Source organism: Erithacus rubecula (assembly GCF_903797595.1).
Source record: "Erithacus rubecula genome assembly, contig: SUPER_Z_unloc_5, whole genome shotgun sequence".
NCBI lineage: Eukaryota > Metazoa > Chordata > Aves > Passeriformes > Muscicapidae > Erithacus > Erithacus rubecula.
The window spans coordinates 853,725-1,142,082 of NW_027635819.1; the positions used below are offsets into that span (position 1 = coordinate 853,725).

General features: G+C 38.3%; 4 protein-coding genes and 1 long non-coding RNA gene across 8 annotated transcripts in view; 2 read left to right on the top strand and 3 right to left on the bottom strand.

Annotated features, from left to right (window-relative positions):
• The first annotated feature begins 6,094 nt into the window (after positions 1–6,094).
• Positions 6,095–127,382, top strand: SNX24 (sorting nexin 24). 3 transcript variants are annotated; one of them, XM_079331607.1, is made up of 8 exons: positions 6,101–6,226; positions 49,493–49,576; positions 54,943–55,047; positions 84,005–84,099; positions 85,220–85,252; positions 86,109–86,173; positions 90,740–90,813; positions 127,373–127,382. In XM_079331607.1, the coding sequence occupies exons 1-7, from the start codon at positions 6,167–6,169 to the stop codon at positions 90,808–90,810; spliced, it is 513 nt and encodes a 170-aa protein (XP_079187733.1). In that variant the 5' UTR covers positions 6,101–6,166; the 3' UTR covers positions 90,811–90,813; positions 127,373–127,382. The 3 variants fall into 3 exon arrangements, with proteins under 3 accessions (XP_079187734.1, XP_079187733.1, XP_079187732.1); XM_079331608.1 differs by lacking the exon at positions 127,373–127,382 and having other exon boundaries at positions 6,095–6,231; positions 90,740–91,585; XM_079331606.1 differs by lacking the exon at positions 127,373–127,382 and having other exon boundaries at positions 90,740–91,585.
• On the bottom strand, positions 69,547–79,793 carry LOC306815029. The gene is made up of 3 exons (XR_013777301.1): positions 79,740–79,793; positions 77,438–77,530; positions 69,547–69,819 (listed from the first exon to the last, which is right to left on the bottom strand). It is a non-coding gene; the product is annotated as an uncharacterized lncRNA (long non-coding RNA).
• PPIC (peptidylprolyl isomerase C) lies at positions 93,129–101,215 on the bottom strand. Its single transcript, XM_079331605.1, has 5 exons — positions 101,079–101,215; positions 97,196–97,309; positions 96,627–96,720; positions 94,790–94,974; positions 93,129–93,687 (listed from the first exon to the last, which is right to left on the bottom strand). Exons 1-5 carry the CDS (start codon positions 101,175–101,177, stop codon positions 93,559–93,561), a joined length of 621 nt encoding a protein of 206 aa, XP_079187731.1. The 5' UTR covers positions 101,178–101,215; the 3' UTR covers positions 93,129–93,558.
• A 6,096-nt stretch (positions 127,383–133,478) lies between the features above and the next one.
• Positions 133,479–210,180, top strand: PRDM6 (PR/SET domain 6). The gene is made up of 9 exons (XM_079331604.1): positions 133,479–133,603; positions 134,122–134,362; positions 134,980–135,513; positions 144,986–145,293; positions 183,853–183,980; positions 187,562–187,686; positions 190,768–191,110; positions 201,530–201,706; positions 208,649–210,180. Exons 1-9 carry the CDS (start codon positions 133,595–133,597, stop codon positions 208,761–208,763), a joined length of 1,980 nt encoding a protein of 659 aa, XP_079187730.1. The 5' UTR covers positions 133,479–133,594; the 3' UTR covers positions 208,764–210,180.
• Positions 210,181–251,118: 40,938 nt separating this feature from the next.
• The window catches only part of CEP120 (centrosomal protein 120), a 38,378-nt gene continuing 1,138 nt past the window's right edge, over positions 251,119–288,358 (bottom strand). Inside the window, exons 2-21 of one of the 2 annotated variants that reach the window (XM_079331611.1) lie at positions 287,969–288,125; positions 286,970–287,084; positions 285,972–286,113; positions 284,053–284,201; positions 282,757–282,954; positions 280,516–280,743; positions 280,053–280,260; positions 278,873–278,983; positions 277,478–277,655; positions 275,461–275,610; positions 274,452–274,634; positions 272,115–272,211; positions 271,873–272,025; positions 271,175–271,264; positions 270,681–270,773; positions 268,975–269,136; positions 265,429–265,551; positions 263,937–264,035; positions 253,860–254,005; positions 251,119–253,181 (exon numbers count right to left, since the gene is read on the bottom strand). In XM_079331611.1, the coding sequence (XP_079187737.1) occupies positions 252,944–253,181; positions 253,860–254,005; positions 263,937–264,035; positions 265,429–265,551; positions 268,975–269,136; positions 270,681–270,773; positions 271,175–271,264; positions 271,873–272,025; positions 272,115–272,211; positions 274,452–274,634; positions 275,461–275,610; positions 277,478–277,655; positions 278,873–278,983; positions 280,053–280,260; positions 280,516–280,743; positions 282,757–282,954; positions 284,053–284,201; positions 285,972–286,113; positions 286,970–287,084; positions 287,969–288,125 (3,020 nt within the window). In that variant the 3' untranslated portion in view covers positions 251,119–252,943. The remainder of the gene's footprint in view (positions 253,182–253,859; positions 254,006–263,936; positions 264,036–265,428; positions 265,552–268,974; positions 269,137–270,680; positions 270,774–271,174; positions 271,265–271,872; positions 272,026–272,114; positions 272,212–274,451; positions 274,635–275,460; positions 275,611–277,477; positions 277,656–278,872; positions 278,984–280,052; positions 280,261–280,515; positions 280,744–282,756; positions 282,955–284,052; positions 284,202–285,971; positions 286,114–286,969; positions 287,085–287,968; positions 288,126–288,358) is intronic. The other variant, XM_079331610.1, reaches the window with a different exon arrangement.

The following is a 288,358-nucleotide window of genomic DNA, read 5'->3' on the forward strand; positions in this document are numbered from 1 at the left end:
AAAAAAAACCCAACCTTGCAGTAATTCTGGTAATAGCTGAGGAAGAAAAGCAAATAATTCAGCTGACTGCCTGTTATTTGTAAGAGCTAGCATTCTGTGTGGATTTTCTTGAGAAGAAAATGCATTTGGAGGGACTGGTTATACCTTTTGCAAGAAATCAGAACAGGTAAACACCTTTCTGAAATATACAATATTAACAATATAATATGTGCTGTCCTGTCATTTTGATGACATTAGTATTAATAGAAGGTATTAATGCTAACAAATTTTAAGCAAATACTAATCACATAAAAAGCCAAGAGAATCTTGCTTTCAGCTAATCATAAGACTGCAGGATAAACCCATGAATTTGTATTGATTGGGGTCAAATATAAAGAAGCACATAATACCATTTCTGAATAGAATGACCACCTCCATTCAACATGAAGGACATACTCTTTCTACAACAGAGTTAGTGTAAACTTGACAGATTACTGTTTCTCTACATACTTCTCTTGACTCAGTATTTCTAGGAATTTTTCACGGAAACTAGAACAGAAAAAGCCCCACCAAAATTTATCAAGCCTAAATCAAGCTTTTTTTTAACTGGTTAGATGCTAAAACCTTAAGCTAGTAATACCTTATTCATTGATCTTAAAAATGCCTTTTGAAGAGTTCAAATATGCAAGAGGTTTGTGATGAAGAAACTTGCTTAACACTCTGCTAAGTGTTACAATGTACTTAAATGCTGGTTTGCTTATTGCTAATGAAAATCTACCAACAGTTCGGTATTAAATTTCAGATATATATACTGCTCATGCTGAAAATGATATTTCCAGAACTAAAAGACTCAGTTTGGGCATGCAGAGGTAAAAATGGGTGAACATATCCTTTCATGATGTTTCTTCTGTAAGTGGTTTGTCCAGCTTTCCTAGCTCTCGATCTCTTTTTGCTTCTATCCAGGTTACAGTTCCTTTGAATGATGGATCAGTTTTCTTCTCTTTGTGGCAAGAAAATGAGAAAATCTGCTAGCAAGGATTAGTATGGCCATCTATACCAGTCAATTGAAAACAAGAATGAGTTGTGCAGGTTTTTTCTTAAAACCAGAAGCCTTTTGGGGAACAAAAGGATAATGGCATTTCTGGAGGTCACTGTCAAAAAGGGTTGGCTGCTAATACAGAAGATTTTAGGGGTTTTTTTTACATCACAAGGTGAGCTTGAATAGAATATACAGATCAGTCACATTTGGCTAGCATGAAACTCTTGTTGTTTCAAGAAGCCATTAATGATCATGAGATTGGCTTAGTTGGCTGATAATGCCGAAGCTCTGGATTCAAATGTCAGATGGGTGATTCATTTAAGTGTTGGACTTGATGATCTTTGTGTGTCCCTTTCAACTTGGAATATCCTATGATCTGGAAATTTATTTTGTTTGTATTCCCCTGCATTGTGAGAATTAGAGGTTTGATTACTGTCTTTCTTCGTGTGATTAACATCCATATCAGCAGATGTTTCTCAACCCAAGTAAATGGAGGTATTACTGAACTCTTTTGTCTGTGGACTTCATTATTAGATTTTGTACAAAATTTAAGTGTGTATTTCATTAAAACTACAAGCACAAGGAAAAAGTAAATGCTTGCAAAATGATGAACTGCATTTGGAATACTGTATGAAAGACAATGTGCTACTGAATTCTAGTTTACCTTTTAGGTTAAAATAGAATGCAGATATTTGCAACAAATTCTTCTATTTATCAGGTCCATGGTGCTTCTTAAATTAAATATATGCAACATTAAGTGGCTCAAATTGAAGATATTGTTATTTCTTTCTTAAACTGACATTCATTGTACAGTAAGTCTGTAATTCTTTCATCACTGTCCCTTTTAAAACAGAATATTCTGCTTCCCTATCAATTATTCTTTCTTCTACCTCTCCCAAGTTATTTCCCTCTGAAAGCTGCATATGGGAGTTGGCTTCAGCATCTGTGGAGTTCATGCCCCAAATATGTCAGTTTCTTTAAAATTGTGCAGATGAGCTGCTGGCTGGTAGATCCTGTTCATTTAAGTCAGCAGCCAACATCCACTAAAATGATGTGTACAGTAAAATTATTGTCAAACAGGACAATAAAAACAAACAGGAAATGCATTTAGGGTTATTTTTTTTCTCTCTTTCCATTCTAGAGTAGAACAGGCTATGTAATAATCTTAATTTATAGCAAAATATAAGTCTATCAGAAGTGTGAGAAAAAAAGGGCAATATTTTAAGAGGTTATTAAGCTGAATTTTCAGGTTCAAAATATTATCTGCTAAGATGACAATGACAATACTTGTCTTCCATAGTTGAATCCATGGTAGTAGCTGCAATGGTAGTTACTTGCTAGTAATCTTTTTACTTCACTGGTGAAGTCATTCCTTCACTTTCCCCTCCCCATCCCAGATCAATGAGGAAAATATCAACAGAGGGAAGGGGTATGAAACAATCCAAATATTTTTTTCTGTCATTAAGAAGAGTACACAAAGCAGCATAGGCAGACCTCTCCTAACAGGGTTTTCATATATTCATGTGCAAACTAAAGTTAAAGAAACTTACAATGGAAGTGGAAGGGTAAGAAAAGACTAGAGCTAAACCATTATGGGATTATGTGATTTAAAATTAGTTTTGTAGCAATTGAAAAATTGACAAACTTAGGTTGTGGTCTAATTAAGGACTGTCTTTTTTTCATTTGGCATCTTATTTGGTATGTATTTTACTTATCACTTAGATTGAAATTTTTGTATGGGTTTCTTTGCCTATTTCTATTCTGGAAACTAGCCATTCAAAAGTCTTGAGTCATGAGAATTAGTAGAAAGTGATCTTTCAGGTTTGCCTGTAATTATTCCTTTTTTTTCTGCTGTGAATCATTCTAACATGATGAATGCTAAATTCCCTCTCTCTGTATGAAGAATTGCACAGTGATTATTTTGGGAAAAAAGAAACATAGAAGTGGCCAGCAAAGGGATGGATTGATGATTTCTAGTTTCTGTAATTATGGAAGGTTAGGTAGAATCTGATGACAGGGAACAGTTACAGTTGGAGGGAGGATATTAATTTATTTCACATTCTGGATCAAGTAATTTAAGAATGTAACCTAAAACGTTGATACCTGCAACAGCACCCAGCACTGAAGACCAACATGTCTAGAGTGTTTTTGAGAGACTGCTCAACAGATGAATTTGAAGACAGCCTGTGTCTCTTACCAGTAGAGTTCAACTACTTTACAGTTTTGCTTTAGAGATTACTAATATAATTGTAATACATGTAATACCAGTTCTAGTCAAGCTACATTTGAAGTATATTCACCTTGCTTTGTTTTTTGTGGGAAGCATTATAATATCTCTGCAGTTGGCTTTCCAAGACCTGGATGGTTTTGAACATACTGATAGCATTCTATGAACTAGTGCTTCTTAAATTTTTGATCCTCAGTGTATTAGACAGAAAGACAATCCTTAGCCAGCCAGCCATGGGGAGAAATCCTTTTTTTTTCCCTTCAGATGTAACTTTAAAGATTAGCCAACTAATGATGATATATTGTGTAAATTAAGTATTTAACATTCCAAAACATATTGATGTATTTGAATTCAGCTCACCATGTAATCTTCCTTGTTCCTCTTGGCTGATGCACAGTCAAAAGTTCCATTATATTCTATTGAATTTGAAACCAGATTAATGTCTAAAACTTTTGTTCGTTAATAAGTTATATGATATTAAAGAGAAAAGTAGCTTTTCAAAATTACTGCTTATTAGGTTGCAAACGGCCACAGTGCTCCTACAAAATTCTTCTACTGACTTCTCAGCATATGGCAAAAGTGGTGTCCTAAGATTTATCCCTCTGTTTTTTATTGTGGGGAGAACAGAAACTGCGCCTAATGACTAGATTCCTAATCAGAAAGTAACCATAATGATAGCATGGTATTACCTAGTATGCCTGCATTTACTAGAGTGCTAAGACTGTTATGGTGTGGCTAGTCTTTCTTTGGGATTGTTATAATACCTTTATCAGATGATGCTTTGTGGTGGAATGTAATTTCATACACACCTTCCAGTCAGAGGGCATAGTGGGGAGCACACAGGGGCCAGAAACACTGCTCTTGACATTACTACCACAGAACAGTGCTGGGACTGTCCTGCTGGTTGTCACCAGCTGGGGACACTGGCCCAGAAGCAGTGTTGTGCAGAAACATGCTTGAGGAATATCTGTCTTTGATTTCAGGTAATTTAAAAAAATTTCTGATTTGTTACTTCGCTTTAGTTTAGTAATGTAAAATAGTGTTTGCTTTAGTCTTCTTGGTTGAAGTCAAATGATGTCTAGTTTGTATTGTGTCCTATAAAGTCACAGTTCTTTGTTTAGAGGAAAATATAATTAAATTTACCTTTCAGTAAAATAAAGAGAAAAATAGGGAAAAACAGCTTGTGATGTTCTTCTCTTCCTCCCCAATGCTATTAATCTAGAAGGAAACAAGTTAGTTTTCAAAAGAAATTTCAAAAAGCTGATAGCATAAACCATAGACATCAGATAAATTTGTTTTCTGCCCATTTTTGAGATATGTTTTCATACTTGAATCTGCTTACAAAGATCAAACCCTCTAGAGTCATGGATTTATCATGGTAGCTATTCTAAAAGATCAGTGACAGTGTGAGGATGTCTCAGGTAGTGCCTGAGACTCTCCAGACTCACAAGGTGAGTTTAAAGATATGACCATCTAATACAGTGGGAGTTTGTTGACATTTTGCAATGCTTCCAAATGATTTGAATCTTCGAGTAAGCAAATCTATGTGGAGTCAAAGCATTTGCCTGTACTAACAGCCCAGCCTCCTAAAGGCACTTGGTATTACAGCTTCTGTTTCTGTCTCCATTACTCTTTAAGTCAAAAACAGCTGCTTATTTTGGAATCTTATTTAATTTCTCCAGTGGTGAGAAATCATCTACACTTCTCTGATATAGTACAGTTTACTACATAACAAAGTTAAGAGATACCTTCTTGGAAACACACATAGGCAACTTTCCTGGGCACTGCTTTTTATTTCCACCCTCTTGATTTCATGTCTGTTCACAGCAGACACTACTAAAGGTGCTGCAATCGTTGGTTGACTGACCTAGTCATAGCAGAAGGCTGTGCTGCCATTTAGTGGGCTTGGTAGGCTGCAGAGTTGAGTGGTAAGAAATTGTGTGAGGTGCAGTGAGGGCAAATGTAGGAATCCTGCATCTGAGGAGGAGTAACCCCAAGTACCAGCACAGGCTGGGGCTGACCTGCTGGAGAGCAGCTCTGTGGAGAAGGAGCTGGGAATCTTCTTGGATCACAAGTTGACCCCAAGCTGGCAGAGCCCTTGTGGCCAGCAGGGCCCCTGGTGTCCGGGGAGCAGCAGGGCGAGGGAGCGCAGGTGACACCACCACATCTGGAGTGTTGTGTTCAATTCTAGTCTACAGGAAAGACAAGGTGCTACTGAGGAGAGTCTGGTGGAGGCCAAAAAGATGAGGGATCTGGAGCATCTCTCTTATGAGGAGAGAATTTAGGAGTGCAGCCTGGAGAAGACTGAGAAGATCTGATCAACGCATATAAATATCTCAAAGACAGATCGTGTCAATTTATTTTCAGTAGTGCCTAGCAATAGTGTGCGGAGTAATGGCTGTAAAATAGAACACAGGAAATTCCACCTCGGCCTGAGGAAGAACTTCACCCTGGGAGTGGTGGAGCAATGGAACAGGCTGTCCGGGGGCCGGGAGTCTTCCTCTCTCCAAACCCACCTGGATCCATTCCTGTGTCACCTGCTCCAGGTGACCCTGCCCTGCCATGGGGTTGGTCTGGATGATCTCCAGACGTCTCTTCCAACCTAAGGATTCTGCCATTCAGGTTTGAGCTGCGGTGAATTCAGAACTGGATAAATTAATCTCTCGGAAAATTATTTTTTCCCGTCCGTTTTTTGTGTGCTCCGCAGTAGTGGTGCAGCTCCGGCTGAACCAGAAGCCGACGCTGTCGAGCACCGTTTGTTTTAATCCACGTTTTTCCAGGGGAAGCTTCTCCCGCCTCACGCCGGCCGCGCGCGGGGGGCGGGGCCGAGCGCGGCTCCCGCGCCGCCCCTGGCACGTGACGGCGGGTCACGTGAGGGGCGCGCAGATGGCGGCGGCGCCGCTGCGGTGAGGGCAGCCGGCATGGAGGTGTTCATCCCGTCCTTCCGATACGAGGAGAGCGAGCTGGAGCGGGGATACACGGTGAGGTGCGCCGGGGCGGAGCACGCCCGCGTCTCGGGGTCACCATGTGCCGGCGGCCAGCGGGGGCTGCGCTGAAGCTCCGGGCAGGCATCAGCGTGCCGGGTCCGTCCTGCCCTTGCTGCCCAGGCCAGCCCCGACCTGCCCGGCGCGGCCTCGCCCGGACCAGCGCAGCCCGTCCTTGCCCCTCCAGCTCTGTCCAGCTCTGTCCAGCTCTGTCCTGCCTTGCCCCATTCTCCCCATCCCTGCCCTGCTCTTGCCGCGCCCTGCCCTGTTCAGCATTGCCCTGACTAACTCTGCCCTGTGGAGCCATCCCAGCCCTGCTCCGTGCATCCCAGCCCTGGTGTACAGCCCCATTGTCCAGCCCGGCCTCTCCACGCCCAGCCGTGCCCTGCCCGGCGCGGCAGGGACGGTCCCGGCCCGCCGGCCGCCGCTGCCTCCCGCAGCGCTGGTGTGAGGGCGGCAGCGGCTGCGGCCGGCCAGGCAGGAGGGGCAGCTGCTCCCCCGCCACTCGGCCCTGCGGGTCCAGGGCCCGTGCAGGGCCAGGCACGGTGAAGGGGCTGGAGTATCTCCTGCCTGTGGAAAGGCTGCTCATCTTGGAGAATACAAGGAGCAGGGGCGTCTCTGCCATGTGTACTGATGATCTGAATGGACAAAATGGGAACGCCGGACTCTGTGTTGGTCCCCGGTGCCGGGCAAGCATCAGAGCACAGAGAACACTCTTAAACATAAGACAAAACTGGTTTGTTATCATGAGGACTGGCATGGGTTGCCCAGAGGACTGTGAAGTCTCCATCCTTGCAGGTTCTCAAAACCTGCCTGGACACTCTCCTGGAGAGCCAGCTGTATAGATGACCCTCCTTGAACAAGCAGATTAGTCTGCACAAGTTTTAGAGGTCCTTTTTTGTTCCCAGTAGTTTTTTCATCCCACAAAACTGTTGGACAGTAACACATTCACTTGGTCCTGGGTGGGGGCAGATGGCTCAAAACCCAAGATATCTGTCTGAAAGTAGATATTCAAAGCTTGCTTCTTTTATTAAATATATTCATTTATTAGTTAAAAAGAATTGAATCCTAGAAGAACTTGTGGAAGATTAATCCGTGTAGGCATAGTTCCATGAAGCAAGTTCATATTCCTTATGCTTAATGCTGTATATTATTTGGTCCTCACTACTAGCAAATGTTTGCAGGCCTTGCAAAAGTTAAACCACTTTCATTTTATTAATGTGGGGCTGTGATAGCATTCATATTTTTGTCTCTTGGATGAAGTTAAATGTAAGTAAATCCCTACAAGATACCTGTGTCATTTTGGGGACTTGGCTTTAAAACATTTTGCCTGAATGTGATTGAGTGTAATTACAATAGCACGGACTGATCCCACCACATCCTAACTGGGCAGAGTGAAATGACAGAGTGATTTCTAAGATATGCATATTACACAAATGGGATCATGAGACAGATCCTCCTAGAAGCTCTGCCAAGGCACATGGAGGACAGGGAGATTTGAGGCAGCCAGCATGGCTTACCAAGGGTGAGTCCTGCCTGACAGCCTGGTGGCCTTCTCTGATGGAGTGGCTACATCAGTGCATGAGGAAGGGTACAGAAGTATTTTATCTGGACTTCCATAAGGCCTTTGACATGGTCCCCCAACATCCTTCTGTCTAAACTGGAGAGATCTGGATTCTGCAGATCAGCTGTCAGATGCACAAGGATTTGTTGGATGGTCACATCCAGAGGGTGGTGGTCAATGGCTCAGAGTCCCAGTGGACATCAGTGGCAAGTGGTGCCCTCAGGGGTCTGTACTGAGATCAGTGTTATTTAATATCTTCACTAATGACATAGACAAAGGGGTAGAGTGCACCCCCAGCAGATCTGCAGATGACACCAAGCTGAGTGGTGCAGTGACACTCCTGAAGACAGGATGCCATCCAGAGGGACCTGGATAATCTCCAGAAGTGTGTCTGTGGGACGTTAATGAGATTCAGCAAGGCCAGGTGCAAGGTGCTCCCCTGTGCTGGGACAGCCCCTGCCATCAGCCCAGGCTGGGGGATGAAGGCATTGAGAGCAGCCCTGCTGAAGGACTGGGGGTGCTGGTGGGTGAGAGGCTGGACATGACCCAGCCATGAGCACTCACAGCTCAGAAAGCCAAACGTGTCCTGGGCTGCATCCAGAGCAGCGTGGGCAGGGGAGGGAGGGGATTCTGCCCCTCTGCTCTGCTTTGGTGAAACCCCACCTGGAAGGGGTCTGCCACATCCAGCTCTGGGATCCCTAACACAAGAAAGAGGATTGTTAGAATCAGGCCAGAGAAAGGCCACATAAAATGGACCAGAGGCATGGAGCACCTCTGCTTTTCTCTTCAGTGAGGAAAGCCTAAGAGATTTCGGTAGTCCTACCTGAAGAAGAGAGGACTCCAGTGCTCCATTTTTGCAATAAACAGGGCTTTTAAGAAAGATGGAGACTGGCTTTTTAGTAGATCTTGTCAGTAGAACAAGGAGAGTGCTTTTAAACCAAAAGAGGGTAGATTCAGAGACATAAGGAACACAGTTTTTGCAGTGGGGATTGTGAAACCCTGCACAGGTTGCCCAGAGAGGTTTCAGTTGGCCCATCCCTGGAAACATTCAAAGCCAGTTTGGATGGGGCTCTCAGGAACTTGACCTAGATGAAGATGTCCCTGCTCACTGCAGAAGGAGTGGATTAGATGACCTTTAAAAGTCCCTTCTTACTCAGACTGTTATGCAATTCCATTATAACAGAAGTACCACTTTACACAGTTGATCATTTTACTGTTGTCTTTCCCATATGTACTAACTTGTTGAAAATTAAAGTGTTTTGTTGGACTGGAGTGGCTGGAAAAAGGAACTGTCAGAGATTATGCAACTAAGAGCAGAAAAGGATGATGGAAGCAGATAGAAGATTGCTGACATGCTGACTGCCCACCAGCCCAGTCACATGCCTGTGGGTTACAGAGGGTGCCTTCTGCCATTGCAGACAAGCAGCTGTCAAGGGTGGTTTTTTTGGAAGAGTGGTGATGGCTGTCCTTGTGCCTCTGCTAGAAACAGTGAAGGTGGTGACCTGGATGAAATGAGAGACTGAAGAGAGAGCTGCTCCTCTCTGGTGGCTCTGCATTGCAACCATAACATGCTTTCTGACATCCCTGCATTTGTGGTTCCTTATCTTTAGCAGAACAGAATCCAGTTCTGGATGCAGGCTGCTACTGTGTGTTACTTCCTGGAAAGAGAAGACATAGAAGGGATGTTCATCCTTTTCTTTATGGGAATTCATTACCAACTTACTGGTTTGTTTTCAGCTTAAGCCTGTTGTTTCAGATTATTTTCTTTTTTTCCCTGGTGTGGCTAGCCAGCACTTGGAAAGCAGAATGGTCAGAGATCTATCAGTTCTTCAGAGAGGGTGGAAATTACTTGCCGTAGAAAGTAGTTTTCAGAGGGAAAATTACAGTGCAATTAAGAAATAGAAAAGGGGATCTTGACCAGAGATATGAAATATTAGGGACATAAAAGATTAGAAAGAAAAATTAGTGAAAAATCTTGTTGTGCAGTGCTTGAGATTGGGTTCTGTCAGTAAATGGGAAACACAGTTCTTTCAAAAGTGTTTGTTTCAGGAGCTCAGCTTTTCTAAAGCACTATTCGTCTGATAGAAAATCTTGAAAGTCTTTTTCTTCATCACCACACAAAAAAACCGAAAAAAACCCACAGAGTAAACTTGGCACTTGTTCCAGTTCTGTTCGGAGTATACATAAAATGATGAAACACAGAATATGGAAAGTGTCAGTTTTCTTGGTGGACAATTAAATTTCATTGTCAGTTTAAATTGATGACACTAGCTTCTAAACTATTGAGCCTGTGCTAATAAATGCAACAGTTGTTCATAATTTGGCAGTGAATGACCTTTAAATGTAGGCGCTTACTAAGGATGTCCCTAGAGAACAATTCAACTTCGAAATGACACCCACGTGTTCTTGTTGTCATTTAAATATGCTCCCTTTGTCAATAACAGAATAATAAATACTAGTTAGATTTCTAATGTTGATTCAGATCCCAGGAAACTTACTGAATAAATTAGTGTACATTTGATTTATATTGACCAAAAAATTTTTACAGTGGTATATTGCAGGTCAAGGTGACATACATTTAAATGTGCTGTAGAGCAGAGGGCATACTTGACTGACACAAATGCTTACTGCATTTTTAATTAACACTTCCAATGCTACTTTCCAAATTGCTCTTGGAGTTGCAAATGTAGAAGCAAGATCTGACATGTAACATCAAAAACTAATGTGGGTTTTTTGAAAATCCATTGGCTTTACCTCCATAGAAGCAGCAGTTTAATTACAAGGCTGTACTTCTTTCTATGGAAGTATCAAACCACAAGGATCTAAAGTTTGGTATACTTTATGCATTTTAGCATTCTTTACTGTTAAAATAAATGTATATAGAGTCAAAATGGGAAATTTTTAGTTGTTCTTCCATGAAAACCTAGAATAAGCCATAATATCAAGCTATAAAGAAGTAATAAATTTTTTAGTTACAAAGTATGGAGGGAATAATTATGAGTTTGCATTAAAAGGTTTCAAAGTATTACGGTTCTAGCCCTTTCACAGTCACTTTTCTAGACTGTGTAAACTTGGTAGTTTTTAAAAATCGAACAGATTTTGAGTGCTTTGAGTATGAAATCTGCCTGTGTGAAGACTACTTGCTTACCAGTCGGGCTTTTGTAAGCTCACCATGTATTAACCTTGTGTCACAAGTACTGTTGAAATCAGTGACACACCAAGTTCAAGGAAGTTAAACAGAAGTATGTGATCTGTTAGTTCTAATTAGAGTTTTTTTACAGTCTTTAGTGTCTTCATAGAAGGTTTTTAAGTGTCCTGGTTTCTCTAAAAGGGAAACAGCATAGGTCTTTACAGATGCATTTCTCTTCTGCAGGAATGGTGAAGATAATTTGAGAGATGTCAGTGATTCTGTAATGCCAGAAAAATGCTATTTTGATCATTGGTTTTGGTGGGTTTGATGTTCCAGTGAAAGTGCATGTGTTAGGCGGAAAAAAAGAATTGGTAATTTGAGACAGATACTTTCTTTTTTTTTTTTTTTTTTTTTTTTGAGTGAGTAACTTGTGCATTTGTCAGCAGTGATGATTAAATTTCTTTCCTTCAATCAGTTTTCCTGTTTGACAGACTTTGTCAGTGATATGAAACTAACCACTTAGTATGCAATGGGAACTTGAAGACAAAGAATTTTGCAGTGCATGCAATGGCAGCCAAGGCAGAAACTAGGAACAGGTAAAACCAAGGTGAAAACTGGCTGAATTTGTACACAGAGAACAGATAGAGCTGTAGAGCAAACAGATGGAGACTTGTAGCTCCAGTGATCTCCAGTTGCTGTGGTTCCCCTGATTCACATAGATTCAATCATGGAATTTTGTTGGAAAGGGCCATGTAAGATTTTTCTGCGCAGGAAATACCTTCTGCTTTATTTGTGATGGGAGGGTCAACAGCTAAGTAGAGAAGCAGCTGCATGATTCCCTCTATCAATTTCCCATCTGAAAGAGCAAAAGTTGACACAATCTGTCAGTATGCTACAACTGCAAAGCATCAATTATCTGTCTCACAATATCTACTGGTTTGCAGTTTTAATGAGGAATTTGCATTTTCAGAAAGATTGGCGGTAGCAGGACATTCAGACATGGATCACAATAATGGTGTGTTTGAATTCCAGTGTATCTCTAAGAAGTTTTAGTGACAAAATTTTGTTAGTAATGTAATGCTACCAGTGAAATTATTTCATGAGAGAATTCGTGCTTAACTGCTCCTGGTGATGTTTCCAGATAGCATCAAGTAATGATAATCTTGTCCACAAAGATAGTGTTAAATGTATCAGTACATTCTTCATAGTACATTAGTACATTTTTCACTATCCAGGAGTGAGAGTACACCAGGCTTTAAAGTGCAACATGAGGGAAGATGAAATAGATTTCTCCGTTTTTCTTACTGTAGTGTGATTCTGATTGGTCTTTGAATTTTTTAGCACCATCTAGCACTGATGTAATTAATTCCAGGTTTAATTGATAATTACCATTGGTATGGCATTTATTAAGTTATCTTTGAATTTCACTGTATGATACCTAAGAGGTGCTTCAGTGCAAAGTGCTTGGTGGGATAACTTCAGTGCTGCATTTGGGTACAGTGGAAATACTTGGTTTAGGTGTGGACCATGGAAATGTGCTAATGGAGGCTTTCAAGCCACCATATTCTGAATACTTTTGCTATCAGTAGCTTTTTTTTTTTTTTTTTTTTGCATTTACAGGAATTATGTGAGGACTTGTATCAACTTTTCATTTTCAGTTTTCTGCAAGTCTGAAATTTTTGTGGTTTGGGGAAGCCTAAAATAGCATTTTGGAGAGCAGTCTGTGAGGGGATTTTAAAGACAGTGTTGCCATTTCTTTTGAAAGTGGCATTATATTTTTAATAGAAAATGAAAGGAGAAGTTTATGTAGCCTGTTAATACACTTATTATGAGATGTCATGGTGATAAGTCTTGAAACTACAGCATGAATACCTTCTTCCTCTGAGCAGTCATTTTTAAATTAATAATTCAACCTATATATTGTGCTATAAAATTCACATTTCGTAAACCAGTAAGTGTTGTAAGGTAGGTTTGTTTGGTTGGGTTTTTTTTTTTTTTTTTAAATAATGTGTTTGGGGCACAACAATCGATGTATACTTTCAAGCATTGAAAAAAGATGAGGCAAAAGAGCATACCATGGGCAAGGAGCACCAAGTCCACACCAGGTTCAAAACAATGAATATTACTTCTCCATCCTCTGTTGGTGCAGTGAGAGCTCCACCTCTCGTTCAAAAAAACTTCAGTTCTAGGAGTGTATAAATAGGAAATGTGAGAAGATTATTTTGGTTGAATTTGCTCTCAGTGTAGGGTACTGACTATGGTAAGCCATTTATGAGAAGTGACAGCCAAACCTCCACTGCAGCCTGCATCTAGTATATTATTTATTTAGATGTCACAATGTTTGTGACATCACCAGGGCCTCTCTGAGGCAGTTGTGGAATAATGTACATGCTACAGAGTTTGAAAAGTCACTCTTGAATGGGGCTGCATACACTTGATAATAGTTGTTTCTTGATGACGTGCTATGAAAGGCATTGCATATCCAAAAAAGTACTCTTAGTATTCGAGTACTTAATTCTTTAATGGAGTGAAAACAGTGTAAAACTTCTGTGAAAGTCTTCTGTTCCACTAGGCTACCTTGAAAATGGGAAGGTAAGAATTACTGATCATTATTTTATTTTTTATATTTCTTGTCTCTCCTGTAATTGATTCATTTTTAATAAATGGAGCCCCTTTTTATACCAGAGCAGGAGGTATTCAAGTGCAGCAGTATCTTCACATTGGAAAATAATGAAATCTAAAGCTTTCCTTATAATCTTTTACAAAAGGATAAACAAAGTCTTGATTAAGTAATGAAATAATGAATTGTTCAGCAGCAAGTCTGCATTGATTACAGTACACTACTTTTATGAAAAAGGACCATATGTGTTGAGAAATACAGCTAACTACCTCTTCTTCTGGTTTTGCACAGGACTCTTTCTTTGTGCATAGATTCCCTTCTCTACTTTTTGTTGGGTAATCAAGTTCTTACAAGGAATAGGATTCCCTGATCATGAGTCTTACTTGCAGTTGATCTGTGAAGGTAATTGCTATCTGACTTCCTTGTTCTTTTAAGATGTGGAGGAAAAAAAAGGTAATATGCCTTCAGTTTAATAATAAATTAATGATTTAGTAAATGGTAAGAATGTAATAAAAGTCTTAGCTTTACTTTAAATATGTGAAGAAATGGATATTCGGGAAAAAATGCGCATCAACATTGGATGTGAAAGTTATGCCATTATAGAATCAGAAAACATATTAGCCTATTATTTTTCTGAATTGTTCAAAATTCTAAGAAACATTATCTCGTGTAATGGCATACTTCTTGTAAAACTTCAAAATGTTTTATTCTTACAAACAAGATGGAGAACATTTGAAAACTGGTTTCTAATTAGAGATTCATTGTCTCATTGAAAGCCAAAGACCTGCTTTCTGGATTTATGTTCTAGTGAGGGAGCACAAAAGTCAGTAATTAGTGAAAACCTCTATTTTTGGTGCTGAATGGCAAACACCAAAGGCCTTTCCTTTTGTTGAGTGCTCAGAATGTGGATGGGGCTATGTGGTTGGTAAGAATGGCATCCTCACACCATTGCCTCTGACATGGTAACTAGAAAGCTCAAGTAGATTCTGAAGTATGGCTGAGTTTGGGGTGGATTTTTTTTGTTGTTTGGTTTGGTGTTCAATGTTTGGGTTTTTGGGGTTTTTTTTGTGGGTTTTGTTAGGGGTTTTTTATTTAAAATTTCCTTTTCATATTTGTTCTCTCTATCAAAATGTATTCCTCATTTTGGATTTGTCTTCCCTTGTCAGAAATGTTTCAATATCGGACATCCAAGTTTTGCCATGAATTCCTATTGCTATTTGAGAAGAGAGAGTGAATATTTTTATGTGTCTTTTAAAATAATTCAGTGACAGCTTGATGAGAGTGTTATTTCAGAAAGTAATTTTCTCCTTTCAAATAACCCAGTCCTTATGTTGACCTAAATTAGAGGTTAAATATACTTTGTAAAAAGTTCAGCATTTGTGGCAAAATCATCTTTTAATGTTTTATTTTTTTCTACCTACTTTATCTGGAAAATAAGGAGAATGTGATAATGGGGATTAGAAACAGTTTTAAGGTTCTTGTTAGAATAAATTTCTCTATGTGCATTTAGTCTTCATATTTGGTTTTTTCCTTTCCTGGTTTGTATCTAATTGCAGCTTTAGAAAACCTTTAAACATAGTTTTAAGTGTGAAAAAATGTGGTACTATCTGGTTCACAGTATAGAACTCTAAATTGGAACTGATTTTTTTTGTCTAGCCAGTGGGAGAAAGTAGGAAATTTATTCTAAAAAAAATTGTTCTGTAAGCTAAGAAAAGGTGACTAGAAGTTTGGTACTTAAACCATGAAAGTCACTGTTGTTTGCTTTTGTTCCTCTCTCTCCTCTCTTTCCTCTCTCTCTTCTCCATTGTGGATGTTAGCATTACTCTTCTTGAATGGTCAGGATAATACCGCTAACACAAGACTTTCCAAATTGACTAAGTATTTAAATAATATGTTGTGTGAACTAATAAAGAAAATGTTCGTTTTGTGTCTAGGAAAGAAATGGTAATGTACTGCACATTCAAAGCTATTTTTTGCTACTAAATTGTCAAAAATTGCTGATTTGAAAGGGGGTAAAAACCTTCTTAAAGTAATCACAGATACAACTGTTATCTGTTACAGGCTAAGAACTTAATGCCCTATTGCTCAAATGAGTTTTTACAATAACGAGATAACTATATCACACTCCTAAGTGAAAAGCTCATGAACTTGCCTGCATGGTTATTTCCAACCTCCACTCTTGTAACAAGCTCCCAAAGTTGCTGCTTATAAAAGTGGAAAATGGACCTGATAAAAATGTTTAGTCTGCACGGCTGTGTTTTATTTATCATATCACAAAAGAACAATGTTTTGTTGCATCATGGTCAAAATAGAAGCGACCTTGCTTGTTCATGAGTGCTCAAAGCCTAGAGATAAGAGGCAAAGTAATAGAGTACAATAGAAAGAGTGTAGTGTAATTATTTGTGGCTTGTCAAGTGAAGCCCTTTCAGGCCCCAAGTGATTCAAATCTGGGAACTCTGCACAATTCTGTACACTAACCATAGCCAGCATCAGAGAAATCTCACCCAGCTTCTCCGACAGTGCTGAAATTGCATCAGTTTGTCATGCACTGAGCATGCCAGCTCCACACAATATCATTTGCTTGCAAATGGGCCTGGCCCCAACGCCCTGAGACACATTCTTTGGTATCTGACTCTTGGCCTGTGATTTGTCATGTCTCTAGTGCTATCGGCGTAAAGTAATTTTAATAGATTCTGATGGTTTGCTTCTGGAAGGTAAAGAATGCAATACAGATATTGTGTCAGGTAGCTTTCTATGGCATGTAGTTTGGTGGAGGCCCTCATGATGGTGATAGCCAAACAAAGAGTATGAAGAAATGAGAACCCTATTTTGAATAGTATTTAACACTGTCCTTCTCAGCACCCCACTGTGGACATCCTTGCTAACTCAGCAGGTCCAAGAAATTAGCAGCTCACCAAAGCAGTGTTATTTGTGCAGTTATTTATGGATGAGAGATACAGCAGGAAAACCGTGGCTTTTTTTGTCCCTATCTAAAAAGGGCATAAAATGTGTAAAGATTTTAATTCGTTTCCAAGAAGTAAATTGGTTATATATTGTTTTGGTGTTTACCTTTTTTATAATTTGTTTGAAGTATTAATACTTTCTACATAAAATCCCTGGGTTTTTTAGCAAGTATGTTATATAATACTGTAAAAAAAGAAATTAAAAGTCTTGTGCACTTTATTCTAACATGTTCTCTTTTATAAAATCGCATAAATATAGCCTAGAAGATTCCTGAAGAGCTCCTTCATAGATTTTAATTGATGTATTTATTTGACAATGATTTCATTACTAAATCTTCGTTTGTAATTGTTTTGTTACACTGTGAAGTAAATATGTGGCATTTTTTTACTCTTCCTTTGACATAACTGAGATGAGATTATTTTGCCATTGACAACTCTGATCTTTGCATCATTTTTTTCAGCTGACTTCCTTAATTGATTACTACTTTGGTGTTGGAGCCTGCAGCATAGCTCTCCAGAATTCTGCTGACACCAATCGATTAATGTGAAGGTGTTAGTTAGTGATTTCATCTAAGAAACATTCAAAACCATGTCAGTAATCGGTTCTTAAAAACTGCCAGATCATTGGATTCTGTTATTTTGAACATGTTAGTTTGAGTTAACAAGGATTTCTCTGGAGAGACAACAACAAAAAGACAAGACAAAACAAAAACAACAGAAAGCTCCAATCAGAAAACCCAAACAAACTAACAAAAAAAACCCCAAAACCAAAAAACAAAAAATAAAAGAAAAAAACCCAACAAAAGCAAAAATAACAACAGCAACAACAAAAACACACCTTGAAGTGAGTCTTCTGGAAAGAACAGATTTTATTCAATTTTATATTAACACAGTATACATGCACATGCCTTAATATTTAAAAAACTGTTTTAAAATATGTTCTTATTAATATTTAAAGTATCTCTGAGGAATTTATAAAAATGCTTCACCACAAACTATTTCTTTTTATGTTTACCTGGGGAATTTTTGACAGCAGTGTAACTCTGAGCACCCCGCTAGCAAGTCTGTGTAAGTCTGCTATTTCCTTTCCTGCAGCAGCTTTCACATTTGCTTAGCAGCTTTGCATAGCTAAGCAAATTTTTATAATGAGCCTGCATTTCTTTCCTTTACTGAACATATTTTCTTAAATTTGTTCATAAAAATAGTGTTGTTTTATACAATTCCTCAGAATAATTCTGTGTTATGACCAGAACTCACTGTTCAATACTGCACATAAGGAGGAAGAAGTAATGTTTCTTTTTAAACTTGATGTTAACTTTTGGAAAGCATATTTTGCTTATATTTCTTGGTGAAGTTTTATGTAGGATGACTTTTTAAAACAACGTAGATTTTTACAGTGTACTATGCTTTGCTACTTGTGCATCAGTAAAACATGTCTACCTAGAGGTAGTTGTGTAGAGTACAAGTTAGTTAAATCCAGTGAGCATGCTGTTATCACAGGCTTTGTTTGTACATCAAGCAACCTAAATCAGTTGCCTCTACACCAATATCAAAACCAACGAAGTACTGTGGTCAGTAAAATATCCTTATATTCACATGGGGTTGAACTTAGATGGGTATGTGTACACATATTTATGGGTGCAGATACACAGAAACATACATATATCAACACTGGAGGGGTTTATTGGGTTGTAGTGCTGAAGGGTCTGTTCGAATTCCAGTATGACTTGATGTTTTAGTGATGTGGATGATGGAATGATAGCATCTTTATTTAAATTTGCTATCGACACCAGACTGTGAACATGCTGGAGAGCAAGAATGGAATTTAAAATAATTTTGTTAAGTTAGAAAGTTTATTTAAGAAGGGAAAATGGGGTGCTGACTCAATAGGAACTGGTGCTAAGGTGTTGTATTTGTCAAAAAATAGTCAATTACATGGAGTAACATCTAAAAGATTAGGCAACTGTTATTCCTGAAAGGATCTGGGGGTTATCGTGCATCACAGGATGGCCAGACCACAAGGCAAATACCTATTGGGGTTTCAAAAGATGAGTGTAACAAAAAGGTCAATGATGTGGAGTCTCTTTTAAGAGTGGAGTAGTGTGTCCTGTTTTAGGTACTGCATGCTAAGAAACATGCAAGTGTATGAGAAAAAGTGTAGACAAAAGAAGGCAACATAGGAGCACATACAGCAAGTTACATGGCTTTCTAGATCTTTTCTGGATCTAAAGGAGATCTTTAGATTGAAAACAAAACAGAAACAAAAGTAGGAACCATGTGACAATCCCAAGTAACAAAAAGCTGTTAAATAACAGATCTTTTCTGTCCTGTCCACCAGAAGTACAGGGGTAATTGTGAAATGGTGCTGAATCCTAAAGATACTAGAGCACCAGAACACTCTTCAGGGTATAGAAGCTTTGTCTGTATGAAGCTTGGAAGTTTCTGCCAAGAGTAAGAAGTATCGTTGGCCCTGCTTGGAGACAGCAGGAAGAGCCAGGTAATTCCAAGAAACATAGAGCTCCTTTTTTGAGCCCCCCCTTCACATTCATCTTTTGCATTATTTCAAAATTTTTGTTGGTATCTATTCCCTAATCTTTTATCTCTTAGAAACTCAGTGGCTTTCAAAAACTCTTAAATAAGAGTCCACACAGAGTAGTTCTTTATCTTTTCCTGGGACATGTAGAGGCATCTCATAATGGAACGGCTGCTGCAACAATTATGAGCTTCTCCAGCTCTGTTTCTTCATGCAAGACAAAAGACATAATTTGTTGATTTGCCCAGGTGTTCCTGGGAGGTAAAAATTCCAGCTTTTTCCTCTTGGCTGATATTCAGTAAAGCGTTTGCATTTGGTGTGTGACGTGTTTAGTGCTTCAGAATCGAACTGCATATATCTGGTTCCATAACTGTAAATGTACACAGCAATGAAGGGAGGTTCAGAACATCAGGGCTGACATGTCCCTCTATAAACTAGTCAAAAAACTGCAAAAATTCAGTGCTACTCTTACTTCAGTCAGTATGCCTCTTCCTGTGCATAGTATTTGCCACAAAATGAAAGTATTTTTAAGTGCTTAACTTGCTAGATGTGTGGCATTTTAAGAGGTGACTGGACTGGTGACTTACTTGTGAAGCAGAAAGCAGTGCAGGGACAGGAGGGTTGGGACTCCCGTCAGAGGCTTGGGTCTCTAGTCCCAGTTCTGCTCACAGATATGTTTCATCTCAATCCTGTCTCATCTGAAGGGCATGAGGATAGACTACAAGATAGATGTACAAGGTAGAAAGGTCTTCAGGTTTACTAAATGACACAAATAACAGAAGAGCAAGCAATTTGTGCTGTTTACTCCAAAGTGTTTTCAGGAGCTGATGAAAAATTGTACTTTCAAAGATTATTTCAGAGGGATTTCTAGGGAACAATTTTTTGCCAAATTATATACCTTATCTGCAGAACTTACTGTAGATAGCACCTAGTCTTGCGTTTGATTAATGAATTATGTACATATTTTTAGTTTTGTGGGAAGAATTGCTGCTTTGTCAGTTTTTGCTCAAGCATCAGCATTATCTCCATTTCCCAATCTTTCTTGCATGTTCACTGGTAATATAGTCCTAGTCTCTTCCCCAGTGCAGGAGGCATGATGTGATGACTCTCAGTAGTGAATTCTTGTTTGCATTTTCACATGTGCTTTCTGTTGGGCACTACTATGATACATTCCATGATGTGATGGTGTGCTTTGCCAGAAGTTAAAGACAACAATGCCAAAGAATAATGCTCCATCACTTGCCATTTTAGTTCTGTCTTTCTACTCTTAGCTACTCAGATAGTTCAGCTTCATTCTTGATTTATGTAATGCATTTATTGCCCGTGTTTAGATGTTGCTTTTTACCCTTCACACCATGGAAATCATAAAAAAAAAATCTTCTGCAGTTTCAGCAAAAATAGTACCTTGAAACATAAGGCTTGGTGGAAAATATTGGATGCACAGCAGTATGATGATGTTCCACAGTTCTCAACACTAAATGGAAACCTCTCATATTTCACTGCTATCTTTGTCATTAGCTGGGAGTTTGATGCTAAGTGATTTAAATATCCATAGTATGCAAGAATCGTGGTCATTGACAAGGCATATGATTACAGTGATTTTTTATTTATTTTTTTTTTTTACTTCTCATGGCTCAAATAGGCTGTTTCTATACTTCTCAAGGTAACAGGGTAAGGTTATGCTGGGCACATGATAAGCAGGCAACACGAGTTGGCATGTACTAGGTCCCCAGTTGTTAACCCATTTTTACGTCCTACATTACAAAAATTTTTAATTTCTTGTTTGTAGACAGTAAAACGTGATTCAATATGCAATTTGTGAGCAGACTTGCAGAAAAGCATTGAGAACTAAATTGTCATTCTCCAGAGAATACAAGTTTGTAGCCAGGTAAGCTGTCTTATGACTGGCATATATTGACTGTCAGCCTTTCAGAGGCCCCAGCGCTGGATCCTGCAAGCACTGGAGATGCCAGATTTCACTTGTTTACCCACTAACCTCCTTCTGAGTGTTTTTAACCCGAGAGCTCTGTGCATGCATGGACTACTCAGCTGCTGGATGGAGAGCAGTGAAACAAGGTGCCGTGAAAGCATACTCAGAAAAGGAGCTGAGGAGGGAAATCCCCAAGTCAGCCAGATTTGGTTTTGTACCCGTGCAGTCAAACAATAATTTTGCACTTCTGTACAGGAATCAGGGTTTTGAAACTAAAAGAGGTGAAAGCTGTAGTTCAATCAGTTAGCCTTCTCTTGTAGTGGTATGTTTGGTACTGAAGCTGGCTTGGCAATAGCTTTGGCATTGCACTATTTTCTGCTACCAAGGAGAGGGAGTTGAGGTTCCCAATAGACTTGGGGCCCTTTTCTGGTATAGACAGCTTGAAAATGTAAAATGTGTTCTTGCATAGAATCAGGAAATTGTTTGGATTGGAAGAATTTGATTTAAAAATCATCTGATCCAACTCTCTACCATGGGCAGGGACACCTTTCATTAGATCACAGCACCTGTTTTAGTGTCTAACCACCCTCATCATAAAAAATTCTTCCTTGTTTCCAATCTAAATTTACATTCTTAAATTATGACTTAATGCTGCCACTTGCCCTGTCACTACAAACCTCAGTAAAAATTAGCCTGTATCCATCTTCCTTGCGAGCCCCCATTACATATTGAAAGGCCACAAAACAATTTCCCTGGAGCCTTCTTGTCTTGGGCTGAACAATCTGTTTTCCTTTACAACTCTTCACAACAGGGATGTTTCAGCTCTCTGGTCAGTTCTGTGTCCATTCTCTGGACTTGCTCCAACAGATTCAAGTCTTCCATGTCACTGAGGATTCAAGCACTTTGGGTGGAATCTTGCCAGAGCAGAGAGGGAGAATCTCCTCTTCCTCCCTGCTGACCATGCTGCTTTTGATGCCAATGCAGCTGGCTTTCTGGGCTGTAAGCACACTCTGCTGGGTCGTGCACAACTTTTCATTCACCAGTAGCCCAAATCCTTTCCTGCCACTCTGCTCTCAACCCATTCATTCTCCAGTCTGTGTTGATACTGAGGGTTAACCAAATCTATGTTTGCTCTTGACCATGTTGAATTTCATAATGTTCGTGTGGACTCACTTGTCAGGCCTGTCAAAGTCCCTCTGGATGACATCCCTTCTCTTCAGCAAATGAACTGCACTGCTCAGCTTGGCTCAGTTTTGTGTTTAGAGGGCACTTGCAAGGCCTGGGATCAAGCATGAGCAAGACCAACTACAACAATGGTAGAACATTTGCTCAATGAATAAAGCAAAGATCTTGAGGAATAAGTTTTTAATTATCACTTGAGGTAAGCCAAATGGGATTGATTAAATGAACAGGATTATTTCTTGAATTCTGTGACTTTGGAGTTCTTGTCTTTCAATCTCAATGGTTGTGTTGTATTTCTTTTGACAGAATAATGTCTAAATTTATACTTTACAGTGAATGTTGTAGTACTCAGTCTTTCAGTGAAAACAATAGAAAAGTTCACTGTATAGTTTGGGGAAAAAACAGCTGAGTTACAGGCTTCTTAAATGTTTCATAGCATGTCACTGTTGGTTCCTTTTTTATTCTTTTTATTCTCCTTTGTGTAACATTGTAAATATTTAACTATGACTCCCAAAATAAAATCTCTCTTAAATGCTGAGCTCCTGTTGAAGGCTCTAGGGATTTGGTGTACTAACTTAGAACTGGTTGAATGCATTTTAGAAATAACTTGTGGCTATAATTATTTGCTTCAACAGCTTGACTAGTGGTCAGAGGTAAGAGCCAGGGTGCAGAGTCAGCCTGCTGGTGGCCACTGAAACAACTGGACGTCTGGTTTTTTCCTCTGGACCTGGAGGCTATCTCAGCTACTCCTGAGCAGCCTTTTTTGTAAGCTCCTTGTATGAGCACACATGGAGCAACATTGGACTGACTTAGTTTAGATGCAGTGGAAACTTGCAGTAATTACAGAATATTCCTTTTTAATTAGCAGAAGTTTTGAAGCAGAGAATTGCTTAAGCTTTCTAAGCAAAGGCTTTCCTCAGAAGAGGGAATCAGCACTGTTTTGTCTTGCTAGGTTGGTGGAATTAGTCCTAGATGAAGATGTTTAGCTTAATTTTGCTGTTTCCTTGTTCTTGATTCTAGCTGGGTTCTGATCCAAGTATGTGTATGTGAGTTTAATTTATATATTTATAAATACAAGAGAACAATTAGCACTTCAAATGAACAGCCATGCCCTTCTTTTACTTTCCTGCTAATCTACTCATATTAGTACTAAGATCTTATATAGATTCACCTACAGCATTAAAATAATAAAATAATGTATTAGGTTATAAATTGGTTGTGTTATAGAGCACTATTGATTACCTCACTTATTAATTGGGCATTAAAGCAGGCAGTATTGAGACAATTAATTAAATGCTCTTGTGACTTGCTTTTTATGTACAAAATAAAAAGAGTAACAAGCAAAATATGAATCATGGGGGCTTGTAATTCCCATTCATGTTCAATTGTGAATATACAGAAAGTATACACTTTTCTCATTTAGAAACATCCAGTACACTAAAGTTTGTTTCTATTGGGTGGTTTTTAAGTTGTTTTTTTTTTCTTTAATTAAAATTCTTCATAATAATATGGTTTTCAGCTATTGATATTTAGCGTTCTTTTCAAGCCATTTACTTGATAATTTTTGGTGCTTATAATAGCAAGTGGAATTAAGGTTTAAAAGGCCATAGCAAGCACTGGAGGATTTGTGCCTCTGCTGAGTTACTGTATTAGTAATTCTGTAGCTTGGATAAGTTCTCCATGCCCAGCCTGAGGGTTGTCCATGTAAGTTAGCTCAGGTTCAGTCCTTGGAGTGATGGCTCTTGTCAGTTTGAGTCTTTGCTGGGGTCCCTAACAGACCAGTAGGGGTCACTCTATGCCTTGAATTTAGGGAACACGTTGGTAATTTTAATTAGTCTTTTTAATTGCATATGCTAGCACAATTGAAGAAATCCTAGAGAAGAATTCTACTCATTGCTTATTAAATTACTGGTTTTTCTTTGAGTTAGGAGAATCTGTTCAAAGCATGTCCATTAGTTAACATTTATAAGCTAACTGTGAAGCATGGCTACATCACAGGCTGGAAATCTAATGATACAGTTTCAGAAGAGTCTTTGAGAAAGACTTCAAAGTTTGTTGAAACAGAGTGTGCTGAAGAGAAAGGGATTCTTGTTGGGGTTACTGTATTCCCATGCCCCAACTCAATAAAAGAGGCTGGAAAATCTGGCAAGACAGGTGCCACATGAATGCTTCAATAATGTATTCTTCCATTTCTCTGAAAGTCAAACTTTAAGGACGTTTTTTAAACTCTAGCAGAAGCATTTGTGTGTCTGCTAAATGAAATAGATGGGTCAAGATATCCTGGTCTTCTAAGTCAGGCAGTTAATTGTGCAGCTAGTTGATGATCAATGTGGTCACTTCAAACCAATATATAAGATCCATCTGTTTCCAGTTTTTCTGTAGTGGCAGTGTTGTGAAATATCTTTTTCTCCTTCTGTCTTCTAAAATCTCTATCTTGGGATTTAAAATGTTTTCCATATAAGATTGAAGAAAGCTGAAAGCATCTTAGTGCTTGTGAAAGGACGTAATCCTTTCTTAAATGGGACATTTATCCAGTTTTAAGTTAAATACTGAGATTTGTACTTTATAATACTTTCTTTACTAAATTTTTTTAGTGAGGGGTGTGTTGCCCATTTTAATGGAACTAGCTATGCTCCTTATATTCCTATCCTTTCCATGGCCTCCTCTTCCAGACTTATTGCAGTAGTTTATGTACTTGTGCTTTTCTGTGCTACAGTTGTGTGTGAGCTCAGGTCTTATTTCAAAAGTGTTGGTAGTCATGGAGAATCTTCAATGTGAGTGATCTGTGGGAAAAGCCCAGCAAAAATCACTCCTATCTGGTGGTTTAGCTGAAATCCAGGACCTGAGAGTTCAGTTTCTGACTCAGGCAAGTCACAGTCATCTGGTAGTTTGCTTCAGAAAAGCATGGATAATCATGTGGAGTCAGGTGAAATTGAGATAAAGAGTAAGAATATATTTGTAATATTCATGATCTTTGCTTCAGAGGTTGCCTGTAAGGATAAAGTGATTAGTTTCACTAATATTGGCACAAGAGCAGATGGGAGCAGAAAAAGTAATAGCAAGGTAGTAATGAGCAGCATTTGATTGTTTTTCTGTGCCTGATGAGATTTGCTTAATTTGATTGATAGGGGTATCTGAAAACTCATGCTGATCATTTTTGCATACACTGCACTTTGACAAGAAAACAAATGATCAGCTCAAGTGTGTTTCTCTATTTTTTCAGTGGTTGAAATTCTATTTTTATATGTTGATTATTTTTTATTATAGTAAAGAGTATAGTTTGTTCTTTTCATTAACTTCTTCCATTCTTTAAATAGTCAAAAAATAGGTATCTTAAAAGCAGAGAAATGTCTTCAAATTACTATACTGCATTTTTAATTGGAATGGAATAACAAATCTTGTAATCCTGTAACATAAAAACCATTAGCATCTTTCCAGCAAATGTTACTTGAATTCACAAATTTTATTCAACTTCAGTGGTTTTTTTATTAGTGAAATTGCTTGGTTTTCCTTCTTGAAATATGTTTTTTTTCCTGCATTTCCAGTGAATTCATTATGGCTTAAATAAATCATAGCTTTTCTTTATTCTCTGTGTCCCCAGGTATACTGTTCTGGTCACCTAAGCCTAACATATTTTAATGACTTTATGTGTAGCCCTTATTTCTCTGAAACTGATCTTTGAAAGAGAAGTTTGCTCTCCTTTTCACAGAAACAGAGAATGTTTAGGATGGGAAGGGACCACTGAGGTCGCTTTTGCCAATATCCCTGTTCAAGTAGGGTCCCATAGAGTGCATTGTTCAGAGTTGTTTCCAGATAGCTTTTGAATATCCTGCAGTGAGGGAGACTCCAAACCTCTCAGGGCAATTTTTCCAGGGTTCAGTGGCTCTCATAGTGAAGTTCTTCCACATGTTCAGATGGAGCTTCCAGTGCTTCAGTTTCTGCCCATTATCCCACTCTGGTGCTTGGCATCACTGAGCAGAGCCTGGATCCATCCTCTTGGCACCCTTCCTTCAGATACTCATAGACATTGATGAGGTTCCTTCTTATCTCTTATCAATGCCAAACAGTCTCAGCTCCCTCAGCCTTCCTTGTAAGAGAGATTCTCCAGTCCCCTAAAAATCTTTGAAGCCCTCTGTTGGCTCCACCCCAGGAATTTTATGTCTCTCTTCTGCTGAGTATTCAGGGGTAGTAGTGGGGATCAAGCATGATCCTTTTGGCCCAGTGTACCATAACATGGCTGCTTGTCTAACTCCAGATCCCCACCAAAATTAATTTCAAATGATTTTCAGATACTTTATTGTGCTTTATTATGTTTATCATAACTTTAAATGAGTGAACATGGGAGTATTTCCACATCTTTGAATATTTACCACAGCAGATTACTTAACATAACCCATAGATTATTTATTCTAGTGGTTAAGGATAAATGAGTAGTGATAATTGGGAGATTATAGGGTTTTGTGGGTTTTTTGTATTTGTTTTCTTTTTTTAAAAAAAGAATTTGGTTCCAGCGATTGGTTCTATCAGTGATTACTTGTATTAATTTTTTATGGTTTCTCTTAAACATGTGATCCCTTTTTTGTCTATGTACTGCTTTTCTGTAGGTACATTATAAATTTTGATTTTATTTAGGCTTTTCTTAAATTGCATCAACTTACCTTTTTTAAACTCAATCTCATTTCAAGTATACTTGTATTTAACATAAAAAGCTTGAAACTTAACTAAAAAAAAACAGTAAAAAATAGTACCAAAGTTTTTTAAAGGAAAAATATTTCAAAGGCCCAAGCAAACTGGGAATTGGTCAATCAAGCCACCTAAAGATGGTGAAAAGATGTATTACATCATACAATAGTAAATGTCATACTGGTTTTGGAAATTCTTGTATACTGAGCTTTGTACAGAACAAAACTGATAATTTTGTCAAGGAGCAGAGTGAGAAGACGGATCCTGAACAAAGCATCAAAAAGAGACACTGCTGAAGTTGTCATAGATTCTCAATGTGGATTCCTTTCGAGTGGTGTGCCTTCAGTGCAAAGATGAATCCCTGCTTAAAAGAGCCCTCCTAAGTGATGTTTTCCAGTGGAAAGATGTAATGATATGGTTGATGCAGCTTGGAATGTTTAATGCTTTGGAATTCAAAATTATAGAGAAAACTGTAAATTACTGCAAAATAGTAAATATTGTAATGTTTGTGACTACATGCATTTGTTTTCCTTAGGCTTTCAGGATTTCTTTTATAAATGTTGGGTTCTTTGTGTGTTGTGAACCTTTTATAAAACACTAGTCTATGGCACTACAATCTATACTTATTCACTAACAAAGAAAGATGCTTCTAATGCATAATGAATCCAAGTATTAGTTTTTTTCTTTTGACTTTGACTTTAACTCCACTGAGTTTAACTAAGAAAACAGAAAAGTCATTGCTTCAGCTAAGTGTGCCTGTCCAGGAAGAAGTGATGATACTGCTACAGGCATGCTCTGAGCAATGGCTTGGGCATTTACCTAGTTCATATATCCCTGTCATAAAGAGTCAGTTTCTGTTCTTTTGAAGTGATGTGGCTTTCTGTGAATTATTCACAGGGAAGAAAAGGTCTTCTATGCCATCTAGAACAGAGAAAAATGCCTGTGATATATGATTTTATGTCACGAAATCAAGGAACATTAAAATGGTGCCCTTAATATCAGCAAGCTATTTGTATTATTGCATGATACAGTTGGGATATGCCATAGAAAAATAAAAGCTGAATCAAAAAGAAATTAAGTAATAACATTATTAGATGTGAAGCTGTTTTATACTATTTAAATACTGAAAGAGTGAAGTGTGTTCATCGTAATTCACTTTCAAATTCTGCACATCCTTTATACATCCTTATGTCATCAGTCTCTATTTCCATTTCTCTTTGCTCTGGTTCTAATAAGGTGGAAATGTTGGCTTCATAATTTTCCTGAGAGAACTGACTCCAAGGTATTATTTGGGAATTATTAATACTGAACAGTGTTTTCTTAATTTTCAGGGTGACTGAATTAAAATAGATGTTTCTTGTGCTTCAGACAGATACTTTAAATTTCAAATAAAACAAATAGTTTTAGATCCAGGGTTAAATTAAAAGTGGCTCACATAGGGATTTTTTGTTTTTCATAATTGGTTAGGAATTGCTGCTGTCATCAGTATCAGTGTGAAGGCTTTCAGCCCAGATATTTATGCATATCAGACAACTGAGATGAAGAGAATTTCCTGTTTTCTGTATAAGCACAAAGTACAAAGACCAGACTTGGAAAGAACAAAATGTAATTTGTCTTCAACTTCTTGTCTAAAGATACCCTTCTATTCTTCTCAATAATTTTGAGTTCTTATGAGTAAAAACTTATGCAGTTAATGATTTTAGAAGAATAGAGAATACTTTGTTTTCTTTGTTTAAAAAAACTTCTGGTCTAAAATAAGTTTCACAAATATACTTAAAATAGCATCCTATCTATGCTTTTCCATTGTCTTGGGTACTTCCTCTTTCCTTCCCACTAACTTCAAGAAGGCAGACAGTTTGCTTTTTAGGCATTTGGCATCATATGCATTGAATAAATGACTGTTTCTTTATCTTCCATTTTCCCCTTAGATCTGTACATATTAAATATGCATGGTTTTGTGTATGTGCAAACAAATGCTGACAGCTAACCATCTGAGATGACACAGTTTCTTTTAGATGCAAGCTGAGGCAGCTGTGAAAAATGTTGGAGATCTCTTCAGCCATTTTCTGTGAAGGAGTTCTTAGTTTCGTTTTTGTGAATAATTATAAATACTGGCTTCTGGGCTGAAATTTTCAATCTCAAATACTTAGCAAATAATTTAAACATTTTGAAATTCTTAAGGTTCAGTGAGATATTTTATCTGCTTCTGAGAAGAAAAAAAACAAACAAAAACCCCGAAAAAAACTGAGGAAATTGCTTTGCAGAATTAATAAAATCAATTTGATCATGTAACTATTGTGTTACCTTATTTTTCTCCTCTTTGAAGTAGGAATTATAAAGTTTTATTAGAGTTAGAAAAGTAATTGTTCCGTACCTGTACCTTGATTCAGTCTAAGTCAGATGACCTCTGAAAATCTTAGTTTACCACTAGTTTCTTTGAGTCTGAAAGCAAGATTCTTCCAGCTTTTTTTGCAGAAACTGCATTACAAGAACACCAAGAAAAGAACAAGAAACATCTAGTCATCATTGTTTTTGTCTGAAAGAAGTTTTTGTGATAACAACTGGACTGAAAATTAGCAAGACTGCTTTCACCTTTTTCCATTGTTGTCAATGAGTTTGTACAGATTAGTCCATATTGCTTCTGCTGTGAAATAGCAGAAAATGTATTCTGCTTGTTTAAGACATCATTCACATGCATTTCCCTGTTATTTCTGAAACTTGATTTCTCTAGTTTTGTCTGGTTTCATGCTGCTTGCCTTAGTTGGAATAGTATTGGGAATGCCTTCTCTGAGAACTTATCCTTTTATCTCTTTCTCCTTGAAATGGAAAGAAATTTCTGGGTTTAAGGTGGTGAATAATTTTATTTTGAATCAGAAGACTGTATTCATTTATAAGCAGTTAGCCTGAATGCAAGACTTAACTTAGAAAGGTTGAGTATCACTTGCCTACTGCATAGAGCAACTTTTGGATTATCAGCATCTTTTCTCCTTCTGGATTTTTTCTTGGAAATAAAAACCTGCTGCTACTGCCATTTCATACTAGCTATGAAATGGAAAGCAAGTTCTTTTGATGTCTGTGCTGTGCTCCTAGAAGTTTTGTGATTTCAAGCCCTTCAGGTACTGCATGTGGCTGGCGTTTTTGAATCAAAGCAGTTTGCTTAGTGCTAACATTGTCCTGAATTTTCTGGTTAGGCTGCTAATGCAAGCATAGATTCTGTAAGAAATGGTTTCATAGTGTAATTACACCCTGGCAGGTTACTCTGTGGAAAATGAGTTTTCTGTTCAAGATAACAAAAAAAAAAGTAATGAAAATAAGAAAATTAATATTTTAGCTGCAGAACATTTTGTATGGAGAGCCTCTGCTCATGAATGCCTCAGCATTTAAATCAATACAGTTTGAAAGACTCTCATACAAGTTGATATAATAACCTCTGAAATACTAATAATGAGTTATCACTTCCACTGGGAAACTGTACCAGTCCCAAGCATAAAAGTGGTCATTTAAAATGTCTTTACTAAGCAGCACAGTATTCTGCAGAACTAAATCTCAAGTAGGTCTGGCTCCCTAAATGGTAATTCCATCTTTTTTTAAAAGGTCAGCTCAATTAGATTTTGGCAAGATTGAGTCTTCAGTGTCTCTTATTATATTCATCAGGACACATTGGCTGGTAGTTTGCAAGTGTTCATGAGCAAAACAGGTTAGTAATATATTGGTGCCAGTACAAATAGATTGTCCTCATCACCACATAGACAAAACACTCATGAGAACTGTGCAATTCTTTAAACACTAGTGGCATGATATAATGAAGTTGTATTCCATTAAGCACTTGTATACAAGGGAGCAAAATGTCATCACCTGAGTGTGGCTGCATTTCTGTGATACAACCTCATCTGTTCCGTCAACTAGTTTTGCTCTGATCAATAAGCAGTTTTCTGTGGCCTTTCACTACTGTCAGATGTCATTGAATGATGTAAATACACATCAGAAACTAGAAACTTGACAGCTCACCTAGACTAAAGAGAGAAGAGTGGGAGGGAGTGTACTGCTGGGATAGACAGAAATGACAGCTGATGTCTGCTGTGTATAAATGATTTGATATTGCTACAGACAAGATTTTTCATTTTCCATAAGCGTGCAACAAAATGATTCTGGCTTGTACAAGTCAAATCATTCAAAAGGACCAAAGAGAGCAAAAATGATTTTTATATTGCAGGACAACACTGAACAGAATGGCCCACTTACAAATTACCTTTATTTTTATTCTTGCCTTTATTAGAAATGTTCTCCAAGGCAGCATTCAATGAGTAAAATACCTATTTATGCTAAGACACTCTTTCAAATCCTTAGAGAACTTGCTTCAGTATTTCACTACAAAATCAAACAACTGGAGGTATTTTGGTTGCTCGTGTTGTTTTTCAGTTGTGAAGAAGCTTAAAAATACTTTCAAAAATGGCAGTAGAGGAATAACTATGAAAACAGTTATATTCCATAGTGGGGAATTGTATCTGAAATGTGCATGGTTTTTTCTAGTTTGAAGTCTTTTTGATATGTTTCGTAGTTCCAATGAAGATCAACTGCCAAGAATTAAGATGAAGAAGAAAGAGTTTAGCACTATTCAGTTTTTGTTTATAATTGTTGTATTATGGGTCTTGCACTGTGGGATATACTTGCTCCTATTTTACCATAAGAAATTTATTATATGAATTCCAAAACACAGTTTTCTGTGTTGAGAGGAAGTTTCTGTAATAGATGATTGAGGTTAGATAAATGTTTAAGCTTTTTGAACATATGCACGGTATTTGGCCTTTCATCTTGAGAGTTGATTTAATCCTTCCTAAGCATGACATATATATATACACATATATATATATGTCTTTACTATATTTACTGTAATTCTTACATATGCTATGTAAGAAGCACAATATGGAAGTCATGATTTTGAAGAGAAACTAAATATGTAAGTAAAATAAAATTTGTTTCTAAAAAATTATGGGTTTTGTAACTTAAAGTAATACCTGCTGATGTGTTAACAGAATTATCTGACCTCTGGTTTACTTGTAACAGCAATGTCACTGATACCTGCTTGCACTCTACCTTGCTCTCCTGGCCACTAGCAAAACTGCTGAGGAAGTGGGAGTACTGTCTCTGTATGATGGTGTGCATGTGCATTCAGGAGTATAATGGGGCTCACAGTCTGCACCTCTGCTCCACTGCAGTGAGACTCCACCTGCAGTGCCCTGGGTCCCCAGCACTGGAAAGACACCAGCGTGTTGGAGTAAGTCCAGGGAAAATGACACAAAATCATCAGAGGGATGGAACACCACTTCTGTGAGGAAACGCTGAGAGATTGTTCATCCTAGAGAAGAAAAGATTCTGTAGTGGCTTTCTGGTGGCATTTCAGTACCTAAGGGGAGTCTACAAGAAAGGTGAAGAGGGACATTTAACAAGGTTGTGTAGGGTAAAACAAGGAGTAGTGGAATTAAACTGAAAAAGAGAAGATTTAAATTAGACATAAGAAAGAATTTTTAAATGTGGTGATGGTAAGGTACTGGAACAGGTTGTTGAGAGAAGCCATAAATGCCTTGTCCCTGGAAGTGTTCAAGGCCAGGTTGAATGGGGCCCTGAGCAACCTGGGCTAGTGGAAGGTGTCCCTGCCTGTGGTAGAAGAGTTAGAGCTACATAATCTTTATGCTGCTTTACAACCCAAACCCTTTTGTAATTCTTCAATATCTTTGCTGTCTTAATAATGCTTTAGTGTTCTTATCCACTACACTGAAGTGTAATTTGTATGAAGAAACTCTGTGTTTCTGCTGTGTCAGGTTTTGGGTATGTACCATGAGGTCAGAGCTTATGTAATGGAGATTGGGTCTTCAACAGTCACTGGCCATATTCTTGATATATACCAGGATGTCTCAGCTGAGAAGCCTGGATTCAGAGTGGGTGTCACAATTCCCATTGGCTTCTGGAGTTCTCAGTTTGGGCTATCTGGTTTCCTTCACCTCTCTCTGAGGGGTTTTCTGCAGGGCTTTCACGCAGTAGTTGTCCTTATCTGGAACACTTAGAACAGGTTTCTTCAGACTGGCATGAAACTTGGTTAAGAATAGCCAAGCATAACCACTCTAAATTACATGCATTCCCTGTTCTCTCAGACATTAGATCATACCTCTACCTTTTCTTTATATTGACAATTTTTTGGTGCTTTGTGATGTATACAGGGAATGACCAGGTTCTCACCTGCCATTATAAATTTGTAAGGACCACAATGTAATGCAAAGTATGGGATCCCAGGTCATCAATTGTTTTACTGCTAGCATATTTCAGTTAATTTACTGTGTATTATAAGCTATTGTTTTGAAAGAGAGGCTGCTGGACAGCTCTGTATAGGCTGATGTTTATTTTAAATAAAAAATTATTTTTGGTTTATTTCTAATTTACCCCATGAAGTCACTCAGAACCAGTATTGTGGTCTTGCAAAACGTCACTTTTTTGATACAAAACCAGCCAAACAATATTAGTGTGTATACAATAATAGTAGCAAAAAGAGTGATGTCACAATGGAGCTGTTAAGCAGGACTGTGGTAACTAGATTCACTGTGACCAGGATATTATCCACTTTTTGGGAAGTAGAAAGTGAGGTGATTGACTTGTGGAGTGGAGGGGGTCATTGCACAGCAGGAAGATAGTCTATATGCAGCCTTTTATGTCTGGACTCAAATCTTGAGAATTATTCAAACTCTCTACAAACTGGCAAGAGGGCTCCAAGGCTCTGCTTCAGCTTAGCACCTGCCTGTGCTTTAGGATACTTTATAGGTTTTGACTAAACTAATGTAATTGTCTGCTTTTTTATTTGATTTTATTTTAATTTTTCCCCTTAATTCCTTATACTGGCAAGTGAGATTAGATATCTAATAGCCCAGGTCAACACCTCCAAATACTGTAACCTCCAGAACACATGGAAAATCCTCCCAAAAAGAGGGTATGAAATGCCACTTTCCATGGTTTTATAATGTTCTTTCTAGAGTGATTTCTGATGTAGTTTTGAAATACTTGTGATTATAATGCATGGCCCAGTGATAAAAAAGATTAAAACTCATTTGTGGTAACAAATGGTTGTATGGTTGCCCCAAACATATAGTGATTTTCCATGCTATTCTTTTTTCTCTCTGTTGTATTGTACAATAATAAAGTAAGCATATAACCTGGTGTGTTTTGGTTTGTCTTTTTTTTTTTTTTTTTTAATTTACAGATTTTGCAGTGTTTCTGTCACTTCAACTTCTTGTTCCTTATTAAGACTTCAGAGATACAAACCAGTAGCTCAGTAATTGCTTTCTTGAATCTGCCTTTAATAATTACATTTAGTAAAGCTGTATCGAAAATTAGAAAGGCAGAGACTAATGGAAAACTAGATTTTTCACTGAATTAGAAAGCAAGACAATCCATATATTGACAACATTTCAAGTTGAAACAGATCAGGAAAACTGTTTTGGACTGTCTGTGCAAAGAGGCAAACACAGGCCTGATGTGCAGTGGCATCTGCATTTTATACAGGCAGAGAAACTATAAGAGATTTCATGTAAATAGGTGTCTTGAGAGGGGACACTAGAAATCTGATTTGGAAGCAAGTCACCTGAGGTTTTTTTAGTCAGAGAACCTTTTTCTTCACATTAACAAGTCTAGAAAGTGCTAACTTTTCACTGATTAAAATACCTTAAATGCAAGCTGGGAAAAGAAGAAACATGTTTTAATTTCTTGTTTTAGACCTGTGGAAGAATATTTGTTGAGGGCGGCATCACAGCACTGTGAATCAGCTTGTATGAAGGGGGTAGAGGAGAGGAGGTATTGTCTCATTGTTTAGTTGGCAAACTTTTTGCCAAAAATTTGAGGCATTTGAATTCCTATTTTAGAACAAGGGTAAACGTGAAAATTATTTTCAGGCTTCTATTCCTGATATGCTAATATTTTTAATGCCTCTTGTAATCAAGCAGGCAGGGGATTGCCTGATTGATTAGTTGATTGATGTATTAAGCACAGTGTGTTCATGAATTGCTAGATGTTTTGTGTTTCCTCCAAATTTTAAAAAATGCCCCAAAACCTAAACTTGAAAATGCATATAAATCTGACAGTGTAAATAGATAATTTCATGGTTGTGTATTTTTAGTTGGATGCAAAATATTGTGCTTCCAAGAGTTGCTTTTTCCTTTGCTTTGTTATTGTGGGCTTTTTTGGTGTTTTTTGGTTGTTTTCTGTTGTTGTTGTTGTTTTTTTGGGGGTGTTTTTTGGTTTTTGGTTTTTGTTTTTTTTGTTTTTTGGTGGGGGTTTTTTGGGTTTTTTGGTTGTTTTTTTTTTTTTTGTTGGTTTTTTGGTTTTGGTTTTTTGTTTTTGGGGTTTTTTTAATATTCTGGCTCTTACATGCTTTCTTTTTTCATTTAGTAGCTGAGCTAGATTTTATTGATGAAGATTATTTGAGTATCTTTGGGTCTTTAGCATTTTGAGATTGGTCTTGGCTTCAGTTACCTACTGAATAGACACTGGGCCTAAAAAAGGTTGACACTTTCAGCATTTTTGGACACCCTTGGGCTGACATTTTCAGCATTTTTGGGGACCCTTTTAACAGTACATACTGCACATTTAATGACAGTTTGCTTTGACAGCATAGTGCTTTCTGCTGCATTTTAGAATGCATACACAGAATTGGGCACATTTTGTATGTGTGATTTGGATTGGTGTTGATTAGTGGAGCATAGATCTTGTGGTTTTTGTTATACTGTCAATCAGTTTTTATAAACATGGAAGAAGAGTTTTTATTATGTAAATTTATACTGTTAATTGGATATTAAATTCATTTTATTGTGAAATGTTGCTAAACTTTTAATTTTTAGTATGCCATTGAGCACAGTTTGATGATTTGCAGGTTTCTGAACATAGAAAAGGCTTCTCCAGCTAGAAACTTCACCTTAAATCCTAGTCACATAGCACAGGATTAAATAGTAACTTTCATTGTGTTATCATGTATATTAATCAGTGTGTAATTTTAAATTAATTAATAGGAACTGTTGGTAATCTGATAGATTTCTTCACTAATCCAGCAACTTTTATGATGTAGGGAAAGCTCCAGTTATTTCTACTGTTACAAGGGAGAGTACGATACTGTGCAGCAATAATAGCAATGAAGCCACTGTTAGATCACCAGCAATCTGACACATTTCACTTCTGTAAAACCATAAAAGCTAATATTTCCCTTGTTTGGAATGGAAACAATAGTTGTATAAGATAGCATGTCAGAAGTCACAGAGGAAATGGAAAGAACCAGAGAGGTGAGGCATGCTTGAGATTCCTTCCTGGGTCACTGGAATTTCCATAAGAACAAACCATCCTTCTTTGTAATTTGGAAGAAATTTGTCAGTTGCAAATAAATTTTTGTTTTAATAGTACCCTTTGGACCTAAATGTTTTGTTTTCATACCTAGTGGGAAAGATGAAAGTGTCTTAAGAAGAGAAATAGCATGAAGCCAATGGGAATATCTATCATCTTCCATCCCATTCTTCTTCTATAAAATTTTGCAACAGGATCTTCAGAGAAGCTTTGCAAATCTAAAGAGCAAATTGCTGCTAGATAACAAAAACCCAAAATACTGTAAAATGTGTGGCAGTTATGAATGCATAACTGGGTCTTCTAAGTGTCTTCCAAAAAATGAGCATAGGAAAAGAAGCAATTTTTTTTCATCTTTTTGCTTTTCCTCCTGCCTTGGAAAGAGCTTTCTTAGTATCATAGGGTCATTTGGGTTGGCAGAGGCCCATGGCAGTCCAGGCACATCCCCCACCACCACCCCTGCTCCACACAGGGCTAATGTAGATCAGATTCCACAGGGTCATGTCCTATCATGTTTTGACTTTCTCCACTACTTCTCTGGGCCCCAACTACACTGTTTATCTAATATACACTTTCCAATGAAACTATTAAATAAGCTGGATTTGGCACCAGGTCTGGTCTTATTTTTCCAGAAAAAATTGAGTGATCTTTGTATGCAATAATTTTTCATTGGGTCTTTAAAAAGAATGGATGGAAGATTTGATAGAAAATGTTTCCAGTGAAAAGAAAGATGTGGGAATAGAATTAGAATAGAATTATGACTGAATATCCTAATACAATAGAAAGATACGGTTTTAGGGCTTGGGCTTTTAGCTTCAGGTCTCTGAATTGTGCCCAGTCTGGATGTTCTAAGTAGGTTTTTCTAAGAACAAACATCAAATAAGTTGTTCAGCATTGCAGAAGCACATGGATTTTCGATCTAAAGTTTCCAAAGTAACCACGATGTTACTATTTGTCACACTTTGCTCTATGTGTGGTTCTTCTGCCTTGTTAATTTTTTTTTAGCTCTTAGTTGGGAGGAGCCCATGAGGATGTTGTTCTTTGCTCATTTGTTCCCACCACAGTTGATCATGCATGCTGAGCTAAATGGACACTCAGTGGGGAAAAGGAGCTTGTGACTGACTGCTGCAAGTAGGTGTGTGCAGCAGTGTGGGTTGCATTGTGTGAAAAGCTTAAATGACACTGTGACCATTTAAATTCACAACCCTTGTTTCTTAACAGTTTACCCTTTTGCTTCTTTTACCCCTGAGCAGGTAACTGGGAGTTAAGGGAAGGGAATATATCATTTGTATAGGTACTGCCAGACATGTGTCGATGTGGACCCTTGAGGTCCCTAAGACAGGCTCTTGACTAAGAGACACTTTGGTTTTTGTCATCCAGCTGCCCCAGCAGCAGTACCAGAGGGAGGGAGGGGGGCACCAAGAGTTATTGGTGGATTTTCAGAGCAAGATGCAGTGATGTACACTTCTGATTCACACTCAGTAGAATTGTGCATTCCTTTAAGAATATAGGAGTGGGAGTATTTCAGAATATAAGCCCCTTTCTCTTCTTTGGCCACTTTATTTTGACAGTAACACAGTATAGTCTTCTCAGGTGTTGTTTCCCTGTGCCATTGCATAGATTCCTCTCCAGCATCTCTTATACAAAATTTTTAAATGTTCTCCAATTGTTTTTCTGCTTCCTAACATTATAACTGCTCATGAGTAGAAAAGTTCTATAGGTCTGAAATTTATTCTAACTTTGCGGAGAAGCCATGAACTTTCAATCAGATCAGACATGCTGTGAAAGTAACAGAGCACCAGCAGTGACTATCCTTTTGGAAAAACTACATTATCAACATACTCAGTGAAAAGTTTTGTTAGTAGTTAGGCAGTTTTCCAGAAGTTTATGACTTGGCCAAATTTGCCTCCCAGATGTCTTCCTGGTCTTCTTATCCACATCTTGGAGAAATTTGAGTGAAGCAGTTTGGGTTTTGTTTTGGATTGGGTTTTGGGGTTTTGATTAGGTTTTTTGGCATGGATAATGTAAAATGTATTTTTTGTTAAGTATGTATTTGGACTGTCTCAGCTGTAACTTTCTAAAAATATTTTCTGTCTGAATCACATACCTGATACAGAAAATCTAAGCCCAAAAATTAAAGATTGGCAAAACTATAAGTAACCGAGAACAGTCTTGTAATGGAAAATATTAGATTATTCTAATTGCTCCTGGCTCTGCCATTGAATTCTATAATGTGTTTTATTAAATTACTTCCATCTCAGGTCCTCTTCAAATGTTATTGAGATTGTGAAAAGAAAAATAGCAGCAGTGTGTCTGAGCTGCAGCATGAAACAGAAGGGTGAAGAATTAGTTGATGCAAGATGAATGTCCCCCTTCATTACCACTTTAGAATTCTTCCCATGAAAAACATGCGGGTGAAAGAAAAGATAAATAGGGAAAGAGGCTGTTCAGAAAGATGAGTAGTTTCTTGCTGAGGCAGTTGGAGATGACTTCTCATTCACATTTAGGATAGGGTAGTTTGCATTTTTTTGCCCTGTAAGTAGAAAAGTGACACTTAGTTTCTAAATATATAGAAGAATCAACTTTTACTGCAAGTAAGAACTTAAGAGTAAACTAGGCATTTGCATGCCTTCTGCAGTGGCACACTGCAGTGTCATAATAATAGAGCCTTTGTAAGAGAGAAAATATTAGAAAAAGCTACTTATGGCAGGGTTTTGTGTGAATAAAAATGGCAGAAGTTTTTCTATTCAGTACAAAAAGTAAAAACCAGTAAAGAGGCAAGATTCAAAGAGGTTTGGATAGGTAAGTGAAGTTTTCGCTTGGTACCTAATAAAGCAAGAAGAAAATCTGAATCCTCAGAGTGAAGGAGGACTGATATCTGTGACAGTATCATGTTGTACCTGTAAGACTTAGTGGTATCTCTTATCTTTTCTCAATGGTATTTCTGTCCAACTGAATTTAGGGTTTTAAGTCTGTAGGTATTTGAATAGGGAATTTGGTTGGTATCTACTCATGATGAACATGAAGTTTTTTAGTAAAATAAATGAAAATTTCTTTCACACGCAAAAACCCAGTGACTCATTTAATCTTAAATGAGTGTATGGATTCTGTTTCCTCATAATGCTGTTTTTAGAAAGATACTAGCTTTTGTTACTGAAGTGTTCAAGTCAAGTTAGTTCTTTGGTAGTCTGTGCTTGGCTGTGTCTTCTATTTTTGTCTTCATTGAGGAAAAAGCAGTTGTGGATTTTTAGACCAGTGAATAGTACTGCTTGATGCTTTGAGTTAACATTGGAGGAAACTGCCACATTGTATTATCAGTTCAAGCAACAGCAGTTAAAACCAGCATAATTTCATCCATCCACATCCTGTTGCTTTCTTTGCAGAATGCTTGCTTTTATTTACACATTTCCTGAATCAGATTCAATTTATAATTTATTTATAATTATAATATATAATTTAAATTATAAATGAATTATAATTATAAAATTATATATGATTTTATAACTTATTATTTATTTAAAATCTCTCAGAAATGTGCTGGATATGTAAACCTTATCTGGCTGATTATTTGTACAGGCATGTAATTAGTTGATATTTGCTTCACCATCTTCTAAGTGATTGAGAGACCAGTTGCAAAATAATATCATATTCACTGAATCAGTTTTCATGTTTTTGAAATTATAAATACATGACTATGCAACCAATGTTCTTGGATAGGTTATTCAATTTTGTATCACAAAATTACTGATAGGATAGTTTTGTTACATATATTATGCTGGATATTGGTTTATATTAGTATTTCTACTGCCTTTGAAGCTATGGGATCTGTTGACATGATTGTACTGGAAGTAGTTCCCATAAATGGTTTAGATGTTGACTTTTCTCAGACATGCTGTTTGAGTTAAAATCTGTGCTACCTTGGCTCTTCCATTAACACCAATATAGTTCTCTGCTTGAAGTGTCTTTGATTTACATACTTGCTGTGTTTTCTAATGTGAAGAAAGCAAGTTAGAAAATATTTGTTTCTCTTCCCTGTGTTATTTCTTTATGTTCTAGTAAAATCCAAACCCTGCTCTGAACGTCATGCTCACTTGCTCCCTTTTGTGGTATTCCTGCACCTTGCTGACTGCAGTTTCCATAGACGTACCTGGGACAAATCCAGGCCAGCCCTCTTGTCACTGAGCTTTGTCCAAACTTTATGATGAGTTCTGCAGTGTGTGCTGCCCATGCTGCTGCTACTATTAATGCTGTCACCAGTCCCTGAGACAGTTTAAATCTGGCTCAGGAATATTTGCATTCACTGTGCAGCAAGCCAACTATATAAATATTCTGTTCATCACAGCCTGTAAAATCAGAAGCTTAAAACTTAAATCTCAATTTGGGTGCAATATTTTATTATTTTTGAGCAGTTTATGGTGGCTGCTGTTGCATTTTCTTCGGTTGTTCTACAGAGTTTGTCACTTCCATTCTCTTTACTTTCCTTGCACGTGAAAAAGCATTTGGTTTTCTGCAGCTGGATTCATCGATAACCACATCCTGGTAACCAGTTTCAGGTCTTGTCTCAGTCACAGCAGCTTAGTCCAGTAACAAAACTATCTTATATCTATTCAAGCCTATTTCTTTGTCCCACTTTGAGTTACCATTCCAAGGAGATTGACCTGGCAAGGGAAATCTTTGGTGAGCAGGATGGCATTCTTTGATAAATTGATGCAGTGACTTGTCTTTCCAGGAATGAGTGCTGATGTTTGAAGCAGTGCTGTTAGTTGTGTGTAAGAGTAACACAGGTGGCCAGCAATTGCAGAGGTAATGAGGTTTCCATTTTGGAAGGCAGACCAATGCCAATTAAATGGAAGTTTGGATGATTTAACTCAGTGAAAGGAGGTGCTTGAAAGTGTTACACAGATCCTGACTGCTCATCGTGTTATTAACAGAATAGCATTTAAATCCTTCATTTTTGGGCTGAAGATACCATAATCACACTATTTAAATGTAATATATGAAGAATATTTGCTAAGTTAAACAGTTATTTAGAAAACTAACTTCCTTTGACTACTTCTCTTAAAAATTTATTTGGATGAGCTGCTTATGTGGTAATGAGTAGCAGAGACTTCTCAGGTGGATTACTGCAGAGACCCTAATAAGAAATGGTGCAAAGTGAATATACAGTATTTTTTCCCCTGGTATTTAATCACCATGATAAATGTGGAGCTGATTTTAATAGCTTATGTATATGGTATCTTGACTAAATCCTGTTGTGTTTCACATTCATATGAAAGTCACCAGCAGAGAAAAGACTAAATTCATGTATTATAATAAACATACCATGGAAAATGAGACTGTAGAAAGTTAGTTGCTTTGAAATGCTTATTACCCTGTTGCTTGTATATCTTTTTTATACGTTCTTTGGCACCATTTACGTTTCTGTTTGTAAACAAAATATCTGTGCTTTGGAGGCATTAGGCCACCCAGGTGTTCTCCAGACAGCAAATTCAAGTGCAAACAGAATAACACAGACTGAATGTTTCTAGAAAAAAAACTTAGTGTTGTGTCTAACCTGTCACAAAAAGGAGCTTCTTGCTGCTAGTTGGCTGCAGTATGAGGGCACTTTCGTTGTGGTTAGGAATTGCATCCTGCCTTGGAAAGAGAGAGAATTCATTACAGACTCTCCAGAGAAAATAGAAAAGGATTTTGTGACAAAATAGAAGATTCATTATATTTTATCCAACTTAGATTTAATCTGTTTCTTGTTAATATACTTCTGGCATCAGCTATTTTTTGCAGTATTCAAGTATTTTATCCCGATTTACTGTTTGTATTGGAAAGCTAATATTTTCTGTAAAAAGGCTCATAGTTTTTCTATTAGTAGAACATTTATGATAAGAGGCATTGAGATGATCCAGATGAGCAAATAGAGCAGATTAAGCTAATTTTATTTTTCATCTGTGTTACTTAGCATGGGTTGTGAACTTTTTCCTCTTTCAGTAAATGATCAATGCATTTTCTCTTGAGTTTGACTGTAAGGAAGTTAGCCAAATAGGTAACCATGGTGGCAATGAGATTTTTGAAACGGTATCTGTCATCTGTGTAACAATTGTCCTCTGCAGGGCCAATAAAGAAAAATACCAAAAACAAATCAGATCTTGTAGCATCTTGGTTTGGTTACAATTAGATTTCCATAGCCAGTGTATCATTGGCAAGGAAGAGGTTTTTTAGTTTAGAAAGCCAAGTAAGTTATTTTTCAGGAAATGACAGAGAGGTTCCTATGGGATTTTATGAACCATGTGTTTGCAAAAGATTGGTTTAAAGAGAGTTGAAAAAAAATCAGAAAACTACTTACTCTCACTTGTCAGCTACTCTTTCATTCAATAGTGACAGCTCTGTAGAAGCCTCCCTCGAGCTTCCCATGTTAAAAGAATTACAAAACTGCCTTACTGTGTTGCAGTATAAATTGTTTTTCTATGTCTTCCTTCAAACCCTAAGAAATATGACAGACCTCTAAAAGGCCCTCTTCAGGAAGAATACCCCTGGATCCTGTGCACACCTTTGGTACATTATTCGTACTAACACTGCTGTTTAACAACTGGAGGAGCCTCATACAGCGAAAGAGTGTAGGGGAGAGTAAGGAAATAATCCTTAACAATTTTGTATTGTTGGTGGGAATTACAAAACTGCATGCTGGAAGGTTCTTGAAGAGACTGTAATCTGGTTTAGGTAGATACTGGTATCAGTAAAACTGGTAACTGTTAAGGAAAACTATGTAAGTAAACATGTGGCTGAAGGTTGTATAAATCAGTAAGAAGGAATGTGAATTAGGAGTCACATTTATAAGAAAAAGTGATTGTTCTTACATACACATTTTTTAAATTTAGTTATTCTTTTTAACAATGAAAGCCCAAGTTACATTGCAGTAACATGAGATTTAAACAGAAGGAGTCAGTGGAACAACAGACTTGTTCTCTTATGTCATAGTAGAAAATCTATTTTTGTATGTAAAACACAGGAAGGCTGTTTTCCCAGGCCAGAATGGATCAGGTAACTGCTTCACAAAGGCTGGAGCCATTGGAAATACTCCCTGGAAATCCTACAGTGAACATTTCACTTCTCTCTCATGGTTTTTCTCCCTTACAAATTCTGGACAAAGCAGTGTCATAATTGGATAATGTCATGCTTTCATTTTCTTAGTCAATAATCTGTGTACTTTTTTTCCTTGTGCTGTAACTTAATCTTGTACAGTGTAGTTGGGACTAAGTGAAACAGTCTGATTTCATATAGCAGAGATCACAGTGCTTGGCATAAGGGAAGGGACTCTGATTTCAACCCATCTTTTGAGCTGAATTTAGGTGAGATAAGCAAGTCTTGCAACTGATAATGCAGAGGATCTGAGTCTCTGGGGCCCCTCAGTAGAAGTGAAATGTGTGTTGAGCAGAGCTGTACTGCTGGAGGGTGATGTGCAGGCATGAGGAGCACCTGCCCCAGGTGAGGAGGGAGGTGGAAGAAGCTTCAAGGACCAACACCTGCACCAGCTGAGTTGCTCCACTGCAGCTCTGGCTTTTTGCCTGCTCTCATAGCCATCAGGAAAATGTTCAGCATGTGTGAGGATGATACCAGGAAGGGTGGATGACTCTTAGCTCTGTGCCTGTTCATACTCCCTCCCAACACTCTCAGTTCCTCAGGCATTCACTTCTCTTTCTTTACTGCCTCTGGCAGACTCTCTTCTTTGAGGGCCAAAGCAAAACCACACGGAGCAAACAGGTCTCTTTGGGGCTATACTGCTTTCTTCTTTACTGTGTCCCAACTCGTTTCCCCTGCAGCAGAAAGGGAGCTCTTTCCTTACAGGCCGACTGCAGGAGCTCATGTAAGAGCTGCTTGTGTAGAAGAGCAATTTCTAAAGAGAAGAGTCAACAGATGTGACTATAAGCAACCCACCCAAGGAACAGAATGTCTCAAGTCTCAGCAATTTGAAATGGTGCCGATAACCAAATAAACACTGGGTGCTAGAGAAAGGAGAATTCGAACTGGGAGGAATATGGTTGGAGAGTAAAAGGGAGATTTCCCTTGCCTCATGTCTGTGACCCATGTCAGCCTCTTTGCCCTTGAGCTGCCCTGTGCCCGCTGCAGAACTGAGTTTTGCTGCCCTGCTTTCCAAAAGATGAAGTCAGAATAAGTTCATGTGTTTTCATTTGAGGAATAGTGAGATCCAGTTTTATCAGGGCTCTGAAGTTTGAGTTGGCTCTGAGTACTATCTTTGTCTCCACCTTTGCTGTGGAGGGCATTCAGAAGTGTGGAGCATTGCCATGAGGCACTGACACTCCTAAGATTCAGAGCTGCTGTTGCAGCTACATGCAGTTCTGGTTACAACCACCACCCAGGTGCTCTTACTGATTGTGTAGAATATTGTTTTCCTCTGAAACAGTGGGATGGAAATAGTCTTAAAGTTATCTTTTGATCTCTACTATTTTCTGTGGTCTTCTTCTAGTCATAGTCATAGCACAACCATGACAGAAAATGTGCTGTTGTCTGAGCAATAATGAAACACTAAACACATGGAATAATGAAACACTGAACACTTATTAGTGTTTCATGGACCATAGCTGTCATTTCATTTGCTCTGGAATTCCTTCCATATGGTCATGGCAAAGGTTTAAGGTTGAGTTTTCTTGACACTTTCAATGCACTAACTGTTTCTCAGACAAAAGTCTGTCATGTATACTGAAGCATCTGAAGGAGTGTATTTATTTCAGTAAGTAATATATTAAATAGAATTAGGGTCAGTAAGCTTGGTCTTGAGAGATAAAAGCATGACACTAGAATTTTGTGAAGTTTTCTTTCCTGGTGAATGTTAGACAAATGTATATGGTTTTCTTAAATTTATCTTTTTCTGCTTCTGTTTTTTGTATCTCCTTATTCCAAATGACACTGCCCCAAGTGTCTTTTTCAACTGTAATTTTTCAAAAGTATTGCAATCCAATTTTCTGTGTATAAGTATACACAATATGTTAGGATTAATTTACCATAGTAGTAAACTATGTAGCCAGTATCATTTCCATGAGTGAGTGTGACAGTCATCTGTGTATTTCTTAAGTTAAAAAAAATCAAGCTGAGATGTTACTAGCCCTACTCATGGTCATGTTTGTCATTCTTGTCTGCATTTTTTTGCTAAATTGATCATTGTAGAACTTCTTGAGACTGTTACTGGAGCTGCGTATTTTTGCATCAGATTATGAATAAAATATGTCCTTTTGTATTCAATGCACAAATAGGTAAGAATGAAGGGGGGGCAGTGTCAGTGCTACCCACAATTCATGATATGCACTCTTGGGTACCATGGGCAGTTTCTTGTACATTTCATTAGTTCTGTTTTCTTCCATTTGGGCTTTTTGTCTTCAGAATTTACAGTGATAAAGTACCAATTCTTTTTGCCCATATATAATCCAGTTTAATTGTTATGTAGTACTGTCTAGTTTCTGCAATAAGAAGAGAAATTTATGTGTTCTTCTTGAAAATACTGATAAAGGATCATTCATTTAGAGATTTGGTAATGATCAGAAACAGATAAATTCAATAAAATAGCAAAATTAGGCATAGTTGCTAGCAGTAAGAAAATAAGAAATTGGTTTCCAGAATCTGAATGTAGTCCATATAATTGTAACAAAGTGAAGGAAAAAAAAAAAAAAAAAAAAAAGGTGCAAAACTGTTTTATGTGCAGACCTGAAAGTTTTTACTATTTTATTAATAAAGACTTTAGGAATTCTTTTTCTCAAATTTTTCACACAAGTTTGGTGGTTATAAATTACAGTGGAAGATCTGCAATTCTGCTAGTTTAAAAGAGTGGCAATATTCATACTGATATAATTTTCAGAGATTTTTGCCCCATACATTATTTATGTGGCTTAAAGTCTGTTGGAAGAATACTTTTAATGGAGAATGATCTTCTAACTATGTGCAGACCTCGCTGATCAGTATTGTGGCACCAACCAAGAACTATGAGATGTTTCTAGTTTCAGAGTACTCTTGGAATTTTCTAATTGGTGTCTTCAAATCTCTGGTCCCTTGAGTCCTAGTCAGGGTGAACTGCAAATTGTTCAGTGCAGTGTAATTTCTAGTATTTCAATGACTATGGGAAAAGTATTTTGCTTGTCTGATTCGGAGATTAATTCTCGCATTTTTCATTTAATTACCTGTCACTTATAAAAAAGTCATATATCTTATCGGAGTTATCTGTTCAACGAACATTTTTACTAGAAAAGTAATTTCCTAGCACTGTTGCATTTTTTCCTTCATAGTTCTTCCGTCTTTATTTTGGCACTTTCATCTACGTTCGCCAGTTTCCTTGCATTGTTTTTCTGCCAGGACCTGCAATTGCACAGTTAAATTTGTGCAAGATTTGCTCATAGCTATTTTGTATCCATGAAAAGATCCTATCTCTCTCCCCCAACTTAATGTATGTATCCTTTTGTCTTTGACACAAAGCCATGTCATTTTATGAAATGGTGACACAGAAACTAATTTATAGACTTTTAATTTGCCCTTGTGAATTCTGATCTGGTAAATAATGAGGAGGCAAACTTGGAATTTATGCAGTCTAAATAGTCATGGAATAATACAAGTTTAAAAACACAATTGTGTTATTTCTTGCATTTCTGCTTTAGAAGTTACTGTGTAAATCAGTTTAATTATTAATTTAAATGAAGCAAAAGCATTTCTGAGTTGTCCACTTACTTATCACAGATAGCTTCATATTTCTGAAGTATAGGTGCCACAGTGAATAGATAAGAAAAATCATTTGCACGGTTTTGTTTTCAAACATTTGCACAGTTTTGTTTTCAAACAGTGATATTCAACTTCAACATAGCAGAGTAGTTGATTTTGTAAGATTTAGTTCTGTTCTAAAATTGGATCTGAGGCCTCTAGATAGTGAGGGGCAAGCTGAAACCTCTACGCTGGTGCAAGGAGTTGAGGGTATAAGTGTGGCAGTGTCTGTATTTTAAAATAAATTACTTTGCATGCTAAGCTTTACTTTTCTTTTGCACTTTCTGTAACAGTAACTGTCAAATATATTGTTCAGTGTTATGACATTAGCAAAGATTATAAAACTGTAATTAAAACAGGAGGAAGAATAAATGTAGCACAGTTCCTGGTGTTCTGAAATCATTTACGTGGTTACTTAACCCATGATGAGACAGATACATGCTTTGAAAAGGAGGTCCACATAGGGATTTGTATTTCATTTCACATAATGACACTATTCTCCTTCATGAAAAGATGGATTTTTAGATTTCAGAGAGACAGATATTTCTCTGAAAACGTGTGTATCAGTAAAATCAAAATGGAACTGCAGATGCCAACCTGTGATTCACAGGAAAGTTGCCTGTCAAGGGAGTGCTTACAGCTGAGGCAGGAGCCCCTTAGTCTTCTCTAAATTGCTTGGCAAACCCTTTAGCTGACAAAAGTGCTAAAATTAAAGTGGTGAGTGACTCTTAGCTAACTGAGGTGTAAGTGGGTGTTATGAGTTCCTTATAATTCCTCAAGATTTAATATCAATTAAATACAAAACTGTTGCAACACAGCTAGGAACCCATGATCACTTTTCACTTAACTACTTTCATATTTTGTTATCTATTCTTTCTAATAAGTTATCCCTAGAACTCCTTTGTTCCTGTGCAATCCAAAACAAATTGTTCCTTGCAGAACTATTTCTTTCATACAGTGTGTAGAATCTGAAATGTGTTTTCTTCTCCTTTAATTAGTATGTTAAGTCATAACTAAAGAAAACATCTACATTAATGTTCCTTTGCGTATGATTCTCTTTACATTTCTGAACTTATAAAATAAATTGTAGGGGTGCCTTGTAGTTTTTTATGTGTAGAGGAAAAATGTTTAATAGCCACTGACTGTTCTTCCAAAGTAGTCCAAAATCAATGCCCCCAGATCTGCTCATACTGTTAGGACACAGGCGTAGTCGTATTCAGAGATGTAGAATGTAGCACAGGTTATTACAGTGACTCAAACTAATTTTGGTAATGTGAATATTAGTGTGACATGACTATGGTCCTATCCATATTGCATTCAAGGTAAATACAGGTAACACAAAGGTAAAAAGCATTTCAGTCTAGATTAAATAAAATGCTGTCTGTTTTTAATGTTTGGCTACCCAGTGAAAACCATAGCATTTTGATCTATTTGAAAGGCAGATTCTAGTGGACAATAGAAAGTGTTTATCCAGTATGGTATGTCAGTGTTTGCTCTGATCAATGCTAGCTGAGCATGTTGTGACAGAAAACCTTTTTTCTGCATTCAGGAATAAACACTGTTTGCAAATTTATTTCAAAGAACATTTTATTTGTCTAAGTTTTGGGTCTTGATGTGATCATCTGTGCTGAACATTGTTTCTCATTGTCCTGAAAATAATTATTTCCAGCATTTTCTGAGCAAAACAGAAAACAAAGAATTCCTAGATAAAACAGACACCTTTTCTGTATTACTTCTCAGCTGATTTTGTGTTCTTTTAATAGACCATATTTTCTTGAGTACCTCAAAATATTTCAAGGCACTTGCCCTCAAAACTGACCTGCTGACCTGAGAATCAAGAAAATGTCATGTGAGTGACTACTAATTAGTGGATCCGGAGAGTTGCTTCTGCTGGCCTTTCAACCTTCCAGAGGCAGCAACAAAAGCTGTCACATGTATCATACAAAGAAAACAAGCATTTGCCATGTGTGTGTTTTGTTTTGTTTTTATCTAGACTGTACATAGTGCAAGTTCAATTGAGACTAGAGATGAATTTATAGGTTAGGAGGAAATTAGCCTAAAACATAGTACATGCATTTATTTCTCTATTTCCATGCATAACTTAATGCATATATTATGCATTCTTACTGAACATATGTGCATGTATTAGTATGATTGTAAGAAGGGGGAAAGAATTAAACTCTTTGTTCTCTTCCTGCTTTTTGTTTTCTGTTCCTACCATTCTTTTTTATTTTTTTGGTGAGTTCAAAGTATGTTGCATCTTTCTGAAGGGAGATGTTTTAATGCTTAGTTTTTAGGGTAAAGCATATAGTCCATTCTTAAGGGATTTTTTTATATGTTTGCTGAACAAACATGTTGACAGGAGATTCAGCCATATTTGCCATTAATTGCTGTTGTACTTCAGCAAGTGATGAAGCACATTGGGTTTATTTGGGACTACTTAGAAGAATGACAGTGGTAAAATGTGCAGTCACAGTCATGTCACTGAACTGTTTAGTGCAAGTAACATTATCCTCTTTTTTATCATTTATAATTTTCAGGTCTTTAAAATAGAAGTGCTGATGAATGGAAGGAAACATTTTGTGGAGAAGAGGTATAGTGAATTCCACGCACTTCATAAAAAGGTACTGATTTTTTTCTTTATAATATGTAGTTTTGTTTTGCCTCAGTGATGTTTTCCTCTCTCTTGTAATTGTTACTATACATGGTTTATCTTCGATATATGCTGTGATTTGTGCCTCTGGAAATTAATTCCTAACTAACTCAATTTCTTCTCTGTTTTGTAGAAGGGCATGATGATTTCTTACATGTTACTTTGTCTCCTTTTCTTTTTGATTATTGTTTACTTGCTGTTTGGCTAAAATGCTGTCTGTATTTTTTGTCTTCTTGTAAAGCCACGTTCCACCCACAAGTAAGTAGAGTGGGGTTTTTTCCCAGTTAGCCAAATAATTTGTTAGTTCTATGAATGTTGTTGCTAACCTGCCATATGTAAAGATGAGGAAACAACTTTTGTACATAAGGAAACCAGACATGAAAATGACCAAGTAAACCATCTCAATTAATGTAATATACAATATTTGCTAAACTTGTCTACTGAATCATCTTAGTAACACGTAGAAGGGAACTCGGTACTTTCAAGGCTGGTTATTCACTAATACTTCTTTAAATTGCTTTGATCAGTGTTAAAGAAAAAGTATGATTTTTTTCTCCAAGCTGGACTGAATGCTGCTGTGCAGTGGTGCTGCTGAAAGTCAAGCTTTACTTTCTGTTTCTGCTTTATGGAGTCCAAGTATTGTGAAGGAGAATTCTGGAGGAGCACTGCAGCCCCCTGCAGTGGGGCTGTAATGAAGAGCTTCAGTCCTAGGATCTGGGCCAACTAAACATCTCTTGGCTGAGATGTAGGTCTGAGTGGCAGTGGAGTGTGGGCACAGTCAGCTACTTTGACTGGTGCTGCTTGCCTTGATTATGGAAAAGCTACTTGTGCAAACAACAGAGACCAGCATGGATATTTACAGCTCCTGTCAGTGCAATGTCAGAGCTGAGTTTATTTCCACCAGGGTGTTTGCTGGTGGTCCTAAATTAGCTCAGGAAAAAAGCATTAACCTGGTGCTACAGAGGATGATTTTGCCAGGCTTGTAAGTTGTATAGGTTTAGGCAAACTTACATGAACAAAAGGCGACTATTGACTCATCAATAGTCCAAAGACAAGAACCATTTGCTTTCCTGTACCATAATCCTCTTGCCTATTTGCTTCTTGCCTCAGTGGTGGTATCACTTGCCACTTATTGATACTCATTTCCTTGTTTATTGTTTTAATACAGATATGTCTCAGGTATTTTCATCCTTATGTTCATATTAAATATTAAACTAAATAAGCAACAGTGTCAGAAACAGTACCATAACTCAGTCACCTACTACTAAGCCTTGGCATATATGAGTGCTTTGTTTTCCAGATGAGAATAATTCTGTAGTTGAAAGTAAAGCAGATGAATAGAGTTTATACAGTGAAATAGGCTAGGAAACATTAAGAGGGAAAAATCAGGATTTATATCTTCTAAATGCACCATATCCAAGTACGCAGTCTCCTGTTGTTAGAATAGTACAGTATTTGTATGATGCAATGTAGCACAGAATTAGAATTAGAAATATAATTGAATATTTCAGTTGGAAAAGATGTGAAACAATTATATAGTCCAACTGCCTAAACAATGCAGAGATTACCAGAAATTACAGCATTATGTTAAGGGCATTTTTCAAATGTTGCTGACAGGCTTGGGACATCCACCACCTCTTGAGGAAGCCTGTTTGGTGTTTGATCATCCTCTTGGTAAAGAAATGTTTCCTGATCTTCACTCTGAACCTCGCCTGGCACATCTGTGAGCCATTCCCACATGTCCTGTCACTGGATCCCAGGGAAAAATCCCAGAAATGCTCAATGTCTCTTGCTCCTCTTCCCCTCCTCAGGAAGCAATGATATAGGGGGTGTGGTGACATGCTCCGAGCAGTCGTCATCCAGCTGCAAGACTGACAGTATCCTCCTCTGGCAGAGGGGGTACTTGGGCTTGTTCTCAGCCCATTGCAGGATGGACAGGTAGCAGAACTGGAGGAATGTCTGCATCACATAACTGGCTTCCCCCATCTGTCCAGACAGCAGGTCTAACTTCACTGTAATTTCTGGAGCTGCACAATTACTCCACATAAAAGTCATGGACAACTGCAGTCTCAGTCTCAGATTTGTCTACTTGTACACCACTTTCACTGCAATAACTCCTTTTGCAGAGATATCTTAGATCACCAAAAAAAACCCATAAATGATGCCTCCCTTATCCCTCTGCAGAAACAGCAACAAAATAAACAAACCTGAAAAACAAGTATTCTAACCAGGCACTTTGCACCCTGTTTCAATTTGTTTCATTTTCTCATTCACTTGCTGTCTGTTTATATTACTCTGAAAATGGATAGAGACTTTTCTTATTTGTTCCCTGCATGAATGCAAAACATATAGCATATTTTGGCAACAATATGCCTTTTTAATAAGTCTTACTTTTTGAAGCTGTAAAATTTTGGTTAGTATTGTTGAACATATCATGCTCTGAGCCTGTCTAAGTGTTTTCAGTGTTACAGAAATCCTAGAGAAAGCATTTGCATCAGTTTGCTATCAGTATGCCAATACGGTATTTATCTTTTGTTCCTCTCTTCCCCTTTAATTTAAAATGTACATTTCATTCTAAATTGCTGTGAGTACATGGCAGTTGGAAAGGTCTCTTTAGGCTTGCTGCATATTCAAGGTGCCCTTAGTGTTAGAGATGTCTGTAATGCATAGGAGAAACAAAGCTTCTATAGAGAACACCTGTGGTAGAAAATGGACATAGAAGCTGATGAGGAGATTGTGCCTTTCACTGAAGAGCAGCATGCCTCACTAGCATTGTGTGGAGGAAGGAGGACTCTGTTGCTCATAGAAGACATTATGTATTCATCAGAATGCCAATCAGTGTTTTGATTAATTATATTTTTTAAATATAGCTGTTTCCAAAAACATGTCTGGATTTCTCTCTGTCTTGGGTTCAGTCTTTCATAGATTCCTTTTGTGTAAAAGAGTCAAGCCCTACTTCCTGGGCAATCTGGCTGTAGTGGAAAAGGTTTAAAATATTTTCAAGACTTCCATGTTACACTAGGAGTACAAATTATTCTTTTGACAGAAACCACCCACAGAAGCTGTGAAATAGTTTCCATAGGCCATTATGCTTTGCCCTGATTATGAACAACAAACCTTGCCTATCAGGCTATGCACCATTCACATTACAATATTATGTATAGGTCTGAACAAAAGTGCTGTTGTACTCATGTGGAAGTTTTCTAAGCAAGGATTAAATTGCTTCTAAGTGTATAATATAGTTAAAAATACAATCATTTGTTCATATTTATTCCCAAATATCTTTTTATACTTCTCTATGCATTAGTAAATATTGGGAGTTCTTTTTAAGTGCAATAATGCTAGAAGCTCACAGTGTTAAAAGTACTGCAGCGAAATTTGCAAAAATCTGAAGTTTAAAACATCTTGTTTTGCAAGTTGGCTATAATTTTAGAATAACTAGTGTATCCACTAGATCATATTGTCTTTTCACAATTGGACAAATTACTCTTGATAATGTGAGCCATCTTTAAATCTTTCAGAAAAGAGAGACTACAGTATGTCAATAGGCTTTAGGTCACTGTTACAGACAGGAAGATATTATGGGCAATAATAGTTCTCAGATAAATATGTTTTGTTTTGTGTTAGGACAGGTCTGAAGCAATACAGCTACTGCATATGTGGTTTTGCTTAATATTCTTTGGCATTGTTACAATTAGTTGTAGCAATATATATTACTGGATTATTGTAACAATAAAAAAGTGGACTTTTAATATATCTTCTGTGTATCTGTATAATGTTGCCTTTATACTTACAACCAGTATCTATGCCAGCACATTAAGTAATTGGGTTTTGGATGTTTTATATGTAACACAGCCACAGAGCACAAAAGGATTGTTAATCATCAGATGGGTTGCCAGCCACAGGTATTTATCTTCTAGGCAGCTAGGTCTTAGTGGATGTTTGTACAGTTTCAGATTTGTCTGCACTCATCTGGAGCATTCTCCTCATTTGTTGCTCACCTTCAGGTGCTGTCACAGTTTGCAACTGCAGTGATCATAGTTTCTTCAACATCCCCAATCAATTTAGAGGGAAAAACAGGGGGTTGTATTCTGTTTTAAGATCAGTCAGTGAATGTAGCTGGGTTTGGAGTTTTATTTTGGAGTGTTGTTTCTCTCACTTCACATTTCATTGTAATTTAGCACTGTTTAGAAATAAGGAAGTTGCAGAATGTTTCCAGAGCAATTGAGGTTTCCCGGCTGCAGCTTCCATACTTGATTGCAGAGACGTTGATATGTTGCCACTGCTTTTTCCTATAGTGACATCTCAGCAAGCTTGAAGATGAAATGTAAATTCTCAGTCTCCCATGGGTATGCATGTCAAAGTCAATTCTGAGTTTCTTTCCTTGCATTCTTTGCTTCAGATTTACTCAGTGGCAATATCCAACAAAAAGAATGCCACCTTCTATTAAAATACAATAGAGTCTATTTCAGTTATTATTTTGCTCCGTAGTTTTGAGGAAAATATTAATATTTTTTGATTTAAAAAAAATATGTTGCTCCAACAAGAGGATTTTTAGTGTTGTCAGGTTGTATGTTTGTGTCTATCTATATACAATCATATGTACACATATATATAAATATATATACGTACATATGTGTGTGTGTGTGTGTGTGTGTGTGTATCTATTAGATACATGTTATATATAGATCTGTGTAGATACATGTATAAGGTTTCCTGTGGGAATCTTTAGAGAAATAGGTATGGAGATCTCTTTGAAATATAATCAGTGACAATCTTGCTATTTCTCTGTGTAAGATATTAAACACAGACTGTCAATCTTTTGGTACACTTTGCGAGCATGGATATTTTACTCTCTTGATTGTCAACTCTCTAGAGAAATAGTTAGCAGTCCATTTCACACCTGTTCATAATTGCCCAAATCTGGAGTTAGAAGCCATCATGCTGCGTTCATTGCACTCAGCAAGATTTCTGGTTTTGTGGTGGTGATGTTGTGAGGTATTGTCCCAGCTAGGTCAATGGGAAACTCCAATTTCAGGTATTTCATGGAGTGGTTACCATCTTATGTTCAGGCTATGAGTCACAAAAAATTGTTAGTTAGGTTCCTCTTTCCTGTCCAGGACAGCTGGATGTGAAGATTTTTAACAACAATCTGTAGGTATGACATCTGCTATTATTTCCAGGAGATGATTCCAAGTACTTCATTTCCATGCTGTTGTCCTTTAATTCATAGGTTTTTTACATTGCTAACATAAACTTATTTATTTTAAAGAGACTTTATTATACTTTGTTTCTGTCCAGGTTTCTTTTTTCCTTTATTTTTTTTTTTTCTTGCAGCTCAAGAAGTTCATAAGAACTCCAGAGATCCCTTCAAAGCACGTGAGAAACTGGGTCCCCAAGGTCCTGGAGCAACGACGACAAGGCTTGGAGTTGTACTTGCAGGTGTGTCCCCTTGCAGCCTGCTGAAAGTAAAAGCTCTATCTGTTTCCAGAGCATTAGAAAGTATGAAGTGTGGTGTTTTACTGATAGGCAGTTTTAGAGGTGGGAAGTGATCTGGATACTTACCAACAGCAGTGATTTCTTTTTATTTAGCAGGACTACCATCTGCAAAAGCAGATTGTTTTGCATTTTTTTTCCTGATTTTTCCAAAGACTGATCACTGACTTTGGTGAACCTTCATGTTCCTCTGCCTAAAATGGGGAAAATAATGTTATTCTTTCCAAAGTTGTTCTGACTATACCAATCAAAAGTGTTGCAGAAGAACTTTAAGGAGGCTTTATTTAGCTCACCTCTGTTTAGACAGACTAGAGAAGCATCAGCTCATTCAATCCATATCAGTCTGCTATACATGCCTGTTGTTCCTCTAGCTGAAATAGGCACCTGTCATCTCATATTAATCTCAGATGGTTTGGACATTTGCATTTTAAATTTTAGGTTCTACTAGATGGGTCATGATTATGATAAAGACAATAAAAGGAGTCTTCAGGAATGATGCAATGGTATAGAAATCTAAATATATCAGAAATAAATGCCATTCATTTTTAATAAATGGTATTTCTATTGTTGCCATGATTGCTTTAAAAAATGCCCCATGGTGTAGGTTCACAGATGGTGACAAAGCTGGTGACAAAGCCAGATGAAGGTGTTACTCTAAACATGTTCCCAGTTCACTGCACTTTCAGATGCACTAATGCAAGTGCTGTTTTACTGAAGGGGATCATAGAAATAATGTGTCAAAACATAATTGTTTTGGGAGGAAGGCAAGAATAACCATCTTTCAGGCAGATTTCCATATTCCAGATTTCCATACAACTTTTTTTTTTGGACATAATCACTACTGAGGCACATACAGCAATTTGTCTTAAGCAGTTGGTTTCCTTAAAAAGATAGAAATGTAATTTGGTTATCATTTTTTAATTGCTGATAAACTGTAAAAGAATATCTCCCCCTACTGGAAGAGTTAGTCAACTCTTGTTCTTTTGCAGTCTTGCACATTTAATTAACTCTTCCTCTATTCTATTGCTGCTGACATGGAACATGCCATGGTTTAGGTTGGAAGGAACTGCTGGGCAGCATCTGTTTGAAACATGACAAGCCTCTAAGTTGTATCCTTACTGATGTGCATACTAATTTAAACAAGAAGAAAAATCATTAATACTTTTGTCAAAGTAATACATTTCTGTTTCCACTAATAAAAAGCAGAATTAATCACCAGTGAAATTTTAACTTTTAAGGTAATTAGAGCCTGGTTCTAGACAATGGAAAGTTCACCGTAAGGCACTTCAGTTATGAGATGATATTAATAGTACCAAGCATTTACCAAGGCACAGTATAGAAATATACAATTTCAAAAGACATGATCAGTTTTTTATTTAACACCATGTATAAAGTGTTGCAAACATGTTTTCAGGTGTTACAGCTGACAGTTAATCTGTAGGAGCTGTTTGGCTGCTAGTGTCATTAGTTAGTGGTGGTGCTTGTAGCCAGACATTTGTGGAGCAGATAAATTGTTATGAAGCCATGCCAGTCATGAATTGTTTTGTATAAAAAAAGCCAGAAACATATGCAAATATTGAACTATTACACAGATGTAATGTTCAATGAATTTGTTTTAGCATGCCATGCAGATGGCCATCAAATATGGACCTGTACCTGACATGGTCTAACCATGTTGGGTTGTTAACATATTTTTAACTAAGTAGTTATCTATAATTAAATGCAGATAAAAATGTTGACATGAAATGAGAGTAGTAGGATCACTCTCTACTAAGTAGTAAAGGCAGCAAGACATTCTCCTGTCTAAGACGGAAGGTGCTGCAGTTGCCAGGACCTTGTTACTTCTTTGTGACCTTTTCATGATGAAACCGCCCTTTTAAATCTTTTCAACACAGGTTGTTTGTTTCTTGGAGTGGATGGACAGGAGGTCAGAAACATTTCATTATATCTTTCTGAAGAGGAGCAAAATTACAAATAAATGAAGTACTATTAAATTGTGAGCTACAAAGAATAGGTTTTTTTAATGTATCAGTAGCCGCTGCCAGCTGATTGTCATAAGATTGCTTATTTTACTTCTGGTTTTGAAAGGTTAGGATAGGACTTTTTCTTGTTATAATAGACCAATTATAATGGAATTTTGAAAGTATAATTTATTTTACACTATTTTTAAGTAAGACTTTCATATTTTACAAGTTTGACTGGAATGTGCAACTTCTGTTTTTTATACTGTGAAACAATTGACTAGAAGCACTAATGCGCTTAGTAATTCAGCTGCATGTATAATAATATTTACAGAGTCCTTTTGAATACTGAGAACAATCAACTGACTGACAAGAGGAAAGAAGGATTATGTTTAATTTATTAATGAGGAAACAGATGCAAAGATAAGTGAATGACAGATTGTGGCCCCAAACATTCAAGCAAATTAGTATAAAGAAATAAGCTATTGCTACTCTGCTTATCATGGTAAATGTCTCTGTGCATGATCTTAAACTACAGCACAAAGGACTTAAGCTGAGCTGATTTAGTCTTGGCTAAATAAGAAAATTACCAAATCACAGAATCAACTGAATTGGAAGGAACCCACAGGGATCATTGAATCCAACTCCTGGCTCTGTATAGGACACCCCAAGAGTTACATGTGCCTGAGAGCATTGACCACACACTTCTTGAGCTCTGTCAGGCTGCTGCTTCCCTGGGGAGCCTGTACCAGTGCCCAAACACCCTCTGGGTGAAGAACTTCTGATATCCAGCCTGAACCTCCCCTAACACCACTTCAGGCCATTCCTTCAGGTCCTCTCACTGCTTACCACAGAGAAGAGATCAATGCCTTCCCCTCCTCTTACCCTTGTGAGGATGTTGAAAATGAGGTCTTCCCTTTGTCTCCTTTAAATCTCCAAACACCTGTTACTGCCAGTAGAAAAGCACTAAACCAGCTTTTATTACCTTGTGGTGGCCATCAACTAGGTAATTTTATAGTTACTTACTCGTATATCTGAGCTTGTATCTTGCAGTAGAGCTAAGATGAGAATCCAGGTGGTTTTGATTTAAGATTTGTAAAATAAATCACTGGGTTACACTATTGCGGACAAAAATTTGCCTTGATAGTAGTTTTAGTCTGCAGTAAGATTTGAACTTAATATTTATTTATGGTTAGAAATAGCTTCTCTTGATGAGCTTCATGAGGAGCTTGGTGTTGAAGAAAGAGAGAAAATAAGGATTTTAAGCAGCTGGTTGTATAAGGCTACTGAAAGGATCTGCCCTGAAAGTCTGTGACTCCTCATAATAGTGAGTGTAGATAAATGTATTTGCTGGAAAGAACCAGAAGGTGAATATGTGGAAGATGATGAACCAGGCTGATAAACAAGCATTGTAGCTTTCTGGATGGTGTTTGTTTTGTTAGGATTTCCTTTCATCCACTGTGCACTTTTGGACTGACTGTTATCAAAAGCAATACAGAAGTATAATTTGGTTGGTATGTGTATTTAAATTGAATACTCCCTCTTCCACAGTTTTTACTGCATCTGAGTTCAAGAAGTAATTTTGTAGATGTACCAAGTGAACAGGTAGTTGGGGTCTTAATTTCATTGTTGAAGGGTGGCACTGGAGGGGATCTTACCTAACTGGCTATCAGAGCAGCTGCAGCTTTGGATCTGATACATTTGATATGATATACTATTGGAGGAGCAGCTTTTACAGAGCTTATTTCCTGTGAATTGGTAATGGGGAAGAATTTGATCTAGCCACCTGCCCACTTGGAGTTAGGTCATATCCTTGTCCCAGTAAGCTGACACTGGATGTTATTGCCATCCAGTCTGTCTGCCCTAGGGACTTGCCCTTTGACAGGTCTGCCTTTTAAAGTTCAATGGAATAGATATTTTCTAACCCCCTTGGGCTGAAGAAATCTCATAATTTGCTGATATCATCAGTCCAACAAGATAACAAGCATCGTTAACAGAATTCACTGTGAAGTGGCACCTACACCTCAGCATGAGACTTGATAGCTGCTTCTAGTCCTCACTGAAATTATTTGTTTATAGGGAGAGATTTTGAAGGAGGCCCATATTTTTTATTAGTTTCAGGGTACTAACTCATTTCATGTGGTCTGGGTGACCTGAAGAAATTCTTCTTGTGACTAGCAAGGCTCTAATATAAAACAGAGAGTTGTAGACCTTCTGAAGTGCTCTGTATATATGTAGGGTCTCTATGTACATACGTCTCTAACCAGAGTTAATATGTAGAGCTAATATTTCTCTCTTGGCTGAGGTCAAGAAAACATACTTGCCTTTTATTTATTCTTGAACTTTTTACAAAGAGAACAGTCCTGATTCCTGGAGATAAGATTGGTTAAAGTGCTCCTTGGCTGTGAGACATGAAGACTTGATGAACTTCAACATTCCAGCAGTTTCAAGAATCCAAATCTTAAAAATGAATTATGGCACTTATGAAACTGGACTAGAGATTTGTTTTCCATTTAAGGAAATAATCTGGAGATCTGAGAAGCACTTTGACCTATATTTCAGTATTCTTCTGAATGCAATTCTCTTTAAAAATATTTTAACTACCAGTCCTTCCTGAAAAACATAAGTAAAGCCATATCTGTTATGATTTTACCCTTAAGAAATTAAAATCAAATCCTATACTCCTTAGCTGCCTTAGTTTCCAGCAGGGTGGAGTTAGGAAAATAGTGGATGTAATAATGTAATGAAGAATGTGTAGTTGCTTTCTGAGTAAGCTCATCAGAAATATAAAGAAGAAAAGCACACATTATTATATTGCAATTTTTTACTCTTTTTGGGGGGAACAGTTCAACCACAACTACAAAAAATGAGGACAAATGAGCTATTTCTGTAGTTAGTCAGACTACAGAGGACAAACTATCAATAGAGAAAATTTGGCTCAAGGTGTCATTTCTTCATAGGCCATAATGATTTTCTTGATTTACTTCAATAAGCATTGATACAAAATTCCTTGTGGTAAAGTTTAAACAAGTAAATAGCCTTTTATGACTTGACAGTGGATATGAACAAAATTTTTGTACTATTCTTTTAAGTTGTTCAAATTTTGTGATGTTACTTCATAAAAGTTTTAGATTCACTTAAAAAAGTGAAGGGTTATTTTTGTTGATTTGAAAACTCTGTTGCAGAGCATTTCAGACCTAATGCTACATTTCATCTTCAGGTGGAGATTGGGCTTTCCTTGAGCTTCAGCTGTTACCCCTTTTCACTATCATTCTGAGGGCTGTGTTAATGTGATTTCTCAGGATTTTTATCAAATTGGGAAGAAAAAGAGTTTTCCATCACCTCGTGGGGAGTTTCATTAGTTCTTCACTGCTTAACTGATTCAATTTCTGTTGACCTCTTGCTGTTCTAACAAGAAGGAATGTGAACTCAGCCATTTAGAACTTTGTGCATTGTCAAGAAGACTGGAGAGATCTACTCTAAGATCACGCATCTAGGCTCTGATGCCAAAGTACTCCTCGTGGTGTGTTTGCTAGAGCTTTGCCTTTCAATGGCCAAATACACCTTTGCTGTAACTACAGCTGAAATACTGCTTCAGAGCTCTCTTGCCTGGAGTAGGATCAGAAAAGAAAAGAAATTTATTTGGGGAGAAGAAATCCTTGGCGATGTATATGGTTTTTCATTGTTTTCTCTTCTCTTTGTGAAGTAGAGGTAAAAAAGGTCCCATGGTAGTACATAAAAGTTATCTGAGCAAAAACTAGGACTTCTTATAAAGACAAGAAGATCTTGATTGTGACTTAAGCTGATACAGATCTCTAGGATCAGGTGTAATCTGTATGTGCTTTCTAAGTGGAACAGTTTTTGATGTTACATATGTAATGTCTGTAGAGGTGAACTGGTGCTGTTGGAAATGTTTAAAATTATTGAGATCTCTGTGTGTAATATGTGCAATACTATGAGACATTTTATTGCCTTTGCCCAATAAAAATGAATCAAGTTGCTTACTATTTAATATGGAAATGCAATGACCAAATGATCTTAGAACTGTTCAATGATCATTCCAGTATTTAAATTTTATTTCTGTGCAGTTCACATTCATCACATTTATTCATTTTATGTCCATTCATTATGATTTTTCTTCCTTTATATTGTCAAAAATCCATTCTGTATCAAGCGTTTAATTGTTGCCATATACCTGTGTACCTTCACCAATGGGTATTGTGAACACAAAATTTTGAGTTCAACTGGAAGACTGGAAAGGTATATGAAAAGACAGCCTAATAGATTCCCTAATTGGGAATAACTTTTTAAGCTAATTTTGTTTTGAAGAAAAATGCCTTACCTGGTAGTCCTGCACATTTATAATCTTCCTTGGTATCCACTCATAACAATTTTGAGATATAGGATACAGAACTAAATGGATCTTCAGTCTGAAGCAATGACCTTTCTTTATAATCCTTAAAGTAATTAGAGGCATGATTGTGTTTCAGCTTGTTATTAGATTTGTTTAAACATTAATGTGTTTTCGAGAACTGAGTCCTATATGTATCATGAGCACTATCTAAAAAGAAAAGGGAGTTACTTGTGTGGTTAAGAAGACATATTTGAATCATTGAGATGTACCTAGAGAGACAGAGAGAGATGGATGGATGGATGGATGGATGGATGGATGGATGGATGGATGGATGGATGGATGGATGGATGGATGGATGGATGGATGGATGGATGGATGGATGGATGGATGGATGGATGAAGAGGTATGCAGGTGATGTGACTGTGCAAAGGCGCTTGTAAAGGCTAATGCTTTTTCAGACCAAATGCTTTACACATGGGAGGTAATTGGTTATATACTTAAAAGCTGAATACAGAGGTTAAAATTTTAAGCTATAAAAGTTTTGTGCAAAATGTGGGCTTATTTTTTTTCTTCTCCACCTTATTCTGTGTGCGCCTGTGGGTTTTTTCCCATTAGAATTCTGTTTAACCATTTCCCATATCTGAGAGCAGGAGCTGGATAGAAATCACTTTGACTTCCTTGTATCATTCATTGGGCAACACAAAGGTTTTTGCAGAGGCAGTCCTTCCCTTTGTCCTATGTACACATTCACTGTTAGGGTCTGTTTCTAACTAATTTAAGATCAAATTGGCTTATTTGCAGAAAAAAAAAAATCCCCTCAAGTCCAGAACAGATACTTATCTTCCTGATTGCTGTTTCTGGAAACCAGTTTTATTTTAAATGCAGCTGAATATGCTGAGAAGAAAGGGTCCTGCATAAGAAAGTTGCAAAAAAAAAGTTTGATTCATTGAAATAAGATTTAACTGATGTTTTGCTGAAAAGTCTGTTGAATCACCCACATCTATTAATCACATTGAAAATTCTCTCCATTATCCAAAATTATTCAGTGTCTTCCATCTCTAGCTCCATTTACTGTACAGTTATCAAGGCTGAACAGCTCCTGTAAGGAGTTCTAAAAGCAATGGTATGATAAGTATAAAAAGACAAAATGTTCTTTGTCCTCATTAAAGAATGTGAGCAGAGTGTTAAATAATATTAATGGCTGGGATTGTCAGTACTTAACAGTACTTTCCTAGTACAAGTGATTTTATTGATCGATACAGTCTCAATGTAACAGGGCAGATTATTCTACTGATTTTATCGAAACCTTAACTAAGTTTGTTAGTGTACCACATATCCTTAAATAGATCTAGATGATGATGTAGATTAAGAAAAGCAGACCACCATCCATCTTTTTTTGATCGGTTAATAACTTAAATCCATCATTGCAGCAACTGGCTTTTTTAAGATTCTGTTGTGCATACGTGTTTCTTTGGTCGTAAAGATACATAGCTGGGTTTAGATGGCTGTGGATTTTAAAGAAGTGTGCCTGACACATGCAGGATTGCATATTTGTTAAAAGGAAGCAGAAAGCCAAAGAAAACAGGGAAGCAAAATAATTCTGTAGATAATTTAAAGGAGACCCATTTATTAAAAATGTCTGTCTGCAGAGATTTATGAAGAATTATTTGAACCATTTTTCAAGCATACTCAGAAAATTACGTGGCTTGTGTTTTAGGAGTTAAATTTTTGCTTTTCAACTTGTGCTGTGTTGGAATTTATGATTAATTTTTTTTTCCTTCAATAATCTTTTTATTTTTGCTGTATAGAATTGTGCTGTATGAAATCTCTCATTTTACTCTTGCATGTTAGAGGTGATCAAAATATATTTTACTCAGTTAAGTGCAGAATTTACATTACTAGGTTTAGACAGGTTTAGAAACCATGTCTAAGTGCTTGTTCTCTTTTCATTATGCTGTTTATCATAATGATACTGTATTACATGCTTTTGCCCAAGCTTAGATGAACATCAAAGTATACTAATCATGTATTTCCATAAAGTGAGAAATGGTCTCTGTCATGACTGCACATGCTCAGAATAACTGGAAAATATTTAAGAGGAGAGAGAAAGGAATTAAGTTCTCTGTCTAAGTCACAATGAAACTATGAAAGCAGAACAAGGGATAATGAAACTCGAAGGCTGGCACACACCTGTAGTCTGCTGATGACTGTTCTAACAGCCCTGATTCCTTCTAAATCCATACAACTATGAGAAACTTAATTTATTTAGCTGTGATGAAAGAAAATTTGGTCCTGAATTCAGCTCCACATTTGATGTGTAGGCAATAAATTTTCTTTTTCCTTAATAGATACTTAATAGATTTGCTTGAGCTTTTTGGGGAAGGTTGAGGAAATTTAAAAAATTCTTGTCCATTATAGTGAAGAAGGAAGGAGGGTGCAGTGATTCCTGCAGTCTTATTCCCACCACCTGAAGTTTGATTGAAAGACTCAGGTTTCCCTGATCTTTTTTAATCAATCCATAGCATTTTAAACACATTTTAAATTCCTATTCTGTGCTGTTTTACATAATGTAGTTCTTATATTTACATGTAAAAATGATTACTGCTTTTTTAAGTTGGACTTTCAAAGCAAGTTAAATCTTAAGGGCTTTTGCTTCAAAATTAGTCTGTAAAGTTAATGAATTGTTAATAAAGGGATAAACTTATCTGAAGGAGTATTTTATAATTGTTATATAGTATAGCACACTGTGTTTTGTTAAGGTTGTTCAGTAGTATACAGCACTAAGTTAGAATGTAGTCCATACCTAGATTGCATTGACTTTTTGCAATCTGGTAGCATTCTTCTTCATACACTTTTTGTGTGAGTGAAGAACCACCATTAATATTCTTCACACATTTATAAATTGCACATGAGAGCAGAGGAAAAATGTTCATGAAAAAGCGAATAATTCTTTTTTTACAGATTTGAATCTTCACTTAGGCACAGGCTGTGTTTGTAAGCCAGAGGAAGAAAACAAAATATATAATATATTCTGGAAAACGAAGCCATTTATTATGTGTTTTGGATGAAGAACTTGTTCTGGAGGAAAAAGTAGTGTAGGATCATGCTATATATGTAAGCAATGTTAAATAAATCCTTATACATAAAGAAGCTGGATTAAAGCTTGATTCTAGTGTGCTGTAATGACTTCATTGTCCAACATTGTTTGTATCATTTAACATAGACCGTTCTGAAAAAAACCAAAACTAAACAAAACTCAACAAACTGTGGAACTAATCATAGGGGGTTACCATAAAGATCCTGAAATAAATAAGCAGTAATTCTTGACATTCAGCTTTAGATGTTGAAAGAAAGGAGCATAGGAACAGTAGCTAAGAGAGGTGAGCAGAGGAAGAGGAATAATCTTCCTCAGGTTGGGGCAGGTTGGTCAGTGAGCCTTCTCCTTTGGTTCTGCAGTAAATTGAATGCCCCTGCATTAGATATAATTCCCGTGTGTCTGTGTGTGCTGCCTTTTCTTGGCATTTATGCAGTCTTACATGACTCCTTTCTGAAAGATGTTGAAGGATTTCAGTGTGAACTAAGGGGAGAAGGTCCTGTGGTCATGGGTAGCTTAGTAGAGTAACAAATGCTTGTTATCTTCTCTAGCATTGTCTACTATCTCTACCCACATCACTATTGATTGTCTCCCTTTTTTTCTGCCTGCTTATTGTCTCTGTTGTCGGAATATAATATAGATTTAGTTACATGTAAAAAAGTTCATTTTACACTAAACCATTGCAGAATTTTTTGACTGAGACAGGCTTGGATTTCTGTGAAGGTACATTTGCAAACAAATACACATTATTGAATAATTCCTAAATTTATAACTCTGATATGGTTTTTTTCCTGTAGACTTTGGAAATATGGACATTAAAATAGGAAACTTCAAGAATTACTTATGATAAATACTGTAAATTATATATAAGAAAATTTTCAAGAAGTATTGATGTAGAAGTTGAGGCTTGTGGTACATTCTCTTCTTTTTAATATCTCATAATTATAATTGTCTTTATCTAATATACTTTTTCTTCTGTAGATGAAGGAAGTTTGCAGAAACAAAGCATGAAGCAGAAGTAGAACCTTTAATTTCATTAGGCATGTTGTAACTGGCAAAGATTAATGTATATATCTCTTGCTAATTCTTTTCAATTACTCAGTTCATATAAATTCCCAAACCTTGTTAATTATGCTGAAGTCAGGTGGTAATTTTTAACAGTGTTTCCACAGCAAGGGAATTTTCCTGGTCTAACCTTGCCCTCCTGTAGAAACTCTCAGCAGATTAGGCATTCTGACTCTAGTCCATTCGTTTTCAGCACAAGCCTAATTGCTGCCGACTGCCTGCCACAGGTACCCTGGTTATTGTACATTTAAGGGATGCAGGTTCTTCTGAGAACAAATAAGGAAAGATTAATTGTTTGTTTTGTTTCATCCCAAGAGAAATGTGGGAGCTTAATCAAGAAAAATAATTTCTTCTGTTGATTTGGCTTATTTGTGGAAAGGGATAATTGTATAGAGGCAGGCATAGAGCTATGCATTTTGAAAGAAATTTTGCCATTTACCTACTTGGGAGGCAAAGATACAGCAAAATGAATGTAACACAACATTGGAATTGATGGGGATGGTTCACATTTCTCATAGTAAGTAATTTGGCTGCTGGGCTTTTATTTGAACCAATATTGCTAGGTGGTGTTGTCATTTGTTTTGTCTGCTTCTTTGGATATCTAATCAAGTAGGGGGGAAAAACGCTTTTCCAAATTGTCCTTAATTGCTAGAGCACGAAGTGAGCTAAGCACTCAGGTATTTCCAATTAAAGAACTTGTTTCCAGCAAGCACCATTAAATCTATCTTTCCCAATCTGATAAATAAGCTATCAAAGAGTGGAACAGATTAATTGAGAGCAATTAGTTCAAAGCTCAGTATAACTGTTAGACTGAACCAACATTATCAATGAATGCAAATTTTACGTAAAGCAGTAAGAAGCACTGATGCAACAAAATAGAATTGAGAGTAGCCACTTAGCACAAAAGAAAATGTATATGTGATATAGAAATAAAAGAAAATCACAGATCATACAACTCAGAACCATCACAAGATTATTCCAATTGCATCTAAAGCATAAGAAAGCCCTGCATATACTTCAACACTTGTGTTTGTAGACACAGTAATCTCTAAGTGTGCTTTGCTTATATTAATAATCACTAAGCCCTGTGTTTGGTAGAGACTTAGCCTACACATGGTGTTTTTTATTCCCCTTCAGTACAGGTTTGTTTTTCTACATATCTAGACCTTTCTTTCAGCTGCCTGTGCATGCCAGATTGTGTTGGTCCACATGGTGTAAACATCATTCTGCATGTGGGTTCTCTGGATAGTTCTCTTAATGATAAAACACAGAAAAAGCACCTGGACATTCTTACATGTCAGCATTTTGACAGTGCACACATCATCATGAGAAGAAAGCCTCTCTTACACCTTAGATATAGAAATAAACTCATAGGCTCTGAGCATTAATATGGTAAAAAAAGGTTTTACAATTTGTTCCTTATTGAGAATTGTTGTGCATATTCTGCTTTGGAACAATGTACTCCATCAAGAAGAAGGCACATGGAATAGACTAATTTCTGTCAGTTTTTACAGAACTACCTTGACTAGATAAGTTGTATTGCTGCTCTGTGTGTTGGCTCATTCCTGTAAATTGACAGCACAAATATACTAGCTGCCACAACTTTTAAAACTGCTCTCTTAGAGGACCAGTTTGCGAGGTGCATCTCTGGCCTTTACAGCAGCAATGTTGCTGGAGTCTGCTTTTGCAGAATTACAGTTTTAAAATGGTTGGATAAAAAATCTTATTTCTTATTCTGTTGCAACCCACTGGGTACATCTATTCTAGGAAAATGAAAAGGTCAGTGATAACTTTCCCAATAAAACCTTCTGAGAAAATGTCATTCCAGTTATGTGTATCTGACTGGGGGAGTTCATCCTCCATTTTTTAAGCTTCATATTTTTTTATTTCTGGAATATCATCGTTAGAAGAATTCATCATTTATAACCATGATAGTATGGTGTCGTATCAGCTCATGAGCTGATGATTAGATACATGCTTTAACAGACATAGGACTTTGAATACAGGTAATTTACAGTATTTTTCTTTGTATCCTTTCTGGTAAGTCACTACTGAATAAGATCACAGTTGTATTCTGTGTAACCATGAGAAGCTTGCCCTTAATATTGGCTTCTGAAAAATACTCAGGTTATCTCCAAAAAATCATGAGGAAGTTAGACAGGTGAAACCTCTCCAAGTTTCTTCAGATGTCAAGGCTTCCAGATATTCAAGTGTGCTTTCAGTGTGGGATCCAGCTCTCACACATAGTTCGGTGGAAAGGTTCCTGATGTAACTCTAATTTTAAAAAAACATTCACAAAGCCACAGGAGCGTATGCAGGAACAAAGACCATGCACAGAATTCAGAGTCTACAGTCTTGCAACCAGCAGCATTTAAGCAGCCTTCTCCACATTATGCCATCAGACATTTTTCTGATTTGAAACTGTGTATTTGAACTGAGTCAAGGTCAAGCAGTGATATGTGCTAATACTTCTGAACAGCAGCAGCTGTGTAACTTCACAATTAAGAAGCAATTTGTGTTTCTGTAATGATATTATATTTAAATGCTGCACAGTAGTGCTTACCTGCTTTACAGGGGGATTTTTTTTATAATTCATCAAATTCAGACAAGTTTAATTATGTGACCTGAATTAGTTATCCAGCTTTAAGTGCTGGAATCACAAGAATATGTACTGCAAGAGGAAGTTACCACAAAATATTAGGGTCTTTATGTAGTATTGGAAAAAAAGATTAGTGGGTTTTATGATGAATTTGCTCTCTAATGCTGTAGAAGGCTCTTGATAACTGTGGTTCAGTACAGATACTCAGGAACTGGATTATTAAATTAAAAGTACAGACAATATTTCAGTGAAGAAGTCCAGCAGCCAGGCTTGATATCTCAACCCAAATTTTAAGTGGCAAAAAAATCCCCAAAAGAATCCAAATTTCTCTAGTTTGTCAATTATTTTTGCCAAGTTTTATGAAGCAGTGATGTTCACCAAGGCAGTCAGAGAGGTCTATCATCAGACAAGACTGATGGGTTTGTTGCTGTCTGTATGGAGACATGTAAGTTATTTTTCCTGCAGCATATTTACTAGTTAGAACCACCATATTATCTTCTTTATATCTATAGAAGATTCTTTCAACTTCAGATTCTTTCAGCTCTCCATCATCCAACCTTTTTATGTTTTGGTTTTTTCCTCTGAAATTTAATTTTGACCCTTTGACTTTATTCAGTCTTATTCAATCTAGATATCAATTATAGTATTGTCTTCTGATGATCATGTAGTGAAGGTCATCTCTGTGGCCAGTCAGCAGACAATGCTAAGGTTTTTGTAGATGTCAGTTCTACTATAAATCCTTTCTGAACCGTTACACTACATCCACATCTGGTGGCATATTCACCTTTATTTGCTCATCATGGACTCTAGAATCTAATTTAGCTCTCTGTACCACTATATATAGTACTGTTCTGCCTTTTCATTGGAGCACCAAATAAATAACTTAAATAACTTATGTATGTGACTTAAATAACAATTTTACCTAGCTTCAGATGCTAAAGCTTTCTTGTAAGGTAAACAAGAGCCTTCAGAGAAAGACTAAGCACTGGGAAGATGTGGTGCAATACACCGTTTTTTATGAATTCTTCTTGTGTGGGAAACATGGAGACCAAGTATTTGTGCCAAAGTGAGTAACAGAAATAAGGAAGATTGGTATCTAAAATGGCAGAGGATATGATTCATTAATCTGTGATCTCAATTTCAACCTAATTTGTTGAGTTTACTGACCATAATTAAGTAGTTCTCTGTTTGCTGAGTGAGGAACATCAAGTAATTGCTAAGTGAGAATATAACATCAAAAATAAAGGATTTATAGGGAACATCTTGGTATTCTTGCAGCAATCTAATGTTATGCTAATTTTTAACAGAAATACAGATAGCTCTTCTGCTTCTGTTAGCAAACTAAATTGCAATATTTTTCCTCTGTTTTGGAGAAGTCATCCCTCTTTCAGTAACAAGAATGTGGAGAGGTTTTTGCCAAATCATAACATTGCCCACAGAATTGCTGTGGTGTGAGAAATGCAGCCTTCCAGCTGATGCTGCTTGTGTGCCATCAACACAGAAAAGTTAAATAAGCATTCACTGAACAAGTTAGGATGGTCTCTCTTCACAAGTAATTGCATTGTTCCTTACCTTTATTAAGGACTCCCTCACTGGTGAGTTTTGGGAGGGACAAGTGTCAAGGAATAGAACCATAATGAAGTACCTGTGATTGAGCAAGGATTACATTGCTCTGTTAATTCTGTAAAAACTTGTCAGTTTGCCACCCAAATAAATGCCTAGACTGCGTAAAACATGGAGCAGAGTGACCTCTAGAAGAAAAATCAATGGCAATTCATATTTCATATGTCTATAATTGCTTGTGAGAGCATAGCAGCAGTTTGTTTATAGTGCAGCTTGTTCTACCAGGGATTGTTTCCTGACTTTTTCTTCTTTGTAGTGGTGATGCCTCTCATGGACTGTGAATTACAGCTAGACACAGCAATAGACAAGTTTTATTGGTGGTGATTTTTTATTATTGTTTTCACATTAGTGTCTTCAGAATTGCCACAATGTGTTCTGCTCCAACCAGTGCACTAATCTATAGTTACATGTAAATCGTGTTCACAACTGTTCCCTTGAAAGACTCATGAAGCTGTTTTTTACCTTCTTTTTAGTAGGCAAGGCTCCATCCTCCATGAAGTCATCCATTTGCTAGTATTTTAGCCATCAAACTGACTCCATTGTATGGCTATCATTTTTAACCAATTTGTCAGAGAAGCAAGGCATTCTCACAGTCTGCTAATTTAAAGACAGAATTTTGAAAATATCTTTTTTCTCCCTGCTTTGCTTTGTTTTGTTTTTTCATTTTTTGGGGTTTTTTTTTTTTTTTGAGAAGCTGTTGTAAGATTTGTATCCCCACTGAGGACCGAGATGTCATAGGGATAGAGAAAATGCCGCTCACTTTATGGATTACTGTTAGGTCAACAAAACTTTGGCAGCATTGATTAACTTGACAGTGAGTACAGCAGTACATTTATCACTTATGGCTGTGCTGTAGAAAATCTAATAAGAGGCAAACAATTCCCTTTAGAGCAGTAACAGGTTCACTGTGGCTAACGGTGCATGCACTGGAAATTTCTGACTTTAAATTATACCCTTGCTGCTAGTTGGGTCATTGACTCCAAGCTACTGCACTTTCCCTACTATGTTCTGTATTATTAATTTGATCAAAGTTGTTTTGGCTTCTATAAATGTGTGCAAGCCATATATTGAAGTTCATATAAACTCATAAGCATTTTTGAAGAAGGAATGCAGGACGAACATGATCCAAGCTGCATTATACAGAAGGGGCAATTGCTTCTTACCACTACAAATGCTTAGGGTCTTACAGAGAAAAAATTTTAACTGTTGCTAACAAACCTGCCTCTAATTCACAGATTTAAATAAATCTTAAACCCATATCTATCTTACATTCAGTAAGTTTTGCTGATTGTTCAGAAGGACTTTTTCAACATGTTTGACTATGTTCTTTTTTAATTACCAGTAATGACCTTAAAAATTCTATATATGTTGATTTATAGATATGTTCTTCTGTTGGCTCCTTTTTCAATTATAATGAGAACTGAACTGTTATGAAGAGATGTTTTCCTTTTTCTTTCCTGTGTAGAAGTGCTGCTGCTTGACTATAAGTTTGGCTGTAATTGTTTGATAAAATTGTGTTTTATTCGGTATTTCTTGGTTTCACTTTAATCGAACTTTTCTCAGAGCCTGTGACCTGTGCATTGGAAAATATCTTTGCATTGCAAATATCTAAAAAATCAAAGTTTTAGGGATTTGGGTTTTTAAAAAAATTTTGTACTGATTAGTTCTCTTAAATGGAAGCCCTGCATAACATAATCTTCTACAGAAGAATATCAAGCTTTATAACCAAATGTATGTAAAGGTCACATACCCAGATAGTTGTGTTTCTAGACACATGCAGGAAAGAAGATTTAAGACAATTTGGTGTTAAGTGCATATCAGAATATAGATTGTGCAGCTTAACTTGTGACTTTGTGATACAATCTGCAAAATTGCTGTTCAAATTAAAGAGTAGTAATTTTAATATTTTTTTAAATATTAGGATCTCTGGTACACTAAAAAGAATTTTTGGGTAGCAACTGTTATTTCAAGCATTTTATGTGTATTCTAGGAAACTGTTTGAATTGGAGGTTTTGTTCTGCACTATCTGTAAAAATGATGTTGTTTTCTTTGTTGGGAGAGAAGTATTCTACTTGAATCAATTGTCAGGAGGCTTAATGTAATAAGGCAGTTTGTGGTCTGACTAAAAGAAACACTGTGCAGAAGAAATTCCCATAGCAGTTTGTTTTTAACAGAAAAACTGAGTTCACCTGAACCATAAATACATGAAAACTGGGACTTAATAAGGTAGAGCAGCTTCAGAAGGAATAGGGATTGTTGTCCAAAGTATGTCTTGTATGACTACGATTTAACCAAGTATCTGTGTTAATGATAGTGAAGTTCTATCAACACCACAACAGCAGATTCTTTGCTAGAAATGATCAAGCAAGTTGACATTACTAACCTTTGCATAGTTACGAGGAATGCACAATTAAAATAGTGGCTCTTCTTTCCTTTTTCAATTTTTAAATTTCCAGGATAGAAGTTGTGTTTCTTACTCTCTTATTGCATTTTATAAGTAACGAGATACATTTCCACACTTTCTCCTGGGTTCATACAATAAAGGAGTTACCCTACTGGCTGCCTTACTGAACAGAGACCTGGTATTGATTACCTATCACACTGGCATCAGAACTACTCTTAGGATTCAATTTTTTTGTTGTTTTGCATATTTTATTGATCAAAAGTGGTAAATGAGCATCAAGCGTGCAAGAAGACGATGAATTGTTTACTTGCATAAAATAACCTTTCAATAAGGGAAGATGCATTGCTCACACTTTTGGTGCTGTTCTGCTGCCCGAAGCAGATGGCATTCAGCTGCTATTGATTTGCTCCTATAGTTACAGAGCAGCATGTAACAAGGCATGCTCATTTCTCTGAAAGAGAGGTGAGGTTTTTTGCCAGGGTGGCAGGAGTGAAAAAAGGGAGGATGGGGGGTTTTGAGGATTGTTGTGGGGTTCTGGTTTCTTTACAAGAAAAGCGTTGAAGCCCTGTGCAAACAAAAAGCAGGATTTCTGTGTTTGCAGAGGAACTGGAATTACTTTATCCAGTTCTGGCACTTCTGATAACATTAACTCCTGATGTAGATTGAATCCATGAGCAAGGAAGTACTGAGGATTTTAAACATAGCCAGAATTTTGCATCACAAGCTCCACACCACAAGTTTTATGTTTTTTATTTATACTTGTTTGTTTTGTCCTAATTGTATAAAGAACGCTGATTCATTAGAAAGACAAAAATCATACTGTAATATGTTGATTCTGCTGAAAGTTAATTTCACTGAAGAATACAGAGTTTAATAATTTGCTGCTGGATCTCTCCTGTAATGGAGGACATGCAGACATGACAAAGTCAGCTTTCTCTGAAAATGTATGTAGAAAAATATATTTAATGCAGAATTTTAGCATGAACAAGATCTCTAATTTTTTGACAGATATTAACAAAACATAGATACGTGATAGAAGAGGGTGTGAGCAAATATAGTATAGGCATGTTTGTTCTAAGACAAAACAGTTAATTGTAATCTTATTCCTGAAAGAGTAGTTTAGTGGGTGGTACTGAGGAGCAGGTTACAGTCCTCGATCAATCTACTTTCACACAGAAATAACCCATCTGTCAAGATCCACAAGTGTTGTAGCATGAGAGTTAAATTCAGACTCTTGGTGACAAAACTGGACCAGTTAAGTGCTTTGACAACACATTTTAAAACCTTTCTTGGCCACCTGACTGTTCTGCAGTGACTTACTGCAGGAAATGCTTACTGTTGCTTTTGGACAGCCTTGAGCATCTTCCTGTTCTTTTATTATTTAGGAAAATTAAATCATTTACTACATTATGACAGCTCTACTGTCCTCCATTTCTTTTATACTGTATTTCTTTTTAATGAAAATAATGACTGAGTTATGACCCCTGGCAAAACATTTTCACAGCATAGTTTGTAGCTAGTTATTTATCAAGAATTTAATTTTGACATGCTTATCAGTATCTGTTTGAAATTTTTCTACTTCATCTATTCAAGTTTCTCTTCTCTGACATTGATTTCGTTTGGTTCTTTAATTTAAGAAATGCTGTCTATGCTTTTTTGATATCAATATGGTTCAGTGTCACTGCATCTTGCCCATTTGTTATGATACTTCTATAGCATAAACAGGCAAGAGACGTTGTCTGAATCTTTGACTTTAACCTTTGGTTCCAATACAAGGCATTTCTTATGAAATATTTCTTATTTTCAAAGCAAGCCTTTGTGATTTTTTTAATCAATGGCTAATGCTGTCAGCACAGCATTTGTTGCATTGTTCTGAGTTGATTTGGTCTTGGTCTCTTGTGGGGCTAAGGAAATGTTTGAAACATAGGAATGTTTACAAACTGAAGTTAATATAAAGAACATGGATATGTGTGTGTGTTTTAAAGCAGGGTTTTCTCTTGCTAGGAGAAAGCCCTTTGCTTTCACAAATGTAAACAAATATATCCATATTGTTCTGTACCTATGGTGTCTATCTGTACTGTTAGGACTGACTGCAGTTTTCTTCATTTTCTGCATTTCTGAGTTTGTCAGTGGTCAAGATATACTTTGCATTTCTGTGATATTGTGTAGCAACTGCCTCCTCAAGTACAGAATTAAGATATCAAAGTAAATTGTTAGTATATTAACTATATTAAGTATATTAACTAAACTCCAACCAAAAAAGTCCCACACACAGATTTTAACCTTTCTTTTGCTGATAAAGGTAAGTAAATACCTTGCATACAACATGTATTTTCTTGGTAAGTTGATCAAATTTAAGTAAGCTTTAGAGTTTTTAAAATAAAGCCAATTTCCTTGTAGCTACCCTTCCAGCACTACAGAATAGCCTAGAGTAGTTACTCAACATTCAGCATTTATTCAACATTGTTTTGTGCTGAAAGGTCTACCAACACTCAAAACTAACAAACAAAACCCAAAAACCACCACCATACAAATCTAAACATATTTCTTCAGCTGTGTTACCCCTGCTTTACCTCTGCAAAAATGACACAATTGAGTTCATTAACCCCAGGTGCAGTGAATTCCCTAGGCTTTCTACATTCTCTTGTTTGGACTTCAGAGTGGCTACCTGCTGCTTAGTCTAATTAGTTTCAAAGGGAATGTAGAATCATTTCTCAAGAGTTTACTCTGACCCAAAACATCTGACAAGAAAATGTCAGAGAGACAAAATAAGAAGTTATTGTAGAGTTGAATAGCATTTTTCTTACAGTATCATGTAGAAACCATGCAGATGAGGAAACCATGCTCAGATGACTCTTAAATTTTTGATATGAGATGTGCAGGAAATTATCATTCTTGTGGAAAGCAGGACTTGTTTTCATAGGTAAGTTCCTCAGACCTTATCAAACATCTGTCTCTTTCCTTGTTCTCAACAAAGTCAGCAAAATGAGTTAGAGCTGTGGGAGATTCCTTACGAAGCTAAAAAGAAGTGAAAATGCTATTATGGCCATCAGCAACTCACTCCCCCAGTCACTAATGGTCATTCTGAAGTCCATCATTGTTTTGTTACATTTTTTCCAATATTCATCACTCAGAGCTGTGTTCTCCTTACCTGTCTTGTATATACTTATCTCTGCAAGGATCTTGTAATAACTTACTTATCATTGCTGAGTTTCCTGAAGGCTTTTGGTGGGGGCAGTGGGGTGAGCAGTTGAAACCTTTCTGGAAATTAAAGCAGGCTCTGTGCTTTCAGGGGTTGCAGTAAGTTTTGAAACTGTTTCTTTCTTCTGTTGTAGTATCTAGTCAGTAAACATCTAACCAAAGTCTCTGTTTCAATCACAGCAGTTTGGTGATGTATTTCCGTTCACTTGTGTTTATCTTTGTTCCAAATAACTCTACTCTTTTTTGTAGTTATTAACTTCCTGGTACAGGCATATCACTTTATTAATACCCAGTTTTCTCATGGTACTCTTATTGCCATTATTATTACTACTACTACTACTACCATTATTGTTACCATCATCATTATCACTGTATTTTTTTTAGTTTGCCAGTTCAAAAGCAGCTATAAACAATATGTTATACATCAGTATTAATCCAGAAAATTAATAAATTGAGTTTTCTTTGAAGGAATATTGTGCTCCTGCTGACATGTTACTGTAACAAGCAAATACCTTTCTATGTGTTTTATCACCTCAACTACAGAAATGCTTTGATGAGGATACAAAAAAAAAAAAAAATTTAAAAAGGAAATATATGCAGAGTATTCTGAGTTTAAATCTGACAGTGATGAATGCTGATGGCTTCACAGCGGCTGCTCATGTCTTGGACAGACACTCTTCACTGGACAGCCAGCAAACTCTGGCCAGGCCCAGAGAGATGGACTTATATCCAGTTCGTGGCCAGTGCTTTTCAGGGCTCAATGTTGAGGACAGCCCTGTTTAAAATCTTTATCCCTGTTTAAAATCTTTATCCATGATCTGGATGTGGGGATCAAGTGTCAGTTTGCAGGTGACACTAAGCTGGGTGGCAGTGTTGACCTTCTGGAAGGTAGGAGGGCTCTGCAGAGGCATGTGGGCAGGCTGGATTGATGGGCTGAGGCCAGCTGGATGAGGTGCAATAAGGCAAAGAGCTGTGTCCTGCCCTCGGGTCATAACAGCCCCAGGCAGTGCCACAGGCTGGGGGCAGAGTGGCTGGAAAGTGGCCCAGCAGAAAAGGACCTGGGGGTGCTGGTCAATAGAGGCTGAGCCAATTGTGCCCATGTGGCCAGAAAGGCCAATGATTTCCTAGCCTCTGTCAAAAATGATGTGGCCAACCTGGCCAAGAAAGAGACTGTCACCCTGTATTGGATGCTGGTGAGGCCATCTCAAATTCTGGGTCCAGTTTTGGTCCCTCACTTCAAGAAAGATGGGTGCTGGTCAACAGAGGCTGAGTGTGAGTCAGTTGTGCCCATGTGGCCAAGAAGGCCAATGGCATCCTGGCCTGAGTCCACAGTAGTGTGCCAGACCAGAGCAGGGATTGTCTATCTGTACTGAGCACTGGTAACATCACACCTTGAATCCTGGATTCAGATCTGGGCCCCTCAATTCAAGAAAGGTGTTGAAGCACTGAAGCACATCCAGAGAAGGGCAGTGGAGCTGTGAAATGTCTGGAGCAGAAGTTCTGTGGAGAGGAGCTGAGGTGTTTAGCCTGGAGAAAATTTTCCTTAGGGAGGACCCAATCACTCTATAAAACTACATGAAATGAGTTTGTGACAGACTGGGTGTTGGTCTCCTCTCTCAGATAAGAAGTGGCAAGATAAGAGGAAATAGCCTCTAGTTGGGCTTGGGGAGGTTTAGATCAGATATGAGGGAAAATTCCTTCAAGGAACAGGTTGTCAAGCATTGGAACAAGCTGTCCAGGGAAGTAGTTGAGTCACCATCCCTGGAGGAATTTAAAAGACATGTAGATGTGACATTTAGGGACTTGATTTAGTGATGGATTCAGCAGTGCTTGGTTAAGAGTTGATCTTAAAGACCTTTTCCCACCTAAATAATTCTACAATTCTAAGAAAGGGTTGTCACACATTAAGTAGACAGGAACATATACTAAACCCTGGTATTTAGAGGAAGAAGGTTAGGACTTGCAAATTTGGAAAATCTAGAACTGACATTGCCACCATAGAGTAGATTAGGTATTTATGACAATATTTAATTACCTGGTCAGATCTTTTGCAGGGTTTTGCTTCTTTTCCCTATGCAACCTTCTCCCTGATGCACAAGCATCAGCATAGAAGGAGGGTAGTACCTGACTGACAGAAAACAAAAAACTATCAATTTTGAAATTTGCCTGGTGTTATAGTTTGCAACTACATTTCTTAGATTTCTTCTACTCTTTCATTCTTTTCTATTTGTCTTGGTGGTCTCTTTCTTTGATGTTTCTCAAAATGCAATTTCTAGGTAACTGGTGTCTTACAAAGCTCTGGTAGTGGACAGCAGAAACTTCTTGAACAGGGAAAATACATGTGTTTATGTTGACATTGGGTTGTGTGCTGTTCTTGTGGCTGGTTTGTACCTAGAGTGTTTTATGAGGAAATTCTGGCATTTACCAGTGGCTGTGTTGGTCTGAGGGGTTGTAAGAGGACTCAGATGCTGCGTGTCTCAGGTGAGCAACCTGGTGCTCCATGGCAGTACCCACTGGAGCTTGCCTTGGGAGAGGGACTGGCAGAGGGCAGGGTCAACAAGGCTCCTTGCTTCTCCTGAATGTTCAGTGTTCCTGAGTTCTATTGTGTATTGTAATTGTAAATATGGTTGCTTTTTTACAAGCCCTCTTGCCCTGTACTCTTGAGAAGACTTTTCCAAACCTAACTACCTAATTTCTGTATCTTCCTAAAAATTCTTCATCTTCCTAAAATGTGTATTTTCTGGATTTACTTTTATATGTGTGTATATATATATATATATATATAAAGTATTTCTGCACCACTATTCACATTGTCTCAATTACTTCTGAAAAATACTTAAATTTACACATTTTGAATTCGGTGTCTAATTTTGTGTCTGTCCCTAGTGTATGTATTCATTCTTTGTATTGCTTTTTCCTGTTACTTATTTTTAAATACCTTTCTTGTTCCTGTTAAGTTTTTATGTTATTATTAACTTGGCATGCCCTTCTTTTCCTTTCTGCCAGTTTCTTTTCCTTTTGCTCTGTTGATTTCTTCGTTTCTCATCCAGCTTTGTCTTAACCTCCAATCCTTTGAGCAGTGTCTCAGGAAATTGTATTGACTGCTTCCTTTCATTTGTATTTTTCAAAGGAACTGTTCTTGCACTTTGTTTCTAGTCTTTCAAGGACTAGTCTCCTCTTCTACTGAAGAGAAGTTCACTGTTTGCTCCCACTAAATTATGTTCCCAGTTTTCTGGAAAAAAAAAAAAGGAATATTTTATTTTTCACATCAAATGTGTTATATTTGTAGGCTTTTACAGACTATATAATGGGTTATATTTGTAGACTTAGCCACAAGTCTGCAGTTAGTTAAATATTAGTTGGAACTGTAACAGTTTTCAACTAGCTTTCTAACTAAAGTGATCTCGAGACCTATGTGTTCGCATTTTCAATCAAAACTGTAAACTGCCTTGCAGTGTAAGTTATAGACACTGTCATGAATTTCTGCATACAAATTTTCACTGATTATCCAGTAGTCATTTAACTTATTGGGCTTCCCTTTCATCTCATTTATCCTTTGCATAGCTTGAGATTACTATGATAGACGGATTTGTCACTCATGAGATGCCAGAGGAGTTTTAAGCTCACAGGAAGTATCCTCCAATCCTGAGATTCAGAGATGCAATTCCCCTCTGTCCTTTTTATTAAACTCTTATGACTTTACATTGTCTTTCAGATAGTTCAGTTGGAACTTCTGAATCTTCATTGAATATATTTTGTCTTATAGTATCTATAGTAAATGTTTGTTTCCTTTCAAGCTCCTCTGCATGGATATCACCCTTACTGCTGACTTCCCTTTGATACATTGTGTGGGAGTGTTAATTGGCTGGTGCTTCATATGGCACATCACTTCTGTGGTGTTGTGCATGTGTTTGCACACTTCATGAAACTTTATACAGGTTTTTAAGTACGTTTGATAACCTCCTATTCTTACATATGTGAATACTTCTGGTAGTAATGAAAAGTGGAAATACTTTTTATAATTAGTCTCAGTTAATAACCTGCCACAAGCCTCACAGAACAAGGAGTGAGTTTCTTCATAGTTCTTCACAATGGGTATTATAAAACATGATTGTATCTGCTATAACTTTAAAAAAGAGAGGCTTAATATTACAAGTCTGGTTCCTTTGTCTACTTGGTTTTTAGCTAATGTGTTCTTTTGATAACCTTTTTATCATTTCATTGGACTGTGTAAAGCAGTTCAGGAAAAGCAGGTTAATAGAAGAATATAGACTCTAAAATGTTCCAAAAGATGTGGATTTTGGTCCCAGTGGAGACTGACACTCCAGCCTACTTACTGTAGCTGGAATGTATTGATTTTCTTTTCCCCCATTTTAGCTGCACCAGTGAATTAGGTATTGTGAAGCATCTTTCCCTGTGAAGAGAGGAAAAACTGTCATGAACTTTTTCACCCTAACAGCAGAGCCTTTCAGACTAAACCCGAATGAATGGAAAAGTCTGTAAAAACCCTGTAACTCAGCTTCCACTCTCTCTTTTCTCCCTTTCCAACAGCTTGTCCAGCAACCTCAAGAAAGTGTGATAGATGACTGTAAGAAATTGATTTTTAAATATTTCTTCATTAAAAACAGCAACAATAATAATAATAATAATAGAAAATATAACTACGCTTTTTTGTGGCATGATCGCTGAAGGTTAGTGAAGTGGTCTTGTTCAGGTTTTCAGCAAGCTGTTCAGTTACTGTTATAATTGGCTGATGAGTAGGTTTGGGCCTAACTAGAATGCCAGTGTTCGATTTCACAGTGTCCTCTGTGAAGATATGTCAGCATTTAGCCTGGCTTTTGTGACAATTTTCTAAAAAGGAAACTCATGGGAAATCATTATGCTGTTTATATGTCTCCCTTGTTGGAGAGCATTATCCTGTGATATTTTAGCACTGTTTTCCACTGCATGATGGCATCTAGCTAAGGTTAAGGCAGAACAAGTCCCCTCGCAATTTTGAGACTATATTTTACTTACTGAAGGAGAAAAGATAACCGACAATTAAGTATTTCAGATGTCACTGAAAGACATGTGCAACTAATCAATGACATCCTTAGGGAACATGATTTTATGAAACTGATAAGGTAGAAAAATCAGGGATTTTATGATTTGTCTTACATAATAATAATTGCACCTTTCCAATAAAAAAGACATTTCTGCTGATGTAAACATCAGACTTTCCCTTGTGTTGTGTTGTGGGTTTTTCTCCTGAAGCACAGAGTAGACCATTAAAGTGTGACAGTAATGGATAAACACCCTTTACAATTTTCTAAGAAAATATGGCACTTTTAGTTCAGCTGAAATCAATGAGTTGAAAAATGTATTTCTGGAGTCACTTCCCATATCACTTGCTAGAGGTTGTATTAGCTGGTTTAGTTGGGGGGAAGAGAGGGTTTTATTTACTTTAGGAAGGAAATGTCCTGGGGTTTTTTTTCTTAAATTAGCCTACTTGTCACACTGGAACCCATATTTAAAATTCATTGCTATGATTTTGACATAATTTGGTTGCAACAAAAATTCATGTTACAAAGAAACTATGTGTAAGTTTTTATTTCTGTGAAAATATTTATCTTCAGTTTCTGATGACAGAGCAAACAAGGTAGCTAGTCATGCTTACAAGCCAGTGTCATATACTCACTTGAACAAATGCTGCAGTTCAGCTTATTACATCACAAATTATAGGTAGTTGAGAAACTTTACCTGCTGGTTCCTTTTCTGCACACCTATCATTTAAAGATCATCAGGTTTGCAAAATATGGATTTCTTACAAGTTTTCAGACAGACATAAAAAGTCTGTTGTGTTAGGGGTTGTTCCGGGTAAATTATGCCAATTATAATAACATTTCTGATTTAAGAGTAGTTTATTTTTTTTAACTTAAATAGGAAGCTGAGAATGCTTAGATTTTTTTTTCTAGATCCACTTTGGGTCACCACAAGACCCAAGATTATGTTTAGGCAGACACACCTAATCCATTGTTGCTGGTTGGTGCTTGTGGGAAGTTTTGTTTCAGTGTTGGTTGGTTGGTTGGTTTGTTGGTTTGGGGTTTTGTGTGGTTTTTTGTTGTTTTTTCTTTGGTTTAGTTTTGTTGTTGTTCTTATCAGACTTTTTTTTCTCCTGTCCTTTGGTTTCCACCATGTATTTTAAATGGCAATATTATGTCCTTGCCTCTTGTTGAATCCAAGCTAATGAAGTCAAGCCAAAAGATAATTTGACCCCTATTATTATAGTTAATTTGTAAACTTCATCTTTTTAATGCTTGAAAATCCATGTCACATTACATTACATCAGTTGAAAAATCCTCTTTTGGTCAATGCAGTCATTCCTTCTTTCATAAAATTCTGGAAAGGACAAAATTTCCAATCAGCAGAGGTGATGTACAAATGGTGTACAAAATGTGCCTTTGCTTCTCTGCAAATTCTACATTTTCAAGTTTAGTGATTACCAAAGCAGAGTTATTGACATCTTACAAACTGTATGGTTTAACACACTAAAATGGATACTATTTGCTTACATCTTTTTGTGAAAAGTATTTGGTCAGACCAGGATTAGCAGGCTTGGGTTGACTTCATACGTGTTGTGGGGGAAAAAAATAAAATGCGATAATATTCTTAAGTGAGTGAAAGTAGAAGCAAATAGGCTTGTAAGAGCTGTCAGTTTTCCTTTTATAAAATGTTCTTCCCTACTTTTGTTCTTCCCTACTCCATTCACCAGCCTCAGAAGGCAGCTCAGCTTTTAGAAAAAGCTGTCAAGAATTGTAAGTATGAAGTTGCATATAAGCACTGGATGCCCTTAAACATCTTTATACAACTTTTTGCAGTTCCTCACTGCATGTAATTAGCAAGATGGTTTTATTTGAGCTAGTAATTTCTATGCAATTCACATACCCTCTGAATATGCATCCACCTCCACACCTTTCTTTTGTGCATAACCTGAATGCAGAACAGGATAAATTTTGCAGCAGCAGAGTGCTGATTTTGCAGAATGCAAACAAAGTGGCATTTTTTAATGCAGCCTCTTCATATAGAGGTGAACTGAAAGGCTTAACACTTACCAACATCTTAGACCTCCTTTGTTATATCCCTTAAAATCTAGAGCAGAAAAGTTCAAAAGTTGCATTTTCCCTGTTCTTTTTTTTCAAACATTTTAGTGATGGCCTCAGCTGTTGAGAAAGTGCTACTTCTGAATTCATGCTTGTAGATGTAACATAAAAAAAAGATCCAGTTCTCAAATATCTTTGGTTTTAAATGCTTTTTTAAGTACATTCATATCTTACTTAATTTCAACATTAAGCAGGTTTTCCTCAAACAAATAACCAAACCATTTGCTATAAAACCTGCAATAAAATCTAGATGACTTCTAGATATCTCTCCCAATGTTTTGGGTTTGGTATGTGGTTTTTTTAGTGGGTTTTTTTTTGTTGTTGTTGTTGTTGTTTGCTGGTTTTTTGTTTTGTGCTTTTTTTTGTGTGCTGTTGTTGTTTGTTTGTTGTTTTTGTGATCCTGCTATCCTCTATATACCATTGTTTCTCCCTTGTGATTTTGTAATGTAAAAGAATGCACATGTAGGAGTAAGTTACCTCCTGAATGTAAGAGTAATGTCTTTCCATCACTAGACTTGTTTTTTCTCTATATTTATTTCTTCTATCATAGGATGGGAAAGTGAACAGGATGAACACGAAAAGCGTTGCTGCTACGAGTCAATTTAATTTTAAGTCCAGTGAAGTTTCTTCTGTACATACATTCACTTAAGATCAGGCACTTGTGAAGAAAATGTCTTTAAGAAAGATTATGGCTTCCTTTTTCTTGTGAAGTACACGTTTTCAGAACGTACGTCAGTATGAACAGTAAAGAGATAGGGATTTAATCTTTTAGATGAGACATCGGTTGAATTTATGAACTGTTTTTCTTTGCCTTGTGAAAACTGTAAATCATCTCATCAAACAAAAACACAGAGAGGATGTAATCTGGCCATTATGTGACCACAGTTTTGGAAGAATGTGGCAAGTCTGGCCAGCAGCTGCATGGTCAGAGCTTTGTCATTTGGAGCCATAGCGCAGATACATGGAGTATGTTGTAAGCTGACCTGTCAAGCCTAGCAAGGAGTTTCCCTTGTTGTCATTTACCAAGATATGCATTCATAAAACTGCACAAAGTGAAGACAACTTCTGCTTATAAGCCAGATGGTAGTCTTCTCTGAGGTGAACATGAAAGCACTGAGCTGAGTCTGTTTAATTTTATCTTTTAAATAAACTGTATTTTATTCACAGATGAGCGTGCCAGTAACTTAGTTCTAGAATCAGACATCTCTGCTTGAGAGGTATATAGGTTGGCACCAGTGATGGCGGGTGAAAATAATGTAGAAGCATAAGCTGAATGTATTTCTAAGTGATTTATCAAGAACTGTGATTTTCCTATCAAAATTAAGCATTCCAAAATAGGTGTAAAAAATGGAGAATTGGAAAGTATTGAAAGAGGGAAATGTTTTAGTAGTTTGAATGGAACTGCACAGTATCTAAAATATTTTTAAAATGTGGGTTTCTATTATGCCTTTTTTTTTTAACAGACAGTCATTTTAGAAAATGAAGAGCTCCCTAAGATATTTCTCGATTTTCTGAATGTTCGTCATGTACCTACCTTGCCAAAAGCAGAAAGCTGTGGGTAAGCTCTCCTTTACTAAAAAATATATGGAGGCCAAAAGGTCCATATCCACTCAGTGCTGATGCAATTCCATTGACTTAAAATGGTCTTACTGCCAACTCTAACACTGTAAAATAAATGGGCATTAGGTTCATGTTAAGTATGTTTATATATCCCCAAAAGGTTGTAAAATAAATCCAGCAAGTTCAAAGACTGAAGGGAAGTTTAGTTTAATATTCTTGGAAAGCAAAGGAGAGCTTAGATGAGAAAAATACGACTTTCTTGTAGATCATGAAGTATCTACTAAAATATAAGATATTCATAAGCACTAACTAAAATTGCATAGAAAGCCTTTGCATCTGTTTTATGATCATAGTTTCTGCACAAAATAGAAGCTCATTCCATTATCATTTTATGATCTGTGTGTTCAAATTAGGTTCTTTAACCTTTCTGATGACATTACCCCAGTGACCCAATTGCCCATCACCTGGGAAGGGTTCCTAACTACAATGGTGGAAGAGAATCTTAGTGTGATGAGTGTACCAACTATAGAAATGCCCAAACCAGTGTAACTGGAAGCTCTGTTATCATCTGCAGCTGTGAGCTTTGTAGATAGAATTTTTGCTGTGTAAGAGGATGGGGTTGATAATGCAGAAACATTAGCAGTACATGCTTCCCAGAAAACTACCTTTTCCACTTTGGGGCAGCCTGTTTGGATCCGCAGTGGTGAGAAGCCAAGTTTACCTGAATCTATTTTTGAGGCCCTCTTCTTTTAGACTTGGAGGTGTCTATGGCCCAGGGCCGTGTCCAGAGTGATTCAGAAGCTATCAGGCTTGTAGTTTTCACTTGCAGTCAATGACATCAGCAGTATCCTCAGTGGAATGGTACCCCAACACTAAGATAAATAGATAGATGGATAGATAGATGGAAAATAATCTGTTGCAATAAAATGGATGCTGTCATTTTCACATAGTGGTAGTTATAAAATGATACAATCTCCCACGTATATTTCCTTATGTGGTGTTATGTGGACACTGACCACAAGAAGATTGCTCCCTTTGGTAATTCTTAAAGGATTTGGGGGTTTTAATTGTAAAAGTAAATTTTTTGTAACCAAAGCTTCCTCTCGCTTTACTTGCAGCTCTTTTGATGAAACAGAATCTGAAGAATCAAGGTGAGCTTGATTTCTACTCTTTATAAGGCACCCGATTAATAAACTACTTAAAATAGGTTGTTCATTGCAGTTAACAAATTAGAAGTAGTTTAGCATTAAAATTAGATGTATTTGGTAACTATTACCATCACCTGTGCTATATCTGTCCATTTTTAGTGTGGCTTGAACATCCTTATGCTAGTGTTGAGAAATTCCTCGCAAAACTGACAGAATACTGCCAGCTCTGGAATATATCTGGGAATGTGTTTCTTGTAGCAAGAATATTTAGCAGAAGAAATCAGAGGTCTGGGTTCTTCCCTGTGCATTTGATAGAGCTTCATCTGCATCTGGTTGCACTATTTGGAATGTTTATGTAGAGAGCACAGTGGAGAGGGCAGGGGGAGGCTGTCCATGCCTTGGCCAGGGGTGGGAGTCAGGCCTGGGGGGGCTTCCAGGGACTTATCTCCATGGGTGATGGGTACAGCAACTGCTTTTGGGGCTGCAGGAATATGGTGTGACAGCTTGCTGGCCTGAAGAGCCTCTAGACATAGAGCCTGGTTGTAGATGGTCTTGTAGCCCACATGACACCACGTGCCAAGGAGCAGAGCAGAATCAGGGGGTCTCAGAGCCAGCTGAGCCAGCTGCAGGCTGGATGCAGCCCCCTCACTCCAGCTTGACGTTGAGGGTTTGGCTGTAAGGCTGAGGAGCAGCAAGCTTTGCTTCCTGAGCTGGAGCCTGCCCTTCTGGGCAGCGCGGGCGTGCGAACCGCGCTGCACGGCTCCTGGCAGCTTGACCACCTCACTTTATCAAAGCTAGTTTGTGGAGTAGTCTGTTTGCTGTCCCTTGATACTGACATCCCTGTTCTTGACCTTTCCAGCAAACTGTCCCACCAGCCTGTGCTGCTGTTCCTAAGGGATCCATATGTCTTGCCTAAAGCCAACGGTAATCAAACCTGTCATCTGTTAACAGCACTTTACTGATCTGACCCTGCACTGCATAAACCACATTATTATTATTAATACTAGTCAAATGACACTGGTCCAAAATCTAATACCCTGCCAATAAAACGATAGTTCTTGTATAAGAAACCATTAAAATACTGAGCGAGGTGGGTGATGTGTAAAAGGGTGGAATTTTCTCCCCTAGTTGTTCTCTCAGGCAATCCTACTGAGAATTCAAATCAAAAGATGAAGAACACTGCTTTTCTTTTCTTATTGTTGACCCTTTGGCTGTTTTGCCTGAAGGATTTGAACTTGAAGGCCCAGTCCTTTGTAAGTGCTTTTTCCCTAAACACTGACCTACTTGCAGTCGATCTACTGCAAGCATGTTTGTATTTCCATTTGGATTATTATTATTTCTTACCATTTATAACCTCTGGAGCTCTTCATGGGGGAAAAAAGTGTACTTTAAGTGTGATGTATTTCACAGGACATTTACATTAGACTTACATGGTACAAAAGAGTGTTTCAAATTGTTAAAAAACACTTTTTTAATATAAAAATTTCTTTGAATTAATAATTCAGAGAATTTACCGTGTCTTAAATTAAATGTGTGCAGGGAAAAAAGTACCATTATTAGGGTGTGTTTCTCTTGGCTTTTACTTGTTTGAACTTGTTGTTTCTACTAAATATTTTATTTAAAAATGTAATACCCGTTCAGAAAAGAATTTTCTTCCTGAGCTGCATAGATTCTTTTTTGAATGTGGCATTTTGTTTCATTTTACAAAATACCATGTACAAATCAGATTCTCAGACTGCCTTGAAATTCATTACATTTTTAAGAATAAATTTAGGAAAGGACACTTTTTGCTTTTCCTAGACAATAGAGTGTACTTCCTTGAGATTTTCTCAATATGTGTATAAATGCTTGAGGAGAGGGTTAAAGGAAGACAAAGCCAATCTCTTTTCAGTGCTGCCAGTGACAGGACGAGAACACAAGGAACATTTTCCCAAGCCTGGACACAGAATGCCCAGAGTGGTGTTGGGTCTCCACTCCTGCAGACACTCAGAAGCTGCCTGGCCATGTCCTGGGTGACTGCCTGCAGGTGCTCCTGCTTAAACAGGGGTTTGGATCAGATCACCTCCAGTAATCTCCCAGCTGCAGCTATTCTATGGTTCTCTTGTTTTTTCAAGCTGTTTATCAAAACCATAGGGACAAGCTCATGTATTTTGGGAGGGTTAAGCAGTCTCTCTTGCAGGCAATGTCCACGCTAGCTAGCAGTGGGGCCAAACACTCTTAACCCTATGAAGTCTTGCTGAACTCCAACACATAACTAGAGTGAAACACAGACAACAGAGGTCCAGTGATACAAGTCCACATCAGAAGACACATTACAAGGTTGTTTAGCTTTTACTTTGACTTAGCACTAGTCTGATCTCACAGACTGAATGTTCATTTGAGGCTGAAGTGCAAATCACAAAATCGATGAACCAAAGCACAGTAAGGGGAGGGGGTCACTGCACAGGGTCATGTCTGACCCAAGTGACAACAGTAATGAAGAATCACCCACAGAGTAACCTCTGTTTAAAATCTGGTACAGATGCTGCCTATACTAATATTTACAATGAGCCACATTGCATGTCTTAATCTTAGTGTCTAATGCTTCTCCTAATTGTACACTTGATACCTCAAGAGGCTGGTGTAAATCATTAACATTATGTAAGTCCACACCATTCTGAAGAGAGAAAATGGATTTCATACACAGTTATCCCAAAAAATTGAAATGGTGCTTAGTATTTCCAGCCCACATGTAAGATTTTGCTGTAAGACTTGAAGATTCTGCAGTTCTGTGATGGCATTTACCTCCCTTCCATAATGTATACTCTGAGTAGGCTAAGTTTCCTTTTTGTGAAATCCATTAGGAATTTTCCAATTAATTTTGTAACTGTTCTTTTAAGTAAGGCAAAAAAGCACTAAGATAAAGGTCTCTTCTAATGAGTAATATGTTTAAATACTGAGTAGGCCTCATTAGTGACAAGGGACATTTCAGACTTTTGCCAAGACATTTTCTGGCCTTGGTCCCCAGTATTTATAATTTTATATGGCAGGTGAATATTCTTTGTATTTGAAAACTCTAGAACATCAAATTCACTGCAAGTCATTCTATAACTTAGTTAATTAAAACACAAAGTAGAATGTGAGTTGTGGTTTAACAAAGAAGAAGAAACTCAAGTCCTTGGCTCAAGTCCAGTTAGAAAGAAACGAAGTTTTTACACTAGTTTTTACACAACTATCGTTGCCTTTAATTCTTCTTCTTTGTTTTTAGTTTGCAGCACAGAGAAAATATAGATGAGCTTTCTAAAATTTTCCCTCTCAGATCAATTCTTACTTTGATAGACTCTGATTCCTTTGTAAAAACAGCCAAGTTTGTTCAACCTATAACCAAAAGTAAGTGTCCATTAACAAGTAACTGTTGTATGTTTTCTTTGAAGAAGGTGAATTCCATTCAGAAGTTTTTCCTGGATACAGGAATACCTTTGTTAACACACTTCAGTAAATATGAAATAGTGTGAACTTCAAACAAAATAATTATTTCTGGAATACAATACTCAAAGAACATTTTTAACCTGTCATTGTACTGTTACTTGCCTTTATAAAATAGAATCTTGCCATTATTCAGTGACTGGGCGTTAAGCACTGTTCAGTTGCAAGACAGTTTTTACAGAAATAAGATCCACAGTTACAAACCTCATTGATTTTCAGATTCTCTTTTTCATGATATATTTAACAGTCTGAGTGCCCAAGTGCAAGTGCACATGTTTTTGTTTAACAGTATGGGGAGGGGGAATAATGCTCTCAAGAAAAACCTAATATGCTCTAAATTGGAGATGACACCTTGCAAGCTAAAAAAATGAGATTTTAGATTTACTGTCACTTGTTTGAAAATTGTTCTGATGATTCTTTAAGCCATACAAATATCACAAAGATCTGCAAGAATGTCCTTTGTTGTGTTTATATTTGAGTTACATACATATATTTTAGTTGTATTTAGCTTAAATTTATATGCTTGATATTTTTAAGCAGAAAAGGCACACATTAAATCTGATGTTGTGAGGTTGTATAATTTTGAAAATCGGTCCTTATTGTCCTATATATAGTGTCTGTTACAGAAGAACCAATAAAAACTATTTTCTGTGACTGCATCATTTAATCTAGAAAGAAAGTATCAGATCACGTTTACAAGTATATTTTTGGTAACATTAAAAACAACTGCATAGGGATATTCTATCAGGGTAATTTGGGACAGATGAGTTTACAGGATTTGAGGAAACATTATTTCTTTCAAAATATTAGCAAGTCATTTATAATTATGACTTACTATGAGAAGCTGGGTAGGATTATGCATATATTGTTTACAGTGGAGGTTACAGTTCATGCAAACATCCTAATTATCTCTGTTCATAAAATCTGTAATATTCTGAAATCACTTCATAATAACAATGAAATAACACATTTAAGACAATAAGGATTGTATTTATAGGGTCCAAGTCTACTTTTGCTCAATATTTTTATTTACAAAATTAATTATGTAAATAATTAGGGCAAACCCTACTCCCCACCCACATTAAGTGATCTAATTCATCAAGTACTAATTATTTTTATAAAAATTGTATCTCCCCCTTGTGAATATTCTGTAGCTCATAGCTGAAAGTTTGATTAGTGTATAAAGTTTCACATCAGAAACAGTCTGTTCTTAGCAGGAATTCCATCTCTAGTATACAAACAATTTTAAGGTTGTAAGATGTGATCAGAAATTCTTATTTTTAATGCCTGGTGATTTATATACACCCTTCATTAAAACCTCAGATGTTGGTGCATTTCAAAATTTTTTTTCAATTCAACAGTATACGTCCATGTACATGGATCTGCTACTGTGTTCTATCAGGCAATTCTTTCATTCCAAATGGAACATGAAAATTAACTGGCAGTTTCTTCTGCATCATGACAACAAAGTAGTAGGAATTTTTTTCTTCAAGTACTGTAAGATGACATTTTGTAACACATGACATTTTACATGGATTGGACAACCTGAAAATTTCTTGCCTCAAATACTCATCTTTGTACAGCCATCCTCAAGTCTTCTCAGTCTAAACACTGCTGTAAACCACAATACAAAAAACAGCTTTGAAGTATTCCCAGTAGTAATCTTGAAATTTCTTCAAGTATATTGAGATTTTGTTAGAAACTGAATTGCCAGTGTAATCCATCTTCCTTGTGAGAAAAGATTCAGATAAAGAGCTGGAGCCTAGCAGCATTAAGTATTAGAACATCCCTTTAAATCAATAAGCTACAAATCTGGCAGCACATTCATGCAATGCCCAGTGCTACCCTGAAGTGGTTTTAGTGCTGAAACAGCATTACTAATAGCACATCCCCAACATGGATAAACAGTTGAGTGATGCAGAAACCCAAAGTAAATAAGGCCTTACCTAGTTAAGTTTCACAAAAACACTTATATTGTACTGACATGGATAAGGAAGTTTCTTTTTTTTCCCCTTCTTTTTTCAGATGACTTTCCAAACGTAGTTATAGATGGCATTCTACACGGAATATTTTATCCTCATTTACTGCCCAGGTAGAAGCAATACAAGGCAAGAAGAAGCTGAAGCAAGTCTCTGACTCATGGTTAATAGAATTAACAGGAATAAAATTCTGCGATGTGAAAATTATTCTCAGAAGCAAGAGGCCCAACCTCAGATTAAGTTCAAGCATTATGTCTTTAAAAAAAAATTAACTGTCATTACAATTGCTGCTTTTAAAAAATATATGGAAACAACAGTATTGAAGTTATTTATACCTTCTATATATTAACATGCTGTATTTAACACTAAATGTTCTAAGTCATACACTGAATTATGCTAACCTTTGAAGAGAAAAGTTTTACTAATTATTTCTATAATTTCTATTAAAGCAAACACTAAACCATTTTGCACCAGAATTTTTCCCAGCACATTATCCATTGCTGGCACTGGATGGATTAAAGTGCGGAAGAGTGAATGTGCAGAATTGGAAACATTCTGAAACACAGTACTCTCTGAGGAAATTTTTTATAGATTTCAGTTGAAATTATTTTACTTACCAGGAGCTTTTATGTGGGTTTTGCACATCTCCATTCATTTATGACATCTAACCTGTGTGTTTGTTTACCCTCCACATCAATTTGCTGACTGTATTCCATGTATTAACAATTTGTAAGTCACAGAACATACAAATCTGTGGTAAACTAAAGCAAGAATATTATTAAGATTATGATCAAACTAAAACCGATAGATATATGTGTATGTTCAGATTTAACTGGAAACTTGTATGTGTGCTACTGGACATTACAAAATAAATAACTAGGACATGAATGTACCACTTCAGTGTGTTTTTTTGTGCTTTTCTATTGAAATTTTTGTGAAATTCTGTAATGTGATATGGTCTCACAGATGTCTGTCTCCCAATGAAGTGTGAGAAAATACCTGTGTCTGCTCATTTAAAGCTCTTAGCTCTTAGTTTAGCTCAACATGTAGCCTTACAAAACTATGTCTTGGTGAAAAAAAAGTCAAGGTAATGGAACACAGAGTAAGTCACTGGACCCATCAGCAGAAGGGAGTGTTACACAGAAGCAGCAATGGCAAAGCTGGGCACAAACATTCGTCTGATCCTGGAGACAAGTGGGTTGCCTGCTCTAACTACTAATTGTGTTTGGAAGCCATTTGGGGAGAGCGGAAAACTCAGAATTGGAAGAAAGGTAGGCCTGTGACTGCAGCACTTTTTCAGGTGGCATGACTTTATGAGGTCTGTAGGCTCAGCCTCCAGGAAAACTTTCAGCTAGCAGCAGAAAGCTGGCTGGGCAAAGCAGTCTGAGACATTCTCACTCCTGCTTGCTAACCAGAGCTGCTTTTCAGAGAATTTTACTTTAACAGCTAATAGAAAGAAAAGTGATCAGAGATAAAATGGAAATCTGACTGCCTAGCAGTAGGCAAACTGAGATGCCCTTGCTAAGTTATCCTCCAGTTCTATTTGCAGAGAACCGTAATTCTTTCACGGGTCTCTGAAAAGAAGCATTAGTATTTACCATCAGGAGAGCCCCAGAGCTGTGGATGAACTAGGAGGAGTATCCTCTAACTGCAAATGACATGTCAGGACAACCTGGGGTAAATCCCTGCCCTCAATTTTTTCCTGTTTCCTTGTGAGTGGAATGCCAATAGGTACGTACAACTCTGTGCTGCAGCAGCTTATTCCACCCTGGATCACTTCAGCTCTGGATACCTCACATGGGCTCCAGGACACCCTTCAGGGAAACAGTTACTACAAAGAGGAGTAGTGTGCTGCCTGCTGGTTGGTGATTTCTTCATCAGATCCTGGCATTACCTCTTCTGTCTTGAGTCCTAAAACAGTCAACTCAAAAGGAAAAAATCCACCTATCTGTCCTATGGAGTTCTGTCAGAACTTAACACAGGTGTCTTCTAAGTGCTACCCTGCACTAACCTTCTCTGAAAGCTACCAGTTGTCAGCTTAAGATATTTTTACAAAGCATCACGAAAAAATGAACCTTAAATTCTCAAACTTAGAGCAAAACTTAAAGAAAAACTATTTGAGCTTTATGGTAAGCAACATTAGTTAGGTATTACAAAATCCACCATGCTGTAAAACAAGGATTCTTGTTTTAATCAGTTTCTAACTGATTATCTTATCTAATAACAGACAGAAAAGCTGCTTGTTCTTGATCACAGAATGGTATCTGAATACAGTGGCTCTCTGAATGGTACTTTATCTAACATGTTAAGATTAGGAAAATTTACCATCTCTGCTCTATCCTTACAAACTTATCTCCTGAAATGCAAAACCCTTCATAACAGTTGAGGTGAGAAAAAAGACTTTGGGGGTGGAGTAAAAAAAGTTCTCAAATATTTATTTGAAACCAAAGTTTATTTATTCAAAACACATCTATATTTTACCTTTTTTTAAGCTTTTAAAAATGCTGGTAGTGTTACAGTAAGTATTTTTGGTTAAAAAGAGAAAAGCAAAGATTACTAAAATTTCCAAACAGAACACAATTATCATATTTTAAACCTTGAAAAAATAGAATTACTGCTATAATTTTTCATTAAAGACTTTTTCTGCAAGATCTAGAGTTTGGTGGGATATGTCTTGAGTTTCAAGGAGTGGCAGCTCCAACAATTATAGAAATAATCATATCTTTTCTGTATTTGGCAAATGACAAGTATTGCCTAAATATAATTTCATATGTTTTGAGGAGAAAACTCAGTGGATTGCTGAGATCGGTCAAAAACTAGCATTTAAAGAAAAGTGATTTTTACTTTTCATTCTGACTATTGGTCTCACCAGTCATCCACTTCAACTACAAATGGTTCCTTTACAGCTATTTTGCCACTGTTCACAATCACACAGTCTTGAAGGGGCCGATCGTGTTCATCTGTCTGCTGGAGTTCTATCGAGTGCACCACAGACTGTCAAACAAAAAAAGAACAAACACAAGGGTTCAGTTTAGCCAAAGAAGCTCCTGTGGCTGAAGTCTGGTGCCACAGAAACAATGAGGGGCATCTAACACCACTGCTTATTAGCCAGCTTGTGAACAAAGACCTTTACCCTGTCAACTTCCCACATCCATTTTTTCCCCATTAGCAGCTGTGCCACTCTGTAAGTCACACACAGTTGACAGAAGCACAGGGAAGGATGTTTGCCATCCTAGAAAATCCTTCGGCCAACAAAAACATTTTGAAGGGGCAACTGAAAATGTACATTCAGCTGATTAAGCTGGCACACACAGGATTCTATCTGTGGTCTATGAGCAGAAAGTGAATCCAGAGATCAGAAAAGGCAAGCATATTATTTTTCTATTAATATTCTATTTTTCTATTCTATCTATTAGTCCATTAATCTGACTAAACTGAAACTTAAACTATCTTCTCAAAAATTCACAACTACTACTGTAGATCATGAAAATGGAATTCACTAGGTGTGTAGGAAAAGCAAGTATGCTTATGAAGTTTTCAAACTCCTCAAAGTCCATCCAGCAGCTTATGCTTTTCCCAATAATTTCAAAACACAGATTAAAAAAGGAATAATTTTAAGGAAAACCAGACTAATAAAAGTATAATCACTTGAAAATATAATTTTTTAGCTTAAAGTTCTACTGGGCCTCTCACCAGTATGTGTTGACATGCTGTACATTCACATGCTTCTAAAAACCCTTAACAGTGAAATGTTACACATAACTAGCATGCACTACAAAATCAGATTTTAGCCTGTAGAACAAGAATTAATTTATGGGTAACAGTGTTACTCAAAGGAGGAGCTGAACTTTCTCATTTGTAATCTGTAAAAGTGTCAGTCTGTATTTCAGTGATTAGCAGTCTGAAATCAGGGCTGTGAAAGCCAAAAGCATTGTATAGATTTCCATTTCTGCTATTTCAATTCTAAATTGTCCAGCTGGAGCTCTTCACAATCATTTCTACGGTGTACATATTAGGTGAATACTGTTTCTGAGCCATGCTAATAGGGATACAATGGGACACAATTTGTCTGGATCAACCACTTCTTTAAACTTACCATTCCATCAAGGACTTTGCCAAATACTACATGTTTTCCATCTAACCAGGAAGGCTTTGTCACACTGATGAAGAATTGGGATCCATTGGTGTCTGGGCCAGAATTAGCCATGCTAACCCATCCAATTCCATAGTGTTTGAGCTTGAAGTTCTCATCAGGAAACCTTTCTCCATAGATGCTTCTTCCTATGACCAAAAAAAAAAAAAAAAAGAAAGCAAACTGGAAAAAAAAAAAAAAAAACAAACCAACAAAATCCCTTTTGTTCAAAAATGGGGAAAACCAAAGAAGGAATTCAGGACCTGAGGATTCATTGTTTGAGTAAACACAGCAGCATGACTGTTCAACCATCAGCAACTCCATAACTAAAATCATTTTGTGTGTAAAGGTAAGCCAAACCACCAGATGTAAGTAGAGAATAGTTAAAGCTAAAGATGCTTTATCCTTTGTATTTAAGCAAGCTAAATACCTTCAAAGGTCTGGTTTACAGACACCACTGAACAACAGTATACTTCATCCTGTTGGCCACTAACATACTTATGTTAACATACTTATGGCCACTAACAATAAGGCTGCCATGTTTTGTGACAATTTCAATATTCAAACCTTTCCCTTATACTAAGAAATTGCTTTAGGCATGTTTAGAGACATATGAAGACCAAATGAAGTTACATTAAAATACTTGGTGTGGATGTGTACAAGCCATGACAGAGATTCTGATGTTTCTAAAATAGTTCAGAGGAAAACACATCAGTCATGATTAAACCATCACTCTGAAAAGAGAAGGCTGTCTCACTCTTTATTTGTGCAGTACCTAGAAAAATGGGAACACTGTTCCCAACACCACCAGATGCCTATCCCAATAAACAACCTCAGCAGGCAAATAAATGCTGCCTACCTTTAATGCTAAAACTGTGTCTTCAGTATTATGGTCTTCCCCATTGTTCACTGCTAGGGAAAGGAATGTGTTTTCCATTCTATCCCAGCAGGGAAATCACTAACAGTTCATGCAGACAGTTCAAATCGTAGCATGTGAAGAATGTGCATGAAAAGGAAGAGAAGAAATCTGCAGCCAGAGTGAGTGCAGTGCGAGATGCGGCGCTGACATTGCTTCCCTGAGTGGACTGTTCTTCTGGAGGCTCAGGAGGGAGAAGTGATACACACAGCCAGGACTCAGCACCAGCAAGTTTAGGAAGAGAAAAATGGGGAGAGGGCATGACCTTCATCTTCTAATTTCTTTCTCTCTCCCTGTTATGAAATTCCTTCTCACAGCACATTTCAGAGGTTCCTCAGAACACACTGAGCTGAGGGCAGAGAGAACAGCCTCCTTCCCTACCTGCCTTCCCTCTATGCGCTTTCACTGTTTCATCACGGATTAGGCTTCTGCTGGAGGACTTGAATAGGTTCACCTATACAAGCAATCAGTGAGTGCCTCAGGGAAGGAGCGCTGTCACAAAGCCAGAGCAGGGGAAAGGTGGAGACATCCATCTTTTGGAGACGGTAAGTTGTAGGAGCAGCTCAGCTGGTCACGTGGCTCCAGCCCAGCACGCAAAGCCATGCTTCTTGAATGGGGACAAGTCACAGACAGAAAAGAGCTATCTGCAAAAATTGAGGACAAAGGAAGAGCTACACAAACTTATAAATCAGATAATCCAAATAGCTGCAGCTTAGGCTACAAGATACTTTGAAAAGTATCAGATGCTCTAAAACGAATGTGGGCTGGTTTGGTGTTTTTTCATTTATCTGAGCAGAAACCACGAAGGAATATGCTGGTTTGCCCATATTTTCAGCAGACATTTGAACAAAGAAAAGGGAACCTGGAAGATACTAAGTATGTTACCTCCTGATCCATCTCCAGCTGTAAAGTCTCCTCCTTGAATCATGAAGTCTTTGATCACACGATGAAATTTACTTCCTTTGTATCCATATCCTCTCTAAGAAAATGAAATGATTCTTTAATATAACATCCATTTCTATGTACAATCGTAAGGAAATGCACAAGTTGTGAATGGCTAGATTTCACAGAATATACCACCAAGGGATATAGGGATAAGAAACACATTAAAATGAGATGCAGGTAAACTCAATTAGACTGCACTGTCACAAATAAGGTATTATTCATGTGACCAAAGCCATTGTCTTTATTTAACAGGCATCTGACCACAGTAATCCATACACTAGATCTGCAAGGCAGGGACAGACTGAGGTGCTCACAGCCAGCACCTCATAATTACATCTTGTGAAACAAGTACCTGAGAAGACACACACTAGTGCACATCCTTGGGGCCAGCACTTGTGCACAGGCTCCAGTGAATGAAAATCCACAGTTCACAACTAAAATGGCATTGAACAAACGTTGCCTTCCCAAGCCAAACTTGAGTACACAGTGGAAGAAAACTGCAAACGTACTTCTCCAGTTGCCAACGCAATGAAATTTTCCACGGTCTTTGGGACAACTTTTCCAAACAATCCAATTACAATTCTGCCAATGTCTTTGTCTCCAATCTTCACATCAAAGAACACCTGAATATTTTTGTAAAGGGAACAAAAGTGATATAGATGTGAATGCAACAAACAGCCAAGCTCTTCAAAGAGTAAGGTGGTAAGAAATTACTTCTGGCTGGTCTATATTATTAGTATCCTGCAATTCCTAAGGGTGCTGTTTCAGAGAAATCCTTTCAGAACCACCAAAATGAGGTTCTGCAGGAAACTGTTTGAGAACTGGTGACTGTATGTTTCAATTCTTACTGTTTTCAATGGCTCAGTGGAACTACTGCATCTCAAGTTTGAAAATAGTGTTCAAGAAGATTTTTTTCCCCACACTGCTAAGTTTTTAAAGCTGAATGGAAAAAATGAAATAGGAAAGTAAGAAAGAACAACAATGCTATTCCCATTTGGGGGGAAAATAACAAGGAACTATAGTACTGACACTCCTCACAAATGACAGTTTGCTATCCACTCAAATTCTTCACTGTTCTAGGCATCAGTACAAGCCTAAATTCCATTGAATTGACTGTGGGAAGAAAATCCTACGGCTCAAGCAAGCAGTCGCCTTCCTAAACATTAATTCAAACTCAGCAGAGAAATAGCCAGGCCAGATTATTCAGCTGATTGCCCAAAAGCTTCAATGTATATGTTGCTGAAAAGCAATTTCAAAAAGACAAATGAATTATAAGACATTTTAATATAGTTCAGAATCTATGAGTGCATATTACGTGCAAAAATGTTCCAATAATTACTGAAAATAGGAACAGCTGTCAGGAAATGAGGCATTTTGAAGTTCTGAAAAAGTTACATAAAGGCTATTACAACTTCTAGGAAACAGCAATGTGTATTCCTATGATGTGGTATTTGCTGTTCCTTGTGGCACTCAACCAAGTATTACTTGTCTGTAATGCTAAGAAATTAGTCCAATAATGATAATAAATGACCACAGTCTCTCCAATGTGAATGCCTCTTTTACGCTCTCCTACTAAACATTTCTACCATTTCTTGATCTTCCTTGTGGTTTTGACTGTTGAACTTTTGGCTAACACTATAAAAGCGCTATAAAGGAAATAAAATTCCTTTTGATACACCTCATTCATTTCCTTGGCACTTGGCATTGAATAACATGTTTCTTAGATGTGTGGCTCCCAAAGTATTAGCAGCACACTTTCACTAACTTTCTAACAGTTTTATAAACAAACCTCTCTGAATTGTGCAGCCAGGGTTATCTAGGTAAGGGGAGTTGCCTTCCTACACTTTCTAAACCCATTGCCTCTCCATTTTGCCTGGAAATATTGTTCTAGTAGGAGTGCCTAAAATACATAGGCATATGTAAGTAACAAGACCAAGGCTACCAAACAATCACCCCAGAAAGCAGGAACATCACTCACTTTGTGGACAGAAAAGGAGACGAGTTCATCATACACAGCCTGGCACAACCACAAGGCTTCATACGTGGCACTGCTGCTTGCCTGAGCAGCAAACCCTGTACTTTTAAAAATGTGCCTCTGTGTATTTCTGGCCAGAAAATTTAGTACAGAAGTATCTGATAGCCCTAGACACTATTTCTGCATAGAAATGCTTTGTTCTCACGAGTTTATTTCCACAGGTTCTCTGGAAATTCAGTAAGCATGCAGACACTTGTGAGCTGGTTCATACAGCATTTTTAAATCTCAAAAAACATCTGGACAAATTCTTCACCAAAACTCTGAAAGAAAATAAGTATTATACATTTTAAGTCTTATTAATATTTGTATAAATATTTAATCATATTTACAATCTGAAGTTAAGTATTTCAAAACTGAAATAAAAAAAGAACACACCAGTAAGAGTGGCTGGTTCTCATAAAAACATTCATATATAATTTACACAAGATGGTGCACATCTAATTGAAAAAATGCACAAGAGCATTTAATTATTCAGGGAAACTGAAGCTGACTTTGAAAGCAAGATCTCATGATTCTTAGAGATCAGGTAATGTAATAAGCTCATAAAAGCAAAAATACTGTATATGGTGTAGAGTCACAACAAGGGGGCCAAAATACATCTGGAATCATCCTTTCACCTTTGTGAAAGGATTGGCATTGGGCTTGTGAGGGTCAGAGAAGAAAAACAAATACTAGAAATAATTTAAGTGGATACAGAAAAGAGATGGGCATAGCTACATCTCTACTGTGAGTTCACACTCTGAGTGCTGCATGTAATTCTGACTTCTCTGTTGCAGAATGATAAAACCAACCTAAAACAATGTAGAAAAACGAGCAAAACAGATGCTCAACAGCTCAACATGGAATACCTTTTATATGAAGAAAGGTTACAGAAAACTACTTAAAGTGGAAGAGAGAAAACTAGTGTGATTTGATGAGTTTTGTAAAGTTACAGCTGTCTAGGACATGCAAAATTGGCAATGCAACGTGCCAGAAGAATCAGAAAAGGGCACAAAATTATAGCCCAGACAAAAGGAATGACAAAGTAAAGTATTTTATGCATAAGTGAATGGGAATATATTGCCAGATTATTTGGAGGTCAAATTTACCCTCCCCTCTCCTCCTCAAAAAAATCAAATCTGTGGTCTAGAAGTCCATGGCAATGAAGCTGTAAGCAGTTGCAGACAACAGTGGCAATGAAGGAGAGCACAATCCATGGCCAAGGATGCTAAAGCCACGCTAGAGAGCAACTCTGCCCCTGCCCTTCTCAGTCACACTTTCATGAGTGTAGGTGTCTTTCCCAGCATGGACACACTCTCTCCTGACTGCAGGTGGAAAGACACTCGGGGGCTGAAACATGGAATTCCTGCTTTATCCAAAGTTGGACTGAACATCTCGCCTCCTGCACCAAAGATTCTTTTGGAAGAGATGGGATCCCAGCGAGGCACCACGCTCACCTCCTCCGGGCCAACAATGGGACAGCTCTCAATACCAACTGCTTCACACAGTGACAGAATGGGACAGTGGAAAGGACACAGTGAGACTTCTGGCCCAATCTCCCTGCCCAACAGGGCCATCCCAGGGCATAGGATTGTGTCCAGGTGGTTCTTGAATATCTACAGTGAGGGCGACTCCACAGCCTCTCTGGGCAATCTGTTCCAGTGCACAGTCACCTGCACAGTAAAGAAGTTCTTCCTTGTGTTCAGCTGGAGTTTCCTGCGCATCAGCTTGGCTCCACCAAGCAGAGCCTGGTCCATCCTCTTGGAACCCTCCCTTCACACACTCACAGACATTGATAAGGCTTCTTTCTCAGTCGGTCCTTCTCCAGGCTCAATGGGTCCAGCTCCCCCAGCCTTCCGGCGAGACAGATGCTTCACTCCCCTGATCAACCCTCCGCTGGATCCTCTCCAGGAGTTTCAGCACAGAGGGCAGGGGGAAAAGAATAAAACCCATGGCACAGACGAGCCCGGCTCGGGGCAGCCTGGCAGCAGCAGCAGCCCCAGACTGCCCTGGCGGCAGCAGAGGCCGCAGCCGCGCTGGACGGGTGAGGAATTTAAAAGTTTCCACTTCTAAAAGCCAGAGCGAGGCTTTGTGTGAACCGAACTCTGCGGTGTGCCAGCGCCTACAGAAAGGCGGCATGCCAAAAGGGGTTAAAAACCAAGTAACCAACCAACCAACAAACCCCAGTAAAACGGCGAAGTCCCGGCGTTCGGCCAAGCCCGTCCCAAGCCCTCAGCGCCCGGGGCCGGCGGTGGGAGCGGGCGGGCAGGGGCCGGGCAGGGCCGGCCGGCTCTCCCCGGCACCGCCGCCACGGCCGCGGGCCATCCCCCCGCGGGCCATCCCCCGGCCCGACCCTTCCCGCCGCGGGCGAGAGTCACCTTGGCTGTCACGCTGGGTCCCCTCCTCTTGAAGGCCTCGGCCGCCGGGGCCAGGAAGCACAGACAGGCCACGGCGCCGAGCAGCGCCCCGCGGGCCATGGCGGCGGCCGAGCGCTGCGGCGCCTGCGCCGGGGAAGGGCGGCCCCTCCCGCGCGGGCGGGCTCCGGGAGCGGCCACTGTCCCGGGAGAGGGGCTGCCAGTCCCGGGGAGCCGCCACTGTCCCGGGAGAGGGGCTGCCAGTCCCGGGGAGCGGCCACTGTCCCGGGAGAGGGGCTGCCAATCCCGGGGAGCGGCCACTGTCCCGGGAGAGGGACTGCCAACCCCGGGGAGCGGCCACTGTCCCGGGAGAGGGGCTGCCAACCCCGGGGAGCGGCCACTGTCCCGGGAGAGGGGCTGCCAATCCCGGGGAGCGGCCACTGTCCCGGGAGAGGGGCTGCCAATCCCGGGGAGCGGCCACTGTCCCGGGGAGCGGCCATTCCCCCGGGGGAAAGGCCGCCCATGCCACCGAGCGATCTCTTATCCCAGGGAGCGGTCACGGGTGCCAGGGATCGGTCACCCATGCTGGAGAAGCTGTCACCCGTGCCGGCAGGAGCTGTAACCCACCCGGGGCTGAGCTGCTGTCGCGGCGCTGCCCATGAGCAGGGGCTGCCAGGACGGGCCCGGTGCCCTGGCTGGGTTTGGGTGGGTCGCTGGTGCACGTTCCTGCTGGGCGGCGGAACCTGCGGGACCTGAGGGAGACACGACCATGGCTATATGTCCAGGAATGTCCGTATGTGGATGAAATAGCGAAAAGAGTAAGCGCTGAAGGGGTTGAGCCAGCAGTGTGCCCTTGTGGGAAAGGTCAATGGTATCCTGGGCTGCATTCGAAACACTGTTGCCAGCAGGTCGAGGGAGGTGATCCTGCCCCTCAGCCCTGGCGAGGACATGTCTGGAGCGCTCTGCCCAGCCCTGGGCTCCTCAGCGTAAGGGAAGTGAGGAGCTCCCAGAGCGTGTCCAGCACAGGCAAGAAAGGGACTGGAGCATTCCTCTTCTGAGGAAGGAGTGGGAGAGTTGGGCCTGTTCAGCCTGGAGATGACTGGGATGGGACCACATCAATATCTATGAGTATCTGAAGGGAGGCTGTCAAGAGGATGGACCAGCTCTCTGTTGCCCCACAAGATGACAGGCAGAAACTGATGCACTGAGTTGTCCACTTGATTACAAGCAAGAACATCTTCATTGTGTGGGTGTCTGCACATTGGAACAGATTGCCTAGGGAGATTGCAGAGTCTTCCTCACTGGGAATACTCAAAAACCACCTGGATACAACCCTGTGCCATGTGCTCTAGGACAGTCCACATGACCCACTGTGACCCCTCCCTACCTGACCAGTTCACTGATTCTGTGATTTTGGGAGTAGATTGTTTGTCTTTCATCTTTGCTGTATTTAATCTGCTGAGTAGAAGCAGGAACCTATGAGGAACATTTGTGTTAGCAGTGGTGATGCACTGCTTGACACCCATGTCATCTTGCGCTTCTTGCTTTGGACAATAACAGCAGTACTAAAAGAATTAATCAAACACAAACATATCTCCCATGCTATTACCTGCTAAAAATCATTTGCATTCAGGGCCTGTTTCAAATGGTGTTGCTGCCGCAGTCCCTAGAAAATTTGTAAGTTGTAGCACACACTGAAATTTTGTGGCCTCTCAGCTGCCAGCATATGAAAGTTATAATAGATGCCAGTTCACTGCAAGTGGGAAGCTGTCAGTGCAAACACACTCAAGCTTAAACCCAGCAGCACTGTGTTTCTGGGTGTAATGGCACAGCACTTACACCAACAATCGCAAAGCCAGTTCAGAGCTCAGGTGCAGGGCCCAAGGGAGAATGTGCTCTGCACCACCTCACGTGCTCTGCATCTCTGCCAAATCCCCCTGCTTGAGACTGTGCCTCAGCTGGCAAGAAATAGAGACAATAGCCACAGAGTCATTGAATGGTTTAGTTGAGAGAAGGCATCTAGGATCATCGAGTCCAACCATTAATCCAGCACTTAATTATGTCCCTAAGCACCACATCCACATGTCTTTTAAATATCTCCAGAAATGGTGATTCTACCTCTTCCTGCACAGTCTGTTCCAGTGCTTAACAGTCCTTTTCATGAAAGAATTGTTCTTAATATCCAACTTAAGCCTCCCTTGGCACAGTTTAGAGGTATTTCCTCTTGTCCTAAGGCTTGCTACTTGCAAGAAAGAGGCTGGCTCCCACCTTGCTACAGCCTCCTTTCAGATTGTTGTAAAGAGTGATCAGATGTCCCGTTGGTTAGCATTTTCTCCAGACTGGACATCCCCAGTTCCCTCAGTGCAACTGACTGTTTCCCACCTTTGTTGACTGTCTCTGAACATGCTTCAGCATTTCAAGGTCTTTCTTGTAGTAAGGGGCCCGAAACTGGATGCAGAATTTGAGGTGGCCTCACCAGCATCCAATACAGGGTGACAGTCTCTTTCTTGGCCAGGTTGGCCACATCATTTTTGACAGAGGCTAGGAAATCATTGGCCTTTCTGGCCACATGGGCACAATTGGCTCAGCCTCTGTTGACCAGCACCCCCAGGTCCTTTTCTGCTGGGCCACTTTCCAGCCACTCTGCCCCCAGCCTGTGGCACTGCCTGGGGCTGTTATGACCCGAGGGCAGGACACAGCTCTTTGCCTTATTGCACCTCATCCAGCTGGCCTCAGCCCATCAATCCAGCCTGCCCAGATGCCTCTGCAGAGCCCTCCTACCTTCCAGAAGGTCAACACTGCCACCCAGCTTAGTGTCACCTGCAAACTGACACTTGATCCCCACATCCAGATCATGGATAAAGATTTTAAACAGGGATAAAGATTTTAAACAGGGCTGTCCTCAACACTGAGCTCTGGGGAACAGCATTTGTGACTGGCCACGAGCTGGATGTAGCTCCATTCACCTCCACTCTCTGAGCCTGGCCGTCCTCCTGGTTTTGGACAGCAAAGGAGGCACCAGTCCATGGACAGACAGTGTCTTCATTGTGTGTTTTCAGGTGGCTTGTGCAGCTGACCAAATGCCTACAACACTTGAAAAGTGCAGGCATGCTTGTGGAAAACTTTCTCTTATGTAGACATTTGACAGGCATGTGGTTCCTGTATGGCAGGCTTCTCTGAATCAAACAGAGTAAGCTAGTGCATTGGAAAGACCCACTTTAAAATTCATTCCTCATCCCATCCAAAACATAGCATACCTTGATGCTCACTTTTGACTGTATGGGGTGATCACAGACTGTCTTTGATTGGGGGTGTAATTGTAACTTTCCTGCTCTTTTCCATTCTGCTGCCTTCACTAATATATCTGAGTGTAATGAGATTTCTCATCAGGTGACTACAGTAAAAATTAATTTTATGGCCACAGCAAAGGGAGTGATTACAGATTCAACACTACATAGCACATGAACAGAAACACCAAATTACTGTCTTGCTTAACTGATGACTGACACAAATAGAACCTTTTTCCTCAAGTGGTGTAAAGCATACTTGTAGTTTCTGAGTCAGAGAGCCATCTGGACTAATCTAGGACTTAACTTTGACATCTGACCTATATGCTGGCATTTTGTGCAACTGGGGGTTTAACCAAACCATTGCCCTGGGGACTCTGTCAGCAGCAGGGATATGGGGCTTCAGGGCATGGTTCAAGACATTTATCCTACAGCTGTTTAGACCTGTTCATTTTAGTAAACCAAAACTAGCTCATGTGTGTGTAGGTGATTACCATTCTTCTCTGATCCCATTGCTAATGAGCACAATATTGCACAGTCATATTCTTTAAGTATCAAAGCAAGCCAAAAAGGAAACATATCTCTTACTCTATATTCTTTGATATGTCAATTCACTTTCAGCAGGTATGTTAGTATGAGAGCTTATTCAGAGTAAACTGCATGTGTGTTTATATTCTTGCCAGTTTGATAAGGTACTGAGAATTTAATATTATGATTCTGCTGCCTTCATTGCACTGCTAACACATAGCAGTGGTACTCAACTAATTCTGGAATTCAGGTTTACTGCAGAAATATAACAAAGTCCAAAGGTTTCCATTAGTTGGTTATAAACTGTAAAAAATCTATATCCCTGTATAAATTTATTAGACAACAGTTAAGGATTCTGTCTAATAATGACAGACATTTTCAGTACACATATATATCTAATCACATAAGTCTTAATAGTTAAAATAGTTTAAAAAAGGAGGTGTAAACTTAGTGTTTTCATCTCTGCTTAGAGAATCATGGAATGATTTGGGCTGAAAGGAACCTTAAAGATCATCTAGTTCCCACTCCCTTGCCATGAACAGGTACACCTTTCACCATACCAGGTTTCTCATAGCCCATCCAACCTGGCTGTGAACTCTTCCAGGGATGGGGCAGCCACAGCTTCTCTGGACAGACTGCTCCGTGTCTCACCATCCCACCATAAAGGATTTTTCCTAACATCTAACTTAAACCTTTTGGTCTTTTGATTTGAAGTATTTTTACATTTGGCATGTGTGGGACAGAACATTTTTGATACTTCAAATGCATGTGGGTCACCAGGTGAATGTGTAAAAAAGTAAGGGAGAAGGTGGAGCCACAGCTAATTCCAGGTTTAGAATCTGAAGGAAGACCAAGGCTGGCTGGTGAGACTGTATTGTCTCAGAGCAATTCAGCCAGAGTAGTACACTGATTCAAACCAGGAGGTGCAGAAGAATGAGCAAGGAGCTGGAAAGACACAAAAAAGATGATCTGGCTGAGAGGCCCCTTAATTTATTGCTCCTCAGTACAGAGTTTATAAAGGTGTAGATATGACACTATCTAGTCACAGTTTTCCCAAGAGTTCCTTTCACTCTCCCTCAATAAAAATGGTGTTTGCAAGGATGACTTTCCTGTTTATTGGAGTGTAAATATATTTCAACTATGTACAAGATGGCAGTATGAGGCAGGAAGAATGAAAGGAGTGCTTGATAGCACTGAAGATATTTAAAAAGAGCAGGATGAGAAGATGAGATGGGATCTGGTTTATATTATCTTGGAAAGTTTATGCATACTGGTGATGCTGCTAAATAATTTTTGGAAGAAGATAAAACAATGTTTAAAGAGGAAATCTTGAAAAGAGGCAGAAACTTATTATGTTCAGTGAAAAGTCAATTTTACACAGAAAATCTCTTCCTGATGCTAAAAGAAGTGCATGTTCTTTTTGTAGGAGTTTGATGTCCTGACTATCAAATTGGAAGTGCACAAAAGCCAGGCAAACAACAAACTTTGTGCTAGCTGTGAAAATAAAGAAATCCTTGCAATGAAATAGACAATGTGTAAAAACTGCTTTAATTACTCATAGCTTTCTTGAAGAGTTTGGAGGTCTTTGCAAACTCTTTACACCAACTGGATACAGTGTGATGAGAACTATGCTGAATTAACTTTGGCTTTGCACAGAGACAATGTCTCCTTATTAAAATTAAATTTAAAAAGTGCAAAATCAAGAGAGGGTCTACAACAGAAAACCATTCTTTCCTGGTCCATATTTCCTAGCCATGAACAAGTTGTTTGCCTCTTCAGTGAAGCTGATTTGAAAAAAATGTTATCATTTCTTCCCTCAGTTTTCTTTTCTGTAGACTAAACAACCCCAATTCCTTCTATCTTTTCACATGGGTCAAGTATTAGAGCAGGCGTCATCTGGATGTATAGCTTTTTGTTGAAATATTACCTTTGTCCTTATACATGAGAAGAAGCTACAGATAAGCACATTTTGTCATTCCTTGTCATGTCTTGCTTTTTTTTCCCCCCTTTATTTTTAAGTTGTCCAAGTGACATAAGGCTGTTGTGGCAAAGATTGTGTAGCCTTTCAAAGAATATGCTTAGGCTATCATGTGTTTGTATTATGGTGCACAGGACTATGTTGTTTGCATGTTTGTCTCTTGAAGACACCAACCTTTTAAAATAATACTTCGCTACTGTTTGACAGTCTTTGATTTAAGTAATAGTGTCTGTAATGAGATGTTTCATTGTTTCTTACAGGCTCTCTACAATTTAAAATGGGTACAGAAGAGAGAGTTGTTGAGCATACAGAATCTGACAGATTTTGATTTCTGGTACTACTAGCATTGGCAGTAATTCTAACACTTCCCTTCAGCACTATGGTATGACATGAGCTATGATTTATTGTAGTGATATAGAAATATTTCATATCCAAATTGCTCTAGTATATCATGTTATACAGGTAAAAGAATTCTGGTACACATAATAATGCTTTATGGTTCTGTAGGCACTTTCATTTATGTTAACTGCTTGATAGCTGCCAGGATAAAACTTGGAGTAGGCATTGTGTCCTGTAAGACTGCTGTAACTGAGTTTTATTTTTATTTTCTCACTTTGAAATGAGTTTATGATTCTCAAGGCTCTCACTGAAAGTGTGTAACGCCTTCCAGGACTGATCTTTGTATGTGAAGTTTCCTTTGTATGTTGTCCTGTTCCTTATCTTGTTTATTTAATGTATCACTGGCAGAATAAAATCACAGGTTTAAAGCCAAGCTTTAATCCCACAATGACTAAGAAATGCCCCACTACATTTTATATACCAGCTGAATTATGAAATGCTTAAAAGTGTTAAAAGATCAGAGCCATTGTGACCTGACAATGATTCTGAGATGCAACAGTTTAAAAAAAAAAACAAAACAGCTTAAGGTCTGCAAATTGTAAGTCATTGTATATGGCCCTCATGAATAATGAAGAAGGAGGTTTATGGGAAGTTTTGTTTGTGTTTTTTTGTCTTTTCCTTTATGTGATTTCAGAAAGATGGAGTGTATCATATGTGCTGTCTCTTCTATTAAACCACTTGTAAAATGGCTTAGACTGCTCCTGTCATCTGGTGCACTTATGCAAAATAAATGTGTCCTATGCTCCGGATAAGTGTCTTCCTTCTAGTGAATAGTTTTTAAGCTTTTTCAATTTTGTATCCAAACACGATTTGAAGTGTCACCCTTTCCACTCTAATGGTCAAAGCATTTATTTAGGTGATATCAGCAATGTGTTTTCAAAATAGTGCAGCTGGAGGCAGAACCATTTTGAGGCTATATGTTTACAGGATATCAGAGCTATCTGTAATTGCACATCTCATTTAGCACATAGTCATTCATTTAAATTCTGATTTTCATAACATTTGTGGTTGCATGAGATCCCTTAGGGCAGAACTGAAAATTTTTTTCAGTAAGGCATAGCTGTAAGGAAATGTACAGTAAGATTTTTTTGTTTCCAGGGCAAAAAAGCTAAAACTTAGGGGGAAAAAAAAAGCTAAAATTCCATAGGGTCTTTTTTTTTCCCTTCCCTAAATATTACTTCCAATTATAGTAAGTTGCTCATTCCAGTTCTCCAAACACCATTGCATATCCCTAAATTATGGCTGCGTTCTCTTTTCCATGCAACTACTTACACCTAAAGGTAAGTATGTAGGTGTTTGAAAAGTATGTCTTTGTAAATAAATTAAAGTTCCAGTAATTTCAGCTTGATAGTGCCCAGAGGTGCATATCAGAATATATGGTCTGTGTTTCTAGGCTCTAAAGAAAAAATGGAATTCCTTCCTCAAATATGGAAATGGGAAACAGAAAAAGTAGCATTCCATCACTTGTCTATGGTGAAGAATAGTTACAGGTTTGTTTCTTTTCATGTGATATTTTCAATTATTATTACAGCTGTTCTTCGTGGTGGAGGGGAGCAAGGGAAAGGTAGGGAAAGAAGGACCTAGGAAGAGTGAAACAGGGAAAGCTCATTAATTATCTGGGAGGTAAATGGCAGCCCAGGTGCAAAACTCAGAAGAAAACAAACAGCAGTGCTAAGGTGTGTGAATGGGTTTGGCCCTTACCTTTCAAATATCAGATGAGGTTGTAGCAATTAAAAGGGAAAATGAGACTTGAAGCTGTTCAAGAGGAAAGTGAAAAATACAAGAATTTTACCTTCACAAACCATAAGGAAAGCATTGAATATTTAGAGAGATTTTGTATGAAAACTGATCATTTTAGAAAACACCTGAGCATCTAGAACAAGGGACAAAGCTGCTGTCAGGATAGTTTTAAATAGAATTTTGTTTCAAGATGTGTGAAAGGTGAGGATATATGATATTTCTCTTTCCAACTCACTCTGGAGCCTACTGTGCTGACAGAAGTACAAAGCTAGCCTCATTAGTCCAGGAAAAATGGGTTAGAAGATACAGGGGAAAAAAATATGTGTAATTTCCCTGTCCCTGAACTTCTATGTTAAAAGTAGTGTCAGATCAAGGACCTCATATGTGTAGTTTCTTTCTAATTTCTATTCAGTAAGATGCAATGTTTCTGAAAAGTTGTATTAATTTGCTATCTGACAGATTACACTGTGTAAAAAAAGATATCTTAATCTATCTTAAGAAAGATTTGTGTCTAGTTCTTCATGTCTATATTACTTTAACTTTTATTAAGATTTTATTCTTTTGCATATACAGGTAACTGCATACACTTGACTTAGATACTGCCCTATTTGTTGCATTTTCAGGTCTTTCAGAAAATATACTCTGAAGTAAACCAAGTATTTATTAGAGCTATTATGTTCTTAGAGATCTTGTCAATCAGAGATTAAATTTTTGAGGAATACCTACCATGATCCTTTGTCTATATGAAATAATTTTGTATACATTTTTGTATATTAAACCTGTGCAACAGCTAGAGGAATTCTGCCAAGACAGTGTAAGGATCAAGGAAAGGACAATGGTCCTGTGTACAAGGTGGGAATTAAGTAGTCAGCTATTGCAGCAAATATATATAGTTCATGGTTTTACTCTTTTTTTGAACAGTGTTACAGTCAGTCACAGGTAAAATTCTCTACACTGATGTTCATTAAGAATTTCCATTTCACAGAATCTAGGAAAATGTAATGATATCTCACACTTAAAATAGAAAGTGATATTTTGATGAGCCCACTACAATAACTCTGCATACCCTGACATTGTAGTGGAGTTTGCTGTGTATGCTCAAATAACATTGAAACTATTCTTTCTCTTACCATTGTGCTAAATTCATTGTCTCTTTTTAAGAGATTTTTTCAATAAAAATCCTATTGTCAAGTGGTTTGTAAATGTTACATTTTCTGCCCCGTAGCTTATTCCAGCAGTCAACCTTGCATTTCATTGTTGTAGTGCTTGTAATGAATGGAAGTGTAAATGTGTTATTTTTGAAAAAGGAATTGTAGGTAAATTGGAAATACTTCTGACACAGTTTTGCAAAGCTATACTGATGGCAGCAGGGCCTTTCTGTGGTGGGATGGCCTTGGCTGCTTACAAGATGCCCACCAAGTTGCTCTATCACTCTCCTCAGGAGGATGAGGTGGAAGAAAGTAAGATGGAGAAAACAGCAATGAGTTAAGAAAAATGAAGATTAATCAAAAAAAAAAAAAAAAAAGGTTGTGCATGGAAGCAAAGGAAAGCAAAAGATTTTTCATCTACTTCCCATCTGTAGGTGATATTCAGCCACTTCTCAGAAATTATCAGTTTCTGGGGTGAGGGAGGAGGCAGAATGTCAGAATGTTGGGGAGACAGTACTGGTGCTCTGCCAGGGCTGCTCAGGTCTGACATGAAAAGTTGGGAATTCTAAACACGTTGCTCGGTTTTTGGAAAGGAGATTTCAGCCATAGTGGAACTTTTCATTACCACTTTTAGTTTTACAGTTAAGCTGGTGAAAAAGACTAGTGTTTAATGATTTTTTAAAATGGTGTCATCAGCCCTCTCAGCCCTGCAGACTTCACAGAGCATTTAAAATAAGAATTTCTTACAAAATACATAGAATATGCATAATGTATGGAAATGCAATTGTCTGGAATGAAAATTTGCTCTTACAGCTATCACTTCTCAATATTTAATTCATGAGAAACTGATGCTGATGGCAAGTTTACCACAAGCCTTGAATGTCAGTACTTTTTCTTAGTATATTGTCATTAAATGTTTTCTTGATTTTCACTTTTGTCACTATTGATATGAAGAACTCTAAGAAAATAGTAGGAACAGTCTGGGAAGTTTCAGTTGGTCTGAGCAAACAGAGCAGGTCTCTGGGCAGCCTGGTGTAGTCTAAGATGTCTCTGCTCATGGCAGGCATTTGGTCTGCCTGATCTTTGAAGGCACCTTCCAACCCAAACTATTCTATGAAAATGATCAAATTTTCATAGATTTTCATGACTGCAAGTAAAGGAATCTGGGATAAATATCTCAAAGATCAGATGTATTCATAGCACCTCACTGGGAAATACTCTCAGAAATATAATTTCACATTGTATTTTATGTGCCAAAATACTAAGTGTGATTGTAAACACCATTGAAAGCATTGCTTTTCCTTCTGTTTTAGATGGCTTATACTTTGCTGGATACCATATTTTCTCTGTGTCTGGAAGCATATGCTAATATCATAATGCTTTGGATGGCATATTGCACAGTTTTGGTTTACAAACTAATGATTTGGATGGTGAAACAGATTGCAGAGTTCCCCTTATTTAATCCATTAAATTCTAGATAATTTTCATTAGAGGCTCCAAAGACATTTGTTGATTATTGGTTTCCAGTTCAAAATAGACCTTGATGGATTTAAATATAATCCCACAAAAGCTACCTGGAAGCTGACTAATTTTTATGTCAGTTTTTAAACATCTTAAAATACAGTCCTGGTTTCTAGCAGAAGCAGCATCAGAGTAGAAACAAAGCAGATGTTTCTCTGATTGTATCTAAGGATCTGTCAATGGTATTCTTAGAAATAGAGAAATTTTGGCTTGGCAAACTAGTGGTGGCATTTTTGTTCTCATTAAAACATCAGATTGATAAAGTCCATGTACTGCTTCGTTCCAAAATGTTCAGGCTTCTTTAAACATTAGCATTCTTATGATTTCATTGGCATTGCAGCCTTCTAGGAAACTCACTTTTTTACAGATCTCTTCCTTCACATCTTTCCTTCCATCAATCTGACAAGTGCAAAAAAAGTCAGCCCTAAGACTGCCAGTTGTAGCTGCTTCTGAAGACACGGGTTTACAGTGAATACTTAAAATTAATTTCTAGGAAAGATTTTTTTCCTGTCCGGGGCTTTGTCTCCCCATGACAGGAAAGCCAGGACTTTTTTAGACTCAGCAATGTTCTGCGTCAAAATTCTCTAACTCCAGACAACATAGTCAGGGAAGTGACAGCTTTATATGTATCTCTTTGTAGAAGACCTCAGTAGTGTTGTAAACACGGAGTATATTCACAACTGTTGTGCTTATACAGTGTTGTAAAAGTAGATGGATGTATCATGTGACGTGCAAACTACTGTTTTCACACTTAGGACACCAGTCTGTAAATTTGAACCAGTAAAGCTTTCCTGAACATAAAGACTAAGTTGGTACTTGTTTCATAAACACTTTGGCTATGTATATTATGGCTAATGCAGCAAATGTTCCCCTAAAGGATAAACAATGTCATCCCCAGCTAAAGTGTTGTCTTTTAATGGCGTGGTTCATAAATTACAATGTCATTAAAAAATTAAATTCAAACTATTTACAAAAGCAAAATAAGTTCACTGGGAAAGTGACTGAAATGTAAATTAGAACTTGGGTCTTTATTCTGCCTCTTTAGCATCAGTGTAAACTCAGTTCTAAGAAAGAGTGTTTGCCTCTGTCAGAGCAGGATATTCCAGAGCACAGGAACAGTGCACTGGTGAAGCATTCCAGCAGGACCGTCCTTGTTGGCTGACCTTCTCTTCTTTCTGTCTTCTGTCTGTGATGCTTCCCCATTAATTGCATTTTCTGTCTGAGTAGGATTTTTACATTTGCTGGTGTAAGATTTATATATTTGGCAGCCTTTAAGGATCAACTTGGCTAAGGATGTTTTTCTAGTGAGGCTAAGAGTGTCCACATGTGGTCGTTTCTGCCAGAAGATATGAGTGGTAGAAAAGACATTACACAGCTATGATCTGATTAAATGAAGCTTATCCATAGTTATGTCTGTCTTACCAGTTCAAAGATAGAGGTGTGATTCATGCTTCTCCCTTCAGACCTAGAATAGGACTCTGTGACTACAGATACTATCACAAGTGTATTTTAGCCATGAACTGAATAAGAAAAATCGTAAGGTGTCCCAGTCCTGATTTCTGGAGGAAAATAAGATGACCATGAATTTCAGAGCAAATAATTAAAAATAATTCCTCTGTGAATGCTGGAACAGGAGCAGGCCATCTGTGAAGAACAGCTAAGAAGACAGGCACAAATTCACATTGACGCAAACAGGGATAAACATGAAGTTAGGACTTCATGTTCCCTTTCCTTCCTTCTCTTCTTTTCCCACTGATATTTTCTGAGATTTTAAAAAAAATTTAGCTCATCTGCCTACCTCATGCTACTTACACACCAGTGGCTCAGTTACAGGTTCCATCTGTATTTTTCAGAAGTTGGGAGAGAAAATGGTGAGTCCCCTCTGAAGCAGCTTCCAGAAGTACAATGATGACTGTGTCTCCAGCTTCCAGTGGATGCTATTGCCCCTTCTATTAAGACATGAGGATTCTGACAAGAAAGTTGCTATGCAATTAACCCATTCTGAGTCACAGTAAGGGCAAAACTGTCCTGTGAGATGATCCTTTGACGACCTGCCTGAGATACTGTTTGCAGCAGTGTACAGAGCTCTGTGTCGCTCAGTGGGGCCTTGGCATCCTGTCTGAAATTGGATGACCAGATAGTGCCAGTATCTATGACTGCTTTATTTAACATTTATCTTGCCTGGAAACTGTGTCTCTCCCTGCTGGGCAAAGTACCTGATAAAGCAAGCAATGTATTTTGCTGAGATCTTGAACAATCTCAGCTGCTTCAGTTGAAGCTGACTGCCAGGGGCTTTGAGGAAACCATCAGTCACAGAGCTCCTATCCAGTTTTGCATCTACTTTTTCAGCAGAATCATCTGCAAAGTCATGTATTGTCTGAGTGAGTGGAATGAGGAAGAAAGCAGTTATCCTTCTCTAAATTCCTGCTTCTGTCACCTGCTAATGTTACATTTATGTGTCTATCTACCAGTAATGTCAGCAAGACGAGTAAATTTAATAGAAAAGTATGTTTTCAAAGGGTCTTCACAGGCACTCAGAGTTGCAGAAGCTAAAGTGATGCTTTGTGAGGGAAAGCAAGGGGAAGCAACAAAATAAACCAAGATTTCTGCATGAGCAATCCTGGCTGCTATGAGTAGTATCACTTGCTGTCACTAATAGGCAGGAGATGGCTATAAGACCAAGCACATGCTCAGTATTCTGGGCAAGCAGTTGAATTCAGCTAAATCACTTCCTTGATTCTAAAATTGTAGTCTACTGGCCAGTTGCAAATTATCTGCATTTTGCTTTCTGAACAGCAGATGTGTTGGGAAGGCATTGTACTTCAGATTAATAGAATTGTTTGTTAATAGGACTCTGGGTTTTCCAAGGAACTGTTTTTCAAAATTGCCTTGGGTAGGGAAGAAGATTTCTGTTTCAGAATCAGCTAAAGGTCCCTTCTCAGGAGAAATGATCATAGATAACTACAGATCATTAATTATTTTTTGTTTTATTACAAACATTATGTCTACAAACTTTAAGGAGCACCAGACCTTAGTTGTTTGTTGGAAGCTGCCAGTCCTGGAGCAGCAGAAATCATAATAATCCCTGTAAGAGGACTCTCAGACTGAGAAGCAGGTAGAAGCTTTGCACATTGTCGCATCCATCTCTGTGACCCAGACTCAAATACTTATAAAGTCTCAGAAGTTTCAGTGCCAGTTCTATTTCTCTCATTTAAAAAAAAAAAAAAAAAAAAAAAAAAAGGCAGTTGAAAAAAGAATTTCAAAACAGACTCAGAATTTTATATATCAGCCTAGAAAGTGCTGCAAGAAATTCTGAAAGAAATTGTCTAAAAAATGTAGCCAGGAGATATCTGTGGGAGCTAGTAGAATGCCTGGCTTCACTTCAGGTGTCATCAAAACTGCCCTCATACAAAGCTGATTCCAAAAGGCCTCAACTCAGGAATAAAAGTCTGGTGTCAATAACTACATTGTGACCTAATTCAGACTAGTTTCACCACAAAATCAGTATAGATCAAATCTGGGATGCTTAACAACACTTTTATCCTCGTATCATGATCAGTGCAGTAAATTCAATAGGACTTGGAGAACAGCCTTAGTCTTGTTTATCCTGGAAATAAGGCATAAATTTGAAGAGTAGACTCATGGAAAGACAAGTAGTTCATGTTTATTTTGTATAAGAAATGCCAGCAGCACAAAAAGAGGGACTGACGGAAGTAATAAGAACAAGTCAAAAGTACACTCAGGAATACATATTTTTAGCTCTGTCTTCTATTTCCATTTTCACTTGAATGAAAAAGAAAAGTGTTTTTAAAGTTTCCCATTGACTACATAGAGCCCTAATGGCTACTACCATTAACTCTGAAAGGAGTAAGGATTAGAAGGGATGATATAAAATGCAGCCTTCAATAAAATTCTAGTTAATAGAATACATCTGGGGTGCTTTGTTTTAGGAAAAACAGGTTCATACTTTTCACAGATTAATATGCTCAAGAATTGCTGGCATGAATCATGGAGGCATAACCTTTTTTGGGGAATGTTGTTATAGATTGCTTAATTGCATTATGTTAGTTTTATTTATTCCATTTTCCTCCCTTGGTTCAACCAGATAGGAAACAGAAGTAGTGCAACTGGACTTGGAGAAAAATGAAGAGATCCAGAAATAATGGAGAAGTCACTTAGATTAGAGTGGAACCCTTTAAAGGATCTTTAAAGGATCTGTAAAGGATCTTTTTCTGCACAAGAACTGAAGTAGGTGTCTCAAAAGTTGGCAGTCAAGAGACACCTGAAACCTAATGACAGAGCTATCTTCCTCTTCTTTTGACATGGCAGAACAGGAGCCTGAGAGATGACTATTGCAGATAGATTTCAGCTGCTTTTACTGACCCCTTTTTTCCTTCTTGAGTGTAGTGTGTAGTGGCCAAGAACCATGACTATTCAGCAAGAGGAGAGTTCCCAAAGGTTTCCTGACCTCACCAGCCCAGCAGGTAACTTTAGCATAGCTGCAAGGCCATGAAGCTATCATTCTGACATTATATCCTAAGGCCACCTAAGAAGTGTTTCCTACTGAGTTTCAGAGGAAGTCAAAAGGGCATTGCAAGATCAAGATTTTTTGTATTTTCTCCTTATTCTTCAGAATTTTTCAACAGATGATCTTTTCCCAAGTTAAAATTGGAGAGGAATAGGTAACAAGTCTGAGTAACTCCCTCTTTAATGATAATACTAGCCTCCCATTGTGTTGCTGTATGTTATTGAGGGATAGGCAACTGATAACATTGGTGAGATGATCCTTTTTCAATGTAACTGCAGCTACTCATTATTTTTAGCAGTTTCATAGTCTACTCTCCTTAACCTGTTTTTTCTCCAAAACATTTACCCTGGTCATCAAAAAAGGGAGCTAATACATGTGTAAAAATACAAGGTGGTGCAGGAACTACCACATAGCCCATAACATGGACCTCCCTGGGGGAGGCATGGTCTGTGATGTGGTATAAAAGCCAGACTCCTGGGAGTGCTTATGGGTGCAACAGGACAAGTCAGAATCAGAAACTACATTGGTTATGCATCTATTTTTATGTCCTTTGTGTTGTACTTCATCTAACTCAGTTTTGGGCTATTGACAATAGTGATGCCATTCCTCCTCTCTTCCTATACTTCACAGGTGACAGACTATCTGTTTCTTTATGTCACATGAAATGCAATCAATACAGCTATGCAGCAGGTCATGTAAACCTGGTGATCTGATAGAGAATATACCTTTCTTCTTTGTAGATCAGTTACTTGATGGATCAGTGAACTAGAACACCTCACTTGAAAACCCCATTATTAATAGATCCAGCTTTAGATTGATGAAGGAATGATAGCAGAAAAGTGGTTTATTATGTACACAACAGGTAGATGTACCCTAAAAATAGCAGGACAGACTCAGTTCTAATATCTCATAGTCTACTGGACTCTTCTGTACCCATTGTCTTTCCACTCAACATTTACACAAATGCTTTTGTTCCAAAACATTGCAAAAACCACTGCCTAATTCAGAAACACGGCTCCTATCAGGATTTGTGGTAGATTCTGGTGTTGACTTGCCTACTAGCTGTTTCCATTTTCCTTTTGTAGGCCTCTGCACCACTTCTGGCCACTTGTTAGACCTGCAGAATGGGAATGGCTTCTGTGGTCTTTAATTCCTCTTTCTCACACAAGGTAGCACTCAGACTCTTACAAAAGGTTAAGTTGTATACATGGTAAATGGTGCTGTTTGGTTTGGTTTGATCAGAACATTCAGGTAATTGAGCTAAGGCATGCAGCTATGCTCACACATACAATCCCTGATAGCAGCTTTCTTGCTGGTCTTGCTTTTTTCCTCAAAACTCTTCTTGGTTACATCACTTAAAGTTACATCATCAATTTCTCAATTTCACCAAAGAGTATGTGTTTTCCTGGTTTCTTAATAGGACTCTGGGTTTTCCAAGGAACTGTTTTTCAAAATTGCCTTGGGTAGGGAAGAAGATGTCTGTTTCAGATTCAGCTAAAGGTCCCTTCTCAGGAGAAATGATCATAGATAACTACAAATCATTAATTATTTGTTGTTTTATTACAAACATTATGTCTACAAACTTTAAGGAGCACCAGACCTTAGTTGTTTGTTGGCAGCTGCCAGTCCTGGAGCAGCAGAAATCATAATAATCCCTGTAAGAGAACTCTCAGACTGAGAAGCAGGTGAAGGGCTTTGCACACTGTCGCATCCATCTCTGTGACCCAGACTCAAATACTTATAAAATCTCAGAAGTTGCAGTGGCAGCTCCATTTGGTGTGCAGAGAGAGCCAGGCTCTTTTCTGTGGTGCCCACAGGCAGTGGGCACATACTGAAATACAGGAGGCTTTGTCTAAACACCCAGAAACATTTAGTTACTGTGACTGAGCACTGACACGGGTAGCCCAGGTGGGAGTCTCCATCCTTGGAGAGATGAAAAACCTGATGGGCTACAGTCCTGGGCTACTGGCTGTAGGTGTCACTGCTTGAGCAGGGGGTTGCACCTGATGATCTCCATCATACCTGTTCCAGGACACCAAATAATCTTCTGCTTTTACTGAGAGTTTGAACTTCTATCACTTGCCAATTGTGACCCTTTCTGATAATAAATTTCACAGTAATATGATTTCCAAATGTGTCTGATGTTCTGTATGATTCATCCACAAGAAGGAATAACAGAATTACTGCCATATGCACTCTGCCTTTAATCTTATCAAAATAAACACTGAAGGCATCAAGGGTGAAGTAAATTGCTCAGTGTCCTAAAATAGAGGAAACAGCACCATGTTATCCTCATCTTCTTTATGCAGAAATAACTGAAGGATTCTCTGTTAGTAATTAATGTGGTAAAAACATAAGAGAAACAAGACTAAACCCATATCAATGTGAAGGCAGTTTAGTAAAGATTTTGGATTATATAGTTAAACCCCAAATCTTACATGTCCCGTTAACTCCAAGAACAACATTGTGATCTATCAACTGTGATTTATCTGCCATGAATAGAACTTTCAGTAGCTCTACCAAAGTGTGTATTCATCAAATTTAAGCACAAAGGCAAAGGAAATATGCTTATTTCTGGACCACTTTCCTCTGAATGTTTAGCTGTTCACATGACACTTATTCCGTTGGTTACAAAGAATATATTTTTGTGTGAGTAATCTAAAGCCGTACTTAATCCATGTAGGATCAAGACCTATTATTTTCACTGACTTGGTGTATTCATCTGTAGGATAGCCATCTGCAGTTTGTGATACTCATAAGAGGCTTTATAGATAAAAATTCTGATGGAGGTGCTAATTGCCACCATTTCTTTTTTTACTTATTACTACCACTTATTCTTAGCCAAATAAAAAGCCATCCTCACACACAAACATTGAAACCAAAAGCCATGTACACCCACACAAGAAAAAACAACACCAAAGCAAACAACACCCCACCTCTCAACCACTTAATGAAGTAAAACCTGAGTAAAACCTAAGAAAGTTTTGTGATATCCTAGCTTTCCACTAATTTTTAACTGAATGTAGTTGTTTGCCAGACCAAAGCAGCTTCCTTTTATACTACCAATTGCTTCAGGATGTTCCAGATTTTCTCTCAAAAATATAATAGCTCAACCATCCTCATAATGTCCTAACAGGCATACCAACTCTCTACACTTCTTTTTGGAAGATGTACTCAAAAGTGAATGTTCTGGGCTGTAAGTTAAATGCTGTTTGAGGACTTCTTGTCTGCATGTACACTTACAAGTTTGTGCTATATAAATGTGTACAGAGATGTTTTGAAACAAGCCAGATCTGCTTATTATTCCAACTTAATTGCTGAACGGGCAGACTGCCCTACTTTCTTGTAACTTTTTATTGCAGGGAAGCTGACTAATCTGGCTCTTCCTCCATCAACAGAACTTTGTGAACTGTTCACATCCCACTTTGAGAACAAAATTAGGATCATTGTGAGTTACTTGCCCCCTAACAAAGCTGCCAACACTAACAATTCTCTAATTCCAAATCTTGAGCCTGTCAAAATTTTCAAGCTAGAAATACTTTTGGCATTTTATGTTCCAACACCTCGGGGCACTATTATGTTTTGCCAAATCTTTGGTCTAAACAGTTACAGTTTTTCTTCATTCTCTAATCCCTCTGGATTCTCACATTGTTAATCTTTCTTTGATGGTGTGGAACATCTTAATAATGACAAAAAGTAAAACAATTATCAGTCCAGTTTTAAAAAGAAAATCTACCAATTGAAGATCTTACATTTGTTATTTAGTATTAAATTTCTTTTATTTTCCTTGTCATTGCTGTACACTGTAAATGTTGCAATATCATTCAAAGAATATGGACTCTGTCCTGTGCATTGGGAAGCAGTATTCTGAGGAGTTCATTTTGATCTCTGTACCCTGACTGGTGTTGAATTTTTGCTGCTGTTGCTTGACCTCTCGATTTACTTTGACACTATTTTGATCATAACAGAACATTAAGTCTCTTGGCAACTCAGATTGATTTTGTTCTAGTTTTCATTGAGATCTCTTATGCACAGAGTAGTTCTGCCTTTCTCTTCCTGTCCCTCTCTCTCAGGCGTGTGTTCACAGGCACACACTGGAGTATTTTATGCATATCACAGCATAAAAAGAGGCAAGAAAAGGTGTTTTGATGGTTAATAACCAGCTCTCCTGTCCAATGTGTGCCTTCACTCACTGCCATTCTATTAACAGATTATAGCCTAGCACGTACATTGTTTTTCTCCAGAAGACATCAAAGCTTTTTACAAGGCAGTAATAACTGGTACCTCTGTAGAGATATTGCTGCAGACAGGAAGGTTTGCCTATTAGATTACTGGGGAAAGTAGTCAGCCTGGATACAGAAGCCAGGGATATGGGATCATGAAGAAAGGAGGACCATTACAGAGCTCTCATGGTTTTTCAGCCATTCTGTCTCAACCTATTTATTTGACACGGTTTTGTGCACACTTTTCAGGATATAAACAGGTTTAGGTCCTGATTTTTTTTACTCTCTATGTCACAATGCAAATCTTGTGTGTAATTTTGTTAGTTTCCATGCCATTTTTTTGTGGACAGCACTGTCAACTGGGTATCTGTCTGCTCAGATATAATTTAATTTTATATGGTCTGGAAGGCCTGCTTAGGTCTTCAGGGGTTAGATCCCTTCTTTTTGCAACACAGCACTTGTCTTTTTCTCAGTTTCTCTGGAAATGTAAAACAAAGACATGTAAAGTGAAATGACCAGTCATTGGTTCCAGAAAGCTTTTGCATATTATTGCCTTGATTGCATTCTGTATTGATACTCCAGGCATTCCTGCTTTATAAATCAAATGCCCTGTTTTACCAGCACTTCTCGTATAGAAAACTAGTAACTATTGTTCTCAGTCCTTTTTATTTAAGTTAAAATTGCTATTTCTTGTGTGCAACAGACCCAACACATCATGTTTCTTAAAAAGGCTACCAAAATACTGCTCCATTTCTCTTTAGAGATTACATTTTTAAAATGCTTTATGTAACCATGTCCTCCCAATGTCAGCATCTATTCTCCAGATTGTTTTGAAAGTATCTGGGATATTTAGTCAGTAATCTGACTTTCTTCAAGTCAGAAAAAAAAGCCTTAAAAGGTTAGAAAAAGGAAAACTTAATTCCATCCTTCTTGGGTCATTAATTCCATGATTTATAAGACTGTATGAAATCTTATGGATGTATTTAATAAAAAATACATTTTAGATGAGTCCAGTAATAGAACACTCCAGGTTTCCAATACTGGAGATTTTTTATTATAGAATTTATGTGGGAAAATACTTAGAATATGGATGTTAAGGGACTGCAACTATACAGTATTGAAGATTGTATTTTACTTTGTCTCTTAGATTTTCTACACTGCACTTATTATTTTGAGAAATTCAAATTTGTTTTAATGCAGCTATTCCTGAAAATACAACCTGAAACGGAAGCCATTTTTCTTTTTTCTCATCTCACCATATCACAGATAATAAAGATTAAAGAATCAGAGGTTAACTAATAAATCTGCTTATCTTATATAAATGGAAAACTGTCTACCTAATTCTCCTACAACTGTGTTGATTCCACACAATTACCAGAAATTAAAAGTGGTGGAAAAATATATTTTAATCACAGAAAAACAGAAGAAGGAAAAGCAATTATGACTCAGTGAAGACCAGGAGTAAGGCTGTTGGAAGATTGTCATTTTATGTAGTCACTTTCCTGACCACAGTCACATTTTGGTTTTAAACAGATATAATTGTACCAATCTTAGTGCAAAAGGCTTAGGGCCAGCTTTCAGCACAGTGTCAAATTCACATTAAATAAACTGAAATTAAGTACACTTAGCAGTAATAATTTTCTTTCAAATGACGACTTCCAGAGGTCTATTAAATCTAGGGGATGAATATGTATAAAAAAAATTAGTCATCTATATACATTTTACATTTTTATATTCCTTGTGTGTGTGTATGTGTGTATCTATATATATCTTGGTGTAAGTATATACTTTGCTCATTTTGCAAGTGAAAATATGTTCCAAGATTCTACTGAATGCTAAACCAGATCTAATAAATCCAGCATCATACTCTGTTTTATGCAGAGGCTATTTCTTCTGTCTGAACCCCTATTGATTTGCAATCTGCTTCTTAGGATACAAAGGTAACATAATGCATAGCTGTCAGATTAATTTCCAGAATTCTATATCTGTCTGTATGTGCAGATTTTAACAGAAATGAATGGAGATAAACCTGCTGGAACTCAAGTTCAAATTGTACTCAGGGGGCACTGTATTGCCTACACACACATTGGCATACCATTGACCATTCTAGAAAAGTCTGTTTTATAAAAATTAATGCAGAAAATACCCCTTGAGCACTCTCCATGGAAGATACACTCTGAAAAATGTCTCTTAAAGTTTTTTTTTCCAAAGACTAAACCAACTTTGTTGAAAGGCCCAGTTCTTGTGCTGAACCTGAAAGAGGTGCTTAGGTATTCTGAATTAGCCTGTTAATGTTGTCTCCCTTTGTACATGATTAGGCAGATTTCAAAAGAAGTAATAGTGATTCTGTAATTTCTTCAAGTCATGTGGTTTTAGCTGAGGAATCATTTTCCCTCCAAATGACTCCAAATGACAAGAGAATTACTGCAGTCTTTAGTTATATTAAAATGATTCTTCTTTTGTCTAAAGCATGTGATTAAAGCCGTGTCTTTCAGATCCTCAATTTTTTCTAAGATGGAAAATGAGAGCTTGATTGAAAAATGCAAGCTTTGACCTCTCAGTGCCTAGTAGTGATTATTATAACATTTGTCCTGCTGAAATCAGTGAGACTTGGGATGCACTGATGCCATCAAAATTTGCTCACTCTTATTACTCTTTATTCTTGATTACCAAAAACTTAAAATCAATAAATAAATAATATATAGTATATAAGAGAGCTTCTCAAAATGTATGCTTTGTCTTTGAGGTACTTCCTCTCTTCCAGACCCATAATCTTTTGTTTTGTAATTATAACTATAATCATTAAATGAATGATTTGACATAACTTTTTGTTATGGTCTGTATGCCTTACATTGTTCTGCATTCACTGAAGGGAGTCTAATATTGCAGTCCTAAGTTAAGTGTGTCCAGCCTTTATTATGAGACTTTGTGGCCTGAAGGAACTAGGAGGTACTCACGAAAAGAATAATCTGCATTTTTTTCTAATTGTTTTTCTGGGCACTACTTCTGTATCTTTACATTCCTGGATGCTAATTTCTGAAAGTAGTGTCTCTAGTGCTCTTGCTAGCTGCTCAACTTTCCTGCCTCTGCTCTTCTCTAATGGTTTTGCAAATCTGAAGGACTCTGGAAGTTTCAGGGAAAGCAAGATTACATGTTGGACAACCAAATTAACCGTGAAAATGACAGGAAGAAAAAGTTTGAAAAGGTGCATGCCAGGGCTGCTCAAGGAACATGAGGTTTAACAGAGCAGAAGAGCAAGATCAGGAGTGTACTCACCTCACCTCCTGTAGATGTAACTATAATCTGCTGCTCAGGAACAGGAAGGACAGCAATCTGTCAACAGAGAATGTAAAACTAATTTCTTGCTAGAATCTGTTTGAACTTTTAAAGTACTGTGAAAGTACCATAGTAGGTTTTGTTTAAATGTATAGGACATGGTTTAGATTTGTGTGGTGACTGCATTTGTTTCTTCTCTGTAATGAAGATCACTTGTATGTATTAGAGTAAATATAGTATAGTACAAATACTATTAGCTAAGCTTAATATTTTTATGCTATCAGTGGGTTTTAGGGTATTTTATGATAGGTAGTGCCATTGCATTGATTTGTGTGAAATGTTGCAATAATCCATGCAGGTGCAGAATAGACAGGAAATTATTCTGAAATACAGAAGTTTTTGAATGTTGGAGGGCACACCAGGTCAATTAATTTGCCTGGCATGCAATATAAGTTTGTTTCACCAGAGAAATGGGTAGCTTCATATGAAAAGCAGTGAGAACATTCCAGAATTTTGTAAATCTATTTCACATAAATAGCTCAGTAATCTGTTTATATTTAAGAAGTGTGATTTGGGTTTGTATGTCTGAAAAGAGGCAACACGAGTAATGACTTGTGCAAGAACTCCACTGACCTGCATATGCTGCTTGTGCCTTAAATTCCTTATCATATATGATATTGAGAGCATGACTTTGATTATCTTACATTCCCTGGAAATGTAAACTTAACAGATTGAAATTATTACCTTTAGAGAAATTTGAAATTTATAAAGGCTCTAGTGGAAGCAGTAGTCCTACCAGGAACTTTACAATAAAAAATGAATGCATTTATATGACTAATTTACTTAAAATATGGTAACAGTAAACAAATTTTCAAGTTTAACACTAAGCACATTTTCTTTAATAGAGCATTTGGTAGACAAGGAAATCTTGACAAGGAAATCTAAATGGATCCCAAATGCCCTTGTGTATAGCAGTAGAGGTCATTTTGCAGATTCTCATGGCCTTCAGTGTCACACAAAGACCATACAGAGAGACTTTATTTTCCACACAGTTGAGAAGAATTTACCAACTTTTTATAGTTGATTTTTTTCACCTGACAGCTAAAAATTGTAACATGTTCAACCAGCAGAACAATCAATGTGGGAGGTCCCTTTCAGTCAGCTCAACCTGCCTCTGAGGATATTTTGTATTAATCTGACTGGCATGAATTGACTAAGGATGTGATTCCTTTGCATAATGCTATCTGCAGATTTTAAGCCCCAGAAGAAATGTGATAAAATTATTTCAGGACAATAGCCTTTTATAGTCCGAGAATAAATTTCAAAGTGAAAGTATAATACTTTGGTTAAGTTACCAACATATGAAACACCTGTACCTTACTACTCATGTGTTGTCCTATAAGTTTCCTGTAGTAACTCTAGAATCTGTCTTAAAGTGCACTTTCTCATACTTTAAATTAAATAACCAACAAAAAGAGTGTCAGGAAAACAAATTTCACAGTCTGTGAATTCCAAGAACCTCCAGGCTCTGCTGTCATGGAGATCAGGACAATGTATCTGCAATGAGTTTCATTCACTGGAACAAAAGAAGCAGCAGTGAACCTTTTGGGATTAAGGGGAAGGAGATATCCCTTACTCATCCTAGAGGAACAGTTTGCATGCCAGAAATGGAGTGTGGGAGGAACAGCTCTCGGCTTTGGGGTGGAACTGAGATCTTGTGGCCACAGCAGTGGCTGTGAGGGACGTTCCTGCAGAGGAGCAGAGTTTAGCCACAATAACTGAGATTTGTCTACAGTGGTTGTCAGGCAAGACTGAACCTTTTGTCCATGTTGCTTCACCGAGGGCTCCACGTGGAGCAGCACACTACCTGATCCTCACGTTCTGGTCGAGTTCCTCCTTCCCTTCTGGCCTCCAGCTGTTCTGTAGACTGTGCCATCAGGGGTGCAGGTAACTGCTGCCCCAGTCCCTGATGCTTTCCTGCATTGTTTGTTGTCCAGAAGTTAGATGGAATGCTATTGCTTGTTGTTTGACTCTTACCCTGCATTTTCCTCAGTGGTTACCCCAAAATGCCAGGACAGGTGTTGCCTGATCCCAGCTGCTATAGGCTGACTCTCACCTCCTTTTTTTTTTTTTTTTTTAATGCAATCTTTATATCCCACCATGGGGTGCTTTGCATCAGGGCTTTTTCTATTTTTTCCTGGTACAAAATCATACTCTGATAAATTATTTGTTTGTCTTTCTTTCAAATATCAGGAATTGATAAAAGTGCACTGATATGCTCAAAGTCTTGGTGAGTTTGTGGTTTTATAGTCAAGGTTTTTTATGTCTATAAAATAAACCTGACTATTACACTTCGACATTTTTATGTCTTCTGTTCTCTGTTGGGTATTCACTTTCTAAGGTCCCTTGGGCATTTCCACTTAACCAACTCTTGTCTCAGTGCAAGAGGTCCATGGCATCAATTTTCTTTCCCTTTCTTTACCAATGGTGCATTGTATTCTGAAGTTTTATGCTGCTTTTTAAAAAATTATTTATTTTAAAACTTCTTTGGACTTAGCAGTTATTCCACAGTTGACTGCAATATCAATGTACTGAACTCAGCAACCAAAGTGTTTCTTCTCAGTCTATGCTTTCTCTTCTCATCTAAACCCAAAATCCATTCTTGCACTGCCAGTGTAGCAGAACACCTAACGTGTTCCAGCCAAAATGTGGAACAGTTTACAAAATCATGTGTGTCTAAAGCTTTGCCTTTTAGGATTGTCCGTTTTTTTTAATATCAGTTCAGCTGGATAGAGGGTAAGTACCTGTGACAGGCTACAAAATTCTACTTCTTTTTCTCAGTCAAGGGGTTAGATCCCTGTATAGATTTAGGTCAGGAGCACAAGATGAAATAACAAGACCAGTCTGGTTGTCAGAAGCCAAACAGGAATCCAGAAAACCTGATTCTTCTACGTCAGAAGGGAAGAGTGCAGGATTTTACAACGAGGTACTTTGGCAGCACCTGAAGTGTGTAGTCATTCTATATGTTTCAATACATCAGCTGTTTGGTTTGGGCTTCCTACCTTTAATAATTGACACTAGAGAATGTCAGAACATAAATGTTGCTGCAGAAAATTGCCAGCTTCAGTAGGCTCACTGTCTAATGAAAAGCCAGATGTTTTATCTCTGTAATTTATTTTTTAACATCTGTATTTCTGGATCCAGTTTTGGACTTCAATAGTTCTAGATAACTTCATGGAAAACATTTAACCGCATGAAGAACTGAAACAAGCATTTGTCTGGTAAAGCACTGGAAAATTATCTGAAGCAGCTGTGGTGGAAAGGCAAGTACTGTACTGTAGTTACTTAGGTATCTCAGTTCTTGATTTAGATATTCCTAGAGTCTTCATATAATGTTCAGTTTCATTAATTTACCTAGAAAATTCCATTGCTCATAAGGTGCTATCTAGCAATAATGTTGTAGCAAGTAAAATTTTCTATTTGGTGCTAAAGCTGTGACCAGACATTTTTCACAGTATTCATGGTACACATTGTGATACTCATTAGCAGCTCTTCCAGAACCATTACCCTCTCCCCAGTTCCTTCTCTCACACAAAACTTTACCAGTGCTCTACGTTTGGCTGGGGTAAATTTTCTTCCCAGTGGCTGGTACAGGGCTGTGTTTTGGATTTGTGCTGAGCACAGGGTTGATAATACAAAGATGTTTTTGTTATTTCTGGGCAGGGCTTGCACAGAGCCACGGCCTTTTCTGCTTTTCCTATTGCCACACTGGTGAGGAAAGTTGGGGGTGCATGAGAGGATGGAGCAGACACAGCTGGGACAGGTGACTCCAACACACCACAGGGACATTCCAGACCATCTGATGTCATGCATAAAGTGAAGGGAGAAGAAGGCAGAAAGGATGTATTCTTGCACTGAGGGTATTTGCCATCCCAAGTCAGCTTTATGTGTACTGCTGTCCTGGAGTGGACTGCCCATGGGAATCAGTTAATTAATTATTTGTTTTGCTTTGCTTATATGCACAACTTTTGCTTTCCCTACTAACCTGTTTTTACCTCAAAACATGAGTTTTCTGATTTCTACCCTTCCCATTCTCTCCTGGATCCCTGGTGGAGGAGGAGCAAGTGACTGCTGGCTGGGATTAAACCATAAAATCCAAGATAACTATTCCTGAATAATGGTGTCAGAATGAACAATTGCATTTAAGAATCTGACTTGCTGAAGTTAGTTTGACATATGGTCTTATTTTAAGCAAATGATCACCTGCCAGACATAGACCAGTAAGAAAAAGTGAACATTGGCCGGGCAGGTATTTCAGAATTGTACCTGCAGCCTTTTACTACTACTTCACTACTACACAAAGCAAAGGAAGATACAATCCCTGCTTTGAACTCTTGTTCCCTGGGACTGTCAGTCTTTCCCTTTGCCCATCAATAGAATCAGTGGTGGTTTGTAAAGTATAAAAATCAACAAAATAGAACAAGAAAAACCAAGCCAAACAAAAAACTCAACTCCTCTCCCTCCTAAAAAAAAAAATCACTGACCAAACTACTAGATTTCAGACCAGCAGAAATATGTAAGAAAAGTAAAAGTTTTGAAAAAGCACTTAAATGGAAAACAGAGAATGTGAAGTTTTTCTGTCCAAAACATTGAGTCACGATTACAATCCTGCACCAAAATTGGAAAGAAACCCCACAATTTCCATTTATTTCTGCAAATATTATGGCAGCTTTGTCCAGACCTTATCATTCTTATGTCATATGCAAACAATCATATTTAATAGATTCTGTATTTCTGAGAGCTATTTTTAGATAAAGGAAAACTCTCTACACTGTTTTTCTGCTTGAGGTAGCCACCCAGAGTTACATTCAAAATGTTGAGTCACTTGGTTTTGGAAGGCTTGACATCAGGGATTTTAAAGCAGGTCTGCCTTTCAGACTGCTCCCTTCCACTTTTTTTTTTAATTGTTGCATATGTACATGTAAGAGTGTGCACCCAGACTGCAAGCATCAAAAAGCCACAGAAGTTGGCCTTAAAGATGCAGAGGTGATTAAAATATTCTGCCTATTAATCCTCTCATTACCCAGAAATTGTATTTTAAGTTCTAGAATCCTATCTGGAAAAACATCTTTAAGTACTGCACTATAGACCAAACACTGTCTTTGGATTTAAAAAGAAAAAAAAAACCCCAAACAACAACAACAAAACCACAAGAACAGCAACAACAAAAACCAAAACCCAATAAAACAAAACAAAAAAGAAAACAAAACAAACAACCAAAAACTAAACAAAACACTCCACCTAGAATTCTCAAATAATTGAGAGTATTTTCATATGGGCTCTATGTGGAAGCAGAAATGAAATTAACCCAAATTTGGCAACTTCATGGCAACTTCCTTAATGCCACTGATTTCTTTTTAGTTGGTCTTTACAACTGAGAATTCCTTTTCTCATCCCATCTGCAGTGCGCCTTTCTTGGAGCAGAGTTTGTTTTGTTGACGGGCATAAATATTTGGATCTGTCTGTGAGGAGGATTTGGTGGCTGGGGAAATTGGTAATAGACTACAGCACATTTTGCCCCAAGGGTCACTAGTTCACATCCGTATCAGGTCAATAGTGGCAGAAAGTCATTACGGATCTGGCTGGCATCTGCCTCGTGGCCATTGCCAAATCATTTAACACTCGCTGTCCAGTTCCACGTGGCCAGGTGTTTTCCTTTCTTCCCCGCAGCACACCCCCTCGCACAGCCTCCTGCTGTCTGCTCCCCAGGAAGGGACACAGTTCCCTCCGTGCGGGAGCCCCTTCAGCCCCCCGGGACGGCAGCTGCGCCGGCCGCGGGGAGGGCAGCAGGGCGGTGTCGCAGAGCCCGTGTCACACAGCCCGTGTCACACAGCCCGTGTCACACAGCGGTGTCACACAGCCCGTGTCACACAGCCCGTGTCACACAGCCCGTGTCACACAGCGGTGTCACACAGCCCGTGTCACACAGCCCGTGTCACACAGCGGTGTCACACAGCCGGACCGGGCGCCCGTCCCGACCCGCTCCGAGGGATACCCCCGGGCCTGGGGTAAATCGCAACAGCGGCGGCAACGACCCCCGCCAGCGACCCCGGCCAGCCCCGCCCCGCCGGGCCTCGGGGGCGCCCCCGGGGGCTCCTCCCGGCCTCTGCAGCCCCGGCGGACCAGCCGGGCGAGACCCCCGGCAGAGACCCCGCTGAGACCCCCAGTGACACCCCCCCAGCCATCCCCACTGACACCCCCAGGCCATCCCCACTGACACCCTACTCACACCCCCCAGCCATCCTCACTGATACCCCCACTGACACCCCACTGACACCCCCAGGCCATCCCCCCAGCCATCTCCGCTGACATCCCTCACCCATCCCCACTGATACCTCCACTGACACCCCCCACCCATCCCCACTGACACCCCCCACCCATCCCCACTGATACCTCCACTGACACCCCCCAGCCATCCTCACTGACACCCCCCACCCACCCCCACTGATACCTCCACTGACACCCCCCAGCCATCCTCACTGACACCCCCCACCCATCCCCATTGATACCTCCACTGACACCCCCCAGCCATCCTCACTGACACCCCCCAGCCATCCCCGGCTCGGGGGTTGTGGCCGCAGCCCCCTCTGCCCGCACGCCGTGCCCGGCCCCGGGACGCGCTGCCAGCGGCTTTTTCGGGCAGTTTCACGGACTCTTGCCGCGCTTCGGCGGCTGGCTGGTTCCGGGGAAGCAGAAGGCGGAGGGCAGTGCCTGGCTCCGGCCCGGGAAGGGTCGGGAGGCGCCTCCAGCCCGCCCTGCCCGCGGGCCCGGGGAGCGGCGCCGCCGGAGCGGGGCTGGGCTGAGCCGGCACGGGTCGCCTTGGGAGCACCACGGTGCAAACACGTGCGTGGAGACAGGTCCGTGTAATGCCATTGTGTACAGCCTTCCTCTATCCCTTCTCCTCCCCCTCCTCTTCGAGGGGAACTGGAATCCGAAGTGGTGAGATGTAGGAGAGCGCGAATCCCCGTGAATCCCATCTGAATAAATGTCTATATTAATGAATTATTAACTCGGCCGCTCGTGACCTTAAAACTGGAATGAGGAGACGCCTAGGGCAAGAAGGAAAGCTGCTGAATCCTTTATCGGACTCCTGTCAGAGGTAACCGACCATTTGTCTTCCCCAGATCAGGAGAATTAATTAATATGAAAGGCAAACTTTTTAATTGTGTGTCAAACGAAATCAGATAGGGTGTCCCCGTTCCAATCCCTTGCTAAAAGGGGGTTAGCTCCCTTTTCTAACCCAAGCCTAAAATAAAGCCCTCGAATTTTCCAAAGAGAAGTGCATCCTTCATAAGTGTTGTTTACAATACACAACCCAACCAACCAACCAACCAACCAACCAAAAAAAAAAAAAAAAAAAAAGAAAGCAGAAAACCCCACAAAACCCAACCAAACACCCTAAAAGGAAAAAAATCGCAGAGAAAATGATGAATTTGGGTAGTTAATTTATCGATCTTGGCTCCTCTTCCCACTTGTTTTATTTTAGAGGTCATTAATCAATGAAGAAAAACACCACCGTGTTCCCCTTTTGCATTTAATACACTTACCCTCCTTATTTATTTCTTTTGAACAAATTCCTAGCAAATATTCAGCAATCGATTTGTAGGCGATGGATTTTTATAAAGGTTTGATCGCCTTCTAAACGGTCAATGTGATTTGTTTCAGCACTCGTCCGCTAAATAATGAAAAAGCCTGAGAGAAGCGGAAGGAGATAGCAGTAGCTTAAGCCTCCTTTTTTTTTTTTTTTTTTTCCCCTTTCATCTTTATATCCAGGAGCAAAGAAATGATTTTTTTTAATTATTATTTTAAGAAATAACCTCACAACAGAATCAAACCCAAGAAATAGTAACAAACAGACCAACTCGTGAGAGACAGAAGGGACGCGCACAAACCACTCTGCCTGGGGAAGCAAGACCAGAGGTCAGGGTTGGCTGAAGCCACCTCGGGGAGGTGCAGGCTCAGGAGCCCTGCTGGCGGATGCGGCTGCTCTGCCCTTCCCGAGGCAGTGGCGGGGCCGGGAGCGGCGGTGTTTTGGGGAGGCTGGGCGAGGAGCAGTGCCCGGGCGAGGCTCGCCGCTGCCCTTCGCTCCGGCCCGGCTCCGCTCTCCGCTCTCCCCGCCCGCCGCTCGCCCGCCCGCGGCTCACCCACCTTCCCTCCCCGCCGGGCTCTCCTCCATTCCCACCCTGGGGACAGCGGGGCTTCTTGTCGCTAAGGACAAAAGCCAAATGACCATCGCAGTGTGCCCGCCGCCCCCGCCCAGTGAGGGGCTGGCCGGAGCAGCGGGCAGGGACCCGCTCCCTCCCTGCGCTCCGCACGGCCTGAGGACAGGCAAGGACCGCCAGCCCTCCTTCCTCCTCTCCTCTGCTTCGGCAGGGTCCCGGAGTGTCAAGGGAGCCTATAAATTTCACTCTGACACCTTGATCGCTCAAAGCGCTACTTTTCTGTCTGTTTAAAAAATGCCGTAAGCAACAGATTGAAGTACTCTTGAATATAAACCCTCATGGAATACTTCTGCTAACAATTCGGAGCAAATGCTGGTATTGACAATGTTCTTAAGTCCATTAGTTAGGATCTTTGCTCTACTTCATCGCATTTTTCTAGCGCAAAACGAATTTTTGAGATTGCTACCACTAAAAACAATTCAGTGCTTTCGAAAGAAGTCCAGTAGGAAAAACAATCTTCGCACAGATGTTCTCGTTAAAAAAAAAAAAAAAAAAAAAAAAAAAAAAAAAAAAAATTTGAAAGAATCGGAAAACTGTGACCAGGAAGGACCTGGATATGGACAAGACGTATTAATGCAGTGAAAACAGAGGAAACCAAGCGCGCCCACTGTCAGTGCAGTCAACACGCCAGCGACAGTGCAAACAGACTTCCAACCCGCACCTCTGTCCCCCAGCTGAGCAGTAGCGCTGCAGAACTTCAGAAAGAGGATTAATAGAGCAAGAGGGATGAAAATTACTACATATTGCATAATGGAATTGATCAAAGACTTAAAGAGGGTTTTTATATCCTACTTTATAACTCCTAAAAATGGGTGCTGGGGGTACTCCTACTCGTGTTTGCCTTTAATTTAGGTGTTATCAATCTATATACCAGATGACGGATGGCCTTGTCAAAATTACTCTAGTCAAAACATTTTTTGCCCCATTCCTGTTCAAATTTGTGTTAAAATGTCCTGCCTTTGACACAGACAAAGTCTAAACAGCAGCAGCTTTCCCAGGCTCTGCGAGAATGGAGGGTGGGAAAGAAACTAGAAACAGGATGGGGAGAATGGTAAAAAGATTTTACACGCTCACGTGTTATGTTTATAGGCAATTGTGCATTCAGTGTCAGCATAACACCTGTCTACGAGGGCTCCTCTGACACCAGAGATGTTTTGGTAAGATGCACAGTTCGTGCATTTTGTTCCAAATGCAAGACGTACTATGTACGTGCCATATACCTAAGAGATTATAGTTCTCGTCTGGTTTTTCATATGGTGTAGGAAAGAAACTGAAAAAAAAAAGCCCCAAGCCTGTCAAATACTGATTGATAGTGAGCTCAACAAGTGAGCAGCGGGCCGGGAAACGCAAATTTCTGAGAAGAGTGGGGACGAAAAGTCGCTAGAGATGAGAAGTTTCTCGCCACAGGTTGCATCTCCCTCTGGCATACTTCTTGCACCGCGCGGTAACCGAGTACAAGGAACAGGAGTGAGGCGTGCTAGCGGTGCTCGAGAATGCATGGTCTGGGGAAGGAGAGACTCTGGAGCTGTGGGTTCCCTCAGCTGTGTTGGAACTGGGCTCAGGTAGCCGAGGGTAAAGGGAGGCATGTCATCCAGTGCAGGTGTTCAGCGAACTGTCTGAGAGTATCAGGATGGGTCGGGTAGGTGTGTAAAATCCACCCTAGCTACCCCGAGGGGCAGAAAGCAAGTGAGGCAAGAGCTCAGCTAGCGGGAGGCTGGCCCGTAAGAGGCGATCGGGCCGGCGAGGTCGGGAGGCTCCCGCAGCTCGGCTCTGGGGTCGGGGCAGCGGATCCCACTCGGGAGGGCTCGTGGCTCCCCTCCCGGCAGGATAACAGCCAAGAGCCCAGCTCTGTTCGGGGCGACTCTGCTTGGGAGCTGGGGTGGGGGAACAAGAGAGAGAGTGAGAGAGAAAGAGGGAGGGAAACTGTCGTGAGAGAGAGAGAGATAGAAAGCTGGGGGTTGGGAGGGAGAGAAGGAGGAAGGAAGGGAAGAAAGGGGCACCTTTAAAAGTTGAGCTAGGAACAAAGTGGGGGAAGTTGCCAAAAAAAGAGCTCTGCATCCAGACTCGCTGGTAACTTCCCGATCCCTCCCCTCCTTCTCGTACACACCACACACACTTGTATTTTGCGCTGTCGTAAAACCCACGTGTCTCGCCCAGAGCCTGCCAGAGCCGATCCGAGCGCCCGGCCGCGACTGCGATGCGCAGCCACAGCAGAGGGAGCCCGGCGGCTCGCAGCTAGCCGGCCCGCCGGTCCCCGGCACCTGGAGGAGGATCGCCCCGCTCCAGTGTGGACAAAGACCAGACAAGTCTTGGCTCCCGGCCACTGTCCGGCTCGAAGGCTCCCGGGGCAGCCGGCACCTCCGCACGCCTCCCGCGCAGCAGCGCTCACCCCGCTCAGGTAAGGCAGAGCCGGGTCCGCTCCGGCTTGTGCGGCACAGCGGGGCACCTTCTCCCGGGGGCAGGGCGCTGTCTGCGCACTCCGCCTGTGAACGCCCGAGTGGAAAACAGCAGCGCCCGGACAGGAGAGCCCCGCGCGTGTGTGCGTGTGACTGAACTTTCCTCCGCCTCCTCCTCCTCCTCCCTGTTGTCAGCGGAGAGTCGTTTGCTTCCGCGCAGAGGGAAGGGAGTGAAAAGGGAAGGCAGTGCGTGCTCCGGGACCGGGGTGAGCTGCGCGCCCTGCGGTCGGCGGGGGGCTGTTCGGCTTGAGGGGCTGCCGCCACCGCCCGCGTCCTGCCCGTGCTCCGGGGCGGGCACCGGGGGACAGCCTTGTCGCCCCGGCCACCACGTTTCTCTTTCTGGGGCTTTTCGGGAACGAGGTTTTCTCCTGACGACTCTGGCCACGGGCAGGGGAAGCGACGGGCGTACGGTCCGACCGCCGATCCCGCACAGCCGCGGGGCAGAGCCCACGCGTGGCCCGCTGTGTCCGAGCGTGTGCCGTACCGTGGGGTCGGGGCGGCCCTGCCGGGGCGGGGCGGGGGTCTCACGTCTTCTGTCCCCTTCCCTCCCGCTCCACAGGCAGAGCGATGCTGAAGCCAGGAGATCCCGGCGGATCCGCGTTCCTGAAGGTGGATCCCGCCTATCTGCAGCACTGGCAGCAGCTTTTCCCGCAGAGTAGCCAGCTCAAAAGCAGCGGGCCCCTCGCCCAACTCCAGCCGCCCGAGAGAGCCGAGCCCCCGGCTGACAATCTCCGCCAGCGCCCGACCTCCCTCTCCTCCGCCTCCTCCTCCTCTTCCTCGTCCACTCCGTCTTCCTCCTCCACCTCGTCCTGCGTCGCTGCGGCGGCGGCTTCTCTGGCTGGTCTGACCGCCCTGCCTGTGACCCAGCTCCCAGTCTTCGGGCCGCTGCAGAGCTCGGAGCTCCCGGCCGGGGGAGCGCCGGCTCCCCTGCAGGGCAAGGATTTGTGCGGGGCCGGCAGCGGCGGCGGCAAATGCGGCGACCGTGGTGCCGCTCGGTACCGCTGCACTGCCGAGGAGCTGGACTACTACCTGTACGGGCAGCAGCGCATGGAAATCATCCCCCTGAACCAGCACACCAGCGACCCCAACAACCGTACGTATCGTGCCCCTTCTCGCACTCCGGCACCCCTCACCCTCCGCTTCTCCGCACCGGGCCAGCCCGGGGACGCTCCGGGCAGGGGGCCGCAGCTGGTGCCTGCACCGCTCTCACTCCGCGAGGAGCATCCTGCGTCTCGCTTTTCCCTTCCTTTAGTTTTTGCGTTGGTACCAGTCGTTTGAGGAGACGGCCGGCAACCCTTCAGTAGCAGTTTTTCTTGTCTAAAGCCCAGGTCCTTCCCTGGAAGGCACGCTTCCCCGAAAAGGCTGTGGTGAGGGTAGATTTCTTTCGGAGGGCTGCTTAGGAAAATGGATTCAGCAGAGGTTCAGGGCAACTAGCTGCAAAACTGGTCATTTCTTGCCTTGCATGTCCCACTCCAATCCCGCTCGGAAAGCCCAGGCTTAGCTGAAACAGAAATCAATTTTTCTCCTCCGACATGGGCAGGAGGAAAGTTGCAGTTTTCATCAGATGGTCTATGGCAAAGTTTTCTTCTTTCTTATCTCGGAGTATCGTTTCCTTTCAGACCTCGTCAACGTCTCGCTAGTTTTAGTTTTTACCCCTACGGAAAAGCATGACATGGTCATTTAAAGAGAAAAGCCGATTTTCTATACGAAAAAGTCTGCTTGATTGTCAGAATTAATTTAGGACTTGGCGGTTAAAAAGAGTTCTATACTGCTGTTGCCAATTACCCAGTTGGGAGGGTTTTTTTTGGAGGGAGGGGGCGCCCCCATTATTAAACATCTGTATGGATGAGAGGTTTGTGATTTTAGAAATGGGTTCTGTCTGTCTTTCCCCCCCCCCCCCCCCGTATCTATCAATACGATGCAACCGAGGAAATTCACGGGATGAAAAGAACTCTGTGAACTACTGTTAGTTCCTCAGTTTCATAATCAACATAATCAAGCACACGGATCTGTCCCTCTTACAACACATGGATTTGGCCCATGCATATATTTTAGTTGTTTCAAACACTCTCTTTTATCCTAAGATTTCTTTAACTGTTTATTTTCGTCGTCCCTCTCAATCACCATTCCCCAAAAGCCTGTTTAAGGAATGCTGTTGAACAGACAAACGGTACCCCAAACCAGCAATCCCTAAACATACTCCCAAGCAAAACGCGGATTCATTTAATTTAATTTCAGATGAGGAGCTTGTCTTGAAAATTTCCATGACACGCTGTTCTGTATTAATTAAACAGCATAGATGCTTCATCTTCAGCGCTGTGCATACATGTGGGAGGAAAGTTGAGTCGGAGTTTGGTGGAGATTTTTCCCGCCTTCATAACGTCGCAAATCTTTCTATATTGAACGCCGACTTTATTTTGAGCGAGTTCCTCATGCTTAGTTTTACCCTGTAGTGAAACCTGTTCGTGTATTTTGCGTTCTCGGGTGAAGAAAACGCGGTCTTATAAATTACATGCAGAAAGTTGAATCCGAAATGCACTTCTAATTGAAAAGCGAACAATACATGTTTTGCCTCTCGTAGCCGCTCTATAAATCTAAAGGGTAAAGGTTTTAAAAGGAGGACGGAATATTAAAAAGCGGTTTATGGGGGGAACATTTTTAAGGAGTGAGTGGAATAACAGCACCCCGCAGAGCCGGAGACGAAGTCTGAATAATTTCTCGAGCGGGATTTTAAAGGAGGATTCTGGAAAGCAAACGGGTCGATTGCGGAAAGGACGCTTGTGAATCGCGTCCGGCTCTGGCGAGGCAGCTGTCGCCGTCGGATGGACGGGCAGGGAGCAGCCAGAGCCATCTCGCCCTTTTCTTAATTTTTTTCCCCTTCAGTTAGATCTAAACATTCTTATAATTTACTTGTTTGCAGGGAGGGTTTCGCTCCAAGGGTTATTAGCAGCCTCTGAGCGAAACTTTCAAAGCGAGTGTTCCAGTCTTCTGGGACCAAGTGCAGTTGCTTTGGGCAAGTTGAACTTGTTAAAAAAAAAAAAAAAAAAAAAAAAAAAAAAAAAAAAAAGGAAAAAGAAAGAAATAAACTGCCAGTGAAGAAGGAGTGCCGCAACTGCAGCCTGTGCCGTGCCGCGCACTCCAAGCACGATCAAGGGAGCAAGCGGCCGGGCACGGGCCTGGCTGTCCCGAGCGCCGCCGGGGTCACGCCAGCGGCCCGTGGGCAGGCGGGATCCCCAGCGCCCTGACTCCCACCCTCACTCCCGTTCCGCATCACTCCCAGCCTCACTGCCCATCTGAGGGGAACGAGGTGGGGGCTCTGGGTGAGATGAGGAGCCGTCTACTTTACTTTGAGTTGTACTTGCTTGCTGCACTTCTATCTCCGGACAGCCCCGCTGAGACCCCGAGACGGCCGGGCTCTCCCCAGCCCGGCACAGACACTCACACGCCGGGATTCATTCCGTCCCCGGAGCAGGGGCGTCGGTCTGCCCCTCTGCCGGGCCCAGCAGGCCTCCGTCCGCTTCTCGGGCTCTAATCTTAGCCGCACCTCCTTCACCAACCGAGCGAGTACCTCGTCCCCCTACTTTCTCAGATCCTACCCCTCTCCATCCCGATCACCCCTTGCTCTCCCACCCTCTCGGGAGAGGCGAGCTCCGCTTGTGTCCCGGCGGCTCTGCGGGGCCGCGGAGGGGCAGGGGCGGTGGTCGGCTCGCCGGGTCGGCTCGCCGGGGCGGTCTCTGGGCTCTCGGGGCAGTTGCGAGCGGCCGCCGGGGCTGTCCCGGCCGCCGCCCCTGCCCCGCCGCGGCCCCGCTCCCCAGCGCCCGGCGCCGGGCGGCCGCCGCGGGAAGATGGATGGGCGGCGGTTTCCCAGTAGACACACGCCTTGATCGTCAAATATCAATGGATATGGCACGGTCGAGGGCGAGGGAGGGGGCCGAGGGCCGCCTAGGAGCTGTGGGTTAAGCGTCTGTATGTAATTGTTTTAAATTGAAAGGGGGTTAGCTAGGGAAAAATAATTAAAAAAAAAAAAAAAAGCAATCAAGAGACAAACCCCTAATTAGAGCCCAGCAGTCTTTTCTCCCAGGGAAGTAAAGGGGATTATGTTAAAGCCCCGATAATGTGGCAGGCGGCTGGGGACCGTTTGCTTCCCAGCCTTGAATCTGGAAGGCTGAGGGTATTTCTGTGTGCTGGGGGAGGGGCGCTCTGGCGGCCAGAAGATCTTCTAGGGCGAGCCCGGGGGCTGCGGGGCCAGCTCGTTGCCTTAGAGGCTTGTCCCTAGCTTCTGGGGAGACGCTTCAGCACTGAGAGCTCTGAGACTCCCCCACCTTCAGCAAAAGGCACCAACCTGCCACGGTAATAAATACGCTGTGTAAAACAGAAGTGTCACGCGACCAAGCACTTTGCACGCCTTTTCCCATTCAATTTATGGGGAGACAGTGTATGTATAACATGTTGTGAAGCGGATCGGTGTGGAAAATATTCGGACGTTTTATTTTTTTTTTTTCCCCTCTGGACTGCTGGTAACCTGTATGATTTAGCTATTTTACATCATTAGTTACCCAGCACCCTTAAACATAGCAGATAGCCATACATTAGATTGAGGTTAGAGAAGGTGGTGACTGTTTATTTAGGGTGATAAAATGGTCCATCAGCAGTAATCTCCATCGATATGTGCCACCAGGAGATGAAGGATGAGGGGACAAGCCACAATTAATTGCCCTATAGTTTTGTAGGAGAGAGTGGAGCCGGTGCGGACTGAACTTCGATCTTCTCTCCTAGCGCCTATTCATCATCTCTACATTGTATATGGAGGTCTCTCAGGGGCAGAGGGTGGCAAGGTTTATCTACACACAATATTCTCCTACCCTTCTCATACCTGACACGGAAATTTAATTCATTCATACCTAACAGTATGAAAGCAGGGAAAATCAACCCCCCCCCCCACACACACACACTCCCCTCTTAAAGTAACCCGCAAGCTCTCTGCCGGCGGAGCGGCCCCCTGAGCCACTCCGGGGAGCCCAGTCGGGCTCTCGAGCAGCACCTCGCCCGGAGGAGCGGAGCGGGGTGCGCCTGGCCCCGCCGGCAGCGGCGGAGAGCAGCGCCCGTGCGGCCGGAGGGCTCCGCTGCCTCCCTGCACGGGGGAAGGAGCGGCCAGGGACTGCAGACCCTGGAGACACGGGGCAGGGCCTCCGGGACCCGGTGACGGCCGTGGGTCAGCGGGCCGGGCTCCGTCCTGTTCTATGCAAAGGGTATTTAGAATAAATAAGCGAATAAATAGAGGCCGCCCGACGGGAAAGCGCATCTGTGTTTTGTGCCCCCGAAAGTCTGTCCGGCAAGGCAGTCTGAAAGAAACTGCCAATAATTTGGTGAAAGGAGGTAGATGCCAGCTCATCGATGAGGGAACTGAAGCAGGGGGAGGCTGTGCTTCCCTGGAAAGCGCAGGAAACGAAAGGGTACTGTCGCTTCCAGCACTCCCTCCTGCTTGGCTGGGTACCCGGGCCCAGACAGGGATGCAGGGCCACTCGTAGTGATTTATACTTGTAAGTGAGTAATACCATGTGAAATGATGGCCACTTACACTGGATACCTGCATGCTTGTGGTGAATTATGAAGCAGAGGGTCAGAGGCCACCCTTCTTTAATACCAGTAAACTGCAGGTATCCAGTCTAACTGCACCTTTGAAGCATATTATTGCCGAGGAAAAAATGTATTTCTTACATTTATTGTTACAGCTGGCTTGCTGGTAAAAACACTGTGTTAAACCCTAGTTTTCACTGACTAAAGGTTTTTCCTTTCAAATTTGCTTTAAAGTGTGCAGTAGTAGTGTTATTTATGTTGGTGCGTGTTTAAAATTACATTTTGGGGGCAATGATATGTCCTTTTGCTTAGGTTCAGTACTTTAAAGTGTACTTACATGGAGTTATAGTATTGGCATTACACTGCATTCATTTCTCTGGAAGCACATAAACAGTAACATATTGCAGTCCTTCCATAAGAATCCTGCCAAACAACTCCACTAGGAAATCCTTTAATTTTCTTTTTCTTGCATCTTCCTTTCCTTAATCCTTCTTATCTAGAGAATATGAAGGTATAAAGTAAGGAACTGGTCTCCTTCCAAAGTGTTTGGCTGTATCTGGGCCTGCAATGGAGTATTCCCACTGACTTCACCTTCCACATCTCTAGATTTTATCAGGACATACTCCGCTCTGGCTGCAGTCCTCCTTTATTTTTCCATTTTCAGCAAGTTCTCCAATTTTCTCACGTTTCTTGCTTCTTCTTGACTTGATTTGGGGTTTGACTGATGCTGTTACAGACAGTGGAATTACCCATTTCAACTGTTTTCAGTGAAGTCCTGTGCTCACACTCAGCAGCTCTCTGAGGCCAAAACTGGAGAAAGGGAACAGTACACCGCCACTTGTCACCCTGTGTGGCCATCCCCTGGGAAGTTCACACTTGCACAAGCATCCCTTTCATGTGAGCTCCCCACACCAGGTGGGTCATGATGGCCACCATCCATTCTGGAGACTCTGGTGGTGTGAGTGGAGCACAGCACTCTCCCTCCCTAGTCCCCATTTTTTTCCATGTCTTGTTAAGCATGTTTGTGCAGTGTGTCACATTGTGCTCTGCAGTATACACAAAGATGATGGTGATGATCCTGCTGTGAGGCAGAATAGTGTGCCATCTTGATTTTTTTCTCCCAGTCTTACATAAAGGAAATCTTGCCCTTATCCTCTGAAGCAAAGGAATATACTACAGTTATGGTCTTTAAATGGACGCTTCCACATTATTACACAAAAGTTAGTCACAGAAGAGGAAAAGATGCACAGTACCTTTTTACTTCATGCATAGTAAAATACAGCTAGGATGGTTTCCATTCCTTATAACATTATGAGAATTTTTTTAAGATTCAATCTGTAAAACTACACAACAACTAAAGTTAAATGTATAAAGCACGAAACTCAGAAGAATTTCAGTACTGCTTAGTATTAAAGACAGATTCCTTCCTTCTCATCAACAAGCCATTAGCCAAAACAGTTTCAAAAGATGTTCCATTTTCCAAATTTTCAGCTTTGGCAGGACAAAGGGAAAGGAACACAGCAGGGGATCAGATACAGTGACTGCCAAGCATTAAGACATTACCACTGTTTTTGGACAGTGGAAAATAAATATCACCAAGTGTGACTTTCTGTAAGGGTAAATGACAGTGACACAGGGTTTGTTTATACTTCTTGACAATTTCTTAGTGTCTTTTTCTTGGAAATGTAGAAACAAAATATTTAACCCACATTCATGCACACAAATTATCAGGATGAAGTTAAGAAATTATTGTTCTAGGCAGGTACTGAAATTTTTGTGTGTGAAAACTCGTGTGTATCTAGTGGCCAGATGCAGGAACTTGACACTAAAATTGTGTGACCGGCGTCATGAAGACACTTGAGCATGTTTAATGTAAATTTCTCCAGAGATACAGTTCCTCTAAGAAAGCCATTGTAATCAGCTAGTTTTGAAGAGGGCTACACATCTAGAAAATATTGAAGGAGTGCAAACAGTTAGAATTCAAGGGCCTACCCTAGGTGCTAACTGACATCATGGTTAAACATAATTTCTTTAAGCTCTCAGTTTTCCTGTAAGATGTTTTCTTTCTAACTTGTGTGGGTAGATGCCAGATTTCATAGAATCATAGAACAATTTGTGTTGGAAAAGATCTGTGAAGTCATCAAGTCCAAGTGTAGACCATAGAGTTCAGCCATAATCTGTTTAGAGTTTATCACATGCCAAACTATTCCGGATTGCAGGTTTGTTTTTTGTTGTTTGGGTTTTTTTCTTCTCTTCTATTTGGGATCCTTTCCTATGTGACCTCCAGTGCCAAACCACAGTGCTGCCTCTAATATCTTTGGATGTGCCAAAACCACAGGGTTTCTTGATGACTAGTTTTGAAGAGGAAAGGGAAGAAAAGATGCAGTGGTGATACCTCACTTTCCAAACTAGGAGTGGAAATAATAACAAAAAAACCCCAGCCGCTCTCCCCCGCCCCCCAGCATATACTTGATGCCTTTTATTCATCATGCCTCAGAATGGTTGTAGGAATATCTGCTGCACTCTTTTTGGACTAGCCAGAAATTCCTTCCCTGGGGTCCTGAAAATTCCGTCCTGCATGCACCTCTAATTGACGTGGCTGAGAGAGCAAAACCCCTCTGCAGCTGCGGTTCAGCCCGACAGAAGTCGTTTTGCGGCAGGGATTATATCGTTAAGGCAAGGCGAAATTGCACCTCCAGCCAAAGTCAGCCAAGGCTTCTGACAGTGTAAGCGCCGTCCCCACTAGGTGGCTTTGTCCTGCCGTGCCGGCCGACGCTCCTGCCTCCCTCCTCCTGCCTCCCTCTTCCTGCCTCCTCCTGCCTCCTCCCGCCTCCTTCCTCCTCCTGCCTTTGCCTCCTGCCTCCTCCCGCCTCTCTCCTCCTGCCTCCTCCCTCCTCCTGCCTCTGCCTCCTGCCTCTCTCATCCTGCTTCCTGCCTCCTCCTGCCTCCTTCTCCTGCCTCCCTCCTCCTGCCTCCTCCTGCCTCCTGCCTCCTTCTCCTGCCTCCTCCCTCCTCCTGCCTTCTGCCTCCTTCGTCCTTCTCCTGCCTCCCGCCTCTCTCATCCTGCCTCCCCCCTCCTCCTGCCTCTCTCATCCTGTCTCCTGCCTTCTCCTGCCTCCTGCCTCCTCCTGCTTCCTGCCTCCTACCTCCCTCCTCCTGCCTCCCTCCTTCTGCCTCCTTCTCCTGCCTCCCTCCTCCTGTCTCCCTCCTCCTGCCTTCTCCTGCTTCCCTCCTTCTGCCTCCTCCTGCCTCCTGCCTCTCTCCTCCTGCCTCCTCCTTCCTCCTGCCTGTCCCTGTGAAGGATGGATGGCCTGGGGCCAGTTGCACATGCAGCCCTTCTGCAGCAGCACCAGAGTAATGCACAGCCCAGGTCTTGTCTCCGTGCTTTCTGCTCAGATCTGTCACCCATGCTGCAGGTGGGGAACTGGAACAGACGAGCACCAGCTGGAGGCATGTGTTTTCTGCAAGACCCAAAGGTGTAATGGTCTTGAGAGAAATTAGCTTCCACGTGTAACTTAGTGATAATGTCTTGTTGATGAACCTACCACTTTCTAAATGGTAAAATTTGAAAGAGGATTGCAGGAAAGAATGTTTATGTAGCATGTCTAAAACTGGAGAATCCCCATAGAAACCACAATTTGAAGATGCATCTTTTATTGTGCTTTAGCAGTTTATGCTGAAATGAGGGGCAGGTTTTCCTTTGAAGGGTCTGTAGGAAAGAGGCCTACTTAATACATAGTACATCCACTTTGGAAAGAGGAACATCTGAGTCAGGGCCCCTGAGAATTGAAACTGTGGTTGCAGGCAGCCTAGCAAGTCTAAATCTGTGGCATAGACCTAGAAACTCCTGCTTCTGTAGTGAATGCCGTGCTCTGTTTTTATGAGGAGTGGTATGCAAAATTATTAGGAGAAAGATGTAGGACTTGCTGCAAGAGTACTACACCATAATTATTGGGTTTTTCTTTGTATTTCTGGAACAATTTTATACAAAAAACATTTATTGTGCTACAAAAATGAAATGTGAAGAGGGTGGCAACTTATTTCAAGGGATTCATTGTAATGTTAACTCAGCATATCTCCAGAGAAATTAATTTATTGAACATTTCTTAAACATTTTCCTGGAAGATGTACATTTGTGGTGTGTGGAACAGTGTGCAGTGGACACATTTAAGCAAAATTTTTGTAGGATCTTCCCAACGTAGAGACACATCATTCATTATTAGCAACAGTTAGGGAAATTAAGAGTTTTATAAATGGGTCTTTTTTCACAGAAATTGCTCACAAACTCAGACGTGCTGTTTTGGTCTTTTGCCTAGCTTCAGTTACATGTAACAGGCAAAGAATATGCATTTTCCTTCAATACATAAGATTTCAAATATGTGCAAATAGAATTTGCTGCATAATTTCAGTTTTAAGATTAGATTTGTCTTTAGGAAAGTAAATGTGCATGCAGGCTCCACTTTGTCATTCACGAGGTTCTGGTTTATTTATTTTATTTTCCAAACAGACAGGCATGCACACACACATGTTAGTGTGAAAAGCAGACTGAATGTTCATTTAAAATAAGGATTAAATTAAATCTTGTTCCCATTAAGCCCTTGGGCTGAGCTGTGGTAAGGCAGTTGAGAGGACTTGTAAGGCACTGTGACTGTGTTTTAAAATGTCTCACTGAAACACATTGGGATGGTTTAGCTGGGCTACTTACATTAGTGAAAAAAAAAATCATCTTTAAAAACATTGTTAAAGTAAATGAATCTTGGCAGGTTTGTGAACACACCAGGCTTGCATGCTAGTGTAGCGCAGGATTTCTGCTCAGCCTTTGGAATTTCTGATTCGGGGCTCTGGAGAGGCCTGGGAACCCGGCCGAGCAGCGCAGGACAGGGCGCGGGGCGTCCGAGCGCCGGCTGTGCCACGGAGCGACGGCGCGGCCGTGGCAGCGGCGGCGGCAGCGCCCCGTGCTGACAGCGCCTTCCCCTCCCTGTCCCCAGGCTGCGACATGTGCGCTGACAACCGGAACGGCGAGTGCCCCATGCACGGCCCGCTGCACTCGCTGCGGCGGCTGGTGGGCACCAGCAGCGCGGCCGCCGCCGCCCCGCCGCCCGAGATCCCCGAGTGGCTCCGCGACCTGCCCCGCGAGGTGTGCCTGTGCACCAGCACCGTGCCCGGCCTGGCCTACGGCATCTGCGCCGCCCAGCGCATCCAGCAGGGCACCTGGATCGGGCCCTTCCAGGGAATCCTGCTCCTGCCGGAGAAGGTCCAAGCCGGCGCCGTCAGGAACACGCAGCATCTCTGGGAAGTAAGTTATCGTCTTTCCTTCCTTGTCAAATCTGATCGCTTTGAGGTAAAGGTGGGGTGTGACTGTATGCAGTACTAGCACCAGAACTAGCCACGAAAATAAGCAAACAGACCCACAGTTCAAATAAATGGCGTAAGTAGGTTTGAAAGTGTAGCCAGTGCAAGAAAAGCCTTTCTGTGATAAAGCTAGCCAGAAAGCCAGTGGGCAGCACAGGCCTCGGACTGGTCTGTGCAAGGAGCTGACTGTTGGAGGTGCTGTAATGTGGCAGAGAGACTTGATCAGAGAAGTCTACACCCAGTGCTTTCTGTATTTTGACCTGAGTTACAGGAGCTGACGGAGCTCTCAGGTCACATCCCCACATGTACCATGGCAGAGCTCACATGTGAGCTGGGATGGAGTGCTGCACCGTTGCAAGAAAGCTGCAGAAACCAGCCCAGGACCCTCCTCTGCAGCCCAACCCTCTTCAGTGTGAAGGAGTTGGTGCTCGTTCTGTTTAGTACAGCTCTGCTCCTGTTCCTACTGTGCATTCCCCTGCTGAAGTTCCCAGTACTTTTGTGTGAAAGCCAGTTTCAGATATCTCAAGGTTGTTTTATTTATTTATTTATTTATTAAAAAAAAAAATCTGTCACTGTCTTGGAGAGGCTAAAATTGATACCTGTTAGGGAAAACCTATAGTGCTCGTGTGCCAGAAAGACTTATTTTCTTCCTAGCCATTTGCCATTAATTTCTTCTTTGATACTGGGAGGTATATTTTTTTAGTTCTGCTTAGTCCTCTGTGGCTGCAATCTCTGTTTACCTCAAACAAACTGCAACAGTCAGTAGAAACAGGCCCATAGATCTGTAATATTTGCTCATGTAGATCAAATCCAAATCTTCAGAATATAGGGGATCCATGAAGATGCAGAGTGTTTTTGCTGTCTTCAGTGTGTGTACAGTGAAAGTGAATGAATCCTTGAGAGATATTTGGGGTGTGGAAGAGCAAGAGCTCCTGTGCTTTCCTAGGTGTAAGCAGATATTAAACAACTCATCAGGGTCTTTGTCTCAAGGTAGTTACCCAAAAATGTTGTGGCAAGAAGGACACTTTCACATTAAAAAGATCAGTCTCGGAGCACACCTGCGTGTGATCAGTAGAACTGGACGAATTGGGAATTTTGCAGCTGCCTCCAGTGGAGGTGGAACTTCTCTTGCACAGCAGATATTGATAATTTGGATTTAAATCTGTTCCTACCAAAGTGATTATAATTACAGTATTTTGGGATATATTATCAATGAAATATTCTTTATGGAACACTTTATAATGATGGTGGAGGCTCTAATTGTTAAGATGGGTGTTGTGGTTTAGTCTAGTCTAATTAACAGAATATATAATAGTAAAATGAGATTGCCAGATCCACATATTACATAAAATAAATTTAGATAAAAGAAATGGAGTCAGATATTTTTTCTTAGATATTTACATAATCAATTCAGTTTTAAAAAATCAATTAATTATTTTTATGAAAGTGAATTTGCAAATCTTGACAGTATCTCTTTAAATAGGCAAGAATTAAAAATCCTATTTCAGGTTACTTAAAAACTGTTTTGAAGCAATGAAAAAAGCTTTTTCAAAAAATTAAAAGCAAAAACCAAAAACATGCTAAGGTAAAAATAAAAACCAGTACTATTGTATGTACCAGATTTGGGCCGCAAGTGGTTGTCAGCTGAGTTTTTGGTAGGACCACTCCTGTGCTCTTAGCATACAACACAGATTTGTATTTATTTTAATTGAATTACCTTAGAAATAAGAATTTGATTTGATTTAATAATGTATTGCTGGGGAGCTCATGGTCTTGTATTATTTCTGTCAATGACAAAAACTGTTATCAAAGAAACACATACTTTAAGTTCTAGCCAAAATTTTGCTGTTTCTTGGTTGCTTTGTCTTTCATTTTGGGGCACCTTATCTATCAGAAAACAATGTTTAATAAAGAAAAATATATTAAAAGAAAGTAATCTGAAAGTGTGTCTGATATTAAAAAACCTGATCCATGAAAATATGTAAAATCAAATGACAGTATATATCTAAATAGTCTGCGTTCATTTAGTCTACATGGCATGGGACTGTGGATTAAATCACTGTAAATGATAAAGGAATGTATCATCATAATCTCTTTATAAAGTTGTGACTTCAGTAAATTCTCTTCAACCAGTATTTCCCAGACAACTGCAAATGCAAATTGGTCTGCAGATCAGCTGTTCAGCATTAGGTCTTGATGGACCTTATGGAGAGAATTTAACATTTTTAGTACCAAAACTTATATTTTAATGTTTTATTCTCAGCGCTGCACTGTAAAGTTGATAGATATTTGTTTTAGTTTACAGTTCTTTGTGTATACCATGCAAACAAAAGGACTATGGCAAACACTTTTAAGCGTAGTAACTGTTTTGGTTGCTTTTTTTAAAAATATTCTTTGTTGTGGGAAACATCAGAAGCACTGCATTTGATGTATAGTTCAATGCTATGGAAATATGCTTCAGCCTGTCTGCACAAGTGTTCCCACCATGCACTCGATGTTTGCTTTGTATGTAATCCATACAGCATAATGTGCAACGACTCAGAGTGAATTACATACCATTCCATTACCTCACAACAGGCCTTGACACCTATGGGTGTTCATGGGAAATTATAGAGTTCTCTCACAATCAGCCAAGATAATTTTTTATAACTTACAGAAAGATCAGTCTTTCAGAAAGCCAAAAATATTAGTCATTTCAGTTGTAGTGCCTTTTTTTCCCCTTTGGCCCACTTCTATAACCAGAGTTTGCTTGTATTTTATAAAAATACAATAAACTCTGATTTGTTTAAAACAAAAACAGGACTGGGTGTATTAAATAAACAGTCTCTTTGGTAATACAGGCATTTATTCCAGCAGTGCTTGATAATGTTTCTGATCCCTTTTTTTTTTTTTTTTTTATAATAGTGAGAATAATCCTTTTGTTATTGCAAAGAAACAGAGACTTTCTTAGCAATTAGGTCTTAACGATGAGAACGAGATAATTTTCTGCTAATGTGTTTTCTAATAAAGAAGTGGAAAGGCACACTTGATTCCAACATATACGAAAACATTATCTCAATTATTAATGTGTCCTTACTCCCTGGAGATAAATTAATCTAGTTGCACATGGTTTCCCCTTTCTGTTTAACATCAAAGTTTAATAAGAGTAGACTTAAGGAATGTATACGATATAAACTTAAATTCTATTAGAATAAAACACTGAGATTTAAACGTGCATATATTTCAGTAGTAAAAATTTTTCAGGCTCCCAACTTTAAACTGTGAATTCTGGTAACAGCTAATTTGTAAATGGTCTTTTCCCCAGCAAATGCAGTTTACATGAAAAAACCTTTACTGACAGACATATCAAAGGCTACAGTCTTATAGTTTCCTGTTCTTCATGTGCCTGATAAAGAGTTTGCTGTCTCTTCTTTCTTCCTTTATGAGTGGTCAGATAGTTTTTTTTTTTTTTCCTTGCAACAGCCTAAGAATGTCAAATGTATTATTTTGCTTCATTTCAACTTTACTTAATTGAAGTTTTGCATTTTTGGAAGTAATGCTTTCTCATATGCAGCTCTTTTTTTTACAGGAATGAGCAAAGTTATATGTATATAAATATATACATACATATAAATGTATCAGGGTGTTCATTAGTAAATATAAAATGGTAAACCTGTGTAACTGATTTTCCCCTTAAAAAAATTCCTTGTCTTCCCCTGCTTCCTTTCCTCCCCTTTTCACTCTAAATTAATTGGCACAAGAAAGAGTGCCAGTGTCATCTTAATAAAGCACCATATGGGTACTTATTGGCCTTCCTGTGCCTCAACTGCAGCAAAAGAAAACATTTCCTTTGCCTTCTGCTGGTCCAAGAGCAGGCATTTTGCTGGGATGCATTCTGGCCAGGGCCCACGCAGAAATACTGAATATTTTTTAACAAAATAATATGCACAGAGAATCCTTACCCTTCAAATGAAGCACTCATTCCAGTTATGGTGATAGATTCTTATTCAGATGCTCAAGGCTTCAGTTTTGGACTAAATTTGCTGTTACAGAAAAGCACTGAGGGGTAGAATTATGTGCATGCTGTTGTTCTAATAAAGTGAAAATTATGTTTCTCGGCAGTCCGTCATCTAGTATTCCAGACTGTTTGTCAGCTCTGTTTCAAATTTGTCATGTTCATGAAATTCAAGTAATTTTGTCTTGAAAAACCTCAGTTACTTTACTATTGTATCTTAAGTTGTTCAGAGTAACAGCTAGTGTTCTGTTATTTTTTTGTTTTGCCATTTCTGAGGACTATGTGTGATGTATGATCCTTGCATTTATTTTCCACTGAAAGAGCCCAGTAACTTTTATTCTTGTATAGATTTTAAGTTCCCTTTCTGTGGGAAAATATCACTAATGTTGTGGTTAGTAACATGCTAAGCCATAAGATCAGTAAGAAGACATTCAGCACCACAGCTTCCTTAATTGGTGTACCTTAGAAGAAAATTGCACTAAACATCTACAAAGCAGCCTCTGTCATTGGTATTTCTGGATCACTTACTAACACAGTTTCCCAGATGATTTCTGTAGCTACAAACTCCTTTCTTAAGGCCCATAAAAATTTAGTGGGATCCCAAGTGTGGAAGGTACTTTATATTTAATAATTTTTGTTCTTAGAAAAGCTAAACAAGACTCTAAACAAGATGTTTCTTTTAGAAGACCTGTGACTTTTACAAGACTTTCTCATACATTATCTTCATGTATCTCCATGTATTTGGTATGTTTTCTGTCTACACAGCGTATGCATTGTATGCCTAAGCACATGTGCTGCAAAGTAAATCTAATTTGGCACTGGGACAGATTCTCTTCCTATTGAACTAAGTGAAGTTTGGAATAAACTTTGGTGTTTGGAGTTGGATACAGCGCCAGAATTTTAGCAGTATTACTGAAAACAGGAATTCCAAGGACTGAATGGAGCATGCATGCGTCTGGACACATGCTATTCCCAGAAAAAAAAAATATTTTCTAAATTGCTAGATCATGCAGGGACTATCTGTTTTGCCATGGCACATAATCTCACCTTGGAGATTTCATTATGTAATATGTAAAAATACTGAAGTGGAACACAAACAAATATAAAAGCTCAATTCTGTCCTTATTTGACCACTACCTTTCTGTGTTGCTGACTAGGCATCAGTGTTATGGAAAAATTTGACATTTTCATTTAATTAATTATAAAAACAATTTCCACGGTTGGATGAGACCAGTTTGTAAGGTCTGAAATTGCAATTAATTTATGACACTATTAACAGGCAATTATTTATACCGACTTTTGATTCAAAACTGGTGAATAAAGGCAGTACTTTAGTGACCTATACAAGTATCCAAAATGTGTTGTGGGCCTGAGGTCAATAATGTATTTATCATAGATCTGATTAAGTGAAATAGTGCTGTGTGCTTTTCCAGGTGGTGGTGACACTCAATATTCTGCAGAACTGCCTCAACCACTGCCCTACAAATTTTGGTCCCCCCAGATTCTGTGGCATCAAATGCACATGGACTTTAAAGTGCTGACTTTTAAGTAATCCCTTAACATAAAAGCTGGAAAATTCAGCCCTGGCTATGCCTTCCCTCCACGCACTTGGCACCTTTTCCAGATAAGTTACAGAATTCCATTATCCAAATTGTTACACATGTGTGACAGAGGTTGACCTTTAGTCATGTCAATCCTTTTTGCGTAGGCCTGGGGCTCCAGCCTAATGGCTCAAAGCCTGATTTACTCACTGTAATAAGGGCAGGAGGTCGAGCAATTGTCAGCTCGCCTGCTCATACTCGTCTCGGAGCCTGGTTGAAGGCTGTTAACACAAAGCTTTTCAAAGTGAATTTACAACCACCACCACTGACATAGGCCAATCAGTACACCATAAATGTCAGGTTAGTGAGATTGAGCAGTAAGTAAAGCACTGCCAGCCCACTATTGGCTGAAATCAATCGCTTAAGGTTTAACTGAGAATAGCAGTGCGTGCACCACTACGTCTGCAGAGCCAGCTTGAGGGTGGAGGGTGAGCTGGAGGGTGGTTTAGGTGGAATTACCCACCAGCCACAGCCATGGCATCATGTCCTGCATTTGCTCTCCTTCCACTGGAACAATGTCTGCTCTGACAGAATCCACAGTCTAAAAGTTGTTGACCAGTCTTTTGGTGAAAGAAATAAGATTATTCTGTTTTTTTACCTATGGAAAAAAAAGAGGGTAGGGGGTAGAACAGTGCATTGTCTTATCTGGACAAAGGATGCTAGGAATCTTGTTTCAGTAGTTCTCAACTATTTTTAATCCTCTATTCCCAGAAGGTTTTTTCATAAGGAAACTGTGGGGGCTTTTTGCCATTGCCTTGTGACTGCAAACTATCACAGGTTTCACTAATGAGTGATTATGCACCTGATGGTCTGAATATCCATGAGATGTAGTTACCCGCAAGACTGAATGTTTTTATCATTTTGTGTAGTGACAGCTTGGACAACAATTCATTCGGCTTTGAAAGCATCAGCATTAAAATGTAGAAATCCATTAAAATGCTGTATGCCAGGATTTATAAATTAGGCAATTTCCTTGATTATTGCAATCATTTACAAAATTGATTGTCCCAGTGTGGTATAGGCAGATTTCAGCAATGATCATTGACAACAGGCACATCCTCTAATACCTATGCTCATTGTTCTTTAAAAGAAAAGCCACTCTACTGAGAGGTTATTCTCCATCTCAAGGTCAATTATGCATTGAAAAAGTCTACTAATGTAGAAGATCACACATTTTTAAAGGAGAACCACATCAGCTATTTATAGCCTATAATGATAGCCTGAACACTTATTTTCCCTTCTCTTTGTAATTTGTTTGTTGACAGCCAAGGCATTCATTTGAATCTGTAACACATATACTTTTTGTGATCTGTTATTGAAAGGTAAATAATTTTGGCAAATTGCAGCTGTAAATATTTATTTGATTGAAGATTTAAAAGTCAATAGTGTATTTTATTTGTTGCATCTTAAAATTCTAATTATCCAATACATATAGAGTACAGTAACTTGATTTGGGTCAATTATTTCTGCAAGACACAGTCAAGAAATGATATCACAGAGCAAATACGCTCTAGAAGTTTTCCTATATTAAAACAAGTACAATAAAGCCACTAAATACTCTCCATCAACCACAAAACCACAATGCTTTCTACTTGCATGGAAATAAGCTATGTGCGTTGTAAAAACCTTAAAACGCAGGTGATTTCAGGAATTTCTTTTTGCAAATTGTGCACGATGTCCAGTCGTAGCTGGCAAAAAGCTACTTTGTATTATATGCATATCAAGAGTTTCCAGGACTCATGTCCAGTTGTTAATCAGTGCTTGCCTAGATTAGATAGCTGTTGATGTCACTAGTAACTTTGATTTAAGGATGGCTTCAGGCATGACTGAATAACACAGTATCAGTGTAACCACAATTCTTAAATCTCTTTTTTAGAAGATAGGTGAATAGCTCTTTCAGATTGGCAGAACCACCTGCATATTGTCTTCTGCTGTCTACACACAAAATTTTGCAGTAAATGTTGAGGGACTTTTGTATAAATGCATTAATTTGACCTAAAGACAATATTTTGCTGTGAAGAAAGGGAGGTTTGTGCTTCCAGTGGCTGTGTAGTAGTGTATTGTGTTTAGTTAGTGCATATTAGAATCAAAGAAAAACATTTTTTTCCTGTATCTTGCAAAAAATGTGTAGGTCATAAATTTGTTGTTTGTACTACATTGCATATTAGTTGCCCAGATTTAGCAAGATATACATAAACAGTTCAGTATTTTATCAGTAAATTAACCTGATACTTTCTGTGTGGAGACCTATTGGTGTATAAGAAAGCAAATTTCTTGACCTGAGGTTATTTCTAAAAATGTTTTGAATTTCATTTGTGGAACTATACAGTAGAAAAAAGTTTTATCATGGCTACCAGTTCCTATAGAACAGAGGCCATGGAAGGCTCTGTTGTTCCTGATGTTCATCTGTAATGGAGCCCTGGATTTGCAAATAGGGTAGTGGTCAGTATGACAATCTTAAACTAGCAATCCTCCATTAAGTGAAGTGTCATCAAAAACACATATGAATTAAAAAAATCTAAGGTTCACAGTTTTTACCTAGACTAATCTTCCAGTTATGTAAAGGCCCCTGGTTTTGTCTTTTAAAATATTTTTTATGCATTTTTTGCCTGTTGCCATGTCAGCATTCACTGTGAAAAGCAGGGTATTAGTTTTTATCAATCTGTGAAAGGATTTTTATAGCAGTATGAATTGGTGACTGGCACCATTTTTAGAAAAAATTTTCAAAAAGAGGTCACCATTTAAGTAAAAATAATTTTTAAGTGTTCTCTTTTAAAGATTCTATTTTTATTATCTTTTTCTATATCTATTTCTGTTTCTCTTTCTATTTCAGTTTCTGTTTCTATTCCTATTCCTATTTCTATTTTAAGCTGCATTAAATGCTCTCCGCATTTCCATTGCTTCAGTAAAAGGAGATGAAAGAAATGCTAAATCACTTTGACAGAAATGAGGAGAAGTCAGATGGGTTTATTTGGGTTTATTTTTTGTTGTTATTGTTGTTTTTTGGTGGGTTTTTTTGGTTTTTTTGTATAATCAGTTTCTAATAAAGCACATCTTAATTTCCAACTGGAGTGGTGAAGAGACAGTTGTAGATTTTAACCTGAGTTTGTATTAATTCATTTCATTGTGACCAGCAATATTTCAGTGACAGCAACAGCACAAAGTGAGATTTTTCTGCCAGTAAAAAAAAAAAAAATATTTGTTTTTCAGAGCAAAAATTATGAGATTTGACATTTGATTTAAAAAAACCCCCAGACTCTTAAAAAGAAGAAAAAAGATTCTCATCCATGACTTAGGGCCATTTGCCATCTCAGAGCAGGAAGACTGGTAGGATTCCTGAATGGCATGCTTTTGGAAAATTCAGGAAGAAACACTAACATTTAATGAACTTAATGTTTCTTTTTAACTGATGTAAAAATATCATCACAATACTTACACAAAACTCATAGGTTCCTGGGGGAAAAAAAAAGTTTGATTTTAAGAAAGTGGCTTTCATTCAAAAGTATAAGTTGCAGATTAGTTTTGACCAGTTCCAACAGAAATACACAAAAAGTTGCACAAATTTAGAAATTTCACTTGAAGTTGTTGTGACTTTTTGGGACAGTTACTGAAGCTGTGTTTTCAGCAGTGTTCTTTTTTCCATGGACCCAAGCCTGTGTATTGTTAGATACCATGCCCTGATTCTGGCATTATTTCTTCCTGATAAACATGAGGTCCTCTTTCTGTGTGGGACCAAAGGTTTTCACCCAGCTGAATATCTTCTGTTGTTCATTGCCCAGGAGTTTAATTTGCTGCATGTCTTTCAGTGTGTTTAAAAGTCAGAGTTTAGAAAGCTCAGTTTCTGATAGAGTTTTATAAAAAGATAAGCAAAATGAAGATGAACATTGGTATTCCCTTAGTCCACACATTAATAATGAAAAGTATAGGGAAAAAATGGGTACCAAATAGATGATCAAATCTTTCCATCAGTGTTGCCTTGTCTGAATTCCATTCTCTATTCTGATCAAACCAAGATCACGTTCAAGTTTCTTGGAATGAAAAGCTGTGTTTTAGGAATATTACCTTTTTGCCTGTTTCTCCTGTTGCTAATATGCCCCCAGTCTTGGGTTTTGGTGGATTTTGAGCAATAGGGACTGTCCAGCAGCAACCACAGAGCCTGGGCTGGGGTGTCTGTAGCCCACCACAGGGCAGAGCTGTGTTAGAGCAGGCTCTACACCTGAGCCTGGGTGGGCTCAGACTAACTCTGGCTGAGGAGCTGTTTGACCTCGGGGTCTGCCATTCCCAGCAAAAGATGGCTGAAGGTCAGGCTGAGGTCTGTAGCCTCCCTTTCCTCCAAAGACTATATTTGTCTGTCTCTTTTCTTAACCTTTATGAGTTTTTGTTTATTCAATAAGATGTTAATTTTCATGCCCAAATTACACAAAAGTGACATAACCCAGTGGCAGTAGCATTGCAGAAGTTTTACCTCATTGTCTAAAACTGATTTTTCTTCTACTTTTGAAAGGCTAATTTGTGTGCAATTTTACAGTTTGCTGCCAAGCCAAACCAGATGGTCTCTCATTCAAAGACATAGTAGCTGCCATTTTGGGTAATTTTTTAAAGACTTTGGTAGAGTCTTACTCTCCTTAATCCTTCATTCTTAATTTATATTTCTTCCACATTATTACTTACCTCTGCTGAAATCTAACAGCTCCACATATTATACTTTACACCAGTCATTTACACCCTGTGGCCTGCACACCTCAGTGGCTGTATTTATGATCAGAAATAGTTAGCAATGCCTCTCAGGATGCTATCAATCACAATTGGAAGCAACAGGGGCAGCCACTGAAGAAGTTTGTGCAGTGCCTCCTGCTCCCTCTGAACACTGCTCCTGTTGTGTGCCCAGCCACTGGCTGGCAAGCAGGTCAGGAGAAATGCTCCTCTCTCTGCCACGTTTGGCTTTCACTCATCTGTTTTAAGGGATGAAAGACATCAAGAGTTTAACATTTCTGCTGCATCTGCAGAGAAAGTAGCTGGATACAGTGATAGCTAAGACAAGGCAATTTGTTGTCTTGGCAATATTTTATGATTATAGACAACTTAGTGTCTATATGGACCACCACTGTGTCTGTTTTATTAATTTTTAACATTTCTCACTTTTGTTTTACCAATTTATAAATTTTATTTTTTTAAATGAAATTCTTATTTATTATATTATTTGTAATAAAAAAATCTGATGTAAAAATTATTCTTGTGATCTTTTGTGCAAAAGGGTATGCTTTTATTTTAGGGCTTACTACAAAGGGAATGAACATTCTGGCATTTTCCTTCACCAGCGATGGTGATTTGATTTACTTGAAAAATTCACCGTAAGTTTACTGTTGGAAGCATCCATTCTAGCTGTCATCTGACACTAAAAAACAAAGTGGAACAAAGTGCTCTCTTTCAAAAGCAAAGTTGGTCTGGATGTACATTAACATTTCTACGGTTAATTCCACTGTTTTATTAAAAGAATGCTACAGCCATTCATTGCAACTTGATACTAACTTATCTGCTAAATATCTAATAGAATTAATATTGAGAAATTTTTGTATAAGAAAGACTTTGTGTCTTTCAGTGTCCAAGGATCAGATTGCCACAGGCTGAAAGGCTGACTGATTTTCTTCCTTCTTCACGCCCTTTGAAAGTCTCAATGTATAAATCAGAGAGCTAGATTATCTTTTTCTCAGCAAATTTAAGTACCAATATAGGCTGAAAAAGCAAACCTTTAGATCACAGGAAAAATTGGGACAACAGAGAGATGCAGGCTGCTAAAACAATGTGTTTGAAGAAGATGAAGAATAGGACAGCAGGGCAGAATAATGCCAATGAGTTTGGAGAAAGAGCTAGAGCTTTCTCTGACTAGGAGTATTGCAGAAGATTACTGCTATTCTTTCTCTTTGTTCTCAAAGATTACAGGAAATTTTAGCACTCTCAGAAACCAGGCTAGACTTCTTTCATGAGCATTGCACTACTGATCTATTACTTGGTTTTTGTGCTGGTGCTGTCTGATGATAAGTCATGGGTATCCTACAGAAAGTCTCGGGCAAAACATTAAAAAGTGATAGCCTTCAGAATTAGTAATTTTCCTAGGTTCTGCTCTGGATTTTTCCCACCCTCTTGATGATGAATTTAAATATTTCACCTTGGTCAAGATTTCAAAACTTGCAAGTACTTTAAAAGATAGCTTCATGAAGATACTTGAGCATGCAAGGTTTTCTTAAAGATCTTTCAGTGTCCCCAGCACTGTACTAGGAAACTTGATATCCACACCAAGGGTGGACCATGGGCAGGAACACCTGGGCAACTGCTTGTTGTGTCTCTGGTCTAAACTGACCAGACGAAAGCTTGCTGTGCATTGTAAGCCATGTGGACATGTGTCTGCTAGCACAGTGCTATGCCCAAGAATGCAAATCCTTGCAAGTGTAATTGTTTTATGGGCTGAAATCCCATTGTGCCCAGGCAGTGTTTATTATGATTAGAGGGAGCTGGGTGCCCGTGCGTTCTGACATGATTCTGCTCCATGCCTGTTGGGAAAAAAAAAACTGTGACTATTTGATCAACATCTTATTAGATTTTATGAAAACTGAGAGATAATTTTATTCTTACACTTACAGTTGCAGGTGATTTTATCCTATGTGTAGCACTGACTGGGCTACTCATTGGGGTTAAGTTAATCAAGAGCAAATAGCACAACTGCAAGTTCCAGAAGAGGTCTTACACTGTGTGCTCTGTATTCGGGCAGTTTTGCACATACACACAGGCTAAATCAGTTGTAACATTTACTCAAACTGCTCACAACTCTCATGGGTGAAAGTAGAATGGTTTCGTGTTAAGGTCTTGAAAACTCTAAGTAAACTTCAATATTTAAACCAAACTAAACCAAACCAAGAATCAGTTGCTGTGCCTAATTACAACCAATTGGGTTAGAAGACTCTTCTCTTGAGTACATGACAACTTTAAATACTATGAATGGAGGCCTGGGTGTTTCAGCTCATATCACAACACCACTGCAAAATTCTGAGCTTTCATTTATTCCTTTCAACTTTTTTGGGAGCTGGTGGTGTTGAGGAGCTTACCGGAAGTATGAAGTGGCTTACAGAATCAGGGCTTCTGAGCTTCACCCTACTGTCAGACTGCAAGATTTTTTAGGCATTTTCATTCTACGTTTTATGCTTGCTTGTACTTTGTAGTTAGTAAAAGACTCCAATGTTACTTTCCATTCAAGCAAAACCAAAAATGCTAGGAGTTTCAAAGAGAGACAAATATTTAAAATTCATACTTCAATCTCTAAAACTTTTCATCCTGGAGGAGTCTGTTGGAGAGGCACCAGGGGCCAAGGAGAGAGAAGTTGGCTTTGTGTGTGAGCATAGGAATTTATGTTTGAGTTGCCCATGAGCATTGCAGCATTTAATTCTCCACCAAAGGATCATGTAGCTATAAATTGTATAATATGACTGAAATGTGTTTGAAAAGTTACTTTGTGTTTAGAGACCACAACCAGAGTACTGTGGTAAAAGAGTACAAGGTGGTTGTGGAGGTGATCAGCTTCTGGAAAAAAAAGCCTTTGAGTATAGTTCTTAATGGAGTGTGATGTATTGCCTTCATTATGGAAGAGGTTAGAGTTGGTTTGACTTCTTGGTTTAGACACTTACATATGTAAAAGAAAATCCAACCTGGCAGAAGGGATTTTCTATTTAATGGATGAGACGTGATAAACAAAATACCATGGCTAGAAGCTGAAGCTAGATGAAATGCATTTCAAAAGAGGAAGGTAAATATGTTTAGCAGTAACACATAAGAATATCTTGCTAAAAGAGTCTGGCACCTTTGACTTTTAAAGGGTCATTAGATGTGTAAAGTTGTGCATCTATTTCCATTCAACAATCTCAGCCTCTGTCTTCCTGTGCCTGTGTGACTCCAAAACCTTTACTTTACCTCCCAGGCTGTACATGAGGAGAGCAAGACTGTCTGCACCTACCCTGTAGTACTTTGCACAAGAATCTCATCTTTACTGGAGTGTTTTCTAAGAATTTCTTCCCTCAGCTGCCCAGACAGATTCTGCTTTCTCTGTGTTTTTTGGGAGCCAGAGATTCTGCAGGGCCTTGGCTCGGGGCAGTGATGTGAGGGGTTAGACTTTCATTTCACAGCCAGCATATTTGTGCCCTAGGCTGAGTGACACTCTCCCTGCACACATGTCACAATCTCTACAGCTTCAGGTGTGGCTGTCCTGGCTTTCTCTGGGCCTCAGGGCACTGATTGTTAACTCCTTTAACAATTCCCTGGCATTATAGGGGCACCAGGTACTCATGTCACTCAGTCCTCAAGCACATATTGGTCCTCTCTCTTTTTTCTGTGTCGTAGAAGTTAATGGCCCATGAAATATAGTCTGGAGCAGATGATCTAACAGTCCCTTCTAGCTCTGAAATCCATAAAGCTACAAAGACAACCAAGAAAACTTACTGTGTCTGAGTAAACCTTATCAAAACTGAGTTCTGTTCATTCTCCAAAGTAAGAGTTTCTGTGCTTATAAATTCCATGCAGCCTCTTTTTATGACAGACTGCAGCACATCAGAGGAACTGTCTGATAAAGATGGGAAGAGAGGAGAGGGATTATTATAAAAGCTGTCCCTGTGGCTCTGCCCAGAAGTCTGCCTATTTCTCTTAAACATGACGTGGCATACACAGACTGCAGCTTAACCCAGATTTCCAGAGAAATAATAATGTGGAAGAAATAGCAACAGTAGCTCTGGGTTTTCTTGCAGTGATCCTATTGCAAGAACGCTGAATGGACATGTAACCACATACTGCAACCCCCACAGCTGTCACTTTGGCAAACCTTTTGATGAATTGGATCTTGATATTTACAGAATCTATTAAAATACAGCCCATCATGTGTTTGTTTATATGTTGACAAGATGATGTACACCCTGCAGGTCAAGGGTGATGTGAACTGTTTTGGTGTTCTTGTCAAAGCAGCTAAAAAAAGAGCATTTAAATAATTTTTGTAGAATAATTGTCTAAGAATGTAAAAGCAACATACGAAATTCTTACTTTGAAAAAAAGAACTCTACAGATCTGACACAAAAATCTGAACTTGTTATCAATCAAAAAGACTTTCCTACTTCTTTCCTAATATGTTAGAAAATTGGCAGCTCAGATAGAAAAACAAATAGCAAAATTAAACAGAAAGGAATTGATTTAACTACTTGGGTGGGTATCCAGTACTGCATAAAATTTTTCATTTAGGCTTGTCACTTATTAAATATATTTTTTTAACTAATAAATCTATGCAGCACATACAAAACCTTGCACTATTTTGCTATAAATATTCTAAGTCAGAATTAGCTTCATAAATTTAGCTTTGTTTCTTTGTACATCATTCATATATGTTTGATTTTTTCTTGTAGTTACGAAGAAAAACTACTGTCTGAAATTCAATTATTTCAGTCTAGTAGTTCTCACAGACGTCTTGCAATTCCACATGTGGCTGTATTGAGGGTGTTACTTGTGTGAAATTAGACCCCAAACTCATATGCTAAAGGATTTCAAAGCATCCTCTCAATCTCACTGCATTATTATTAGATTTTATTCTCATAAAGTGGACTAAGAACTAAGCCAACTAGCTGTAGAAGAATCTCTATCCATCTTACATTTTAATGCTTGCTTTTTCAGCATCTTGGAGTCACTTTCATGATAAATATATAAATTATATTCCAACAAAAATCTAGCTTATCGTCAATGTGGTGCCATAAAGGAAATAATGGAAGAGGGCAGATAAAGGGGATGAGTTTCAAGGCAACAAAAATACCCTGTTTTCTTGAGTTTGTTAGATGTCAGTTGATATATTGTTGAGGTATCCAAAGGCTTCACTTTTTTAGAAAGGAATATTAAAATCTATATATCTATCTATATTGGGAATGCAGAGTGGAGTAGGGATGAAAAGCCTGAGAAGGAAGGCAGTGTGAAGGTAAGAAAGAAAGAATAGGTGGATAAAGGGAGGTGGCAGGGAAGGAATAAGGAATGGATCTAGGCAGTGTGAGAAAGGAGGGATCAGCAGTGCTGCAGATGAGAACATGAGGTGACAGCTGGGCATGAACTGTCCTGAGATGTTGAGCTGAAGAAGTGCTTGTGTTGGCCCTCCTGCTCCCCCTGAGAAGAGGAACCTGAGAACAGCTTGTGGTATCTGGAGATTTCCTCTTCCTAAAGGCAACAGGCTGTTGCTTTAGCTTTGGCTACAGCTTGTTCCTGGGCCCTGGGGTCCCTCAGTAAGGTGCTCCTTGGATCTGGTCTGAGAAAGGATGCAGAGCAGCCTGTTCTTTTATTCATGGTACAGAAAGGAGGTTCAGGATTTTTTGGAGCTGAAATACTCCTAGGTGTTTTCCTTTCCTTCTTTTTTTTTTTTTTTTTTGCTACAGATTTCTAAGACTGCTCTGGCAAAGCAAAGTGCTTCTAACTTTGTTTAAAAATGAAAGCCAAGGGACTCCTTCACGTCTGGAACTTTCTTTCTACCTCTTTATTCTTTCAATTTGTCTTAACCTAGTTTTAAAAGCATTACTGTAAGAATTTTCCTCTCTCTTTTCCCCCCTCTCATGTTTTGGTTTTAAAGTTTATTTTCTGTTGGGCTGCCAACAGTGAACCATTTAGAGCTAATTGTGAGATTGCTGTGCACAGACACTTAAACAGAGAGAGCTGAGCTGATATCACCAAAACCAGAGGTGTGCTCATCTGATGTTAGTGTCCTTTGTTCACCAGGCTGTATCTACCCTCTACAATGAGGTCTTGAGCTGTTTATTTCTGAATGAACAATTGCCACCTGCATTGGTGCAATATAGGTGAGTTTTCAGTATTGCTAACCTGGATTCATCCTTTCAGGGTGCCTGGGTGTGAGGCACTAAGCTGCACTCACAGCTTAGCAAGGCTTGAGATGCTGGAAGCACCCAAACTAATGATCAGGGCTCTGAGCAGAGCTTGGTGATTAAAGTGCATACAAGATTTAAGTGCTCTAGGAAAAAAAAGGTGTCCCAGTTTGCCTGCTCTGAGCCATTGCTATGATGACACCTAATTAGATGCCAAAGATGTTTCAGCTATGTGGTAAGTACAAAGCTCAAGTAAGAAAGTCTGAACATGGATGACAATCCTTTTAAAATTATTTGTGTTTGTGTGCCTGTGTGTCTGTGTGTGTGTGCATGTGCATGTTTTATACCCAATTTCAAATATTAAGCTTACAGCAGAATCAGAAAAATTGGTTTAATTATCAAACCAATGACAAAAAGTTTTCTTAATTTTCTGGAATGTTACATTAAGTTTTGATGTATATCATTTAAAGCACTAAGCAGTACAGTGCAAAGCAAAGGAAGGAGGTAAATAGGATTCGAAAATTAAAGTCTTTGCAAAAAAATCCAGTGTACTTAAACTGCGTTTATTCTATTTTGTTCTTATTTACAAACAGGTAATAAAGGTTGCAGTGCAGTTAATACCCTTGTAAACTGCAGCATGAATTACAGACTTGCATTACATTTTCCAGATTTTCCAAGTTTGTCAGAGTGAATGCACTTTGGACAATGTTTCTGACAGTTTAATTAATTATAATGGAAATATAACAAAATGCTCATGCCTTTAACTGTATTCTTTGGCAAGTATTTCAGTTCACGAAGAACTTCATAACTCTAAAAAGGAAGGAATCCAATATATTAGTTAAGCTTTTTCATTTTTATTAATGGTCTTTGTTATGTGGTTTCTTGTGTGGGAAGCAGACTTTCAGGCAAGAAGAATGAAAAAAAAGGAAAAAACAACTCTCTAGTGTCATGCTAAAGAGCTCTCATGAGCCTTATGGGCAGATTAGTTTGCATTCAGTGAACGTGCTTAGAAATGAGGAAGCATGATATGGGATTTAGTCTGGTTACTGATACATGATCATGGGGTAGTTTGGGTTTGGAGGGACCTTAAAGACCCTCTGGTTCTAACCCCTCTCCCAGGGTAGGGACACCTCCCACTCGACCAGGTTCCTCAAAAGCCCCATCCATCCTGGCCTTGAACACTCCCAGGGTAGTCCTTGGTGCTAGGGTCAGATGTTAGACAGGAAAAAGAAGATAGCTAAGTTGCTTGCTCATAGCTGTGGTTGCTTTTACCACAGGCTACTAAACTGCTGTCCATGGCTCACTGGTGGTCTGCAGGACCTTGTGAAGTGTCCTGCAGATTACATGAAGGACTGACTTCAAAGGAGTCTCCCTAGGTGGTAAAATCATGGGCTGTATTTCAGCACTGTCATGACAGATGCTTTCCATGACACAAGACAGGACCAATGCCTAGCATTGGTACTCCACTATGATTTCCACACACAGAGCTAAGGATGTCTGTGTGCCCACCAGGCAATTGTTTGCAAATGCCCTATTTGTGTATGCAGGCTTTCAGTTTGCTTGTGAATCTTGCCACAGCTGAATGTCAAATGTCAATACAGTGTGTGGGCACAGCTCCCTCCGGCAGGGTAAAACCTGGCCTTCCCTGTAGTTGGTTGCACTATTTGGATAATAAGATTATGGCAAAAGTCACTAGATGACACTGTTACATAGTTTGACACAATCATTTTTCTTAGTGCCTGTGTAGATACCCTGTACTCTCTCCTGTGATTCTGTTCCTATTAGCTCATACTAGCGTCAGCATCACGATGATTTTCTCTCTGATTAAGTCTTTCTAATTAGACTTTGCTGGAAGGCAGAGCTGGCACTTTCTTTTGCACAAAGTTGAGTGTGGTTTGTGTCCCAAAGAGACCCAATTTTGGCAGCAATGATTAAGGAAAAGGCTTGCAGAGCCCCCAGCCTTTGGGGAGCTCGGAAGGCAGGGGTGTGCAGCACGGGACACAGGGTGGGCTGGGTGGGCTGGGGTGGTGTCACTGAGAGAAAAGAGCAGCCAGGGCAGCCACAGCTGCTTTGCCAGAACTCCACCTGCCCTCCCAGACCAGCCCTGCTCTGACATGGACTGTCAGACGGACTGCTTGGAGCCTCTGCATCTTCCATGTGGAAGCTACGTCTTCCCTTGGCCCTTCTCCCAGTGCAGGAATTAGAGCCTCTTGTTTTAAGTAAAGGCTTTTTGCTCCTCCTTTTGATGAGGTTGAAACATTTAGACTCGCCAGGCTTTACTATTTTATGCTTTCATTTGTAACATCAAGACTTTGCTGCAGTTCAAGCAATGGTATCCCATTCTTGTCATGCCCCAGACATTCTCATGTTTTTGCCACCACATATTATCTCAAAGCTTCCATAAAATGGCTTGAGATGTGCCAGCTTGTCAAGTCCTGAAATTAAAATTGAGTGGAAAGGGAACATTTCTATTTATTTATTTATTTGTTTATTTTAACTTTTGAGCATGTGTCTGAAAATGCAGTAGTTTTGTGAGCAATATGATAAGAAAATGTGGCTTTTCCCCTTTTGCTTTTTTTCACTTTGTCCTGCTGTTATAATTTGCTGGGTAGGAAAGGTCATTTTAGGAAAGCAGCTTTCAGCTGTCTTAGAAACCACAGCTCTCTTAAAAACTGCTGTTACTTCTGTGTACTTAATAAAAAAAGAAAGAAAAAAATTAAAGAGAAAAAAGAAAAAAAGGGAGAAACCGCTGTTACTTCTGTGTACTTACTTAAAAAAAAAAAAAAATTAAAAAGAAAAAATAAAAAAGGGAGAAGTATATTTTGGAAAGAATGCTGAAAAAATTTAAAAACTCCAAACTCCAGATTGGTTGGCAGCATGATTTTGTAGTCATAATGGCGACTATCTTAATACTGACATGATTCTATAAATTTACTTATAAATGTATTTGTATAGAGAAGATTTTTTTTGTTTTTCTAGTAAAAACTGTACTACAATAGTCACACTTCAATGTTGAGATGATTCTTCACACCCTTTTCTTCAAGAGCATGACAAAGCTATACAAAAAATGGCTGAATTCTTTGAGTACTAGTCTCAGTGAGAGACTAGAGTCCACACCTAGGGTGTGGCAATTTACAGCAGGTTGTGCTTGCAGCATCAGACAATAACATTGGATATCAGTAAGTACCTCATCTGCTGGAGTTAACCTTGATTACTATTTGTTGCCCTCGGATGTTGCCTGTTTCTCTCTGTTGTCTCTACAAGGACATTTGCAATAGAGTGAGGTTGTATGCTTAACCCTTGCTGCTTAGGGCTATGTGAAATGAATCCTACCCTCCAGTGAGTGTGAAGCTTCATTTTGAGCTATACTTGAATGAAGGAAATCACCAACAGTGCCCCAGTTTTTATTATCAGGTTCCCCTGTTGCAAATTCACTCAGAACATATTACACTACATCCTAAGATGTTTCTACAGCTCTGGGAAGCACAAGCCAAAAAATTTTAATAAGGGAAATTATTTAAATCTCATAAGTGATGTAAGTCCAGCAGAAATTAGTTTACCACAGGATTGCAAACTCTCAGCAAGGCACAGTAAGTAGCCTAAGTACATCCTCTGCTGTCATGACCTAGGTAACTGATTTACACCCATAGAACAGACTCCTCTGCACTCATCTGTCACTTTGAATCAGTGAAGATATGCTCTAAATCAGTAAGATTTTTAATCTGTGGTTATAACTGATATATATGAGAGACTGGTATTGTTTCCTATGCAATGCATCAGACATGTCTACTGAAACAAAGGCTGCTTAAATTAACTGTCCTCTTTTATATTCAAATAAAAGGCTGCCAATGTATTTATTGGGTAACATTTGTTCTCAATCAGAGCCATGAGAAGGTCAGAAGAAGTTCAAAATTACATAAAGGACTTTATCTATTTTTTTTTAATGACCTGGTTATTGCCATAGCGAGTTATTTTAAATTGTTTTGGTTATATGGTATGGGATTTTTATATTAATGCCATATTTAAAATGTATTTATAAAACATTTGAGCATTGGCTATTATAGTTCAGATCTATGCAGTTTTATAACTGAGACATTTGTAAATTTACAGTTAAAATTATTTTGTCGGGAATGAAGCAGAGATGCATTTTAAAAGGAAAACTTTGGATAATTGCATCATGATGGATCTTTTGAATCCTGTTTATTTTACTCTCAAGGATATTAAATCAATACAAATCTCAGAACTGACTGTATTCACCATGTGAATGACATATGTGATGAGGTTTGGTTTTTTTTCTCATTTATGTGAACAGTATATGTAGATGTAACATTAAAGTTGACAGACTGTTTAAGCAGAGTTGCAAAGTTAATGGTATGGTTTACATCAGGTGTAAAATGCGAATTGCAATACATATCATTGTAATATTATAGGTGAAAAGTGCTGCAACCATTTGTTATAAATGTGGTAAGGTCTTCCTGCTCTTTTTCTTCCATCACCACTATAATTTTAATTTTTGCTAGCTATCTGCTTCTGCTGGTTATTGTTGCACTGACTTTTAGAGGATTTACACTGTAATTAACATCCTCTTCATTGTGGAGTGTGATGCCTTTTGACACTGTTTGCAAAAGTTCCATGCAATTTTGTGTTCAGAGCTGCTCATAGTAGTACAATTTTGGGTCTGATTCAGGTCATAATTATGGTATTAAAAACTCTGTTAGAATCTGAGGGTTTGTTTTGGTTACTTTTGGTTTCAAACATTTTTAGGTAAAACACATTTTGTATTGAGATAATGTCACAAAACATGACATTTAAATTTAATGGTTATGGAAAGTATCTATATGAATATATCTATAAAATATATCTATATCTAATCTGTATCTATAAAATATCTATATAAAGTGTGTTATTGCTAATGATTTACCTGTAGAGTTAATAATGGATTTAATTAACAGTCTATGAACTATATTCATAGGAACAGAGTAATTTTCACTGATTTTGATGTCATAGATGAGAAGATAAAGCTCCTGAAATGTGGAAAAAGTAGGAAAAAAAAAAGAAAACAGGAAATGTAGTTTTTGTCTTCTAGAGCTGCCAGACAGTGTGTATAATACAGGATATCCTGTATATATAGTGAAGTCAAATATGGAAAGCATACAGGGCACACTCTATCTGGTCAACAGTACATTTCCAAATATGCCTCATCTTAAATTTCCAGAGATTTGGGAAAACAATAGCTGCAACCTGCACCTATTGCCTGCATATTTGGTAAAACACATGAGGTTTGTTGAGCATGTGCAAATGGTCCACCAGGACTTTTCTGCCCTGCATGGTTCCAGATTTCACATTCTTGCTACTTCACATCACACAAAGTGACATCTAGAAGAAGCTACATGCTTTTGGGATAGTTTCAAGAACAAGATAAAAGCCCTTTGGGGCTCAGCAAAGCTCAGTGACCCAATCTATGTCTCACTGTGGAGCAAAAGCTACTGGGTGTTTTTGGGAGCAATTTTAGTCACCCCTAGAGCTTTGTCTGCTTACACATTGCAAGGCCCAGTGCCCCAGAACCCCATTCCTCCTGCACTCACAGGACAGACTGCACTGTGCATTTTGATTCTTTGCACGCTGAACTTCCAGTCATAGCAGCAGTACTAAGTGCATAATAACTGAAAAATATTTACATATCAGTGTCATACACTGGAATCAGTGTCAAAGTAGAGATTGTTACAGCAGTGAATGTTTTGGGGACAAAAGATATACATTCATACTAAAACCAGGCTTCATTAGTCACTGCAAAACTACCCTTTAAAGTATGGAATGCTCCTGAATGTATCTCATTATTAAGACTCTGGTAAGTGTCTTTTCCTCTCAGTCAGTTTGTTTATTCATCCTTGATTCCAAGGATTTGCTCAATTTTCTAGTAAGTATAATATATTTCCTATCCAGATGCCACATGGGATTACTAGACAATTTACTTATCTGGACAAAATAAATGTCTTTCCTTTGAAGCCTGGAGTAACTCAGATCCTTCTCTGCTCTCTACTGGAAAATGAAAAGCGTTTGAGAAAAAGAAGCAAAATCTACCACAGTGGCACACTATCATATTCTGTTGGAAGAACCTCACGTTTTCTTGACAGAAGGAGCCAGCAGAGGCTAGAATCACAGTGCATTAACCTCTCCTGTCTCACTCATCCTATACTCCCAGTTTCTTGGATAATTTTTAGACAAATTTGAACAGATGACAGTCCTGGGATTGCAGCAGCTCTTTTGGCTGTCTCAGCACAGCATCTTATCTAAAGTTGGCAGTGACTCTGTAATACTAGCGACTCCCTAAAAGTTAAAGTACTTTTCCATCTTTGCCTCTCACCTTTTACTTTGATTTTCTGCAGAAAACATTGGCCTCTTTAGTTTACTGTTGTTAGGTGGAGTGAGTTAAAAATACTGAGCAACCAAGGATTTTGAGCTTAGGAATGTTTTGAGAATAACTATAAAATATTAAATTTACGTTATCCACAATATGTTGGAGGTCATTTCGCCCTCAAAACATAATGTCTGACAATTGTGCTTTCTTAGTGTGGGTTAGAAAAAGAATATAGTAGACTTAGGAAAACATCATAATTTAAGAAGTGACACATTTCAACAAAGACATAAAACTGTAGGCAGTACAGAAAAGAAGCAAAACCTTAGGAAACCATTACTTCATTAGGACAAATATTTTATGTCTTTTAAAAGACTCCTTATTAAAAAGGGTGAGCTCTAGGATATTCACGCTTGCATGAAATCATAAATCTGTCATTTGAGAACAAGAGGTGCTTCTTTCTGTGGACAAATTGATTTTTATTACAGCTTCATCAAATTCTTTGAAAACAGTTAGTCTGAGGGTATTGCTAAGAACTGGCTCACAGTTATTTTTAATATTCTCTCATCTTACAAATATACTAATCAAACCAGTTAGGAGAGACAGCCACATACAGTAAGTGTACAGTCTGTGAGGCATTAAAAAGAGGTTGAACAAGGACTCATTTGCTTAGTATCAGCAAAGGGTTCTTGAGGAACTAGTTGCAAAAATATCTGTTTTCTACACTGTGTAGTTTCCCTGCCCATTCTTTAGCATGGCTTCCCTCTGTGCCCAAATACCTGGAGTAATACACATCTAGCTTGGTTTGCCTGTACACAGCCAGGGGAAAACAGCTGGGCAGGAAAGGACTCAGATTTTAACCTGCCTGCAGATACATCCAGGGTTTGTTTTCCCCAGGAACAGGAGGGGGCTGCTGGAGATCTGTACCCCACTGGGAAGCCAAAGCTTTTCTATCTGGCAGAGGGGAAGCTTGGCAACTCCAGCTTAACTCAGGAGAAGTGTGAAGTCCTACTCCCTGCTATTCTTTTTATATTTAAGCAGAGAAAATTTGTGATTGTGCATGAGGGAGAAAGATACAGGAAAGGAGTGGAGAAAGGTTGCACTTTCATCACATTTTCTGGGTCTCTCAATTCATTTAGCCTTATCTTGTCTTTTAGATTGCAAGCTCTTAGGTGCCATGACTGTTTTTATGCGTGTCTTTAACTGGAGAGTAACAGATAACTGGTTACAAATTTTTGGAGTTTCCCAAGGAAACAATTTTTTGTCTCCAAGTGAATGCTCAGGAAATAAAATTTTTGCAAAAAAATTTCAGTTTCATGGTAATGTCTCATGAATAAAACATGAACAGGGAAAAATAGTCACAAATCATCAAAATATAAAGTTATTACATTTTCTATTTAAAATATAAAAATATAAAAATTAATATGTATTTTATAAATATATAAATAAATATTAAAAATATAAAAATATAAAATATATATATCTCCATTTAAAATTACTTTTATTTTTAGGCCACAGTAAGCTTACAATATTTTATATTTTTGTTTATAAAATCTGGAAACTTTATATTTTGGTTTATGAAAACTTGAAATAATCCAAATTAAAATACAAAACAAAACAAAGCAATAAAGCCCTTGCTCCAAAATATTTTGTTAGTGTTATTGCCTTGCAACATTGTGACGTTTTGAACAGATACAGCAAAATAATTTTACAGGCAGTCTCAGTAAAAAAAATTAAATTAAATTTTGAGAGTGTGGGAAAATCATCAAAATGGTTGGCTAATTTTAATGTTTTTAAAAAATCTAGTCTTGAGAAAAATAAAACTTACCTTGCATAAAAAATTTTACTGCTAAATTATTTAAAATGGATTATAATCACTGGTCCTATTAGTTTGAAATAATTTCATTTGCCTTGAGTTTCTTTGTAAAAAAGTGGTCATTTAAGGCCAGCAGATTTGCTACTCAAACTATTAAACTATTTCTGAAATATTCCTGCTCCATCTGTGTTGGCCTATGTAAGCCAGCTATACATTTTCACTCATACCTGTTTGGGTCAAAAATTTCCCTTTTACAGAAAATTGTCTTGGCACAGGGAGAAGAGTTGAGAAAAGCTGGAAGGATAAGGGTAAGGTGTATACTTTTAAAGATGAAAGAGAGTAATACAGAAAGCAATAGTGAAAGAGTCCAACATAAATCTTTGGAATCAGTCTTTCATTTTCACTCTAATAAGGTATTCTTGGGTGTTTTTCTGATTGAGGGACAGAAAAAAGGAACATGGTGGAACAGTGGCTGATGGAAGAACTACAGGCAAGTAAAGAAAATTTTTGATAGCACTGGCTACCTGAGTAAGAGAAAGTTAGAATTATCATTAAGAAAATTATTTCCTAATCATTTTAGAAATAAGGATAGAGAAGGATCATAGCAGTATAAATTATATCTGTACAAAAAGGTATCACCTCTTGGGAGCTAAAGTCATGGAACCAGCATAATGTAGAGCTCCAAATGAACCATTTGTAGAGTATGTATGTGCTGCTTGCAGCTTTAGGAGTGGCAGTGATTGATTCATTCCAGGAACAAGTAAGCATGCCTGCTGATGAACTGCCAGCAGCACTACAACCTCTCTGTGCTGCTTGGACATCTTCTGGCCCAGGGCTGCCTTTGTGAGACACCAGGTAGCTTTTGAGAGTTGCCTGAAGTCCTGCAGAATGCAGCTTGGCTCTCTGATAGCCTTTTGGAGAGAACCTAATTTATATTTATTTGTAAACCTGCACTTTTCTAAAACTTAAAAAACTGTGTCCATGAGTCCATTGTAGTTCAGATTAAGAGCATCTTTACTGCTTATTTCTAGATCAAATCTATCTAAAAATACTCCTTCTTGGCATGGATCTACAAAGGGAATACCTAAAGGGGAAGTGCTTTGTTTTTGTTCCCATTAATGTAATTTTCCAAATTAAGTGTTTTCATTCTCATCCTTTGAGGCTCTCAGTCAGGTTTTAATTTTCACAGCATGAAGATGTGATGAGTACATGAGCAGTTATTCAGATTTGCTAGTCATAGTCTGAGATTAATTACAGAACACAGGTTTGTAATAATGACTTTGCCAAAATCCATCAAACATTGATTCTTTTCTGTATCAGCAAATATGGAAATGAAAAGGATTATGGGCAGCTTGAACTAAAGAATACTTGGAACCTGTTACATTTCATCCACCTCAATGAATAGGCAAAATGTCGTAATGATGAGTTCACCCTTTATTTACTGTATACACAGTTTGTGACAGTGGTTTTTGTAACTCTAAAAATTACACTTAATAAATATGAGAAGATACAGATTTTCTTGATTACATAAACCTAAATATTTACTCAAGATTTCATGAGAAGTTTGTCTAAATTTAAACAGAGCTAGGGCTGCTGAATGGGTGCCATTTTTTTGATGTGGACATGAAACAAGTTTTAGTAATATCCACACTCATTTAACCAGTAAATGTTTTCTACTAAGGCTTTGCTTCAGTGTGGTTTGCCTACTGCAATCAAAATGAAACTGAGGTCGGCTTTTCATAGATCATATTTAAGGGTTTTATCCTTCATTGCATGACGGATCGCTGGCTCTAATTAAAAAAATCAGAAGAGACATGTAAATATTGCTGCCGCAGTTCAGAGAAATGCAGTATTACTTGTATTTTCCCTTTTGGTATTGATGTATGTAGAAGTTGGAGACACTAACACATTGTGGATATTGCTGCTGAGAAGGGGAAAGGAAAAAGATAGGCTTGAAACACAGCCTGTGAGATGGCACAAAGCCAGTGCACTGAAAAATGGCAAACGTCACATTTAACAGCTGGACACAGAAATATTTCTCTTTAATTTGGAAGGAGAAAATTTTCTTCACAGCAGGGCACTCTCAAAAGAGTACAACATCAAAGAGGGTGGGTCTCCCCAGTCAAACATCATCTGGCTCCAGTGATGGAGCAAAATGAATGAACTGTCAGGACTTTTTTCCAGTGTGTATGTTTTTGCCAAGTGAAAAGTAAAAGGTTTAGTGGCTTGTTCTGATCACAGACCAAATCCTGATAATGGAAAGCTGATTCCCTAAAGTCTCCCTCTGATCAGCTGACAGGCAATGTCTGAAGAAGACCCATATTGATTGATGGTCCACTTTGTATTGATGGCCCCTGCCACCCTTAGAGATAAGTGAGATATGCCAAATGCTTGACAGCTCTGGAGGGCTCCTGTGATTGTGTCTCAAGCAATGTTCTAATCTAATGTTATAATCCTCACAGAAACAAACACACTTCTAAAGAAACTTAGCATGATACTTACCAACAGCAGACCTGCACTTGGGAGAGAAAAAAATCCCTTTTCACATTCTCCACCATGACGTCCCCTGGCAGCATCAGCACTACTCCTCACTGCACTCCTTTCATTCTCTTCTTGAGCCTGACTTCAGCCCCAAAGAAGCTACAAACTAGCCATTCCTGTGCTGTTTTTCTGACAATCCTATAATTTACCGAATTTGAAGGAATAATAGACTCCAGGAATTTTTTGATATGAAAACATGGCAACGCAGTTTGTACAGCCATTACTCATTTGTTTTATGAGGAATCTTAGGCACAGTTTATCATATACTTTATTACTTGACCTTTTAATCATCATCTGGGGAACTTGACATTCCAGACATTCCAAAATATTCCAAACTAAAAATATCACTGTGTCTCATTATTTAAAACTCACAAAGGAATTAAGTATATTTTTCAAGGTATGTAATTTTTACTGAAATTCCTCATTTATGGTAAGCCTTAATGAGAAGTTTTAAAAAGGATTGAAAGAATTATCTCTGGAGTCTGTATTGTAGTAGTAAATGGGTGTTCTGCTGTGATAGATGTTCTACACATACACTGTAAACACAGTCCCTATCCATATTTACTTACAAACTCAGAGTGAAGATAAGCAAATGGTGCACAAAAAATGTTATCAAAATCCCTGTTTTCTACAGCCACAGGATCAAGCCTTTAAGTACTTGCTGTAAGCCATGTGACAAACTGTTTTCAGGGCTGGAGCTAAACCCAGGCATCTGCAGAGCATTTCAAGTGCCTGAATGGGGGTGTTTAGTGGCATTTTAAATCCTGGAAAGTATCTAAGACATACAGACAGGACTGACAAGTAATGCTCAGAACTTAAGGATAGCTGCTTGTCATCTGGAGCTGTCATGGAGTTTTAGTGGAATACTTGAACCTTCCAGAAACACTAGTGGGAACTGAAGCTTACACACCTGAATATAACTACAATTGCCCGAGTCCAGGAACAAACCAGTATCAGTGGATCACAGGCATTACATTAGGCAGCATTACTTTTTTTAGAGCTCAGTAATGCCCTTGATATTTCTTGAAGGGGAGGCTACTTGTGGACAGACTTTCTTTTCAGGGAATATTTTCATATGTAGTGCATTTCTGCATTAGGGCTGGGATTTTTTTTATGTAAGGTTTGGATGGACCATTTGAGTCACATAGTCCAACCTCCCTGTTCAAGGAGGGTTTCCAAGAGCATGCTACTCAGGATTGTGTGCAGAGAGCTTTGGAATATCTCCTTAGAAGGAGACTCTGCAACCTCTTGGGCAGCGTGATGTAATGGTCAGTCATCCTCATGATAAAGTTTTTCTTCATATTAATGCAGAACTTCCTGCATATCAGTTTCTGACCATTGCCTCTTGTCTTTTTGCTTGGCACCACCAAGAAGTGACTCCATCCTCTTCACACCCTCCCTGCAGATAACTTAGAATCTCCAGTAGCATTGTTCTTGAAAAGTACCTTTATAATCTAGTTCTTAAAATGCTTAAAGGAACATGGCATTGGAGCTTTTAAAAATCCTAAAGGTAAAGAAAATAATGAGAAGCCCCAAGTGCTGCAAATTGAAACCACACTAAAATCAATTATGGAATGATAATTGTACCATATGTTCTATGCTCCATATTTCAGTATGTCTGAAAATAACTCTAAGAATTAAGTTTAGGATTTTTATGTCTAAGATCTGCTACCTCTCTAGAAGTATTCATACACAAAACTATGAAAACACAATTTGGAACTTTGTTTCGAGAAAACACTCCACAGAAATTACCACTTCAGCCTGTTGCCTCCACATCGTCTTCTGTTCCCAGGGCTGCACAGGAGCACAGTGTAGTGAGTAGGGTGGAAATAACAATGTTAAACAAAAATGTCTCCGTGGTGGAATGACTCATGGCTGGAGCACCACAGGTTTTTTTGTCCTATCACTGGACCTGTCAGGAGAGTGCAGAGCACGGGGAAGGCCCTGTGATGTCAGTGGAGGCTGCAAGAGCATTTACAGATCTGTTTACATATGTGTAAGATCCCAGCTTCATGCGTGGGGTGTTCTTCTGCTCTGTGTCTTCCTCTCATTGCCCTGGTGTTGAGTAACACTGTGGTGTTGCATGAAATTCTTTCCTATTCCAGGACCTCCACAGGCTAATGTCAAAACAAACCACTGAGATTTGACTTAAAAAAAAGTAATTTTATGAAGTCCACATAATCAGCAGGGCATTGCTTTCATGACACTTTCTGGAATAAGGCCCCAATCCTCCAACTGCTTACACAGATGCTTGATTTCACACACGAGTAGTCCCATTGAGATCAATGGGACTACAACATGTGCAGAAGTGTTTGCTGGACTGAGGTCTAAGTGAGAGATGAAGCCTTTCACCTAGCACAGACAGTTCAAACCAATGTTTATAGTTTCATTCGCCATAATCCTTTGAGAAACATTAAAACTAAATAGCTTTTAATATTATTTGGCAAGTATTCTCTTTTATAAAATTCGCTAGATGATGTTTGCTAGATTAAAGAGAAAAACATTAAGTAGATATTACAAGATGTACGCTCCATATCAGATATGGCTAATTTTGGAAAATTGCTTTGATTTGTGTGAGCAGTCAAAGAAGACCATTGGCTGTCAGGATATATTTCTGTGCATTTTCATAGAGGTTGCATCCAACTGGACAAAAATTTTGCTTTAACTTTAACCAGTGAGGTCTCCTGATATTTCCTCCTTGCTCATTTATTTCAGCTTTTTTATTACGCTAATTGCTTTGGAAAGCTTGATCATAAGTCTAAATATAAACAAATTGCATGTAGTGCAAATATCACAACAAAGAAAAATCATTCTTTGAACGGAATTTTGCATTTTCTACATGGCAAGGAGATACCATCAATTATTATTATAAAAACAGAAGCACTTCAAAGCAAATAACTAGTTATTGACATGGATTTATTTCATATAGATATAAAGACCATAGTAACTGGTTTTCATTTTCTATGTAATAATAAACCAAAGCATCCTTATCTCCTCCTAAGACAACAAGCATGAATGTTATCTGAAACGTATTTGTATTTTTGATTCTACTGCCTGTCCATAAATAAAATGAAAGCATACTTTAACTGTAGAGCAAATCAATTAGTCTTATCAAGAAATAGTGGAACATATGAGCAGTATTTATAACTAATGTCTTTCTGAAATAATGACTGTGCAACTGAACAGGGAACCTGTCCAAGCATTTCCACTTACAGCAGAATGAGGTTGAGAACATGTATACTACTATTGTTGTGGACTAGTTTTACATGTATGGTTGATTATTACAGATTTGATAATATTTAATAGGCACCAAAAGTGGTTTTATCAGAATGTGATAGTCTTTTCTTTATTGTGGCTGTTCAATCTCTTCACTCTGCAGGTAACTTAACAGATAACATGTAATTTACTAAATACTTCAATGTTTAAGATGTGGTCTTTGCAAAATATGTGATTATTGTTATAAATCAACATCAGTTTTTCTTTTTAGTTAAACTGTACTTGGAAAATTTTTCATGTTTGTTTCTGAGTTTCATTATATTTAATTTTTCTTTTATACAGTGAGACTAAAGAGTTCTTAAAAGGTTGCTGAATACCCTTACTTGGTCATCAAGTTAGTGAAAGAAATGAGAAAGTCATGGTTACATGCATGTTAGTTTCTACTCACCCTTCTCATTCAGTGTGTAACAAGGAGAGTGCATATTTAGAAGGGCTCTCCTGTCCTAAAGCAGATGCCCACCTCCAAATATTAAGGCAATCAAAATTAAAAAGTATTTATTCTTTGAACACTTCTATCAATATGAACCCAGCTGTATTTTCACTTAAATACAAGTACTTTCACTTAAACTATGCTCCTTAAATGCAATATTTTCAGCAAATTCTGTTAGTAGTCCTCTGTCTTTCAGTTCATACATCTTCTGAAGGTTTCCAGCTTTCTAGATAATGAGATCCTTTGGCAGTGTGCTGATTTCAAAGCCAGCCAGGCACCAGTACACTACACAAAATCCAACCTAAATGAGTGAGTTGTCAAGTCATGCATACAATGCAGTTTACTTTCAGTTTGACATTATTAGAAGCTCTAACAAATAAGTAATGTGTACATATCATAATAAACTCCCGAGTCCATCGGCATTTTGCTTAATAATCACTGCCTTAGGCAAGCCAAATCACTGAATTTTACTGTTCAGTTATCTGAGTCTCAGGGCTTTTCAGGAACAAAGGGAAAGGCCAATATAGCAGATTTTGGAAGTCTGTTTTAGACCATCCAGCCAAGATGAAGAGGCAGATTAAATATTCTATAAGGAGCTGGGAGAAGTCTCATGGTTGCCATCCCTTGTTCCCATGGGAGACTTCAGTTTAGCCAAGCTGCCTGGAAATGGGATGCAGCAGAGGGGAAAAAATCCAGTATGATTGTGGATTTGTGGGGAAGATAACTTTCTGACACAGATGGTAAGGAAGTCAGCTATGGAATGTATCATTTTGGACCTGCTGTTTGTGAACAGAGGAGGACTTGTGGGTTATATGGCGGTCAAAGGCTGTCATGAGCAAAGATCACAAAATGATAGAGTTTCCATCTCAGAGATGTAAAGAGGAAGATCAGCAGGACTGCTCTCTTGGACTTCCAGAGGGCAGACTTTGACCTGTTTAAGGGATTGGCTGACAGAGTGCCTTGGGAGGCAGTCTTGAATGGCAAGGAGTCCAGAAACACTGGATGTGCCTCAGGAAGGAATCTGAAAGGAGCAGGAGCTGGCTGCCCACATATGCCAAAAGATGAATAGGTGGGGCAGAAGATTAGCCTGGTCAAACAGAGACCTTTGGCTGGAAGCTGGGGAACAAAAAGAGAGTTTATGACTTTAAAAGAAAGGGGCAGACTACTCCAGAGGACTACAAGGATGTCATGAGGTTATGCAGGGAGAAAACTAGAAGGGTCAAAGCCCAAGCAGAATTTATATGCTGTAAAAGAAAAAAAAAAAGTTTCTATAAATTGTGTAGCAACTTAAGGAGGGCCAAATAGAATCCTTTTGGTGGATATGTGAGGAAACAATGACAAGAGAGGAGGAAAAGACTGGGGAGCTTAATGTCTTCTTGCCCCAGTCTTTAATAGTAGGACCTGTTCTTCTCTGAATAACCAATCCCCTGAGCTGTAAGGCAGATGTGGGAAGCAGAATGAAACTGATTACATTCTCTCTGTAATCAAGAGAGAGATCTGCTACTCCATTTTAACATCCACAAGTCTCTGGGGTCAGATGGGATTGACACAAGTCTTGAGGAGCTGAGGGAAGAGCTCACTAAGCTATTTTCAGTCATTTATAAGTGGCCATGGCTCATCAGGGAGATCCCAGTTGACCCAGAGGTCAGCAGATGTAAAGCCCAGCTACAAGAGGGGCAGGAAGAAGGATGCAGGCAACAACAGGCCTGTAAGTGTGGTCTTGGTGCCAGGGGAGGTCATGGAGCAAATAATCTTAAATGCCATCATGCAGACAACCAGGATTAGCACTGGTTAATGAAAGGCAGGTCCTGCTTGACCAACCTGGTCTTCTGTGAAAGTGTGACATACTTAATGGATGAGAGAAAGGCTGTAGATATTGTCTACCAGTGAAAACTTTGACAACATTTCCCATAGAATTCTGCTAGAAAAATTGGATGCTGATGGCTTGTATTCTTAAAGAAAAAAACTGAAGCTGGACCTGACCAGAGAATAGACGTGAGTGGTGCTAAATCCAGCTCATGGCCAGTCACAAGTGTTGCTTCCCAGGGCTCAGTGTTGGGAACATCCCTGTTCAATATCTTTATCTGTGATCTGGATGTGAGCATCAAGTGCATCCTTTGTCAATTTGTAGGTGACACTAATTTACATAAGATTGTTGATCTGCTGGAGGATGGATAGGCTCTGCAGAGGGATCTGCACAGGCTGGACTGACAGGGTGAGGCCAAGTCTGTGAGGTCAAACAAGGGCAAGTACCAGTTCCTGTACTTTGGTCACAACATGATGCTACGGGATGGGGGCAGAGAGGATGGAAAGATGTCTTGGTGGGAAAGGACCTGGGGGTGCTGGTTGACAGCAGCTGAACATGAGCCAGCTGTGCCCAGGTGGCCAAGAAGGCCAAGGGCATCCTGGCCTGTGTGCACAACAGTGTGGCCAGCAGGACCAGGGCAGTGACCATACCCTTTGCTTGACACTGGTGAGGGCACACAAGTCCTGTGTTCAGTTCTGGGCCCCTCATTACAAAAAGCACTTTGAGGTTCTGCTGCACACAGAAAAGGGCAGTGGAACAGGGGAAGGGTCTGTGAACAGGGAAGCCCTGTGAGGAACAGCTGAGGGAGCTGGGGCTGTTTAGTCTGGAGAAAAAGAGGATTGAGGGAACCTTATTGCTCTGTACAGCTGCCTGAATGGAAGTTCTAGGAGTGTTCAAGGTGGTGTCTTCTCCCAAGTAACAACCAACAGGAAAAGAGTAAACAGCCTCAAACTGTGCAGGGGAGGTTAAGCTTGGATATAAGGGAAATGTTCTTCACCAAGAGGGTTGTCAAGCCCTGGAACAGGCTGTTCAGGGAAATGGTTGAGTCACCATCCCTGGAGGTATTAAAAAGAAGGGTGGCTGTGGCACTTAGGGAATTCATTTAGGAACTTCAACCCTGCTTGGCTTGGCAGGCCTGGGTTAAGGGTTGGATTCAATGATTTAAAAGTCTTTTGCAACCTAAACAATTCTATCATTCTATAATTGCACACGTTTTACAGACCGTCAGCTTAATAACCAGGCTTATAACCATTACCCTTTTTGGCATTGTTTTAAACTTCTGCTTAGGATAGACACCTTCAGAAGATGTTGTAGTGTTTTTACATCAGAAGCAGGGTCTCACAATAGTGAGATTTGCCTAATGTAGAGCTTACTGAGTTCTGATGTCCAAGGTAGCAAAGAAGAAACTTGAAGTGTAACTGTGTCTTGTAGGTTCGTGCACTGATACAGGAAGAATATAACTTGTATGGATGTTACCCTGCCTAACATGCCTGGTTACAGCTTTTTCACTGCATTGCCAGTAGTTTTAGGTACCTCTTTGCTATTTTCCCATTGAAGCTAAGAGTAAAACCTCTTCAGAGAGGAGAAGGCTCATAGTAAGTGATTTGAAAATTCTGTTATTTTATGCATATGATACCAATAAGAGTAGCAGTGAACAGCAAAATGCAAGAGTCTCTATAATGGTAAGAATTAATTATTGTATATTTTATGGTGTTCTTTTTGCATCTCTTTTGATGTCTTGAAACATAAATATTCTAGTAGCTACTTTTACTATATAAAGGCACGTGAAAAGAAAAATTATATTTTCAGGATCACTCTATTCCCTCACTGCCTGAAATGAAAATGAGCAGCCAAATAATTATCTGCTAATACCTTTCTGATGTGACTAAATGTAAAAATAAAATGCAGGAAGAATTTCTAATGACAACGTCCTTTAGCAGACCATGGAAAGGAACAAGAGAAGTCAACAGATAGGGAGGAAAGAACTTCAGCAAACAATTTTGGTCTTGCTTTGGTGTGTGAAATTGTTTTTAATTGCTTCGTAACTTGGGTTTCTCTGCAGCTGTGCTGTTATATTTGAACTTCTATAATCTAAAATTTTGTGACATCTATACCAGAAACTGGAGGAACTCTTTTTCATTGGAATGGATTTGCCCCATTGATCCAAGTGAGCAATAATGACTACATCAGTGCTGAACTAATCCAAGGTTCTCAGAAGTCTCTTTTGCACTCCACCTTGTCTTTTAATACTCCTTAAATCTTAGATGGTACATGTTTATATCGCTTCTGTTATTTCTGTTAGTTATGGTTGTTGAGAGATTTTAGAGCATCACTTATATGAGATGAGAAGTTATATTATTACTGCCATTGTGCCTTGCTCTGATCATTGTCATTAAAGTAATAGTATCTACATCTTCCAAATAATTATCCTCAACCAATCCAGCAAGTTATACCTCAGTCCTTCATATTTAATGTTTGTTTGCATGCCATTAGAAGAGGAATCTGACCTCTATTTATGTCTCAATTGTGTAATAAAGCAGTGCTTGCAAGGAAGGGAATAGAAAATACCAAAAAGAGAAGACTTGTATTCTGATGACTATGCTTGAGACTTACCTTCTTGGAAAACGAAGCAGTTTCTGTTTTATTCTGCAATCAAAGGATGAAGTTCATAGAGAAGTGCGTATCACATTCTGAGCCTCTTGATTTGCAAAATACCAGTAAAATATCTGTAAACAGTCAAGAACCTATTAAGAAGTTAATTACTATAAGGTAAACACTAAGGGGGACTGTAATGCATGCCAAATGAGGTGAGTGCAGACCTCTTTTATCAATTCCAGTCTCTTCCACAAATCTGGTTAATTCCATTGCAAAACAAACAAAAAAGAAAAACCTCAACAAAAAGCAAACCCTTAAAACTCAGCAAAGCAACAGTTATCAAGGTCCAGTAAGAAGCTTAGGTAACACTTCCAAAAGGAATCAAAGTAGGAAAATGAAATAACTGATTGTGTTTCCACCAGTTAGATCAGTGACTGATGTGAGAGAAAAATAAATGCAGAATCTGAAGGGACTTGGAGAAATGGCATTCTGTTTTGCCATGAGGCTATTGCAATGTGTTAAAAATTATGCCAGTGTAGATAGATGCAATGACGTGAGGTAGTGAAAGCCTTCAATAACATTAGTTTATCACAGTTTTCTGAAGCATTTTCTTAATAGATACTGTTGGAGGATATTTGCATGTGTAATAGAGATGTGAATAAATATATATATATCCATAATTTACTGGAGTGCCTGTGTTCACAGCTTGTGCTCCAGGTTTGCTTTTTCTCTGTTATGGCTGGTTATGGTTTGCTGCTTCGTGAGGATTTCCTCAGGCAGTTATATCTTCACTGGTTTCCTGATTTATATAACTGTAAAATTAATAAGAAGTCCTGTATGATGGTGACATGAAAAATAATAACCACATCTGAGTTTTGGGGTTTTTTTCCTGGATTTTAACCTGTATTATGCAATTTGACAAATAGATTCAACACAGTATTGTTATTTACCTTCTAAGCCTAGGGTTTCTGCTTCCTTACAGATGGATTTACAGACCTGTAAGAACAGGGCAAAGAATGCTGTTGGATAGATTATGACTATGCAGCAATGTCAGTAATGCCCTCCTAGGAAAGGGGGGCACAGTGTCACTTGATGCATTGGTACTTGTGAGAATAAAGCGTTTGAAAACACTTAGTCTTACAGCACATCCTTCCAACTCCAGACCAAGGACCAGGAAAGATCCAGTCCTACGTTGTCATGACAGATTTTTGCTTTTCGTATCAGTTAATGGCTGTCTATTTACACAAAGTTCTGGGTAGGGCCCTGTGTGCCAAGATCTGGGTGTCACTACTGATTATGGCAGACCTCTTTGTCTTTCCTGTTTCATATCATCTGGGGATTAGGAAGATATGAGCTCTTTATTTATGGGAACTGTTTTCTCCTCAAGTTAAGTCATGTATTGTTATGTGAATAAGCAGCATGTAAATGGATGTAATAAACACTGCTGAGAATGTTTGCATAGATATTGCCAAAATGGTTTCAGCCAAGTACTGTTGGTCATTAATTTTTCCTTCTCTTCCTTTTTACAGGCTAATGTTCTGTAGAACTTTTCTGATTTCTACACAGATTTTTATAGTTTAACATATTTTGCTCATATATTCAACAGACATTAAGATATTTGCATAAGAATAGTTCCTTGCTGATAATCAGCATGTTACCATTTATAAATGATAAACTTAATCCCTGGGATTGGAATATTTGTTTATTTCTGAGGACTCCTGATTTCTGTGACTTTATTGCACTCAGTGCATGTTGGGGTAGCATCTTGCTTATCCAGCATAGGAGTATTTGGCCAGGTTCCACCTGGTCCTTGTCACAGACACTCAGGAAAAAAGGATAAGGATCACCATACGCACTTGATTCCTGTGTCTCTTGTGCTCTTGCAATGGAAATATTCTTCCTCATTACTCACAGTCCCTCTTGGCCAAAAGCAAAAGCAAGGCTGTTTCCTGAATTTGAGACTCTACTTTGTTGGAGGAAAAATCTAGATTTTGATTCCTGTCTATATTTTTCTGTGAATTGAATCCTCTTTTAAAAAAATAATAAGTGTTGAATGTAGTCACATAGTTTCTGAGATTATTCTCTTGTTATTGAAATGGACATTCAAGATTATTAATCTGTATATACTAGAAATGTTCAATCAATGTAATAAATGTTCTTCCTCTTTAGTTAGCAGAATTAATACTTTCAAGAAGACATCAATTTAGGATCATATAATTTCAAAAGGGATAAAATTTTTGGGTTACAAATATTAAAGCAAATGATGTTCATTGAGTGGAAAAAGGCATGAAAATGAGATTTACTTCGGATAGGCACCTAATTGTTCAGATGTATTTGAGATGTTTGCCAAAGTAATTGTGTAACAAGTAAAAGTCTTGTGAGATCACATGCTTTTACTAGGATTTTACTAGGAGCTACCTAGATAACATTTTTTAAGCAGTCAGGAGAGCAGGTATACATGATGTATTTATCTTTTCATTTCAGAGCCTCCAGAGCAGCTCTATTATGGACTTCAGAGAGAGAACCTACTTCTGAATAGAAACATAATACTGTGTTTTTAAAAATCACCATAACTGGCTCTCATGTTCTTAGCAAGGATGTCATGTTTAGGAAAACAATTATTCCCTCAGGACTGGTTTCTCATTTTGTACTTCAAAAAAATTATATATCTCAAGGGAGCTCCTAAAGGCATCATCAGGTCCATTTTTCCTTCTACTCTCATTTGTTTTGATATTACAAATCCTATAACTCCCTAAAACATATCATGTGAGGTTGCTGAAGTATATGCTTTTGCTGTAACTGAGATGTTAAAGAAGGGATTCTTATTTAGAGATTACTACTGCCCCTTGCTCAGATGTCTCAGCCATTTTATTGCACACTTTACATCCAGATTTTCTTGTTTATCTGGCAGTTCATTATTTAAGGCCAGCTTGTCAAAATAGGTTAAATATTCTTTGGGAAACATGGTCACATCTTTGAGACACCACAAATATTTTTAATATGAAAAGATTGGCTTGATAAGAGAAACACGATAAACTTGCATCCCCTAAAATACTTCTCTGCTTTTTCATGTGTATTTCTGAGAGAATCAGTGCACAGATGAAAACTTCACGGCAATAAAGTCCTGGAGAAGCCGATACCAGCAAAGCAGTGAAAATGACTGCTGATGATTTGTTCTAACTACCTGCCCTTGTGACATCTCCCCCAGATATACGACCAAGATGGGACACTGCAGCACTTTATCGATGGAGGAGAGCCCAGCAAGTCAAGCTGGATGAGGTACATCCGCTGCGCCAGGCACTGCGGGGAGCAGAACCTGACAGTGGTTCAGTACAGGTAAAGTCATCTTTGCTTCACCCCACGACACAAAATGAGAATGTTTGATCAGCCTGTAGCCATCAGGAGCACTGCTGCTTTTGGTTGCAGAGGCAGAGCTCTGGGGGATGTGCTCACACGGGGCAGCTCCGGGGGGCGAGGGCAGCCCAGTGTCACTTGTGGCCACCCCGCGGCACAGAGCTCTCTGCACCTCTTCAAACACTCCCAGCAGAGGCAAGCCAACACAAGCAGCTCTCCACCCTTAATGACTGTGGTAGGGGAGGGGGAGAAGTGGCATCCAGAGGCATCCTGAGGGTCAGTCACAAGGCGTGTGTGCATCTCGTGCTTTTCTGTGAGTGCACCTGCTAGCCCGGATTGCTAGGGCTTGCACCTCTCGTGTTGCTGGCTAGACAAAGCCAAAATGTGAAGACAAATGTAAAGAAATTATGCATTTTACTTTGTACTGGCAAATAGATCCAGAAAACCCAGACAACACATTACATAAATACATGATCTCAGCTGTAAACAAGCCTTTTGCCTTCAGAATCAGAAGCGACTGCTTGGCCTTATTAAATGTGGTAGGAAGCACATCAAAGAATGCCCCAGGCTTGCCAGTCGTAGTGAGCAATGATTTTTGCTGGTTGCTTTAGAGAGCAGTTTCTTTTATTTAGGAAAAAACCTTAAATTTATTTAAACTACCTTTAAAATTAAAAATAAAACATACAAAAGCAAGCTAAAATGAAATATATGAAGTTTGATTAACCCATAGGGATCCAATTTATCAATTGTAAAATTGTTCAATTGCATTTTCAACTTTTTTTATTCTCTGGCCAGTTGACTAAACAATGTTGCAGTTAAAAAAATAACAGTCCTATTTATACATGACAAATCTTTTATTATATACTTAAATATCTGCTATCTATAGCTAAAATACCATAGGATTTTAAATAAACACACTGGATAATGAATAAAGATTGTTGTGATGAAAGAGTATTTTTGTAGGTATCTTGTGGACTGTTTCTCTATATAGTGATGTGTACGTGCACATATATATATAAAAAAAGAAAAAATATGCCTATGTGTATATATATATATAGATGACAAAACTAAATGAAAAGTGAACATGAGAAAGTCATTACACATCTGTCAATATTAAGTGGATTTTACAACTCTCCTTTCATGATGGAGTTTTTACTTAGAGTTCCCTCTGTTGATCTGTTTTCGATTACTTCAGATCTTTATAAAATGAACTACAAAAACACAATTTAAAAAACTGGCATCCATCACCAGTGACTGCATCCAAGTGTAAGAAAATAGAAAAGTTGGACACTGAAAAACCAGCCTAATTTTTATTGTACATGGACGTCCTCCTCACAGAAAGTCAGCTGGTTTAAATTCATTCTGTTATGATTTGTAATATCTAAATGGAATTTTCTTCAAAGTGCTCTTGATTGATTGACCCTTAGCTGAACGTTTTGTTTTTATTTTGAGGCTGACAATAATGTTTGTTGGCATGTGTTCTGCTTCAACTGCGTTGGGACGCCATGAAGCTATCTTTATGAGTCATCCAACCACAATACTAAATACATGTCAGCAAAGGAAATATTATCCGAAAAGGGAAAAATCCCTTTGATGTACTTCAGCATGCAGAGATTTCTGCGAGTTTTGGAAGCTCTGCACACTTGTAAGGGACGGTGTACACTTACACATTTTTTTTGCCTGCCTACTCCAAGCCCCACAGACCACCCATTGCTCAAAAACAGTTCTGCTCTTTCAGCGGCAAAGTGTGTCATTTGGTTTTAGCACATTCATTTGCCGGGCTGCTGTGTTTATGTTAAGGGAAGCCAAACTGAGAGATGAAATGTTACAAGGGTGAAGTACAAAGTAGACTCAATTTTTCTCAAGTTAAGAGATGCCGGTAATTTATAGCGTGGCTCCGATTCTCATTTTTATGTAACGGTGGAAAGAATTAACAAATGCAAAGCCCTGGGAAGAACGAGAGAGAAAAGAAGAGGAGGAGAAGGAGGAGGAGGGAAGATGAAGGGGAGACACAAAGGGGAGAGTTTTTGTCAGATATTCATAGAAGGCTAAGAAAACCGTTCTGCTTAGCTAGCAGTGCCCTCCTGAGACAGGGTGGCAGTAAGCGAGGAAAATAACAAGATAAATGAAATTTTTGCAGCTGCTAGTAAAATATTGAGAATCTGCACTTTTTTATTGATCTTTATGATCCTGTTGCCAAGAGCCACTTTGCGGTGACAAAATATGTTGACAAGTGCATATCTCACTGCCATGAAAAATGTGGTAGAAGATTCTCCTTATGTCTGCAGTGTTATACAAGGAACAAATTGCATTGCTACAGCCAATTCTTTATAGAAAGTCTAAATTTAAGGCCTACCAACCCTAAACACTTTTATCTTGAACTTCAGAATAATGTTTGTAGCCATTCTTCACTCAGAAAACTGGTTGAGGCCTAACTTCTCTTTCTTTTTTTTTTTTTTTTCTTTTTTTTTTTGTCTATAGATGTTTTTCTGCCTTACATAAGCTGTTATAAAAAATGGTCATTTCTTGGTACTTTGACTGTATCACTTTGGTATGTAATCCTTCAGCAAGAGTGGACTGTTCTTCTTGTATATATTGAATTTCTATCCATCTCACGGGAGTGTGTTTTACTGTTCCATGTGAAGCGTAAGGGAAAAGAGCCACTGCAAACTGATAACATTTGCCTTTTATCTTGTGCCTGATTCTAATCTTCCACAGTTTTTGCTGCCATGTAAATGTCTTAACTGCAGAAGTATCAATTTGAAGCTATTTACATCAGTGCAACATCAAGATAAGACTCTTGTTTTTATGCTAAAGACATTAGGATTTTTCTCTTTCCCCACCCTCAATTCCCACTTCAGTGGTCTAGAAATACCCAGTCTTTTCTCACAGGAATAATGAGATATCACACTTATGGTGACACTGATTTATACATACTAAATCATTGGCACTGGCCTCATGTTCTGTATAGGGGAAGATTTTAGCGCTGCATGATTAATTAACCCAAATTTTTTATTTCCCCTAAGTCAAAATCTGTTTTTCTCAACAACCCAAGATCTCTCTTTTGATGGTATATTAGTGCCATGAAAGGTCTTGCTAAATAAACTTGTTCACATAAAAGAGCTGTTGTCTATTTACCCTAAAATAGGTTAACTTCACCTTAGATGACAAATACAAAGCTGCTTAAATGGCTGGACTTGCTGTTCTGTGTACACCTCTCAGGTGGTTACACTGTATAAGCAAAAGTGCCATTCTAAAATACCCCAGAAACAGACACTGCAAGAAAATACCTGTATTTTTGTTGTATCTTGGTCCTTCTAAAACCTTTGCTTTTAAGATATGCTGGATACAACTTAATGTTGTTAATCCATAATGTTGTTAGCCTGTGCTACAGGAGCAAAGTCCTTCTCCACAGATTTGGTTTTAAAACAATCAGTAAGTTATTCAATTAGTTATCTGCAGAAATGCTTCCAATACAATGAATTTCTACTGTAATATCATGTACTATAAGATGAGAATGCTCTATTGCTAAATCATGCAATGTTTTCTTTTTTCTTGATTAGGTCAAACATATTCTACCGGGCTTGTATAGATATCCCCAGGGGCACTGAGCTGTTAGTGTGGTACAATGACAGCTACACATCTTTCTTTGGAATCCCTCTCCAGTGCATTGCACAAGACGAAAATTGTAAGTTCTTCCTTGCATTTCTACCTGTGTAAGCCATAATTCCTTTTTCATGCCTAATCAGATATATCATAGAGTGTTGTAGTGGAGGCTCTGTCCCTGGAAGTTCCGCATCAGTCTGGATGAAGCCTTGAGCAACCTGCTCTGGGGGTGTCCCTGCCCATGGCAGTGGAGCTGGAACTACATGTTTTTTAAGGCCCCTTCCAATTAAAACTATAAATGATTAATTAATCTATTGTAAACAAGTTTGTTTGGTTCTCCTCATTGTTACCAGACCTATCACAAAACACTCTCCTGCCAAAACAGTAATGCATTGCAAGCCCATAGGGCCTCTGTTGGTGATTCCTTTTTCTATTACCTCTGAGTATGTTGAGAAAAGCTTTGGCTGGCTGATTTAAGAGGATAGATCCTTGTGGTTAGGCATTAAAACCTACTTTAAAAAATACCAACAGACTGTAAGTACCCTGAGACGACAATAAATCTCAATTCTATCCTGACCATCCCCATTTTCATCCATTCTTTTACCTGTTCTCAACATTTTATTCCTAGTTTGCTAGGAATCCTCACAAAATTAAGTGTGCATGGTTACTTAAAGTACAGGCAAAATCTAGTGCTGGATACCTTTGTCTGTAATAGAATGGGTGATCCAGGCACATCCTTCCATTTTACTGCTTGTGTGTGAGACTTGTTAGAGCTCGTATCCATTTTGGTGACTATATGTGTCTATGAAGTGGAAGAAAACAATAATGGACTCCTTGACTCTGTGACTGCCCACACTTTGTAAATTACTTCAACTGCATACTCTAAGAGGATGAACTGCTAGGAGGAACTAGTTAGTGTCTTGTAGCAACTTCAATACTGAAATGTGCAGCAATTAAACAGCAAGATTGCTGGGATTAATCTTTTGGAAATAAATATCCTTTCCATCTTGAGTTTTCAAGTCTGTTTGACTTGAAAAAAATTTTAAAAAAATTTAGTTATTGTCAGAAATATTTGCTGATGAAAGGTATGCTCTGCAGTGTACAATATAGAAATATTATTTTTTTCTTTCAGGGACCAAAGACTACAAAAATTTTATTTGGAAAGAAAAACATTATGGCTAAAATCTGTAAATATTGTCTCTTGCTATTTTTCTGTGAGACAAACTAGAGCTTCATCCACAGAGATATTGACATGAGTAGATGAAATTAGTCTCTGACTATGGAGCCAGCTGCAAAATGGCATAGGACTTAAGTTCCACTTAAACTCCCAGAATGTACCTTCTGCTTATCTTCTGCAGAGGGGTATTTTCAACAGCACAAGTTCTGCCTGTGTTCCTTAGGTCTCCAGGAGCCTGATCTCATTGCTTCTGTGAACTCTTATGAGTACAATTTAAAGAAAAGAAGGGAAAAAAGTGATTTCTGTCTTCTGACTATATAGAGGCAAAATTATAGTATACAACTTGCTCCTGGTACTGAAGAGACATAGAAGATGCATTATGCATCTGGAAACTTGTGCTAGACAGCTCCATGGATGTATCTCTACTTAGAAATCAGGTTCTCAGATACTACTAAAAAGAATAGATTAGGAAAGACCTCAACTGACATAAATTAAATATCTTGAAATAATATAATATTGGAATTTTTATCATTGGTCATAGATACTAAAATACAACTCTAAAGCAACTGGCAGGATTTAAAATATTACCAAATCTTAATTTGTAGTTGTTTTGATTTTTTATTTTTTGTTTGCTTTTGTCTGTTTGTTTGGTTGGGGGTTTTTTTGTGTGTATTAAATAATGTTGGCTGATTCCAGCTTACAAATGCAATTTCTCATGTTTGCTCTTAGAAATCTATAATCATGGCTTACCAAAACAGAGCTGTAGTTTCTAATAATAAGTTTAAATACATGCTATGTACCTACTGGTAGATATAAACAGTTTGTAATTAAATTGGTGTAGACTTATATGTATATAGACTTATATGTATATAATGTATTTAATTAAAAACTTCCATTAAAATATGAGCTCATGAGCCTGAGTGTGCCAAAATTAGTAAGCATTAGAAGTTATTTGGTCCAGGTGGCCTAAATTATGTTTATTTTTACCTTGTGGTGCAAACTTTTGTCAGCTGACTATTTTTCCAAAGGACCTTTGCCTCATTCACTGTATCATCTACATGGTTCTCAAGGTGTGAGGCAACTGTTCAATTTCTTCTAGTTGCTTGACCTCCTGTCTTTCATATCACAAAGCATTCAGATTCAGCACTAAATCACTTCTTTGTGAAAAGCATATTGCATTTGTTGCTGAAATATCTGAGTGCCTCATAAGACAGAGTTAATTGATGATCATATGGGTAGAAATAATTTTCATGGGACTTTAAAACATTTTTATGCCTGTTTTGTAGGTGGAAAACTGAAGCACAAAGATCTCTCTGCCTGCACATTGCAGTGTTTTATGGTGACCTACCTGCTATTAACCTCAGGCATGATACAAGATACATGATGAAGTCCCTGGCTTCTTACTGCATTGGCAGTGTGACTATTTGTGGGATGTAATAGTAAAATATCCTAAGAGTCTACCCTTTCATAGGATAAAGGAACTATTGCTGCAGTAGTTATTTAATCCCTGTTGTATCTCAAGCAGTGTCCAAGCAGGGATTTTTTTTCTCCATGTTCTCAAAATCCACGCTTGTCTGTGATATAGCAGTCAGACATGCTGACTGCAACATGCAGAGTCAGGGTATCACAAGTGGTGCAGCTTTTTCCTTCAGATGACAATCCCATGGTGTAATAAATACATATCACAGTCAGGGTTCTCTGGGTCCTTTCTCAGTCACTCCCTTGCATGAATTTTCATTTCTGTGTCACAGAATCAGCACCATCCATTTAGATCACTGTCTCGTTCAAGCCCTTCTTTTCTTTTTTTTTTTCCCTTTCCCCCCCCCTTTTTTTTTCCTTTTTTTGGGGTACATCGTTAAAATAAAATAGTTTCGTTGTAGTGTCAAGAAAATGGGTATTGATTTTTTTTTTTGGTGTCTCCCAAAATTGTATTAGTTTTGAAAAGGCATAAAAAGGATCTTATCTACTTTTCTTGTTTTCTCCCAGTGAATGTCCCTTCGACTGTAATGGAGGCCATGTCCAGACAAGACACCCTACAGCCATTTAATAAAAGTAGCAAACTATCCCCTGCCACTCCACAGCGATCCGTAGTATTTCCACAGACTCCGTGTAGCAGAAATTTTTCTCTCCTGGATAAGTCTGGGTCCATCGAGTCAGGATTTAACCAGATCAGTGTCAAAAACCAACGAGTTCTTGCAAGCCCAACTTCAACAAGCCAACTAAATTCTGAGTTCAGTGACTGGCATCTTTGGAAATGTGGGCAATGCTTTAAGACTTTCACCCAGCGGATCCTCTTACAGATGCATGTGTGTACACAGAACCCCGACAGGTAAAGCCCAGGCTCTCTTTATTTCTGTATCTACTGATAGCCAGATCCACTGCTTTCTTCTTTTATCAAGCTGTTATCATTTTCAAAACCAAACCATTATTATGAGGAGCCTGTATGACATAATTCATCTGCAGCTGCGTGAAATAAGCTGATAAAAACTATTGCTTGCCTTCACTATTTATAAAAGCATTCGGTGCCTAAATGTGCAGATAAAAGGAAATAGCTAAGGATATAATCTTGGTTTTAGAATGGTTTGGTACATCTGATGGAGGCAACAAAATAGAATGAAAATTTATGAATATCATAGTTGGAAAAAATGAGGTCAAGATAATTAAAAGTCTCTCTGTCTTCCAGAGATAATCTAACTTGCTGCTCAGTGGCTGTCACAGTCATTTCAGGGTTCACCTATAGTGTGCAATGCGTATGAACTTAATTAAGTACTAAGAGGTAATGAATTGGAATTTTTTGCTTAGTACTATTTTTCTTCATAGCATGCAAACCCATAAATCGTACAAAGCTGTCAAAAGGAAATACCTACTCCACCAGTGATGTGGAGGAAAACAGATGCCACTTATTCAATAAACTAATATCCACACAGAAGAAAAATGTTGACTAGATACCTCAGAGTCAAAGTTGGTTTGAAAGTTTGTCAATACAGAATTTTATGGCTGTGAACTGAGGATGAAATTTAGCTGAACAAGTGAATTAAAATTTCAGGTACTCTGACCGGTGGCACAGTAAATATAATGGAACCATTATTTATGAATCAAAGCTGGTTTATTTGACAATTTTGATAGCTGGCAGGACAAAAGACAAAAATCAAATTAATTCAATAAAAAAGGCTGCCCATGTTTTGTCTCTTCTTCAGCTGTGAAGATTTGAGCAGAACAGCTGAATCCCTGGAATGTAGTTCTAAAAGCAGCATTTGATTGTGAATTGCACTTAACAAAACACTATTAAAAAATAACAAAGAGTGAGTCTGTGCATGTGTTTGTGTGCATGTCTATGTCTCTTTGTGTACTTTGTGTACTATCTACATGTATGCATATGGTTGTGTGATTCTGTGGATATGGAGGGAGTAAGTCCATTTTTCCAGAAGAAATATCAAGCATGTAAGAGGCTAATTAGGTCCCAAGCTAATATTAATAGAAATTAAATAACTGATAACGTTGTGAATGCAAACAAGCCCTTTCAAGACTTTTCTGGGTTTTATGCTTGCCTCAGCAGAAAAAAAAGCCTTGCTAAGGAAGCTGTAGGACAAAATCAGTAATTTAATATGTAATAGAATATTTAATAGAATATTGGTCCTGAAAAGTCCCCTCTCCTACATATCACAGACTTTTGTGCTTACAGCATCCTGAGCATACTGTAAAGCATAAAATGGTACAGCCATCTGGAAGAGTATTGAGACTGGAAAAGGCATGTTGTGATGCCCTCCATATACTTTTTCAGTGATTCATCCAGTCAGGTGTGACACCTGGATTTCATCCTTTACTTGAACCTGTATCTTCTTTATGAAGAAACAAGTTGCAGATAACAGTTAGTGCAAGGAGAGTCTCTCTTAATGGCAGTATTCTTCACTCTAAGTGACTGCTAAATACTCATTTTGTCAGAGAAAGAAAATGAGGATAAGTCTGTCTTACCATTATATCTTTCATCTTGGACGTGGGAGATTAATTTTTTAAAATTAATTTTATTTCTTTTTATTTATTCCCTCCTAAGCAGCTTGTGCCAAATATTGACTGAAACACAGACTGAATTTCTGATCTTTACTCTTAAAAGCAAACATTCTCGTTAATAGGGTGCTGATTCATGATGTCTTACCTCTCTGTCCCTCTTTTGCCTACCCAGCCTGCAGCTTTTTCAGGAAAGTCTGGAGGATTGTCAGCTCAAAATATCCCAGGGCATAGTAGGAAATCATCCTGCTATGGTTAAGGTCATTGCAATTCATTCTATGTTTGAAATTACCATGAATAACAGGTACTGTCCTAGGACCTGGTTTCTCATATCCCTGCTTAGAAATCATTAAAGTTTGAGTTTACATCACAGGAAACTTTTTGTGTTTAGCAGATACCAGTTATTTAGTGATGCAGTGTCTAGAAATAGTGGCCTTTGGTTTCTTAAACATACTACATTTTTCTAGATGATAAATTTTTACAGTGTTGTACAAAATTCCCAGGAAACATGAAATCACGGATTTGTGAAAGAATACCTGCTCACCAGCCCAAAGTACTGGATGCAACTCTCTGGTTTTTATTTTCTCAGTGACATCTCCAGCACGGTTCCAGCTGATAAACAACTCCACATTTGCTGTCAGCAGTCTGTGAGCACACAAGTCACTCACCTTTGATGTGACTGAAGCAGCAAGGCTGTTCCCCTTGTCTCTAGGAAACAGACTTTGGTCAATCTGTTCTGGCCTGGCACTTGTATTGCAGCAATGCTGTGCAGGGAATCCATGAATCCATGCAGAAATCCAACTCATGGTCTGAAATTTGAGAAAAGCAGACTACTTGAAGTTTGAGAAAACCAAAGACAATACAACAACTGAGATTAAGAAAACATCTAAATTATAGCAGACATAAAGCAGGCCACAATATACATAATTTCATGAAATAGTAAGAAATAAACTATCCCATTTAACTGGCAGATCACTTAATAAATAAAAATAATTTTAAAATATTGTGAATCCCAAATAGGAGAAATTATTAAAATAATCTGTTGTGCTTTTTCTTATATTTCAAGGTTAATATTTTAATTTAAAATAACTTTTAATTGTTTACTGCTGGTTTGGTTTTATACTTCTCCCTTTCCACCAAATTTTTTTCAGCTTGTTACATTTTGTAGGGCTTCTCTTTGAAATTAATGGTAATTGGACTTAAAGTGGGTATGGGAAGTGGAAATTCAAATCAGCAAAATCTTGAACTCAGGGACCTTCTGAATCTTTGAGACTTGTTTAAGCCTTGACCAGACAGAAGCAGTTTGAGAAGATATTTATGGAAATATATATTTTTAGGGTTTTTATTTGTTTATTTTGTTGGAGAGTTGATTTTTTAATACATACTTTTTATATTTATATATATATAAATTAAACAAAAAATTATTATTCCTTCCCTTCTGCTGCAGAAACTCATACCAATCCTGTTTGGAAGGCTCAAAAAGGGGGTAACCAAAACTCTTTATTACAATGAACAATTTTTACAGAAGTTGATATTGGGTTTTTTTAACAGTAACCACTTTTCTGATAATGGCAGCCTTTTTTAATGACATCATGCTTTCATATCACTATGATCACTAGATTCAGGGTAGTCTGGTGTTGAGGGAAACCAGAAGTCTTCAGTTCTCAAGAGTTCTGCGTGGCACATTTTCATGTACAACCTGTACATCTGTTTGATATATATATTCTCATTGATTGCCATGCATTCAAGCTGAGAATCTGAGGCAAAGCACACTCCTTAAATGTGTTCATGACTGATGGATTATGGGTGTGATCTGGCACACAAAATTCTTCTTTACTTAAAAGATACTATTACACTCATGTTTTGCAATATCACCTCTATATTAAATAGCAAACTTGTTTTGTTTTGTTTTGTTTTGTTTTCTTAAGAGCAAGTTGAAGTTACCAATTTAATAGATGTTTTTCTCTAAGATCATGGCTTAGTCCATTTTGTGTTTATATTTGCTTTATAGGTTCTGTATCTTTGACCTTGATGTCCTCTACAAGTCCACTAGTTGATTTGAACCTCTCCAAAACAGACTTAGAAAAAATATGTTTTGAGCAAGAGTTACCTATTTCTATTTATTGAGTATTGCTCAGTTAAAGTAAACTTCAAGCTGAATTTAATGCTGGTTCTTGCATGATCTTTTCATAAAGGTTTTCAAGTGCCCAGCACTCAGAGCTAATAACAATAACAGGTGTACAGAGCAACAACTCTCCCTGACAGAAGCTTGCAGATGCTCCAAGTGTGCTGGCTTTCTCATTTTGCTGAACATTTGTAGCAGATGATTGCAGAACTCCCATCAGGTCCATCTCTGCCACCCCTGCTGCTGTTTGGTGCCTGAGGTGCTCGGGACAGCAGCTGTGCTGCCCAAGGGGACACCAAGGCATCAGGGGATGTGGAGTCCAGAGCCAGTGAAGGTAGCTCTGCTGATGCTAGGGATGTTTCTGTGTGCAAGTCAGCAGTATCCTAAGGTGCCATTTTGTTCTCCAGCCTTAATTTGACTTGCTAGAGGAAGGCATTTCTCAAAAATACATTCCTATGAGAACAGCTGTGACCTAACTCTCTGACTGCAGCTGTGCTCTTAAAGCTGTGTTTGTATGGTCCTGGTCCTGAAAGCTGATGCTGGCCCCACTTCACCTGCCCTGTTTTTGGGCTGTGGTGTGGCAATCTGTGCCCTGTATCAATGAAAAATGCTGTCCAGGGTTCAAGGGAACCCTGTGTCCCACTCTCTGAGACTGTAACATCAATCACCTCTTCTAAGCCCAGGAGCATAGAGGAAGTCAGGCACAACCACCAGGATGGTGAGGATGAGTGGATGAAGGGGAAACTCCTGGATGAAATCAAAGACCAAAAGGAAGCCTTTAGAGGATGCAAGCATGGACATGTAACCTGGGAGATTTACAGACAAATTGTATAAGCAGTCAGGAATGCCCTTGGGAAAGCCAAAGCCCTTGTAGAATTAAATGTGGGCAGGGACATCTAGGAGAAAAAAATGTCTGTTGTTACATTGGTGGTAAAGGAAGACCAGGGAAATTGTGAGACCTCTCTAAAAGAAAGCAGGAGGTCTGTTGACCTGGGACATGGAAAAGACTGAGTCAATAACTTCACTGGCAAATGTTTCAGTCACACCACCCACATCACAGAGGGCAAAGGCAGGGACTGAGAGAACAAAGAGCTGCCAGCTGTAGAAGATCAGGCTGAAGACCATCTAAAGAACCAGAAGATATGCAAGCCCATGGGGGCTGGTGAGAAGCATGTGCACGTCCTGAGAGAAATGGTGGACTGAGTGGCTGAGCCACTGTCATATTTGAGAGGTTGTAGCAGTCTGGTGGAGTTCATGCTGATTCAAAGAGGGGTAACAAAACCTCCACTGTTAAAAAGAAAGACCTGGAGAGCTACAGGGCAGTGAGTTTCACCTTGGTACTTGGCAAGAGCATGAAGCAGATTCCCCTGGCAACTTGGTTAAGGAATATGGAGGATAATGTGATGACTGATGACAGCAATTCCATTAAGGGCAAATCATGCCTGACAAATTTGGTAGACTTCTACAACATTTATAGAGTTGGTAAACAAGGAACAGAGACTGAGGTTATCTACCTGTACCTGTGCAAAGTGTTTGCACACAGAAGCCTTGTCTCTGAAGTGAAGAGACAGATCTGGTGGTCAGATGTCTCAGTTGATTAGGAATTGGCTGGAAAGCTGCACTCAAAAGAGCTGTGGTCAATGACTCCATTTCCAGGTGGATACCAGGGATGTTCCCCAGGGGCTGCTATTTGCACTGATGCTATTCAGCACAACAGTGTTTGTTGGGACAGTGGTATCAAGTGCACCCTTGCACATGCTGGAAGGAAGGGATACCATCCAGAGTGACCTCATAATGAAATACAAAAAGAGCAAGTGAAAGGTGTTAAAAGTGGGTCAGGAGAACCCCAAGCACAAATACAGGCTGGATGGAGAATGGACTGAGAACATCCCGGAGGAGAAGGATTCGGAGGTGCTGGTGGATGAGAAACTGGACATGAACCAGATGTGCACTCCAGAAATCCAAACCTGTCCTGGGCTGTGTCAAAAGCAGCAAGGGCAGGAGATATTTGTCTCTTCTCTTCAACTCTTGTGAAACCCAACCTGGATGCATCCAGCTGGGATTGTTGCATCCTTGGAAACACCACCAGCACTGCATCCAGCTCTGGGCATTCCAACATAAGGATATGGATCTGCTAGAGAGAGTCCAGAGGACAATCCCAAAGAGGGTTGAAGACAGGTTGAGAGAGTTTGGGCTGTTCAGTGTAAGTAAAAGAAGGGCTCAGGGACACCTTATATGAGCTTTCCAGAGCCCACAGGGACCTGCAAGAAAGCTGGAGAGAGACTTCTTGTGAGGGCATTTAATGACAGAAAAAGAGACAATGGCTTTAGACTGAAAAAGTGTAAATTTAGATTGGGTGTAAGAAAGGAATTCTTTAGTGTGAGGGCAGTGAGACAGACTTGAAATTTTCCCAGAGAAGCTGTTGATGCCCCATCCTGGGAATGATCAAGGCCAAATAGGGCAGAGCCTTGAGTGACAGACATCCCTGTCCATAGCAAGAGGTTGGAAACAAGATGGTCATTAGGATCCCTTTCAAAATAGACCATTTTACAACTCTATGATCATGTTAGTTTTTCACTTCTTAGTCTTCAACAAGAGACAAAAAATATTTTCAATCACATGGCAGTCTCTCCTTTCAACAGGTGTTTTTCTTGCTCTTTCTGAGTGAAAATATTTTGTGCTATTTTGTCTCACTAGGCTGAAAGAATTTCAATGACAAAGTTACAAATATTCAGGAACTCCCTCTTACAAGCAATTTCTCTTCTAAGTTTTGAACTGGAATTAGATGTGCCCCTTGAAAAGATCAAATTCCCTTCTGAAGAGGCCACACTAAAAACCTATTCATCATAAAAGAAATAATTTGAAAATGGAGTGGAAAAATAATTATTGGATTTTTCAAGGTTCTAAAAATTCAAAGACTTCATAATTTATGATGTAGAAAATAAATTTATAATACTTAAATATACTTAGGAGTCAGAATTTGGAAAATATATTATTTTGGCAGAGATATAGTAAAAGACAAATAAAGCTATGTCAGTTTTCCTAAACAGAAATATAGAAAGAATTAATCTAAATGTATAACTGTCTCTCACTAAGTATTTCAGGTGAAATCATATGGATTTTTGTATTCCCTTAACATACTTTGAAAATGTTAGGGGTTCTAAATTCCCTGCCCAAAACATGAGTTTTGGTGAGGTTCAGTAAGCCTTATAGGGAATCCTAAGTTTTGTACTGGTCCCATACATGATGTAGTTTCACCCAGAAAAATATCAGCTGCAAAAGTAAGAAAATTTTAAGACAGGAAAAGACATCACCAAAGAGCAAAATCATTCAAGACGTTCTCTAGCTTACAGAGCTAAATTTATTCCTTGGTGTTTTCATTTTGAAAAATGTGTCTTTCACAACTTGGAAAAGCTCAAAGTATAAACCACCACAAATTCTGAAAACGATTATGTTAGAATTGCTTTTAGAATTTCAATTTAGATGGCCTGTCTTCCTATATAGCCATCACACAGCCAGAGACTGTAGGATTAGTGTCTCTAGAAAAAGATGATGAATTCTAAATGTCAGCAAGCCTAGATAGCCTATCAAGATGCATGGGATTAATAACAAAACTGTAACTTTTCCAGCACGAAAAATGTCTTCTGAGTAAGTAGATTTTCTTTCTTTAAGCTCAAAAAGAAAGATGTGGAGCTAAAAGCTCCCATGTAACTAGGTGTTTAATAAAAACATTAGAACTGCTTTTGATGATGGCTGTCAGAACATCACTCTCCTCTGCACATTGCTGTAATCAGTTTATCTTCTCTTAACTGCAAGTTATAATTATTATCTGATAAGATTTTAATTCACATGGATACTGTGAAGCACAATAAGAGTACTGGTTATTACATGTACTGGTTATTCCAAGGAAATGAGTTTCTCTGAACTGGGAGTGCATTCAGTCCAGCAGTGGATTTTTGAAAGTACAGCCTATGAAGACCAGCACTTCTGTCACTTTGCTGCTGCTGCTCCTTCTTTTCTGCAAAACTCTGTTACAACGAGGTCACCATCTTAATTCATTGTCCCAGTGCAGACAAAAGTGATGGCAGAAGACATAACTGCTACATCAAAGGCAGGCATGCTCTGCCCATGTCAATGTACTCACTGAACCGAGCACTGCTTGTGCTCAGTCCTTCAGCACCACTTTCATTTTTTTTGAAAAATAACGTATTGATTTTATTTTCTTCCAAGGAAAAAAAAAATCTGAGCACAGTAAAATGGTTACCAGAGAACAGAATAACTTTTGTACTTTTGTACTTCTTGAATGCAATTTTTTTTTTTGCTCTTTGAAAAATCCAAAAGTTGGCAGAAGTTGGCGTACTTAAATCTGCAGTTGTGCAAATTAGAGCATTTTAACATGTTATAGTATTTTACTGCATTTTTAGGCTCTCTTTTTAAAATGAATTTTACCCAATGTGTGTCATTTATATAAGCATTAAAAAAATTACTGATTTTAGTATTTATAAGAATTACTTGAGTATAAACTGGATAAATGCACCCTCAGCAAAGAGAAGGGTAATTTCTTTAACAATTTTTCTCCCAAGATGTGGATGAATCAGAAAAATGCAGTTGAAGCAATCCAACAATAGGTGATCTTCTACAGGGCTTATTTCCTTTAACATAAGCCAGTGAAATATATTCTGAGTATTATGTAAAAAAGACATTTGGTTTTGAGCCAATGAACCCATATTATTTGGTATCACAATGTTCACTTATATCTGGTTTGAAATTTTGACTGTTTACAGACAAATTACATTGTGAATTTTCACTGTGTTGAATTAATCACATTGATTTATTTATCACTTAAAAAAAAAGATTAATTGGTTTTATGTAGCATTGTATCATTTTTTGTGGTTGCTGTTAAAAATAGATAACCAGAGGCTAATAGATGTTAATGGTCTCCTTCACTATTAAAAAAAATCAATGTTTCTTTGATACGCAATATATTATTTCACTATTTTGTTTAAACACATTTGATTACTGCATTCACCAATTATCTCTGTTTTACCAACTCTTGAAATTTCATACCAAATTGATAAATATTTTCTCTACAAATTAACTTTGCACTCCAAGGAAGGTGAAAACTGGACATGTTATTACAGGTCTTCCAGTAAGAGAAACAGAGAAACACTTTCTTGTGATTTTTTGTGTTTTGTTGGGTTTTTAAAGTATTATTTTTTATATATATATATGTATGTATATCTTTTAGGGCCACATCATCTAAATTATCTTTCCACAGATTTTATACATTGCTTTCAAACTTGTTGGAGAGTGGTTAGATTTTCAAATGCAAGTAATTAAAATTGTAAGCTATCGAATTATTGATGAATACCGAGCTATTAATCAAGCTAAAAAATTCTACAATCAGGGTTCAGTGCTCTGAAGCACTGTAAAATAATAGTATTTGTGTTCAGTGATGCAAGTAGCCACAATTAAGCAGTTCACTTGACAAATGAGATAGTTCACTTTATTTTGCACTTAATTGAATTGTACATGCCTGGTCACCATTGTCTCTTTCCCTTTAGCTTTGGTTTCTAGCCATTTAAACATATACATTTATTATAGAGAGAGCAATTAAGCTGTGTTGGCCATTGGCTGTGGAAACGCAGACATCAAGAGTTAAAATGTTGTGTAGGATGAAAATCATTATTATCCCTCCAGAAAAAAAAATCTTCATTTTCTAAGCAAAAAGTCTGATAAGCATTCAGGACTCTGCTACTAACTTAAAACAAATGTGCAGTGGAAAAAAAAACCCTCATAGGATGTTGATATAAAGCCACTTTCATTGAAGAGAAATATATAGACATGTTTTCTTGGCATTTTATTTCAGTTAGCATTTCAGCAGACCAGTCTCACATTGATGTTTTGTACCCCCTTTTTCTGTGTTTGCAGTCTGCTTGTTATGATTCTGAATTTGTAACATATCAGTCAATTTTGTGTGTTTGTTTGTCATGTTTATTTTAGCAAGATGTGTTGTTGAAAATTGGGGTTCTGGGTTTCCTTTCAAGATCCCCATGAAAGGCATTTCCAGTCTGGATGGGAGAAAAGCATTAATGAAATGTAAAAATTTTCAACTGAAATAAGAAAACAGAAAGATAATTGCAATGCAGTGGTCCCTTTTTTCCAAGTCTCTTATTGAAATAGGTGATCTCTAAAAAAACTATGAGGAGTTTAATTGTGAATAGCTACAGAGTACAGATTGGACATACAAATAATCATCAGATGTGCATTTATAAGTAAGACTGCAGCAACAGACAGAGGATTTCACGAGTCCCTCAGCTCCAATGTGTTTGGATCTTTTATTTTGACTAAGGAGTACCGTGTTCAGAGAGAATTGAGGCAGACATTTAGTGTGCAGCACAGTTGGCTGCATTATGGTTCGTGGGCCCCACAGACTCTCAGTTAAATCCTGCCCAAGAGTTTCCCACTTGTTAAAAGATGATGGAGTTTTGGGTACGCGTCTCCCAAGCGAGGAGCACTCGCAGCTGCGTTTGGGCATTCCCGGGAGCTCCGTGCGCGTGGCCTGGCGCCCAGGCCAGCGGAAGGCACTGATGGCAGGCTGTCTGTGTTTCCACCCAGGCCCTACCAGTGTGGCCACTGCTCCCAGTCCTTCTCGCAGCCCTCGGAGCTGAGGAACCACGTGGTGACGCACTCCAGCGACAGGCCCTTCAAGTGCGGCTACTGCGGGCGCGCCTTCGCCGGCGCCACCACGCTCAACAACCACATCCGGACACACACCGGGGAAAAGCCCTTCAAGTGAGTACCGGGGCCAGCAGCTCTGGCCAGCTGAGATTAGGCAGGGAAATGCCTTGCTGCTGCTGCCTGCAGCATTGCCTGCGCTCGGCAGAGGCTCCCTGGAAGCCAGGGTCACTCCATGAGGTGAAACGGCTGGTGGTGCTGTTAGAATCGGAATTTATACAGGTTTGATTTTGGGTTTCTTGAAAGCCTTGCACAATTTTCTGATCTTTAACGATACCTTGATTGTCTTAATTAAGTGGCAAGCTGCTGCCAGGGAGCCGCAGCTGAAAATATGATCAAGACTGAGACAGGCCATGCTGTAAGAATATTAATATGATTCTTTGATGTCTATATGATGAGGTGGATGGAGCTTCACTTAAAAGTTAATTTTGCTCCAGTTGCATATGGGCAAAAAATATGCACCTTCTTTTAGTCTCAGAAACACTGGATAGAAAATGTCACTCTGACTTGTGGCATAAGTTTTGAAAGATCTTAGTAATAAATTGATAGTCTTCAGCTGTTCAAGATAGAAGAAAAAGAAAAGTCACCTAATAAAGTGATTTTACACTAAACAGACTTTGTTAATTTCTGAAATTTTAAATTATTGATATTAAAGCTAAGCACATACCTGTCTCAGAAATCTTCCAGCAGTGCTCATTTCCAGCCACAGTGCAGCTGATCCAGGTATGTTTTACCCTCTATTGTGCAAGACTCTGCCTACATGACAAGAAGTGTTCTCCAAAGCAGAACAAATATATCCCATACTTGTGTCTTTGCCTTGGCTGAACTGACAGGCTCAGAGTATGTGGCCACTGGAGCAATTCCACCTAATGTATTGATATCACTTCTTTTGGAAGCTTCCTGGATGTTCCTAGGAGGAAGGGGAATAGTGTATAAGAAGGTTTTTGTCTCTCTCAGTTCTCCGACTCCTGTCTGTTCTCTGTCTGCTTTTCTCTGTTTGTCTTTTTTTTTTTTTTTTTCCTTCTTTTGCCAAACTGTGCCTTTGATCTGGTTAATGTAAGGGAGCTCAGTGGTGGGGGCTGTCAGAACCACTCGTAACAGGCTGGACAGAGATACTGGAGAGCTCGCTTTGCCTCCATGTAAGGCTGGGAGGAAGCGTGGTCCCCATACATACATGTCTTTGCTGGGGGCAAGGGGACAGAGCCAGGAACAAAACGCTGCAGATCCACTACAGAAAAACCTGCATTACAGAAATAATTGCCAGGATAGTGTTGTAGGAAGCAAAACATGGAAACTCGGGACGTCTAAGTATCGACTTCTCTCGAGCCAGTCTGTTGAATGTCAGAGCCCACAGAAAGTGAGCCAAAAATGGTGTGAGAAATCAGATTGATTTTATCTAGTTGCTGTGTAAATAGATTTTAGTAATTACTGGAAGAGGTTTCCAGGTCAAAATGGAAAATAGATTTCGTTTAATGTTAAGGTGTTACTTATGTGTAACCTTGTTGACTCCACTTAATTTTTTTCCTTAACATCCTGTTTTTGTCATGTTTCCAATAGATCTGCTGTTTTGCCCCATTTAGAGTCATTATTTTTCCCCTTTGGTTAACTAATTTTTTTACCCTTTTCCAAAATGGCCTTGATTACAGCACCATTTCATTTGTGAAGGAGCTTAATGTATGTAGTACAACCAACCAGAGGTCTGGGATTTGTTTGTTTGTGTTCTGCTTTGTTTTTTGTTCTGTTTTGTTTTGTTTTGTTTTGTTTTACCCTGGTCGTGTGGAAGCATATAAGTATTCTAGGGTGTATCTGACTACTCCTTAAGTTACAGGACAGTGTGAAAAAAAAAAAAAAGTATATGCTTTGTACTGATTCTTTATGATGTATGGCATAATTTCTCTTGTGCAAGATCTTCCTTCAGTTTCTTCCTTACACACAAGAAACAGTAGTACTATTTTCTCTCTGGAAGGCTTGTTGAAATATTTGCAGTAAGCTGACTAGGAACTTCATGTGAAGCTAAAACTGGAGCTGCAGATCTTCCCATCCCTGCTAGTCAGATAAGAGGACACACAAGCCTTGATCCTGCAAGCTGTTCAAAAGGACACATTTGTCTCATGCAGGACTGCTTGCATTTGAGAGAGGAGTGGTAGAAAACTTATCCAGAAATCAATCTATTATCTCTGATGGAGGAAAAAGAGAGAGCTGCAGCTCATCTAGATGTCTCTTAACAGTTCATACCCTCCTTTGGAGAAGGAGTGCACAAGATCTGGTATTAAGAAAGTTCAGGGAAAAGCCCCCACCAAATTCTATTAAGCAAGAACATAAATAGAACATAAATAGAACAAACAAAATTTCTGTCTCTTGATCATGCAATTTAGATTTGAAATGTTTGTTTATGAAGGAATTTTGAGTGTACACTTACAAAAACAAAAACAAAAAAAACCCCAAAAAACAACCAAGATGGAAAAGTCCAATGAGATAGTATTTCTGTACCTCAGGGAAGTTTGTATTTGTGATGATGTACATATTTCTTTTAAATAATATTTTTAATATTAGAAAGAATTGCCATGCAAGAATAATGATAAATTTCATAAATTTTAGCTAATTTAATTTTTAAAAATAGCAGGTATAATTTAAAAAGTATTACTAAGTTCAGTTTTAAAAATGCTTTTGCTGTGAATGTAATCTCATGATTTCTAATGCAGTAGGCAGCTATGTTCATAAGTGGTATATAAACAAATTACAGTGAGCATGGATTAAGTCAGCAATGTTAAACACTAAGCATGTTTGTATGCATATTATTTCCAGAAGTTGGCTTTAAAAATGGCAAACATATGGTCCCAGTATTTTAAAAAATATTTCAGATTAATTGTTTTGTAAGAGGACGTTTGGGATTGGTTAAAAAGCTTTTTCTGTGAGAGGGCATTTTCTTTGTAGGTCCCTGGTAAATTTGGATGTATGGTGGAAGACTTTTCTATTTGCTTTTCATTAAGATAACAATGCTAAGTGAGGTTATCTGTAGTCAAAGCTTTAGCTGAATTTGACTTTTCATGTCATCACAAGCTATCAAGCCAGCCTGACCACTGTAAAGTTTTTGTGTATTCTTATCTTACTGAAGTCTCCACTATGGCTGCTAGTCTGGGAACAAAGATCTTAAGTAAATTAAAATGCTGGAGAAAAAGGAAAATTATTTGTCACCTCTATCCTCTTAAATTTTTCTCACCTCCTCCCTGTTTCCATTTCAGCAAAATTGAAAAATAGTGAAGGGACTTGCCTGCAGAATCACAGTTCTTATATTTAGGAGTCAACCCAAAAGAATTAAGAGGAAAGATTCTTTCAGCATACAATAGCTCACTGTTTTAACATCGTTTCTTACTGACATGCAAAGCTGAGGAGCATTCATTTTAGGCTGAATATGTATGTTGTACCTGCAGTGACATCTCAGTATTGTCAAGAGGTTCTCTTTGGTTGATAGTTTTTCTTGGATTTTTGATATCCTTCCAAAGGAGTTTATAATGAGTGAAATGTACTTGTTTAATGAAATCTTAAAATGCTTATTTTGAGAGTATCAAATTAATGCCTTTTCTCTAAAGTAGATCCTCAGCATTTTCTCTGTCCAAAGTCTTTCACAGAGGCTGACATAAACGTGCAAATTAAACCAATCCTCTCTATAATCCTCACTGTCAATGTTTTGAAAGCACTGTGAAGCAAACAAGCAGACCAGAAACAATGAGGACTATCTAAACAAAACCAGAAACCCCAGTCCTGTAGAAATATCCCAGAACTATTGGTGCACTTTGTGAACTTAAGAACAATCCTGTTTACCAGCTCCACCCAAGCAAACCATACCAGGAAGCCTTGTGGCAGAGTGAAGCCTTGAGGCTGAGGAGGTTGAGTGCTATAGTACATTGTTCCTCACAATTACAGTGTGCACATATATTGTAAAAGAAGGTAACATGGACCCGGTTTTCACTGATGGTATTTAATTGAGGGCTTTGGAATTGCTTTGGACCTAAATTCCATTCGAATGCCAGCAGATGGCCCTAAATGGAAATCAAATCGTGTATCAGTGTCATGAAGTGTAATTATTGCCAATATATGTATCTACAGTGCAGGCTTAGCCAAAATTTGGTATATCTAGTATTCAGGATTGGGCTCAGCCCCATGGTTGCTTGATGTGTATTGGTCACATGAGATTAGGACTCTTTTTCCTTTCTGACAATTTTGACTACTGTTCGACTTTCCAACACAATATTAAACATGTATGTGTTATGTTACAGGAATATGCACACAAAAACACACACATACTCACCAATCTCATGGACAGAGCTTATGAGAGTGGTTATTCTGCTGTGATGGGTTGGGAGAGAATGGTTAGTGGAGGGAGAGACTGACTGCCTAGAGTACATCACAGAAAAAAAGTACTCCTGCCCTTCCTCCCATTCCTACCTACTATGAGACAGTAATGCTGACTGCTGTGACACTATTATCTTCACCTTTTCTATCAGTTTGTATCCAGCAACAACCTCTCTGGACCCCATTGAAAAGAGGAATCAGGAGCCTAATACAGATCTCTGCCCATAAGCCAGGTACTTATGCAAACCTATGGTCCTGAAAGCACCACCCACACCATTTGGAAGTGCCTAGAAAATCCTAGAACCTTGGGGACTATCTGAAGGTTATCCAAGTACCAGTGAAAGACAGGAAAATTAAATGCCTTTCCAGAGGCTTCATTCTGACTTTTGCCCAAGACATCATAGTTTGACCAGCAGCAGCACTTGGCACCCACAGCCCTCCTGTTCATAAACAGTAGATGTTTGTATCAAAAGATCTATCCTTTTTCTGTTCTCTCTTTACTATTCTTCTTTCCTGTGCCTTTATGCCAGTGCATCAACGGGCAGAGCACTCCCACATGAGAAGAATCTTGTAGATAAAGGATAGGAAGTTGCATTTTAAAGAAACATGGTAAACCATGCCCTGCACTTTTTCACTAGCAGTGCAAGGTACTGAGTGAATGCCTGCCCAATTCTGGTCTCCCAGACAAGCTCCAGAAAGGGTAAGGAGGCCTGCCAAAGCAAATTATTTTAGTGGGTAACACTGTCTATAGACTTTATCTAAGTCACTAATGGTGCCTGGCATCCTGCTCCCTTGTATTTTGCTTATTTGGCCGGGCTCTGAAAATCAGGATTTGCCAAACCTGATTTTATAGGTTATTTTGCAACTGTATCACTTACAGCTTAGTTAGGCAAGGATGCAAGGCTCCTATTACTCATCAAGCAAAGTACTTGTCTTTGTAGATATCAAAATAACAAAACTATCAAGTTCAAGTAGATGGTAATATCTCACACAGACTAAGTTAAACCCCCAGCCTTAAAATTGATTATGATGCCTCTGTGATAGATATATATGTATGTATATAAAAATAATACAATAATTTGCAAGTTTGTCAGGCAATGAAAGGTAGTATATTTTGACACACTAATCCAGTAAGTAATCAGTTTTCTAATAAACAATCAGCAGTGCACTAATGTGTCATCAGCACTTCAGGAGCTCTGGAGAGTGGATGATCTGCACATAGACTTTAATGAATACCCCAAAAATCATTAAGTAATCAATACTTCTGAGTTATTTTCATTGAGCTGATAGGTCTGATACATTAAAGCTGACATTTTACATTTGTCAAGATCACAGTGCAGTTTTTAACAGTGGCATAGGATGCTAAAAATATTCCATGAAAGACAATCAAGGAAATACAACTTTAAAGTGTTGACATTTTAGATTGGTACAGTAACCTGGATGAATGACTCTCTAATGTCTGTGCTAAATAGTCCTGATAAAGAAGAACCTTATCACTAAATTATTAATGTGAAGAGTACCCACAATTATAAATATGTGTAAAAATCTTTTTTTTAAAGCAGATTCCAGACAGTTCACTTTCTAGCATTCACATCAGTGAATAGAGAAAGGTTAAAACGTATTCGCTGAGTCCATTGTATTCCTCACTTGTCCTTTGAAGGTGAAGAATTCATTGCAGTGATACTTTTATGAAAATCTTATTTGGAGATAAAACATCACAAGGTACCATTAAAATAAAGATGGCTTTTAGAGCAAGCACCATACAAGATGGGATCTGCTCCATCCATGTTTGTGACTCATCCAACACCCTCTCTAGTTTTCAGAATGCAAATCATGAAGGCAGCATTTGGGAGATTAAATAAGTAGTTTGTTTTTAAGAGCAGGGATAAGGGACTAATTCCAAGGCAACAAAAGCCCCTATCCTCTGCAAAATTCAATGGCTTTGTTCACACATTCGCACAGTATTTTTCTTGCAGATTCTGTCTCTTTAAGAGAGGGGGTAGGGTAGAAAGAGAGAATACAAAGCTGAAGCAGCACTGATGGCTGTTTTGAGTTCTTGCACAACAGACAGATTACTTAAATAGTGTGGATGTTTGCAGATAATTAGCAACGACTATCTCTATGTGCCTTTTTAAAATTAATCCCACTACATGGTCACATCAGATAAACAAAGAGTTTTCATCTGTTCTAGGACTGAACGATTACTGCTTGGTGATTTCTAATCCTCCAATAGGCAATTGTGGATTTTTAAAAAAGCAGGTGAAATTCTATTTGTCATCAATTTCTCTTAGGGGGTACAGAGCAGAAAACTGCAGACAAGCTGCCTCTTTGATGGCTCACTCCTAAAAATCTCTTTTTGTTCTTTATCTATTTGAACTGACAGTGATCAGAGCTACAGTAGGACAGGCCTCTCTGGAGAAATCACCTTCCCCCTGTCTATTGACAGATTCCTCTGTTCTGAATCAGACAGGCCTTGTCCCATCATAGGCATCAAGGCCTTGGAAGTAGCCACCAATTAAACCTCTTGAGCCAGTAAAATCTGAAGCCACTTTTGAGTGTCTGTTCTGATTAGGCAGGATGAGACAAAGCCCATCACCCCCCCTGGGGCAGCTCCCTGGTCTCAATTTTCTCTCTTGCCTTCACCAGGTGCGAGAGGTGTGAGAGGAGCTTCACACAAGCCACCCAGCTGAGTCGACACCAGAGGATGCCCAATGAGTGCAAGCCAATAACAGAGAGCACAGAATCAATTGAAGTGGATTAACTGATTGACTGGTTGGAATTAAACTGCAAGGAAAGTCATGATTAAATGTCACGGACACTTAAGCAAAACCAAAGATTTCCTCTGAGCAACTTTCAATCAGTCCCAGAAAACCAAAAGCAGTAATAAAATAAGTAAGATGTTAAGAGATATTGATCCTGGCATGGAAGTGAGACCAGGAAAGAGATTATTTATTTATGACTAGGGATGAGTCTTATTTCAATTGACAAGTTACTTGGGACTGTTAACATTTCAAGTCCCTTCATGTATTGCTTTAATTCTAAAAGCCTTTATAATTGTTATTTAATGCCAAAGTGAGGAATCTCAAGGGTTCTTCTGCTCATAGTTATGACTGAGAATGCACATGGGCTTGTTTATTGTTGCACCTTTTTTTGTAGAGTGACTCAAAGGACCCAGATGTAATCTGTACATTTGGCTGGGCTGGGCTGAGTTGATCTTGACATGGCTGTAATAGAAATTGCTGTGTGGGATGGAAAGTGGTCATGAGCTATACCTGGGTCAGTGTCAGCCACCTCAGACCAAAGGGCATTCCATTTCCATAGTCTCATGCCTCACACTGTGTGCACTTTTTCATGCAGGTAGTTTGCATTGGCATTGGCATAGATATCCTGGAAAAGAAAGAAAAATACAAAACCAAAAAGAAAATATAGTAAAATAACTGAATGTTGTATATCTGCAAATATACATTATACAAAGAAACTAGTAGGTAAACTGTGTTAAACTAATAGAGCTTCCAAATCCAGCCTAATAGCTATGAAAGACAGAGGTGGTAGAAAGTATTTTGAACACTAAATATTCCAGTCCATGTGTAAATCATATTACAAGGAGCAGAAAACCAAGAAGATACTTTTGATTTAGATAACTGATTTAGTGTGGTGTTGAGTTCTAGGAAAACCAAGCAGAAATCCAAACTATGGTCCATTGATATTTTTTGTCTGTTATCAAGATAAAATTGAAGAATGCTCCTGTATTAGATGAAGCTTTCAATACAGGTGGGCTGAGCTGAAAAATAAAAGATGAATCTGAATACAGATACTCTGTAAACTTCTTGGAGGCTTCATAGCATTCACTTCCTGGAAATTTGCCTGGTACAATGAATGAAGGAAAGCCAAAATATTCCCAACACAAATGTAAAAAGCTTAGATGTCATTACATTGGTTTGATCTAACAATTTCCATATTGGCTTTTTTCCATGCTTTATTTCCATGATGTATTTCAGATTTCACAATTTTGTCTAACCAAGTTATGTTTTCACTTTTAGAGACCAGCAGCATTTGTTTATATATTGAATGTCTCAATGCTAGAGATGTAGATTGATAAAAATGTTACAAATAGGAAAAAAAAAAAAAAAAAAAAAAAAAAAAACAACAAAAAAACCAAAACAAAAAAACCCAGGAAAAAAACAGGAAAAAAAAAAAAAAAAAAAAAAAAGCAAAATCACAACCACCAAGAAGAAAAACCTAAACAGTCTGAGGTCATACTTTATCATAAGGTAAAACTGCAAAATAAAATTGTGGAGAATATGGGGATTAAAACAGAATAATTCAGTTTTGCACCAAAACTGAAGCGCTGAGTGGCTCATAAGGGCTCAGTTGATTATATTAAATATTTTAAACACATTTATGGGGATGACTTTAAATATGTAGAGAATAAAGTATCCAGTTCTGTAAAGGGCTAGACAGAATCAGCTACTAATTTAACACCTGGTTCAGACCATTTATGAATTCTGCAAAGAGCTCAAGCAGAAAAAGAGCTTACAGTAAAATTCAAATGCATTTAAAAGGAGTTTAAAAGCTAAGACATCCATACTGCATGATGTTCATTTATTATATGGTAAAAACGACACTGCAGAATATGGAGTTTCCAAAGCTTTGCAGGGAATTACTTCAGGAGTATTTATGTTTGGCCATTACAAATGTAAAAACTATTGTGAGGAAAAAAGATTTTTTATCTTTGTTCTAGCAAACACCAGATTATCTCATAAAAAAGCTTCATCCCTATGAGTTTTCAGCTGTATTTCTGAGAGGCATGGGGAGTGAGCGATTCTGTCACCTGCCTGATTCTATCCTCAAAACTATGAGAAACTCTTAGCTACTATATAAATGTGTTTGTTTGTTTGTTTGTTTGTTTGTTTTTAGGTTCAAAGAAGCATGGGAAGCTGGGTAGGAAGACTTGTAACTTAAAGGTGACTATTTGAACATTGTTTTGTTCCTAGCAAGGTTAATGAAACAGAAGAAACCAAAATAAAATCCTAACCTTTCAGACACTCATGCCTGGTAGTTCACATTTTCCTTTATTTAAGTGACTTAATATAAAGGAACATTCTGGGGGAGCACCAACTTTTAGTTAACTACTTGAACAGTATCTATTGATTATTTCTGCAGGCAAACAGTTAAAAAAAGAACAAGAGTTCAGGAAATATATAAATGGAGTAAGTGGGAAAATGTCATGCTCTGAAAAGCAATTGTGAGCTATGTTAGATCAGTGAGTTGTGCTGTTGCATTATCCAACCATGCTCTTATGGTCAGGGGTGAGGTTTGTGGCAGTGAAGAGCACTCCACTGTATTCAAATCCTGTAGTGCAAATAGTACCTAAGTATGTGCTTACAGATATTGCAAGTTCCCTGCTGACTACAGGTAGGCTTACTTGTATGTTTTCATTTAAACATGTCTAAATATTCTGCTGAATGGGTGTGAAGTAAAGGTCAATTGTTTCAATATTGTACTGGATTTTTTAAAAAATGCACTAGAGTAGTATGTCTGCAGAACTTACTTTATTTTCCTTCCAAATAATTCTTTCTAGTGTAAATCACTATGTTGTTCCATATACCTAAAAACAATTTGAATTATTGTATTATTTTATGCATTGCATTTTCACAACAGATTTGGCAGCATACAAAAGCAATACAGTGAAAATCCATTATTTGATAGTGGGGTTTTCTCAAGCACCACATTTGGCATTCAGTATGGCAAATGAAAAAACAATGTTGAACAAGCTGAAATACATTCTGGGTTTGGATTAAACAGAATTCAGTTCCAGTCTGGACTTCCCAAATGCTGAGTGAGTTTCAGTTCATGTATCAGCAGAACAACTGTCCATTTAGGTCTATTATGCATACAATATGTGTTTGCACACAGTAATATGAAGCAGTAAGTGTAATACAATTATCTTTAAATGTAGTGATTATGTGCCTGCCATTTCAGAATTTCTGAAGCACTTGGCATCTCTGTTTTGTAGTCTGGTAAAAAATTACAAGCTTTTGGTTTTGATTTTTTTTTTTTTTTTTTTTTTTTTTTTTTTGTCCAAAACATGTTGGAAATCATATTTAAAAATTGTGCCTAGTTCTGATTCTTTTTCAGTGTGGAATTAAATTTTATATGTTCATAGAGTTATACCTTTCAGAAAGACTTTAGGTCCTTTATAAACCTACTTACCACCCCTAAAGGTGATAGTTTTAAATACAATGTGATTTTCTTCCCATGGATGAAACCTAAATTTGGAATAATATAATAATTACAGGACATTACGTACTAGAAATTTACAAAAAATTGTGTGTATGCCTTTCACTTTTGGTAGCATTATCTCTCCTTTAAATTAATATTTATTTTTTGGTATGGTGCCATTGCATTATGTGATGCTGTCTTATAGCTGAAAAAATGGTGTGATTTCAAACAAATAAATAGGTGAATGTCCGAAATCAAGTCCTCATCACTTTTGAAGAGTAGTTAAGTTGATCCTATTTATTTAGAAATTACAATTAGAATGGTATCCTGTTCCATGCAAGTCCTTTCTGGGGATAAGATTCCAGAAAATATAATATTCTGGGACTGCATAAAATTTTTTTTCTTCCTAGATTTTGGAAGTTTCAACATCATCAAGTCAATCTGAAAAAGTTCATAAATCCACCCTATAGATGTAGAGTATGCTGAAGGGGTCCTGTGTTGTAATGAAAATAATAACGACCCTGTAATTAGAAAGATCAACACTGCTTGCATTTTTTAAACTTCATAAAATTGCCTCTTTTTTACTGTAAAGGACCAATTAAGTCATGCATGTAGCTGTATTCTTGTGATATCAAATGTAAAGATTACATTGTGTTTAAATGAAAATAACAGGCACACATTCACAAAAAGAAGATGAAGAAATGTAAATATATTTGATTAATAAAACATTTCTATTACTGTACCCTGAGCCTTTGTCTTATGTTGGTATTACATGTGGAATTTTGTCTGTGGTCTGCAGAAAATAAAATATTCTTGAATGAATGTGCATTGAAGGTAGCCTCAAATAATCAGCATGCCTGGCTGTAGTTGTCATTATCAGCTTCCAAAAGGTATTTGCAGCTTGGAAGTTGCAAACTCTTGCAGTCAGAAGAGAATGAGATCAAGTTTAGGTTTCTTGTTCACTGAGTCACTTGCTGAGAAAATGCTGCAGTCATGCTCAAGCAATTTCTCAAAGGTATTTTGGGATACTTTTGTATAGATTATGATGTAAGTCATGCCATATTATAGACAATTTTTTCTATTCTTTCCACACGAGTGCTGGGCTTTCTTGTGGTTGATGGCTTCAGTCATTTTGGTTACCTGAATCCTGATTAAAAGGATCACCATCTAGTGGACTAAGGCAGAATTTCAAACTTCCAGTTGATGTGTAATCTGAACTCATTCCTCAGAAGTCTCTCTAAATCCATAGCTAAAAGCAGTAACCATGCTCCACTGCAAAGTGCCTTTTTCAGCATTATTTCACTGCCATTGTGTGTGTCAAACAGCAGCAATTAGTTTACTAAGTTACCCCTTGTTCCACTTGAAAAAAAATCACTTGAGTATGCGAAAATTATGTCAGTTTCTGTCATTTTTCATGTTATATGACCTTTTACATATGCACAAGAACCACCATGGTGGAACAATTGTGCAAAACTACTGTATTTGAGAAAATGCTCAGGTAAATCAGCCAGCTGACTGCCTGCTGATTTACAAGTAGCAGGGATAGTCAATCATTCAAGGCAAGTTTCCACACATATGAGGAAAGCTCTTTCTAACAAGAATGGTATTGAGTCATGCTATATGAGATTATATCACCCAAACCTGCATAATCTGTCATGAGGTAATGAGACACAAACGTCTGAAGGGGGTGGCGGGTAGAGGAGTCCTTTGGCTGATGGCCCAGTCTATGATACAGAAAAGTCCTGGGGTCCACCACCTTGAAACTCTTTGGTGCATGATTTAGAAGGGGTGAGTCCCAGGTCTGCTAATATTTTCTTTTAACTCATCTACTGAATTTTTTTAGCAAGTGAGGACCAGCAGTGTGCTGCTTTCTTACTTTGTCTCTGATTGTGTTCACTGAGGTCTGAGGAAGAATGAATCAAATATTAAAGAGCAAAAGACCAGGAACGCTAGACAGCACCAGTTTTAATGTTTAGTTTTTGATGGTTTTTTGTCCAAATAAAGTGGACACATGCTCCCAAACTAGTAGACAAGACACCAGCAGCACCCAGGTCACAGCACATGCTGCCTACGTTGCCTCCTTGACACCAGAAAGCCTCTGCCAGTTAGAACAAGACTGATGACTTCTTAACACCACAAACCCAAGCCACACTTGACCTGAAGACACACAGATGTTGAAGCTGCACTCTGACCTCCAGGTATCTCCAGCATCAATTTCCCCTTAGTCAGACTTCTTTTCAAATTTTCTAAAAGCAAAAGATTTTGAGAGCAAGCTTGGCCAGACTCATATTCCTTGGTTGCAGGGGATGTGGCAGCATTTTGGACTAACCAATACAATGCAGGGTGCTTAACACACCTGCCAACTCTTGCACAACTATAATTAGGTCCCTAAAAATCAGACATGCTACAGGTCTGTGCATCAGATGGGGGCTTTATTTTTTTTCTCTGTATTTCCTAGTGGCAGCCCTGAGGACGACCCCTGAGCAGCTAGTCAAGGGACAACCACAGGTGGCTGCTTTTCTCTAAGTCTGAATCAGTTTTGTAGGTATAACACAATGACTACAGATATCTGAACATAGCCACAGGTGATTTCCTACCTGTGTAAATAAGGACATCAGTTTTAACAGTGAAGAAGACCTAGATAATCAAATATGGTTGTAACTGGTCCAAGGACATAGGAAGGGAAGAGCAACATACATTCTAACACAAAAGGAATCAAAATATTCACACTCAGTGTGTCTTAAATTTGAAGAAGGCATTGACATTAATTTTTATTTAAACCTTAATTTTTATTTAAACTAATTTTATTACAAATAACATAACTTTGGAGACAACCTGCTGTCTTGGGTAAGGATATTAGTAAAGCCTGGGCCATCCATTATAGCTGTGGCTGCATCACTGCCTTTCTCCCCAATGTTGTCTTCTCCACCAACCACAGCAGATGAATGTTACCAATACTTCTCCATGGATTTAAACTTTTTTTCCAGTCTTCAGTCTTCTCCCCTCCTCCCATCTTGCCTGTTACAATTTTCATCTATTATACTTCTATTTTTCTTTTCCCCTCTGACATTACTGTATTCAATCATTCTTCTCATCTCTAGAGTTTCTCCAAATAAGTTTGCAAATGACCAGGGAAGGAACTTGTATTTGTTTATATTGGCACAACAAGTCACAGAAATACATTTTTTTTATAATCTTAGCCTCAATAGAATGAGTCAAACTGTAATAGTCATGCAGAGTTTTCAACCTGGAATTTATTTTTTTTTTAGGAAGCCAAGAACATTTTAGCCTAAAGCACACACTACAGAGATCAAATAATTCTTCTGGAAGCTATTTAGCTTTTTTTCTTTTTTATTAGCCTTGTAACAGGACAATAGTTTTCTGTATTTCCCATGGCATAACAGTAATTATATATGAAGTAGATTAAAATTTTCATTTAGAAAAGTACTTTCTATCAAGCAAAAAAAAAAAAAAAAAGAGTGCAATGAATGCATACACTGAGCCATATTTGTAATGTCTGTATGTTTGTTTGGATCTCAATTTTCTCCTTTTTTTTTTTTTTGTTTTTTTTTGTTTTGTTTTGTTGTTGTTGTTGTTGTTGTTGTTGGGTTTTTTTTTAATATATAAAAGAAATTTCTTCTACTTACGCATAAAATCCACAAGAGTGGGGACAAGATATTGCTGTAATGAAAGTGGCACCATGGTTCTGCACAAAGAAGTGCTGCAGTAGTGTCTGACCAGCCCATGATAACAGCACCATGTAACTCCCATCTCAGTTTTTGGAATAGCTTATGTGACAAAGATGTATGCTCCATGACCATAGGCAGACACAGCTGAAAGCAGTATTTGGCTACTAACATCAGTTTGTTGAGCTTGTTTTCATTTAAAAGCTAACAGTAGGTGAGTGTGTGCACTCATCTTTTTTGGGAGGTAAGCAGACCTGGGGCATTTCGGCTCTGAAGGAAGTTTAGAACCAAACTGTGTCTGCCCTCCATCCTCCTGGTTCTGCTTTGCTCTGTATTTATAGTAGAGCTCCTAGAGAAGGAGATTCCTTCAAGTTCACATTATCAATAAAGATTTTTCAGGCTGTTTTTCATTTTTGCTCTAGGAATTTGCTCTCTGGAAAAGGAAAGGGTTTGCTTGAAGTGGTGGAAAAAAAGGGGAAAAATTAAGAGAGAAGAAACAAGAAAAGAGAAATATCTTCTATAAGTTTCAGGGAAAATTAGTTTAAAATATTTCTATAAAATGGGCTGATTTGTGCAAGATTCTTCAAGTGTTCATTTTCATCAAAAATTATTTCAGGAGGAGCTTCCTGTCTAGACCTAATTACTAAAGCAAAAAATTATGAACACTTTTATACAATGGATCATGATTCTCCATAGAGTTTTGTGGCTAGTTCTTCTATGCAAGCTTTTGAGTAATATTGTTGATTTTAAAATCGTTGTTTTATTTTTACTGTGGCTGCAAAAACAATTTTTTATCTATCAGCCTTGTGTGGTCATACAGCCTTAATTCACGTCAGGTTAAGTCCTAATGGAGGGATTGCATTGTGTACATATGCATTAGCAAGTTATACTGTAGATTATGGAAAAATTCTGAGCCTTGAGTGGCTTTTTTCTTCTGTCTCCTTTCTTTGCTGGCATCTTTCTAGTTGAGGATTTTCCTGTGTTAAATAAGGTTAGCTCCCTTTCTGCCAACAGCTCAAGCACAAGGCTCTTTGCCCCCAAAATCCCATGGTAGTCCCATGGATGTCTCAGTAAGTAGCATACTAGAAGCATGCTGCTTCTAGATTGTCTTCAGGTGTAAAAATTCCCAGATCTGCTTCCACCCCAGTAAAAGGCAGCATAGCTTCCTTTATGTTATTGGCTCATCATCTAAAACAATCCCATGGTGATGATTCAGATGATGGTTTTCATTTTACCTTGTTTTCTATTGTGATGTTTGCTATCATGGAGATCACACGTCTCAGAAATTGCAGAAGAGAAAGGGAATCTGCATCAATCCTAATCTCTTTGTGCCTTAATTTTGTTTGTAGCTCTCTCATATTTGAATGTCTCATTAACAGCACAGGTAAAATCCCAGGAACCAATACAAATTACCAGGTTGAATCAGGATATAAGCCTGAATAAAAAAGCACAGCAAATATATGTTAATAAAGACATTAAAAAATATCTTTAGTTTCTATTACAGCGAAGCTGAGGTGTCACTATACTGGAATTTTTTTCTAATCCCTGCAGTTTTTACATGTGTAGTAAATTAATTGTCAAAGCACCTTGAGTGATGGCTTCATGTAAATTTTTTTTTGGAGGAAGGGGAGCTGTTTTTCACAAAATGCTCAACCTATTCAACCTACTTAGTGAGGCTGAGATGATGCAATCTATCCTCAAATCTGTCACAACCATAGCTGTAGTCATTTAAAATAACCAATCCAATCATCCAGCTCTTGATTGTTTGATGTTCTTTCTGGCTTTACACTTTTGATTAAGAGGCTCAGCAAAGAGGTGAAGTTGCAGAATAGCAAAGGGTTCCTTGACCTAAAGAACTTGAAGTCAGCAGGTCACTTATAGTGACTGTGATTTATTGAACAATAAACACAGCCTCACCAAATCTCTTTTCTTTCCTCACTGATCTATTTTTGCAGGCAGCATATTCTTGTTCAGAGAACACAGCCAGTGAACTTTCAGAAAAATTATTCAGCTTCAATATAAAATAAAATGTGCCTGTGATTCTGCCTAACATAATCATGTATTTTAATAGACTGATCATGAGAAATGGAATAAACTAATAATAATAGTCTGTGCTACTGAAGAATGCAGTCATTCTGTACTAAAGCAAAGAAAAACACTAGATCTCATTACATTAAAAAATGAAACTTCAGCAACTCATCTTTTCTGGACAGAATCACATGAAATTTTGGTCAGAGAATAAAGAACATTTTTTTCTTGCATAGATTTTTTTGCTCAAATCTTGTGTCCAGTACAAAATCAAGGACTTAAAATGAGGAAAGAGAAACATACCTCTTCAAGCTAAAATATATTTTGGTTTTTTGGGGGGGCATAGAAAAGAAAATAAATAAAAGGTAGGAAAAAAAAAACATTAAAAAATCCTGATTGCATAGAAATAAATGTTTTCACATTTGGAAACATAGCATGATTTGTAACGATTTTAAGAGATGGCTTAATCACATTGAACACAGCTGAAGATCTAGGCCAGATTTAAGACATGATAGTTTTATATTCTTTTTCCTATAATATTTTTCTTAATAAGTGTCTCTAGCAGCATATAGTCATACTGATCTGTGTAACTCATGGACGGCACATTCTTTTCCTTGTGTGTGTCCAGGTACACATGCAGGCATTCACCCTCATTCTCTCTCTCCCTAATCTTTATTAATTCTTTCTTCTTCAGAGGATTCAGATTTTTCAGAGTGAAGAGAGAGTGCAAAGGTAAGGCGAAAAAATGATACAGTTGAGATTTTGTAAAAACAAGAAAGAAAATTTCTACTGGGAAATCTTACTGTCTAAGTTTAATAATCTTAACCGGAACACGCGTATGTCACACATAATTTTTTCATTAAATTTACTTTTGAGATAAGTGTTTAATTTTTCCCTGAGTTCAACAAACTGCATTTTGCCTTGCATTAAATCAAGCTAATCTTCCACATGATAGATCATCTGACTGTTCTTACACACAGTAGTACTTGGGGGTTTTGACCATCTTTACCCTGCATTTAAAATCAAATGCACCATAAAGGAATGAAAACTAAGCTTCTTTTAACCCAAACCTTTCCAAAGGAGATGGATCACTGCTATTCTGCTCCAGGAGATTTCATCCAGCATATCCTGCCTTGGAGAGGGGGACTGCACCCTCACTGCTCAGCTGCCCTGCTCTGGGGGCTCCAGGAGCTCTCTGTAACCTCCCATCTCTAACAGGGTGAAAAGCTGAATAGATTCTTTCCTAAACGTGAAACTTGCAGAACAATTAAAAGCCCAAGAAGAGGGAGACCACGTTTCATATTCCATATTTCAAATGTAACCATGTTCAAAAAGGATGCATGTATACAGATAAACAAAGAATGTATTTGAATATCAACTGCCTAACAAAGGCAATCATGTTTACAGCAAGGAACTTCAGGGTTAGAAGCTGAAGGTTTGCGTTTATTTGTTTGCTTGCAATGGAGTTTTAAATGAGCTTGATGTTGAAAGCCAGTAACCCAAGGGCTGGTACATTTTGTTCAGGGGCTTTTACTTAATGTACCCACACATGTCACTGTAGATCTGCAGTGTCTGAGAGGGAAGGCACCCAACACCAGTTCTGGGACCATTTGTACCACTTAATTTATGTTTTTAATGCTCTTCCATGTTGCCCCTGTGTTTCCAAATGCTTAAAGCTGCTAGAAGTAAATGATTTCTTTCCACTACAGCTCAAAGTGCCAGAAGGCAGGAGAAATTTAAACACAACTAAGATCAACATTGTGAGTTTACTTGGCCTCCACATCTAGCAACACAGTCATAAATTTCTTAGGCTTTTTATTTGAGAATTTAAAAGGCCTTTTAGATTTGGCAAGTTTTCTGTAACAATGCTTCTCTGTATGGCTTATAATGTTGGGAATCCCGAGACTTTCACTGGCATTGTAGTTGATCAGAGGGGTCACTGTGTGACCAAATACTTTCCCATTCAAGTACTGTTCCACTGTTGACCACTGCAATGGTGGCAACATCAAAATGCCAAAAGCAACAAGCAATTATGTAATTTCAGTTCCCAGTCTGCTTCTTTCAGGTATTGTTCATGCTTAGTTGAAATAGTTTCTTTGTTTGAACATCAGATTTTTGTTCTTGGGACTACTTTCATGTGGTGCCCCTGCTGGGTACAGACACATCTAGGAGCCTTCTGACTGACCTTGTACTTAAAAACCCAGTATTTTCCACCAAAGGGACACTGTCACTGACAGGAGACAACTGGGCATCATTTCTGGAAGGGTCTTTTGATGTGACGAGGATCATGAAAGATCCACATCACATCCATGGTGGCAAATGCTGACTTGTGTCTGTGTCAGTGGAGCACAGCCATCCAAACACTGATGGTTACTTTGCAGTCACTGAACTGCAAATTAATGCAACCTCTATTGCTGCACATCATATGACCAGAGATGTTGTTCTGTGGTGTCTGTGGTAACAGCTGGTTTAATTCTATCAAAGAGCCCTTTATTTTTTTAAGTCCATGCAAGCTCCTTTGCGCCCACTTGGACTACATTTTCCTCCTTAAAAAAGATTCTCTAGTGGAAAGTGAAACATTTTTAATGTGTGTATTAAGCAATATGCAAAGCATTTCTCAAAGGCTCCACTATTGTTTGCTGTGAGTGACTTGGCCTCCTAAGGAAAGATAATGCCAGGCTTTTGGGCAACAAGATTGCCTCAGCAATACTAACAATAAATATGACAGTAAGAATTCTTCCCTCCTGCCCTGAAAAAGGAGAAAAATATTCCAAATATAGGTGAACCTTATGTTGCTGGAAGTTTATAACTTTCTTAGGTAATGTTATGTCAATTTCTGCTGGCCTAATGCTGTAAAGATCACAATCCTGGAACTACTATATCAGCATCACCTTGTTACCTAAGAAATGGAGAAGTTTTTAAAAAGGACTGAAATTCTTTCCCCAGCCCCCTGCTCATTTACTGAGGTACAAGAAAAATCTGAGCCATGGAGCTGTTTTTCATGATCACATCCCCAGGCTTCCTAAGGCCCATATGCAATGAAAAGGTTCAAACAACAGATACAGGAAAGCACAAAGATCATCCACCAGCATCCATTAATTTTGTTCACCCCAATGGCATTGACTTCACTCTCGGCTTCATGAGTCATCATTTATGATCTCAGTAATTTACTGCAGTGGGCATGAGATATACCACAAAATCAATGAAAACGAAGGCAAATTCAGAACTAAGATCAGGACCTGTAAGTCACTAATGTTTGAAAATGATGGAGTGAGAATTATTACATGGATTTCTGTCGGCCTCAACTGTCCATGGTATAACTTGCCCGAGTGCAGCATGCACAGATTCTTTATTGTACAGGAATCAAGCTGCAGTCACTGCTGAACCACCTGGCCTCCTTAGCACTTAAAGATGTACTGCAAATCAATTATGAAAATAGAGTTTAGTCCATATTTATGGGCTGAATGTCCCTACTAGCCAGGCTCTAGGGGACATTCAGAACAGAAATACATTTCAGCTGCTCTTTTAAATAATTAGTTTTCCTCTGTGAAATCCTCTTGATAATGCCTGGTTCCCAGCAGATATGCCTGAATTCATCATCCTGTGGTACCACAAGTATAGCGAATCATATGGTAATACTGGTACTTAAACATCTTCTGTTCATGAAAAGTGTGATCAAAAAACAAAATTTCACTGTGCAAAGAAAGGCACACATCATCTCTATTGGATAATTTAATTACCATTCCATAAGGCTATTCTCAAAATCATTTACACCTTATTCACTGCTTATATTTTTTTTCAGATAAACTTAACAGAATAAAGAAGATGTTCTCCATAAATATCACATCAGAATCATTTGCAAATATCCTTTAGAGTAAAGAAGTGATCAAATTAGGCATGTTTTGGATATGGTAAAAGAAATGGAAATTGACTAGCCATGAGGCCAAGGAATAGTATAGCTACATCACTACAGTAATATTTGTCCTTGCCAGGAAAGCTCTTCCCAAATAATCCCACTCCCTAATAAGGACACTGAGGAAGACAGAAGCAAAGGAAGTAACTGAAGATATAATTCTCAGTTTCCTGGAATTTTGGTGTTTGTTTTGCTGTTGGAACTGCAGAAAGCACATTCAAACACTATTCACAGTATGAAGGACTGGTCAGTCTCTCTCTCTTCCTAATCCCAAGGCCCAGCTGGGGTCCTCATAGGAAAAACATGCCAGGAAAGAGGCAAGGAAGTGATGGTGAATCTGGTGCAAGAGAAGTAAGTGTGAAAGAAGGAAGGGAGGAAGGAGGGAAGGGAGGAAGGAGGGAAGGGAGGAAGGAGGGAAGGAGGGAAGGGAGGAAGGAAGGAAGGGAGGAAGGAAGGAAGGAAGGAAGGAAGGAAGGAAGAAGGAAGGAAGGAAGGAAGGAAGGAAGGAGGAAGGCAGGAAGGGAAGGAAGGAAGGAAGGAAGGAAGGAAGGAAGGAAGGAAGGAAGGAGGGAAGGAGGGAAGGAGGGAAGGAGGGAAGGGAAGAGGAAGGAGGGAAGGAGGGAAGGAGGGAAGGAGGGAAGGAGGGAAAGAGGGAAGGAGGTGAAGGAGGGAAGGAGGGGAAAGGAGGGAAGGAGGGAAGGAGGGGACGGAGGGAAGGAGGGAAGGAGGGAAGGAGGGAAGGAGGGAAGGAGGGAAGGAGAGGAAGGAAGGAAGGAGAGGAAGGAAGGAAGGAAGGAAGGAAGGAAGGAAGGAAGGAAGGAAGGAAGGAAGTAAGGAAGGAAGGAAGGAAGGAAGGAAGGAAGGAGGAGGAAGGAAGGAAGGAGGAAGGAGGAAGGAAGGGAAGGAAGGAAGGAAGGAAGGAAGGAAGGAAGGAAGGAAGGAAGGAAGGAAGGAAGGAAGAAGGAAGGAAGGAAGGAGGAATGAGGGAAGAGGAAAGGAAGGAAGGAAGGAAGGAGGAAGGAAGGAAGGAAGGAAGAAGGAAGGAAGGAAGAAGGAAGGAAGGAAGGAAGAAAGAAAGAAAGAAAGAAAGAAAAGAAGAAGAAAGAAAGAAAGAAAGAAAGAAAGAAAGAAAGAAAGAGAAGAAGAAGAAAGAGAGAAGAGAAAAGAAAGAAGAAAGAAAGGAAAGAAAGAAAGAAAGAAAAGAAAGAAAGAAAAGAAAGAAAGAAAGAGAAAGAAGAAAAGAAAGAAAGAAAGAAAAGAAGAGAAGAAGAAAGAAAGAAAGAAAGAAAGAAAGAAAGAAAGAAAGAAAGAAAGAAAGAAAGAAAGAAAGAAAGAAAGAAAGAAAGAAAAAGAAAGGGAGAAAGAGGAAACATATTAAGAAATAGAAATGGAAATACCTTGAAGAACACCTTAGAAAAGCATAGCAATGGGCTGGAACAAAGCTCTTCCATAGGTCAAAAGAGTGTACTGTTAGGAAATAGTTTAAAAGCTAATATGATGAAAGAAACTGCCTTAAAATTCAGTTCAAAGCCTTAATTAACTTAATAAAGCTTAAAATAGTCCTTCAGGATGTGTCAGGGAGAGGTGCACTGCATGCCACATGCCCCAGTTTTAGCTCCATTTTTGATCTGGATTAGGGATATGGCTGGAGTGTGCAGATGCAGAAAACCTAAAAGAAGTGGTTGAAGTAGGGAAAAAGGGTCTAATAGTTCCTGGACCCCACTGCATTTCAGAGTCAGATGGGACACCTTTCGTGGGAACTGGGTTAAAACTGTTTAAAAAAATGGATTAAACTGTTAAAAGATCTCCCAGGTTAGATTGAACCCTATCATTGGAAGTGCTGTGTTGATTCCTCCCCTGCAGTAAAGGAGGATATTAAAAAAAATTCCAAATCAAAAGCAACATAAGCACAGTACTTTAAGAAACAAACTCTTCTGTCTTCAATAATTTGGATGCCAGATCTGTTACAGAAGCTAATTGGATCCTTAAACATGTTGTATTCAATTTTTTTTTTTTAAATTAGAAAATAGGAAAAAACTGAAAAGCAAGTCCAGAGTCGAACAGTTATCAAGGGACATAGGAAGAAACTTCTATCAGCTGTCAATTTCCCTTTCAGTTCCTCATTCATGAGCAATGCAAATCCCACTGACTTCATTGAGATTTCATGTTCTCAGAGTTATGCTGCTGCACTCATCTGTTTGTAAGACAGCAACATTTCCTGACTCGGGGCCTTCATTCCACCTTATTGAAAGCCATCCACATGATTCACAAAGTCATTGTGATAACCCAACAGCAAAATTAGATTGCTTTATAATGCCACAGAATTCTGAGGGATGCTTAGATTTATATTCTGTGCCCTAACTTTAATATCTCTATCCAATATTTTGAGATTATTAGACGATTCCCATAAGGGAAAGCATGCATCTGGCAAAATCACAATGAAAATTATCCTTTTGCCTTCATTGAAAATTACTTTTCATAGATATTAGCTTGCTACAGAAACAAAGAAAAAGTAGAGAAAAGTACTCTCTGAATATTTTTCTTCCAAGTTCTGATAAAAAAAAAAAAAAGATAAAAGGGAGTGGAAACAAATTATAATCAATATGTTTCATTTTGTGCTTCAGAAAGGAAAATGACTGTTAAGAGCCTATGCATAAACTTAAGCAATACCAGATGTGGTACAGAGAGAAGTATTAACTGCTACTCACAGTTTGGAGTTTCAAGACAGTTAAGAACAGGTAAATGTGATGGGTGTAAGTGTTATGCCAGAAGGAGCCAGCTAATGAAGCATAGTCAGACCTGTCAAAAAGCAGCTACAATATGGGGGTCATGCAATTTGTAAAGCACTATGTTAAACCTTGGACTGGTAATTCAAAGCAAGGGAAAACTAGAGGCTACTTTTCTCAGTTTCAACACAGTGAAAGGGAAGCTTAATACAATTTGTGAGGGTATTATATAATCACCTTCTGATTACCAATCAGACCAGCAATGTGCTGTTTTGTGATTCATCCATTTGCCAGGCAAGATCCAGAGGGCTGAGCCTACGAACTCCACTTGGTGTGAAAAGCAGGGGAAAAAAGGCTGTGCAACCAGGCTGCCTAAGGGATTTTTGTCTCCTAGAGCCCCCATTTCTGGGTAGGCACTGTGGAAGCTTCCCTGAAGTGCATTCCCATGTGACCTAGAAGTAATCAAGACAGAAGGATTGCAAGCATTTTGTAGATTCTTTAAAGTGTTTTGGCTCTTAGGGTTTTTTGCTTGTTTGTTTGGTTTTTTTCACTTTATGGAATGTTAAAGATGTTGCCTCGTTATAGTCATAATCTTGGTTTGGGCACTGCTTACCTGTGACTGTATATTCTGAAGGACTGGAAAGTGCTACTGCAGTGCAAATAACAGATTACAGCCTCTATTGTGATGCATAATACACGTCATGCACTGGTCCTTCATTCTCACCCAGGTGGAAATCAGCTATGATGGTGATTAACAGATTCTTCAGATCTGTCTGAAGCACGAGTTATCCCAAAAATAAATAGCCATGCACATCTTCTCCTGTACCAAGGCAAACAGTTTCTCAACAATTCTCAGTGTAAATTTTAGTGTGTTTCATCCAGACAAAATAAAACAGCAACAACCAAAAATAAAAATCCAAATCAAGCCCTTCTCCTAAATAGCAGACTTCTCTGGACAAACTTTCCCCTTTTCACTAGTTCTAGATTGTGTTATGAATTCTACAAAAGACAGACTCTAGGGAATGATCCTTCTCAGACAGACAGCCAAGCTAAATGAGGAAAAGTTTTTGCCAGCTGTAATTTTTTTGATCTGTGAACTGTGCAGTATATTCTAAAAGGCCAAAAATATCCACATACTCTCAGAGGATAGGTCAGATCTAGATGGAAGGCCAAGAAAACTCCACAGGTTTCAACTTTAGAGCTAGCCAAAATGGAGGAGTTCAGGTTTACTAGATCTGCAGCTTTAATATTTAATTTCTTCAAAGCCCCTGTCTGCAGCTCTCTCATCTTTTCTTCTCTTGCATTCTGAGTGAACCACTCCAGACTCCCTCTGTTTTTAACAAATGGCAACCAAGATCAGAAAAACCTCCAAGAGTGGCTGGACATAGAAAGGGATGTAAAACTGCACAATAATGCAAAATTAAAGTAGTTCAAATATGGCTACAGAACAGCTTGTAAAACCTGCTAAATGACCTTCTGTAGGGCAGCAGTCAGTGAACATTTCTATTCCAGCCCCAGGACTTTACTCAGCCTTACTGGTAGTGTAGTCTCAGAGAGCTGCACCCACTGTGGACTTGGCTGTACATGCAAAGCCTTTTTAAAGGCTCCTCTCATTTTTCCTCTGTAATTTAAAAAATGCGCCCCAGTGCATTTTAATACTGTTGCAGTAGGTCAGCAGCCCAGCAAAACACATGGAATCCTACTAAATGTAATGAATTGGAGTCATCATGCCCTTCATATATATTTGTGACAGGCTTGTATTTGTGTGGTCCTGCTTCTAGTCAGAGGAAAGTACTAAATAATTCCTGTGTATTCACATAACTTCACTACTGCCAGCACTTGTTTACCCATTGACCACTCCCAGCATGTTACCTAGGCTCTATTTCTTTCAAAAGGTTAATTTCCTATCTTTTACCTCATGTCTACATTTGAGAAGTGATTATTCTGTATCGTGTCACTGAAATTGTTATCATCCTCCCACTTCTCTATGATTTTATTTTAAAAAATCTGGAGAACTTTATACAGGAAATCATATCTAAATGCTATTCAAGATATTCAGCCTGAATCCTGCGGTCCTCATTCAATCTTTATCCTGGCACAGCTTTCACCGAGGTCAATGGGCTTATAGCCTGAATAAAGACTAAAAGCTGTGAGATGGGGCCCACTGGGCAAAATTAGTAGAGAGGGACAAATTAGTTTGGATAGACTAGCATTGAAACAAAATATGTGCTCAAATCCTAGACTGAGCTGAAGCCAGTCCTTTGCATTTAGCTGTGAGTATAACTTTTGTGAATATTCATATTCACAGCTTGGGTCCCTGCATCCTGGCCTCCATAACGTGTGATTGCTGCGACCATCCCTTCTCCCCACCGTGGAGCCCCTTTGCAGGAGAAGCCTCCTCCCCACAGGAGTTCAGCTCAGCAGACAGCCAGTTCCAGGACATGAACAAGGCTGCTCTTACTGCAGGGGTTTGGGCTGGTCTTCTCCCTGCAAAAATGTCGTTCTAGAGAGCCCTAAAAAACCCACTGTCTGGGTTCCTGCTGAGGAGTGACTGAAGTACACCTCAGCATGGCTGCTCTCACTTCTCTTCCATGTTCACACAGCTCTGCCACACCCCTGGAGACTCCAAGCCTTGGGAAGTCTCTTCATGCCTCTGCAACTTGCAGTCTGAAGCAGAAAAGTTCCATTCTTCCTGGCCAGGGCATGGGAGGAAGCTCTTCCCTCCACAGCCAGGGCACAGGGGAGCTGAGTTTTGCCATTTCACTAAATGTTACACTACGCCTTCTGTGGACTCTATAGGCAGCACAAAGACAGACAGGGTCAATTTGCATGCTCTCTTGGTAGTGTAAAAGAATATCAGATCATTTATGTAATTTCTAGTTGGAAAACTTCCTTTAAAAGTCTGATTTTGTGGTTGAGTGACTGGAAAACATTCATTAGTATTTTAGAATATAGTGGAGACAACTACCATAACTTTGATTTTCAGATATTACAGATCTCTGGTGATAAAATTTAAAAATAAATAATGAAGCATCTCCTCCAGATTATTTAAACAGCAAAGGCAAAGGTACCTGCTATATATTAACACTGTCAGCCACCTAGGCATTACAGTGGATTTTTAATGTGTTTCATCAAAACACTTAAAGGCACTTTTTAAAATATATGACCCACTAAATAAAAAAACATAGGACGTAATCTTCCAGGCACACTGATTAATGCAAAATTGACTTGAGCAAATGCAGCTTATGGCCATGGTCCAGGAAGCTCTCTTGATGCTAAAGAGTTTCATACAATAGTTTTCCATTTTCAAAATCACATCAATTTTTACTTACAACATTTTGAGAACAGGTACAGCAACTTTCAATCAACTGTCCAGCAATAATTTAAAATCCCTTACTATTAAATTGCAAAAGTTTGAGTCATGGGAAGAGGACAATGGTGTAGAGAACTGATTTCCTGACTGTCACCAACCCAGGGCTTTCAACTGCTGTGCAGTATTGCCTGTACAGAGTTAGAGATGGAGTGAACCAAATTATTCACTGTGAATAGGTTATGTGATTAATTTTTCTCTTTTATTTTTTTTTTCCCTGTGGTTCTGATTTCTTAATATATCCTCATGACAGATAGACTCAAAATATTTATGCTGTCAAAACTCTTAGTAGGATTTGTGCTGAAATACTAATGTGTCAACAAATGCTAAATGAGTATATTACAGTAATCAAATCATATGGAAAGCTCTCTGCTTTACCTATGCAGCACCACCCTGGGGAAAACAGCTGTAATTCTTTTCTATCATTATTTACTTTAGTAATATTTGATTGTCAACAATTGAAAGCAGACACTCAACCTCTGGGTATAACACAAACAGGCATAAGCATTGCCTTTATCCCAACAAGAGAGATTTAAATTTTTTTAAAAAAGCTTAACCACCGTACAAACATTGGGGAAACATAGCCAAATATTTTCTGAATACTGCCTTCACGAATGAGATAGCCACAATGTGTTTACCCTGTGCTCAGGGCTGGGGCTTCAGCCTCAGCAGCCAAAACACCAGCAGTTCTGCAGGCTGCAGCATGAGGCATGGTGGGGCTCAGCCAGAGGGGACAGCTGGACAACTGGCTTGTGTTTTCCACCTGTGTAGGGAACATGAACTGAAATGGAAAAATATGGCACCTGCTCTGTGTGTTGGCTGGAGCATCTTGTGATGATATTGGCTCAAGCGCTTCGCAGGAAGAAGGTTTTCCTTGCAAAGACAGCAAGAAGGTCGTTCAGTGTGTGCCATTCTCACAGTGCCCTTTCAAGAAGCCTTAAAAAAGGTAGAGGAGTTATAACTGCCATACTTCTCCCCACCTAATCTTTCCTCAGTCTTGGATGATGCAGAGGAGTGAAGATGACATCCCTCTCACAACTTCTAAGAGGTCATGGCTGCCTGGTGACCTGCTGATAGAAATCAGAGATAGGCAACATGGAGGTGTTATTTGAGACACCTCACCCATAAGTGGATCAAAAAAGCATTAAAGGTCTCATGAAAGCACTCACCACATAGAAAGAAAAGAAAAACAGGAAATGAAAAGAGAAGCAGAGAAAATAAAAGTTCAGATGAAGTTTTCAGGGTTCCAGCATCAATATTCTTTTTATAAGACAAAAATGTTTGAGAGCATTTTTTATGAAAAGGAAAGCCTGTTTTATTGACTGATGAAAGCTTTATGATAGCTCTATGATCTGGTCTATAATTTCTAAATTGTTCCTAAATTTTTCCTTCAGAGAGTCTCTGATGGCAGCCTGGGGAACTCAGCCTCTAAGGCTAACAACATCCTAGCCACTACCACCCTTCTGAAAGAGGGGTTGTGATGTGAGCACAGCTGTGTCTCGCTCATTCAGCCTGTACTGGACACTGATAGGAAAAGGAAAAGATGTGGGCAGTGTGGTGTTCAGTGGGGCCGTTGCCAAACAGAAATTATGTTCCTCTTGGTAAGTGGAATTGCTGCAAGGCTGCTGTAGAGTTTGGTTTGCCAGCAATCTGTTGTCCATGCAAGGAAAGGGACTTGTGTTTTTTCTCATATTTTCTATGTGAGGAAAGATGGAAAAGTTGGGACCAGGGCAGGTAAACTCTTCTAAAATGAGGTTTACAATGAGACTTGAAAATCATGCAATTTTAGAATACCCTGAGTTGAAAGGAACCCATAAGGATCATCAAAATTCAACTCCTGGCCCTGCACAAGACAACCCCAAGAATCATACTGTGTGACCAAGAATGTTTTCCAAATTCTTCTTGAGCTCTGGTCAGGCTGATGCTGTGACAACATCTCTGGGGAGCCTATTCACTGCCCAGTCACCCCCTGGGTGAAGAACTTCTGATATCCAACATAAACTTCCCCTGATACAACTTCAGCCATTCCCTCTGTCCCATCCCTGTCCCCAGAGAGCAGGGATCAGTGCCTGCCCCTCCTGTCCTCTCACAAGAAGCTGTGGCTGCACTGAGGTCTCCCCTCAGTCTCCTCCAGGCTGAACAGACCAAGTGCCCTCAGCCACTCCTCACAGCTTCCCCTGCAAACCCTTCACCCCCTCATGGCTCCTTTGGACACTCTCACAGCTCAGTGTCTTTGGTGTGTTGTAGTGTCCAAAACTGCATGTAAGGCCATACCAGTGTGCAGCAGAGCAGGACAATCATGTCTTTCAGGTACTTTTCTTCAACTACCAGAAAAATCTTTGTGATTTTACCAGTAACTTAAGTGAGACTGACAGGCTTGTAATTACCAGTGTCACCACTCTTGCTTTTCTAGAAACAGCTAACACTCTCCATGACCAAAAAAACTTATATGCAGATTGGAATAATCAGAGCTGCTATCTTGTGAAATACAATCTGTGGGTATTTAAGCGTTTTAGAGAATGGAGGTGGCTACTTAGAAAGTGATGGAAGTGCCTTATATGTGAGCAACAAGAGTGTATGAACAGCCTACAGGATTGTCCTCTATGAGGACCAGGAGAGCTGTAAAACCTAAACTTTAAGTCTGTAATGAAGAACTTGCCCCCACTAGGTCAGGTTTTTCAAAAAAGATGTAGTAAGGACATATACTTCACAATGATTCACAGCTGCCTCTGGCAGTCACTGAAATAAACTGGGCCAACAAACTGGACTATCACAGCTCCAGTAGTGGGTGGGAACCAAGGGCCATGCCATCAAAACCCCTTTCTCAGCTGTGCTGGATCACAAGAGCTGAACACTGGAGTTGAGGCAAAAGCTACAAAGCTCCTCTTCAGACAAAATGTGTTGTTTAGATCCACTCACTGCCCTGATACGTGAACAACTCCAAACAAATGGCATAGAGGCTTCTACATGGCTTCAGAAAATGTGAGAGGGAGAGAAGGTAGAGGTAATATATCTTTTTTCATTTTCCACTGGAAGGTTTCCAGTCCATGGGAAACCATCAAGATATTATTTTCTGCATGTGTTGTGTGAGAATGAAGACATCTTTCTTCAGAATGAAAACATTTTTTTTTTTTTTGTTCTGGCACAGTAATAGATGTGTCCTCCAATTTACCCCAATGCTGTAAACTATTCCTCTGGTGGTTTTTGTGTACTTCTGGATTTTGAGCTTACAAAAAACTGGTAACATTTTGCATATTCTACTCATTATTTTATACAGGGAGGTTAATGAGTGTATGCAACATGATAACTATGGCAGAGAACCTTTGTGGGACCAGTTGCCAGCTCAAACACCAGCTGATCCAGACCAAATAAAGTTGCTCTGTAGCATCTTGAATTATATTATGCACTTAGGGGGGAAAAAAGAATTCTAAATTCCGTGGAAGAAAGGAGTTTACAAAGGGTGTGAGATTTCTGGGAGCTGTCAGGGGCCCACAGGGCATGGCTGATGCCTGGGTGCTGAAGCACAGCAGAGATGAAGACTGAAAACTTCAGAGCAACGGAGAGTTTGGGTCCAAGGCTGCAGCCACTGAAGATACTTCACGTTTCCCCCATCTGCACTGAGCAGGAGAGTGGTGGGCTTGTGCTGTGTAAAAAGGTCAGGGCTGTCTTTCTGCCTCCCTGCTGTGCACACACAGCACCAGGCTCTGAGCACTGCGTTTGGCTCCTCTGAGTTCTGTGAGGAGAGCAGTTTTCAGCTAGTCAATAGCTTAGTTTTTTTCCCCCAAGGTCATTATTACCTTTCATCCAATAAACCCATTTTTCATTTCAATGTAGGACTACAAACATAAGTTAAAGACTCCTTGGTAAGTGCATGGGATGGTTCTTCTGCTTAAGATAGCAGTCTTGAAGCTCTCTCCAAACTTGGCTTGGACTGCTGCTGAGACACCCTTATGTTCATTATTTCAATGGGGAAAAATGAGCTGGAAGTAGCTAAACTTATATAATGTTTTTCTTTCCTTCCCCTGCCCCCATTCTCTCCAAACCTTACATTCTTTTGTGTTGTTCAAGTTCCCCAGTGCTTTATATGAGGATTCAGAAGTCTGGTTCTCTGGAAACAATTGTTATGTCAGCTGACATTAACACAGCAAGCACTTTAACTATTTTTCCAACATATCCATCAAGTTCAATGGCCAAAACATTAATTCTCATTAGGCTTCAACAAAGTTTCTCATTTTCCTTTAATTCTGTCACCATACTGCCTCCATGCAAGACTGCTTTACAAATATATCCAGTCATTTAACTAAAAGAACTTAGCGAAGCTTTATTTTTAGTGACTTTATGCCCATAATTTTGAGTGTTCTAGGCCACTTATGACATGAATTTGAGCCCCTCCCCTTGTTAAGTTAAAAAAAAAAAAAAAGCATATATGTTTTAAATCAGCCAGAAAATGTGAAATTATATACTGTCATTACTAAGTTGGAAACTAGGCATAGCTCTCTAGAATTTTCAGAAAATATGAAGAAAAAATAGAGATTAACTCAACTGCTGAAACACAGATCAAAACTTTCTTGTTGCCTGCAAGAGCAAGGACTATCCCTTAAGATTCATCAGCTGGTTTCAGAAGTCTCAGTTTTGGTTTTGCACTCACTAGACTAAAGAAGACATTGCTCAAGGACATTGAGCAAGGTAATTTTCCAGGAGAATACAAGAAATGGAGTGTTACTTTTTTTTAGTCATTATTAAACAGTTATAGACATGCATCTCTTAATAATGAAGATAGGCTACTCTAATGTGTCAGAGCTGTAACTGGGCTGTCCTAAGGCCATAACCTGTATGAAAACCTATCCACTAATAAATAATGGATATCCACTATAAGATATTGTACTTTCACAGTGGGCAGAGGCTAAAAAAATACTAATAATATCTCAGCTATTAGTAAAACAAATGATAAATGTTCCCATGTAAGAACTCTAATGCAGTAAATGCATTAAGCAGAGTCTATGTTTTCTTTTTAAATGAAGCATGCAGTTCCATCCCACTCACCAAACCACATTTTTACTTTCAAATATCACCCAAAAATGTGCATAAGGACTATGGCTGGGGGAATTAAGATGCTGGTCCTACCCCTAGAGAGAATAATCACGACAGATTAACTCCCATGTCCTTTCTGGGTGTGCTGAAAATTTATAAAATAAATTCCCACCAACATTAAGAGAGGTTAGTATAGGCAATTGACCCTGTAAATCAAGAATAGAATAGGCCCTATAATGTATAATATTTTGAGGTATTTATCACCTTGCTGAGGCAGACAGGATTTGAGCATGTAAATCGTTGTAATGGTAACAGTAATTCTACATCCCAGTGCCTGCACTTCAGTGAGAGTGCCCCCAGGGCTGCAGGGAGGGTTTTCCTTCTGCACCCCCTCATGCAGCCCCAGCACGGCTCAGACTCAGGGCTGGGGTCCACAGGGACCAACACAAACAGGACAAAGCTGGATGCCAAATTGCATCCTCTTTCTCGTTACTTCTACAAGTGCATCTCTAATTCTCTGTGCCTTTTGATCTGCTCACCAGTTTTCTCCAGATTTCTTCCCAGCTCTGCAGGATTTTCTTTCCTAAGGAGAAGGTATATTTAGGTTATTCTCAGTTCAATCCCATATCATGATAGAAAAACGACGTGAGCCGTGGCTGAATATATATTCAAAAAATTTCAAAACATTTGAAGTGGGATAAAATAAATAATCCTGAGGCAAATGACATGTTGAAGTCTCCAATTCTTCTAATATATTCCAGAAAAGCACATGACTTTAAGAATACATTGCAACCTTCAGATAATTGTTAATGCATGTAAGTGTTTTGCAGGAAAAACGACATTTTGTGTTATCTGCAAAAAGCCCTTTTGAGTAAGAGTCCATATCTCCAGGTATTTCTTTTAAAGGGGAACAGTTTAATAAAAATAACAAAGCTAGAAACCAAGAACATTAACTTTCACTTTGCCTAGCTACATGCTAGTACTCTTGCTGTAATTATAACACAGAGGTCATTCCAAAGGAATTACCAGCCTTCAAATGATATGAGACAATTATTCTCCAGGGAGTCGGACAAATTCGTAAGACAAATACAGTTGAAATTTCAGACATCAATCTCTTTTTTAACATAGCATGGGAACAAGGGAGCTGTGAAATGTAATTTTACCCTAAGGCCCAACAAATGATCGCATTAAAATGATTTAAAAAAAAGACTTTACATCTATTATACCTCAGAAGTGAATGCAGTGTTAGATTTTTCTAAGGCTTCCTGTGAATAATGGCGTTTAACAGGACCTGTGAAAAAGCCCTTTGCAGATGCAGATGCCTGTTTTTGGCTGGCAGGGCTGCCCAGGAGGCAGCCCCACACGCTGGGTGCAGTGGGAAGCCACGGCCAGCTCCCACCTCAGATGGGGGCTCACACTGGACCCTGCCCCACCACCTCCCTGCTGACACCCACTGCTCCTGGGAGCTCTGCACAAGGGGGGATTCCCCAAAGCAGCTCTCTTCATCCTGCCCGAATATTCCCCACACAGGAGGAAGCTGAGCCAGTCTCATGCACACCTGTGGCAAGAAGCTGTGCTGGATGGGAGCCTCATTTTCCTGACACTGACAACCACAAGAGGAAATTTAAAGGGAAAAGCACTTTACAGCCTTCTCAAAAGCACCTTGAAGATTTTTCAATGATCATCCACTGTGAACCCCAAGGACACCCACTAATAGTGTTCCTTGCCTGAGAGTGCAGGAGGGGTGATAGAACCCCAAGAGGAGGCAGTTGTGGATCCACTGCTTTTTATACTTCAGTCCACCAGATTTACCGAGCTTGGTTTATCTGCAACGCTGTATGGCTTGAGCCCACCTAGAAGAAAAATTTGGGACTGGTACTGCTTCCAGCATTTGTGAGCAGAGAGCAGCAAACCCTTCTGTTCCTGCTTGTGTGGAGTCGCTTGAGCTGTCTCCTACATTTACACAGGGCTGGTCATGCTGGCATCAATTTGAGTGGGCTGCTTGTGTGAGCTGGGCAGGATTTAGCCCAGTGTGTGTGCCACAGTCAAAGTGTTGGAGTGGAAAATGGATGTTAAGGAACTGCTCTTTGGCTAGGGTTTGATTTACAGAAACCCATAACAGTCTCATTCTTCAGATAAGTGCATTTCTCCAACTGCTATTACTCAAGAAAACAGGCTCCTCAGAAATCTTTACAGCCGACACATTGCAATGTGACCTTGCACAACTTGGCAGAGAAGCTCTGTGTGTTTTTATTGTATTTAAATACCACCATTAGTTTTATTCATATGAGGAAGTTAAACTTTAGCTTCAGTGACATCCTAGCACAGCACATGCACTGAGGCCACATGTGCCCCTGTAGGTTTCTGAGGAGCAGAGGAAAGAAGGGGTGTGTGAGGAGGAGTGCACAAGTTTGTGCACACTCAAAGGTGCATGAGCTTTCTCCAAGGATGTATTCCCATCCCTGGGACACTATGGTCAAAAGCTGCCTGAATGATCCTATTAGGCACAGCCCCTGCAAGTATTTGTGAAAGAATGCTCCCCAAATGGGAGCTGACAAATTAATGAGAAATGCAAACGTGTCCTGGATTAAATGAGTGCAAAAGTAGAGCAGCACCTGTCTGGTTGATGAGGACGGTTGACAGGAGAGCTGTGCTGAGTTTCTGTGGTATTTAGGGCGAGGAAAGTGATCAAAACTTCACATTTCCATTTACCAGACCAAAACAATTCATTCTACTCCCACAACAGTTTTCTAAGGTAAACTTTCCAAGGAGATATAGTGAATTGTAAGGAAAAAATTAGAAAACTGGTATGGTGAGTGATAGACATCTCAAAGCTGCCATGTGATGTCTCACCAGCAAACACTTATTCCACCTTATTGTGGGAACACTTTGAGTGTGTCGGCAAGTTCCCAGAAGAATACAAAGTTATGAGTCCCTTATGCTGCATAGTTTCCTAAGTTAGCTTTAAACTAACAGGGTATTGTATTATTAGACAGGCAAAAATGAAGGGAGTAACACAAGCCAGTAAAAAAAGAATCTGAACAAGCATATACATATTTCATACATACATATGTCTTCTGTTTGCTTTAAATTGCCCTTATCCCAGACACAGGTGGCAAATCTTTCATTGTTTGCCTCCTGTCTGCACTTTATTTTAAGGACACAGGAAGTCCAATGTACTGCCATATGCTCAGTGTCCCTGAGAGCTGGGAACAGAGAAATCACCTCTTGCCCATGACAAGGACAAAATGAAAAGTGAATGTCAGTGTATGGCAACAGCAGAACACATGGAAACAAACACATGGAAAGAGTGAGGTGTCACATGAGGCCCACAGGTAATAAACAAAATTGTGTGAAGATTTCTTTGTATTAAATCCAAAACTAGTTTATCTCACTGGGTTCTCTTGCCCGTGACAAGTAAACTGCAAGATCTAAATAAAAAGCTTTAATTCCTCCTCACTGCTGATCAGGAGGAATGTGAATGACATCTTTGCTCTTCACTCTTTCCATCTTTACCTGATTCCTAAAGTATGTCTCCATTGCACACTCTCATTTGTTTGCATCACCTTTTGCTCTTCTCACAGCAAATACTCATTTGCCATGAGATGGACTGGGGGAGGGAATTACCTGAAAGCACTGGAAACACCAGTCTTACAACAGTCAGAGCCACGTATGCCCATAAGGACTCCAGAATTCAATAGAAAGCAAAGCAGTATAAACGAACAGATTTTATTATTTATTCTTACAGAAAAAGAGGAAAAACTGAAAAAAAAAGAGACTGATTTCATTGTAAATCAGTACAAACAGATTCAAAAACTGCTGTACTTGGATCAAGGGTGTATCTAACCCATAGTCAACCCAACAGTTTAATTTTCAAAACTTGGCTTTTAACATTGGAGGCATAAGTTCAAGCCAAGATACACTGCCAATAAAAGGCTGGAGCTCAAAGCCAGTGTTGAATTACAGAGCCCAGAAGGTTTACGGAAGTGTTTAGTGAAAATTGTTTGCAAATGGGTTTAGAAAAATTTTCTCCCTTTTGTTGGCTGCTCTAGGATCTGGCCCTGCTCAGACTTACTGAAGAGTTCTCTTCCCATCAACCTGGCAGAGATATATAGGATTTGCATGTGGGCAGGCAGGATGCGTAGTGTCTAAGCCCATGTCCTCAAATTAAGCTAGAGAATGTTTCTGGAAGATATAGTTCAGTCAAAGCAAGTGTTCTCTAGCCAAAGGGACCACTGCACCCTACCCAAGTATAGATAGATTAAACAGAAAGCCCCCTAATAAGCAAAAATGAGATTGCATGATCTAATGGTCCCTTCTGAACTGAAATGTTCCACCAAAACTGGAGTATTTAGGACATTTTTTCCCATTTATCAGATGCACTGTTAATTGGAATAGTTCTACAACGCATAGGAATAAACTCTGAACACAGAATTTTGCCCTCAGTAAAGCAGATTGGTATTTTATTTCACATATTTTTTCTTGTACCTAATATCCACCAAAAAAAAAAAAAAAAATCATGGGACCTTCCAGAATTGTGCTAATCAATGGACAGTAAATTTATACTTTTAAACAGCTTTGTGGTCCCTGTACCCAGTACAGTCATCAAACACATCAGGAACTTGCACAGAAATTCTTTTGACTACATCTGCTCTAGAAAAGCCATGGAATGAGGCTGCTGCTGTTAAATGCAGTGCCCCAGCTCTTTTTAGGGCAGGTGAGAGTACAGACACTCAGCAAGAAAAGCAGCTCCTAGGGATCACAGGGAATTGCATCTTCAGCTCATTGCGATGCACTGATTTCTCTTCTTTTGGTCAGTAGTTCAGGAAGGTGCCTTTTAGTAAAACTAAGTATGTTTGTCTTGTGAAAGCATCTACAGATTCGTGATTGCTGCCCTCTGGTTTCTTCTGTTTTTTTCTGTTTTGTGGTTGTTCTGTTGTTTCTTTGTTTTAGTGGTGTGGGATTTTTACTTGGAATTTTGTTTTTGAGATTTCTTGCTATCTTTATACTTACTGAGCTTATGTATTTAATTTAAACTTGGAGATATACACTAAAAAACCCAACCTACTCCTGTCCTCTAATGAAAGCCCCCAAGTTTGGTGCTGTGTCTAACATTCATAAGAGCATTCACTGTGCTGTGAAGATAGAGACCTTATCAACCACAGATGAGGTATCTTCTGCCAAGAGTCCTTAGGAAACCTCTCAGAAGTGCTGACATAGATCAGACCAAGGGTTGTCTATGAGAATTTCCTAAAATAACTCTGAGGACTCTGAAATATTCAGCTGTTTAAGGAGGTATTATTGTTTACTGCTTATTTTCTGTATTTGTTCTGCTAGGACTGTTAAGCACCCATTTATTTCTCAACAGGAATGCTCTAGGATCCAAATTAATAGAGTAGGATATTGCTGTACTAATAATGCAATAGGATTTCTAGGTTTCTCCTTAAAAGATGGCTGGTTCCAGCCATGCAAAAATCCTTCCCACTTGTGTCTTTGGAAAAGTATAGGGAGATGTGTTTCAAGCACTCTGCCAGTGTGATTTACCAGGGTCTGATCTGATTCTTTCCTCATTTTTTCCTGAAATTCTCTACTTGGCACCAAATCATCAAGGAATCTCTGAGCAAAAGATACTTTTACTTCTTAAACCAAAGTGCTAGTTAGGCTGGTAGCACTGAGCAATCAGCCTGGCATCTGTCATCAGCCTGGACTGCATTACTTGGAGGGATGGGAACCACTGAACACATTGTCTCATTCTTACCCAGGTATGTAAATTTACAGGCTCTGTAAATTCCATGGTTTTCACCCAAGCTGACATCAAAGTATTTTGGCCTTTTCACACTAACCAAAACATAAAGGGTTCTCCTAGGAGCTCAAGCAAGAGTTTGGAGGGATGAGAGGTGAGCACTAGAGCTGCAGACTTCTGCTGCAGCCCAAGAAAAGTCATATTACTACGAAATCTCACTGTCAGTCACAAAAAACTTTACTCTCCTCTGTTCCTGGACAGGATGAAAAATACATCAGAGAGGAACTGTGCACTATCAGTATAAAGCAACAATAGTGGGCTTTGAAAACCAAATATCACCTGGAGCCACACTGCTTAAACACATCCTGGTGATCACTGCGTGGTGACACCATCTCCCACACTCTTCACCTCACCTGTGTGGCACCCAGATCACTTTGGCACTCAGCCTTTGCTCTGAGTTTTTAAGAAGATGCAAAGAAGTAAAAATAATTCACCTCCCTCTCCAGGAAACCAATTGTCACTGAAGAGGAAAAACCCAAGTCGAGAGCACCCTTCCAAGTGAGTTATCAGTGCTGAACTGTGCGGGCAAGGTCTTTGAAGCTGAAACCTTTTAGTCTAACAAAGAATAAATGAGACTGTCCCAACAACACGCCATCTGTTTAAAGCCAGCTGTGCACCCGAGTACTTTCCTAAATAACAGATCTTAAGGAGGCTGATATTGGTTGAAAGAGCCACACACTGATCACAAGCATATTCTGCTAACGCAGTATTTATTCTCTCCTTGAATAAAGGAATGTTTGTTATTAAATGAAAGTTATGTTTAAACTTCGGTGATGGGCTGAGCTGCTGCCTGCTGTTTCACACTGGAAAACACATTGCATGCTTACCTGCAGTACTGTTCTCTCTAATTGATTCTTTCCTAAAGGTATTTCCCACTACTCCTCCTCCTTCCTTTGCTCTGATTAACAATCGTAGCATGATCTCATCAGGCCTCGACAAGTATTGATGGGCACAGTATCATGAGGCTAATAAAGTGTGTTACCCAGTATTTTCTGGTGACACATAAAAACTCCCTTATGAAAGACACAGGAGACAGAACATAATATAAATGTTTTTTTAGTAATAGCAGAGTACTGTGGACTGTTCAGTGCAGGGCATGTTTTCTAATAGAGCTCCATGGGGCAGCACTGCCCAACCACATGATGGAGGGGGGTGGGGATGAGGGTAATAAGGGACCCTCCTTTTATGCAGCCAGAACAGAAGGCACAAGGTCAGGCAGGACCCAGAGGACTTTAGTGGAAAGAAAAACCCTCAGGCACCTTCCCTGAGTGCTGCCCCAGCACCTGAGCAAAGCCCTCTGAGAACATCAGCCTCCTATGATGTTATGTGCACTACCTCTGCTCGCTGCTCCTGTCTTCTTTCTTGTGCTGCCCTTTTAATTCACATTGCCCTATTAATATAAGAACATCATTAGAGCACAGTATTAAACATTTGCTGTGCGACACCATTCCTTACAAAAGGATGGATAGAAACATGCATCAGCAATTTTGTTCCTTCTCCTATTTACAGTTATTCCCTGAGCATCTGTCAAACATTAAGGGTAAGAAGGCTAAATTATTTTCCTCTCTCTGCCATGCCATGAAACTGGTGTCAAGCCCAACAAAGCCACATGAGATGAGCACAACTTTGTCAGTTCAAGGCCAAAGCCAAGCCCTGTTGTCACCTCTCTCTTCACCTGCTGACCACTCTGGACTCTCAGCTGCACTGAGGCTGGTGGATGCTGGCTCCCACCACGGGGAAGGGTGATGGGGCAGCCCTCCCAAAGACTGGGTGAGTACCTGGCTTCTCTACAGGTGCCCTGTTTGCTCCAGCCTCCTTGGGGCACTGTGCTTGGCAGTGGTACACTCATGGAATCCTGAGGGAAACTGGGCTGAGCCACTGTCCCCACACTCGAGTTCAGGATGAGACTCACAGACACATTTTGCAGGTAACCCCCTGACTCAACTCTCCCCTCTCTTCATTTGCCAGTGAAATGATGGCTTCTTACTTTTAAAAAAGTGTGGATTCTGAAATTCCCATGTTGAGAGTTAGGCAGAGGAGTGTCACAAGGTAAGCAAATCTGGGGCTTGCCATTCTTTTAATGGAAGAAAAAAATTCAGCAAGTGGTTCAGCAACAAAGAAAATCCCTTTTTGAGCTATCAAGCCCTCTTTCTCTGTGAATGCCTCACCTCCTGCATGGTCTGAACATAAACTTTGCCCAGCACACTCAGGGTAATCTTTTCACATCATAAAACTTATAATCCTCTTAAAGTGGTTTCGTAGGGTTTGAGGTATGATGCACTTATCAAATAACTGAAACAAATAAATCAGCTTATTTAGGCTGTGGTCAGTGTGTGTGCAGCTCTGTGCGAGCAGGGAGGAAGCCAGTGCCATACCAGCATTTGTATACATTAGCAACAAAGCTGTCTGTGACAAGCTGTCCTCTGCACAACTAAATATTTAGTTGCATATCATAAGTAACTTCTTAAGTGATTAAAGAGAGAGGGTGCTCTCTGTCCGAGCAGCCGGCAGGCTGGGGAGCAGAGCCCTCGGTGCGGCTGCGCGGTTTTGGGAAGGTTTGCCAAGGTTGGGAAGGTTTTGGGAAGGTTTGCCAAGGTTGGGAAGGTTTTGGGAAGGTTTGCCACGTGCAGACAACCCTGGCTCTGGCCAGGGGTGCACGGCCTCAGACACGCTCCTCTGTCACCCTTCTCTGCCCAGAAACTGGCTCCAAACTGGCTCCGGGTGGATTTCTTGCATATTTGTGCAGAGTTCAAGTTTTCAAATATTTGTTGCTGGCTTTTATTGGTGTTAGGGCAAGGTTTATTTTTAACATGCCTGTATTTATGGATTCCCGTGCTTGCATATTTCTTGCATGTGCAAAATTCAATTAATGAAACAACTTCATGTTGAAAAAGTATAGAATAGATGTGTCCTGTTTGAAATAAAGACATTGTGGAAAAGACATTCATAAATTCAAAACTTATTCATTTGTATAGTTTAACTTCTAACAATAAGCTAGAAAAGCCACGCTTAACTTGCGCCCAGTATGTTTTCCTGTGTGTAAAATTAAAACTTCCTTCAGATGGCTCAAGAACCATCACAGCAGTTCTCACTTAAAATGTTGTGGTTGTTGGGGTATAGGCACATGCTTAACAGTGTCTTGTATTGGATATTTCACCTAGGGAAAAAGAGAAGGAAGTCAGCCTGCCATAGGGATAAGTGCTGAGTTTTTCTGTGTGGGGTTCCCTCCTCTTCCAATGCTTTCTGCTGCTTCTCTGCTTCTCCTCTCCAGAAGATATTCCAGCTTTTACTTACTCTGAAGAGGAAAACTGCAGAGGCAATTTAAACTATTTTTTGGATTTTGGACGCCTCTTCTGTTTCAGTATGTGCCATGTGCAAGCAAAGGGCAGACCAGGATCAGGCCATTATCCCATGTGGATGAAGTTTGGAGGGTTCTGATCATTGCAGCGTCCTGCATCCCTCAGGATATGTGAGTGCCTGATGTGCTGACACATTATCGTGTCTCTAAACTGTCCCATCCCTCCCTCAGGTGCCTTGGCCACAAAGGATGCTCCAGCTCTGCCAGGGCTGTCCTGGGCACCTGGGCATTGTGCAAGAGCTGCTGCAGGGTTTGGGAGTAGCTCTCATGGGGGGAGCAGTGGCCCAGCACTCCCCATTTCTTGTAGAGATGTTTGTTTATACTCAGATACTGAAAATACAAAACAGTTTCAGCTAGCAAAAAAAATCTACAAGAGCTTGCTCTGCTGTTGATGGCATGGAGGAATTTTTAAGGCCTGCTTCCACTAGCAACATCTCAGAGTTTGCTATTTGTGTCTGGGAGAGCAGCACAATACAAACACCAGCACCATCAGCTTCTTTTCTAGTATATGTTGGGTTAATATGAAAATTAAAGCTCAAGTAAATATTTACCAGAAAGTAATTTCAGTCTGTCATGAAAATAATCTACATTTATAAGTTATCTAAAGTGAGCCATATTAGCCTCCAGCAGCTCTAAAACCATTATGAATTATTGAATAAGTAATCTTTTTTTTAATAGTTATTGACATAATAAATATATTTGCTTGAAAACATCCGGAGCTGCATAGGCATAGAAGTATTTATGAGCCTGTGCTCTTTGCAGCACTGTTTTACAGGGTGCTGTCAACAGTGGAGCATAGAGGGTTTCACCTCTGGTGTTCTTGTCAGGAGATACAGTGCTTCTGACAGCCCCATTTCTGCAGGTCTTCAACTTCATGGACCACAAAATAAATAAAAAATATCTAGGTGAAAATGGTGTGACTTAATTTACTTTTTTTTTTTTTTTTTTGATGGTTAGTTCTTTAGTAACTAACAAATTTACCTTAGTCCAGCAGTACTACTAGAGTGACAAAGGGCAGCTCAATTAACCTTAATTTAGTAACAGAGAGAGCTTGAATTAACATTAATTTGGCAAGAGAGAGCAGGCTTTGAATTGCCACTGGGTCATCTCTGGAGGAAATAAACAATTTATAGAGTTTCAGGCCCAAATGCACTGTCAAGGTGATGGGAGGTTTGTCAGGCAGAGTTAAAAATTTTTGCATGCAGCACCTGGGGAGAGGGACAGTGCCTGCAGTCACATCAGAAGGTGCCACTGCCAAAGACACTTTGCTAAGGGTTGGGTGGGACCTTCTGTGCCACAGAACACAGGATCTCCACGGAGGAAGGTCTGCTGGAACAGCACTGAGATGCAAAGCAAAAGGCACTGTGTTGGGAACTGTGGTGTGCCCACACCATGGGAGGTGCCAGTCCTGCTGGGGATGTCACAGCTGAACCCTGCCCTGGAGCCAAACCCTGGCATCTTCTGGGACATCACAGGCTCTCCTCTGGAGCATTCCAGGGTGCAAAGTACCTGCTGGAAGAATCTCCTTCTGAAGTAAAAGCGGCATCATATTTTTACTTTAGGTAGTAAATGTATCATCAATGGCTCTTAAATTTCCCAAAGTGAAAAAATTAGCAATCAGTAGCCATGAAATCACAGAAATGATTGCTCCTGTGAGAAAAAAAAAAACCCCACAACCAAACAGCAGCACGTTTTAAAGAGTGCTTGTCCCTGGAATGCAAGGCCAGACAAAGATTTAGCCTCTTTTTAAAAAAATTTAAGTCTGGTGGAACATCACATCAAACCTCAGACACTCACAACAAATCAGTCTTTATTCAAATGTGAAAATTTAGGCATAAATTGCTGGCTGCTTAGCTCTCAAAATAATGTCACACCACAAGAAATGTGATATTTTGAAGAGAAACAGGAAAAAATTTATCAAAGTTTTTGTTATTATTGCATTATCCTCCTGCTTGATCTACTAGCTACAGATACTTGGTGTCTGCTTAAGTGCTTTCCATTCTTCCCATAAGCAAATTCTAGTTGAAGACTATATATCATTTTGCTCTTGATCACTGCTAGACTCAGTACCTCATTACAGCAGACCACTTTTTGAAACTGAGCTATAGCCCAGATAAATGATTGTATAAAGTTTTAAATAAACATACAACATTTATGTTATGTTGTTTCTCAGGGATGATTTATAGTCATTTTCTTCATCCAGTCCTGAGCTCTGGACATAAAAGACACTGAGCTCTCTGCTGTTTATCCAAGCTAAATCCTCTGTTTGTTCTGCATAAGCGTTCTTGATTCTATAATATATTGCAGGCTTTAGCTTCAGGTTTATTCCCTCTGGGATGGTGGAATTAGATACATTAACTGACAAAGATAAGGTAGGGACATTGTAGCTTAATAGCCATTAAAATAGATACTGTGATAATAAAAATGGAGTTAGAAAAGGGAGTCAAGGTTGTGATATTTTAAAAATACATATTGATAAGACTTACATGAATAAATGCAAGATTTGAGTAATCTCTGTAAGAAACCCTCAAGAGATGGGAGGACTTGTTTTAGTTGGGGTTTTTTTTTCATAGGCAGAGAATTAGAAGATATTGTGGACCAGATTATATGTTGCCTCTTGTGTCCCCAAAGAGAGTTTTGTTTCTTTCTAAAATGACTTTCTGTAATCTGGCTGCTGAGCCATTGAAGTACTGCTCTGTCCTACAGAAGAAAATCAAGAAAGCACCATGAGATAAGCAAGTTTCTCTGCCTGAAAAAAAACCACAACAAACCTCTGTGGATTCTTTTTACTATATTCCTTCTTCTATCAGCATATTTAAACACATATACACCTTTATTCAAACCACATAGGTTAGTCCATTTCCTTCATGCTGCTATTCTTCATTGCAGTTCTTGTTCCTCTGTTGAAAAAGCAGACAACACAAAATGCCTGCTTTATCCTCTGCTCTCTGTTAGCATAGAGCAAATTTTAAGCTAAGACCACTAAAAGATTACTTGGATTTTGGCTTAGGATCAATTCTTACATTTTTGTGTTTAAAAAAAAAAAAAAAGTGTTAGCATTTTAAGACCTAATGCCCACAACAGTGGGAAGATTTTAAGAATTATAGTCTTTACTGTGACATACTCTAAATCATCTCTTAACACAGTATAAAAGTTAGCTAGGGTTTTAAAGGCCCTAGATGGACTATCATTTTTTTCTAAGTCAGGATTAACTGGTGTGTAAGTAACAGACTAGGTGCTTTCACTGCCAAAAACTATCTGACTTAAAGTTTGAATCTGGCAGTACAAAGAGGAGCCCTGCCTGTATTCATACAAGCTTGTTATTTTGTGGTGCATAAGTTAGTATGCTGTCCATGCTCTGTAAAAAATTGCATTCCATAAAGCATGAAATGCCTTTTTATCTGAAACTTGAGTGGAAAAATAAGCAGCAAATTAAACACAAGCACAGCCTTTTCTCTCTTTGTTGCTGTTGTTTTATTCTACTAGCATTTATTTTTGCTAAGATATTCTACTTTTAGAGTGGTGAGTTATTTCCAGGAATAATGGTGTAGGTGATGTGAACAACTTACTAAATGAGCGTAGAAGGAAAGGCAATAAAGAAAACTCATGAAAACCCTCCGACCTTTGTGAAAGATTGCTTGAGTAAGCATAAAAATTATCTTTAAAAAGCAAACAAACATTTAATGTAGAGTGCTCTTTAAATAATAATTATTTGATCAAGATCGCTTGATCAATGACAATAATAAAGTAGCACATAATTTCTCTGCATGTTTAATTATTAAACTTTTCTATTATTCACTGTAAAAAACCAGTTCGGTTAATTTGTTTGGTACAGAAATCTGCTATTCTCATCATCATGTGGTTATATTTGATAACAGGAAAAGGAGAGGAGGGGAAATAAAGAAAAAAAGGTGTGTGTCTAAAAGTCCACTCTGGCAAAGAAATGGGAATTTCTTGTCACACAGGGATGGCGAAGGTTTTGTGAGTGACAGTAAAGGCACCTTTTCCATGTGATGGAAAGTGCAATAATGCAAAGTCACCTCCTCCCCCCACTGTGGCCCAGCAACCCCTGGGATTTTGTACAGAGCTCCAGATCAGGATAGAGAATTTGTGATCATCTCATGGGCACAGTCACATTTGGCACGTGGGCAGTGGCCTGCTGATTTCACAGCATTTGAGAGTTTAGATAAGAGTTGGCCTCCCCCCACCTTCAAGATTCATTTCCAGAAGCATTTGTTGCATTTGTTAGGATAATAGGAATTTGCTTTTATTAGTATTTCAATACTAATAAGTCATGAAATGATTTTCCTATAAAAGTTTTCACTAAAATCCTTGCAATTACTTATTTACTCAATAAATGGGATATGGCAAAAAACGCTTGACCTTTTCTTTTTCAAATAGCTGTAACAACCAAGCATTAACTAGCTATTCATCAAAGCATCAGTATAATGAGGAACCACCTTCATCTTACCAAGAGAGAAACAAGAGCAAGTAGTACTCTCTCACAGCAGTAAAAAAAAAATCTTATTTGGGGCAGACCCAAAACTTCAGATATTTTGTCCATCTTCCTGCCATCATCAAATAATTTTATTCAAATAATGTCTTAATAAAAAGATTAACCTAGCTTTTCAGGAAAGCTGCAGCCTTAGACTCCCTTAACTTCCCCAGAAATTAGAGTTATAAAGAAGGATTGAAGTAATGTTTGCTTTTTTCTAAAGATTTCAGGTGAATTGGTAATTGGCAAGAAGAATGAAAGAATGTTCTGCTTTATCTGCTATAAAAGAGCAAAGTAAATAGCTTGTACTCATTTGCTGAAGAAGCATCTCAGTAGAAGCCAGCATCTACCCCTTTAAGGGCATTAAGACAACTGCAAACAACACAAATAGCTGGAGTTTAAAGCAGTTTGTGAACCACTTACACAGAAAAGCTTTTCCCACATTATTCTCATTTTGCTGATAGGAAGTGAAAGCCTAGAGCCCTGTTTAAGATCACTCAACACCCCTATAACCAAGATGGGCAGAGTAAGCACAGACTTGGCGTCCAGTCCTCAGCCTACCAGTGGGATCACCTTCATGAGTAACTCAGGGGAGATTTTGCAATGCTGCACAAAGTACTGCAACACAGGCTAAGCTCTTGGTCAGGATGGCAAAGCATTGCTAGCCCCTTGCACAGTGTTTGACAGATAATGGCTTTTAAAATGCACTCCTGCTAAGCCTACCTATTTCTAATTAGGCACTTAAAAGCCATCTGCCTTGATGATGATACAAGTAAATTAAATGGGATCAGTAGTATAAATGATGTATCCTCAGGTAAAATTTTAGGAACATTTTAATGATTTGCTGTACATATGCAGCAAGAAAATAGTCAGACAAAAAAAAATAAAAAAGCCATGTGTTCTGCAAGATGTATTAGGACAGGACAGGAGGTAAAACTCACTTTAGAGACATATAATCATGCTGCTGAGGTGTGAAACTTTTTCCACAGACAGCAGTACCGTCTTACAGAGATGTACCTACCAGTTCCCTAGTGTACAGGTATGTTCTTGCTTCTGATAGTCTACATTTTGCTTTTTATTTTATTTTATTTTATTTTGGATTATTAGCCCTTTTTATTCAGTCCATTATCAGAGACTCAGGAGAAACTAGTAAGTTAGAGTATTTAAATTGTTGCATCCATATTCAGGTAAACTGCAGTAAAAAACATTATCGCTATGGAAACATCAAAAATGCTATCTAGACCAAATATGCCCTATGCCTCTCCTGAAGGGCTCCTGGAGCAGTAGGTAGGCTCTATGCTTTACACCAAATGCACACTGGTATTCATGAGAACATACCCACAGTGCTGGCTCTAACAAACTACTAAACTATGTTATTCATTTGGATGAGAAGCATCATGTCCACTTTTTATCTCACATGAATGGGACACAACTTTGGCTGTGTCCACCCTTAATTATAAAGCAAGTAGCAGCTCATGGTGCCTTCCAGCCCTGATCTGGATGACCTATTGTATTACAGTAAAAAGCAGCCTTTTCAGGCAAACATACTGATAATCTGGTGTCTGTACAAGAAACATCTCTTCACATGAGATCAATACAACTATTTTCTGTACCTCCAGATCAGAAAACCAAACCAAAACACCACCCTCACTTCTGCTATCAAGCAAATACACAAGTGCTGAAGATTTACCATTACCTCTTAAACGCAAATTTTATGTAAAAAAATATTAGCTTGATTGCCTGCTCCTCAAAACCCTGGTGATTTAATTTTGCTGTTCTATTTATATCTGCCTCTGTAAGCCAAAATTTGTTATATTCACCATACATATCTTCACAGTTTTTTTCATTGTGCATTTAAAGCTATGAGGAATGTGTGGTAACTGCTGAAAGACTATTAGGCTGTGGACTGTTCTCCTGGACTCCATCTGCCCCAGTAAGCCTACTCTAAATTTTGATGCCATATTATTTTATCAATGCAGTTATGTCTCATTAACTGCATTAAAATTTTTTGATCAAACACCCAGCAACACTATACTTCCATAACCATCTACTCGCTATGTATGTTGTTAGAACAAAACTTCTTGTAGCAATACAGAAATTGCTTAAAATGCTGTCAAACTACCACATGTTTTTCACTTGGAAAAAGGAGTACTGGACTACAAAGCAAGGGACATCACTTTTCCAGCAGCATTATTAATGGGGACTATTTTAGTCTTCAGTGACAGAGAACGACACGCTGCAGCATTTTTTCAAGTTCAGAATAGAAATAACTAAACTCGCAAGAATTAAATTACTCTGCATTAAAGCTGCCATGGGGTTACTGTACATTTATACATCAGAAAGTCAGTAAATTATTTTTCTATAAATTAGTCTCTCAAAGATGATTTTTTTTCCCCTTTCTGTTCTGAATGCCAAACTCCTGACTGCTTCTCCACTACAGGGACTTCATATCTGGATAGCCGACATCTGTAAAAACATTTCTAATGAAAACACTACTAATACAACCCCCTGGAGAAACAAATGAAATGAGATCTAAGTATGCAGCCGCCTTTCTACAGCTCTGTCTTTAACAATAGCGAGGCTAGTGCTACCCATCCAAGCCTTGACACAGGTCATGATCATTTAGGCACAGTAGTAGCAAAATAAATAATTGTGTAAATATGTTATAACTGGTATAAATACTCCAGTAGCACTTAGAAGATACGATAAAGGACTTCTGTTTTTAGCTGTGCATTAAGGTTTATCTCGGGGGATGGAAGGGAGAGGCATTTAAACTGCAATGAAGGAGAACTGCAGATTGAACACTTGAAAGCTCAGTGCCAGATACAACAATGCTTCTTTTCTGCAACAGCAGTTTAGAAAGTGTATTAGTGTTAAAAGTGTTGGATCACTGATGAAATATTATAGAAACAGCAGTAAGAGATTCACTCCAGAATAAAAAAATACTATAAAGATCAGTAATATGTAACTATAAACTTACATAATTCAGATCCAAAGCAAAACAATTTTATTTCTGAAATAACTGGACATTTTTTTTTTTTAAATATATGTATAAGCATTTCACCGCTTTAATATGTAAATAAGAATTTAGACACAATTTTTCTGTGAAACAGCCTAACCAATTATCAGGGGGAAAAGGTCTATTCCTTTGTAAGATTTCTCAAATCCTAGCAAATGTTCCATATCAAACAGGTTTCCTTCCCTACATTTAAACCCATAGTAAGTAATTTGAGGCAACGGCAAGTCCTCACCACTGAAAGAAAAGTTAATACATAAAGACACAGGGAGGAATCCTCTTCCCCAAGATCATAATGAAAAAACTGTTTCCAAATGCCCCAATTTCAAAGTGGACTAATGCTTTTGCTAGATCAGACTGCACAGGTTCAGGCCATAACCAAATTTTCCTTACTCAAAGTGAACTGCAAGTTCTGAGCCCAAATCCTAAGGCAGATGAAGCTGGAACTGATTTGGCATGGAACTGACACACCCACCACCCGGGTTCACAGAAACATTTCAGCAAGAGAACTTGTTTTGAAGTAATTCCATCAGCATCCCTAGTGACAAAAAGAAAAAAAAATCAATAGTACTTTGCCAGAATCTCAGGAGGATATAGCACCATTTTCTCTGGCCTATGGAACCAAGACTGAACCTGCAAACACAGGTCCCACTTCCAACAGCCTTTTTATGCAGGGTAAATTAAAATGGGCTTCTTATCCCGTGCATCTGGCTGAAATTACATTTCTTGTGCAATGAAGAGAGATTAAGATAAAAATTTTGAGACATTTCTGATTAAACAATGGCATTTGGTTTTTCCACTGAATAACTAAGCTCTGAAATGGCTTTGAGACAATAAAAAGGCAAATGGAACCCAACAAAAATTTTCTTTGAAAGAGAAATATTGAGCTCATGTCTGCAATACATATCTATTACAAACATGTATTTTGCTTCTGGACTACTTCAGACTGAAGGAGAGACAAATTATGCTGGAAAAAATTAAATTGAAACATACAGCTCAGATTATCATTAATTTCCTCATTCTAATACAAACAATGAACACTATGAGTAATGATTATAAAACAAAACAAATATTTGACATAAGTTGTTTTAATAATCATAAAATTAATGCTTTGCACCTTGTAAGCTGTGATCTTTCAAATGGCTAAATGGATGCAAATAACCTAAATTATGAAGTTTATAAATGTTGTTAAACAAGCATGCTGTTTAATTTACTCAATACTTTGATTTGCTAGAAAGAAAACTCAAGTTCCTTTTAAAACATGCAGCAACATGATTGTAATTTTTTACATGCCACAAAAGAGACTCCATTAAAAATAATTATTAAAAAAACCAAAAAGTTAAATTAACTTACATTAACAAGTTTTTATTTTATAAATTCAAGCACTAAAATCTGTAATGACTGAAAAATGTAAACAAAACTATTAGCTCAAATATGTAGTTTAAAAATAAATGCAAAGTCCTTAATATTTACTTGAAAATCGAATTTTATTTTATAAAACAATACACCTAAAAAGTCATAAAATACCAGTTCAATAACCAGCCAGTTACAAAAATTTACTCAACACTGTCTTTGCAATATTTAAGTCTCAGGCACCCTCCAGTGTCTAGAGAAGAAACTACACAAGCATTTGAAGAAAAAAAGCCATGAACAAGTTTTCCTGTCAAGACAGAAGCTCCCTGCATCATTTACAAAATTGCATATAACCTTATATCAGTGATATGACACAGCATCATGTAAAAAAGTATTGCAAATTTGCATTTCATGGATTTCTATGGGATTTAAGAGGGTGATATTTTCTTTACTAGTGGAGAGAGATTTCTAAGCTCACTACTTAGAAAAATACATTTACAAAAGTCTTACGAAATCTGGTATTGAGAAGTATTCAAGTATTCCTCAGGGAATATGATCTCAATATTTATACAGCTTGTTTGTAACTTTTCTAAGCAGTCTAAATGAATAGTTTATTTAGGACCTACACTCATGGCAAAGACGAGGACAAAATGCATGGAGAGGTAAAGCCAGGTACAAATACCCCTCCTCCCATTTTATAATTAAAACCACAAAACAGGAAGGTGACATGTATACAAGCCTCTCTATGAAATTCACTATTTTATGCAAAATCCCCAAACCACTACTTTTTCCATTGGTATCTTCATTCATTCTGAAAGTAATAAATCTAAGATGATTTTTGTACTTGACATTCAAATGGAAACACTTTTGACTACAAGACAGACAAGAATGCCTATTGAATGGACAGTGTTAAGTAAGTTAATGTTATTTAGGTAAATCCACCAAACCTAACGGAAATGGAATGAAAGCTGGCAAACTAAAGGTTTTCAATTGCAATTATGCACAAACTAACATTAATTGTAGATTTCCCCCTTGCACGCTGTTTGTACTTCCACAATCCAACAAAACTTTACATATAATTTAACTGGTAATGAGATAACATATTTTGAAATACATGTTAGGTAACTTGAAAGTGGTTACATCCTGATTAAAAAAATATCTTGACTTAAAAAAGCTCTTGTTTTATGTTTGTTTCAGTATTATGGCTTCAAGTATCTTTAGGAATTAATACAAGAATGCATGTATACTTCTGAATGTCTTCACCCTTATGGTATACCCTTACCAGGATATGTGCAAAACTGCTGGGGCAACCCTGCACAATCAAGATAGTTAATTACTGATTCGGCTTCAGTTTCATACAGTTTGATTTTTTCCCCCCTCACACTCAAAACCTTGTTGCTTATTTACTGACTGCTTCTTTTTGCAAAGAAGCAAAAACTTACTACTTTGCACTTAGTAAAAAAATTAACATTGGGTACTTTAGTTCAGTCCAGAATTAAGAGTTTTGTCAGAGAAAACAGCTCATGTAATTTTGCCCTAGTATAGCTGAAGAGATATTTTTTAAAAACTGAATGAAATCATAACAATATTGACTAAAAACCTCTTAGAATCAATACTAAAACTGTTACAAATAAACCTAGTCAGGGTGTTGCAAAAAGAAACATTTCAGAAGAGGGTGCACAAGATAAATAAATTTACACACACACAAGCACACACAATTATATATATATATATACGAGCATAAAAACATTAAAAACCAGTCATTATCCCCATAAAACTTACAACTGTGCTTAACTTGACATGTTGCAAATATTTACATTGACTTCAAAGAGAGCTGACCATAATGTGCAAAACAAAGCATGATGTTACATATTTCGCAAAGTACTATAGGCTTATAAAAGTCATTCCATTCAGATTCCGGCTCTAAAAACTTTTTGCTTTTAAATGGTAATGTTCCTTTTTGCAATAGCTTCGCTGATTTGACGATCAAGTTCACTGACAATATGGTCTTCATGATTATAGACTCCTGTTCTCAACAGGGTATCCCTCTCCTCTATCAGACGAGAAAGATAATCATCTGTATTCTCATTTAGCTTTCTATAGGGAAGACTATCCACTTTATCAGAAGAATTATCTCTAGCATCCTGCAATTTCTTTCTCTCTTCTTGTTGTTTTAGCCTGATATTGATAAAACAGAAAGAATTAGAGAATATTAATCCCCACTTTGAATGTCTTTGCATTAAGTCTTTAGTTTATCTACTGAACTGCTAAGTAAAATAAAGAAATCTACAAAATGTAAAAAATTACTCTGTCTCTAGGGAAAACAACTACACCTAAAAGAAATACTAATATAATACTTAAACATTAACAAAACCTTTTATCTGTGCATATATAACTATGATATTCACTGTCAACACTTTTGCTTGATAATGTAAACTGCAATCAAATTAACAGGGTAAAACACACAAAACTAGTGCAGACAGTTTTTGGAGGACAACATTAGATAAATTTAAAATTTTAATGTATTCAGAATAAGAATAAAATGCACCTTATTCTTTTCTTAACACAGCAGCTGTGCTTAGAACTGAAGGTTTAAAAGAGAAAAAAGCTTGGTGCTATATATCTATGACTTTAACAAAAAATAAAGGTGGTGTTAAACATGGATTTTCCTACACTGCTGTACTGCTGCATTTTACAAATGTCCAGTCTTTACCCAGGGGACACCAAGTCGTGTTTTTCCACCGAACTGATGGCCAGTAATGGTTTACTTGTGTATTCTACTGCTTTGAGACTGACAGCAAGAAAAAAAAAGGGAAAGGGGACAGTTGGGAGGAATATTACAAATACTTTTTGTACCTGTTAAGTTCATTTCTGATATCCTCTAGCTCTTGTCGGTCTGTTTTCCCCAGCTCTTTTTCCTCTGCTGCCAAATAGCGCAACCTCATGTGCTCCAGCTCTTGTTGCTGCTTTTTAAGGTGAGCCATTGCATTTTCCTGTTCACGCTGAGTGGGAAAGGGTGAAGACATAACTCAGTTGACTATGTGATTACATGTAAAAGTGCTAATTATAGCAACAGAGCAGAACTTTAGGAATGAAATCATGACAATTACATCTCCAGGGGTCTTAGAAATGTAGGAGTTAACAATGTCTTAGTTAGTGATATCTATAATGCTTAAGATTAGTGACTATCAGCATCACAGTAAACCTGTCCAGGCTGGATCACCTGCAGCACAAGCACAGATATCCTCCCATTAACAAAATAGCAAAATTATTAACAAAACCTCTTACTAACTCTGGCTTAAGTTGGTAGACACAAAACTTACAATTCTGGAACTGCTCGAGCTACTGAGATTTACTTCTCCAGTATATGGTATATGAATTTTTTCCTTTTATTCTCAGAAAATAAAAACTAAATAGCTGCAGGAAGCTTCTATTTATCAGCCCCATAGTGCCTAGTACATAAGCTTGAAGAACTGCTTTTTAAAATTTTAACTTGTAGTTAAAAAATAAGCATTGGAAACAAAATTCTGGCAAGGTGTGCTTTCACATTTGTACAGCACTATGTAAAAGTTCAGATAATTTATTTTTTCGATTTACTGAAATCAGTCTATCCATTCTAAAAGTTGGTTGGCTCTAAATTTTTAAGCTCTATACAGATATTTAAAGAACTAATGTTTGGATCCACTACCACTTCATGACATTAAAGTAGTTTAGTAAACGTGGTCCTCTCTCCCCTTTATCACTTTTTCCTCCCAGTCATTTTCCATACGACCTTGTGCACTGAGTACAGTCAGCCTAATGCCCAGAATAAGACAGAAGACCTCAAGCAGTTAAAAAATAAGACAGGAGGTTACACAAACATCCTGGATCTAGGCATATCATGAAGTGCAAGTTTATCTTTGCAATTCTGACATTGCTTTCATCTGGAGTGTTTGATTATGTTAATAGAATCAGTATAATATTTATAATGCAGGTAAAAAAAGGTAAATGTTTTTGTTTGGTATGTGTAAGCATATTATTTATACAGTCAACCTCATAAAATTTTAAAGAATTTAATCGGGTAGTTTCCTGAATTCCAGCTGCCAGCATTTTAAACACTCCCTGTTGATGATCAATAAAGGGCAAAAAAATCTGAATTTCAAAAGAAATTGGTATTAAAAAAAGACTTTAACTGTTAATGTGAACAGACAATGCAATAGAGAAGGGTGCCACAAGAAATCAACCTTAAATACTCTAAAAAATTTGTTTTTATACTATATTCAATACACTAGGCAGACAAATTAAATGTTAGAACTTCAGTGAGACAGGTTATAAATCCTGAAGAACATCTTGCTAAAGAGATACATACTAATAAAAAAACCAGAAGCAGGAACCCTGCCAAAAAGTCTACAGCTGATAGATGACTGAAGCATAAAAAAAAGCACTTGGTAAGATAAGGCCATAGTCCTTCCTTCCCCATCAAGAATTCATTGCAGAAGAGCATTCCCATGTGAGAGAAACCCTTTTTTATGTGGGAAAGAGTTGAAGAATACTATAACAAAACCTGTTCTGCTTTAGCCTGAAAATAATCTACAAATACATACAGTCAATATTAAAGCAAGTTACTACAGAAGTTACTATTCAGAATTTTCAAGAGCTTTAAGGAAATTCAAACAAAAAGTTGTGACACTGACTGGAAATTAGTCTTAATCCTTCACTAAAACTGGTGTTGACACTACAGTTTTTCCATTTTTTATTTTATTATTTCTTTAAACAGGGGCTTTAGAAATACCCAGAAAGTACCAGCAGAATTTAACTTCCATAGTGGCTGAACTAGTTGAAACCGTAACTAAATCCAAACTTGGAGTGTATGGGTAGATCAGGCAGAACGAATCTAGCTTTTATAGAAATGTCACTCTCCCTGCTAATCTTAAACTCAACCAAACACCACACTAAAGAAATCTCCTACCAAACACACAACGAAGCAGTCACAGCTAAAAATACTCCCAGCTGACTCAGGGTTTGTAACACCAGGGAAAGCACAGCAATTGATCATCTCCACAAGAGCAAGAAGGTAACAGCAGAATTCCACAAGAATCTACTCTTCAACATATCCATAAATGAAAAAATCCCTATGCAAGTTTGCTGCTGATACAATGCAATTCAGTGCGGAAAAAGCAGAGGAATAAAGAGTGGGATATTACAGAGACAAAAATGAAAAGGAAACTTTCACTTATGTCCATTAAAGACAATAGTCTGAACTGGCTCACAATGTACTTAACTGAGTGACTGGGGGATGCTGGAAGCTATTCAAGATATCCAAGATATCTTGTTTCTAGATCTTGTGCATCTACTGCCAGCCTCTGTATGGACCAGACTGACATCTCACATCAGTGCACTAGCTGAGTCTTTCCCATCCAATGAAAGCATGGCTGAAACCTCAAAACTAGGAATATTCCAATTAGAGACATGATTCAAGTTACTGAAAGAGTGGAAATTAATCACTAAACAACATACTTGAGCATGCTAGAAGTTTTGAATTAAGGCAGACATCTATGCTTGAAAAAAATAAAGCAGTACTGCTGAAGTATTTACAAGAAGAGGCAGAGAGTGGGTTTTGTTGGTTTTTTTTTTCCCTAAAACCCCAGCAAATATCACAACATTATTCTCTGGCTCCCAAATACGTCTGTTGCCAATAGGCAACAGTACCCAGACAGTAAAGCTATATTTCAAGTATAAAACAGGCTACAAAGAAGAATGGAATAAACAGGCAGTGAGGAAGAATGGAATTATCATAATTATTTTGATAGTTGAAATAATGTTTATTTTGCTAAATGCAGGTAGTAAGAAAAAACACTGAACATGATCCTGTCTTAAGCAGGTTGCTACAAAACCAGCTCACCTTCAATTAACAGAACAAGTACATATACTGATAGTCAATCTGATTACCTCAATTACATAGAATCTAAAAGTATCAGGACAAGCAAGTATTTACTTCTTCTTGAGACCATCAATCACTATCCTCAGTGTCCCCATTCAATTTCCTAAGCTAAATCCTTTACAAAATTAAGCAAATTAAAATACCTCTGTTTCAGGAAAAAAAAAAAAAAAGTTGTGACTAAGACCTTAACTCAAACACGAGACCTAAAATTTTGAGTACTGTAAATCTCCTTTGTGAAGTCCTATTTAGTCTCAGGGGAGAAGCCCTTGACTTGTATATGTAGAACAAATCCAGAAATTTCTAGTTATCTGTCTTTACAGGTAAATAATCCAGAAAATCTGCCTGGTGATTAGCTACTTCTCCAGATTTGACCACAAACATAAGAAACAGAGATACCACTGAAATAGATACAATATACCTGCATATCCAAATTGTGGCTTTGAATTTAATGTCTAGTACATCCTGGCTTTCCTGTTGACATTATCTAACTGCAGAAAGAGTTTTGAAAGACTCACAACAAATTATATAATATCATTACAAGAAACAGACTTACCTGTAGGAAAACCATCCTGTTCCTGTGGAGGATGAGACTGACATTTTCCTCTTAGGTGATGTCAAAAATTCAGCACTTTTATACAAGAGAGGACTTTTAATTGCCATTATCTCTTTTACCAGCCTTTCAACCCAGGCTGATTTGCAATACAATCATTTTCAGTCCAATAAATTTTTTTGCAGATTGTAAGACAAGAATTAATTTTACAAAACTCCTTCTGCAATTCAATTTATTCATGTTCTCATTGTCTCATTGAGAAGCTGGGGTATGAATCTTACATGAATTTGGCAGATGTATCTCAAAAATTGTATGAGAGAATTAATTTTGCAGGTACATTGTGCAAAAATTGACCAAAAATTAAATATTGCAAAACCAATGTAAAACAGAGTAGCATTTGCTATTAGAACAGCAATACTTTCATATAAACACAAATCATCACATAGTTGTGACTACACTGAATAGAAGCCTTCTAAGCCAGTCCTTCAGTTTGTGAAGTATATTACTCGGATCAATGAGAGAAAATTTTGAAAGTGCTCTTCCACCTGCATTGCAGAAGAAAGGCATAACCAACTGCATGCTGGCCAGAAGCAGCATGTGGGACCACAGGCTTCATGATATGTTGATGAGTTACTATTTGAGGCAGGAAAGTTCAATCATTCATCCATTTCTGCTGTCCAGCAACATGTTCACGACGGCAATCTGAGAGCCAAACAGCTTTTTTTTTTTAAGACTAGCTGATAGCAGAGGTATATGTTAGAAGAAGTACATGTATTTAAGGTGAATAGAACAATGTCTGAAGCTCAATCAGACCAGAAAGAGAACACACCAGTCCCAATGCTTTTGTATTGACCAGACATTATTTAATAGAATAGTACTTCATGTCCTCATTGAACGAGTTCATTATGGAACCACAACTTTAAGAAATGTTTTAATGTCTAATTAAACCAAGAAAAAGACAACATAGAATCATGAAGAAGCCAAGGACAGATGAAGGAAAAGCAAGGCTTTTCTGCAAAATCCTTTGTTCAGTTCCTACTCCTTTTGATATTTTTCTCTGGAGAAAAATTCTATCAAAAAAACCCAACAAACACAAAACCAACCAAAACCAGTGTCACTAGTGAGCATGCTCTTTGCTAAGGATAACAGCCCTAGATTCGTAGGGAAACAAGATAAAATACACTGTATGCTTAATTCTTGTTTTCTTAATAGAGGAGAGGAACACCTTGATTAGTACATTTTGTCTCCAAGCTAATGTTGGGTTTTCCTTTAATGTTGGGAATTAATGTTGTTCCTTAATGTTGGAAATTCCTTTCAGATAAATGTGATTTGATATTTAACTTGATTACTAATACAATTATGGTGTACATATTTGGTATGTTGAGGGAAAAGCTCAGATTAATTTCAGTCGCTGAAAGTCAAGAATCTTCCAGGCATGCCATGCTATGGCCCTGAATAGCAACATTTAGGCACAATAACATTAAATCAAAAAAAAAAAAAAAAAAAAAAAAAAAAAAAAAAAAAAAAAAAAACACTTGCTGAAGCAAGATTTTTCTATCATTCAGTTCATGACAGTCCAGCTTGGAAAACAGACACTAAAACAAGTGAGAAGGGATTCTTTCATGATGGATCCTGTGCGCAATTTACATTACACACTTCATACTGTGATTTTCAAATGTCTTTCCCAACATTAGTCTTTGACTCCTTTAAAAAGTCTGTCATAACAATTTGTAGGGTACATAACAGAAAACTTGTTCTATGTACACCATTCATAGCAGAGCAAGAGAAACCCATTTCCTAATAATCCATCAATACAAGAAGATGTCAAAGGATTTACAACAGTTTGATAAGAAGGGAGGCAAGCTCACTTTAAATTAATTTATATACAAATTTGTTATGATATGTTGAGGGACCATAAAAAGACTGTATTTTGTTATGGTGAGAGAGAAAGAAGGATTTCTTATTCATCTCAGTGATGAAACCCACGGTGTCACTTTATCAGACACTCAGGTATTAAATCCACTTCTCCCATGATAAAGTAATAATCCACTGAGTAACAAATACTTTTCTTTTTTAAATAGAGAAGGAATAGATCTCTACTGTATAGTAGGATTTGAAATGTAGCAGAATTTACTGTGAGATGTTTTGAAGTAAAAAAACAATATTAATAAAACACTTCAGCACTCTTATTTCACATAAAATTAAGTTCAACATTTCTAAATCCCCTTGCAACTTCCCTTCATTATATTCTGTGTATACATAAAAATTAAGATATATTTGAATACTTGCTATTCGCCAAGTGTATCAGTGCACGCGAGTTTAAACATACATGCTGCATGCTGAAAATTCTCAGTCAAGATTTTCTGGCTAACTTTCCAAACTTTACTCTTATAATATATCCTAAAATAAGTAACATTTCAGATTTATTCCCAACCGCTTATGCAAGACAGTCAGGCTATTTTAAATCTCAATAAGAAGTATTAGAATTTTTGTTTCTAAACATTTTGCATTTCTAAATTTCATCTAAGGGAACACTCCAGAATCATCAGCTGCTGGACTACAGGCAACTCTGCGAACAGAAAATAAAACCGTAAACTCAGAACACTTGGAAATATATTACACTTGCACCATCACCCAATTATCAGCCACAAACCCATAGTAGGGCAATAACAGATGAATCAAGAATACTATGTGCAAGAATATTAAGAATTATGCCTGCAATATGTATTAGTTGGTCCAGGTACCTTCTCAGCACTGCTAATCCTGCTATTCCTCCTGGTCCTTTTCCTTCAGCTCCTCACTCACCTCCTTTAGTAAAACTCATCACCAATATTCCTGTCACTTATTAATTTCATAATTTGCCATTCTCCTCCACAAACAAAATAAACCCATACTAAACAAGTCTGCATTCTAGTTATCAGATAATTTACTTCAAGGTTTTACTGATTTTTTTCACCAGTTTTCATCTCTTATGGAGTGCTTGAGAAATGGAATACTGTTTTAGAAGCCTGTGTGGTGGAAATCTCAATCATGTTTTGAAACTTATGATACTACAGAAATATCAGCATGTAATAAAAATTAACCGATAATAAAAAACCATCAAAATTTGAATTATAATCAGATCATTAAAGAATCCCTGTATGCCACCAGGTGCTTTAGTTAAGAGGCTCTTCAATCAAGGAAGCACAATCTTTATTTTGCCATAGCTGCCTATAAATCCAAAAGGGAGATGTAAACACACATACACTAGACTAAACAATGGCTAAATAGCAGCCACTATTCACTCTCCCACTCATACATACCATGCAAGTCTGTGGGAAAAACTTACAATTGAAGCTAAGGAACTCAAGTAAAGTTTTCTGAAAATAACCCAGAGCTGACAAGTCAGTAGGAGGGCCTGGATGGTTTCAAGACACAGTTTTTAACCAAGATTTAGACTTTTAACTGTAGGGTTTTTTTATGTGTATGTGTGCCTTTTTACTTTTTTTAACAAAGATTTACATCCTATCCTTGGCTGAATTACTTATAAATTAATCAAATTAATTACTGAGAGGGTAAGCAAGATACCGGACAAGACAAAATGAATTGTCAGCCAGCCAATATGGTCTACGCTCTTCTAAAAAAATACTTCAGTGCTGGTTCTAACAGGTCTGTAGGACACAAACACATTAGAAAACTTCTGAAAATAGAACACTGGATGCATGCACATTTTGAGATTTGGGCTATTTGGATTAAATCTAATTGATTATCAACTGCTGAAAATTACATTTCTGCCAGTTTTGATTTTTGTTTTGTTATAATGCTTGTTTCACCCAGACAGGTATTAAATTTGATATATAAGTTCTGCATAAGCAGGGATGCAATTTCGTGCAAATAGCTGGGATTATTCTGAGAACTAATGCTCACATTAAAAAAAAAAAAAAACTCATTTGTGCAGTATTAAGATCACCCAATCAGCAAGCATTGAAAGAGTTTTTGAAATGTCCAGAAATTGTAATATTTAGCTAATTTGATGACATTTTTGTCTCCCTAGAAGTTGAATAGGGATATAACAACTGAAGTAGTAACACAGACTTACAGAATAACAGTATTAACACAACAGAGCGAAGAAAAGCAAGCTGGGTGAAGACTGTTGTCACTCAGTTTTACAAGCTGTTTAACTAACTTCTCAATTTTCTAAGCACAGGTAAGTGTCATGTATGTGTGCCTTTGTGTCTTTCAGTAAAACTGGCACTGTGTTTGGCATTCAAAATCCTACCCAGGCTTAGAAGCTTAGATCATATTCTATTAACAGTCCCATACTTTAAGTTATGTGCTGTGTCTCCCATATTCTACAAAATATAAAACTATCCCAGATGTGTGCTAAGAACTAGTTCCAAAGTAAAAGAAAACTTTTTAATTAAGGAAACATTGACTTTTATGGTTGCAAATCAGAAGAGCATTTTACTAAATGCTTAGCCTGTAGATTATGCTTCTTTAATTCACAAATTGACTGCACCAGGTCACCTTTAAGTAATGGAAATCTGTGTTTAAACATTTTTTTGGCAATGGGCACAAAGCATTAGATCTCATTTCCAAGGCTTACCAGCTGGGTTTTGTCATTAACATTTATTAACAATCTAAGATACGGCTTTCAGCGTCTAATCCTCACTACACAAATGTTTTGTATAGTTCTCTAGAGAGCTTTGGTGTGACAAATTACTGGCACAGATTACAGCCCTGTGGCTATTCACCAGAGGCAATGCAAAATTAACATGGTACTAATCCAATTCAAACAAGAAATTGGTCAGACTATGCGCAATTGCACAAATCATCTGAACTAAAGGAAATCTAGAATTCCTTAAAGTACAGTTTCCAAATTTATATTTAAAACACAGTAAATATTTTATCAGATTTGCTTCAACTTTTATCTGGCTCTTTAAAGTCAATTAAAGCCTTTATCAAAAGACTAAGTATAGAGGAAGCACAACAGTATAAAAACCACAAGAAACTACTTTGAAAGTGTTTGTTCTGTTGTAGAAGTTTTAGGTAGCATAATACACTGTACCTGCCAGCTTATTTCATGGTCAGACTTTCATCAAGAGGCTCATCTGAAACCATCAACACATATTAATAAATTCAAATCATCAGATCTACGGTGATGAAATTTCTAATAAGAACCTGATAGTAATATACATTAGTGTTAGTGTGATAAGTTGCTTTTACTCGACAAGAATTTTAAAACATAGCAAGAAAAAATAGGCTGGATATTTCATGACTGCGGAAGAAATCTTAATCAGTATGATCAGAGAATTCTTCCTATCACCTTCTCAAGCATAGATATTTCAAAAATCGGAGATGACTCCTTTTATCACTGGGCAAAAAAGGTACAATTTGAAGACTGCAAATGAAGGTTAGTCAAAACTTACTAATAATGACTATGGTGTGCATTGACTATTTGAACTGAAATACAGATTAAAGAAGCATTATAAGTTAGAAGAGCATGGGTTAAACTTCTTCCTCACCAAAACCTAAATATTCTATCAGTAGAAATGAAGCAGGTACCACAATCTTTAAGAAAACCCAATACTGTTCCTCAAGCTGGAAGGAAGTGTGAATACAGGCAACAAAAACCTTTTACTAAACTTGAAGTCTTTATGTTCATGTATTCATGTCAATGTTTGTTCAGGAATCAATTGGGATTAATGATTTACTAATTTATTTGTCAGGGCCAATGGAAATGCTAACCATTCTTAAGCACATTGTTTAGCTAATGTTTACTGGAATTCATGAAAGACAGATGATGACAAAACGCAACATGTAATACAGATTCGACAAGGATGAAGCTGCTCCTACTACAAGTTTAAACAGAGTAATTTCAAGCCAAAAGTATATAACTGTATTTATACAGATGCCTACAGACATGATAGAGAGCTCTTAAAACCTAGCAGTAAAATAGCCTGACACACTAGTATGAGGTTAGAATTTCTGAAAACAGAGAAGAATTTCACTTTCAGTTTAAGTTTTCTTCATTTTACAGCATTCATCAAAACTTAAAGCCTTATTTCTAAAAGTGAGGCTTTGTTTCTCACCTTTATCCTTCATTCATTATACAATTAAAATACAAAACAGTTATTAGGCCTGTAACTGATCGAGATGGTTGGGATTGTGGCAAAATATTTCCCTGAAAGTGCTGATGCACGAGAATTATTTGGGATTAAATTAAACCTCTTATTTTTAAAAATCACATCTGCTTTTAACTAATTCAGCCTACTTTGCAGGTCTGAGCCATGGCCTTTCCTGAGTTCAAAATCAAACACAAGCCAGTTTTGCTATTCTCATTTTTGTTAAAAGCATAGCTGAGAGCTTTACTTTGCAAAAACAAACACTATTAACATTAAAACAAGTAGTTAAAAGTGATCCTAGTAGCTTCCAACATGACAATAACTTGGTTGTCTAATACGAACAAAGAAAACCTGCATACCTGTTTTAACCTTGCAAGTTCTTTCAAAGCCCTTGTCCATTGCTGTTTGTAGTGGAGCTTTGACTTGGTAGCTGACTCTAACTTTCTTTCAAGTTCAACCTAAAAGCAATTAAAATCATATCAGCTGAAGCAAAAACAGCAGTAACAATCACTGAAAGATGTATATATACAAAGGGTCTGGTTTAAGAAAAGTGTTTATGTAGCATAATATACAACATCATCTAAAGCTGTTATACAATATAACATAAACATTATGGCAGAAGAACATTTTCTTGTTTAAAATATAGCCTTATTTTTATTGGATGGCCGTCTATACAAAAAGAAAAAGATTAGTTTTTAGCACTAAATCTGCTGATGTAACCTCTAAATTTAAGATTCTCAAATCAGCCGTCCCCTCATTCCTTTTTTATTCAAAGTAAGGTTATAAACACTAATTTAACAAACATGCTTATGGATAAATCTCTCTTAAAAAGGTATATAGACTTTTTTTAATTTGCCGATGGATGATATGTCCTACATTCTTTTCTCTGAAATACCATCTGCTCAAACCACTCTTTAAAATCTCTGGATCTAGTGTGACCTTTTGATTTTACTAACTAAATAAATATCTAAAAGTTTTTACCACTAAAAAGATTTATTTTATTATTTATGCAAAAAAATTTGTATTAAAAGCAAAAGAATATATTTATGAAGCACACAAAATACAATAAAAATTTGGTATTTTTAACATCTTGGAGGAAGTAATTTCTTTTTAATCTGACAAATTTCCATTGTATTTTGAAGATCTTAAAGCACTGATTCATTTAATGCATCTAACAAAAATAGGAAATCTAAAAATGTACAACTTAAAAAGTCTGTAGAAACACAAAAATATTTTGCATCAGTTGCTTGCATAATTAGACGTTATTAAAACACACAGTAACATACAGATTGGCCATATCACTGAGTATATTTTGTGCCAAGAAGGCTGGCTTAATTTTCTTTCACTTTATTTGACCAACAATTTTACTCAAAGTTCATAATAATTCTGAGCATTAAATGTCCATGTCAATTTAATGCTCTACTGTGGGAATATACGGCTTTTAAGAAAATCAGTTTATGACAGTGATTCCATTTTACTTGTAAGTAACATAATCTTTTTGCAGAAATACTTAATTATGAAAATGCATATAATGGAAAACCATTTTAAATTAATCCTCAAGAAAATAATAATCTTTCTGTTTTTTAAACAGAATGTTCAGACCTCAACATAAATCATTATTTAAATATAAAGGATAGACTCTTTCCTGTTTTAACATTACTGCTTCCTCTATAGAAATAAGGCCACTGTTGACCTTAATTGCATCTGAATATTTAAACTCTGAAGAAATTATTGGAAAAAGTAAACCAAAATGGACAAATTAACTACTTCATCACACAGTATTATTCTACATCCCCTTTATCAGAACACACCATTGTGACAATTTTTAAATACTAGAAAAATTTAATATACCTTTTCTAAAGTGAGAAGATTTATTTCTGATTGTAGCTGGATTTCTGGTTTGCTACTTTGCTGTTCTTTGTATTGTTGGAACTCCCTCTCCAAAGTCTTATACTTATTTTCTGCTTCATAAAGCTACATTAAAGAAACCAAAATGCAAGTTAGCAGAAAAGCCCATTCACAGACAAACAGATCACAAAATTTAAGTTACTTCTTAGTCCCTGGAACAAACATTTTACTATCAATTATCTGATATAAAACAGACACTGAAAGTTACACATTCATAATTAATGATTTCTTGATGATGGCACACAGCAATGTTATAATAGGAAGAGTTTTAAAGAGGATCTTTTCTCAGTACTGGAAAGAAAAAAAGCAAGTCTGTCCTCATAAACATAGGAAGAGGACATGCACATTTTTGTTCACATTCTAAAACAATTTGCAGAAGAAACACAGAAAGCATAATACTAAGATTTACACATCCTTTAAAGAAAGCCAGCATTATCTACTGTATGAAGTTTTATTACTTACTCAATTTCACAGCACAACTTTTTCAGGAATGTCTGCAAAAGGAAACTACTAATACTTTGTACAGCCAAATGATTTAGAAAAAAGGCTGAAGCAGAAAGGCTTCAGTGACTAATGGCTTAATGCTGGGTACCTCTGCCCTCACAGTGTACTTCCACAGCTTCAAGAAGACTTTTATAGAGTGCTTTGCTTTTCACACACAATGGGTAATGTGAAAAATGATGAAATATGCAATTACTTACTACAGAGAAAGTAAGGAAGTCAAATGTTTAACAGCATTTTTTAATAATATATTAAAGATACTAAGAACATTTTGTAATGTCTTCTTCTGTTAAATATTACTCAGCCTTAATACACCTGATGGAACTGAAGTATTGCTTAACAGAATATGATCCCACATGCTGATCTTCTATTTATGTACAGCTAATGCAAGCACTTGAACTGCATCCAACAGTTTAAATACTGTGTGAAAATGCTTTAGAGAACTCATTTCTGTTTCAAAGCCAAAAATTTTTACTAGAACAACAATATTTTAATTATTTGGATCTTCTAACTGGATCACCTCTATTTTTCTCCCAAATTTCTGCTTTTTTTCATTTATAATTGGTACAGAATGGATATAAGAAAGCAAAGACATTTCCCAGGGAGCCATACAAAACCAGAGTTCGCTGCTGTTGTTTTCCTCACAGAACAACAATAGCCTATTGAATTTAAATAAAAGATACTGCTGTTTAACACCTTTCATTTTTACCTATTTATTTTTAAAGAAGATATACAGACATGATGCCAAAGATAGTAACTATTTTTTTTGCTATTAGAAATATCAGTTCTCCTTAGAACTTCTAGAAAAATGTTTAAATTTCTCGTTTGGTTCTGGAAACACTTTCAAATATTGAATTTTTCATGAGACCTCATAAATGTGGGCATGAGGAAACAATAAAAATCCCACAAATAAAGCCGAACTTCCTTACTGAGAAAGTAAGAGTGTTCTTCAAACAGGATGCTTCAAGGACCTTCTCTTGTACAGAGTGGGGCTTACCTCAAAACAAGTTGAATTCTAGAGTTCTCTAAACGTCTAAGTGTGAAAATTGTGTATTGACAAATTCCTTTAAAAAAGGTATGAAATAAGATAACTTATTCCAGAACATTCTGTGTTACAAAACCAAAACCAGAAACACAAAAAAAGCCAGGCAAACCAAAAACTCCACATCCATAAAGGTCTTAAAAAAAAAAAACCCTGATCTGGTAGCAATAGAAACTTTCTGTTTGTGCACATTACAAAAAGTAGGGTCTTAGAGTGAAACTCCAAAGTAAGCAAACAAAACCCCGCCCCCAACAAAGCTAAAGAAGAAGCAGCCTGTCTCATGTACAATATGTGGCAACAACCACCACATACTGAAGCATAGCAGGAACAGCACAGAGGAAGACAGCCAGGATACTCTGGAAAAAACTTCCTTCATATAAAACAAGAGAAAACATAGTGAGGCTTGTATTTGGAAGAGAGACAGAATGACAACCACCTATGCAGTCAGGAACAGTATGTTCCACAGGCACTGAAGGATTCTCCATAATTATTAAGAAACATGCTTCAAAAGAACAAAAAAGTTTTCAAATATAAAAGGCATAATTAAATTTTAGACCTTATTGCCATACGATGTTGCAATACTAAATACTTTTTAAAAGGAATCATATGAGATCATGAAGAAAACTTTCATTGATGGCTAGTAAGTACTCTGGCAAAAAGTACATATAACCCTTGATGGTATTGCTTTTTTTCCCCCACAGTCTCACTTCTTTTTCTCATCCTCTAAATCCAGGCATTGCTGCTCCATAATCCTGAGCTAAATGATCTTTGGTCTGACCACTGTATATCTGTTCTGAATAGGAAAAATAAAGTAATTGTAATGTTTTATTTAGAAAAGGTCTGTTGAAGCTAAAAATGGCCAGTGGGAGCTGAAAGAATGAATTTGAAATAAGAATATTAGCTGATGGCATTTGGCCACTAGAGCAAGAGGAACTCCTGGCTGTTGCATTGGAGTGGTAACTGCCAACAACATAAAATGCAAAAGTGATCCACCTATCACTCTGAAGAGGACTGCATTCTGAAGTTTGAAAATGTTCATCTCATAAGTGACTGCTTGAGTAGCAACATTTTTGTATCAGTTACATTTTTAAAAAGTTCACTGTATCGAGGTTCACATATGCTAACAAGAAAACAAATATGTTAATATCAGTGCTTAACACAGAACTAAAAAACACATGAAAATCGATCACAACTCTTCCTAAATACAAAAATGTGGCTTTGGCTGACACAGTTCTTCAAACAGGGAAAGCTAGTATGGGATTATCACTATCACTTATCAGACGTGAAAAACAGCAAAGCAAGTAATTAATCTACACAAAGTACTTTTCAGAACACTTAGGCATTAGTAAGATATAATCTATGTAATAACAAATTAAGTGTCTAATGTTGTAACAGCTAAGAAAATATAAATACTTTTATGGTTTATTTTATAGTCAGGAAAAATAACTAGACTATCCTTGTTGTTAGTGCCAAAGTCATCTTACAGGACAACAGAACATGGTCTAAATTTTCTGTTTAGAAAGTACTAGTCTCAGAATAGAAGACTGCAATAACAAGAAGTTTCTCCCTCTGTCCCAATAAGGATACTAAAACTAATCTTTTGCACTAGAAGAATAAAACTAACTGCACAGTCAAACTACTTAGATGCTAGCTGCCAACAATTTTTTAAGTTACTGAAATGTATAGTGCTGTTCAGGCTCTTTAAGTAATTGATGCTTTTAAATGAAACTTGATTTTCACTGTTGAAAAAATAATTACAGGCACTGCACTGCAAACTGGCCATACAACTGAGCAAGACAGACATGGATGGATCTCAGCATAGAGCTCCCGAATTTAACTAAAATGTTTCTTACAAAGTTGCCATAATACAATTGCCTCTTAACACTCCTTAACTCATTATACATAGAAAAATGTTTACTTGTATTAGAAAACGTAAGTGTACTTACCTGCTGATGTAAGCGCAGCTTGTCTTCTTCCAGTTGTTTGATTTTTGACCTTTCCAGCTCTAGCTGGTGTGCACATTCCTCCCTGGCTCGACGCACAGAATCCTGAAGCACTTGCAGATTTCGTTCATGCTCTGCTTGCAGCTCCTTCTTTAATCTTTGAAGCTTAAAAAGAGACATTTATATTAATCCACAGGAGTGAAAGTTTAACCTGAAAAGTTTCTTACAACTGTTACTGCTATTCACAACAGAAAATATGTCATTAATTTCTGAAATTAAACAATAAAATTCCCATTGTCCAAATGTTCACTATTATTTGAGCTACAAATATACCCTTGCTTGACTACTGTAAAAACAGAGCTCTCTGGAGCTCTTCTGTACATTCTATATGATTCTACATAATTGCTCAGGTAGGTTTCACATCTACCTTCCTTCTACAAAGTGAAAAGCTAACAATTTCAATTCACTGCAGAAACTGTGAAAGTCACAGCTACAGCCAAAATGTCTTTAGGTCAGTGAGACTGGACTGTTCAAACTCAGCATGCTGTGATAATTTCTCATCAAGCTAAATAAAGTACAATCCTTGAAATGTTTGAACTGTTTAGAAAGATGCTACTATCCCAAATAACTGCTAACAGAATAGAAACTTCTCCAATGGCCCACTTCTCAAACTGTGTAATTGCTAACAGAATACTACATCATTTTGTCCAGATGTTTTTTGAATCCACATTTTTATCATATCTAGCTTGCAGGTTAGAATCTCACAAACCTTTGAGAAAGTTTTAAAGAAATAAACATGAGATTCAAATTAACTACTTCTACTCAGACTGAAATGCACTTGGCCAAACTTGAGCCAAGTTTTTCTTGCACAGATACTAAAGTCAAAACATTATTTACAGCACAAACTGCATCCTGAGGTACAGATAACCTGAGTACTGAACAGGACACAGGCTCAGCCAGCCAGTTCTGTGTTGGGAGTTCTCAATTTTGTTACAAGCACAGAAGGGATTAGTAGGCTAGATTAATTTATCTGATTTACAAGAAGGAAAGAGAAAGTTTGTTGGACAGCTAAAACACCACAGTGTTTTAGCTACATTGTTTTGAGTTTGTTCTGAAATACAAGAATAGGCAGTTTATTTTCTTTTTTTCATATGACCAGCACCTCTGAAGTCACACCTCACTTCCTCACATTGGAGGTGTTAGTACAGTGATAGTTACTGGCTTCTCCTGCATCCTCTTAGACCCTGTCAATATTAAAAAAAAATAAACAGATGTAGGAACTGAAAACGTTGGATAACCTGAAGTTTCTTCCAGATCTCCTTGTCACCTTCTCCTACTTCAACAATTAATCTAGCATAATTAGTTTATGAAGAGAGGAACTCTTGTGACTCTCAGGTGAATACTCACCTGACAGTGCTAAACTTAAAACTGAAACATGCTAATGTTACATAAATGTCTGCACTGACACTAATTGTCAAGAACAGAAGGTTTACAGTTAGCAACCCATTTAAAGTTCACTGAACTTCCATTTCGGAAAAAAAAATGTAGTTGTAACAAAACTTAGCTTAATAACTAATGTTCATCTAAGTATCACTATGAATCTGGCTATTTAACATCTTACACACTGAGCACAATTGTCACTATGTGAAAACTCAAACTTTACAGAGGTAGCTAATGCAATTACATTGTTTAATATGAACAGTTTTTACCTCTGATTCAGCACTAAAAAGCTGTCGTTCTCGCTTATCCAGATCTCTCAGGGTTTTCTGAAGCTGTTCTTCCAAAACATTATATTCTGCTACCTAAACAAGGGAGGGAAAAAGTGGAAATATTGTAGTTTTTATTTAGAAATTTCCATATAAAACAGATCTCCAGCTCTTAATTAAGAACTTGCAATGGAGGATCCTTCTAACTCAGTACAGGCTACTGTGTTGTCATACACTGCCAGGCCATAGAAGAGATTTTCGACCAGGCAAGCAAAATGCAAGTAAAGAGCTCTCAAACACAGCAAGTTAACTTAAGGAAATTTCTAACAAATATTCTATGATTAAAGGCTACTTTTAATTCTTTTGCACTGTTGTAGACTAGATATATGCATATCAATAGCTGCAAAGGCCAGCATCCTTTGTTACATGTTCTCAAATGCCTTGCCAAATTTTTAGCAATTTAGACTTTTTGCAAGTATAAGGGGGAATTTCCTTACCTTTTTCTTCACTAATGCCTCTCTCTCTCTGTCTCTTTTCTTCCATTCATCTGCAAGTGCTTGCATATGGACCATTTCCTTCTTTTTAAGCTTTTAAATGAAAAAAAAGAGAAACAACCCCCTCAAACCAGATCAAAACCGTTGGAAGTGCAGCTTTAGAGTACTAGCAGACCTAAGTCTTGATGCAAGAGTTTTGTAAGCTGACTTGTACAGCTCACTATATGATTTGGATACTGAAAGATTTCTTACACTGAAGTACAAAATGCGTGTTTGAGAAAAATATCCAAACAAAGAGGTACTAGATTTTCACTGCTTTTTAAAAAGAAGCATATAAATAAAAACACCTTGAATGACTTCAGAAGTAGACAGCAATAGTTGTAGAGATGCAACTAAAGGAATACAGAATTAATACTTAGCATTAACAGCTTGAATCTTAAAAGAGTAAGAGGAAATTGTGAAGATGGTATTCTGCAGTTCAAACCTAGCACCTTCTTTGTTTACTTCAGAATGTACCTTCTTCCTTAAGAGCACAGAATTTGTGGATGGAGTACTTTACATCTGAAGTTTTAATATTCTATATGAGTAAAATTCAGTTCTTGAAATGATAAAATATAATTGATGTCATTCTCCATACAAATTCTGCTAAACCTTCTCTGGCAATCATGTAATTTGGGTAATAAAAAAGAAAGAGTAAAAACCTGATTTTCAAAAATGTCCTCTTGCATTTCCTTCCACATTTCTAACTCCAGTGCTGCTTTGTATTCCAGAGTTTCTCGAGGTTCTGCGTGGTCTCCTGCGGCACGGTGAGGCTGAGTGTGAGGGACATGCCGTTGTAGACAAGCACCTATATCCTGACATAATAAGAGTGGATTTTTCATTGGAACCTCAACTTTTCAAAGAAATGTTTATAGGAGAAAGAAAAGATTTATATAAAATTTACTTGAGAAGAATCTGACACCAAAACTTCTTGCACTTTGACAAGTCCGTAGTCTTCCAAGGTGATGACATACGAAAGCTCTGCTATCCTGTTGCCTGACCTAAAAATAGCATTAGAAGTTATTTCAATTAAAACTGCTTAAAAATACAACACGAGAATTGTAAGGCAACACACAAAACAGCAAAGGTGAAGTTGTTCTGTGCAAGCTCAGAATCTCTAAACAGTTGCCTATGTCAGAACCCACACGTGCTTTTCTATGTATGTTGTTGTTAGGGCCTAGTTTGCGAATGTGCAGCAAGCTCTCTAATTTAAACAGATAATTTGTCATTGGAAACCTACTTAATTAATAGATTATAGTAATCAACATATCACTGCAACAAGGGAATAATACAAAATTATATCTACATTCTTAAACCTTTCTAATGACATAACTGCTAATATACAGACATTGCTGCTGACTTCAACTTAAGACACTCATTAAATTTCCTTAGCTTTCCTTATTTAGACTTTAACAGCAACTTTCTAGCTATCCACAATATAAGTATCTTAGCATATAATTTGTCCTTGAATTATTAAAAAACAATTTTTGGAAGCTTCAGCACAGGGAACTGGCAACTTTAAATCACTTAGAGGCTAAAATTTCTACCTGCCCTTGTACAGTCAAACAATGCCTAGGTAACTTTTAAATTATTAAAATATCTGTAAGTGAGGTTTCTGCATAGAAAAATTTGTTTCCAACTGCCTCATCTCTAATCGCAATCAAAATGCAGCAAATAAAGTCTTTTTTTTTGCACAGAAAGGTATTAAGGAAGACACAGAAGTCCTGTAACTTCAAATCATCAAAAGTTTCACATGAAAGTACACTGCAGTATAGACCTTGCTCAAAAGAAAACCTCTGATTTCAGTGATAACTCAGTAAGGCAAATTACACAATCACTTGTCACCTGGAAGCTGCAGAACATATCAAGCAACAAGGTACTGAAGGAATTAACCACAGCTAAAGTTTTCACAGAAATTGACTATCAGCAAATATATATAGACAGCAACAAAATGCTTTTTACAAGGGTGCAGCCTTCTGCAGTTATTTGCAAAGGAAAAAAACCAATAAATGCTTGTACTTCACTTAAAATAAATTGCGGCACTAAATTCTTTCCATCAACCACTAACTAAAAAAGAAAACAAGATTTGTATTAGTGGACATCAGAAATCTGAGTAATTCACTCAACAAGACTGTTGAACATACCAGTGTAAAAAGAAGGTTACATTAACAAGAGCAAGGATAAGAAGGAGTCAGTTCAGTAAAACACAGACCTGATTACATTTCGAGAATGCCATCTAGTGGTTATGTTTCGTGCAAAACCAGGTTTCAGTTAAAGAACTGTAAAAGTATAAACCCTAACATATAGTGAAACCTTAAAGTAACTCTTCACAGAATCAGGTCATGCTGACTTTTCCACTGAAGTTTACACAAAGCCAGAGGTCAATTCTCTATTAAGTTGGGAGGAGGAGGGAGACATCAGTCACTAACATGAAATTTCCTGTGAGTTAAATACAACATACTTTTTAAAAAATCTGTTGCGTTAGTGGTTTAAAACTGACCTCAGTCTTAATAGCAATAGCGTTCATTTTTAAGTGCATAATCAAGTTCTATCACCACGCAGAAAAGATGAGGGTCTAGACACTGACTGTGAACACTATTTATCTTCAACAATGACACAGGACAGAAGTAATTACAATTTTTTTTAATATATGTATATATACATATATATACATATATATATGCATCACTGCTGTACGTAAATGAACACCGGTCTTCAGACAAAATATTAGCTAATACTGCTCCTTTTGATGTATGTAGGCTGAAACACCTCCTACTATACTGAAAACAGGAGATGTCTCCATTCTCTGGGTGTATCTGTCCTAATTTTCACTTGTCAATTGCATCTAAAAGCATATTATGGACAAACAATGTTAACTATTTTGTGGAATAACAACACTTTCTATAATTTAGTAACTTACTTAAGGAAGAGCCTCAATAACATTTTTTTCCAATTACATATTTCTCAATCTGTCTGAAGTTTAATTTACCCAGAATCATGATTATATAAAGGTTTACTACAATGACTTTGGAAGTAGCATGGACGTTGCCCAATAGGAAGTGGCAATTTAGCTTTTCATCTTTTGGATGTCTATTCCACAGTCTGCATACTGCAGTACTCTGCAGCCTGTTTACCTATTCAAAAAGATAAGCAGGAAAAGCTTGCTGTTTTTCAGAGAAATACTAAATAAATAACTCTAGAAAACTTGTTACAGAGTTAAGTATTATTTAAATAGTTTTACCCTTGTGCTGCTGTGAAACTGACTGTTTCATTACAAGTCTGACGCCAGCATTGTTCACCATTCCCACTCAAGAAGCGTGTTTTTTCTGAAGCCAAAACATTTGAAAGCTGAAGCCTTGCCAGTCCTAGAAGTAAGTCTTTGGCTGTTTTATCCTTGTGCCACAATTCAACTAGCAGAGGCAATCTGAAACAATGAAATTATCTTAGCATCAAGCATCAAAATGAGAGGAAGTGTTCTTACTGAGAAGAACCTCATGTTCTACAATAAACTTTGTAAATCAGTGATGGTTGCAAATGTCAAACAATGAGTTGGTTTAACTGCCTTTCACCTAGAGTGAGTAAGATCGATTGACTTTGTATCTTCTCAATCTCCTGGTTCAGTCAGATTAGCTTTCCTTTCTTCAGTTATTAAGAACTAAAAATGTTATAGTGAAAGTGGCTGTCAGAATAATGTTAACACAACTTGATCATCTTCATTTATAAATACTTATAAATGAATTTTAAAAATAATTTTTTTTACAAATGAACTGTCACTCAAAATACATTTCCCTTCACTCCTCCTTTCAAAATATTCAAAACTAATTTTCAATAAATTTTTTTACATCTTAATCTTTTATTGAAAGCTGGAGGAACTACTGTGAGAAGTGTTTTACAGCCTTCAACACCATGAGCTTCTGCTGTATTTTCAAAGCTATCAGAGTCATTGCATATTAAAAAGAAAAAAACTATATATTTCAAGAAGTACTTAATCAAAAATGATGCCATCAATTTTTACTTTTAAAATTTTGTTTCTGTAATACCTAATTATGCAAGCAATAAAATCAAGAACTATAGAATTCTTGACCTTTACATGTAATTAATAGAGAAACTGGAAGAATAAGCTATTAAGTATTTATTGGCACTAGCCCTTGAATTATTTACTAAATTCTAGAATTTATAATCTTAATACGACTGCATTTACAACAAAATCTAGCAATGTATAATTATGATAAAAAATTGCAAATTGCTACCTGAAGAATGTATCTTGAAGCTGATGAGGTATAGTTGCAAAGTCAAATGCACAATATGACTTGGGAAGAAAGACTTCCATGTTCTTTCTAACTTCCACAGGTGGACTTGTCATAATAGGTGCTGCACTGCCAAAAAATGGGTACGAGTACCTAATAAAAACAATAACAAAAATAGTAATTCTACAAATAGATAATTTTCTTATACCTTCTGCAACAAGAAAATCAGTTTAGACATAATTTAGTAAAGCATGACTGGTATCCATGTTTGAGAAATTTATACTTGTACATAGAGCAGTAGAACTTTGTTCTCAAGTATTCATGTTTTCATTCACTTCAGGGATGATCCAGCTTCCTTATACTGGCTGTGGCTTCAATAAAACAAGTTTTAATAACCTGTATGCTCACACACAGATGAATTCATATTTTACTAGAACTCTGCAATTATCGTATAACTGAGCAAACAGAAGAAAAACTTATATTAACATGTAGACTGTTACTTGAGAACATCTGTAACTATACTTATAGTTCAGACTAGACTAACATGCAATAACTGATAATTAGCTATACACGTACACAATGTCACAACCATTAGAAAATTTTATTAGCTTTTAATTTCTACAGCTTAACTGGTAAGTCAAATTATTTTACCAATACAACTTAAAATGTGGCCTGCATCTACTTTACCAGCACATTTCAGTGTATGATAAACTGCAACAAAGGGGAGGCCATGAGCCTCCTAAACTTCATTTCCTTCAAACTGATGATGCCAGCTGTCAGCTAAGTTCCTAAAAAAAATTAAAAGTTGCATCAAATGATGCCTCTTTATATAAAAATTGAATTATTCTCCTTTCATAGAGAGCTGTTAAGCAAGCTTGTTTAGACTGGAAAAAAATGTTTCCAATCTACAGTGAATATGTAATTTTTTACCTTGCAATTTTTCTTAATATTTATGTATCTGGATGTTTGTCCTCCTCAGCTTCCAGTCATGTTCATCACTGACTATAAAAAGTCAAGTGCATGAAACTAAAAAAAAAAAAACCCTATGTGCTGTTACTGTTCTAAAACAAATTAATTTTTGAAATGTTGCAGAATATTGTATGTTGCTTTCCACATACTATTTAATGTAATGTGGCCTATATGGAAAGACTTATTAATGATGACTCTGTATTAGCAGTATTTTAAAATAATCCATCCCTACATCCTATCCACACCTCTTCAACCTTGTTCAGACAAAATTTAAACCCCAAGAACCACCACCACAACTAGACTTCCCAGTCAAAACTGTATGAATCAAGCTCTGCCAGAAAAGAGGCAGAGCAAATGCAAAAGCACCTCCCCAGCCAGAAATCCTCAATGCTTTTAGACTGAATCACCATTTAAAGATATATTTCATCACAAACACCAAAAGCACCCTGATGGAAATGGGAAGACAAATTGTAAATACTATTATTAATCACTGACTTCAAATACACCACCAACAATTAATATAACAAAAGTAGAATTTATTTTTTAAACCACCAAAATAATTTCTGCATCTAAAAATCTCTCAGAAATGCATTTAATACACTGAATATCCATTAAAACTAGAATGTGCTTCCCCTGGTTTCATACACAAACCAGTGATCTGTCTCTTGCTAAAATACTATAAGTAGCTCTTGGTCAAATTTGGAAAACTAAGAAAAAAAAAAATAACAAGAAAAAAAAATCACTTCATTGATCAGCTGGAAATGTAGCCTGAAAGTAACATGAAAAGGAATTCTTCTCTTTGTTTAAAGACTGATGTTCCTTGTTATCTGAGCTCAGACATTTAAATGAGATTTAATACCAGTTACAGTAAAAGGTAAAGCTTTACACACCATCTTTAATGCTCAGTGATAAAGCAGATAAACATTCTAAAGTATTTTGCAACTGAAAATCATAAAACAATAGGCACGAAGACAGAGAGAAGCATAATGCCAATAATCATTGACATTATGAAGGTTTTGTATTTACCAAGAATAACAAAAATTTATTGTACCTTAACATGCAATTTATTGGAAAACCAACTTCCAGACTACGTATACTTCTTAAGTCTATTGAAAAGCAAAAATGGTGAGAGGCTGCTGGAATGACAATTTTCTGTGCTGACACAGGCTCAGAAGAACTGGACACACCCCCAGGGTTCGGCTGAGATACTGCTACTGGACCTCTATCAGCTGAAAACACAGAAGAGAATTCATGTGCATTTCTTAAACTTGTTCTGCTCAAAAAACCCAAAATATATCAAAGACTAGTGCCACATTTTAAATGCAAGTAGATAGGTTGCTTCCCTAAGAGATTTCTATTTCTCATAAAATAAATTAATACTGTGAAAAATAACCACTTGTGTAAACTACTGCTTCCAAGAAAAAACACCAAACCCAAATATACTTTAAATCTTTTAATAGCATAATAATATTTTTTCTTTTATTAATTTCTGAAACTATGTAGGTTTAACTTGCTGAATAAAGTTTATATCAAGATCAACAGATATTAAATTATTTGGAAAGATGCTGTAAGACCTCAATTTACATTAATTGTTTATAGCCACCTTGAGGGCATGCAGAGGAAAAAATATTTTTATCAATTCAGGGTTTTTTAAAATTAACTAACTTCTTTAGGGGAACTGCAATGACAGATTAACAGATCAAATACAGTGCACATGCAATGCATCATTGGCCCCAAGCTGAGGTTTAGCTGTAGAAGCAAACTAAAATGTGCAAAGCACATCTGGTTCTGTCAAAGAACACACATAATGTGACATGCAGTTTCTAATTTAAGAAGCAGAAGCAACTGCCCAATTGAATCCAGACACATCTCACATCTGTACATTGAGACCCAATAGTGCCCTCAGACATCAAAAACATCAAACTACAAATTCCACAGACATCTCCAAAAGTGTTCTTGAAAAACATTCAGGACATTTTGTTTAAGTCTTTAAGGTCTATTTGGGCTACCAATCCCTTACAAAGAGGGGGAATTAAAGTGTCAGATAAGAACTCACCTGCCTTTTGTGAGTGCTACTTGTTCTGATACTTCCTTCATAATTATTTAAAACATTTCCACATTTATAATTTTTAAAGAAATATATCATTACTAGCATTGACTTTATTCTTTCCTCCTTTTTCTAAGCATTTTCTTTGCATAGACATTAACATTACAAAAAAGAAAAATGCAGCAATATTTCAACATCAGTTAGTTAACATGCCATATGAATGAAACAATTTTAAGTGATTCAGGTAAAATGTCAGTAGATTGCTCGATGCAAAGAAATGGCTGAGTGGAATTTTAAGCTCATCACAATACAAAAAAGTACATACAGATTACTGTTGGTACTACAGTCAAATTTCATTTAATGTACTAAATTAATTTAATGTAATAAATTTTGCCTTACTGAGATTTTGCAGATCTAATGGAGGTGACTTTGCTTTGCTCTGTGACTTCAAAGCTGGAAGCTCTTCAAGGGACTGTTTGTTTACCTCTTGAGGGCAGCCACCCACCAGCCCTGAAAGACAAATGTGAAATTATATGTTTTACATCTTAGCAAAACAGAATTATAAAATTACTACTACTATTAATAATAAAAGCACAGTCCTGAATTTCCTAACCAGAGATTCAAATCAGCTGCTGGGTTCACAATACATTTTTTTTTACATTCCATATAAAGGACTTAATCCTTGCTGAGAAAAGATCAATTAGGATTAAAAGAAAATTTGGATGAATTAGCAGACATATCCTGAGAGCCCATTCTAGGACCCAGAATTTCCTCTACAGAACTGTGTGCCTTTAGGACAAATCTCAAAGGACCAGAAATACAAATATCATTAGAGAAAAAAAAAAAAATTCCACTTAATTCATAAATCATCTCTTAAGAAGATTCACGCTTAGTAACGTGCAAGATTCATGTTGTTTAGGCAAAACAACATTTTTTTGAGATTTATTCTGTTACAGAACTTCTCATATCTGTTCCTCTTCCAGTTTTCCCTTACCCAGTTCTCAAATCAGAAGTAAGTCTTCCTAGGGCTTGGGCTACCAATCAAACAAAAGGATCATATAAAAACAAACAGAATAATCCAGTTGCTTGGTTTTGTCCAGGAATGTGTACAATACAAATATTTGTCTTCACAAATTACCCACATAGTAAATCCCTTGTAAAACTTATAAAAAACTTATAAAAATCCCATATTAGCCCTGCTTTTCTGTTGAATAAATTAACATTAGACCCTTTCATGTTATTAAGAAGTTCAGTTTCTTCACAGGATTTACACTAAACCACCTCATTCACGACTTCAGGAAATTCCAAAAACTTTTTTAGCATTTTTGAAGCTGATGACCATCCACATCACTTGTAATCTACACACTCCCAAATCCCTAATCTGGCTCTTGCAAGTGTATTTAACAACAATTATGTTCAAATCACAACACTTATCCCCCTTCCGTTATTTGTTTTATGCAAACAATTCTGACTCGCTGGAAGTTTATCAACAGAAATGAATACTACTTCATTAATATACTAGAAAGGAGTAGTACATGATTCAAGATCCACATCTGGCAAAAAATTATATACCACATACCTCTTTTCCTTGGTTTTGTGCCTTTTTCAAACTTAAGACTTTCCACTTCACTTTCTGTTGCTGCATCTTCTTTTGAAGAACACTTGTCAGCTTGAGATGGGACATTCTGGCATCTCTGCTGCTGGCTTTCTGCTTTTCCAGTAACAGGAGAAAGCTCTTTCCCCTGTGGCTGTGTGGCCTCAGTTACAGCATTCAATGGAATCAAAGGCTGAATGAAATTAATTTTCTTATTAGTCATGGCTTGCATTGAAAAATTCTGTCTATGAAACTTCACAGTATGAGGTTATTTTTCAGATGTAGAAGAATGCCAATGGAAAGATTATTCATATAAAGCAATTAATTCTTTCAAGTCCGTTTTTTTAAATACAAAAACCAGTCAAAATTGATTAAAAAACACCAATAATTTTTTTAACGTGAAATTGTGCAACAGCATCTAAACCAACAATGAATGGGTGAGACATACCTGGGTAGTCAGGCTCTCCCTTTGAAGAATTACAGATACCCCAACAGTAGGAGCCAGATCCAAAGGCAGTTGTGACAGCTTCTGTTTAGCTCTATTTGGTGGAACAAGAACAAATGGCCCTTCTATTGCCACAGGGTGTTGGTCAATCTCCACATTTCCTTTCTTTAGTAGTCCAGACAGGGGAACTTCAGTGCTCCCAAGAGAGTGGTCCCCACAGCAAAGATGGATCTGCACACACACAAAGCTGCTAGAAAGTAACTGATATATGTGATTTGCATTGAAACTATCTGTACATCCTCCACTAAAGGTAGCATAAATACAACAAGTAATCATCCCTAACCTAGTCCCTGCGTGCTGAGAATAAGAACAGCTGTGAAATGCCAGTTTTGAGCAGGTGGGATTTGCTCACTGACAGCAAAGGGCAGCAGCAAATCACTGCCCTTTTGAGGGCCTACCACATCATTCCTTCTGTAGGATAAATTCAGAACTCTGTGGCTTCTAAACACAGCACAGATACTTGCCCTTAATGTATAGGCATATAAAATGCATGACTGCAATGAAATAAAGGTTACTTCAAGGCTTTGGGCATATATTTAGACACCACTTAAGTAGCAAGGATTTTTGTAATTAAGTAACTGCGGTTTTAATTTCTGGTAAATATAATTATTTGAAAACTTGACTCAACTGTTTTTTCCTTACTCAGTTAATATTTATCTATACAAAAGAAAAGATGGATTTTAAAAAACCAAGACACATTTAGGTAATCTATTTCCCTCAAAGTTACTCTTTCAAACTTAAACACTAACTTGCTTTTTCCCAAATAAGAGTCACTTCAGTTTTGATTTAGCAGATCAGAATACTAATTTCATCCTTAATATTTCTTGTACTTAAGGAAAACTGTGCTGAAAGGGGGAGCTGTCAGTATACATACCTAGGTGTATATTTATACACACACACACAAATACAGCCATACCATACATTTATACACACACCCTAGTCTGGCAACTACCACCTTTTACAACCAAAGTCTTCATTTTTGGAAAAATATGCTAAAGTTAAGAATCAGAACACAGTGCACTGACCCTATATCCAAAGATTTAAGATGCTGAGTGAGAAGTCAAAGAAAGAAAATGTAAATCAAAATGTGGATCTGACCACATTTTAGTTCAATAAGTCATTCTTTATGCAGGATGCAAACATGCATAATTCTCCATATATGCACATAGGTATCATATATGCTGTATTAAACACTTTAAGACTGTAGAGTTAGAATAAATTCCAAAGACACCAGTGCACGTGTTGATTCGAAAATATTTTAAGCTGAAGCAAAAACAACACAAAATTTAAACAAAAGCATTCTTAAATCACCCTTAATAAAACCCCTAGAATGGAGTGTATAAACTTAGAGAAAAGTAACTTTAAAAGGCTCCAGACTCACAAATTTTGCATAACTAATACTATCTAATTTACCAGCTACATTATCAGAAACCTTACACCACCCTCATTGAATAAAGCAGTCTCTTGTTTTGTAATTACTTAGAGTGTTTATGGCCATCTGTGCATGGCTCAAAGTACTACCTGATATTCAGAATCACAGATTGATTTAGTTTGGAAAAGACCCTTAAGCCTGCTGAGTCTGACTGTTAACCTAACACTGCTAACCCACCATAAACCACATCTCCCATTTAAAGGCAAAGCTAAAGATAAGCAATATCCTGTGACAGCCCAAAACTGTCTCTAGTGTTTTTAGAAACAGCACTTGGTTGCAGAGAGGGTAAAAAAGACAGACCTCCCTTATCATTCACAAAGAGTGCTGAGGACAGTGATCTTAGAACTTAGGCAAGAGTGATCTGAGCAGCTGGCATGGGACTACCATAGGTAGCACAAAGCAGGACTCTGGGTTGCAGATGGTCTGATTGCAGGGCAGGCCCCAAAGCTCAGAACTCTTGAGAGTGGCACACTAGCTCTTTGGGAAGATCATATTTCAGCAACAGCTTTTATCATTACATGTAAACCAGCTTGCAGTAATAGCAACTAATTAAAAAGACAGCATTCCACCTGAGCTAGGAAACTTGCTGCTATGGTTTCCCTCATATCAGCAAGAGAATCAACTAATATTTGAGCCAAAATACTATAATACAGTCTTAGCTTTAGAAACAGAAATGCTTCATAGATACAGCCTGAGACAGACTCTATTTCTTTAATTATTTATTTTCATACACATTTGAAATTACAACTTACCTGCAATTTTGACTGTGCACAAAAATAAACTTGAAGAATTTCTACTGTACTACGTATTCGAACTGAAGCTCTTTCTGGCTCAAAGTTTGGATTAATTAAATCAGTAAAAGGTTCATTTGTGACATCATTTCCCAGTAGTGAGTAGTAGAAAAAAAACTCAGGTTGTCGATCAGGGAGCTTCATAGTACTAGGAACTAACTGAAAGAGATGCAGAAGAGAGTAATATATCTCCTTCCTTCTGAAAGAGTAATTCTGAAGCATTAGATTAGAAATTAAAGCTTAAAGTGACCAGCTGACCTAAATCCCAGCTTGCACTCCACATATAACTTACTATATTGATACTCAAATTAATAATGTTTTACTTTTTTGGAAATGTTTTACTTTTTTTACTTTTTTTTTTTTTTTAATTTACAAGCATAACAGTAACTTGCAAAATATTCTGAATTAACTTTAAGACTTGACAACACCAAGGGCACTAACAGACATGTATTTAATAACATCAAGTACTGCTCAAATACTCAGAAATAAGCTATGCTTTCATAAAATGTTTCCAATAAAAATAATGAAGAGTAGATACTGTTGTATAATTTATGTGATTGAATAAAAAACTGAAACAGCTACTTCATCCTGTAGGCAACTGTAACAGTGAGTTCAATGCCTAAAAGGGCACAAGCCACACCAGAATGATCACAGTAAATTTTACTTCTCAAGGTCCTGTAATTCTGAAATGGAAAATTACTTTCTCTGAAAAAAAAGAAAGATGACAAGACTGAAGAGAGTTTATCATACACCATGAGTTCTAGACCAATTAAAACCATGCTGTCAGCACAGCATAAACACATCAGCTGAGGTTTAAAGCTGAAACAACCATTAGCATGGCACTTCATCCAAGCTAGTAAGCCCTTCTCTCAGGCAATACATGAACTCGGTCTTAAATACTTGAAAACTATTTCACCTTGTTTGAACCCCAGTGCATGGGCACCATGCTGAAGACTGGTATCCATACACAAAGTTTTTAAACTATATTGTAGAAGAGAAATATATATTTAATCAGATTGCATGATTTAAAGTAAATATAGCTTTAGCATTTCAAAAGAATGGCATTTCATCTGCAGTCTGACACGTTAAGGATTTCATAAAGTTTTAAAACGAATATAAATTCACTACGGGACAAGGTTATTTCTTGAAATAAACTTAGAAAATAATAGAAAAAAACTAATTACAAATGAGGAATGGGAGAGTGAAAATACTAATGTGGGATAATACTTCAAAACTACAGAGAGCAAGGAAACAGACCTGTTCCAACTGTGTGGCAAATGCAATGGTTACAGACAAGACAAAGTGATCTCTGCAATACTCTGCTGGTCCAATTTGATGATAGCCCTCTTCTTCATTCAAGACTGGCACAATACTTTTAGGGTCTAGTCCAGGAAAAAGGGTGAGTGCTAAGAGAAAAGAAATAAACATAAGGTCTTTATAATTGCTTCAGCAATCTAATATGTAATTGCAATTATATTTTTAAGCATTTCACATGGAAATTACATGTGAAAAGAAAAATTACAAATAAAGATTTTGATGTCCAGTATCCAAGTTTTCCAAAACATAAAAAAGTCCCTAGGTATACTTCAGAACAGCTACAAAAATTCTGAAATTAATTTATATTCACAACTGCTATGTTGAACACCATGCTAGACAGAATTCTAGTTCCTATTTTTATTTTGTAAGCTTTAGACAACTTAAGCCAGAAAAGAAAAAAAGGGTATAAGAATACTAAATGGAAAAGTATCTGACTAGACCAGAACTAGGTAATCCAGCTTTGCCATACCCAATCCCTGGAACATTAACTTTACAACTGCAAAAACCCAGAAGTTTGTTTTTCTCATTAGATAAATATGATATTGACTAATTTTGACACGATGAAAGAAAACAAAAAGCTGGCAAATTTGTTTGTAGCTATTATACCACAGAAAGCATGAAATGGGAAACAGTGATAAGTAAAGGCAGAAAGGTCTTCTTTTATTTTTTGCCAGTGTCATGAGGAACAGGAGAATTTGCAGGCACAAAGACCACATGAGTAGTGCAGACTAAAGAATAATTTACTGTAGTTCTTTTCCTCCCTAACAGATTTTACAGTGTGGAAAGCTCCCTGTTGCTGTCCCTGTGTTTCGTTGTAGACCTGAAAGAATGGAGTAAGCTATCTTACACCAAAGCATAAATCCTGTCTTAACCAATCTTGAAATGCAGCCAAGCCAGTGAATTCTGGGCCAGAAGCTTGTAAAACACTTACTGCCACTGACCACTGTGCTTTTACAAAATCACAGCCACAGAACATCAACTGAGAGATGATGGATTTAGAATTAAGGAAAGGGTACCTTCAGGGCAAGAACACAATGTATTGTAAGGTATGCAGGAGAAAATCCACTAGTTGTACCAAAAGGCTCATTTTTCAAAAAGTTGACAGGCATTTGGATGAAAGATCAGGGCAAGATGGAAATAAGTTTTTGCTTTGGTGCTCTTTAAATCAAATTTCTAAGACCTTGTTTTTGTTTTTTTAACAACTACAAACTTGCATTAAAAAAAAAAAAAAGTAATCACAGATGAATAAGTGATTTGAAGGCACAGCACATATACAGGTACCTACTAGTGTTAACATTTGAGTTCCAATAGATTTTTGACACATTTCACTAATTTCTTTTGAGAAAAATGAACAAGAGAATCTAGAATTGGAATGAGTCCCAACAGTAAGCAGATGTTACTATAAAAAACTCTTAACAATAGTACATAATTTAAAGATTAGAAACATTAAACATTAGAAGAACCTACCAAAAAAGAAGCAAGCCTACCCAACAAAGGAGACATATTACTACTTTACAGTTCCAAGCCCAAACTACTGAAACTTTACCTTCTACAAAGAAGTATTTTTCTGTTTCTTTCATAACTTTCCAAAGCCCATAAATACAAGTTAAATACCCAAGGGAGTTAACTATGAACTCCTGATTCTCATTTTAAATACCCTTAAAAGTCACACAATTACCACAGTAAGAAATCCTTGAAAAACTTACTTCCACAAAGTTACATTAATCAACTGTAAAGGATTTACACTGGACCTGCTGTGAAATTAAAATTCTCTTGAGGCTTAAAGCAACACATTTGCAACAAGAGATCTCATCTGGCATAGGAAGATTCTTAATTCAAAATTATGTCATGTTACTTACCCTTCCCTTCTCTAGGGGGTGCCTCCTTTGCTTTAAAATCTTCAACTAGTACTTTTGAATCTGCCTCCAATGCAACACCGATTTGTATTTCAGGTTTAAACTTAGGGTACTTGTTACTAAGCAAAGGATACCATTTAGGTGCCTACATAGTGAAAAACAAAAATGAGACCCGAAAGTGTTTAAAAACCACAGAAAACAATAGTATACTACTATTACAGAAAACTCAGTCTTAATACAGCACTTCTACTTCATCTACAGAAATACACTTTGGTTTTTATTTCTAAAAATTTGGTCTATTTAGCACACTAAAATATTCTATAGAATGGTCACTGGATAACCAGCTGAACATACTGGGTTTTTTCTACTGACTTAGTGCAAGAGTTAGATAGAGAAATATATCAGAAATCTTTATTTAGAAAAACTTCAAGTCCTCAACTGCACAATACGCAGTTGAAAATTCTCTAGAAGAGTGACTGCAAAATAGGATACCAGGCTCCTCATATGACCCATATCAATGTTATGTTTTGATCAAACTTGATACAAGCTAATTAAATTTATATAAACAGTTATATTGTGCTTACTCTATGGTATATTAAGGGGCTAGAAATGATCACCTAATGCATCTATTTCCATGGAGGCCCACTGAAAAAGAACTTAAGAGATGATTTGATGATGGAGACTCAATTCAATTGCTCCACATCTATTGCTTAGATAAAACTTTCCAGTTGATTAAATAATGAGACTGTGTAGATTAGCTGGTTGCTAGTGATCCAATTCAGAAGTAAGCAGGATTAGTACCAAGAGTATTTTTTCATTTGCACATGTTCTTAAGAGTCAAGATGTCTCTTCTCTGAAAAAAAGCAACAGAACCCCCGCACATGATCAGTGATACTCCAAAATGAGACTCAAAAGTTTAGCCTATGCTTTAATTTAATTCATTATCTGAAATGATGTTGTTGTCAAAACAAATTTTTAAATATCTAAACCCCATAACATACCTGTTTCTTTTCATGTGCAGCCCTTAAATCCAGTACAATATAGCCTATATTCTCTTTAGCTGAAGATACAGCATCCAATGCAAAACACTGGAGTTTGATAGGTGTACGCTGGAGCCTGAAGAAGTAGTGCAGTTCAAATATTAAATATGAAATGTATCTCTGAAAACAGTTCTCAAAGACAGTTACTAAGATTCCAGCAAGCCAATGATACAGAACTTGTTATATAACTAGTTTCATTAGGTCAGAAACTGAATTTATATTGAACATATAAAAACTCATCATTAAATGAGGGAAGAAACATGTAGCTTAATTTTTTAAGAAGAGTGCATTGGTGCCTCAGAGTCTCAAGCACTATTAAAAAGACATTAGCAACAAATAAATACCTCATCCACGTAAAAGAAATAAGCATCAAGCTTCACACAAAATTTGAATTTCACTTGTAGGGGCATCTTAAAGATAGGACTTGTGGAGAAGATTTTTGTGTAAAGCACCTGATTATTTCGAGCCACAGATAAAACGTTTAGCACACGGCAAATGCAGCCTAACTTATTTGCTAATATGGTCATAATATTACAACAAGGTGTAAGACTTGTACAACTCAATGACAGCTATGGAAACACTCAATTTCTCACCTTATTTCCATGACATATTCAAAAACTATTTACATAGGCTTTTTGGATTTGAAGTTAAATTAATTTTGTGTCACAGTATACATAAGGAAGCTTGACTACAAAATTTGAATTATAGCATTATAAATTTGCTCTAAGAGCTTGTGGAGTGTTTTTTAGTAGTGAATAACAATACCCTTTAGAATGTTTAAACATCATTTATCAGCCACATACTCTTTTTTTGTACATTAGTACATTTTTTCACAACATTATGGTAGCTAAAAGTAGAAGCAAGTTTCTAAAAACCAATTCAGATTACAGTAACACAAAAACTGTAAAAACAAGAAAATTAAATTTTATCTGCAAATTAGGCTTCTGCTTTTAATATTACCTGTGCTGATGAAGTGCTTTCCTATCAAGTTCCCAGGCCAATTCTGTAGCAAATTGTGGCTGATCAGTATGCTCCACAGGGTCAGTAGCCAACTGCTCACCATCTAACCTGGCTTCAACTATAAGCACGTGCTTGGGTCGTTTTGGGAAACAGCGCCCTGTAAAAAAGTGACATTGCATGCACCATCGCTGAAAGAATGCAAGAGCTCTGATTTATAAACCAGTGAAATTAATCTCCCATATCACCTTCCCTGTTCTTTAAAGAAAAAGTGTTTGCACTGTGCAGAAACATGAAAGAATGTAACATGAAACAGACTATTTGTGAAGAGACAGGAAATTAAGTAACAAAGAACAAAGTAGTAAACAATTAGAATTATTTGAGAAATCTATG

Excerpts from the sequence above, each read along its gene's own strand:
- SNX24 (XM_079331607.1), top strand. The coding sequence starts at position 6,167 with ATGGAGGTGTTCATCCCGTCCTTCCGATACGAGGAGAGCGAGCTGGAG. Across the intron at positions 6,227-49,492 it reads AGCTGGAGCGGGGATACACG|GTCTTTAAAATAGAAGTGCT; the intron begins GTGAGGTGCGCC and ends TATAATTTTCAG. Across the intron at positions 85,253-86,108 it reads ACAGAATCTGAAGAATCAAG|CAAACTGTCCCACCAGCCTG; the intron begins GTGAGCTTGATT and ends TGACCTTTCCAG.
- PPIC (XM_079331605.1), bottom strand. The coding sequence starts at position 101,177 with ATGGCCCGCGGGGCGCTGCTCGGCGCCGTGGCCTGTCTGTGCTTCCTG. Across the intron at positions 97,310-101,078 it reads GACCCAGCGTGACAGCCAAG|GTGTTCTTTGATGTGAAGAT; the intron begins GTGACTCTCGCC and ends AAAAATATTCAG. Across the intron at positions 94,975-96,626 it reads AGCTGGAGATGGATCAGGAG|GAAGAAGCATCTATGGAGAA; the intron begins GTAACATACTTA and ends TTTTGGTCATAG.
- PRDM6 (XM_079331604.1), top strand. Across the intron at positions 134,363-134,979 it reads GCAGCGCTCACCCCGCTCAG|GCAGAGCGATGCTGAAGCCA; the intron begins GTAAGGCAGAGC and ends CCCGCTCCACAG. Across the intron at positions 187,687-190,767 it reads CATTGCACAAGACGAAAATT|TGAATGTCCCTTCGACTGTA; the intron begins GTAAGTTCTTCC and ends GTTTTCTCCCAG.